The sequence below is a fragment of the Pelobates fuscus genome, chromosome 5, assembly GCF_036172605.1.
Source record: "Pelobates fuscus isolate aPelFus1 chromosome 5, aPelFus1.pri, whole genome shotgun sequence".
Lineage (NCBI taxonomy): Eukaryota > Metazoa > Chordata > Amphibia > Anura > Pelobatidae > Pelobates > Pelobates fuscus.
In genome coordinates this window covers 344670497-344958854 of record NC_086321.1, presented here as the reverse complement: position 1 = coordinate 344958854, position 288358 = coordinate 344670497, and the positions used below count along the sequence as shown (strand labels likewise).

The following is a 288358-nucleotide window of genomic DNA, read 5'->3' as shown; positions in this document are numbered from 1 at the left end:
TTTGCTGTTGATCCAAAAGAAGGCAAAAAAAAAAAAAAAAGGTTTGAAGCACTTTGAATTTTGCAAAAAGCTAGGGAAAAATGTCCTTCTTGACCCCAGAATGGCAGTCAGATTTATCCTTGGATCAAGCAGTTATTACCCTACATTGAAAAATGTAATCTTTGAATATTCTGTTTTTGCAAGCATGCATCTAGTAGCTGTTTGAACAACTGTATGGACTCTGCTAAAACCACTTCTTCAGGCAGAGAATTCCACATCCTTATTGTTCTTACAGTAAAAAAAACCCTTTGATTTGCCTTAGACGAAATCTTCTTTCTTCCAGTCTAAACGCATGACCTCGTGTCCTATGTAAAGTCCGGTTTGTGAATAGATTTCCACACAATGGTTTGTATTGGCCCCGAATATATTTGTATAATGTTGTCATATCCCCTCTCAGATGACGTTTTTCTAAACTAAAGAGGTTTAAATTTGTTAACCTTTCTTCATAGCTGATATGTTCCATTCCTTTTATTAATTTTGTAGCCCGCCTCTGCACGTTTTCTAGTGCCATAATATCCTTCTTTAAAACAGGTGCCCAAAATTGCACAGCATATGCAATATATGGTCTTACCAGTGATTTATAAAGAGGCAAAATTATATTCTCGTCCCGAGAATGAATGCCCTTTTTCATGCATGACAATACCTTACTGGCATTGGCCACTACTGGTTGACATTGCACATTGTTGCATAGTTTGTTGTCTATAACAATTCCCAAGTCATTTTCGTGTGTTGTTATCCCTAATTCACTTCCATTAAGGGTATACGTTGCTTGTGCATTCTTTACGCCGAAGTGCATAACTTTGCATTTTTCAACATTAAGTTTCATCTGCCATTTGAGTGCCCAGTCCCCCAGTCTATATAAATCACTCTGCAGCAAAGTAATATCTTGCTCACATTGTATTACTTCACATTGTCTTGTGGCATCTCAATTGATATTCTTTCCTAAAGAAGTGAGTATTTAATGATCTTTTGAAGGTACTGAGACTAGGTGAGAGTCTAACAGAGCAATAGAGTTCTATAGCACCTGGGCAGCCCTAGTAATGTGGAAGAATGATTGAGACAAAGTTTGTAAGTGTGAGAGCTTTTCAGATTGAGTGATTAAAAAAAATAAAGCAATATTAGAGTCTGCAATGAGTTGAAAATAGAGTTTCATAAAAATATGGCAATGGTTGATTGGATGATCCTAGTCATGATTTAAGAGTTGGAACGAAGAACAGAGATAATCTGAGATAAGAGTCAGGTAACAAATGCTGAGGTCTGAAGTCTGGAGGGCAGCAGGCATAAAGGGGTGATCCGAGAGTTTAGTCAAGAGTCAGGGTCAGGAGTTATGAAGCATAAGGACAATCCAAGAAAGTAGTCAGGAACATAAACCAAGTTCAGAGGATATTGATGAATCACTTTACCAGATGGGCTACTTTGGGCCCACTCAAACTAAGGCTGCAAGGCAATGAGGTTACAGCAAGGCAAGCCAAGGGAACTCAATAATCAAACAACAATCAAACAACGAGGTAATGCAGGAGCAATGGCTTATACACTGATAAGCCACAGCATTGAAACTACCTGCCTAATATCGTGTAGGTCCCAATCATGTTTCCAAAACAGCTCTGATCAGTGGAGGCATGGACTCCACAATACCTCTAAACATGTCATGTGGTATCTGGTACCAAGACACTAGCAACAGATCCTTTAAATCCTGCAAGTTTCGAGGTGGGGCCTCCATGGATTTGATTTGTTATAGGATTGAGATCTTGGGGAGTTTGGAGGCCAAGACAGAACTTGTTTCATGTCCTTTAAACTATTCCAGAACAATTTTGCAGAACCACTGCCATCATGGAATACCATTGCCATAAAGGGGTGTACATGATCTGCAACAATCTCTAGGTAGGTGGTATGTGTCAAAGTAACATCCACATGAATGCCAGTACCCAATGTTTCCCAGCTGAACATTGCCTAGAGTAAAGTACTTCCTCCACTAGTCTGCTTTCTTCCCATAGTGCATCATGCTGACATTTCTTCCCCAGGTAAAACACACACATGCACCTGGCCATCCGCCTGATCTAAAAGAAAACATGATTAATCAGAACAGGCAACCTTCTTCCATTGCTCTATTGTCAAGTTCTGACATGCACGTGCCCGTTAAAGGTGCTTTTGATGATGGACAGGGGTCATCATGGGCACTCTGACAGATCTGCAACTATGCATCCCCTTTTACAGCAAACTGTGATACACCGTGTGTTCTGATACTTTTCTCTTATGGGCAGCATTAAGTTTTTAAGCAGTTTGAGCTTAAGTAGACTACACTACCCATGTGCATCAGTGAGCATTGGGCGCCCATTAGCTTGACGTGGTTCACCGGTTGTCCTACTTTGCACCACTTTTGCTAGGTACTAACCACTGCATACCAGAAACACCCCACAAGTATAAATCAGCCACTAGGTGGAGTTAACCTTGCAAAGTAAAACATTGCAGTTTCAGAGGACTGCATTAATTAAGTTGCACCCAGACCACTTCAATGAGCTGAAGTGGTCTGGGTGTCTATAGTGTCCTCGTAAAATAACCTGTGTCAATTTAAGATAGGATCATGACATCACTCTGCTAAGGTAACCCTTCCTTGGGGCATGCTGACACGACTTTATAAGTTTATATTGTTTATTGTTTTCTCTTTTTAATTTCTTCTTTTCAGTTTTTATTTCTTTATATTTTATATAAATATTTTAAATTATATTATATTTTACATTTTCTTATATTATTTATTTTCTTTCTTTTTTAATGATGTAATTACTATATCTATCTGTTTCTGTAGCTCTGTTATCAAGTATAGGAGGCTGACCGGACAGACTGCAGAGAACACAGGCCAGTACTTATCTCTCCCCATCAGCCAACTTAATCTCCAAAAACGCTCATTATAAGTGCTGGAAACAGGCGCCATCTATAGGACAGGCATCTGTAGGTAGGTCTGAGAAGCCAACATGTTGGGATTGTCTACCCTTTACCTGTCATCAAGTAAATAATACTGTTTTTGACCTGCTTTGTAAGATCCTCTATGAGCTTCAGATAATGAAATGGGAAAACTTGTGTTGTTATACTATTTTGGCTGCTAATATAGAATATTTGTTGCATGTTACGACTGATACTCTGGATTATGTATGCTAAATTATAACATAAAATGTATTGCCTTTTTTTTTGTTAATTTTACATAATTTACAAAAAAGCGTTATATTTTAAACTTGACTCAACCTGTGCATACAGAGCTGCATAACTAGGATAAACATCTCTCTCTTCCCCTGAGAAAAGCGAAGGCTGTGGTCACGTGCAGTCTGCTGCCCGGCAGACTAAAAGCCTATAGCTTGAGCCACAAACCTACGAACCGGGCTGTATACCAGTGTGAATTTTGGCAGAAAATTTCAATTTAGTTTTAGTCAAAGTCTTTTGACTAAAAAGCCATTTTAGTTTTAGTCGTATTTTAGTCATCTGAATTGTTTTAGGTTTTCATTTTTTCAACTCAACTAAAATCTAATGGGTTTAGTTAAAGCCTCTATGTGTCTCTTTTTTTTATTGTCAAAATGGCTTTATTCACATAAAAACATTTCAGGGCTTGCCCTGATCGATGCACAGTGGTACATAAATTTATATGCAACAATCAAACAGAGTATAACGGACACACAGGTCCCGGCGAAGAATGTATGATCAACATTTAAACAATATTACGTCATTATACAGAAATCTAGTTGAATCATGTTTAACACGCTAGAGTAGTCATATGGGTGACCAGGTTGCGGCTTGTGGATTGTTATACCTATAGGTTGTATGTTATGTCAGCCAGTTGGTCGCTCTTAACATCTCCTTGCCACCTTTGGGCCTCATCCCTGATGAGATGGTGAAGGCGGTTTGAAGGAAGGGTGGGGAGGGTGGTGTGGAGGGGTAGTGGGTCCCATTGCCCGTGCCTATGATATCGCGTGTGTCGTATCAGGTTTCAGTCTCCATCCAGGGGGGGCGTGGGGTTCCTCTCGGCTGCAGACGGTCGTTCCTGTCTGTGCTTCGGTCTGCTATGTAAAGCAGCCATGGGCACCATCTCTCCACATTTTTGTCCTCGAGACCCATAAGGGTGGCCTGCATTGATTCCGCTCTATATATCTCTTCTATGCGCTCCACTTTGTGTCTCTTTTGCCCCTTCCCCAGATCCTCTGTGTCTCTTTGTGTCCTCCCAGCCCCTCTAGGTGTCTCTCTCCCAAGCCCTGGTCTGTCTCTTTTGCCCCTTCCACCGCCCCTCTGTGCAGTGTTAATTTTGGCGGCAAATTTCAATTTAGTTTTAGTCATAGTCTTTTTTACTAAAAAGCCATTTTAGTTTTAGTCGTATTTTGGTCATCTAAATTGTGTTCGTTTTAGTCTGGTTTTAGTCGACTAAATCTCAAAAATGTTAGTCGACTAAAATCTGACTAAAATTGTTAGTCGACAAAATGGACACTGCTGTATATAAACTGATTGAAGCTATGATATGGGTACTGTCACCTTATTGAACAGTTACACTCATCCTATGCAGTTGGCAATGAGCTATTTATTCCGTAAACTCCTGCTGGACAAGAGAACATGAGATATGAAAAAAACAAAAACTGAAGCATAGACTAGAATGGAAGGCCTCTGATTAGTGGAGACTTTTCCTGTTGTATACACTTGTCTGTGTAAGAAAGTAGGTTTAGGCACGTTATGGGTATTGGTTATTTCATGTATTCTTTGTTTTCAAATACATATTGTATCACTTCTCACGTTTATCAAGTTTTCCATTAGATTGGCATGGTGGCACTCCTGAACCAAATACAAATCATATCCAATATTGTCAATCACTGTTGCAATGTAGACATGAAATCTAGCCACTGCCCAAAACCTCACCAGTGCATGTTATTTATAGAGTACCTTTCCCTCCAGGTAGGGTGTATGTACTTCAAGAGCAATCTCTGATTTATGCAGATCATTCAAATAGTATCTACATATTTTGCAGGTTAAAACAAAAACAAACAAACAAACAAGCAAAAAAATATAGAAAACGCATACCTCTTAAAAGGACACTGCGATCATACTCCGGGACCAACATAACTTAAGGGCATTTGATAAATTATGGCTTCATTTTTATGCTGTGTTTTTCTTTACAGTCAACTTTCATTAGTTTTGCTAAAAGAAGGAAAAGGTTTTGCAAAAAAGTTTTGCAACTTTCTCCAGCATACTTCTGTACCTTTAGCTACGCTCCCTCTTTTCACAAAGCAATTTCTTGAGTAGATGAATTCTGAGTTCATGCTCAGCTCAGATCATGAGTGGTCAATGTGAGCTGAACTGCTGACATTACTCCGTCCCATATATTCAATCACGGTCCTCTTATTATTTGTCCCATTATCACTTTACCAGTACAGCTTCGAAAACACTACGCAGAGAATAAGAGGATAGTGATTGGCTGTGGATGAAGAGTTAAATCAGTAGCTCGGTTCACACTGATCTCTCATTGGCTGAGCTGAGTAACAAAACTATAGACATTTGAACAGGGAGAAAACCAAATCATAAATATGAGGTAAAAACCGTATCAAACACACTTTTGTTATGTTGTGTCATGCATGCTAGGACCATATCCCACAAGGTGGCATTATTTCTGACATAGCACGCTGTAACCACATTATTGTTTATTTTGGTTCAGGGACGCATCACCCTGGCATCATTATTGATGAAACCCAAGTGTTCATGTAGAGTCACATAATTCCTGAGCCATTATTGATGTGTCTTAACCTGCGCCATTATTGACGCAACCCAAGTATTCATACAGAGTCGCATCTTTCCTTTGTCATTTTACATGTGACTCAACCTGTGCTTAAAGAGTTACGCCATTTTTACGTCCTTTTTGGCTTGACTCAACCTGTGCCTAAAGAGATATGTCATTCCTGCGCTATTTTTGACGTGACCCAATCTGTACCTAAAGAGTCACAGTGTTCTTCTGTCAATTTTGACACATCTCATTCTAAGCATCGGTCGCACTATCTTGATGTCATTGATGGCGTGAAACCAGCGTCTAACTGTTCACATACCCTCTGACACACAGGAATAATGCAAACCAATGATATTAAGCCTTTGGCTATTTATTCTACTCCAGCCACTGGCTAGGTGTCCTGTTATTGCGTGTTTCTTTGCAGTTGTGATTTTTGGTTCAGACCTTGGCTTGTTATTGAATTATTCTGATCTTTGTGCTCCTGACCTTTTGGCCTGTCTATTACATTTATCCTGTTTTCTCATGCTCTTGAGCTTGTTCTCTGACTGTTCTTACTGTTAAATCTGGCCACTCTAAGGACCAGTAATTCAGACTATCCTTACTGTTTGTTTCTCTTACTTTAGGAGTTTACGTATTACGGTCCTCAACTCCCATGACATGTTAGTGCCCAGACTGATCCTTTAAAGGGACACTATAGTCACCATATAAAAGCAAGAAAGACAGGTCCCCCAGCCTTCCTTCTTGCTTTTATATGTACTTTCATTCATTAAAAAAAAAATTCGAGGTGTTTTTATATTAAAAACATACCTCCGTTCCAGCGCCGAGCTCCCCGCTAGGCCGCGCCCCCCTTTTCGTCAAATTGACGAAATCGCGGGGCCCAATAGGACGCTTCTCACAGAGAAGCGTCATCGCGATGTGGTGCGCATGCGCGGCTTCGCGCTGCACCAATCGCGTTCTTCATAGAGCGGCATTGAATGCCGCCCTATGAAGAACCTGAGCGCTTTACCGCGTATGTGCGCGGAATGCGCGTTCGCGAGCTGAGCTGAGCTGTCTGACTGACAGCTCAGCTCACTTTCTAAAATAATCAATAGGGGGAGGACCTACTGTCCCCCCCCCCCGGCCCCCACCCCTGTGCGGCGGGTGGGGGCCCTAAAATTATCAATGAGGGGGGGGGACCTACTGTCCCCCCCCGGCCCCCACCCCTGAGCGGCGGGTGGGGGCCCTAAAATTATCAATAAGGGGGGGGGACCTACTGTCCCCCTCCCGGCCCCCACCCCTGTGCGGCGGGTGGGGGCCCTAAAATTATCAATGAGGGGGGGACCTACTGTCCCCCCCCGGCCCTAACCCCTGAGCGGCGGGTGGGGGCCCTAAAATTATCAATAAGGGGGGGGACCTATTGTCCCCCCCGGCCCCCACCCCTGAGCGGTGGGTGGGGGCCCTAAATACAAAGGTGGGTGGGGGCCCTAAATACAAAATTCCAAAGAACTTTCCCACGCTTGTAAAATGACACAGAGCACTGTGATTGGATGGCTTGAAATCCATCCAATCACAGTGCTCTGTGTCATTTTACAAGCGTGGGAAAATTCCAAAGAACTTTCCCACGCTTGTAAAATGACAAAGAGCACTCTGATTGGTTTAAACCCACCAATCAGAGTGTTCTAAGCCTAATTGCAGGGCGGGGCAAGGCTTTATAAGCCTTCCCCACCCTGCGGAGCTCAGTCTGCGCAGAGCCCTCCATGGGTGAAGATGGATTATTTTTTTTGCGCTCGTTTTTTTTTTTTTTTTTAAATTGCGTCGGTTATTATGGATTTTTATTTGGCCTTTTTTGGGGCTGAAGAAAGAAGATTTTAGAAGAAAGAAAACATCGAATGGTAAGTTTTTTTTATCTCATTTTTTTTTTTTTTTTTTACAGGTTTTTAGTTAATGTTCCCCCCCTCATTATTTTTAGGGTGAGGGGGGTAGGTAGGGAGATAATTTTTTTTTGGGGGGGGGAGGGTTAACTAGGGTCCCCCCCCTTTGTATTTAGGGCCCCCACCCACCGCTCAGGGGTGGGGGCCGGGGGGGACAATAGGTCCCCCCCTTATTAATAATTTTAAGGGCCCCCACCCGCCGCACAGGTGTGGGGGCCGGTGGGGGGGACAGTAGGTCCCCCCCCTTATTGATCATTTTAGGGCCCCCACCCACCGCTCAGGGGTGGGGGCCGGGGAGGACAATAGGTCCCCCCTTATTGATAATTTTAGGGCCCCCACCCACCGCTCAGGGGTGGGGGCCGGGGGGGGGGCAGTAGGTCCCCCCTTATTGATAATTTTAGGGCCCCACCCGCCGCACAGGGGTGGGGGCCGGGGGGGGGACAGTAGGTCGCCCCCCTTATCGATAATTTTAGGGCCCCACCCGCCGCTCAGGGGTGGGGGCCAGGGGGGGGACGGTAGGTCCCCCCCTCATTAATAATTTTAGGGCCCCCACCCGCCGCACAGGAGAGTAGGAGAGCAAAGGAGAGTAGGTCTCCCCCCCCCTTCAACCACTATTGTGGACAGTAAGCGTCCCTGTGGGTTCGGGCTTCAGCTGTCAGCTGAAGCTGAAGCTGTCAGCTGAAGCCACGCCCACAGCAGTGCTGACAGGCTATCAGCACACAAAGCGCGTTCACAGTGCTTTGTGTGCTGATAGCCTGTCTGATGTATTCACCCAGAATGCATCGGACGAGAGGCCTTTTTAGGGCCTCTGAACTCGGAAGTCCCTCTGGTGGCCGTCTGATTGACTGCTACAAGAGGTGTTCCAAGCTTTCAATGTAAACACTGCATTTTCTCAGAAAATACAGTGCTTACAAGAAAAAGGCTCCGGGTAGCTGTAGCACTCACCTGAACAACCTCATTAAGCTGAAGTTGTTCAGGTGACTATAGTGTCCCTTTAAGCCACCTCAGTAACAATGTTACACCCAGAGAGAGGGAAAATTACCCTTCCCTTGCAAAGTATATGTCCCAAAGAATCCTCCAGATTCTTTACAAGACATAATAGGAACAATAGGCACTATATAATATAAAAAATGTAATGTCCTTTTTGCCACATTCTATTACACATTGCCCTCTGAGAGTTGTGTTAAATCCGTTTTTATTGACATCATCACAATAAACAGTTCTCCCACGCAGGGGATATGGCTCAGACAGTGCATGCGTTATGGAAAAACAGATAGAGATTGGTTTTGTTTCTAACCTTTTTTGTTTTGTATTCGTTTCTGTTATATCTTTTTGTATCAAATACATCTTTATTGTGCCTGTAGTTTTTGAGTGAAGTCATAAACTTTAGCTTAACACAATACGTGACCTGCGCAGAGGTCGTTCGCAACCATTTGCGGAGTAATAGTTTCCCCCCGCAAGAGATGGAGCATAAACAATGCGGTGCATGGGGACCGCCTTTTCTGGGATACCATGGTGCTAACCTCTTTTCGTGTTGCGTTGTTTCCCCTTCTCTGTGTGTCTGCAATGAGTAGACCCGCCACTTGCCCATCTGATGGGTTGTGTTCTGTCATGGAATTATTCTAGTCCTGTTCATCTTGGTTTGTCTGAAGCACTGGGGGCTGGACTTTATCTATTGCCGTGCTTCACCTGACTCTGATCAGTCATCAGCAGGGTATATAAACACAGCCTCGCCCTGGGAACTTTATCAAGTCTTTGATCCTGTTGTGTGTGTTCAGTCCCTGTGTTCCAGTCTCTTGATCTTCTACTGCATATTGACCCCAGCTTCTGACTTCGGTAATCCTGACCTCTGGCATTCCTTGACTTCGGCTACACTTTGGTAATCCTGACCTCTGGCATCCTTTGACTTCGGCTATCCCTTGACTATCCTGCTGTTTATGTCCTTGTTGGTACTGCATTGGAAGCCTTTCCTGCACAGCCCCCATGCACAGATTCACAGTCCAGGTGGCTTCTTATTTGGTCACCTTGGACTGTGTCTATCTGCAAGGGTGAGCATACATATCTGTGCTAAAGACTCCCATCTCAGGTAAGACTCTGACATAAACACTTGATTATCATGGAGTCCTCAGAAATGTGCATGCATTTGTCTGGCCCAGACTTTTTCGTAGTTGCAGCGAGAAGTCATGATCCTTAAAGGCACAGTACGCCCCAGCCCTGCTTATTCTCAGCCAATCGTTATCATGCCTGAGAGATTTGATGGTAGCCGCACGTCCTTCCAGTCCTTCAAGGTGGATTGCGAGGTCTTGTTTTCTTTAAAGCCTCTCAGACATATGCCACAGATTTCATCATGGTCTGAGCGGCTATCAACCTGTTGTCTGGATGCATAAAAAAATGGGTTCACCAGATGTTACAGGCAAAGAGTCCTGTCCTTGACAGTTGGGAATCCTTCACAACTGCCATGGACTCGCAATGCAAGACCTCTAGTAAGACCACTGTACCAAAGTCTACTCCACGTACCAGAGGATCCCAGATTCCTAGAAGCCGAGAGACCCAGTACCAACACGACATCCCCGTGCTGCCTTCTTATAATTCAGTTCCTAGGAAAAATCCAGAGGCAACCAATATTCCTCTCGACCCTGAAGAACCTATGGAAATAGGACTCGTCGAATTCAAAGTGACGCTGAAGATAGAGATCGGAGGAGAAGCCATGGCCTATGTTTCTACTGTAGAGAAAGAGGGCATTTTATCACACTTTGCCCTGTTCATCCTCCAAGGCCTCTAGCTCTCCAACTGATCACTACCTTTCTACTTCCTATAAGAAGCCGTCATACCTGCCCATGCTTGGCCTCCGTGAGAAAACCTCTACCTCCTGCTATAGAGTCGCCTGCATCTGCTCCTGAAGTTATTTCCAGTAATACCATCATTACTTCCTACTAGCCCAAAGAAGATCTACCTTCGGATTGTACCCTTGCTTCTAATGGTACTAGTCCGTACAGAGGATTTACAAAAGTTCAAAAAGGCACTGTTAGCCGCGAACTCCGCTGCTGCTGAAGTACTAGAAGTTCTTACCACCTGCACCTAGATCTTAGAAGACCTTGACTGTTCTCCAGCCGTACCAGAAGCTGGTACTAAGGAGCCCCCTGCTGAAAAGGGACTCCAAACTGGACTTTGAGTACAAGGACTTTCTTGATTCGGATAGTGGAACCGAGGATGAGGAATGCTGCTATTACGAAGAGCCTGTAGGTGCTCACGGTTCAATGTTGACTGTGTTAGGTCCAGGTCGGAGAGGGTAGGCAGGCAGGGATTCAAGGGGGGAGTAAGGAGTAGTCGCCCTCCACCCCAGCCGCCCCAGCTCGCCCCAGCTCGCCCCACCCCGAAGTCGTCCCCCGCATCCGTCTGGTTCGAGTGTTTCATGTCCCATTCTCTTTGTTCATGTGTTGGTCACGTGTTGTGTGAAATCGGCCGAGGAAATGTGGCATAGCCAGTGGAACCATCTCTGAGTATATCTGTCCCTGTCTTTCGGTGTTGTGACTTCAAGATCTTCGAACTTCCTTGTGTCTTCCACCTCCTCCACCCAGCGTTTGAGGGTGGCGTGGGCGGTTGCCTCCAGAAGAGCGGGATAGTAACTTTGGCTGCGTTGAGGGGCCTCTGGATAACCGACCGTTTGTATGCCGGCGTCGGCATAGAGGTATGGAACCCTCTAAGATTTGTATGTTCTCTTTTTGCAGGTTTTTGTCCCTAGTATGTTTTAAATATTTGCATAAGATGTTTTGTTTTTTGTCATACAATATGTGATTTTCTTAAAACTTGCTACTAATGAAGGATGAAAAAAAATAATTGATGCTAAAATAATATGTATGCAAAAACCGAGCAGGGAAGGTCACCTATTTACACAGAGTACTTGGCATTCACCTCTCAAACAATCAACCCAAACTGCTGGCAATCAGGCAAAACGCAATGACAAATCATTAACTACTTCAGCAGCTAAGAAGAAAAACAGACATTTACATCACTGCATCCCAGATCCCCTATGCACAAATATCACATAGGCTTTAAGTTCTTCATTGCAAAGTCTGTTTCCCACTTCCACAGTGGTGGATATCAAATATCAGGGTAAATCACAGTATCCTTGATGTTATTACCACAATGGAATGATATTGTTTATCCACAGTTTATTATTGAGTTTGTCCCATTAAAAGGATACTGCAGGTAGGATATGGTAAAAACAACAGTTTATTCAAATTTGTAAAAAAAAAAAAAAAAAAACCTGTAGAAAACTAAGCACATATAAAGAAGGTGGTTAAAAAGTTGTAATAACCACAGTAAAGTCCAGTACAAGCAGATAGGCAGTGTATGGATGAAAAATTTTACCACTCCGTCGGAGCAGCTGGATCGATAAGAAGTCTCTTCCTCAAGCCGCAGTATTGGAGGCCGGAACAGAGGGACGCTGTAACTTTACACCGCTGAAGCATTCTGCTGATATCGGTTAGTAAAGGCCTTTTTCTTCAGTTCATCAACACGTTTCACCCTTACTAGGCAGGCTTTTTCAAGATAGTGAGTTTCTGTTGTAGTATATACAGGGCCGTCTTTAATATTGATTGGACTCTGGGCAAGCATTTGCTTGGGCCCCCTGCACCCTGCCACCACCACCTCCCCCCTCTCTCCTTGGCATGCCATCAAGCCCTCCACCCCAACGCAGTGACAGACTAAAGTAGAAATAGCCCTGGTGCAAGAATTTTTTGGGGGTCCCCAATTGCAAAGGTAGAAAGAAGGTAGATCCCTATCTACCGTGCAACTCCAACAATGCTTTGACAGCCTGGGCTCTACAATTTTCCCATGCTTGCAAGGTTGTATTTAGCACTGAGCTGTATTGGTGTGTTTGTAGCGGTACTTACCCTCTCCAGGGGCCGGCCGGGGTCCTCCCTTCTCGCCGCGCGCGGTCCTGCTCCTGCACGAGCCGCGCGCGGCTCAGCCAACGATGGGATCAGTCAGGCGGGCAGTGACCGCGAGAAGCGGTCACATGTCCCGCCCGACACTAAGAGCGCGCCGCGCGTCTCGGGCGCGCTCTTAAAGGGACAGTGGGAGACTAAATTAGAATCAGTCTCCCATTGGCCCCTGTCAGGCCACATTCCCCATACACTCACGTTTTGGGGGCGTGGATATGACAGGGGCCAATCAAAGTGAACCTTTAGGGTATTTATACTCACCTGTTTCCCTTGCTCTTTGCCCTATCGTGGTTTCTGTCCAGTTCCCTTTAGTGCTTGTATCGTTCAGTTGGTTTTTTGGTGCTTGACCTTGGCTTTGTTCCTGACTCCGCTCTCTCCTTATCCTTGCTTGCTTATCCGCTGTTTTGTCCTCTGTGTACCAGTCCTCGGCTTGTTCTACGTTACGCTGTCTCTCAGTTCCCTTGACCTCGGCTTGTTCTGACTCTGTCTTTCTCTCGTCCTAGTCCGGCCATTCTAAGGTCCGGTAAGACGAACACTGTTTCTTGTCTCTTGACTGTGAACTATTCCTGCGTGTTGGGGTATATTACCGTGACATTACGATAGGGCCATGGACCCCGCAGGTTTAGGTCAACAGATGGCCACTCATGAGGCTAGATTCGCAGAACAGGATCACCGTATGGATCAAATGGCTCAAGCCATCCAGACACTGTTATCCAGATCTGTTCCGGTACCTGTACCTACGCCTCCTGTAAACCCTATACCGGACACAGCTAATATGTCTAATGCTTCTGCACATCTAACCCCGCCACCTAGGTATGGAGGGGACGCTAAGACATGTAGGGGATTCCTTAATCAAGTGGAATTCCACTTCGAAATGTACCCACGTTCATTTCCCACTGACAGATCTAAGGTGGGTTTTCTTATGCACCAGCTTACGGATAAGGCACTAGAATGGGCAAATCCTATTTGGGAGGCTAATGGGCCTATGGTACACGACTTCAATAGCTTCCTCACAGCGTTCCGTAGAACATTTGACACGACTAAAAGGTCAAAAAATGCCGCCAGGGCATTAATGAGAATAAAGCAAGGATCTAAATCTGTAGCCGATTATGCTATTCAGTTCCGGACCCTTGCCTCACAGGTAGATTGGACTAATAATGGCCTTACTACTGCCTTTATGGAAGGTCTGTCTGATACTATCTTAGATGAGGTAGCAGCTAAGGACCTCCCTGTACCCCTGGAGGACCTGATTGACTATCTTATCGATATAGATAACAGGATCCGTGACAGGTTATATACCAGGTCCAGAAATAGACATTTTGTTCCCTTTAACTCCCCTAGAGCTGAGACTCCCGAGGGATCTAAAGGTTCTGAGGAGGAACCTATGCAGTTAGGGGTTGCTAAACTTACCGACGCTGAAAAGCTTTATAGGAGAAAGGAGGGACTTTGTCTTTATTGTGGTAGGAGGGGTCATATGAGACAAGAATGTCCCGTGCGTCCGGGAAACTATCGCACCTAAGACCGTATAGAGGACTGGCCTTGGGTGTGACATCACAGTCCTCACATTTGCCTCTTAATAAGTTACTTCTTCCTGTTTCCCTGCACCTTGATAGTGACTGCATAGCAGGGAATATACTAGCCCTGGTTGATTCCGGAGCGGCCGAAAACTTTATTGATTCCAGTTTTGTCAAGGAGAATAACATACCCACCAGAGAGAAGGAGACACCCTTGGCCGTTGAGGCCATAGATGGTAGACCATTATGCTCTCCAATTATCACACATGAGACTGTTCCCCTACATATGTCTACAGGGGTGTTACACTCTGAGACCATTCGGTTTCAGATCATTACTTCTCCTTCCTCTCACCTCGTGTTAGGGTATCCTTGGTTACGTACTCATAATCCCACCATTGATTGGGAGTCAGGACAAATAGTTTCTTGGAGTGATTCTTGCCAAGAGTCTTGTGTTGTTAAAGTCACCCCTTTGAATTCTACTCATATTCCTCCCGTGCCTACGGTCATACCCTCTCAGTACCTGTCTCTTAAATCTGTTTTTGATAAAAGGGAGGCTGAAAGATTACCACCTCACAGGCCTTACGATTGTGCAATTAATTTATTACCTGGTACGATGCCTCCCAAAGGGAGAATATATCCTTTATCTCCTCAGGAGAATCTGGTTATGGAGGAATATATCAAGGAATCTCTAGAGAAGGGATTTATAAGAAGATCCTCTTCCCCGGCAGGGGCTGGGTTCTTCTTTGTGTCTAAGAAAGATGGCGAATTAAGGCCTTGTATTGACTATAGGGGCCTTAATAAAATCACCGTCAAAAATGCGTACCCCATACCTTTGATCACAGAACTTTTTGATAGGCTTAAACAGGCCACAGTTTTTACTAAATTGGACCTTAGGGGTGCTTACAACCTCATACGTATCAAAAAGGATCACGAGTGGAAGACTGCTTTCAATACCAGGAGTGGCCACTACGAGTACACTGTGATGCCCTTTGGTCTTTGTAACGCCCCAGCAGTTTTTCAAGAATTTATTAATGATGTCCTACGTCAATTTATACATACATTCGTTATAGTATACTTGGACGACATATTAATTTATTCTAATGATTTACAGACTCATCACATGCATGTTAAATTAGTGTTGAGAACTCTTCTGGTTAACGGTCTCTATTGCAAACTCGAAAAGTGTTCATTTGATCAATCTGAAGTCCAATTCTTGGGTTATATAATCTCTGCCAAGGGTTTTCGTATGGATCCCAAGAAACTGTCTGCCATTATGGAATGGCCTCTGCCCCAGGGTTTGAAAGCCATTCAGCGTTTTCTGGGGTTCTCTAATTATTATAGGCGTTTTATTAAAGGATTTTCTGCCATTGTAGCGCCTATAACCAGAATGACCAAGAAGGATGGTAATACTCATGTCTGGAAACCAGAAGCACTCGAGGCCTTTGAATTCCTGAAAGCTACATTTGCCTCTGCTCCTGTTCTACAGCATCCTGTCCCTTCACTGCCCTTTGTTCTTGAGGTTGATGCTTCTGAGATAGGGGTAGGTGCTATCTTGTCTCAAAGAGATTCACCTGAAAAGCCGTTACACCCTTGTGGCTTCTTTTCCAGACAGATGTCCAAAGCAGAGAGGAATTATGATGTAGGCAATCGTGAACTCCTTGCTATCATTTTGGCGCTCAAGGAATGGAGACATCTGCTAGAGGGTACCAGGGATCCTATCCTCATTTTAACGGATCACAAAAACCTCTCATACCTTAGTGAAGCAAAAAGATTGTCTTCTAGGCAGGCCAGGTGGTCTCTCTTTTTGTCTCGTTTTAATTACATAATCACTTACAGACCGGGTGATCGTAATACTAAAGCTGACGCTCTGTCCAGACAATTCGAAACTACTGACAAACTCGAGGTCGATGTTACCCCTGTCATTCCGCCTGACAGAATAATAGCGACTACTGTTCTTTCTATTTCGTCTTCTCTCTTACAAACTATTCAGGCTAAACAAAACTTGGCCCCTGAGGAGAGGCCTGCTGATAAGCTATTCGTTGATATACCAGAGAGACGAGACATCTTGTCATTATATCATGACACTAGAACTGCTGGACACCCTGGTATTTCTAAGACAGTCTCAGCAGTTTCTAGATATTTCTGGTGGGCGTCCTTGCGCAAGGACGTCAACGATTACGTTAATGCCTGTAGCACTTGTGCCAGTATGAAGTCCTCCCACAGAGTTCCTTGTGGGTTGTTGCATCCGTTGCCCATACCCGAGAGGCCATGGTCCAATATATCCATGGATTTTATTGTTGAATTACCTCCCTCTAATGGTAAAACTGTCATCCTGATGATTGTGGATCGTTTTTCTAAGATGGCTCATTTTGTGTCTCTTCTCAAATTGCCATCATCCAAGGAACTTGCCTCTATCTTTGCCGGGGAGGTGTTTCGGTTGCATGGTATTCCCACTTCGATCGTGTCCGATAGGGGTAGCCAGTTTATTTCCAGATTCTGGAGAGCGTTTTGTGCAGAGATGGGTATCTCCCTCTCGTTTTCTTCAGCCTACCACCCCCAGTCTAATGGAGCTGCTGAACGTGCCAACCAATCTCTGGAGCAGTATCTTCGCTGTTTCGTGTCCCACCATCAGAACAATTGGGCTGACCTGCTTCCTTGGGCTGAGTTTGCTCGTAATAATGCTGCTCATGAATCCTCCGGTAACAGCCCTTTTTACGTTGTTTATGGCCGGCATCCCGTGGTTCTTCCAGCTGCATTCTCCTTACAGGGCATGCCAGCTCTGGACGAACATTTGGCTAGTCTACGTAATACTTGGGAGCAGGTTCAGTGTTCTTTGGTGGCCTCAGCTGCTCGCCAGAAGGTTCACGCTGACAAGCATCGCAGGGCGGCTCCATCCTATGCTGTGGGAGACCGGGTTTGGCTTTCTACTCGCAATATTCGTCTTCGTGTGCCTTCTATGAAGTTGGCCCCTCGTTTTATTGGTCCTTTTCGTATCTTGCATGTGGTTAATCCTGTCTCGTATGCATTGGATCTTCCAAAAAATTTACGCATTCCTAACGTCTTTCATACCTCCTTGTTAAAACCCCTCCTGTGCAACCGTTTTACTCGGCATGTCCCCCCTCCTCCTCCGGTTTCGGTGGAGGGCCATGAGGAGTTTGAAGTGGCGGCTGTAATTGACTCTCGCTTGCTTCGGGGTCGCCTCCAATATCTGGTACATTGGAAGGGCTATGGGCCTGAGGAACGCAGTTGGATTTCCGCTGACGCTGTTCACGCTCCTCGCCTTGTGCGTTCTTTCCACGCTCGTTTTCCTGCCAGGCCTGCTCCTCCCCGCCCGGTGGGCGTGTCTTCAGGGGGGGGTACTGTAGCGGTACTTACCCTCTCCAGGGGCCGGCCGGGGTCCTCCCTTCTCGCCGCGCGCGGTCCTGCTCCTGCACGAGCCGCGCGCGGCTCAGCCAACGATGGGATCAGTCAGGCGGGCAGTGACCGCGAGAAGCGGTCACATGTCCCGCCCGACACTAAGAGCACGCCGCGCGTCTCGGGCGCGCTCTTAAAGGGACAGTGGGAGACTAAATTAGAATCAGTCTCCCATTGGCCCCTGTCAGGCCACATTCCCCATACACTCACGTTTTGGGGGCGTGGATATGACAGGGGCCAATCAAAGTGAACCTTTAGGGTATTTATACTCACCTGTTTCCCTTGCTCTTTGCCCTATCGTGGTTTCTGTCCAGTTCCCTTTAGTGCTTGTATCGTTCAGTTGGTTTTTTGGTGCTTGACCTTGGCTTTGTTCCTGACTCCGCTCTCTCCTTATCCTTGCTTGCTTATCCGCTGTTTTGTCCTCTGTGTACCAGTCCTCGGCTTGTTCTACGTTACGCTGTCTCTCAGTTCCCTTGACCTCGGCTTGTTCTGACTCTGTCTTTCTCTCGTCCTAGTCCGGCCATTCTAAGGTCCGGTAAGACGAACACTGTTTCTTGTCTCTTGACTGTGAACTATTCCTGCGTGTTGGGGTATATTACCGTGACAGTGTTTAAATGTAAGCATGTTTTGTATGGAGTATGTTTGTTTGAATGGGTAGAGGTGTGTTTGTATGTGCCGTTTGAATGCAAGCATGTATTTATGTGTAATGTTGTTTTTTGAATGTAGGGGTGTGTTTATATATTATTGGTGTTTAACACCAAAATGTGTGTGTTTGTATGTGGTGTTTATGTTTCAATGCAGGAGTGTGTTTGTTTGTAGTGTTGGTGTATCAATGCTGAGATGTATGCACATACACACTGACTACATACAGATACTACAGATACACACACTGATGACATACAGATACACACACACACATAAAGAGGCAAACATACATACAGATACGCAGACACATTGTCAGGGTATTTATATCGGCAGACATTTTGTGCTATGATAGAAATTAAAGTGTATATTGCCTAAATCATTCTGAACAGAGCAGACTCCATTTTGTTATTTTCAAACTAACAAAAGACACAAGATTTTTATCCCTTCTGTAAAACTAACCACTTTGCCAATAAGCTAAGGAATGCTTAGTATATACAAACCTGTTGATAAGAGATGAGAACGGGGGATGGACAGACTGTCTAAATGCTAATGGAATATAATCAATTCTAAACCCAGACATTTGTGACAGAGAAGATTCAATAATTTAATTTTACTTTCAATATTGTATAATGTCCCATTGTAAGTTTAGGGGTCATACTTAGTTATAACTGTCAGATTAGAAATTATAGCAGAATTTGCCAGACACATAGTCTGAAGAAAGCCCAAAGAAACTCTTGAGCTGACAGAAAACTTAAGTTATAGACAACTATAAAGATAAGGTAAATGACGTCAAAATAGCCACCAGGAAAAGTTAACTCTTTCCTGGATAGGTATGTTTAGTGGGACGAGACTGCCCTCTATAGACCAAATACTTAAATTGTTATCTGGAAGGTAACCACACTTCCAGTGTTTCTATTGGTCTATCACCTAGTGAATTTTCCTTCAAAAAGTTAAGACAAAGGGAAGAGAGAGGTATGCAGAGAAAGCAAAGCAATGCAGAGAAAGCAAAGCAATGCAGAGAAAGCAAGAGAGTGAGCAGTCGGGGGCAAGGCAGTCAGGATCGCAGGCTAAGAAAGAAAAGCAGAGTCAGAGCAAGAAATCCAAACAAGTTCCTGAGACTACCTACTAATCTGATGAAAATATCTACTCAACTGGTAATTATACTGGTTTCATTTAATGAATTTAAATTAATTAACATTTTCTAATAGCATGATATATGACTGGATAAATCATGATCAGATTTCGATATTTAGAAATCTTAGTTACTAAAGAATATATGATTATGACATCCCAATCTGCAGATGGGAAAAAATTAATTATGTATTTAATGTGACATATCACATGTTAGCATATCGTGATATTTATCCAGGTGTATTGATTTGCTCTAAAATAAGATAAAATATCTGTTTAGGCAAGTTAAGATTCTGCTTATAGAACATAGTAGATTACTCTTATTGGATGGTTCCAGGAAGTGACTAATGAGCTGGTATAAATGTTATTTTATTTAAAATCACATGAGAATAGGTCTTAATTACCTAGGAGGTCTAATCAGCATTGAAAGGGTTATTCTAACTGTCAGCTAAATTTTTATGGCCTTAAGCTGCAGCTCTGTGTCAGTGTGTAAGTTTCACTTTCGTTTCTCTGTGAAAGACAGTCATAAATCTTGTCTTAGCCATTGGAAGATGTTTTTACATTACCATATTGTATTGCATACCATGTTATACTAAATATTAATTGATTATTGTCACGCATGTTACTTATTATTATTATTTAAATTGTCACAATAAATTGTATCTATTTTTATAACAAATTGTGATTTTATTTATATGGAATACATTTCACTTACACGATAACGATCTTTGGGATCTGAGAATTGAATAGTGTGCCAAGTGGAGTGCAATTATATATCCTGGATGTGTCTGAGCACCAGGGATAAGAATGGACATATTTTATGGCAGTTCCACTAAATGCGTAGGAGTGTGCCCAGGGACATCTGACAACTCCAGCACGTCTGAGTGGATAGCGTCAATATTGCATGTAACCTAATTGGGGTCACACACCATCTCACAAGAAGCTCATATGAAACTTCATGAAGGTGGATTGCAAATGATGCTTCTGTTCATCACATTGAACAAGGTTTTTCTTTGTAATAGAGTAAGTTAAAGGGACACTATAGTCACCTGAACAACTTTAGCTTAATGAAGCAGTTTTGGTGTATAGAACATGCCCCTGCAGCCTCACTGCCCAATCCTCTGCCATTTAGGAGTTAAATCCCTTTGTTTATGAACCCTAGTCACACCTCCCTGCATGTGACTTGCACAGCCTTCCATAAACACTTCCTGTAAAGAGAGCCCTATTTAGGCTTTCTTTATTGCAAGTTCTGTTTAATTAAGATTTTCTTATCCCCTGCTATGTTAATAGCTTGCTAGACCCTGCAAGAGCCTCCTATATGTGATTAAAGTTCAATTAAGAGATTGAGATACAATTATTTAAGGTAAATTACATCTGTTTGAAAGTGAAACCAGTTTTTTTTCCCATGCAGGCTCTGTCAATCATAGCCAGGGGAGGTGTGGCTAGGGCGGCATAAACAGAAACAAAGTGATTTAACTCCTAAATGACAGTGAAATTGCAGGGGAATTATCTATACACTAAAACTGCTTTATTTAGCTAAAGTAATTTAGGTGACTATAGTGTTCCTTTAAAGAGCCAAATTCCTCCTGCCATTTATGTATGAAAGACAAGAGGGAAACTTTGGGTTACAAGAGATGAGCTCATAAATGAACAATAATAAATTGGGGACCAATTCCATATCTGCACATAGCGTCTCTAAACTGGCAAGGGAAATTCTCAGAAGGGAGGACAGGTTGAGGATTTGTAAAGGCATTTCAGCTGGAGACTTTGTAGTTCATCCATGAGGATGGATCTATAGCCTGGTAGAAGGGTATCTAGAGGTGTCCATAAATGTCATAATTGCAATAGTTAATAGCAGGGCCGGGCATAGAGTCTGTGCCAAAGAACTGACTGACAAGTGAGAGCAGAAGATACCTGCCACAAGTGGTCCTTCTGCTCTCCACACATCGCATCTGGTCTGGTTTTTATAATGTAAAAAAATGTTTTAATATGGACTGTTATAATTTGAGCACTGGTTATTTTTTTTGCTACATTTGGCAACAGTTATGAGCAATACACACACATTTATTATTGCAACAATATCTATTCTGCAACCTTGGATTTGTTTAATGTTTGCTGTGAATTTGGCTTTTTTTTTTTAGCAACAGTCTTTTATATGGTGATTTGTACACAAATTTGGAACTTCCCAGGTTTATTTTTTTTTATTTTATTTTTTTGACATTCTTTATTTTTTATTGTGCTGTGAGTGAAAAATAACATACAAGCTCTTGGTGCCCCAATAGCATACCTTGAGCGCATTTTCATACATAGCATTTGGAGCAATAAGATTAACGGCACTTTTTTTTTTTTTTGAAACAATAGAGTAATGTTGGTTATATCAGGATGTTAGTGTAATTGACATGACTGACACAGGTTATTAGCATGCTGAATTGTTATATCATACTAACAGACTAGGGGATTGCCTGGAGTCTGAAACTGGGTGTGTAGTCAGTAGAATTATGTGAAAATCAGACGTGTACAGACGTTTATATCTAGCAAATAGCTTAGCCAGGATGATTATTTAGAGAAGGTAAGGTAGAGTATTACAAAATAAAGTAAGATACGATAAGGTACCACCAGGCAGAGCGCGGCACATGGGGTCATCATCTGCGGTAGTCAGGGTGTTAAAGACTGTTATGTGTTACAGGTTTGGCTGAGACATTACTAACGGTTATGTCCGTGAAGCGGTGAGTGTCCTTTGGTGAGGTTGTCAGCGGTGAGTTCCGCGGTTTGTGCCTTCCATGTCTTTCTTCGTAGGGAGGTAGGACAGCCGTCGTTACTTGCGTCGTGCATGCTGTTGGTAAGTATCCTTTTCACAGGTATGGGGATATATCCCGCTGGCACTCAAAGTCCACTAGTTTCCGTCGGCCCGCCACCGGGCATAGTATCTGACGGTCGCTATGGTCGTGTTACCCAGTCGTGGAGTGAGTATAGGTGTTGCGTTGTGCAGACCACAGCGTCCAGGTGCGGGTAGCTGTGCAGCAGAGCTGTTGCAAGGGGATGGCTTTTTCTCCAGTGGTGGCCCACGATCTTGGTGGTAGGAGGTTGATTTGAGGTGCTCTCGCTTGGGGCTTGCACTAAGCTTGTAGTGTGAATAGGCAGTAGCGTTGTAGGCTGCCCTCTCCTTTCCATCACATTTGCAGTCCAGGGTTGTTCATGGTTTCGGCTACATGGTGTGTAGGGTGTGCAGCAGTGTGGCCTGTGGGGTAGTTGTATCACGTTCGGCCATTTTGTTGAGGCCGCGTGGAAGTCATTAGCGGTCGACGCTGAGTTGCCCAGGGTCGCCTTAAGGGTGTTTGCCTGCCCAGTGGGGACCGGGATAACCCCCACCGGTCCAAAGGGGGGGGGGTGTAACGGGGCCAGGAGGGCTCCAGTCGCGTTGTGGTTCACTGCAGCCGTGATGGAGAGCGAGGCAGCGGCCGTCTACTTCACTCCCCTCCCGGGTTGGCCTCAGTCCCCAATCCCCCGAGCATCTCACCAGGATCCAGATCCACCCGATTTCAGGTGCTCTAGCTGCACTGGGACACTACAGGAACTTGTGCCACGGTTTTCCAGGGTGTTTCAGGCTGAGTTTAGTGGGTATTTGCCCAATATTGGCTGAATTCTTCAGGAGCTGTGGTGACTTGCAGCCTGCTAGCATGGCCGCCTGGCCCTGCCCCCCCTTCCCAGGTTTTTAAACAAGGAGTTTTGACATATGATTTGCTGGATCAGGTGTGTATTTGGAGCTCTAAACCATTCCGATAATTAAAATGATCTCCTCAAACTTTAGACTGCCAAGGGTATTTCAAGCCTTTTCGTGTGAACGTTTTACCACAAATTGCTTGCCAAAATTGATATATTTTTTCCCCACAAAAATAAATGTGTAATATTCTCTTTATGCAGCAATGCCCCCCATATATGTATGGGTGAAGTTTTAAAATACAAAGAAACAGAAGAGTATTCGATAGGATAATATAATATAATTAAACCGCCATTCTGAGTTCACCCTCCATTTTGATATTTATTCATAATTGCTTAGGCATTTTATCCATATATAATGGAATATTAAGCACATAAAATATGTATAATTATTTTCGCCTAACTCTGCCCTTAGGTAATGAACTATAAATGAACCATGTCTTGAGTAATCTTTGACAATTATTCAAATGTGATGTAAGGTGACATGATAAGATACCTATATAATCTGATGTGTTATAGCAATAAACTCAGAATTGATTTGGACCTCACAGTGGTGTTGTTTTTTGAGTTAATGTCCAGGCCCGTAGGTATTGTATGCTGATTGGAAGTACAGACTGCAGCCATTATGATCCCTAGGGATAAACAAAAAAATTGCCTTAACAGTATTGGGGGCTCGTCCGGGATTAACCCTGGGTTAAGTAGACCTTTTTCTTCTTCTGCTACCTCTTAGGTAATTTAGAGACTGGATTTGGGCTACTTTTGGTAGGTTCTGCAGTGTTTGGCTTTGGGTGTTTTTTTTTTTTTTTTACTCATACCAGTAATAATAATAATAATAATAACAGGCATTTTTTTTTCAAGTAAAAAAGGATACATTTTAGATTTTAATATATATTTTTTTGTTTAAATAACAGTTTGTTTGTTTTTTTACCATTTTATTTCATTGTTATAAATTATAATGTAGGAGATCTTAGTAGGGGATCCCTGGTGATGACGTCACCAGGATGCTCCCCTCAGGCTGCACCAGTGCTGTCACACACTGCACACTGTCAGATCAAAGCAGCACCTGAAGGGGTATAATAATCTCCTCCTCCCCCACATACCACAGAACAGAAAAAAAAAAACCAAAGCGACGCAATAGATGTCAAAAATGCCATTTTGCTATTGTCTGTCAATAAAGTTACCAGAATGAAAAAAAATAATCAAACAAACAAAAAAAAAAGCATCCCGTCACTGGGCAGTTTTACTTGCGCGCATGCGCCGAATCCTCCGCCCCCCTTGGCGCGCGAGCGCGTGCGGAATGCCTCTCCCACCTCCCTCTATTTGTAGCAACAGTGCGTGCGCGCCCCCGCTCTCTGTTGCCTAGTGTTTGTCGGCGAGTGACAGGAGCGCGCAATCCCCCCCCCCCGCCTACACAACATCACTACCCCCTCCCTCCTGGCTCCTCCCCCTCCCGCGCGCTGTTTGCTATCTCCGCGCGCGTGCCCGAGCCTCCCCCTCTTTGGTGCGCGCCTTCCAGCCAGCCAGCGGCGGGGGGAGTGAGCGAGGTCCACATTGAATGAGGAGGAGGAAAGAAAGCCAAGCACCGAGCGGCGGCCTCCTCCTCCCCTCAGCCGAGCCGAGCCCCCCCCCCCCCCCGGTGTGTGTGTGTGTGCAGAGCTCGGCATTGTGCCGGTCGGTCGGTGTGCGGGCAGGCAGGGCCGGGAGGGAGGGTGTGACAGGAGGGGGAGGGGCGGTGTACTGGCGTGCGGTGTCCCGGGGGCTGCCGGGAGGTGCTGGACATGGAGGACAAGACATTTACTAAGGAGCTGGACCAGTGGATCGAGCAGCTCAATGACTGCAAGCAACTCAACGAGAGCCAAGTGCGCACCCTGTGCGAGAAGGTAAGCGGATATTACAGTATTATTATTATTAATAATAATAACTGGGGCTGTATGGTATTATCTACAGAACTCTCCCCAGCTATGGGTTATTATATCACACAGCCACCCCCTCACTGTGAGTTATTACAGAGCCACCCACCCCCTACCCAGCTATGGGTTATTACAGAGCCACCCACCCCCTACCCAGCTATGGGTTATTACAGAGCCACCCACCCCCTACCCAGCTATGGGTTATTACAGAGCCACCCACCCCCTACCCAGCTATGGGTTATTACAGAGCCACCCACCCCCTACCCAGCTATGGGTTATTACAGAGCCACCCACCCCCTACCCCAGCTATGGGTTATTACAGAGCCACCCACCCCCTACCCAGCTATGGGTTATTACAGAGCCACCCACCCCCTACCCAGCTATGGGTTATTACAGAGCCACCCCCTCCCCAGTTATGGGTTATTACACAGCCACCCCCTCCCCAGTTATGGGTTATTACACAGCCACCCCCTCCCCAGCTATGGGCTGTTACACAGCCACCCCCCTCCCCAGCTATGGGCTGTTACAGAGCCACCCCCCTCCCCAGCTATGGGCTGTTACAGAGCCACCCCCCTCCCCAGCTATGGGCTGTTACAGAGCCACCCCCCTGCCCAGCTATGGGCTGTTACAGAGCCACCCCCCTGCCCAGCTATGGGCTGTTACAGAGCCACCCCCCTGCCCAGCTATGGGCTGTTACAGAGCCACCCCCCTGCCCAGCTATGGGCTGTTACAGAGCCACCCCCCTGCCCAGCTATGGGCTGTTACAGAGCCCACCCCCTGCCCAGCTATGGGCTGTTACAGAGCCACCCCCCTGCCCAGCTATGGGCTGTTACAGAGCCACCCCCCTGCCCAGCTATGGGCTGTTACAGAGCCACCCCCCTGCCCAGCTATGGGCTGTTACAGAGCCACCCCCCTGCCCAGCTATGGGCTGTTACAGAGCCACCCCCCCTGCCCAGCTATGGGCTGTTACAGAGCCACCCCCCTGCCCAGCTATGGGCTGTTACAGAGCCACCCCCCTGCCCAGCTATGGGCTGTTACAGAGCCACCCCCCTGCCCAGCTATGGGCTGTTACAGAGCCACCCCCCTGCCCAGCTATGGGCTGTTACAGAGCCACCCCCCTGCCCAGCTATGGGCTGTTACAGAGCCACCCCCCTGCCCAGCTATGGGCTGTTACAGAGCCACCCCCCTGCCCAGCTATGGGCTGTTACAGAGCCACCCCCCCTGCCCAGCTATGGGCTGTTACAGAGCCACCCCCCTGCCCAGCTATGGGCTGTTACAGAGCCACCCCCCTGCCCAGCTATGGGCTGTTACAGAGCCACCCCCCTGCCCAGCTATGGGCTGTTACAGAGCCACCCCCCTGCCCAGCTATGGGCTGTTACAGAGCCACCCCCCTGCCCAGCTATGGGCTGTTACAGAGCCACCCCCCTGCCCAGCTATGGGCTGTTACAGAGCCACCCCCCTGCCCAGCTATGGGCTGTTACAGAGCCACCCCCCTGCCCAGCTATGGGCTGTTACAGAGCCACCCCCCTGCCCAGCTATGGGCTGTTACAGAGCCACCCCCCTGCCCAGCTATGGGCTGTTACAGAGCCACCCCCCTGCCCAGCTATGGGCTGTTACAGAGCCACCCCCCTGCCCAGCTATGGGCTGTTACAGAGCCACCCCCCTGCCCAGCTATGGGCTGTTACAGAGCCACCCCCCTGCCCAGCTATGGGCTGTTACAGAGCCACCCCCCTGCCCAGCTATGGGCTGTTACAGAGCCACCCCCCTGCCCAGCTATGGGCTGTTACAGAGCCACCCCCCTGCCCAGCTATGGGCTGTTACAGAGCCACCCCCCTGCCCAGCTATGGGCTGTTACAGAGCCACCCCCCTGCCCAGCTATGGGCTGTTACAGAGCCACCCCCCTGCCCAGCTATGGGCTGTTACAGAGCCACCCCCCTGCCCAGCTATGGGCTGTTACAGAGCCACCCCCCTGCCCAGCTATGGGCTGTTACAGAGCCACCCCCCTGCCCAGCTATGGGCTGTTACAGAGCCACCCCCCTGCCCAGCTATGGGCTGTTACAGAGCCACCCCCCTGCCCAGCTATGGGCTGTTACAGAGCCACCCCCCTGCCCAGCTATGGGCTGTTACAGAGCCACCCCCCTGCCCAGCTATGGGCTGTTACAGAGCCACCCCCCTGCCCAGCTATGGGCTGTTACAGAGCCACCCCCCTGCCCAGCTATGGGCTGTTACAGAGCCACCCCCCTGCCCAGCTATGGGCTGTTACAGAGCCACCCCCCTGCCCAGCTATGGGCTGTTACAGAGCCACCCCCCTGCCCAGCTATGGGCTGTTACAGAGCCACCCCCCTGCCCAGCTATGGGCTGTTACAGAGCCACCCCCCTGCCCAGCTATGGGCTGTTACAGAGCCACCCCCCTGCCCAGCTATGGGCTGTTACAGAGCCACCCCCCTGCCCAGCTATGGGCTGTTACAGAGCCACCCCCCTGCCCAGCTATGGGCTGTTACAGAGCCACCCCCCTGCCCAGCTATGGGCTGTTACAGAGCCACCCCCCTGCCCAGCTATGGGCTGTTACAGAGCCACCCCCCTGCCCAGCTATGGGCTGTTACAGAGCCACCCCCCTGCCCAGCTATGGGCTGTTACAGAGCCACCCCCCTGCCCAGCTATGGGCTGTTACAGAGCCACCCCCCTGCCCAGCTATGGGCTGTTACAGAGCCACCCCCCTGCCCAGCTATGGGCTGTTACAGAGCCACCCCCCTGCCCAGCTATGGGCTGTTACAGAGCCACCCCCCTGCCCAGCTATGGGCTGTTACAGAGCCACCCCCCTGCCCAGCTATGGGCTGTTACAGAGCCACCCCCCTGCCCAGCTATGGGCTGTTACAGAGCCACCCCCCTGCCCAGCTATGGGCTGTTACAGAGCCACCCCCCCTGCCCAGCTATGGGCTGTTACAGAGCCACCCCCTGCCCAGCTATGGGCTGTTACAGAGCCACCCCCCTGCCCAGCTATGGGCTGTTACAGAGCCACCCCCCTGCCCAGCTGTGGGCTGTTACAGAGCCACCCCCCTGCCCAGCTATGGGCTGTTACAGAGCCACCCCCCTGCCCAGCTATGGGCTGTTACAGAGCCACCCCCCTGCCCAGCTATGGGCTGTTACAGAGCCACCCCCCTGCCCAGCTATGGGCTGTTACAGAGCCACCCCCCTGCCCAGCTATGGGCTGTTACAGAGCCACCCCCCTGCCCAGCTATGGGCTGTTACAGAGCCACCCCCCTGCCCAGCTATGGGCTGTTACAGAGCCACCCCCCTGCCCAGCTATGGGCTGTTACAGAGCCACCCCCCTGCCCAGCTATGGGCTGTTACAGAGCCACCCCCCTGCCCAGCTATGGGCTGTTACAGAGCCACCCCCCTGCCCAGCTATGGGCTGTTACAGAGCCACCCCCCTGCCCAGCTATGGGCTGTTACAGAGCCACCCCCCTGCCCAGCTATGGGCTGTTACAGAGCCACCCCCCTGCCCAGCTATGGGCTGTTACAGAGCCACCCCCCTGCCCAGCTATGGGCTGTTACAGAGCCACCCCCCTGCCCAGCTATGGGCTGTTACAGAGCCACCCCCCTGCCCAGCTATGGGCTGTTACAGAGCCACCCCCCTGCCCAGCTATGGGCTGTTACAGAGCCACCCCCCTGCCCAGCTATGGGCTGTTACAGAGCCACCCCCCTGCCCAGCTATGGGCTGTTACAGAGCCACCCCCCTGCCCAGCTATGGGCTGTTACAGAGCCACCCCCCTGCCCAGCTATGGGCTGTTACAGAGCCACCCCCCTGCCCAGCTATGGGCTGTTACAGAGCCACCCCCCTGCCCAGCTATGGGCTGTTACAGAGCCACCCCCCTGCCCAGCTATGGGCTGTTACAGAGCCACCCCCCTGCCCAGCTATGGGCTGTTACAGAGCCACCCCCCTGCCCAGCTATGGGCTGTTACAGAGCCACCCCCCTGCCCAGCTATGGGCTGTTACAGAGCCACCCCCCTGCCCAGCTATGGGCTGTTACAGAGCCACCCCCCTGCCCAGCTATGGGCTGTTACAGAGCCACCCCCCTGCCCAGCTATGGGCTGTTACAGAGCCACCCCCCTGCCCAGCTATGGGCTGTTACAGAGCCACCCCCCTGCCCAGCTATGGGCTGTTACAGAGCCACCCCCCTGCCCAGCTATGGGCTGTTACAGAGCCACCCCCCTGCCCAGCTATGGGCTGTTACAGAGCCACCCCCCTGCCCAGCTATGGGCTGTTACAGAGCCACCCCCCTGCCCAGCTATGGGCTGTTACAGAGCCACCCCCCTGCCCAGCTATGGGCTGTTACAGAGCCACCCCCCTGCCCAGCTATGGGCTGTTACAGAGCCACCCCCCTGCCCAGCTATGGGCTGTTACAGAGCCACCCCCCTGCCCAGCTATGGGCTGTTACAGAGCCACCCCCCTGCCCAGCTATGGGCTGTTACAGAGCCACCCCCCCTGCCCAGCTATGGGCTGTTACAGAGCCACCCCCCTGCCCAGCTATGGGCTGTTACAGAGCCACCCCCCTGCCCAGCTATGGGCTGTTACAGAGCCACCCCCCTGCCCAGCTATGGGCTGTTACAGAGCCACCCCCCTGCCCAGCTATGGGCTGTTACAGAGCCACCCCCCTGCCCAGCTATGGGCTGTTACAGAGCCACCCCCCTGCCCAGCTGTGGGCTGTTACAGAGCCACCCCCCTGCCCAGCTATGGGCTGTTACAGAGCCACCCCCCTGCCCAGCTATGGGCTGTTACAGAGCCACCCCCCTGCCCAGCTATGGGCTGTTACAGAGCCACCCCCCTGCCCAGCTATGGGCTGTTACAGAGCCACCCCCCTGCCCAGCTATGGGCTGTTACAGAGCCACCCCCCTGCCCAGCTATGGGCTGTTACAGAGCCACCCCCCTGCCCAGCTGTGGGCTGTTACAGAGCCACCCCCCTGCCCAGCTATGGGCTGTTACAGAGCCACCCCCCTGCCCAGCTATGGGCTGTTACAGAGCCACCCCCTGCCCAGCTATGGGCTGTTACAGAGCCACCCCCCTGCCCAGCTATGGGCTGTTACAGAGCCACCCCCCCTGCCCAGCTATGGGCTGTTACAGAGCCACCCCCCTGCCCAGCTATGGGCTGTTACAGAGCCACCCCCCTGCCCAGCTATGGGCTGTTACAGAGCCACCCCCCTGCCCAGCTATGGGCTGTTACAGAGCCACCCCCCTGCCCAGCTATGGGCTGTTACAGAGCCACCCCCCTGCCCAGCTATGGGCTGTTACAGAGCCACCCCCCTGCCCAGCTATGGGCTGTTACAGAGCCACCCCCCTGCCCAGCTATGGGCTGTTACAGAGCCACCCCCCTGCCCAGCTATGGGCTGTTACAGAGCCACCCCCCTGCCCAGCTATGGGCTGTTACAGAGCCACCCCCCTGCCCAGCTATGGGCTGTTACAGAGCCACCCCCCTGCCCAGCTATGGGCTGTTACAGAGCCACCCCCCTGCCCAGCTATGGGCTGTTACAGAGCCACCCCCCTGCCCAGCTATGGGCTGTTACAGAGCCACCCCCCTGCCCAGCTATGGGCTGTTACAGAGCCACCCCCCTGCCCAGCTATGGGCTGTTACAGAGCCACCCCCCTGCCCAGCTATGGGCTGTTACAGAGCCACCCCCCCCAGCTATGGGCTGTTACAGAGCCACCCCCCCCCCAGCTATGGGCTGTTACAGAGCCACCCCCCCCAGCTATGGGCTGTTACACGGCCCCCCCCCCAAGCTATGGGCTGTTACACGGCCCCCCCCCCAGCTATGGGCTGTTACACGGCCCCCCCCCCAGCTATGGGCTGTTACACGGCCCCCCCCCCAGCTATGGGCTGTTACACGGCCCCCCCCCCCAGCTATGGGCTGTTACACGGCCCCCCCCCCCAGCTATGGGCTGTTACACGGCCCCCCCCCCAGCTATGGGCTGTTACACGGCCCCCCCCCCAGCTATGGGCTGTTACACGGGCCCCCCCCCCCAGCTATGGGCTGTTACACGGGCCCCCCCCCCCCAGCTATGGGCTGTTACACGGGCCCCCCCCCCCAGCTATGGGTTGTTACACGGCCCCCCCCCTCCCTCCACCCGCGCTATGGATTGTTACACGGCCACTCCCCCTCCACCCGCGCTATGGGTTGTTACACGGCCACTCCCCCTCCACCCGCGCTATGGGTTGTTACACGGCCACTCCCCCTCCACCCGCGCTATGGGTTGTTACACGCCCACTCCCCCTCCACCCGCGCTATGGGTTGTTACACGCCCACTCCCCCTCCACCCGCGCTATGGGTTGTTACACGCCCACTCCCCCTCCACCCGCGCTATGGGTTGTTACACGGCCACTCCCCCTCCACCCGCGCTATGGGTTGTTACACGCCCACTCCCCCTCCACCCGCGCTATGGGTTGTTACACGCCCACTCCCCCTCCACCCGCGCTATGGGTTGTTACACGCCCACTCCCCCTCCACCCGCGCTATGGGTTGTTACACGCCCACTCCCCCTCCACCCGCGCTATGGGTTGTTACACGCCCCCTCCACCCGCGCTATGGGTTGTTACACGGCCACTCCCCCTCCACCCGCGCTATGGGTTGTTACACGGCCACTCCCCCTCCACCTGCGCTATGGGTTGTTACACGGCCACCTCCCAGCTACGGCTTATTACAAAACGACCACTCCAACTTTGTGTTATTACCCCCCTACCCTACCCCCAGCTATCAGTTTCTCTATTCCTTCGGGCCAATTTCACAAAGCAACTTAATTTCTAGTAAGCCAAACCCCTGACTATAGAATGAGTAGAACACTCCTCCAACAATAGAATGTTATTTCACCACCAGTTGGTTATATGGGCCAGTGACTCGTTGCAGGGGGAGAAATGTGCTCCCTAAATGAATGGATTCCTAATCATTACATAGCAGCATAAGAATACAAAAACAGGAAACAGCGCTAAAATAAACAGATACTATAAATGAAGAGAATGGGAGGCAGCAAACCTAAAAATAGGGTTCCCTCGAAGCCCCATTAACGAGGATAGTGCAAAAGACAAAGAAAGGTTGCGCCAAAAACACAATATAGTACAGATGATGCTAAACAAAGTCCAAAATATGATGGTAAATCCTCAGAAAAATCTTAAAAAAAGAGAGCTTCCAAAACAAAGTCCCTAATTATGCCAGCTGGACAGCCACCAGCCTCTATGGGGGAATATTCTATGTGTGGGGAAATGGAGACTGCTTCTTTGGATCTGTATGTGGAGAGAGGAGAAAATAATGGTGCAATACGTCTAGTACAGAAGGTGGACAGTAGGGTCTGTAGTAATCCTACTTGCGTGTAAAGCTCTAGTATGTTTGGCATACAGCGGTACAATCCCCGCTTATAGAATATGTGGAGAGTGGTAAGTATCGTATCTGTGTTGGCCATAGAGAGGATAAGAAAGAAGAGACAACTAATAGTGCTCACTGTAGAAATATATCTTAGGAGTATAAGTAATAAAATGTGTACTCACATATGATTGAGAAAGCCCTCATAGGTGAAAACGCGTTGTGGATATTTTACAATTTAATTCTGTATTCAAATAAAGGTATTTTGGCTACTTTTAACACACTTTGATTGTGCCATTTAATAATGTCTGTTTTTTGTGCAACCTTTCTTTGTCTTGTCTATTACACAGCAGCAACTTAGAATGCAGTGTTCTGCAAAAGGGAACAATGATCCCTCCCTAATAGTCATTTGCTGTGATTTTTGTGGTATTTAAGTTACTTTTATTGTATAGAAGGCTTAAAATCAGACCCATGGCTGACCGAGAGCTACATTTTCCATGATGGTTTACCAACTTCAATGCTACAGCTTTTGGTCTAACTTTTTTTATACCATCTAATGACACTACATTGGGCATATAGTAATTATGGATAACATAAACATTCATCTTTCACTTTGCAACATGTTTTGTCTGTTTAAAATCAATATATAATGTATTATTTTGTAATGGCTGTTCCAATATTGAAGATGACATTAACCCCTTCAGGACCGCTGACGGTTCAGGACCGTCAGCGGTAAAACGTGCGTTTGGACCGCTGACGGTCCTGAACCGTCATAACGGTCTGGGGCTACTTACCTGATCGCCGTCGGTCCCACGGCGGCGATCAGTGCTCCACCCGGTCCAAGGGGGTTGCCTGTCTGCCCGGGCAGTCCCCCCTCGGCAGATCAGGACCCCACGGCCATGTGATCACTCGATCACATGACCGCAATAGGTGTCTGTGTATCTGCCTGCAGGGGGACTGTCTGTGCTGACAGGCAGTCTCCCTGCAAGTGAAAAATCATAAAAATAAAGTAAAAAAAAAAAAACAGTGTAAAAAAAATAAAATATGTGTATATATATATATATATATATATATATGATATATATACATGTATTATATCTACATATAATATATGTAAATGTATCATATATATAATGTCATATTAAGTGTATTTTTATATTTATATATACGTATATTAATATAAAAATACACTTATATTTAAATTACACACAAATATATACAATATATATAATTGCTATATATATGGTATATATATATTATTATAAAATACAAATAATATGTTAATAAAAATAAATAACAAAAAATAAAAATAATTTTTAATAATTATAAAAAATATTTATATATGCAATTTTATTCTAACAGTATTTTGAGATATATATATATATATATATATATATATATATATATATATATCTCAAAATACACTTAGAATGTAATGATATATATATCTATGTATAAATAAAAACAATACGAAATATACTTATGACCATATACATAATTACATAAATAATTTAATAAATATACACGTAGACGTCAAATATATAAATATGTATATATATTAAAATTCTACATGTGTATTTATGTAATATTTTTACCTAATTAAGTAATTTTAATGATTGCAATTTGAGGGACCTGCCTGCCAACCCAGGCCGAAAGTCCAGATAATTTAATTTGCTAGCACTGTGTTTAACCCTGTAACTTTCTATGACACCCTAAAACCTGTACATGGGGGTACTGTTTTACTCGGGAGACTTCGCTGAACACAAATATTAGTGTTTCAAAACAGTAAAACATATCACAGCGATGATATTGTCAGTGAAAGTGAAGTTTTTTGCATTTTTCACACACAAACAGCACTTTCACTGAGGATATTATTGCTGTGATACATTTTACTGTTCTGATACACTAATATTTGTGTTCAGCGAAGTCTCCTGAGTATAACAGTACCCCACATGTAGAGGTTTTATAGTGGTTGTGAAAGTTACAGGGTCAAATATAAGGCTTGATTTTACTTTTGTTTTTTTATTGAAATTTGTCGGATTGGTTAGGTTGTCTTTGAGAGCGTATGGTAGCCAAGGAATGAGAATTAGCCCCATGATGGCATACCATTTGCAAAAGAAGACAACCCAAGGTATTGCAAATGGGGTATGTTCAGCCTTTTTTAGTAGCCACTTAGTCACAAACACCGGGCAAAGTTAGCGTTTCTTGCATTTTTAACACACAAACAAATATAAATGCTAACTTTGGCCAGTGTTTGTGACTAGGTGGCTACTAAAAAAAACTGGACATACCCAATTTTGAATACCCTGGGTTGTCTACTTTAAAAAAATATGTACATGTTAGGTGTGTTTCGGGGATTTATGACAGATAACGGTGTTACAAGGTCACTATTGATACATTTAAAATATATATATATATATATATATATATATATATATATATATATATATATATATATATATATATATATATATATATATATATATATATATATATATATATATATATATATATATATATATTGAAACAGCAATTTCCTACTTGTATTTATAGGCCTATAACTTGCAAAAAAAGCAAAGCATGTAAACACTGGGTGTTTTTAAACTTGGGACAAAATTTTGAATCTATTTAGCAGTTTTTTTCATTAGTTTTTGTAGATAAGTAAAAGATTTTTCAAGTAAAAGTCCAAAAACATGTTTTTTTTTTTTAAATTTTTCACCATATTTTATTATTATTTTTAAATACAATATATGACATAATACAAATAATGGTATGTAAAGAAAGCCCCTTTTGTCCTGAAAAAAACAATATATAACTTGTATGGGAACGGTAAATGAGAGAGCGGAAAATTTCAGCTAAACACAAACACCACAAAAGTGTTAAAACTGCTCTGGTCCTTAACGTACAAACATCGCAAAAACAGGCCGGTCCTTAAGGGGTTAAAGGTCTGTTTGTGTACTGTTTACAAGATGCAGGAAGCCAAAATCGGAAAATAATCAAACTACAAAGATGAATTAGTCCATTGGTATCATGTGAACCAAGCTCAGGTTTTTGTTTCCATGCATTATCCCATGAGTGCCTGTCTTGCATTGGTTGAAACCTTGGTCAATTCCCACATTGCAGTGATGCAGAATACCTTTTGTGGTTTATATTCATGATGTGCGACGGTTTTCAGATTTTTATTTGGGTGCTGCATGTTCTCTTGCTTTCATTCATTGGTCCTGTGCTAAATATGGAAGCTAAGATTTTTAAAAACTTACTCATATACTGTACAGATCTAAAGCCATGTGGACAGCCTGGAATATATAAACATTGAGTCTGGGACTAGTTATATGAAATGTTTACTGCCAATGTTACACTTGCAGAACGTTACACTTGCAGAAGGGATTGCTCAATTACATTGTATCACACCTGCCTTACACACTTTACGCTCTGGTTTGTAGTTGCTTTTTATGGAAGCTAAGTGATTGTGACTTTTTGGAGATTTTATGTAAACTTCTCAAAGATAATTTAGTTTTTTGAATACATGTTCATCTTTGAGTTGTTTAACAGTATAATTTATTCTGTTCTTGAGCCAGTTTAGTAAATTGTTGGTAAATTCTTAATTTCACGTCTTTTTTTGATAAAAGTTTTTTTGTACGCTTAAATTAAGACAAAATTAACATTTAGTGCCTAGCCTTATAATTTTAGGCAAATCTCTACTCCCTAAAACTGATTTCTGTCCAAAAACCACATACAGTACCTTTGCAATTATATTGATTGCTTCACTATAGCAGGTTATTCTATAATGCCCAATACTCTTGCCTTGATGTACGTAATTACTTTTTTTCATTGATTTTAAAGAAATGTTCCTTAACTACTGCTGTAGGTAGTTGCTCTCTCCTGAGGTTTTAAACACATCTCTGCTACATTCTTGGTCTCTCCTGCAGGCAAATGTAACTTCAGTCACTGTAACTTTCAGAAAAATGCGAAGTATGTACAGTTGAGAACGCTCACAAGCAAGGAACAATTGTAGTTAAATATACATGTTTACTTAATTCAACACGTTATTGCATGTTCATGTACAAAATCTTATCTGTGCAACTATTTTACTACTTTGTAAACTAGCATAATGTTGACTATATCAGGGGTGTCCAAAAGGTAGATCCCCCACCCTCCAGATGGTTACAACTTCTATGATGCCATGTCATTCTTAAGGCATGCAAACACAAGCAAAGAATCATGGGAGTTGAAATTCTACAACCTCTGGGGGTCTATCTTTTGGGCACCCCTTGACTGTATACATTTTGCATGTTGTTGGAGGGGAACATTTGTAATGCCTGTTTTATAGGAGGTGCATTCACAATGCGTGTGCTGGAATACAATGGCATTGTAAAGTTAAGGAACACTCCAAGTAAGCTGTAGTGGTTATGGTGCCATGTTCTCCCCACCCCTCATAAGCTCTTCTCATTGAGATGAAGTGGTCTGGGTACATTTTTAGTCCACCTACTGTCTTGCCTGGTCAGTGTACTCTGCTACACAATGTGTTGGTAATTATCAATAATAATTAAAATATATGGTCAGATCAGCCTCTCAGGATGGAGAGATTGAGAAAATTGTGAGAAATTTTGCTCTCCTGAAATGTGATGCAGATCCATTGCTGCACTGCATACTCAGAGTACTTTTTTTTTTCCTCTCTCCTTTTGGTTTTTCTTTCCTTATGCCCCTTGTTTCTTAATGATGATACTCTGCCACTTCCCTTTATTTGTATGTATCTTTTCTTCCTTGTGTTGGATCTCTGGTTTATAATAATAATAATAATAATTGAAGCAAATTTCAGAGTTTATTTTTGGTGACGGAGCCACTTCATGGCTCACCCAGGTTTGACGTTACAGGAACCAAGCCGAGGTCCAATCAAATGTTTCTCATAGAGAAGCCTTTTGGATGAACCATTGTATCAGCTCAAGACAGATGTTTACCCTCCGCAAAGAGAGGGAGTGAGAGGATAGCGGAGGAGGTAGCACAGGGAATTAAGAAATATTATAGAGCATAGGGCTTCACTCAGTGTGGGAAGACAGGCGTAGAATATGCACAGAATTGACATTAGGCAGCTCAGAACAGTGTTATGGGCTGCCTAAGTCACATATGCCGAGGATGCAACTTGCCTTTTTCACACAAATGTAAATAATTCTGAATGTGTAGTGTTTCAAACTGAAACATGGCACATCCAGACACATACCACAATGACACTTCAAAAAGCAGAAGTGGACTTGGTGGTTGGAGTAAGGGCCCTACTGTTAATTTGCTTAACATCCTCTTTTTTTATGTTCTCAAGTTTGTTAGTAGTTAATCTCCCTACTGAAAGGAACATAATTGTCAAGTGAAGCTATACAATCTGATGAACTTTGTAACATCTTATTGGCCAATTCTTGTCAAGATAAATGTACAATGCGCTGCATGTTTTAGCCTTGCATTGCACCCATACAATGAATAAAGTCAGATGCTGTATGATCCACTTCAGTTGTTAAGGTGCAAAAAGCACAACTACAAACTACTGGAATATAGTGATGTTTTTGCAAGTCAATTTAGTAAATAATACTTCTATTTAGAAACCAAGATAAATATGCTACTTTTATGCAGTTCTAGATTGTAAGCTTGTTTAAGACGTACCTTTTTTTGCAATTGTTTTTTATATTTCCATTGTAGATTTATTTAGGCATATTCTAGAATTTGTAACACACTTGTATTGCGGCACACTAAACATCTGATTAAAGAAACATTCTAAGCATCTTAAAGGGACACTCCAGGCACCCAGACCACTTCTGCTCATTGGAGTGGTCTGGGTGCCAACTCCCACTACCCTTAACCCTGCAAGTGTAATTATTGCAGTTTATTTTAAACTGCAATAATTACCTTGCAGGGTTAAGTCCTCCCCTAGTGGCTGTCTATTAGACAGCCACTAGAGGGAACTTCCTGGTTTCTAGCACAGGTTTTCTGTGCTAGAGCGTCGCTGGACGTCTTCACGCTGTGTGAGGACCTCCAGCGTCGCTCTATTCCCCATAGGGAAGCATTGAAATTCATTTTCAATGCTTTCCTATGGGGTGCGCTAATGCGCATGCGCGGCATTGCCGTGCATGCGCATTAGGTCTCCTCGGCCGGCGGGCGAGATCAGTCTCGCCCACCGGCCGACGTAAGCAGAAGGAGGAGCGGCGGGGGAGGAGGAAGCAGCGACGTGGGACATGTCGCTGCCTCTGGTAAGTCACTGAAGGGGTTTTCACCCCTTCAGCAACTGGGGATTGGGGGGTGGGAGGGAGAGGGACCCTCCAGTGCCAGGAAAACGGATCGTTTTCCTGGCACTGGAGTTTCCCTTTAACTGTGTTTGTTGCTCAGAGGGCCCAGGCACATTCCATGTTTTAATATCCGATCATAAGTCATCATGAGTGCACTCAGTATCTTGAAAGTTATTGTTTCTTTTTTGTTGTTTGTCTGCAGATATAGGCACTTACAGGTCAACATTTCAGTTAATTACATCACTTTTATCAAGACAAATTAAAACAAAACTTAAATAGGATCTCCATCCCCATGACAAATTAGGGACATGGTCTATGTCAATAAAGCGAAGAGATTGTAACATATGTCCAGTTTCAGAAAAGTGGTGTTTGAAGAGCCTGTCAAAAACACTGCTTGTATGTCAGAACTGTGGCCTGTCATACTTTCCTTTAAAGTCATTAGAGGTTTTGTTAAACAAGGCCACAGGGGCAGAATGCAATAAGCCACATGTGTAGTGATACATGTAATACTGTGTCGGATCCTGTACACCTTACCAGACCATGGATTAAAAAAAAAATAAAAAAAAAGGATCTACCATGAATCATATAGTTACAGGTGGCATATCGCAAGCACCTAAAACTGTTACAATTCATTCTAATCTTTCGCCTGTATGTGTATATTGATTTGTATGTACCAGTTGGTCATGGATATTCACACTTCTCCTGCATCTGATTGGGGGAGGGCGCTTTGGAATTTTCCTGACAAATGTTGATCCTTTTGGGGTGAAGGTCAGGATCTCAAGCTTCTTATGAAAGAATCTGGAACCACACCTTGGTAATTCTTTCTCTCCATGGCCTAAACAAATGTAACCCGTTGTATAGTTTCTTACCTCATCAATGAGTATATTTGACAAATGTATTTGTTGGTCCACAGACCATGCCTGCAATGTACCCCATGTCACAGGATTGTGTGTTGCTTACTTTAAAATATTTAGCATATGTTCGTACAGTACCCCAGCGTCAGAGATAATGGACCAAAGGTCTGTTTCAATTCAGACAGACACTGACGGCAGACTTGGCGCAGCAATGTAAACACTGCAGCACGAAGTGCAAAAGGGACAGTGTAATCTGAATGTTACCTTTACTGGTTAAATACTTAATTATTATTCAGTTGATTTCAAATTCAAGGTGGAAATAGCCTAACTGGAAACAAGTCCGCTATGGTTCCAGTGCAGCTACTTCAGCCTTAAATGTGAAATTCTTCCTTTATTGAATAACCTTGTTAGTCCAGAGTGCTCTCTATAACAGTATTTATATTTTGTCTGGAGCTACATAGCACCAAGGCAAAAAAGACCAGGAGACTGTGAATGCTAGGCCCAGTTATGGGTGCCAAGCAGACAAGTTGCCAGGGCTGCAAGGGAGTGATTACGGGTGGGGGTGGGGAGGCAGTCGGAGCATTGCACACTACGTATATCCAACACTCCACATACTCCTTACATACAGCAGGCGAACACACTGATTGCATATAGCATTGCTGCAATGCTTTCCTATAGGGATTTAACGGACGCTGGATATCTTAATGCAGAGCATGAGGACGTCACTAGAGGAAGTGCCTATAGTGACTGTCTGATTGCTACTAGAGCCAGTCTGAACCCTGCAATGTAATTATTGCAGTTTCCCAAAAACTGCTATAATTAACATTGCAGAGTTAAAGGGACAGGTTCACTGCACCCATGCCACTTCTATGAGCTGAAGTAGTCTTGGTGGCTATAGTGTCCCTTTACGTTTCTGTGCCCAAGTTGGACTTCTCAAAGTAAAACTTGAGATTTGCATGTGATGCATAACAGTAATTTCTCCCATTTGTACTTTGGTTAGTTTTGTGTCTGGTCACATCAGTATTTTTGGTGCCCAGCTATATGCTTTCCGAGAGACTCAACTTCTACACCAGAGCAGGTCCCATACTGATGAAAACCCCAAGGCTGAATCTGCTGTCAGCAACATCCAAACCTGTTGTCCATAAATGTTCTCTCCAGCTACAAAGTCCAAAGTGCCGATTTTGATTATGGAAAAGGTACTCCTTAAAAAATGTGTATGATACAAAGATACAGTGTCTCTTTATGGAGCATGAAACATAATCTGTGTTGCCGTTGCTGCATTTTCAGCAATTGTACATACTAGTCTTGAACAAAATCACATTGGAATGGCGTCATACAAATGGCACATGGAGCCAAGATTTTTATCTATATGTTAGTCAGGTTATGTTGAAAGATCTCTCTTGACATGGCCTTATAGGCTGTGAAGGCTGTCAATGCCGAGCCTGCTTCTGGACTCATTACATTAGTGCGTGGCATTACATCCTTCAATCATTTGACGGAAAACTGATGCATACAAATGCAATCTCTGAAGCTGTCTCTGCCATCGGCACAGCAAGTAAAAGGCTCATTCTCTTATGGCATTATACAAAGAAAGGGTTATTGGGAGAGTAATACGAGGTCAGGGGTAGTGGCAGAGTAAAGGGGGAGGTGAACTTGTAAAGCACTTATGAGGAAACTGAAGAATGTATTGCATTTTAAAAAACATTTCTGCACTTGATTTTGCGTAAGTAAGTGGGATAGATTATGGATCTATAAATATTTTCTGTGTATAACTGATTCTTTGGTGTAAAGTGCTATTGCGAATGCTGAATGATATTGTCTCGCATCCTGTTAATCTGTCTAAGCAGTGTGTCACAGCAGGGAGAAAGGCATTTCACATCATTAATTGTTCAGCATAGTGGAACTGCGATTTCTAACTACCCTATCTTTAGCATATTACTGAGATGGACAAATTCCAAGAGCAGTGTAGCTATGGTTTCTAAACTGTACAGCTTGCACAGAACTATTTTGGAATGCTTTGTACACCTTCACAGAAATATGCATTGGAAGAAATTAATCTGGGGTTTAAATTTTATGTGAAATTGTTCTGATATTAATATATGTAAACATTTAATTCAAAAAATATATCCCTCTATTCTTGGTCTTGTCCACAGACATGGAGTGGGGGCTCACAGCACTAGTGAGTGTTTAAAAATAAATCTGTGTAACTAGTGCTTAGAGTATTCCTTTAAGCATAAAAAATAGCAGGACATGTGACCTACAATATGCATTTCTACTTTCAATTATTGGTCTAGAGAAATCACTGTGCTGATTAGTATTCTCAACTTTTTTGACATGGACAACATTTCAAGCTGTATTTTTCCTGTATTAACAAAAATGTGAAGCATTCTGTTTTGTAAAGATATAAAGTGTATGAGCGACTGAGCGGTAAGTCACTTTCAAACTTTTGGTTTCCTTTAAATGGAAACTTTCACCACTAACCTGGTCCTCTGCTGTAAACTCTTTAGAGGTGGGTGTTCTGTAACACTTACCTCTGGTCCCGCCCATGCTTCTCCTCTGCTGTTCATTGATTTGCCCTGCTCGGAGACACTTCACCCAGCAGGACAAGCCGCCTCCATGACTCTTTCAAGAATGCCGGTAGTGAACGGAGCGATGTCAGGCCACTCGATTCTTATACTCCAAAGCCGATGCTAGTAGTGCTCGGGAGTTTCCATCCTATTGTGAAGCGCTGCGGAATAAGCTGGCGCTATATAAATACCAATAATAATAGCAACCACAGCACATGTCCTGTAGTTGTTATGGGTTACTTTCTGATCTTCCTGTCTTTCAATTCCTTGGCATGGTGTGTTGGCTGTGGAATTGAGACCGATGGATGAAATTTTCTCAATAGTTTTTTTTCACCAAAATCTATACATTTGCTTGCAAAACTGCTAGCACAATGTGTAGATGGAATTTCAAATGCTTTTAAAACAGCTGGAATTGTTTTGCCAGTGCAAGGTTCCCTTCAAAGGATTTTGTTTTAATTTCTGGTTTTCCCAAGTATTTACCACATATGTGAAATACAAAACAATGAATGAATCAGATTATTAATGCATTATCTATTGCTTTCACATCTTCTGTGTTATCCTCAGGCAAGTTGCAGTCTTCAGCATTTTTTTTCCTCAAAGAAGCAAAATTTAAAACAATTAGGCAACTCTTTACATTTCACCTGAAATGGAGATATAACCTGGTGACCGTTCATTGTGTGTGTGTGTGTGTAAAACCTTTATCTATCTATACATGTGACCAGATGACTGACTATAGGGTAAATCAACGATTTCCAAACAGTGTGCCTCAGTGCCCTGGGGCGCCGTGACGTGCACACAGGGGTGCAGCAGAATATTTCCCCGGTGCTGTGATTATAGTACCGGGGAAACATTACTGCTCAACAGGGACCCGGTCGAGTGCCCTGTAATGTTGGCCCGGCTGGAAGACCGCACAGGAGGGAGAGGAGGCAGCCGCAGCGTGAGGGGGAAAGAACATGAAAAGCTCCAGACCCCTCACTCCCACAGCAGCAGTCACCCTCCTGGCACATAAGGAAAGCTAACAGGAGGGTGGCTGGACATATAAAAATAGTGTGTGTGCGCGCGCTCATGCCCTTGTAGAGAACACTGGTGAGACCTCATTTGAAGTATTGTATGCAGTACTGGAGACCGTATCTTCAGAAGGATATTGATACTTTAGAGGGCGTTCAGAGAAGGGCTACTAAACTGGTTCATGGATTGCAGGATAAAACTTACAAGGAAGGGTTAAAGGATCTTAACATGTATAGCTTGGAGGAAAGACGAGACGGGGGGATATGATAGAAACATTTAAATACATAAAGGGAATCAACACAGTAAAGGAGGAGACTATATTTAAAAGAAAAACTACCACAACAAGAGGACTTAGTCTTAAATTAGAGGGGCAAAGGTTTAGAAATATCAAGAAGTATTACTTTACTGGGAGAGTAGTGGACACATGGAATAGCCTTCCAGCTGAAGTGGTTGAGGTTAACACAATGAAGGAGTTTAAGCATGCGTGAGATAGGCATAAGGCTATCCTAGCTCTGAGATAAGGCCAGGGACTAATTAAATTATTTAGAAAATTGGGCAGACTAGATGGGCCGAATGGTTCTTATCTGTCGTCACATTCTCTGTGTATATATGTATGTGTGTGTCAGGGTGTTTTGTTTTTTTTTTTGTTTTTTTTATGTCAGTGTTTATCGGTGTCATGCTGTGGGCATGTGTCAGTATGTACCTATAGGTGTGTATGTGTCGGTGTCTTTATATGCATCTGTGTGTTAATGTGCATATATCCAAGCAGTCAAACACCAGCACAACATACAAGCACACTCCTGCAATCTAACACAAATATTACATACAAACACACCCCTGCATTCATACAAAAATATACAAACACACCCCTTCACTCAAACACAAATACTTCACACAAATGTACATCCACATTTAAAAGTGAACATTACATTCAGACACACCCCTGCAATCAAACGCAAACATCACATACAAACACACCCATGTATTAAAACACAACAAATGTATACAAGCACCCCTTCAAACACCAACACTGTACATTATATTATAGCGCCAGTAAATGCAGCAGCGCTGTACAGATTTACAACCTAGAAATTTTGACTTGGGGTGCCTTGTAAAAATACTGAAATATTAAGGGCGCCTTGAACCTAAAGTTTGGGAACCACTGGGGTAAATGTTTCTGGATTTAGGCTTAACCCCTTAAGGACCAAACTTCTGGAATAAAAGGGAATCATGACATGTCACACATGTCATGTGTCCTTAAGGGGTTAAGGACACATGACGTGTGACATGTCATGATTCCCTTTTATTCCAGAAGTTTGATCCTTAAGGGGGTTAAAGGGACACGGTAGACCCCAAAACAACTTTAGCTTAATGAAGCAGATTCGGTGTACAAATCATGCCTCTGCAGTCTCACTGCTCCGTTCTCTGCCATTTAGGAGTTAAATCAATTTTGTTTCTGTTTATGCAACCATAGCCACACCTCCCCTGCCTGTGACGCACACAGCCTGCTTTAAAAACAATGACTTCATTTTCAATTGGATGTTAACTTGTTTTAGACTTTATCTCCTACTCTGCAAATTGAACTTGAATCCCACACAGGCTCCTACAGGCTCTAGAAGGCTATTAACAGCAGTATATAATACATTCTAGATTAAACTGAATGTTCAATAAAGTAACCTAGAATATCTAGGTTCCTTTTACAGGAAGTGTTTAGGAAGGCTGTGTAAGTCACATGCAGGGAGGTGCTCTGCCATTTAGAAGTTAAATCACTTTTGTTGCTCTTTATGCTGGCATAGCCACACCTTCTCTGTCTGTAACTCTGTCTCCATGAAAAATAGATTTCATTTTCAGTCAGATCTTGTAGCACACTGTGTTAACTTGTTAAGTTCTTAATTTTTGCTCTGTTCGTTCAACTTTTGTCACATACATGAGGATCCAGCAGGCTCTGGCTGGAAATTAACATTGCAGAAGATAATAAATTCTAATTAATCATACTGTGCAATAAATTAATTTACAAACTAGATCTATTTTTATAGGAAGTGTGTAGGGAGGCAATGTAAGATTCAGCCAGGGGAGGCTTGGCTAGAGCTGCATGAAAGTGATTTAACTCTTAAATGGCAGACAGTTGAGCAGTTAGAGTGCATGGTATGATCTCTACACCAAAATAACTAAGCTAAAATAGTTTTGCTGTGAGGTATTTAACCACCTTTGGATTCAATGCTCTTTTATAATTAGGTTGATAAAGCTTAAACCTTGATTGTGTTAAGGCTCCGCCTTTTCTCAAGTCATGATGTTAGAAAATCCCAAGTCTTGTGAATTGGGACTGAATCTTGTGAATACTGTAATGGGTAGAGGATGTAGAGTGTTTGAAGCATCAAAAATCACATTTTTCAGTCTGTTTCACCAGTCTGGAAGAAGAACTGTGACCTGTGAGAGAGAAGATGGAGTTTAGGAAGCTCCCACAGGTTTTCTTTTGCAATTGCTGAGAATCAATGAAAACCAAGGCTATTCGGGAACATCAAAAGGATTCTGATTTTCTATTGTCTCATTCATTTCTACATTGGAACTAGGTGAGGAAAGGAGGGGGAAAAGACATACCTACACTGAATTCACATCTATAGTAGCTTTCCTTCACATAGTGTTGGTCATGATTCCCTGAAAAGTATTTCTTGACCTTCCTGTTCCTGTAGATGACAATTAAATCCATTTGTAGATGTCCCCACTTGACAGTGAGCTTCCAAAAACCTGTTTCTGAAAGAGACAGTCATACCTCCCTTGGTCTAGCTGGATTTGTCTTGGGAAATCTGCAGGTGAGGTAGATGGACAGCTACCAGGCCTTCCAATTCCTCTGCACCCATTACATTAAATAGATTGAGGATGTTCATCTTCAAATCTTGGTTTCACCTTGATGATTTAGATGAGCAAAAAGCTTTAGCCTTCCTTTTACCCACTGATTGATGGACCATCTGTAACATCTTGTGGGCCCTGAACTCTAGTTAGTCCTACAGTGTTCAATGGAAGGAACATCCACTGGTGAAGTTTTCAGCCTTCCTTGTGTAAATCTGCAAACACCCCAACCCCAATGACAGCTGACATCAGATTAAATGTCTTGTAGAGAAAATCATTTAAAGATTTTCGCCTTCCTTAACTACCACATGAGATCGATGAACACGCAAAAAAATCTGCACTCAACACTGTGCTGCAGCTGGTTCATAAGCTGTTGAGCCCATCTGTTAGACTCGAGGACAGAGATCCTAGAAGACTTGTCATTTTCTAAATTTCCTGTTTATACCAGTTTCAAGGTTTTCTCTAGCAAAAGCCACAAATTTAAGCTCTCCCTTTCGTTCTGAAAGTCACCCTAGATAAACCTCTTCTGAGTTAATAGTAGAGACTGATGGTCATGCCTGCAAAGTTGTTTGATGTGCAGGACAGTATTATGTTGTTAGCCGATATGATGTAATTCCAAGATGGCATTTTACTCCTCAAACACACAATCCCAGAACGTTATATAGTAATATATTATTATTATTCACATTTATAATCTGTATATATGTATTACACTTCTGTTTTATCTATTAAACACTTTGGATTACTGGAATCCACATTTCAGCACTGAAGGGGTTAATGTCAGACTCGTTTGTGTTTTTTTTTTTTTTTTTTCCCAGGGCCTGGAAAGTCTCCTCAATGCAGCTCTTAGTTGCATCCTGTTATTAATTACTGATGTATTGTGTCCAATCAGATGATTGTCATTGAGATACATTGAAACCAATAAGAAAATAACTTTTCTGCTTTGAACTGCAGTTCAAAACAGGTGAGGCTGCAAACTCTCCCAGTTGTCTGCTGGACAGCTGGGAGGTGTCACCAAGGCAATGTATTCTCATGAAATCAACACTTTTCTAAAATAAACCTGCAGGGACATGAATTTGACCCTTAAAACGCTTCAGCAAGCTGAACTACTTTCAGGAATGAATCTCCCCAAAAGTACTGCCTGTGATATGCTGCCCCAGCAGATTCATTATATTGTGGTTCCTTTATTTATTTTTGGTAGACCCAGGTAGTGATTGTATGACCGATCATGACGTATGGACTGCCAGCTGGATAGTCCAGGACTACAGGGTTGACACAGTACTATTTAGGCTGCTAAATTATTTTAGAATTTACATTTTGTGGTGTTTTAGACCTCAAAGCTTTAGAAAAGCTAAATATCTTTGCTGAACCATATAACCTATTTAAATCAGCAAGGAGATGCATTGTATCTACTGTTACTTTTGTGGTAGCAGCTAGTTGCTTTTTATATATAACCAGCGAAGATGTGTAGAGTTGTACGGTTTACATGTGGTCAGTGTAGTTATAGATGTGCTCTCTTATGGATTTTAAATGTCTATTTTTATTTGGTTTTATGCAGGCTAAAGAAATCCTCACCAAGGAGTCCAATGTGCAAGATGTCCGCTGCCCTGTCACTGTCTGCGGAGATGTCCACGGCCAATTCCACGATCTCATGGAACTCTTCAGAATTGGGGGAAAGTCTCCAGATACCAACTATCTGTTCATGGGAGATTACGTGGATAGAGGCTATTACTCTGTTGAAACAGTGACTCTTCTTGTAGCGTTAAAGGTACAAAGGACCCGTCCTTTAATCAAAGATCAAACCCGTACTTTCAAATTTATAGGATAACACTTTTTTCCCAAACTTCTACAATTTACATTTTTAAAAAGAAGAAATGGGCTCCCCATCTTTTACACACATTGATGCACTTTTGGCAGCCTACAACTACCCTTACATGCAGCACATAGAATGGAAAAATAACCCCCTAACCAGATAGGATGTGGTGGAAATAATCCTCTGCAGTGCAGCAAATGACAACTAAGCACTAGTGGCGGGGTGCGAATACTCCCACTAATCAACAAATAAAACTGGGACATCACAGCCGAAAATAGAACTGCCGTAGCAGTGACCATATATTAAACACTAGATTGCTTAAGGATTGCTTATTTTCAATACACTATAGTGTATAGCAGGTTATGTAAATATAAATTTATATTATTGATGATACTCCTATAGACAGTCAATTGGTGAAGTTATATTGGTTAGAAGTTCATTCCTTAAACTGCCTTGCATGTTGTACCAAAACGTGGATTTGCTTCTGTGGCTTGGAAAACATGGTTTGTTGGAACAGGGTTCCCCCCTTCTCATAAGGGAGGGTTGTAATAAAGTCTAAAACTAGATTCTATAATTCTAGATATGCATCACACTACAGCTGAGCTAAAATAAGGCTTGTCACTGTAAAATGATTTGATGCAGTAGTTGACATTGCAGAGAATTTGTGCACCATCACAGCAATTCTGAAAATTGTCTAAGAGACAAGGTTTTCCTTACAGAGATAATGCATATAAAATGTGTGTATGTGTGTCTATCATAGAATGGTGTCCTTGCACGCAGGCTCAACTATCTGTTTATATTACCGGGTGCCAGTCCCAGAGGGCCACATGTAGATATACAAAAAAGTTGGAATGGGTCTGCACTCACGATATATCCTGATGAAAGTCCTAACTGTGGACTGAAACGTGGAATCCTGGAAACGTGAGTCTTGGATAAAAACTGTGAGTGCAGACCCATTCCAACTTTTGTGTGTATGTATATACATATACACCGAACAAAATTATAAATGCAACACTTTTTTGTTTTTTCCCCCATTTTTCATGAGCTGAACTGACTGTTTCTATGTACACAAAAGGCCTATTTCTCTCAAATATTCACAAATCTGTCTAAATCTGTGTTGGTGAGCACTTCTACTTTGCCGAGATAATCCATCCACCTCACAGGTGTGGCATATCAAGATGCTGATTAGACAGGATGATTATTGCACAGTTGTGCCACTCTAAAATGTGCAGTTTTATCAACGCACAATGCCACAGATGTCGCAAGTTTTGAGGGAGGCATGTTGACTGCAGGAATGTCCACCAGAGCTGTTGCCCTTGAATTGAATGTTAATTTCTCTACCATAAGCAGTCTTCAAAAGTTGTTTCAGATAATTTGGCAGTACATCCAACCTGCTTCACAACTGCAGACCACGTGTAACCACACCAGCCCAGGACATTCAGCATCTTCACCTCCAAGATCGTCTGAGACCAGCCATCCAGACAGCTGCTGCAACAATCGGTTTGCATAACCAAAGAATTTCTGCACAAACTGTCAGAAACAGTCTCGGGGAAGCTCATCTGCATGCTAGTCATCGTCATCGGGGTCTCGACCTGACTGCCGTTGTCATCGTAACCGACTTGAGTGGGCAAATGCTCAAATTCGATGGCGCCTGCACTTAGGAGAGGTGTTCTTTTCACAGATGAATCATGGTTTTCACTGTACAGACGGCGTGTATGGCGCTGTGTGGGTGAGTGGTTTGCTGATGTCTGCGTTGTGGGTTGAGTGGCCCATGGTCTCGGTTATGGTATGGGCAGGGGTATGTTATGCACAACAAACACAGGTGCATTTTATTGATGTCATTTTGAATGCACAGAGATACCGTGACGAGATCCTGTGGCCCATTGTTGTGCCATTCATCCACCACCATCACCTATTGTTGCAACATGATAATGCACGGCCCCATGTTGCATTGATCTGTACACAATTCCTGGATGCTGAGAACATCCCAGTTCTTGCATGGCCAGCATACTCACCGGACATGTTACCCATTGAGCATGTTTGGAATGCTTTGAATCGGCGTATACGACTGCATGTTCCAGGTTCTGCCAATATCCAGCAACTTCGCACAGCCATTGAAGAGGAGTGGACCAACATTCCACAGGCCAACAACCTGATCAACTCTATGTGAAGGAGATGTGAGGCAAATGGTGATCACACCGGATACGGATTGGTTTTTGGATCCCCCAAATACAGTAAAACTGCACATTTTAGAGTGGCCTTTTATTGTGGCCAGCCTAAGGCACACCTTTGCAATAATCATGCTGTCGAATCAGCATCTTGATATGCCACAACTGTGAGGTGGATGGATTATCTCGGCAAAGAAGAAGTGCTCACTAACACAGATTTAGACAGATTTGTGAACAATATTTGAGAAAAATAGTTTTTTTTTGTGTACATAGAAAGTCTTAGATCTTTGAGTTCAGCTGATGAAAAATGGAGGCAAAAACAAGTATTGCGTTTATAATTTTGTGGTGTATATGTATGTGTGTGTGTGTATATATCTATATATCTATATCTATCTATCTATCTTCTCCTGAGGAAAGCCCAGAGTGGGGCTGAAACGTCGATCTTTTTTTCTTTTTAATGTACATCTAATAAACTACATCGATTTTATATGAAGACCGAAGGTGCAGTCATCTCTATTGGATTTGTTGTGTGTGTGTGTGTGTGTGTGTGTGTGTGTGTGTGTGTGTGTGTGTGTGTGTGTGTGTGTGTGTGTGTGTATGTAAAAACATTGTATTTTTTTTTTTTTTTTTTTTTATTGGACTAACAAAATTCTGTATAGTTTATTGTATGTGTAAACAGTAGTATTTCTTTAAATTTCCAACACACTCTTCGGTTCTCAGTAAACCACCTGCTTTTTATGTGGTTTACATTCCCAACTAATTATAGACTGCAGCCAAGTCGAGGAAGAAAGCAAAAATTACTACTTGCGACGAACTAGTAGGACACAAAATATAGATTTTATCACAGTAAAATCTCTGCCGAAGAAAATTCTAACATGTTAAACTCTTTTGACTTCATTTTATGATAACCAATGTGAACATTTCATAAAGGCTGAATTATACATGTACAGTCTTGAATATGTTGAAATATTTTCCCCAGGTACGTTATCCAGAACGTATTACAATATTGAGGGGCAACCATGAGAGTCGACAAATCACCCAGGTTTACGGTTTCTATGATGAGTGCCTACGGAAGTATGGAAATGCTAACGTGTGGAAATATTTCACAGATCTATTTGACTACCTACCATTAACGGCTTTAGTAGATGGTCAGGTATGTATTCAAGATTGGAATGTTCAACTGAATTTGTAGCCTGTTAGGAGTAATACTATTAAATAAAGGTCATTCATCTTTTAGACAATGTTTTCTTCGTTTGTTAGCTATTCTATTCAGAATGAGCCACGCGCGCATTCAAACAGTCCATAGGAAAGCATTTCTCAATGCTTTCCTATGGACGTTCTGCACGCTAGATGCAAATTTCGCATCCAGTGTTGCAGAAGTGCCTCTAGCGGCTGTCAGGAAGACGGGCACTAGAGGCGGTCTTAACCCTGCAATGTGAACATAGCAGTTTCTCTGAAACTTCTATGTTTACATCTGAAGGGTTAAAACCTGGGGGACCTGGCACCAAGACCACTTCATTGAGCTGGTGGTCTGCGTGACTATAGTGTCCCTTTAAAGCTAATTTAGGTCATGCAATAGTAACGGTAAATTACTGATATGTTAGGACAAGCACATACAGTGACTTTTGACCATGCCTTGCAGCAAGTTTTCCCCCTCTGCATAGTGAGCACTTCTGTGCCTCTCTAATTTGTGGGTAGCTTTCTTTATTGACCGAATTGCCTACTCCATAACATGCTCCTGTCATTTCTGCACAGTAGTTAGGTGTATGTCGAATTTCAGTTTCCAAAGCTCTGAAAAGTAAACATTTGCCAATTTTAAAAACATTTTAACAAACTGTTCTTCTGCTTTTATTTTAGATCTTCTGCCTCCATGGAGGTCTGTCTCCATCTATAGATACGCTGGATCATATCAGAGCTTTGGATCGTTTACAGGAAGTCCCTCATGAGGTATGTAATTTACACTTATGGCTTTAATTGAATTATTGCCATTTATATAGCGCCAACAGATTCCGTAGCGCTATATCAATATTATGAAAGCTGGGATTTAACTATAAATAGGACAATTACAAGAATACTTACAGGATCAATAGGTTGAAGAGGACCCTGCTCAAGCGAGCTTACAGTCTATAGATATGCTGCATGAGCTGTACATTTCTGAATAAGATTGATACTGCTTTCAAACACGAGTCTTCATTGGTTGGTTTTGTCAGAGAATGTGCCACCATATCACTCTTATGATTGAAACTGTAAATCGGTTCCAAAAAATATCAAGATGTTTGGGGAAGCAGCTTTCCTACTTTGGTATTTATTTAGGCATATTTTTCAATGCATTAATTTAAATTAAAAGAAAACCAGTCTTGCCTAATGGCTATATATAAAAAGTTACTTGTAATACACTAAAAACAAAAGAAACATAATTAGGCTTGGTTTTACCTGCGTGGCATAAATGGATACCGATTTACTAGAATGAAATGCTTTTGCATGCCAAGTGTTATAAAGTTTTTGGAAACTTTGAGGATTGTAACCATAATGTACATCCATGCGACCTGTACATGCCAAAAATAGTTGTAAATCCTAGTCGCATGAGTGTAATGGAGGTCAAATCTTTCTTTAGTTTCTTTAATTGCACTACTAGTCTTTGCCCAACAGTTATTAAACCTAGTTTCAAAAGAGTTTAATTGGACATGTTTACTTTGCTTCTCTCTCTTATTCCTCCATTTAAAAAGGAGTTTGTGAAAGAATTATCACAGCATTAATTTACTTTGTTATTTTTATTTTAACCTTCTCCCCAGGGACCGATGTGTGATCTTTTGTGGTCAGATCCAGATGATCGTGGTGGCTGGGGCATTTCTCCAAGAGGTGCTGGCTACACATTTGGACAAGATATTTCTGAAACCTTTAACCACGCCAATGGTCTGACTTTGGTCTCACGTGCTCATCAGCTTGTTATGGAGGTACGTATTAGAAAGGACAGTTAAAGCATATGTCACCCCCCAAATACTCATGCTCTTTGGGAAGAGCATGACATTTCATCTATATATGTTGCTAGCAAATGTATAGCTTGGGAGAAAACCTGATTTAAAAATGTCTTTCTCCTACACCTGAGTCAAGTCTTTGGCATAGACTGTGTCGACGATTTCACTGACAATGGAGAGCAGATAAGACCTCCCACTGATGGTCCTTCTACTCTCCCAAGCATAGCAACTACTGAACATGAAACTCCCTAAGCTCATGCTGCTAGTGCTGGATTGGAAGTATAGGAATGGAGTGATCAGACACCAGCATGATGGCAAAGAAGCCAGCGTCCTAACATCACTAAGGTTTACCTTGCTTGGGGAAGCATCCCCAAGAAGGGCAAATCAAAGAAGACCGGAGGAGGAGCGGAGGATTTGACTGAAGGTGGGTTTTACATGAAAAGTAACACCCACAAAGCTGGGAAGATTCTGGCACTGGAATGGAGGTAAGGTGAGTGTCAATATTTTACATTGAATACATCATGTGTTTTTGCGATACATGATGTATTCGAGATGTGTGGGAGCGATTTTTAAGGTAAGCTGATTTTTACATTACAGGTTCATTATAAAAATGTTTCAGTCCCTTATTTCATACACTACCAGTTTCCATTTTTCCAGTTTTAACAAAAACTTACACAGTTTAATGTCTCAATGTACTTTGTTATTTAAGCATTAATCAAATTAAAAAAACAACTAGAGATAAAACAAAAACATGTAATTGTTACCTTTAACAAAATGTAATCTAAATATTTTAGCTCAAAGTAGTCAAACACACTTGTGGAATTCATTTCTACAATGGAAATCAAATCTTGTTACGGAAGTTCTACCCAATACAATTGTAGATGTTCCCACTGTAGATAACTACAGATGCCCTCACTATTCTGTCCAAAACTTCCCTAACCAGCTTTTTACCGGCCTTTCTAGAACGTGAAGCTTACCATCATGTTCATTTCTTCTAAGATAGCTCTCTATGTTTTGGGGACTCCTCTTGCTGTAGAATGGGAACTAGATGTTTACTAGAAGGTATTTCATGGCACTACAAATTTCTGTGTGGTAGTATTTTTGGTTCAGGTTATTTGTCGAATCTGAATCCGCAAATGAGCCCCAGACTATTCAACCATCATGTTTGACAGTGGGTGTCACACAGTGAGGAACCATTCTTGGCGCTGAATATACTTAACACTACAAGTTTCCTTTGCGATGAACCTAAGATTTACATTTTTAATCATTGGCCCATTCAACCATCTTACAGTATTGGTCAACTGGCGGTGCTCCATGGTGTAGATAAGCCTCCTTTTCTTATTTTTCCATCTTAAAATAGACTTTCTTTTAAAATGTCAAATCTGTATCTTGAAGTTTTTTTTTTCTCTTCAAAGTCGAACATGAGATCGAAGCAAGAAATTGCTTTCTTTGATCAATGTTACATTGCGCTGTTGTCCCGTGAGCCTCCTGCCACACTAGCTGTTGACTTTTGCCTTCTGATTCTGTTGTGGCTTTTTGTCAGCCAGACTGCTAAGTGTCAGCTTTCTTCAGTTTCCAAGTGCCTTTTTTTTTTGGGTGTAGGAAACTGTAATCATTAACACCTCGAACACCTTCTTTATAGGTTCTCTACACTTTTTTTTTTAATTCTTTATTTATGATAAAGGTTATTTTCATTATCGTTGGGGGAAGGGTACAGAAGAGAATAAGGGAATAAGGTAATAAGGTAATTGGTACAAATAGTACATAGTGTATCATTGTTGATGGTGATAGTCATACTTTTTAAGCATGTTAGGTACAATTCGTCTTTAGTTACAATCTCTGTTGTTCCTTAAAATACCATTACTTTGTGTGTAACCTTTAGTATTGTTCTAATTCTAAGGGTAAGAGGGGGGTACAAAAATAGAAGGGGGAGGGGGTACGGGTGCCCTATCGGTTTTGTTCACGTTTTAATTCAGTACCTTCCTATAATTTAGATGTGTCGGGTTGTGCGCCAGGGTAGGTGGGGTTGTATAGGGGTGAATGGGGTTGTCGTGCCCTTGAACTGTTCTGTTTTACCGTCCGATTTGTTTCCCCGTATAGGTATGTGTTAGTCTTTCATAGCTATGATCGGTACATTTGTCTGTAGTAGGTTTTTGTAGCTTGTATCTGTGTGTGTCCGAGTTTGCGTATCATGTTTGATAGGTTCATCGAATATTATGTTTATTGTACAAAGGTAAGGTGATGGGGTCATAAGTGGGGGGTTGGTCTCAAGGTCGTTTGTTCTCTCTACACTTTTAAGGGTTGTAATGGTCTGTCTGTCACCCTTTAATTGCCTTTTTCAGTTGTGGTTTATTGGGAAGTAGAGTAATAAGCATACATTACAAGATGAAAGAAAAAAAAAAATCAGAGCAATCTTACATTGGGTATAATTGGTGTTGGTCTAGCCTATTCTAAGCCCTAAATTTCAGGTTACATTGCACAAAATCTTAAAGGTCCTCTGTCGGGGAAAAGTAGAAAAATGTATATGTTGAGAGCTGGTGAAGCACAGAATGGTTACAATAACAAAAACAATCTTCTGTCATTTTAGCTTGCGAATAAAATGCAATTTACATATTCAAATATTCCTCATATTGTAATATTATTCTCCCTGTTAACTCTGTCATCCATTTTAATTATCAGGGAATGGGTAACAGGATCTTTGTAATTGCACCATTTGACTGTAGCTGCTTGATGTTCTACAATAGTAAAAATATCTTCTTTATAATGTTTACCTTGGTTGCTGAGGAGTCTAGATCTTCTACAGAGAAGTGAGAACCAAAGGATGGCAACCCTAATATGGTCCACATACCAGCAATGGGTGGGTGGTATGTTTATCGTATCAATGTTGCCATCTACTGATGAAGAAAAGGCCTCTTTTGATGGTGCCATTTTTTTAGGCCCTTGCTGAAGAAGACTTTCAGTGTCTCTGGATTGAGCCTGCTTTTATTTTCTTTCTCATAACCTCTATGTGGTTTTGAAAAGCCAGCTTTAGAAAGGATTGATGAAAACACCTTCAAATTGCTTGGAGCTTAGAGAACACGTCTGCTTGCCCTGAAGGTAAACTCCACCCCCATTAAAGCTTTTATACAGTAAGTGGGCACCCCAGGAATATTCTCATTCAAGGACTAATCTACTTCCTGCAGTACAGCTAGAGGTTATCCCTTTACTTGTTCCTGGAAAAAGGCATATATTTAGATCTGACATGTGCTTTGATTTTCAGTTTTTGGTGAGCTGAACTTCTTAAACCTCTAGCAGTTTACCGCTTTACCTTTATAATCGGGTTATCCATTGGACTTGAATTTTTTTTAACTTTCTGTAAAAACTGGATAAATGGAAGTGTTAAAATGTTTTGACTGGTAGCATATGTTTATTGAAAACCCTGTAAATGAAAGAGCTCCTTTCCTGCCATATCTTTTATTAGGAGAGGGATGAGTTAAGATAGCAACTACAGCCTAGTATCTAACCGTTTAAATGTTTGGTTCACAGGGCTATAATTGGTGTCACGACAGGAATGTGGTTACTATTTTCAGTGCACCTAATTATTGTTATCGGTGTGGAAATCAGGCAGCTATAATGGAGTTGGATGACACTCTTAAATATTCCTTGTAAGTATATTGCCCGAATTTTTACCATAAAATGTACTGTATGACATTGTGTGTGTTTTGGATTTATGGCACTGTAACACCCCTCTGCATCCTATAAAGTATGTGTTGGCTTCAGTATTTTAAACTAGACTGCTGGTGGATATGTGGTGGCAGTATGCTCCTGTTTCCATTTTTAAACCTTGTTCTTTATTAGGAATTAGCAGAATTGGAGAATACGTACTGTGTGTGTTCATTAGGGTTCAGGTACCAAAACAAAGAACAATTATAAGATTAGTTCATGCATTTATGGAAATACAATAGAAAGTCATCTTAAATGTGTGTGTGTGAATCCAAGGGCACTTACCAGCCATATTTTAAACAGTGGAAACAACCAGCATATTCCTTGTATATGATTGCTTCACTTCTAGGACCTTTACCCGACAAATGTTCTTTATTTATTAGCCGTACATGTCCAGAGCAGTAGAAAACAGCATTGCAAAATTGTTAAACTTCAAAAGCTTCAACTGCTACTAAAATTCAGTAGTATGTTTTTGAGATTTTTGTTAAAAAGAATAGAAGTGCTTTAGAGGTTAGAAGTGATCCTTCAACACTTTTTGTTTTGTCTTTGTCCTTCAGAAATATGTACTTAGTACCCACTCATTGTACAGCGCTACGGAATTTGTTGGCGCTTAATACATTTACAAATATTTTGTTAATGTTAAGACATGCAAAAGTTATTCGTCCAAATAAAATTCCTGGCAGTAGTGTAGCAAATCTATTCTGAAAATGTGGTTCATTTGTAAATGGTCTAAATCCGAATTATCCGACTTAATATCACTTTAAAAAAAAAAAAAAATTGGATAATTCTGGTTATAGAGGAATATTTTATACAACTCCTGTTGTAATTAGGGGAGTAATCTTTATTAAGGGGGAATGCAACCCCACAACAAAACATCGTTTTGGCCCAAGTGACCTTAAACATGTACAGTGGATATAAAAACATAATTTAAGCAAATGCTAATTAAAACATGACCTCCACTTAACTCATAGGGAGGTCCTCAGATTCTGGTTGTGAACTAACAGAATTTTCAGAATCGATTAATTTGATAGCTGGAAAATTAAATTTTGCATGTCTAGTGATGTTTTAGATGGTTTTTTAAATGGTCCAAGTACTACTGAGCTATAAAACAAAACATTTATTAAAGTATTTTTTAGTAGAGTGCCATCTGTTGACTGGACTTGAAAATTGCAGTTTTTTTTCCCCCACTACATTTTTACGAATGTTTCATTTATATAAAGGAGAAAATGATTGAACTGATAAATAATTGTGCTACAAATTAGTGATTTCCCACATAATTGCCTAAACAGGGTATCATTTGATTAATCTGTGATTCAACGTAGGTGAACATATAAATTAGATAAACTGTAATGTAAATATGCTTTAGTCTGCAAAGTAAGCTAAACGAAGACTTTCATATTTTCATGAGGGGAGCATTTCCCAAACAAAAAAATTAATCTTTAACCCTTTACATATGGAAATATTTTGAAATGTTTGATTAATTTCAAATCCTATCACAACCTGACTTTTTTTTTTTTTTTTCTCCTCCTCTCTCTGCAGCCTTCAGTTTGACCCTGCTCCTCGCCGTGGGGAGCCGCATGTTACTCGACGCACTCCTGATTATTTCCTATAAGCAATCCTTACATATTGCCTTCATCTGTGCAATTATACTTGGCATTTAAACACACACAATGTGTATGTATGTAGACATACACACACACACACACACACACAAGAGGAAATGGTAATTTAAAAATTGGAATCTGCTTACCTCGCCCTTTTCTGCCCATGCCCAAAACACACAACCCATTTACTCAAATGTCCCCTCACTCCTTCAAGAAAAGGCTAAGGAAACATCACGGACCAAAATGTGCCATACTGTTGATGAAGCATTTAGCACAATTTGAGACTGCGATTGAAAACCCAGACTCTCATAGCCAGTCCATTAGTCAGTCTGCCTGCTGTATTTGTAAGTCATGTTTCCTTCTGAACTGTTCAGTCAGTAAAGGGTAACTTGCAAGGCCTTTATTCCCCTTTGCACCTACTTTGTAAATTTTAGTTGTAGTGTTCAGCCGGCATGACGGATTCCATTTGGATTTATTTTTAAGAAAATGCAAACGCTAACCATACACTGTATTTTTATTTTTTTTCCTTTTCTTTCAAAAGTACAAAAAACATAAACTGGATAAGTCTGACCTTACTGCGTGTATGCCATAACATAAAGTAATGTACTTTTTTCTGTATATTTGTCAAGAAAGTGCTTGCCGCTCCTTTGGTGTATTTGAACAAATAAACTTTCAATTGTAGACGTCCTGTATGTGTCAGCAATTTGCTTTAATAATGGCAAAGTACAATCTGATCAGGATTGTTATTGTTACTTTGTTTACGGTTATGGCCTAAAGGTGGGGTTTTTAACCCCTGGGTCAAATTCCAACTGTAAGTCCCCATGATATTATTAGATAGGTCTTTACAGTCATTGACCTGGCCCATGGTCAGTGGGCAGGAGGCCAGCTTCCACACTCCTCCATGAGTCTGTGGCAAACGTCTGCGGTAAACGGTGTTTGTCACAGGGACATACCATACTTGCCAGAAAAACTACACTAAGCTGTTGCTCAGGTGACTGTAGTGTCCCTTTAAGTCAGGCTTCCCCAAACTCTGGCCCTCCAGATGTTGCTGAACTACAACTCCCATGATTCTATGAATGAAATAGATGGGCTGAGAATCATGGGAGTTGTAGTACAGCAACATCTGGAGGGCTGGAGTTTGAGGAAGCCTGCTCTGTCATGTTTTCAGTTTGGTTACTCTGGCCTTAAATTTAAATTCCACTTTGTATTCTCAATTTAGTAAATAACCTTTTTTTTTTTCTTTTTGTAGTGCAGAAAAAATACATACAATTTTGTCATGCCCCAACAGCCAATGACAATAGATTCACAATAGATAGCTTACATGTAGTAGAGCAATGAGAAAGACGTGCACAATTTTAAAAAAGTTATAACGGTTAATGACTTGCTTTGTACATTTTGTATGATTATAGGCATTATATAGACATTTCGGCAGGAGTATGCAACCTATGAGACAAAGCTTTGCTTAAAATGTCACATGAGCTGCACTATTGTATACGTTAACAGGTTGGTGCTATGAATGCCAGAAGATAAGCAAGTGTGATTAGTAATAAAAGTCATGCTAATTTATAATAGTCAAACAGTAATGGTAATAACGTGCTTCAACTTTTAGTGCCGATGCGAGCGTTTCAATAACATAACTTTTTCATGGCAGATCAAAACAGCACATTTTATAAGAGTAGTAAGTAGCAGTTGGAGATATGAGTAAATCCCTAGGGATGCCCCAGGCCAGTGACCCTTAGAGCTTGGGACAGTAGTGCTATGCTATGCAGGCCTCAGCAAAGAGGGTTAACATTAAAGCAATAGGCCGCATGTCTAGAGGTGCATTTACTGAGCAGCGTTATGGTAGCCTTCAGGGAACGATCAAGTAAGCCACCCTCGCCTCTGTTTGAAACCAAATAGTAACGTTATCCTGTATTGTGGCCGAGACGTTTGTCGACAATGAGCTATACATATGTTTTAATTAAAGTTCCGATATACATGAAACGTGTTATGCCTGGAGAGCTGAGCGTTATAGACAATGCAGGATGAGAACAGGCTATGTCTATTCAATGTCTGTTATTATTGGAGCTATATGTCTGCCCTACTGCCGTTCCCTGCACTATGATAGCTAGGAAATAGAGAAGAATCAAATAGGAAATATTAAAAAAAAAAAACAAGGAGACAGGAGCTCAGAAGCCTGGCCTGTAACATAAAGTTTGTATAAATCAGAGCCAGTAATGGCTATCTAGAGCTTTTTCAGTAAGTAATCAGTCATCCGATTCCCCTGTTTTGGAAGAGCCAGGAAAGTGATGGTGGGCATTGAATTGGGCTGTCCGCTCTGGGGGTCCTGAGTCCACCTTTCTGCATGCTCGGGCCCCTCCAGCCCCAAAGTCCTGTGTGTTCCTTCACTGTGTCCACCGGAAAACAGCGGAGTTGATTATCTGGGCTATGGTCTTCAAGCCTTCCCAGCGCCCGTAAGCAGTGCTGCCCGGTGAGATTCTCCTGGTAGGGCAGTGTGCAGGTGCGTTTTGGTGCCCCTCCAAGGTGTCGCACGGCGGAACGCCGGGTGTGCGGCGATCTGGTGCCGCTTTACGTCTGGTTGTCCGGGGAGACCGCTGGTAAGGCGGGCGGCGGGGTGGATGCTTCTTACTTGGCCCCTGTCTTATGTCGTCTCGGGGGTCTGCCGTTTCCACTTCATGTGGCATTGTGGCGGATGAGTGAAACGCTTTGGGTCTGCGCTCTAATCGCCTCCAAAAGTCTTCACAGATCTTATTGAACCTGGCCTCAAAGCCCTCTCTCCAGGCCGGCAGGGTCTCATGAGGTTGTGGCTCGGCGGCCATCTTGGTTACTGTATGCGAGCTTTGTTCCGGCCGGGTACTACCCTGCTGTAGGTCTGAGGGTTTTTCCAACTGGGACCGGGATGACCCCCACCGGTCCAGAGGGGGGGGGATGCGGGGTGTTGGTATAGTTGCTGCTCGGTTTGGTTCTCATGTTGCTGTTTCTCCCAGCCATCAGGCTGCCTGTAATGCTAGGCATTGGGTATGGAGTGTGGCAGATCTCGACGGAAAGTCACTTTTTTGGTGTCCACAAGCTCCCACTCGATGCAGCAATAAGCCTCCGTTATGTTGGTCTGTAAAAAACACAATTATGACGAGTTTTTGTTGCTTTTAGGCTTAGCTGTGCCAGAGCTCTCTGCAAGTATGTCTGGCCAGCTCTGCTGTCAGGCCCCGCCCCCGTTAATAACCTTTTTAGCTTTCATCATTTTGCATGTAAACCCTGGTGTTATTGCTACCCATCTGATAGAATGATGGCTGAGTTGAGCATTCAAGAATCAGACCTGCAGTTTAAATAGTTTGTAGGTATACTGCAGCTTCACTTTCTTTAAGACTATTACAGATTATTTTTATTTTTTTAATGGCTTCTCCATGAAATTGGAAATATAATCTAAATCTGTTGTGCTGAGTTGGTCTATTTTGGCCTTAAACACTCCACTTCCCAAATGTAAAAAAAAAAGCATTTTTCATTTGGGGAATATCTAAAAACAGCTTGCAAAAGCTGCACATCTCTTGTCCGAAGCCCTTTGAAAACCCTCCTCTTCTAACCCCACCCAGACTTTCTATGGCTGTCCAATCACAGACTTCCCAATGCTGTTTAATCACAAGTCTTTACAAGGCAGGTTATCTGAGCAATTGCTGCCTCTTGAATTTAGCTCAACTGATCTGATCAAACCAGGAAGTAACAAGACAATGTCAGGGAGTTGTAACAAGGTTTACGAAGCATTTCAGCCAGCTAGAGTTCTCTAGAGGCCCCTTTAAATTTAAAACTCACTTTACTGAATAAGCCTGTATGTGTCTTTCTAGCAGTGTATGTATTTTTTATGACATGTGTGGCAGATCACCTATAGTAGCCCACAGTCCTGCCTTGGACCCTGAGTTTGCCGTGTACCTGCATGGCAATAAGAAATCTTCTGGCAGAACTAGCCTACTGGAGCATAGCCAGGGCAAAGAAGGTGGTGGTAGCACAGAGGACAGAACAAGGTTCAGGTAATTGCCTAAACAGGGTATCTCTCCTCACAAGCAGAAGTGTGCACTGAGAAATGGACCACTAATGCCTCGTTTCCACTGAGCGGATTGGTTCGGGTCGGTACAGTTTGGAAGGTTTAGAATGGACCAGCCCATTCTGGTGAGCGTTTCCACTGCAAGTCAGACCTTTCAGGGCCATGCCGGGTTTAGAAAAAATGCTCTCTCTGTCCACCAATCAATGGATTGTATAGTAGTTCTGCCCTAACCGAACCGTTCCATTTTCTATGGCCCTACATCTGAAGCAGGACCCTGAATGGATTGGTACGGTTCACTTATATGGACCACTTTTATAATGGAAACACCCAAAATAGCGAACCGAACCGATACGCTCAGTGGAAACGAGGCATATGTCCAATATTTTCCACGACTGCATCATATGTATGACTGCCATAAATTGTTCAGCTGTGAGAGAGACCAAATCAAAATCCTCCAATTTGATCGAATAATCGCTAAGGTTTTTATGATCCTTGTTGTTCCTCTTCTTTTGCAGCTTTAAAGAACCTGACTATTCGTAAGGGAAACCAATTAGCTTTTTTTTTTTTTTGTGCACAGCTATTTTTTTTTTTTTTCTGTAGTATTTCCAGTGTGTCACATGAAATCACATGCTCTTGCAGTGATCAGGTTCACAGACGCATATTTGGAATCCCAAAAATAAACATTCCAAGCCAGATAATACCAAAAATAGCATTACCAGCTGCAGATTCCCAGATAGGATTTGGAGAAATTGCATTGGGGGGCGGTGGGGGAAATCTTTAGTGCACAGCATTAACGTCCCTGCTTCCTTGGGCAAGCTCAACAATTTTTTATGTCTTCATGCATTCATCTACATAGTGAGTTAAACGTTAGGGGAATTCTCCATTTAAACCATCTATGCAAATTCTACGGCATTAATTAGATTTGGGCTTTGTTGATCTGTCAATTGAAGCAAAATAAAGACTAATTGATCTTTATTTTTGTGTTTTTTTAAACTGGGGCCTAAATAGTTAAAGGGACACTATAGTTACCATAAAAACTACACCTTATTGTACTTGTTCTGGTGAGTAGAATCATCCCCTGCGGACTCCTCACACCCCCCTCCAAACAGTTTTTTCAGAGAAAAAGCAGTGTTTATATTACAGCCTAGGGGATACTTCTTCTGGCCATTCCCCAGATGGCTACTAGAGGTGCTTCCTGGGGCAGTGCTGCAGTGCCGTTCAGTGTCTCTACCCTCTGCAAGGAGACGTTGAACTTTCCTCAGAGATGCACTGATTCAATGTATATTTGAGGAGAGCTGATTGGCCAGGGCAGCAGACCCATGCAGGGCTGGAAATAAGGTACGTTTTAACCCTTCCTAAGGGGGCAAGTCACCTCAATTTTAGTTTTAACATTATAGGGGCAGGAATACATGTTTATGTTCCCTTAAGGTAGGAAATATACCTAGCTTATGTGTTTTTTTGTTTTTGTTTTTTTTTTATTCTAGTCTCCCCTATTCTACCCAAAGTTTTGCTAATGTAGTCATGAGTTCTTCACTATCAACTATTTAGTTAATAAAACCATGACGAAGGATACAGAATACATCCTTCAGGGCATAATGGAATATATATTAATAAAGCATCCATATAGCCGGACCTCATGTTGTGAATTGTTCCAGGTTTATTTTAACGTCTGTTCTGCATAAAATACACATCATACATTAATGTGCTGGAACATTCTAAAAACATGTCCTTGTGTTGGTACAAATAATTGGCAGACATCAATTATCTACAGCTGGTGTTTGCATACAAGTCCTATTGCACATCCCAACAACGGCAATAAATAATTTTCCCAGTTGAAAAGCTCCCAGTCTTCCATCATGTAATTAATCAGAACTTTCAGTCATTGAAGAAAAAAAAAAAGAAATCAAAGTGCTTTCAGTTTTGTGGCTGCTGGCTTAAACCATAGGATATTTGACTCAGTCTTCACTGATCCAGAATTATGGTTGATGGATTTGTTCCACATTTAATAGTGTGTCCTTTACAATGCCGATGCTTTCAATTGATAATTCAGTGTTAAGTTCTATGTGACATCTTGGAGAAGAGGAGTAGAGGGTATAAAGAACAGGGTGGTACCCAAGTTTTGTCATCCAATCCAATAACACCTACAAAAACAAAAACATCTGCTGATAAATTGAAAAACACGAGAGAAAAAAAAAGAACCGATACACCCAATATTTTTATGACACAGAATAAACCATTACTTGCTTATTGCAAATCATTAGGTCATTTTTAAAATTAAAGGCAGTCTTTGCAGCGTTACTACTACAGTGAGCTGGAACAGTTTGGAATTATATCAAACCACTTCGCTGGTTTAATGAAAACTGGGACTTTTTCTGGTGCCTGTGGCTTAGTTAAGCTGGAATTCTGCAATTGTCTGTCCAAATTTGAAAAGCAATAAGCTGAGAGCATTGGAAGTGGGTAAGCACTGTGCTCTCCATAGATCACTGCTGTAGGAGCTGAGGATCAGCAGAGGAACCAAAGTCGTATGGAGTGGGAGAGTACATGAAGTTATGGAAACCAAGACATGTCCATATGAACAATGAAACGACATGATAAAGGTGGAAATATTTAAATAATGGGTGATAATTCTTGACAACCACGTGGATGAGTGTTTCATTTATTTGTAATGCACAGTTCTTATTTTAACTATGGAAAGAGCAGCATGGTCAGTAGATTATATTGCAACCTAGGTTAGGAAAGACTCAAGTCCATTGAGTTCAACTTTGAAACATGTCTTTTTATGCTGTCAATCCAAAAGAAAACAAAATTCACAATGCCTTAGAAAAGAATTGCATCTTAAATCACTTCCCAATCTTTACCCGAATGATTCTTGAACATACAATATACATTACAAGCTTCCTCTGATAGCTTGGGTGACATCTCAGAATGTCCCAGTAATTAAAAGAGAACCCATCCACAATAACATATGCCTGAGTTGCGGATCAGTTCTATGTCTAGGAATAAAGATTGGCCTTTCTACAAGACCATGAGTGCAGATACATATTTTTGCTACATTGCATTTAAAGGCCAATATCTAGCACCCAGCACAAAAAAAAATTTTTTGGGCAAGTGTGCAAGATATATTGTTATACTATTTATATAATTTATTTCATTTCGCCATCAGGCATAAGGTCATAACTTCTGGGGAGGAACTGTGGAACCGGTTCATAAATTTTCTTGGCTCATTTTAAATCAGCCTTACATTTGGCCCATGCCTATACACTTGTAGGACAATTTGTATATGCACACTCGTGGTCTTACTATTAGGTTTGTCCCAAGTACATATACGCACACTAAAGGCAAGTCAGCATGAACACAGCTGTTACAATTAAATACGTATCGGCAGTAGACACCCGATTCTTACCCTCTTATAACAATTTTAGTTACGTCATTTGAATATATTGCTTACACGGAAATTTATGACTGCTATTAATGAAATATAGGCATGATTCCTAAAAAAATGGAGTTGGAATAGCATTAAAGCGGCACTATAGTCACCAAAACTAAATTTACCTTAAAGAAGCCGTCTTGGTGTATAAATCAGGCACCTGCAGTCTTACGGTTCAACTCTCTGCCGTTTGGGAGTTTAATCCCTTTGTTTATGCAGCCTCAGGCACACCTCCCTGCATGTGACCTACACCACCTTCCTAAACACTTCCTGTAAAAAGTCATCTAATGTTTACACTTCCTTCATTGCAAATTCTGTTTAATTCTGAATGTCTTATCTCCTGCTATGTTAATAGCTTGCAAGACCCTGCAGGGGTATCCTGTGTGTGATCCAAGTTCAATTTACAGAGCAGGAGATAAAAACTTTTAAAATAAGTAACGTGATTCAAAAGTGAAACCATTTTGTTCTCATGCAGGCTGTCAGTCACAACTAGGGGAGGTGTGTCTAGGGCTGCATGAACAGAAACAAAAGTGATTTAACTCTTAATGGCAGAGACTTGAGCAGTGAAACTAAAGAGTCATGATCTGTACAGCAAAACGGCTTCATTAAGCTAAAGTTGTTTTGGTGACTATATAGTGTCCCTTTAAGGCTAATTTCGTTACGTGCATAAGGCAATCAGAACTGGTATACCTTTACTGTTTAGTTACTTGTTAGTCATATATGTAAGGGTATTCTTATCATTTAGGTCCTTTACACTTACCTCTCCTTCATACGAATAATTACGAGCAGACATATTTTCGCATTAGGAACGTTATTCTCCTTATTTCACTATATCACTCCCAGCCTGATACACGTTACAACGCATTTATTGCATCCATAGGTATTCCATATTACGCTCCTTACGCAACTTTTGTGATGTTCTAAATACAATACAAGACACGTGGGTTCCCTGACTTACTCATCACAGACGTTACCATACCCACAACTAGGGACAGTGGAACTGTATTTAAGGAATAAGAGGTAAATTGCCCATCGGCCCAAATCATAGCTAAAATCATTATCTGTCCCTCCAGGGTCCTCAATTTTGATATGCTCATCAACCCTCAAGGTTGTTCATTATTTTAAGGCCACTTTGCCTATTTCTAGGTCTTCCTGATGATGACACTACAGTCGCACTTAATCTTCAAGCCCGGGCTGTTTAAGCGATGTGCCACAGGTTTTATTAATTGTTGTGGCATTCCATATATATGTGTGTACCTATCCGCATTACAAAAATAAAGAATTATATAAAAAAAAAAAAAAAAACTAATTGTTACGGTAAGACCTTCTTCCCTCTTCCCAGGCAGACCAGTCTTAGTCAGATGATCGAATGCGGCAGACATTCTGGCTTTGCTGCTCCATTTGATGACATGTGGTTTAGAGACATGTGGCCCCTCGGAGACCATAAATCTACGGTATCTACCATATATTTCATTAAACCTCATCTCTCTTTGAGGTTACCACATAGAAGCAGATACCAAAACTTAGGGAAACTTATGGCAAGGACAATCAATCGAATGCTACTCAGACAGGACAGTATGGGAAATCATCAAAGGCCCTCATCTTCAATAATACGAGGATGATTAGGTAATTATCCTGGCTAGCATCTATCATCTGTTTATCTTGTTTGTGTTCACAACTCAGCAGCAGACACCCTGTCCCGCGCCCATTTTTAGGACTTCTTTAAGCTCCACCAGACTACCAGGGAACATCCATCCAAACCTACTTCAAGAATAATTTACGTTGTAACAGGGTGAAATGAAATTAAAACCCTATCATTTTTTAAATTTTTTTTTGTCAAAACCATTATAAAACACCTCGTGAAAAAATATGGCTCTCCATAACACCCATAATCTCCCCCCACCATAAATTCCTCATTATTAGCTGAAATTTCACAATATCTATACATCTATACCAAAGTAAGTTGAGGATGGCTGAGTCCAGCACTCTAGCCTATCACTGCCATCCCACTGCTCTTAAACAGTTTTATATAAAACAACAGTGAACAAAGACTACATTGAGTGATATACAGGGCAATTCACAACATTTTGAATTGTAGCAATTTAAAATCCTGACTGGAAAAGTCAGGCTAATAGGAAAATTCAATTAAAACAAATCTGAACTAAAAAAACGTCCGAGTGTACTTACATGGGAACTGCAGATTTTGTAAAACCTTCTTTTAAAAACACGCCCACTGGGACACCTCAATGCCACCGTCACTACCTGAGTACAAATAAAACAAAGTTGGTTGGTTACACTGTAGAGGCTATCTGTACAATTACTACTTTGGCTGATCTGCATCAAAAGTAGGTATAAAAAGTCCAGGTATAAATTTGAAAATGATAAGGTCCTGTACACACAACAAGTAACCTTGGCTAACATACAGCTGGTACAATGAATGAACTACGGGCTTCCACCAGCATATTTGTGTTGGGTTAACTAAAGTGAGAATTAAGTGAATTCAAAATTTTAGGTCAAAAAAGCAGAACTGAAAACTAAGCTGAACTTGAGAAAGAGAGGTTCTCCCGAAAGCTTGTGATTGCTAAATTCTGTTAGTCCAAAAAAAAGTTTTTACAACATACGAATTTAATCTGTTTCTTTCATTGAGAAGTCATCAGGGTACACAAAGGAGACAACAACAAAACACTGTAAAAACACACAATATTATGAACTTTTTTTTTCCTTTTTATGTTAACACTGACCATGCCAGGCCTGGAAAAATATGGTAAAGCTAATGAGAAACAGACTACAATATTTCTAGTGGTACGGCTCATAAAATCAGAGAGGGCGCCCCCTACTGTATGCATAAAAATAAAAATGAAAGCTAATCAAAATAGTCAAAAAGGTTATGGTGGGGGGAAAAATGTGATTGAAACCCCCTTCCACCTGATGCCTGTGGATAGTTAATACAATATTAAACAAAAATCTGCACACCAGTCAAGCCATAAGACTTGCTTTTCCTACAGAAATCACATATTTGCAGTGATTTTACTACCGCAAAGGATTCTGGGTGGGCATATGCAAATTAGTTTTTTTTTTTCAATGTCTTAATTTTTATTGACATTTTCAGTATCATCAGCATATAAGGGTAACATAAACAGGGATACAGAAGGAAAAAGGGGGGAAGGGGAACAGCCTTTTTGTAGATCCAGTCCAGGTGCTTGATACGCAGATCAAGTGTACAGGGGTACGCGTGCACAGTCACAATTAATAATAGACGAACAACATGAGATGTAGGTACAGTGCTCATCATATATTGAACATTTACAAGAGATCATACAGACATACCAATACCTCATTTTATACAGTAAATCATATCCAATGGTGAGATAGACATCAACACATCTGGGATAGATATTTACTTACTCTGGGGAGCTTAGTGGCTAGCATGTAGTAACGGGTTTTCGGATGGTTCCTTTTGGGCTCTGAACTGGGCCCATCTGTGCCAGCGTGTTGTGTATGTATGTTCCCTATTCTCAAGACGACTAGCCATTTGTTCATATCTACTTGTCGTGTCAATGCGAGTAATGACTTCAGTTAAGCTAGGGCTTTGTGGTGATTTCCACCTATGTGCTATTGCTATCTTTGCCGCTAGGAGGCAATGGGTAAGTATGTGCAGTTCCTCCTTCTCTAGGGAGTGGGGGAGAAGATGTAGGAGATAGCTTTCTGGGGTCTTGGGTACTATGATGCTTAGCTTCTTTGCTAGAAACGTTTCCAACTCTCCCCAAAACTTCACTATATTCGGACATGACCAGAACACATGTAAAAGCGTGCCTGCGGCACTGTGGCATCTCCAACATAAGGGGGAGGTACCTGGGTATATATGTGCTAAGCGCGATGGTACTAGATACCACCTCATTAGTAATTTACAGTACGCTTCCATGTGGGCAATGCTACGTGTGGCTCTTTTAACCTGACTCAATGTTTTTTTCCATGAGTCCTGTTCTACCCGTAAGTTCAGGTCTTTCTCCCAGGCCTTCATGTAGGAGGGAGTTTCTTTGTCCCCTGCGGACATGAGGGAGTTATAGCACAGGGAAAGAGTCCTGGCGCCTTTTAAGGTACCTTGGCATTTGAGGACAAGTTGTGGCTTTTGTGCCTTTCTGTCCTTGTGTAATTTGTGGTTTTGTAGGATGTTTTTTATGCGGAGATATGTAAATAGTTCCCTAGAGGGGAGATTGAAGGACTGTAGCTGTGGGTATGGTATTATGCCCTCTGTATTGATCAGGGTACCGACCTGGTGGATACCATGCCTTGTCCACAGATCAAGGTTCAAGTCTGGCGTGTGGAGTGTGAGTATCTTTAGTGGCGCTACATACAGAAGGTCTTTACTAATGTTTAATTGGATCAGCGCCTGATTCCATATACGGAGTAGATTTGCTGTCGGGGGTAGCATGTTGGTGGTTAGCAGTTTATGGTCTGGGCGTGCCCACAGTGCATCCTCCACCGTTCCCCTCGGCATACAGGCATTTTCCAATGCCAACCAGATGGGAGATGTTTTACTTTCCAGGACTGCTATGCCCTGTGCCATGATTGCTGCTTTGTAGTATAACTGTATATTGGGTATACCAAGGCCTCCTTCTGAGAAGGGCCTCCATGTCAATTTTTGTGTAACTCGGGGGGGTTTCCGTTTCCAAATGTGTGCGTTTATAGTAGATTGGAGTTTCTTTAGTATCGTGTTTGGGACCGCTATGGGGAGAGTGCGAAAGAGGTATAGAATGTGTGGGAGGATCATCATTTTAATTGTGTTTATACGGCCTAGCCATTATGTTCCTCTATCATCCCATTGTTTGAGTTGGAGGTCTAATTTTTGCAAGAGGGGTAAATGGTTTGCTTTAGTAACTAGGGTGTGTGAGGTAGGCAACTGGATGCCCAGGTATGAGATTGAAGATTTACGCCAATCGAAGGGATATTTGGATTGGAGGAGTTGCAGCATGTGGTGTGGCACACGAATCGCTAGGGCCTGTTACTTTTTCGCGTTGTTTTTGTAGTATGATACTCTACCATATCTATCTAGTAACTCTAGGAGATGGGGGAGGGAGTGAGATGGGTCTGTAAGAAAAAGCAGAACGTCATCTGCAAATAGTGCAATTTTCATCGGCCCTAAGGGTGTGTGAATCCCTTTGATGTCGTTCAATTGTTTTATGTGTTTGACTAGCGGTTCCAGACAGAGTATGAAAATCAGTGGGGAGAGAGGGCAGCCTTGTCTTGTGCCGTTGGTAATTAAAAACGGTCTGGAGAGAAACCCTGTGTTGTATACTTTGGCCGAGGGATTTGAGTATAGAGCCAGTATGCTATGTTGAAATGGTGTAGGTATCTCCAGTTTGGTCATCACTGCTGACATGTATCCCCAATGTAGGCGATCGAACGCTTTCTCAGCGTCGAGTGCCAGCAGTATGCCTTTTTGTTGAGTAGTTTGTGCCCAATGGATCAAGTTTAGAAAGTGGCGTGTGTTATCTCCTGGTTGGCGAGAAGGGACAAACCCTGCTTGTTCCGGGGAAACCAGATCTAGTAGCATTGGTTTGATGCGTGATGCTAAGAGCTTTGCATATAATTTGGTGTCAGCATTTAATAATGAGATCGGTCTCAGGTTAGCGCATTCTGTGGGGGGTTTCCCTGGCTTCGGCAGAGTTATGACATGAGCTAGGAGCATTTCGGTCGGGATAGTCCCTGTGTCTTTGATGTGATTAAATAAGTTGGTAAGATGCGGTGTGAGGTGTGCGGCCAACTTAATATAGAAGGAGTTAGGGAAGCCGTCTGGCCCTGGTGCTTTGTGTGTGGGGAGTGTTTTGATGGTTTGGAGAATTTCATCCTCTGTGAATGGTGCTAGCAGGGAGGATTTTTGTGCGTCTGTCAGGGTGGGAAGGTCTACCGAGCTGAGGAAATCTAGGATTTCAGCGCTGGAGGGCTGGTGAGTGTCCTTCGCATTTTGTAGATTGTAGAGCGAATCGTAGTAGGAGGCCAATTCTTCCACTATATCATGTGGATTATAGAGTTTTTCGTGAGTGGATGATGTCATGTACGGGAGTTTGGATTGCAGGTTACGTGCCTTCAAGCGTCGTGCCAGCAATTTGCCAGCCTTGTTGCCCTGCATGTAGTGAGTTAAGTTTAGTTTGCGCATGCGTTGTTCCATAGTGTGTAGGGATAATGTATGTAACTCTGATTTTATTTTGTTTGTCAAGGCGGTCAATTTTTTAGAGGGATTGTGTTTGTTTTGGGTCTCAATTTGTGTTAGCTCCTCTAACAGGCGCTCCCTTTTTTGGTTCCCTTTCCTTTTGCGGTTCGCCCCTGCTTGTATGAGAAGGCCCCTCAATACGGCTTTAAGAGCCAGCCATCGTGTCGAGATGGACGTCCCATCGTTAGTATGGTCCTTATAAAATAGCTGAATAGCATTGGTCAGTTTGTTTGTTAATGTCGCTTCATTTAGTAGGGAGTCATTTAGCCTCCATGTACTTCTGCCCCTTGCTGGATATAGGGTTTTGAACGTTGTGATAACGGGGGCATGGTCAGACCATGTTCTGTTACCAATTTCGACATTTGTTACGTTTTGTAGCGTTATTGTGTCTACCAGGCACATATCAATGCGTGAATATGCGTGGTGTACGTGTGAGAAGTATGTGTAGTCCTTCCCGCTGGGGAAGAGGTTACGCCAAGTGTCATAGAGGTTGTGCGTGTGGAGAAGTGCTGACAGTTTACGACTAAGCTGCATGGCTTGGTGTGAAGGCTGTTTATTCTGGGTCCTCTGAATGTCCAGTTTGGGGTCTAAGGTGCAATTAAAGTCCCCACAAATGATGGTGTGGCCTTGCCTAAGGCTAGCCACTTTGTTGAGTGCCGTGTGCAGGAAGGGGGTTTGGGCCTCGTTAGGAGCATATAGAGAAGCTATTGTTACCATAATGCCATTTACTGTACCCACCAGTATTAGTAATCGGCCTTGTGTATCTTGGTATATCTCAGACTGTTGAAAGACCCAATCTTGGTGAAATAATATAGAGACGCCCCTAGACTTGTGGGGTGAGAGTGCATGGTATGTTTGTGGGTAACAGGGGGGTCTGAAGGTTGGAGGGTTCCTTATGCAGAGGTGGGTTTCCTGTAAGCAGACGATAGCTGCTTTAGAGTTGTGTATTTCTCTCAACGCGGAATGTCTCTTGAACGGGCTGTTCAAGCCATTTACGTTCATAGAGAGGCATTTGAATTGGTATGCCATTACGGGGGAGATGGGGGGTCAATATTTTGGTTATATTGCCGTGAGGCATGGGATGCTGCATGGTAAGACCAGCATTGTCCTTGGGGTCGGGTGAGAGCATTGTGATGACAAAAATGATCTTTTATCATGGATCTAGACAGTATTGGTGTACCGTGAAGGTAAAGCAAACATAGGCTCGGGGGGGGGGGGGGGTGAAAGGAGGGAAACAACGTGGGAAAACATAACCAAAAATACAAAGAAAATATAAACCAAACTCTCTGCTGCGAGAGTTTAACCATGGGTGGGCTGGAAGTCGAACATGCTCGCTTCCAGTAACCATCCTGTTGTGGGAACGTGTGGAGCTGGCTCGCTCCAAAGCCGTAGCAGTTTAAGTAAATAAAATTACAGCACATGTGAAAGCTAAGAGGAGGTAACAAGGCGTCAGTATGGGTAGCCTGTGGATAAGTTCTGTATTTCGGCACCAGGCTTTTAGGAGTGTTATTTTGGCCGCCTACCTTATATCAAAGGGAGAAGTTGTAGGCGTACCTACTATCTTCTGCGTGGAACTGTTAATCTGTGACGTGTACATAATAATTAAATAATTTTTTATTTATTTATATATATATATTTATTTTTTGTTTTTTTTGTTAATTGTTTTTTGTTTTTTTTTCTTTTATCAACTATAATTGGATGTAGCGCTGTGTATGTTGACCCATTTAGTTGTAGTTTTAAGCCTAGTAGTAGTTGAACACATTTGAGCATTGGCCCCTTAAGATCGGATAACTGGTGCGTCTGTGCTTATTGTGCTGGGCATACATTTGAAGATCTGGGGTTTAGAATTACATTGATTAAACATGCCTTTGGCATCGTGGTGTACCAGTAGGATCTAAGGGGTGTGCTACTGAGTGGGGTCGGTGGTGTATTTGTTCACGGGCAGTATAGGGTGTCATATGTACCGCCTGTGTACCGGTGGGCGGGGGGGTTGGCAGTTTGCCCGCTCGTAAGTTACACCATTATGCTAATAAACAGTAGTATATACCTGGGCACGGGAATTATAGTGGAAATTACTTCTATGAACTATATAAACAAAAAAAAAACACAGTGAATACATCACAGATACTGATACCAGTTCAGCAGGTCGCCATTCGTTAAGTAGCGGCAAGAGTCATTTGAGCAGTCCTTAAGATTGGTGCCTTGTGTCGGGCTAACGCTGGTTCTGGCCCACCATTGTCCATTCTGGTCGGATACGTTGTGGAGATAATTCTGTAGGGTTGTCTGGACTCCGAGGATCCCAAAGGCCCCAGCCTTTCAGGACGGACAGTCCTTGGTCTGGATCTGCCAGTACGTGTTGCTTGCCATTGCGCCACACCAGGAGTTTAGTCGGGAATCCCCATTTGTACGCCACTTTGTGGTTTCGTAGGGTCTTGGTGATCGTGGAGAAATCTCGTCTGCGTGCCATTGTTAGGGCCGAGAGATCAGCATACAGTTGAATCTCGCCATAAGGTGGAGGTAAGGTTTTCGCTGCTCTCGCCGCCTGGAGAAGAGCTTCTTTAGATTTGTAGTGGTGAAACCTTGCGATCACATCTCGTGGTGTGTCAGGTGTGAGACGCGGGGGCCTTGGTAGTCGGTGTATTCTGTCTAGCTCCCACGCCATGCCGGTTATCGTTGGCACTAACTCTGCGCACATGGCAGTGACATAGTTGTAGAGCTGATCAGTGGCGACTGATTCCGCTATCCCCCGAAATCTCACGTTGTTTCTACGTGATCTATCTTCTATGTCTGCCAGTTTTTGCCATAATCTTGCATTGTCAGCTTCTAAAGATTGAATTTTATCTGCTGCAACGTTATGGGCCGAGCAGAGCTCATCGGTTTTTTGCTCCAGGTGGTCTGTCCGGTCTCCTAACTCCGCTAATTCTTGATGGATGCTGGAGACTGCGGTAGTGAAATCTTCCTTGATAGTGGATCGTAGATCCTGCAGCATTGTTTTTAGGTAGAGTTTGGTGACATGTCCCTCCAATTCAGGGTCAGAGAGCTGGTCCGAGCTTGTCCCATGATCAGAAGCTGGGTTGGCGGGAACCGTCTCTGCGCCATCTTGGGACGGCTTGTGCCTGTCTTTCTTCGGCGGTCTAGTCGGATCAGTTAGCTTTGTCTGCTTTGAGGGGGACATTTTCGTGGAAGGAATATGCTCCCCGCTATATTTCCTCTATTTGTTGCTTTTCCAGTCGTGTTTTGTGCAATTAGGGCAGCTTTACGGCTCAATGTGGAGAGGAGCTCTCACTCCATGCGTCCGTTCAAACCGGAAGTCGGACACGCCCCCCCATATGCAAATTAGTTTAACAAAGAATCCCATTTTTGCCTCATTCCATTTTAAACATGGATTAAAATCTTATCTAATCTTTGTTGTACACAAGTAATCAACAAAAAAATATAATAAAATATTTTTCTTTCAGTAACATTTATGTTTATTATATGAACTAAATTGTGAATTAAGAAACATTTTTTTGATGATTATTTTTAACTGAAATGTTTAAACATCAGAACAACTAAATATAGTGATATAAAGGGATATGCTTTTAAAATAGTATTTGAAATCAGTATTGCGTCAGCTTAATTGATTAAACAGAACATAATTATGTAGCACTGCATAGATAGCACCAAGCTACTTAAAGTATCACTATAGTGTCAGGAAAACAAACTAGTTTTCCTGACACTATATAACCCTTAGGTCCCCCCTCCCTTGGCGCTGAAGGGGTTAAAACTCACTTTAATCCAGCGCCGGGCTCCCTCGGCGCTGGTGACCTCTCCTCCCACTCCGAAGTCAGCTCCCGAGTGGAGTGGAATGCGCAGCCAGAGCTGCGCGCGCATTAAAAACGCCCATAGGAAAGCATTTCTCAATGCTTTCCTATGGACGTTCTGCTTGCTCAATGCGATGTTCGCATTCAGCGTCGCAGAAGCGCCTCTAGCAGCTGTCAGGAAGACAGCCACTAGAGGCTGGATTAACCCTGCTATGTAAACACGGCTATGTTTACATCTGAAGGGTTAAAACCTGGGGGACCTGGGGGAGCTGAAGTGGTCTGGGTGACTATAGTGTCCCTTTAAGATTTAAAACATTCAACTTCATAGTATGCCGGGGGGAAAAAGTTACTTCATAGTATGTAAAAAAAAAAAAGTAACTTCATAATATGTCAAACACAAAAAATAAAGGATAAATTACTTACTCCCTCTTCCAGTTCGTTAGGTTCTTCAGGCAGAGTAATGACCTGTCAATAGTTCAATTATTGAGATTTTAGATAAAGAGATATTCAGATTTAGATAGTCACATAGATGATCTAACCATTTGCATGTCCAAATACATAGCCATATGATGTTCATTACTTCTGGTTTTTCAAGAAATAAACAAAGAATATACCAAAATATGGATCCAAACTCATCCAACATATTGATAATAGCAGCTTGAAATGAAACATGAAATACCTTCTTTGGTTTCGGCTTTTCGGGTTTTGGGACGTGCATTTTCACATGCTCTGGGAGTTTTCTTTTCCTTAAGGCTTCTTTATTTGGCGTTTTTGCAATACTGCCGTCTCCATCACTATCGATGTTCATCGCATCGTCCTCTTCGTCTGCCTGGATACAAAAAAATATCTTTAAGACCTGATAGTTCTCATTTATTCCGAGTTCTTTGTTGTGTGTATGTAGAATTTTTTGTTTTTTAAAAAGTGTCTATTGAGGGGGAAAAAAATTTTTTGTGGACACATCAAAATATGAATGTCTCCACCCCAAGACAGCATTATTTTACAACATAACACATGCCTAACCATCAAGGATCATGTATATTACGTGATATTTTTTCTTCTTAGCATGTTAGACTGCTCTTTGTGGTTGTTATCCTTGATGTAGCCCCTCTCCCTTAATAATACACTGGTAGAGAAGTGGATAGTTTCGCTGTTTCACTCCCCAGCTCCAATTCCAGAATATAATTAAAGGAACCATAACCAAGCACCATAACCACTACAGCATAGCTCTAAGCCAATGAACCCTGCATTGCAAGTCTTGGACCAGGACAGCTAATTAAAGTTCCTGCTAAGGAGCTCCTGGCTCTCCATCATCAGTAGTTGAGGTGGGAATCAGCACCCGGTGACCCCTGGTAAGAAGTCAAACCGTTCTAAAACTTAAAATAAGGGGGGACCTTGGCAGTCCTGCACCATAGCCACTACAGCTCTCTTATGCTTGGAGTGTTCCTTTAACAGAAAAGGAACAGAATTAATAATAGTTGCTATTTTGATGTGACGTGTATGTCCTGGGGTTTGCCACTGACAAGAAACCTTATACTGCACAGTTTCACATCATGCATTATAGTTTGTAGTAGATCAAAACTATTCTATTAGGAGATAAGCTGAATTAAAGGGTCGCTCCGGGACCCAAAACAACATTAGCTTGCTGAAAAATGTATCCTTTTTTTCATTTTGCAAAAAGTGCAGATTTCAATACAAATTGGCACTTTGATAAATTAACCCGATTACACCCCCTTGGCTTTCAAGCAGACAAGAGATAATGTTACTTCCTGGTTTCATTAGCTCAATACAGCTGACCTCCAGAGGTAGCAATTGCCCAGAGCACCTGACTTACAAAGACCTCTCATTGAGCTTTATTGGGAAGTCTGTGATTGGACAGCCACAGAAAGTCTGGGCGGGGTTAGAAGGGGAGGGCTTGCAAAGGCAGCACACAAGAGAACTGCAGGTTTTGCAAGCTGTTTAAAGATATAACTCCAATGAGAAAATAGATAATTAAATGCATGCAAGTTTTCATTTGGGGTATATCTACTAAACAGTGATTTTTATTTATTTTGTATTTGGGCAGTGTATTGTCCATTTAATGGAGGCAGTGGTTTCCGCCAGTTACATGTTCTATTTAAATTGTTTCTTACAATACCCCTAGTCTTTGACCTTCAGTCAGTTTCCAGCTCTGTCCCGTCATCTTGTAGTAATGTTCCATTTTCCTTTTAAGTTTTAATTCCTCACGTGGCTTCATGAAGTTCTCCATGTAATAACTTGCCTAAAGATGACAGAGAACAGCCATGACATCAATTAAAAAGGGAAGAAGGGACAATTTTGCCATTTAAAAAAAAAAAAAAGCCACAAAAAACAAACAAACCGACAACAACAAACAAAAAAACAACAACAAACAAAACTAATCTACTTTAGTGGAAAACTAGATTTGATTCCAATGTCAGAATTGACATTTACACTCAGAACAAATTTGTTAACTGTCAATTTTTCTGGTCTGTTGTATTTGCTTAGTGGCAGTGCAGTCAGCCAGTGGGCACAGACTTAAAATAAAACAAAAAGTAAGTGGATCCTATAGTGCCAGGACACCAAAGCCGTTTTTCTGGCACTATAGGTTAAAACCCCTTCAGCCACTTACCTGAATCCAGGGACTGAATGTCCCTCGGCGCTGGGTGGAGACCGAATTTGCACGCGCGGCAATGGCTGCGCGTGCATTAGACCTCCCCATAGGAAAGCATTATTCAAATGCTTGCCTATGGGAAAAATATGAAGCACCCCCGGTGGCTGTCTGGTATGTTTTACATTGCAGCACCCCTGCAATAGGGGCACAGCACCCAGACCACTTCAATTAGCTGAAATTATCTGGGTGCCTACAGTGTGTGCCTTTAAGGGTTAGTCCAATCCTTTTTTTTTTACTATAACTTTTTTTTAAAATGTATATTACCCTACTAGGCACAAATAGCTTTGTCCACCCCTTTTCTAATTACAGAGTCTATAAAACAGAATTAAACGTACCTTAAATCCAGCACTGGGCGAGGTTCTCCTGGAGCATTGCCACGCCCTTGTCATTCGTCATGCAGGGTCATGTCTTCCCTCTCTGAGGTCCAATCAAATGCTTTTTCACATAGAAGCATTTGATTGGACGGATCTTCAGGCTCAGAGTGCATGCGCGCACTTTGAACTGAAGACAGTAGGGAGGGAGTGTGGGGTGGACAAAGGGTGGGCTTTTAAAACACATAAAAGGGCTAATGAATAAAATTTTATGAGGAGGGGAGGGTACACACAAACTACAAGCAGAAGTTGATTACATCTGGCACCAGCTTGTAGTGTGTGCTGACGACAGACATTATTTTTGCACAGACCAAAATTGGGGTATCCTGGACTGCTCCATACATTTGACCTTTTACTCAAATAAACCACATCATAATGGTGACAATTGCAGACTTGTAATGATTGTTTGTATTAGAATTGCCCACCATCTGCCTGCAAAGAAGGCTAGCTTGGCTTGAAAAAGTCCGAGAAGGTTGAAACGTTGCTGTGGTTCTAATAAATTGCCTATTTTGAACCAAGCAGTGCCTGGACCTCTTTCCTTTACTATACTACTTTTATGGGAATCTGGTGTTTGTTTCTGGTGTTTGGTTCTGGTAGACTTGAAAACAAAAATATTGAACATCGCTCATTAGCAATACTTTGCTTTCTTCAAAATTACATTCATGATTTAGCAAATTACATCACTATCCAGTTGACTTCCAGGGCTTATAACAATGATTAGTAAAAGGTTACGTTGGCGACGCCCAATTACGGGATAAAAAAGTGTGGATTTCTACACTTTATTTTACATTGCACAACCAACACAAAATAAAATAAAAATTAGATGATTTCTCTATGCTGACTGCCAGGTGCAAACAGCAGAGCTTCTAACAATCTTCGGGAGAGAAATACGATGGAGACACTTAACTGCAGGATTTAAAAGGGATACTATAGTACAAGGGTTATATGCTATAGTGCTTTCCTGACAATATAGCTCTCTACAGTGCCCCCCTCCCTCGGTGCACGCCCCACTCCCCCTCGCAGCACGGCCTCCCTTTCCGATTGGGGTTCTGGTGACGCTGGGTTGTCCTCATGCATAGTGTGAAGATGTTCAGCTTCATTTAGACGACCAAAAGTCGTCCAACGACCCGCAAACCCCTTTTGTGGCTGGCTGGTAAACAGCCACTAGAGGTGGAGTTAACCCTGCAAGGTAATTATTGCCGATTCTCAAAAACTGCGTTAATTACCTTTGCATGGTTAAGGGACCTGGGACACTGCACCCAATGAGCTGAATTTATCTGAGTGCATATAGTGTCCTATATTTCACATTTTACAAGTACAGATTGTTAAATGTAGGAATAGTATAAAAAAAATCTGGGAAGCGATTATTCCCCTTTTTTACATTTGTTTAAATTTTAAAATTTTGTATTTTTGCAGTGCATAAGAGTATAACAGACAAGTTTGAGGTACCCCAACGGCAATCCGCAGCCCAAGCATCACGCATTGTGGCGGAACCAGCCCCGCCACTTGTGCCTGGAGAGGACTGCTTGCCAGCCTCTTGCCATGTGATTATGGTCCCTGGGAGGTTTGGCCCTTGAAATAACAGATTTGGGCATAATGGATTTTTGTTGTGCTGCTGCTGGCCCTTTAACTCCCAGAGAAAGGATTTATACTTTTAAATTGGCACTTCGGATGCCGTCAAAGTGCCGAAGTAGTCGAAGTGGGCGTAATTCGAAAACCGAACACGTGGCGGCGGCCATTTTAATTAAGCCGAACACGGTCAGACATCGGTTACACATTGGCACGAACACCTCTGACCGTTACTGTCTCAGGAACTTCGACGCTTCGACTGGAATCGAAGTGCGTTCGACAATTCGAACGCACAGTTAGACTGGGCTATTTGCACGAATGGCCCAGTGCGTGCATTCGAATGGGACTTAGACATTTTTCTGTGTGAAATTGACCGACCGCACAGCCCAAATCTATGGAACTCTTTTAGGCTTGAAAATGTGTCGGTCAAATAAGACTTTCCCTTAACTTTTTAAACCCTAAACCGATTGCCCTGATTTTTGAGTATGTGTATATTTCAAGCATGCTGATTATGAATGTATGTTGTCTGTGAATGGCATGTATTGTGGTGGAATCTCGGTAAAAATAAATTTAGTAGGCCGAGATTACCACGTGGCATGTGTACGTGCATATGCTGACGTATCGATCAGTTGGTTGCACGAGGCAAGATACGATCAGTAGTGTACGGAGCATGTGCAAGAATACAGGATATAGTATTCCCCCTCCTCCATTGTGCTGGACAAGCCATGCGGTCAAACAGGAAGTTAATTCTTATTTGTGTTGATTGGTTAAGAGAATGTGCGGGTGGAGCTTAATATGGGAGGAGTTATATGCCTATATAAGGAGCCTGCACTATTGTCCGGGGCTCAGAACTTGTGGTATTTTGGTGACGCTAGTCCCTCTGAGTCCCGATCGGTGATCCAATAAAGAATCTCTTCCTTCCTGAAGAAACCTGTGTCCATCTCTCTGTGCTTGGCTTCCGTCAGTTTCTCCGGTATCATTTGGTGCATTGGCCGGGAAGCTCATGGTTCAACGGTAGCTGAGAGGCAGAGGCGTGAGACGGTCTATCTTTGCCCACGTTCTCTACGGCTGCACCCCTGAACTTCTGCGTGGACCTCCCTTCGTCTCGGCGCCACTGGTCTGTTGTCCAGGAGATCATCGGCCTCTACGTGAGAAGTGCTGGGGTGTCCCCGTCGATGAGTGTGAACTCAGGTTCAGGAACGAGGAGGTAAGACAACTGCTGTTTTAGACGGCAGGACCCGCTAGGGGTATACCGATTGTGCGGTAGGCCCAAAGGGGTTTTTGAATCTGTATCTGCCCCCTCTGTCGGAGGGAAGGAGCGAAGGCGCACCGCTCGATCGAACGCTCTTTAGTCAGACCGTTTGATTCTGTTAGTCAGGCGGGGCGCTCTGGTGTAAAATAGCCCTAGCCGGACACCGGTGTCTTGTCTAGACTAGCGTTCTAGGGTGTATATTTTGTTCGCTAGGTCGGAGGGACCGGGAGACTAAGCGGCGTCTGTGTAAATCCGGTTCGCTAGTTCTCATCCTATCTGGGCTAAGTGGGAAGGCGTGTAAATTTGGAACCCACTAGACTTTTGATAGTACGACTAAGAGGCGTCTGTGTAAATTCGGTCCTCTAGCTCGTTGTATAGTGCGACTAAGAGGCGTCTGTGTAAATTCGGTTCTCTAGCTCGCTATATATGTGGTGATTGGGCAGTGTGGCTAACCAAAACGTATGTAGATTGTTTTTAGGTAGTCCATTCAAGGTACTGGCCAATAGTTTAGTTGGGAATTGTAAATGTGTTAACGATTGTTTTAGTAAAGTGTATATCTTGTTAGATAGCGCGAGCTCAGCCGTCTAGCGAGAGTGTTAATAGTGTGTTGCTGTATTATAGTGCACGGTACCATAACCCTGTATATTTACTGACATTGTATAATAAGTACTAATCATTGTCGTCCATTGCATGTTTAACACCATAACCACTAATAATTGTATTGTGACCTTAACTTGTGCTTTGACCTATGCTAACCGTACTGTAACCGCTATTTGTAAAAGACGATGTTACTGGGGTGTGTTATAGACGGGTAATTCATATATAGAGAATTATAGCGTGGGTGACTGTACAGTTACGCCAAAGGGCATAATATTGATTATATAGTGACTGGTGTAACAGCTGTGTGTGTACGGGAATTCCCTGAGTGTTTATTGTGTTATTGTGTACGTTTCACTTGGTAACCGTACCACGTGGTGCTGTTGCCAGAGGAAACGGGTGTGACTGTTGAATAGTACGCGTGTATAGTATTCGTTGTCGACGACGTTCTATTGTTAAGTATGGGTGCGTCGCAGTCAACGATTCCGGATCCCTTAGGTTGCATGGTAAAGAATTTTAAAAAGGGATTCAAAACTTGTGATTTTGGGGTTAAGATGTCTCCTGTACGTTTAGTTACTTTGTGCACTAGGGAGTGGCCTACTTTGGTTGCGGCATGGCCGCCACATGGCAGTTTGGATCCAACTCTGGTACAGCGCTTACACGTGGCTGTATCGGGTAGGCCTGAACTTTACGGCCAGTTTCCTTATATTGACTGTTGGAGACAGGCCGTAAATGACTCGCCAAAATGGCTCCAGACATGCCACGAGGAGCAGTGTCGCCTCATGGTAGCTAGGACTTGTTCGTCCACTAGGACCGGTGTTAGGCCCATTTTGGACACGCCCCCTGAGTCCGAGATCCCTTTGCCGCCCCCTTACTTTCCGTTAAGAAGAAGTGACGCAAACGCAGGAAGTCCTGCACCCCTCCCCTCATTACCCCCATCCACTTCCGCTTCCTCCTCCAGTACAGGATCCACCCCCCCTCGTACTAAATCTCCCCTTCCGGAACCAGAACCCACCCCCATTAAAAACGAATATCCTGATTTGGCGCCACTTCAGACTTCCGGTCAAGCTTCATCTAGCTCGGCCCGAAGTGTTTTATTTACGACCTTTTCCCAAAACCAACCTCCCACATCCCCATACCCTATCTCTCCCCGACCGGAACCCATGACTGACGCCTCTCTACGTAGCCCCATCCAAACCCGACAGTTGACTGGTGCCCAACAATTAAAGCATTATCAGATGCCTCTTCGCCTAAATCCCGGGTCAGCTTATATCGATGCCGCAGGTCAAATGGCACACGCTGACCCAGTCTTCGTATATGTCCCATTTACCACAACCGACCTTTTAAACTGGAAGACCCATAATTCCTCGTATACTGAGAAACCACAAGCCATGACTGATCTGTTCACCTCAATAGTACAGACGCATAATCCGACATGGGCTGATTGCCAGCAGTTACTAATGACTTTATTTAACAATGAGGAAAGGACAAGAATAAATCAAGCAGCCATTAAAGCATTAGAAGATAGAGCCCGTGCTTTGAACCAAGCTAATCCAGCAGCATGGGCCGCAACACATTATCCCAATACTGATCCCGATTGGAACATAAATGGTGCTGATATGGTTCAACTCAGAGCCTATAGAGACGCTATAATTGCTGGCATGAAAGCAGGAGGAAAGAAAGCCATTAACATGTCGAAGACAGTTGAGGTGATCCAGAAAAGCGATGAAGCGCCCAGTGTCTTTTATGACCGATTATTGGAGGCATACCGCTTGTATACCCCCTTTAATCCGGAAGACGCAGACAATTCCCGAATGGTTAACTCCGCCTTTGTCAGCCAAGCATACGGAGATATTAAGCGCAAGCTACAAAAGTTAGAAGGGTTTGCAGGTATGTCCATCACCCAACTAATGGAGGTAGCAAATAAGGTTTACATGAACAGGGATACAGAAAATAAGAAAGAGGAAGAGCGCAAGATGCGTAAAAAGGCTGATATGCTAGCGGTAGCGATCGCAGGCGTAGATAGACGGGGCCCGGATAGAGGCGATAGTAAGTGGAATGAGGAACCTCTAAGTAGGAATCAGTGCGCTTACTGTAGGGAAGAAGGGCATTGGAGAAATGAGTGTCCACGAAGAGAACAGTCTGAGAGAGACAGACCTAGGTCAGGTTACGGAAACTTTAGAGGCAGAGCGAGAGGTAGAGGAGGCCCCGGAGGGAGTAATGGTTATAGAGGGAGTAATGGGAACAGAGGAAGTGTTAGGGAAGACAGGTATATTCCAGCAGCGCAAAGGTCCCGCGATAGAGAAGGTAGGGACTTCGTAGGATTGGCTGACACGGTCATGGAGGACTATTGATACCGACCGGGCTCCATCCCCCTTGGTCGAGCGGAGCCTATGGTCGATGTATCAATAGGGGGGAAAAGGAGTGCGTTCATGATCGACACTGGTGCTGAACATTCAGTGGTGACTAATCTAGTTGCTCCTCCATCTGGAAGGACTATTACTGTGATAGGAGCAACTGGAAGAAGTGCTGAAAAACCGGTTCTTAAAAGTCGACTCTGTACATTGGGAGGCCACGTAGTAAAACACCAATTCCTTTATATGCCTGAATGTCCAGTCCAATTGCTGGGACGTGATATGCTATCAAAATTACAAGCGCAGATTACGTTCCTACCAAATGGAACAACATCCTTAAAGTTTAATGGACCCTCAGGTATTATGACTTTATCCGTACCAAAGGAAGAAGAGTGGCGACTTTATACAGTGTTGACTAGCCAAAACCCTAGGAGTGATGAGACATTATTCAACATACCAGGAGTTTGGGCAGAGAACAACCCACCAGGACTGGCCCGCAATATTCCACCCATAAAAATTGAACTAAAACTTGGGGTTTATCCAGTAAGCCTACGACAATACCACATCCCACAGAAGGCTAAGAAGAACATTCAATCCTATCTGGATAAATTCATACGGTATGGTATCCTAAAATTCTGTACTTCCCCCTGGAACACCCCATTGCTGCCTGTTCAAAAGCCCGGTACAGATGAGTATCGACCTGTGCAGGACTTAAGAGCAGTCAATGATGCGGTTGTTAGTATACATCCAGTCGTACCCAATCCATATAACCTGCTTGCTTTAATTCCGGGCGGGGCTACTTACTTCACAGTCTTAGATCTCAAAGATGCCTTCTTTTGCCTCCGAATTGCCGCAGAAAGTCAATGTATTTTCGCTTTCCAATGGGAGAATGCTGTAACGGGCTCAAAACGCCAAATGACTTGGACAAGACTACCCCAAGGGTTTAAAAATTCACCTACCCTATTTGGTTCAGCCCTAAGTCAAGATCTATTGGATTTCGAGTCCATCCCAGGAGAGTGTGTATTGTTACAGTATGTAGATGACTTGTTGATAGCAGCAGTTACCAAAGAAAAATGTCAGCAAGCAACGCACGATCTACTACACATTCTCTGGAAGGCAGGATACAAGGTGTCTAGAAAGAAGACTCAGTTGTGTTTGCCAACTGTCAAGTATCTGGGATTCCATATCTCTGAAGGTCAAAGGATTATGGGGCCAGAGAGAAAAGAAGCTGTCTGCCAAATACCAATACCCAAGAATAGAAGACAAGTGCGAGAATTCTTGGGGGCAGCAGGCTTCTGTAGGATATGGATTCCCAGCTATGCGATACTGGCAAAACCTCTGTACGCAGCCATCAAAGGTACAGAGCATGACCCCTTCTTATGGACCCAAGAACAGCAAACGGCATTTGAAGATGTGAAGAAGGCTTTGATGAGTGCACCAGCATTAGGTCTACCTGATCACACACGACCATTCTACTTATACGTACATGAGCAAAGAAGAATGGCTGTGGGAGTATTGACACAGTACTTGGGATCATGGCAAAGACCTGTTGCCTACATGTCTAAGCAACTGGATGCAGTGGCCAGCGGACTTCCACCTTGTCTAAGAGCCGTAGCTGCAGCCGCCCTGCTAGTAGCTGAAGCCGATAAACTCACTCTGGGTCAAGAACTTTATGTACGAGTCCCACATGCAGTACAGACGTTGTTGGATTACAAAGGAAATCATTGGTTTAGTAACAGCCGTATGACCAAATATCAAGCAATGTTGTGTGAAAACCCAAGAGTGCATTTAGAGACTGTAAACACCTTAAATCCAGCTACCCTTTTGCCACAACCTACTGAAAGTCAACATGATTGTTTGGAAGTAATGGATGAAGTATTTTCAAGTAGACCAGATCTTCGTGATTTTCCCATCCAGAACCCCGATGTTCAATATTACACCGACGGCAGTAGTTATGTGAAAGAAGGGATCCGCTATGCAGGATATGCAGTAACAACAATAGACAAGGTGATAGAAGCTCGGCCACTGGCAAAAGGAACATCAGCACAAAAGGCAGAATTAATAGCACTAACACGAGCGTTACAATTGGCTGAAGGTTTAAGAGTAAATATCTATACGGACTCTAAGTATGCGTTTTTAACCACTCATGCCCACGGAGCTTTGTATAAAGAAAGAGGACTACTGAATTCAGAAGGCAAAGAAATCAAGTACGCAGCTGAAATCCTACAACTATTGGAAGCAGTGTGGGAGCCGAAAGAAGTCGGTATTATTCACTGTTGAGCGCATCTGAGAGGAGATGGTGATGTAACCAAGGGAAATCGGATGGCAGATAGTGCAGCTAAGCGTGCTGCTGAATCAGGAAGACAGGAGTATGTGGGGCATATAGCTGCTCTAATACCAACCCCACTGTCTCAATGGACTCCAGTTTATACAGCTCAAGAAGAGGAGTGGTTAAAGACTGAACCGGGAAAGTATTTGGAGAACAAGTGGTATCAGCTAGAAGATGGAAGAATAGTTATACCAGCATCACTAGCAGTAGAAATTGTCCAGAACTATCATAACGGGACACATTCTGGGAGAGACAGTACTGAAGAATCTCTCAGGAAACATTTCTACATACCAAGATTGTCCAACTTGACTCAGGCCATTGTACGCAGATGTGTAACGTGTGCTAAGAATAATGCAAGACAAGGACCAGTAAAGCCACCAGGAGTCCAGTTTATGGGGGGACTCCCCATGTCCGATCTACAAATAGACTTTACAGTGATGCCTAAATCGGGTGGACATCGTTACCTGTTGGTAATTGTGTGCACCTATTCAGGTTGGGTAGAAGCATGTCCTACTCGTACAGAGAAAGCAGGAGAAGTTGTGAGATTCCTGCTACGAGAAATAATACCCCGATATGGACTACCCTGTTCTATAGGATCGGACAATGGTCCAGCTTTTGTTCACCAGTGCCTACAACAACTGACTCATATGCTTGGTATAAAGTGGAGACTTCATACTGCATATAGACCCCAGAGTTCTGGTAAGGTAGAGAGAATGAATAGAACTATTAAGAACCAGTTGGCTAAAATGTGTCAGGAAACCCAACTTAAGTGGAACGTTCTCTTACCCATAGCTCTATTGCGAATCCGCAGTACCCCTACCAGAAGGATGGGCCTCTCTCCTTTTGAAATCATGTATGGGCGACCACCTCCCGTACTTGGTAACTTAAGGGGGGATTTGAGTCAGTTGGGAGAAGGAATTACCCGGCAGCAGGTTGTAGAGTTGGGTAAGACTATGGAGGAGGTACAGAAATGGGTACAAGATAGATTACCTGTGAATATTTATCCCCCTGTTCATAGTTATCATCCAGGAGACCAAGTGTGGATTAAAGAGTGGAATAATGTACCGTTAGGGCCCAAGTGGAGAGGTCCTTATGTTGTTCTTTTGTCTACCCCTACAGCGATAAAAGTAGCAGAAGTGACTCCGTGGATACATCACTCCAGGGTTAAGCCAGCAGCAGTCGATTCTTGGCAAGTTACAGCAGATCCAGAGAATCCCTGCAAGATCCGGTTGAAACGCACTACTCAGTCGGAGTAACGAGGAATTATTGTGGATTACAAATTTTATTGTTACAGGTGTGAGTGAGAAGGCCATAATAAAGCCTGTCCGCTTACCATCACATAGTGTATAAGCCAGGAAAGTCTCGAAGGGACACCTGTGAAGACGAGCAGAACTCCATTCCCTGCAGCCCTCACATCCTGGAAGCTGAGGTTCCATCGCACGGACGAAGACTGAGGATGACGGCGAAAGATGTGCTTTTGATTGTGTTTATTTACATGTGTTTTTATATTCAGGAAGGTAGAGGTACCGACACTCCTAGCTGTGAGGTATGCATTAAGACTACGAGAACAGGTAACCATATTTCCCAAACCCTAATTTGGCATTCACAATACGAATGTAAAGGAGAGGTATCAAGATGTAGATACCTAAATATAGACTATAGTGTGTGCCATTTAGGAGTAGGAGAACCTAAGTGCTTTAGTCCGGAGTATCAACCTCGTACAATTTGGTTGACTCTCAGGAATGGAGATCCTCAGGGGACCCTAATTAATAAGACGGTGTTAGAATCCGTATATTCTTCGGGTGTTCTGCTATTTGATGCATGTAAGGCGATATCAAGTGGTAGAAAGCCGTGGAATGTATGTGGGGATCTTAGATGGGAGAGGACGTATGGATCTAACGATAAATATATTTGTCCCAGTAGTAAAAATAAATATGTGAGTCCTAGATGCCCAAATAAAGACTATAACTTTTGCCCATATTGGTCTTGTGTGGGGTGGGCGACTTGGGGACAGACAGTAGACAAAGACATGATAGTGACTAAGTTGCCGACTAGCCCTTATTGTAAGTCTATGGAATGCAACCCAGTCCATATACTTATTAATAACCCCGACAAGTTCTTAGATAAGTATGGAAATTTATTTGGGTTTCAGATATACGGGACGGGTTTAGATCCTGGGACATTATTGTTTATAGGAATAGAGACTGATACGGTATCCTCCCAGACTCATCAAGTATACCATTCCTTTTATGAAGAGATGAGTATAGATAATAAGATCCCCCATAGCGCTAAAAACCTGTTCATCGATTTAGCTGAAAGTATTGCCGGTAGTCTTAATGTTACCAACTGCTATGTGTGTGGAGGTACTAACATGGGAGACCAATGGCCATGGGAAGCAAAGGAGGTAATGTCCGGTTCTGAGGCAGTTGACCAACTAATATCTGCACAAGCCGATTATCATTTGAGTGTTAGAGGTAAATCTGAGTGGAGATTAAAGACCTCCATCATAGGTTATGTTTGCATAGCAAGGAAAGGAATAATGTATAATACTTCTGTAGGAGAATTAACTTGTCTAGGGCAAAAAGCTTATGATGATGATACAAAGAATACAACTTGGTGGTCGGCTTCAAATGTCTCAGAACCATCTAACCCGTTTGCTAGATATGCCAGTTTAAAGGATGTGTGGTTTGATTTATCCATCACATCTACCTGGAGAGCCCCAGCAAATTTGTACTGGATCTGTGGTAAGAAAGCCTATTCGGAGTTGCCACAGGACTGGGAAGGGGCATGTGTGTTGGGTATGCTCAAACCATCCTTCTTCTTGTTACCGATTGAAACAGGTGAGACTTTAGGTGTTAAAGTGTATGATGTGAATCATAGGAAGAAAAGGGGACCCTTAGAGATAGGCACCTGGGAAGATAATGAATGGCCTCCCCAGCGTATCATAGATTATTATGGGCCAGCCACGTGGGCTGAGGATGGTACCTTTGGTTATAGAACCCCTATTTATATGCTCAACCGTATTATAAGGTTACAGGCGGTGGTTGAGATTATCACTAATGAAACATCACAAGCGCTCAATCTCCTAGTGAAACATAATACCAGGATGAGGACAGCAGTATACCAGAATAGACTAGCCTTGGATTACCTTTTGGCAGTAGAGGGAGGTGTATGTGGGAAGTTTAACCTAAGCAATTGCTGTCTTCAAATAGACGACGAAGGGCAAGCAATAGCTGAGCTTACTAGCCATATGGTTAAACTAGCACATGTGCCTACTCAGGTATGGAAAGGGTACAATCCAAGTAGTTGGTTTGGTAGCTGGTATGAGTGGTTTGGAGGGCTTAAGGCAGTGGTAGGTGGAGTCCTACTGATTTTACTGTTGTGTCTACTCCTGCCGTGTCTTATACCCCTAGTAGTCAGGTCTGTGCAAAGCCTGATAGGAAGTATAGCAGAGAGGAAGGCTGCTGCACAGATAATGGCGATATATAAATATAAGGCTCTAGATCAGGGAGAACCAATGCAAGAAGATGAATGTTGAAGATTCACATCATAAGATAAGTCTGGTCTGGTTCAAGGTAACTTGCGGTGTAAGCAAAACTAAGGTTAAGTGATGCCTCAAGTAATTGTAAAATATCAAGAGGCATCAAAGGGGGGAATGTGGTGGAATCTCGGTAAAAATAAATTTAGTAGGCCGAGATTACCACGTGGCATGTGTACGTGCATATGCTGACGTATCGATCAGTTGGTTGCACGAGGCAAGATACGATCAGTAGTGTACGGAGCATGTGCAAGAATACAGGATATAGTATTCCCCCTCCTCCATTGTGCTGGACAAGCCATGCGGTCAAACAGGAAGTTAATTCTTATTTGTGTTGATTGGTTAAGAGAATGTGCGGGTGGAGCTTAATATGGGAGGAGTTATATGCCTATATAAGGAGCCTGCACTATTGTCCGGGGCTCAGAACTTGTGGTATTTTGGTGACGCTAGTCCCTCTGAGTCCCGATCGGTGATCCAATAAAGAATCTCTTCCTTCCTGAAGAAACCTGTGTCCATCTCTCTGTGCTTGGCTTCCGTCAGTTTCTCCGGTATCAGTATATTTTAGAAGTTATTAATATTTTGTAAAAACTGTATTTCTCTGCCTGTGATAATTATATTACCCATTGTGTTCAGTAATCCTATCACAGGCAGAGGGGATGACTTTGTGTGGGAGTGTCTGTGTGTATTGTACGGATTGATTGGTTGTATTTCAAAACCCTGTGGGTTGTACTATGTTTGTGGATTGGGAATAAAAGAGGCTGTATGTGCCAGTACAGTCAGTTCTGCTTGACCTCAAAACTAAGTGTCGTCTCGTTATTGGGGGAATTGGATTGTATGCTGATTGCCAGGAGTGTAAGCTGATTGTATGCTTTTCCTGTTCAGCTGTTTACAGCATTCATATGCTTGAGAGCATTCGTATGCTTCTCCGGTTCGGTGGTTGTGGTGTCTGCTGCAGTGCTTGGAGTCCTCAGGAAACGCTAGGAGCATCCTTCAACGGAGGTACCCAGTCGGGGTGCCCGTCGATCCGTTACACGCATTATAATTGGGGTAATAAAGTAGACATGCACAATTTCATATTAGAAACAAGGTATGAAAGGAGTTAAAGCAGACAGACAAGAGATGTGTACAATAACTTTAAACATGAGAAACTCCTAAGCGAGTCAGCCACTTTGTTATGATGGTGCACGTTTAAACAAGCAAGGTATGCCTGAACAGTGTATTATTAAAACACAATATATCATGCTGGTTATCCCCGGGTGTACGACAATGCTGGTACAAGCGATGAACTAAGTATTGCAGGCTAGATATGTGCGGGTGCGTGCTAATTGCATATATAACATGGTAGAGTAATAGGCTTAAGAAGCCATGGTTTCCACCCCTACGCATACGCTAGTGTGTAGCATGAATCGGGCCCTGTGTCCCCAATACAGGTATGGCGTTGGGTGCGGCGAGTGTGTATGTGCCCTTCTGAGCTTGTGTATGTCTATGCCAGGTGTATGCCTCGCATGTGCGTCTGCAATGTGATGTTTCATATCTGCTGACAGACAAATCATGCGTCGGCAAGCTGCCATTTCAGGTGCCCATCCTCATTCAAACACTTAAACATATACGCTATAGCATGTGGGCATGGAAAATACTTAAGTCACCAAGACACAGGTATCTGAGCTCCTTGTGAGCAAAATCATGCGCAGGAATAGACAAACAGGCAGGCATGCCGATTTCAGGTAGATAGTCCAACTTGTGGGCAGTCTCGCCAGCTTTCTGCGCATTTTTGTTGCAAAGTCCCGGATCAGCCTATGCCCCGGCTCGGTAACAGGCGTAAGGGGTGGCGTGATGACAAGAGGCAGAGTCAAAGTATGTCCTCCCGATAGCCCCGGGCCGTCATGAAGGCCTGCACCTCTTGACCACGATATGGGAGGCAGAGTTCTTCCTTTGCAGGGGACACCTTTGGATCACAGTGGACAATCTCCGCCTGCAGCATCGGATCCTCCGCGTTAATGGCCGATGCTTCGGGAGTGTATCCCTGGTGGTCTTCAGTCCGGGTGGGCCCATCGTGTAAGGGAGTAGCGTTACTGTGGAAGGAATGCCAAGGGGAGTCCCGCTCGTCTCCCACCTCTCTTCTCTCCGCATATTCTCCGCAGCCGGTGCTTTAGGCGTCACAAGGTGGGCAGAGAACTTGTCACAGAAGCTCTTGTGCACCTTTGCCATGTGTTGTAGCCCAAGCTCACATGTGCTCCGCTTGGAGGCAATTGGTAGTCATCCATCTTAGGGTACACCGCTCGGTCCATGATTCTCGGCAGGACGAGTGCCGAAGCGCAGCTGTATGCAGTGGTGGTCGCCCGTGGGGACTAGGATGACCTCCGCCGGTCCAGAGGGGTTGGGGACAGCAAAGCGCCGGTCAGAGAACTGGGGTGGGGACAGCAAAGTGTCGGTCGGAGAGCTCTTGTAGGCCTTAGGCCTCAATCAGGTTACTTCGATGCTGTATGGGGTCCTATAGGTTATCCCCGAGTTCACCGTCGGCTGAGGAGTAATATGCAAGCAGTTAGCTCCGATTTTCTGGCTAAGATGGAGGAGCTCAGACGAAGCATGTCTGATCCGATCAGCGGTCAGGCTCCGCGCCCCGCCATTGTTCACTTTTTTAAAGAGGTGGTGGGTTATGTTCCTCGCAGGTGACTAAATAGAAAATAATGACTTGATGGAAAGCTGTCACTAAAGGCCAGGAAAGTATGGCAGGTGAGGTATAATTCTGCGCATCAAATGGTCTTTTGCACTATACAGTATATATCACTAGTCTAAGTGATACATTTTTCATAATAAACCCTTAAAATTACCTTTTGGCTTAACTGCTCCTGCTGGTCTCTTCTTACAAGCTTTTGATGCTTGTCCTTTTCTTCTTCTGGTACGGAGAATTCTAACGAAGCAACAAGGGAGAACAGGCTTAGCAACGAGTCAGTTAAAGACAGCACAGATAAGAAATAATATATATATATATATATATATATATATACACACACACACACACACCATACAAACTCCAGCGCACTCGCTCATTTACTAAACAGCAACTTCAAGTCTCACAGATTAGAATAGTTTTATTTAAAAACACCACACGTAGGCAAAATAAAATGAGGGTTTAGTTACAGTATATGATCATACATTGCATAAGCCTGCCACAACGTCAATGTACCTCATTCTTGACAGGTTTCATTTACATATGTAATATAAAAAAATGAACATTCACGTTTCAGCTCACATCTGGAGCCTTCTTCATAGGGATCGACCGATTATCGGTCTGGCCGATATTATCGGCCGATATTCGGTATTTTCGGCAATATCGTTATCGGCCATTAGAGATACCGATATTGCCGATAATACATACCAGGACCGCCGGGCCTATTACAGGCCCGGTGGTCCTGGGGGGGCCCGCAGCAAGCGTTTACTTACCTTTCCAGCAGCTCCCTTCCGCTCCCTGTGTAAATCTCACGAGACCCAAGGCCGCGAGATTTACACAGGGAGCGGAAGGGAGCAGCTGGAAAGGTAAGTAACAGCTTGCTGCGGGCCCCCACTGTACTTTCCAAGCCACCGGACCACCAGGGAATACTATATCCCCCCTCCCTGGTAAGAAGCAGGGAGGGGGGACTAAAAAATAATAAAAAACATTTAAATATTTTAAAAGAAATTAAAATAAAAAAATAAAAAAATGCTCCCCCCTCCCCCAATTTTAAACAAATGACATCACTAAACGAACACACACACACACACACTCTGCATTATACACACACACACACTACACAAACACACTCTGCATTATACACACACACTACACAAACACACTCTGCATTATACACACACTACACAAACAAACACACTCTGCATTATATACACACTACACCCACACACAATGCATTATATACACACTACACACACACACTCTGCATTCATTATATACACACACTACACAAACTCACTGCATTCATTATACACACTACACAAACACACACTATGCATTAATTATATACACACACACTGCATTCACTATACACACTACACAAACACACACACTCTGCATTCATTATATATACACACACACACACTACACAAACACTCACTGCATTCACTATACACACTGCACAAACACACTCTGCATTCATTATATATACACACACACCCCCACTACACAAACACTCACTGCATTCACTATACACACTGCACAAACACACTCTGCATTCATTATATACACACTACACAAATACACACTGCATCCACTACACAAACACACACACAGCTCCCCTGTCTAAACACACTGCATCCACTGCATGTGGCATGTATATTTTGTGCATTTACCTTTAGAAATAGTTTCTTTTTTCAAAATGGTAAATGTACAGAATATCGACAAGTTATCGGCTATCGTCCTGAAAGTTCACAGATTATCGATATCGGTATCGGCTCTAAAAAAATCAATATCAGTCAATCCCTACTCTTCAGGATGGCAAATAGAAGGCTCCAGATGTGAGCCGAAACATTGATGTTCATTTTTTTTTATTTTGAATATGAATTAAAAGTTCTATTTTATTTATACTACAAAGACCCTGGAGTGCGTTCCATTAGTTGGATACCTACGATTTTTTGCTGGATCTGCACCGGGCATCACAGTTATTATATACCTGGAGTGCCAGCACCTTGGATTTTATATATATATATATATATATATATATATATATATATATATATATATATAAATAAATTAATTGTAGTAGCTTGGCACTCTCCTTTCCAGGACAAACAATTGCCCGGGTGCCACCTGCGTCATATACAAGCAAAATTATAATCATGGGTGCACTCACAGGTCTTCCAGTAAAAAAATGTGATTTATTGTAATATAATTACATCTGAGAATAAATAAATAAATAAATAAATAAAAAATTAAAAATCGAAGTTTCGACCCTGGCGGGTCCTTTTAAAGATCTTGATAAAGACCCTACAGGGCCGAAACTATTTTTTTTCCTCAGATGTAATTATATTACAATAAATCACATTTTGTCACTGGAAAACCGCGAGTGCACCCTAGATTTAAATTTTTAAAAAATTATATTTATATAAAAAACACCAAATAGGCAGAATTTAAATATACCGCACCAACATGAGAAGCCACTTTCTGTTGACTGATTGTCTTATTTAATATGACTTGGCAACTAAAAAAGGAGGTAAAACCATCCCGGCTTTCTCGATACCTCTAGTCCCAGGCAGACAAAAAAAAAAGAGAGATAAAATAGATAAACAGAGTTATTCACAAATTCTGACCGGAATGGCAATTCTCGCATTTACAATACGTCTGGATGCATTCAGTTTCAGGTTTAAAATTAGCCCTTTTCACATGCAATGCCTATATAAATGGCAATAATCAATAATAATAATAATAAATGTTAATATAAAAACTATAGGATCCAGAATAATTTCAACACACTGACTTTAAACAAAATGTGGGACAGAAAACATCTGGGGGGATTCAAATTCGTAAATTATTACCCGCTAGCTATTTGCAAGTGAATGATAATGATAAGTAGTAATTGCCCGCTGGCAGAGCTACTAGCCATTGGGCAAATAGTTAAACAAAAACACAGCGGAGTCAGGGATAACCATGTGGCAGGTAGCCAGTACTTGCTAGTCAGCCCTCACATTTAACAGTTTAAAAAATATAAGCATATCATGGTCAATAGGTCTCTCTTTTAACTATAGAGAGATTTAAAAACTCCCATAAGCCTCCATGCTGTCAGAGGGGACATATGTACTAAACAGTTAATATCCATTAATTCATTTAAGATCCTGACACTTGCTTATAAATACCTACACAATGCTGCTCCGACCTACCTATCCTCACTAATACACAAATATGTCCCTATCTAGGCCCCTACGCTCTGACGAAGACCTACGTCTAACCTCTGTTCGTACTCATACCTCTGACACTCACGTTAAATACTTCTCTAGGGCTGCACTGTTCCTATGGAAAACCCTTCCCCTCTCTGTTAGACATTCACCCAATCTCCACTCCTTCAAACAATCTTAAAAATGACTTCTTTAGAAAAGCATATCAATTTTATAACATGACAGGAGGCTTCGTATTTGCTTTAGTCTCTCTTTACTAGAACTCCACAGCAGCACAGAAAAACAACCAATCAGAAAAAAGTTAGGTACTATAAAACCCCCTTCCCATTGCATCATTTCCTCTTTCTTTGCTGCTCCGCATCAGTACAGGTCAGAGTACCACTGCCTCCTGCTTCTAGTGGGTGGCTTTGGGATTTAGTGTGATTTATTTATGATTGTTATGAACTATGCTTGGTTGTGAGATTTATGTGCCTTTCTGGCTCTTTTATTTTCTTTGGGGAATGTTTCCTTTACATTACTGATAGTTTTTCATGTGTTTATTTATACAGATTACTGGTAGTTTTCCATGTCTTTATTTACACAGATTACTGGTTGTTTTCCATGTGTTTATTTCTACAGATTACTGATAGTTTTCCATGTGTTTATTTATACAGATTACTAGTAGTTTTCATTGTGTTTATTCACACAGATTACTGGTAGTTTTCCATGTGTTTATTTACACAGATTACTGGTAGTTTGCCATGTGTTTATTTTTACAGATTACTGGTAGTTTGCCATGTGTTTATTTTTACAGATTACTGATAGTTTTCCATGTGTTTATTTATACAGATTACTGGTAGTTTGCCATGTGTTTATTTATACAGATTACTGGTAGTTTACCATGTGTTTATTTATACAGATTACTGGTAGTTTTCCATGTGTTTATTTATAGTTTTCTGTTAGCTTTCCATGTGTAAATGTCACAGATTTCTGTGAGTTTCAGGTAGATATATCACAGATTACTGTGAGTTTCCATATGTATATTTATATCACAGACTACTGTGGGTTCTATGGCTATGTATATATATATCACAGATTACTGTGGGTTCTATGGTTATGTATATATCACAGATTTATGTGAGTTCTATGTCAGTGTATATAGCACAGCTTGCTGTGAGTCTTAGTGCTATATATATCACGGATTGCTGTGAGTTTCACTGACGGTAGATGTCAGTACTGTCTATGCCGATACTATTCTATCATATCAGGCTTCTTGGGAAGATTCATTGAGTTGAAGAGACCTCCTGAAGAGACCATGAGTACTATACCCTTCAGGCGGTACGATGATGATGATGACCTACAATAAAGATAAGATATATCATACAGATATGTATGTGCATGTGCATTACAATTTGCACTTTAAAGAAGGTATTGCTCAGCAGAGCTTGATTTTATGGACACTATATCACTGGAACATATCCAGCTTAATCCCAATATAACGGGTTTTACCTCTATGTTGCCTGCTGGGCACTTAGGGACCGCCAGTCCCGGTTACGGTTTATTCACACAGTAGTACGCTGTCTAAGATTAGTGTCTAAGGGTCCTAGGTCACAGGATACCCGGAGGATTTACAGACATTTAGGGGCCAAACTCAGAGGTCCCCATTACTCATTTAATATGAAACCCAGGATTGGCCAGCTATGCCTGTGCCCCATTGATTGGCCTGCTATGTCTGTGCCCCATTGATTGGCCTGCTATGTCTGTGCCCCATTGATTGGCCTGCTCTGTCTGTGCCCCATTGAAACGGCCTGCTCTGTCTGTGCCCCATTGAAACGGCCTGCTCTGTCTGTGCCCCATTGAAATGGCCTGCTCTGTCTGTGCCCCATTGATTGGCCTGCTCTGTCTGTGCCCCATTGATTGGCCTGCTCTGTCTGTGCCCATTGAAAGGGCCTGCTCTGTCTGTGCCCATTGAAAGGGCCTGCTCTGTCTGTGCCCATTGAAAGGGCCTGCTCTGTCTGTGCCCATTGAAAGGGCCTGCTCTGTCTGTGCCCATTGAAAGGGCCTGCTCTGTCTGTGCCCATTGAAAGGGCCTGCTCTGTCTGTGCCCATTGAAAGGGCCTGCTCTGTCTGTGCCCATTTGAAGGGGCCTGCTATGTCTGTGCCCATTGAAAGGGCCTGCTCTGTCTGTGCCCATTTGAAGGGGCCTGCTATGTCTGTGCCCATTTGAAGGGGCCTGCTATGTCTGTGCCCATTTGAAGGGGCCTGCTATGTCTGTGCCCATTTGAAGGGGCCTGCTCTGTCTGTGCCCATTTGAAAGGGCCTGCTCTGTCTGTGCCCATTTGAAGGGGCCTGCTATGTCTGTGCCCATTTGAAGGGGCCTGCTATGTCTGTGCCCATTTGAAGGGGCCTGCTATGTCTGTGCCCATTTGAAGGGGCCTGCTATGTCTGTGCCCATTTGAAGGGGCCTGCTATGTCTGTGCCCATTTGAAGGGGCCTGCTATGTCTGTGCCCATTTGAAGGGGCCTGCTATGTCTGTGCCCATTTGAAGGGGCCTGCTATGTCTGTGCCCATTTGAAGGGCCTGCTATGTCTGTGCCCATTTGAAGGGCCTGCTATGTCTGTGCCTATTTGAAGGGCCTGCTATGTCTGTGCCTATTTGAAGGGCCTGCTATGTCTGTGCCTATTTGAAGGGCCTGCTATGTCTGTGCCTATTTGAAGGGCCTGCTATGTCTGTGCCTATTTGCTTGGCCAACTATTCTGTGTCCATTCATTTGGCCTGCGCCCTTCTGACGGGCCTGCTCTATTGGAGCCGAACCCCTTTTGGTCGCAGGCCTGGGGGAATATCACTGAGGAAAAACCAGTGCCCACCAGTGACATGGAAATAGGCAGGTGTCCAGACAAGTTCCATTGCCATACTATCCAAGAGGACACCAATGTACGGCCATCTGAATATGGTGGGAAGGGTGAAGGCCCTAAACCTCATGCCTGAAGGGCAGGGTTTCGTATGAAGACTCCGGACACACATCTCCAAGGAGAACTTTGCACAGGCAAGGACCGGCGCTCAGACACCTACAGGAGTATGCAGTGTTTTCCTTGTCTTTAACAACTAACTCCGTATCTGCCTCCCGGTATCCATATAGGTATCGGTAGTTATTTCATGCGTAAGATTAGCTCCTGACCCTGTTCAGTGGGGCATACTTGTCTTACCTTCCGGCCTGCTTTTTGCCTTCTAGCTGAGACAGAATTTGCGTTTTTACGTTGTTTTTTTTTGTGACTTCCTTTTCCTTTTGCTCGGGTCGTCGAGAGGCCTGACTTGACCTCCGACATCCCGGGCACTCGTGGATTGCGGAGAACGTCTCCAGCTTTCCTCAGACTACCAACGGTCAGCCTGGACCCCGCGCGCGCGCACGGGATCCGGACGGTCAGTTGATAGTTTTCCCATCGTTGTTCTGTAGATTGCCCTCAGCCTTATGCTGATACTAGTATTTGGTGTGCCCTGCAGTTGGTCACCCTGAGTCTCTAGGGACTCTAGTTGCGATCACAGGAGAGTGCAACCCGCCATCACTTCGATCCGAGAATATTTTCTCTTTGGGAACAGAGCGATCCCCTCTCAGATACGGAGCCGGACACTGATTTGTTATTAGAGGGCGCAACCCTCCCTCAACCTCAGCCAGAGACTGAGCTGGACGCTATCACGATATTCGATCACATTATAGAGAGAGTGCGGCTCTCTCATACACTCGAGGCTCTACAATGCCGACCATTTGTTCATCACACAGGCTTGTACCTGTGCAAGACATCGATGACTACATGGAGGGGCGTCACTCCTGCATTCAATTAGATCTGACGTCCATGCTACTGATTTTGTTATAGAGGACTGCCTGGTCATGCAAGATATACATATTTAGACTGGATCCCTCTATTCTATCTCCTGTAATGGATCTACTGTATCCTGCCCACTCTAACCCACGCAAGACATTCTCACAGAGGTATAACGGGGGGAGTCTCCCACTTATTTACACACACACTCCTGGAGAGGGCGGCTAACGGATGGACCTCAGGTATTATGTGAGTGCAGGTTTTGGTGTATTCTGCACCATATAAAACAGAGGATTGCTTTCTGTTTTTGGATATCCAGACCATTGCGAACAACTGCGCAGACAGTTTCTCCCATATTTAGGAGGCAGGAGATATGGAGACCTTCATGGAGCAAAGGGGCACTGCCTTGCTCGAGTAACAAGATTAAGGAAGGCCTATTATCCGATCTGAAGGTAAACCGTTCGCATGGATCACATGGTAAGACCGGTAACCCCGGTTGTATTGAGTTCCCCGCTCATTACGATCTTGGGATGAGATGGCAGGACTGCCCCATCTCCTCGGAACGCATACCTGGTGATCAGGGTTCGGAGATGGGGGTCCTCCGTCTATACTCTATTTCTTCCTCACGGGAGCCGTTTTGTCTGGATTTGCGCTAACCTACTTTTCAACTACCGTCATGGAGACCTACAAGGCTTTATGGGAGTACCTGGTGTGCCCCGACTCCTACTCAGACATCTTTCACTCTTAGAAGAGGACATATCTGGATGGAAATCTGCACTCCGGTTGGCACTTCCCATCACTTTGATTATTCCTGGGATTCGCTACTCCCAGAATAGTCGACCACCGTTCCTCCACACAAGTTCAGTTCGGAACCCTGAATGGACGTCCTTTTGGAGTCTTGCCTCTACCACGTCCGAGGATTACACAGTTCACTTGGAATATTGGAATCACTTGGGATACGGCTAGTTTGACCACACTCTTGCCCGCATTATAAATTTATTCTCGGAGGAGACATCTCACCGGGTAGGCCAGGAGGGAATGACAGATCCTACTCGGTTCTATTGCGATTTGGTGGTGGACTTAGACGCATTCCTTGAGATTGAAGACCTGCCTGCAAGGGCACATTGCCTGGTGCCCCTGGCACGATCGGTGGAGCAACCTTATACATCAAGAGTTGAGACATGGTGGCAGTGTCTTATCGCGGCCCTAAGTCCGCAAATGACCTTCAACATTTTATAACTGCAGGGAAATGGCTAATAGGTCAGTTTGCCAGCTCATGGACCGGCTGGTAGGTAACAGGTCGCGACCCCACGTACATTGGATCTATCAGCGGAGGATGTTTTTTCCGTTTTTGGGATACTTCATCAACTGGCATCTCCATCGGTTGCTGTATTGTCATCTACCACAGTTGGAAAGTCCATTTGGGATTGCTCGGGTAGCTCAGAGAATGGGTACCAGCGAAACAAACAGCGTGTAATTTATTGACTGAGCGTTAAAACAGCAAATACGAAGCCTCCTGCCATGTTATAAAATTGTAGATTATGCTAGCTTTAGTGTACCTATAATCTTAATGTTATTAATGACAGGAGGCGAGTATTTCCCACCCGTTCTTATCCCTCCCTTTAATTTAATAGTTTGGATTAATCAGGTACGTATACAACTCTGCTTGTTGTTTCTGCTACCTGTCACCTGTCCTTATGTCTGTTTTTCATAAGTAGGGTTGGGATATCTACATATTAAGGTAATTTTGTTTGCTACATTGGGTATCTACAAGTTTATTCAAAATACATTTCATTGGATAATCAACCTGTTCGATTCTGTTTTTCTCTCGTTTCAGTTTCCAGTCCTTCAGCGCTATCTGGTGTGGCGCTTCTTCGTGGATGGTGGACATTGACTTATTTATTTTCAGTCCATCAACGCTATCTGGTTGACAGTTCTTCTCAGACGTTGGACATTGCTGTATTTTTCATATCTGGACTTCGTTGCTTCCCATTATTTTTTCTGCCTTTGTTCTGTTTTTTCGCAGCTTGAAAGAGGAAAATGATGCAATGGGAAGGGGGTTTTATAGTACCTAACTTTTTTCTGATTGGTTGTTTTTCTGTGCTGCTGTGGAGTTCTAGTAAAGAGAGACTAAAGCAAATACTCGCCTCCTGTCATTAATAAAATTAAGATTATAGGGGGGGCGGGGCCTGACCGCAGAGCCGAGAGGACGCAGAAAAGAGCTGCTCCTGCTCCTCAGGGCTAATTCCACCGGTTATAGCCTACAACTTATCCTAAATCCCTCACAAGAGCACCTAACGGCAGGGCGAAACCGGGGGCTACCCGCAGATGCTAAATATGTGGCACAACTCGGAGAAACCAGCGAGGTACACCTCAAGGCCTACCAGCATGGTCGGCGCGGGGGATACGGCCGCTCCCCTAGCGCCTCTAACGGCTACAAGCGAGAAATTGGGCCCTTACCCCCCCCTATGGACCGGCGGGGGTCATCCCGGTCCCAGGCGGACTGCCCCAGAGGCTGAAGCAGCAGTCACAGCCGACCCAATATGGAACCAATATGGCGGGACCTACAAGCGGGACGCTGGGCACCACGCGAGAGACAGACATCCTGACGCGGCTCAACGCTACTTTTGCTGCTTTCTGGAAAAAGCTTGGGGACCGACTGAGCACTTCCAATGCTCGGGTCCCGGACCCACCCGTGGCGCCACCAAGCCGCCCCCGTTCAGGCTACCCACCCAGCAAAGCACCACGCGCCAAACAAACATGGCGTCGAAGAAGATACCCTCACCGGCGGGCAGAGGCACACACATGGCGGCGCCCGAAAACAACCACCACTCGGCACAAGAGAAAGCAAGCCGCACTTAGGCACGCACCTACAAAGCGTCCCACTGCGAGAGCCGGGAAGAGCTTGTGCTCCCAAACGGGAAGTCCGTCGGGAGCAACAACAGCCTATCCAACCCCCAGCAAGCGACCAAAGTTGTGCCTGCAGCACTCAGATCTGGAGGTCCGGATGGATGGGAGAAGGTGCAACGGACCACGCAAACCACTCCAGCACAAGGACAAGCAGAGGACAATGCCGCAGAGATCTATTGCTGGCCCTCACCAACGGTCTGCAGGATGCCTGGACACACCGATCCGATGGGCTGAACTACTCCACCTGACAACGCCTGAGCCGGGAGACCTGAGGTACCGAGCCATGCTGCAGGACTGTGAGGTGCCCACACAGGGCATAGGCTGAAGAAGGGGTCTACCACCACAAGCCGTCCGGCTGGACACAGCCTGCTTAGGCTACTTTGCTTGCAACCTACCAATTTAATACTAGCCGCAGTCTACTGCTCTAATGCCCTATATCTTCATACCTGGACTGTTGCTGCCGTAACCTTGTCCTAGATAGATCTGATAAGCATGATCGTATTTAGCCAGCCTGACTCTATGTGAATGTTTTTTCCTTTGTTGTTGTTCTTTTTCTCAGTTACTCCACTCCATAAACAATATAGATTTGCATAGTTGGCCTGCAAATGTTTAGCTACTACCTAGTCTGTTAATTTTACATGCCTGACATGGACTGGTATTTTCAAAACTGGTGCAGTAGCCCTGATAGCATGTCCAGCAGCCTAACTGAGGCATGATTGTAGCACCTTCTGTAATACCTAATAGACAGGACTTCCGACTACTGAACTCACAATGTAATTGTTTAGCAATCTAGATAGGACGACTGCCCTTCATATAGGACGACTGCCCTTTCATACTGATCTGGTATTATATTTTGACCTCTATGTCTGTTTCTTAACCTAGCAAGTCTCCTAGCCAACTCACCTATATACACCTGTACCATGATTTTCAGATAGATGAATCTACCTGCTCACAGACATAATTGTACCGACAGGTAAACCCCATGGGCTGGGAGTCGGAATACCACGTAGAGTTATGCTTTAAATTTTATATTATATTACTGTTAGACGGCACAACACCACGGGTATACGCGGGGTATGCAATGTTATGCACTCCCATTATTTTATTACTTCCACGTACACCGACCCCTGGAACATAGCAGTTAAACGACAAGCACACTAACCCCAAGAACGCGCCATGTTGGCACACAGTTTAGCCTTAAGAACCCAGCCACCATATCTATGCTAAGTTGCACAGCTAATACAAGCAGGCACTCCACGACTGATATGCACAGATATGTAGTAAGCCTGTGGTTACAATGCTACGTTTCTTTCACTACTGACCGCTCAACTTGTTCGTATAAATGCACTTTACTCTATAGCAAAGCGGTGCTACGTGGGGCGATGAAAATGTTTAACTCTTATCTGTTGTTATGTTTTGCTTTGATTCGTTAATAATTTAAACTGCTGAGAACCATATCTAGACACGTCTACCTAGCCTGATCATCACGCATTTAAAAATGTGCAGTTACCTTCATGCCATATTTATGTCAAAATGTGATGTACCTGAGTTTTTATATGGCGACGTGACACTGTCGAATGTTTTATAAATTTTTAGCACACTGTTGAAACGGCGGACCCTATTAGATTCTCTCATAAAACTAAAATGTGCTGTATAATTATAAGCCACGTTATGCTTCCTCTGTTTGATGTATTGCTGCTTGTGACCGCTGTTGTGGCTGCACAAGCTTTTTGTTATACCACGCACAACCAAAATAAAGAATTAAAAAAAAAAATAATAATTAAGATTATAGGTACACTAAAGCTAGCATAATCTACAATTTAACTGTGAATAGCTTTCCCTACCTGCACCCTGATGCCTCTCCTGAAGCTGTCATCAAAACAAAACGCTAAGTCCTCAATAAATACTATCCTAGCAACCTACTTTTCTACCCTACCCTTACCCTTTGTGTCACTATACCCCACTCCCTTTAGAATGTAAGCTCATTGAGCAGGGCCCTCAATCCCTCTGTTCCTGTGAGTCCATATTGTCTGGTTACAAAAACGTGTCTGTTAGTCCACCCATTGTACAGCGCTATGGAACCTGTTGGCGCGTCATAAATAATAATAATTAATAATCCAGGGGTTTAAAACCTATTGGATTGTGCCAGTCTATAGACCCACTCACTGCCACAGTTAGGGGTACTCTGAAATCTTCAGCATTGCTCTCTGCATGGGGGCCTGCCGGGAGCCTGTCTGTCGGCCTGTATGATGCCAGGCTGGCATGGCCCCTCCAATGAGTAGGCATGCCTACTTCCCAGGCAGCCCCCCCACTGTGGGTTTTGAACCTGTGGCAAGTTGTGTCCCTGACAACACCCCCTTTGAAGATTTGCCCAATCGTCTTAATTACAGTATTTAGATATGTTGCAGAATCTTACCTAAATGTTCCTCTCTGGACTGACGAAAGGAAGATATCCAAGGAGTCAGAACCGATATCAACAACGTGAGAAGACAGGTGAACAAGGCAAATTTTGCCATCCATAGAAAAACCTCTATAAAATAAAACACAGATTACAAGGCAAGCAACCTACTTACAGGGAATCTGATACCTACAAATATGTAGAATATAAAAGGACCTAATTCAGGCTAGCGATACAATCTCAAAGGTAAGTGTTTAACCACTTCAGCCTAGTGGGAGTGGGACCCTGAGGGTGAGGGGGACCTAAAGACCCTATAGTGGTCCTTTAAGGGCCTGCTCTAAGCATGGAACCACTAGAGTCTGCAATAGTAATTTTGGTGTCAGCATGCCCTTGGTGTTGCTCCCAGTTTTGTGTCACGTCAAACTGTTTTTGAATGGTTTCAAACCGAGATCCCAGGATGCCCCTCGTTTGGTATATTGCTCTTGCAGAAGTTATACTTAAAGGGGCACTATAGTCACCCAGACCACTTCAGCTCAATGAAGTGGTCTGGGTGCCAGGTCCCTCAGGTTTTAACCCTTCAGATGTAAACATAGCAGTTTCAGAGAAACTGCTATGTTTACATAGCAGGGTTAATCCAACCTCTAGTGTCTGTCTTCCTGACAGCCGCTAGAGGCGCATCTGTGACGCTGGATGCAAAATTTGCATCCAGCGTGCAGATTGTCCATAGGAGAGCATTGAGAAATGCTTTCCTATGGACTGTTTGATTGCACGTGCGGCACTTGCCGTGCATGCGCATTCCGCTCCACTCAGGAGCTGACGTCGGCGGGGGAGGAGAGGTCACCAGTGCCAAGAGAGCCCGGCGCTGGATTAAGGTAAACTGCTGAAAGGGCTGTGCCAAGGGAGGGGAACCCTGAGGGTGGGGGCACCCTTAGGGAACTATAGAGTCAGGAAAACAGGTTTGTTTTCCTGACACTATAGTGATACTTTAAAGGACCACTATAGTGCCAGGAAAACATACTCGTTTTCCTGGCACTGTAGGGTCTCTAGGTCCCCCCCCCCCCCCCCCACCCTCTGGGCCCCCCTACCGCCGGCTCTAGGGGGTGAAAGGGGTTAACTCTTACCTGTTTTCTCCCGCCGGGCTCCCTCGGCGCGGGGAACTCTCCTCCTCCTTTTCGTCATCGGCTGAATGCGCATGCGCGGCAAGAACCGCGCGCGCAGCCAGTCCATAGGAAAGCATTCTCATTGCTTTCCTATGGACACTGGCGTCTTCTCACTGTGAAAATCACAGTGAGAAGTGTGGAAGCGCCTCTAGCGGCTGTCAATGAGACAGCCACTAGAGGCTGGATTAACCCATAGGTAAACATAGCAGTTTCTCTGAAACTGCTATGTTTACAGCAGAAAGGGTTAATCCTAGCTGAAGTGGTCTGGGTGCCTAGAGTGGTCCTTTAAGCAATAACAACTTCAATTCATATTTAAATGGCATTCGTTGAGTATGGTCATATTTAGCTAAAGAATGATGTTCAGTTTTAAACAAAATTATTGTTGCAAATGTGAAATGGTACTTGCTTCTGCAATAGTAATATATTGATTAGGGGATTAGGGCCATGGGCACTCGGTTTGTGTCAAATCATGAGCATATTGAAATAGAACCGTGGAATAGAAACCGACGTGTCCTGGTACCATAACTACTATAGTGAGTTGCAATGGTTATAAGATTTAGAGTCAATAGTAGCTGGTGAAGCCTAAAGATGGTGGGACACTAGACTTTACTAACAGAATTTGACAAACTTGTATGTCTCTTGCACATTGTCTTACCCCCTGACCCAATGACAGGTCATAACATGTTCAGTTCCCCCCCAAAAATATAGGTACATTTATTTGGGAACCAACAACCACTTTAAGGGGGTCTACCTCCGTGCCTTAATGCTGTTGTTACCTTGATACAATGACAATAATAAAAAAAAAAAAAAAAAAACAAGAATTAGAGAATTTCTCCACTTAAAGAGATACTCTAGGCACCAAAATCTATCAAATGTATAAAAGTAGTATTGGTACCCAGAGTATCTCTTTAAGCGGATGCATTCTAAAAAAAGTTTTTTTTAAATGGGCATTCTAACCATTTCTGCAGTAGTGGCTATAGTGCCAGGAGTCCCAGAACAGAGTCCAACTGTTTAGACTCAAACCCAGGTAAGTGTCATTTCTGCCCATCTTTGGATGGAATTCATTAGCTGAGAGTCTCCGCTGAAATTTTCTGCCAATTAATTCCGGATAAGGCCAAAATTGTACTGCAAAGTAAAAAAAAAAAAAAAAAAAAAAAAGAACTTCTGCAATATCTGTTGATTTTAAAAATGGTCTTAACCATTGGACAGTGCCAGGGGGCTCCTGACACCATAACCACTACAGCATGCTGCCCAGTTTCCCTCTTACACTTGGCTAATTTGGCCAAAATGTGGATATTCAAAATGATTTTCAATTCACTATTTATTGAATAAACCCCTACAATTTGATAGTAAGAGACACTATTTTATTTTTCCATTACTAAATCACTATAACAACTGCACATCTGAGTAGGATAGCAGAACCCCAGGAATAAAATACTGGCACAATACCAATACACAGACACTGTGGCTAGCTGCATGTCCTATGCATTCCCTGGGAATGTACTGCGAATGGGCTGACAGTCTGTTGCTCTATACCTCTTGGCTGACTCGCAGTTCCCATCCAGATAAATAATAGAAGGAGCATACAGCAGGCTATCTGGCTCTTTGTCCCAGTCATGTCTGCACAGTACAGTCAGCAAGCAGTGACAGAGCTTCCTGTATCAGCCAGGAGGTGGGGGTTCTGCCTTGTGTTTACACAGCACATGTGACCGGAACACGGGCTGTGATACATTATTGCAGAGCTGAGACTGGGTATTATAACATTCTAACCACATGCAGCAATCCTTACAGAGCCCTCCATGTTAATTATTATGGAGCCCAGCTCACACATAGCTGCACTGTAGATTTCTCAATGAGTATGATGGCAATGAAAACATGTTATAACCCTGCTGAAATGATACTGAACTCAACATGTAAAATATATGGTGAAATATAAGGGAGGCAATGTTTACTGCCTAATATATATATATATGTGTATATGTAAGCATTTATTACTGCTAGAATTATATTGTTCTTCCCCCCACGCCTGCAAAATGAGTATTTCATAAGCATAGAATATTTATTAAATACTCATATTGACTGTGTTGAAATTGCACTAAAATTCCAACCCAGTCAAGAGATATACTGAGATAAACTAAGGACTACTTTCGTCTCACTATTTTTCCTACGCCGGACACTTCTAGACACTGGGCGGAGCTACTGCCGTCAAGATGTGTCAATCCCCCAGCTGCAGGTACCCCAATGCCGTACTCTTGCGCATGCACAAGAGTACAGCAGTGACGTCGGGTCCTAGTGCTGAAGGTCTAGGAGCAAAAGAGGATTGCTTAGAACAGGTTCTGGTAAGTAAACCTTGCCCTGACCCACGCGATCCCCAGTGGTGATGTCACCATCGGAAGTCTTTGCAAATTATTGATTTACTGAGGAACCAGCCTTTTCTGGCTCGGACCGGTCATTATGAGCTTTGCTAGTAATGCAGGTCATGTCACTGGTAAAGCCCCCTCAGGGCCCTGTCCATACATCCCAATTGTTGGGAGGTATTGGTATGGATGTGGCTGGGGCTGCATAAAAAAAAAAAAAATACTTAATTAAATACCAGATAACTGAACATTGAAACCACAGGAGCATGATGTATACACCAAAGCCACTTAAAGGGACACTGTAGGCACTGTATCGGCTTAATTTCATTAAACTGATTCCCAAGTTCCATAATTTCATTCAGCATTAAACAGTTTTTCATATTTTAATGTTTCAATGCTAAATTAGAGTCATCAGCAGCCCCTCCCCTCTGTGCTGGTTCGGCGAATGAGGAAGTATTAGCATGAGCAGCAATGGGCAGCTATGATTGGCTGAGAGTGTCAGCTGTCTGTTTTTAGCCTGTCAGAGCTCCAACTCAGGGTATAAAGGGTATGACTACAAGGAAGTGTATAATCTCTGCCTTGGCCACATCTCCAGAAGAGGCCAGACTGTGGGTGGCCTGGATCCCTTATTTAGTGTTAAACTGCTCTAAAATGATTTAACATTTTATGGAGAGACAGTGCCAGGAGATTCCAGGCATCATAACCAATTCAAAGAGATGAAATGATTATAGTGAGTACAGTGTCCCTTTAATTAAGCTAAAGTTTATTTGGTGCAACAACCTCAGCCTGAATCTCACTGAACATGAACATGTTGCCTGCTCAACTGGTGGTGACTTTGCATTCTTACTTTTCAGGCACAAACATTCCCAGCAGAGTGGTTATGCTTTTCTTCCTCCGAGAATTGCACCTTGGAAGTTCATAAACTAGAACCAATGTATGTGTTTGCAGCAATGGGAAGTATGGAAGTGGGGTGGGCAGCTGAACAGGCTGCCATATAAGGGGTGTGCAGGTAGATGATTGAAAGACACTTTACCCAGCCCATCTCCAGGCAGACCATTTGCAGGCGCCTCCTGAAGCACTCTATTAATGGTCTAACTGTCCTGAGGGTTCTCTGGGCAATATGAGCGCTCGTGTTTTGCAGATTGGGAATGTTTCCACATTGTCCTAAGATGTGAGTCATCAGGGAACAAACCTGAGAGCGGAGGACAAAAATATGAGAGTATTCCAGCTAGATGATTGACATTACTTTTGATCTTTGGTGTACCACACAGTGGTGTATCCTGGTTTTGTGCTGCCCTAGGCAGGACAAAACTCAGGCGCCCCCCCTCCCCCCGCGCCACCCCCACCCAACCTTTCCCCCCGCCCCGCATTCTAAATACACACACACACATTCACTGACAGATACGCATACACTAGCTAACAGAAATACACACTAGCTAACAGAAATACACACTCGCTAACAGAAACACACACACACTAACAGACACACTCACACTCAGTAACAGACAAACACACTCACTAACAGACACACACTAACAGACACACACTCACTCACTAGCAGACACAAACTAGCAGACACACACACTCACTAACATACACACACTAACAGACACACACACACACACTAACAGACACACACACACACTAACAGACACACTAACAGACACACACACACACTAACAGACACACTAACAGACACACACACACACTAACAGACACACACACTAACAGACACAGACACACACTCACCCACCCACATTAACACATTTTTTTAAATTTACTTTTAAGACATTTTTTTTTAATTTATTTTCAAGACATTTTTTTTTTTTTTTTAAGACATTTGTTTTTTATTTATTTTTAAGACATTTTTATTTATTTATTTTTAACAATTTTTTTTTTATTTAACACCCCCCCCCCCCCCCACAGCCTCCTTACCTTTGGGAATGCTGGGGAGGGGGGGTGTCTCTTCCTCCCTGGTGGTCCAGTGGCTGCTGGGCGATCGGGCGGCACTGCCTGGCGGGCGGCCGGCCGGCGAGGGAGCACTTCCCCTGAGCTGTCTGCTCAGCTCCCTCGCCAGCCGCAGAGTGAGGCTGGGAGCCCAGCAGCCCGCCGGCATGTCTGTTAGCCGCAAGGCTAACAAGACATTTGCCTTGGGCATTTGGGGGCGGCTGTTTTTGCCGCCCCCTGGAAAATGCCGCCCAAGGCAAATGCCTTGTTTGCCTCGCGGCTAATACGCCCCTGGTACCACATCTAAGCCAGCTTTGCTTAGGAACTAGGACAATTGTGAGAGTGCTTCAGCAGTGCTATCTGCATGGTCTGTCCTGATTGGGACCAGCTGGGAGGCTGTCAGTCAGCCTGGCATGTATCAATGCCAGGTTGACATGCCTCTTTAGTTTAGAATGGTTTAAGAACTTACTTGGGTCTTGCCGGGGTTCTATCAAATTTCCCTGCACGTGAAAATCCCCTACAGCACATGTGGCTGCAAATCCTAATTCATAAATCCTTCTGCAGATTAGCTAGTTATGCAGGGTTATGCATGGCATTCTCACTGGCTGAGATAGCTCAGCTGACACTCTCAACTAATGAATGCAGTACTGGATCAGCTGTGTTTAGCTGAACAGAGGGGTGAAATTCATTTTCATATATATATATATATATATTTTTTTTTTTAGTAACTTCTGTTTAATCAAGCAATTCAGCTACTATCACACCTCACACTCACTACAACCCACATCACCCCCACTCTCACAAGAGCCCTACCCCCCTGCAGCCTCTACAGACCATATCATGCCCACCCTTACTACAGCTTCTATTACCCCCACACTCTACATCGCGTATCACTCCGATTCACACTACAGCCTGGCACACTGGATGGTAGGTATAGTTTTTTAAAACACTGATTTTCTTTTTAATTAAATAAAACATATTAAAGTGTATGTGGATCTGGTGAACTGCTTTAACCCCTTAAGGACACACGACATGTCTGACATGTCATGATTCCCTTTTATTCCAGAAGTTTGGTCCTTAAGGGGTTAAATCACACTGGAGCACACAATGATGGGTCCTTAGCAGTAAGAAAATTACTATCAGCTGCAGGGGTTTTATGAGAACCGAGAAATTGTGAAATAAAAGCACCCATCTTCTAAACTTGGTTATATTTCCACAATTGGATCTATCCCCAAAACACATGTGATTATTGCAAATAATAATCTGACATTTACATGATTACATAGAAATCAATGATGAAGCATTAACAACATGAAAACATAAAAACTTTATTACATTCACTGAAACACTGCTATAGCATTAAACGATAATTTATTCTCCTTTGTTAAGTTGTCTCTTCCTTCTCTCGTGGCTTCTGGTCTTCTCTGCTCTGATGATAATGAATAATAGTTCATTCTCTTCCCTTCATGTTGCTGCATACACAAAAAACAAACAAAAAAAACATATATGAATGTATTTGAGCTTGATAAAGTTCTAGTGCCAAGACATAAGATAATAGAGGAACTTCCTTGTGAAGAATTATAATATGTGAAAGTCTTCACATTTGGCATTGTAATGGGAAGCAAGTGAAGGCCTCAATGTCTGGAGTAGAGTCATTGTTATCTTGTGCCATATTTTTAATTCTGCATAAAATGTTCTTTTTGTGCAATTTGCCAAGTGGTCCTGAGAGGTGGACCTAAATCTCTATTGGTAAACATGCATACATAGAGGGTGATGGAAATACCAGTTCGAAAAAGTATTCTCAGGTACCGGCTGCCTCCTGCATGGTTCACAGAGGGAAAGATGACCTGCTGCATTTTGTCTATGACGAGCTGGTACCATGTAGCAATAGGCGGAATGGATGGCATAAACAAATGCTCACATGAGGAGGTGTAAAAATAGGTGATGTGCTCTGTTACCAATTCTTCTTCCATGCTGATTCATTTATGCCCTTACAAAAGGAATCAGGAATACTTATTATTGATACATCAATCATAATAAAGCTCATTACATTGCTTTTAATATTTCCATGCTCACATCTTGATTCATAGGGGTACTCACTGCATCTTTCTTAAATTTCTTATTTACACTAGAGCTGTGTAGAAGAATACCAGATCCTTCATGAGCCCTTTCCCAAACACATGGAGATGCTCATTCCATCCTAATAACTATATTGTAACAAAGCCTTTGAGCAGTTTGGAGAGGCCTTGTAATCAGTGAATTGAAGGTACACGTCATACAAATATAGTCATGAATAATTTCCTCTTTAAAGCACATATCCTATTATAATATAGTGGCAGAACTAAATATGTTTAAATTGGTACTTGTATAGCACAAGCCAATAATTAGGCAGAAATTGCAGAATAATTAGGCAGAAATGTGTTATTGTACCTGTTTTTTTTTAGCTACAATTAATTGTACAATGATGATGGATGATGGTACATTGCACAAAGTTAACTTAGTAAATTCCATATTGCGTCTAAATGTCTTTGATGTCTTTTCTGTTTCTGAAAATACATAAAAACAGAAAAAAACAGGTGATACTGTGAGGGAGCGGGGTCATGGTGTGTAGGAAGGGGTATACTGGGAGGGGGTGATGGTGTGAGGAAGAGGGTATACTGGGAGGGAGGAGGTATACTGCCACTGAACATGTTTTGTGTCGTCTAAGTGATGTTTCCCCAGCAGACATAAGGTCTCTGAACTAATGGACACATTCAATCTGAGACAATTCTGCAAATACAGAAGGTGCACATGAGTAGACATTAACCTGATGCAGGAATAGATTGTAAGCTTCTTTGCGCAGAAACTTTTCTTCTTGTCTCTGTTAATATTATTTTGTGTGTCAATTACTTGTCAAATTTCCCAGTTTGTATAATTGTAAAGAGCTGTTGGCAGTTTATGAATGCTAAGTATAATAATGGGCAAGGGAAAATTCATCTGTCTGTGGCATCTAGCATCTGTTCCTGAAAGTATATAAAAACAGAAAAAAACATCATACTATTTATTTAAAAGTAAATATATTGCATTAATACTAATACAGAAAAAACAGCCGAGAATATAGTCAAACTTTTGAAGTCAGAAAATGTATGCGAGGGAATAACTAGAAAGTCTATAAGTAAATATGTTCCGAATAAACTTCCTCCTGCAACTTTGACTGGAGTTTTCAGGTACATCTTTCAGTGTAAATTGGATTTGCAGAGAATAAAGTCTGATTGTATTCCTTAACATAGATTACACTGACAGGAGACAAAAAAATTAGAAGAAAGCTGATTTCTGTCATGAACTCACCTTGTTCAGGCAGCAGTCATGGCCTTGATCGGCTCAAACAGAAATGGACCAAAATGTGACCAAAGTACTTGGGTCAGACTTCACACTGTTTAAGCTATGTCCTTGAGGAGAATGACACTGAGAGAGACACCAGAGCAAACCTAACCTCCTTGTTTAAACAGATTTTGGGTTCTCGGAGGGTGAAATCTAATGGTGACAGACTATGCTCTCGGGTCCATGAGGCTTCAACTTCATTCGGATGCCACCCAATGCCACCAAGATCACATTTGCCACATTACATGTTTGCAGATGAAAGATTAAATCTCGTCCAGAGCTCACCATCCCTGAGCCAGTACATGTTATTTTCAGGTTTAGAGGATTGCAGTATACACATAATGCGGTCATTAGACTTTAAGCTTTTTGAGCTGCGGCACCACCATGTTTTGTTCCTTGACAATTGATAAATGACGATACCCCAGCAGAACACAAACACAAATAAAATCGTTTACTTTAACATTACTCACTGATGGTTTAGGTTTCCCATAAACATATGAAATGTAAACATTTCGCACTCGTGAGCAGAGGCGGCTCTAGACTTTATGAGGCCTTAGATGAAATTCAAGCATGAGGCCCCACTAACACCCTAAGTGTAAAATATATACTTGTATTTTGTGTGTGTATAAGGAGCAGACGTTGTATTGAAAGGCGGGCTTGCAGCACTGGATACAGCGTTAGTCTCTGCATTCATGGTTTAGAAGCTTGTAGTGTCGCGGCTTCCTGTGCCCCTGCATTGTGAGCTCTCTGGCTGTAGTTGTAGCATAATTTGCAAACAAAATTAATTTGCAAGAAATAAATGTAATTTGCAATTAAGCCAATTGTTTATACACAAATGTGGGGTTGCATAGCCTGGCAGTCATGTATACATAAGTATGAAAATTTAGCTTGAGCAAAAAATCTTTAAAAAAATCATATACCAAATAACAAAGTGTGTATGATGTATGTCTTCAGCAGGTGACTGTGACAGAGTGAGTAAAGGTTACCAGTGGCAGGGAGAGTGTGACAGGACGAAGGAGGTAAATGGAACAGTGTGAGGGGTTGTGAGAGAGAATGAGGTCGGGTGAGTATGACATGGTTTGCTGGGGAGTGTGACAGGACGAGTGAAGGTAAGTTTGTCAGGGCAATAGTGGCATGGTAGGAGGGACGAGTTTGACAGGATTGGAGGGGTTAATGTGACAGGGTAAGTGTGGCATAGTTGGGGTGTGGTAAGTATCACAGGGTTGGGGTGAAGGGTGAATGTGGCATGGCTGGAGGACAGAGTGTGACAGGATTAAGGGGGGTTAATGTGACAGGGTGAGTGTGGCAGAGTGTGACAGGATTAGAGGCATTAATCTGATGGGATAAGTGTGGCAGGGTTGGGGGGAGAGTGTGGCAGAGTGAGAGAAGGTGAATGTGACAGAATTAGGGGGGTTAATTTGACAAGGTGAGTGTGGCAGAGCAAGGGCAAGAGAGTTTGGAGGGGGTGAGATTAACAGGATTAGGAGTGGTTAATGTGAGTGTGGATATGTGAAGGGTTTGAAAGTGTAAAGGGGGGATGACAGTGTGGTGAGGGGTGACAATGTGTGGGAATGTGATAATGTGAGGGTAGCCTGACAGTGTGTGTGGGGAGGCTGACCGTGTGTGAGAGTATGGTGACACTACATTGTGGGGGGTGACAGTGTGTGTGGGGCATGACAATGTGTGTGTAAGGGAGGGTGACAGTGTGTGGGAGGGGGTAACAGTTTGTGTGTGTGAGGGGTGATACTGTGTGTGTGTGTTGGAGGGGGGGCGATAGTGTGTGGGGGGGTGATACTGTGAGAGAGGCAGGTGATACTGTGAGGGAGCGGGGTCATGGTGTGTAGGAGGTGGTATACTGGGAGGGGGTGATGGTGTGAGGGACAGGGTATACTTGGAGGGAGGAGGTATACTGCGACTGAACATGTTTTGTGTCGTCTAAGTGATGTTTCCTCAGCAGTCATAAGGTCTCTGAACTAATGGACACATTCAATCTGAGACAATTCTGCAAAGCCAGAAGGTGCACATGAGTAGACACAAGCTTGATGCAGGAATAGATTGTAAGCTTCTTTGCGCAGAAACTTTTCTTCTTGTCTCTGTTAATATTATTTTGTGTGTCATTTACTTGTCAAATTTCCCAGTTTGTAGAATTGTAAAGAGCTGTTGGCAGTTTATGAATGCCAAGTACAATAATGGGCAAGGGAAAAGCTAGAGTATTAATTCATCTGTCTGTGGCATCTACCATCTGTGCGACTAGAATAAGGTCATAAAAAGTGTAGCATTATGATAACATTCACAGGTACTGTGATACTCAGCAGAGCAGAGCCAGCAGGCACATTGTTATAAAAAAGCCTATGAGGTCAACATTACTATAAAGAAGGATTTAAACCTCCATTACGCCCCCACCCATAATGACACAAGTAGGGTCATGCATACTAACCAGTAAAGAGAGAGGACATATAGGGCTTCCTTACTAGGAACTAGAACTAATACTAGGTTTCCATTCATGTCTGAAGTATAATCTTTTCCTCTACCTTTTCTATTTTTTCTATGCTTCCTAAACACTTAATATACTTCTAAATTAACTGCCTAGTCATATGTTTCATCCCACCACATTTCTGTAATGCCACTGATATCATACTGTCCATCACATGCCAATAATTCTAGCACTCACATTTTGATCATTAAGCTTCTTTCAATTCCATTGCTACTCTATACTTTCTACCTTATTTAACCTTCTATGTCCCTGCCCCCCCTCTTCCTAGTTTAAAGACTCCTCCAATTATCTATCCATCCCTACACGAAGAATAGCAGACTCAAGTGACCAGTGCAACAAAGATTGTGCCCAAGTGCAAAACTAGCCCAGTATTGTAAAAAATCCAAACCCTCCTTTCTGTCCCTACATGTCAGTTACACAGTATCCTCTCTGTTCTCTCATCACCTTTTCAAATCACACAGTAACTCAGACTCCTTTTTTGCATTTTAATTTTGTGAAATGACGTTTAGGACCCTCCATCTTTCACTGACTTTTGCACAAAAATGGACCAAAAATTTATTTTTTTGGATTGACATGATCATGCACATTACTCTGCATGTTAGCTTAATAATACAGACCTCTAACTGCACAACAAGTCTAGCCTTTTTATAATTCTTTATCATAGTTATACTAGAGGGGCTATTCACTTTATAGGCAAATCAATTGGGAGGGATAAAATCAGGACTGGTGAAACTTTTTCCTTTGTGTATTTCACTGTGTTTTTTTTTTTTTTTACAGAGTAGGGACTCGTTTAAATATTTTTGGATAAGCTTTTCAAGCTATTTAATATTTTTTTGGACAAACTTATTTTTTTTCAAAGTAATAAAATTAAAAATCTATTAAAAACATATCATATAAGGGACCCCCTCCGTCGCCGAACTCCTCGCGACGCCCAGGCCGCATGTAATCAAAGATGGCGGCGGCCAAGTGAGCGCGGGCTCTCCGGACTCCCCACATATAGGAGAAAACGGGCACAGACCTCTGCAGACGACCAATGCAGAGATCCTGCACTCAATTGCAGAGGTAAGACACTACCTGGCTGGGGAGATAGAGAGATCAGCAAGGGAGGTTAAGGAGGAGATTCAAGCAGTGGGCCAGCGCACAGAGGCCCTGGAATGGAGGATGGACCACGTGGTAGCAGCCCATAATGAAACAGCCTCCACCACCAACCACCTAATCACCAGAGTGGCTGAACTAGAGGCAGAGCTAGAAGATGCCTCTAATAGGTCCCGCAGAAATAACTTGAGAATTAAAGGCATACCTGAAAGAATTAAAGATGCAGACTTAACAAATGTATTGCTGAGGCTGTTTAAAGATCAATTACCTGCCATACCGGAACATCTATGGACCATAGACAGGGCGCATAGAGCGCTGAGAGCCAGGGGCCCACCTGACAGCCCCCCTAGGGACGTGATAATGAGGTGGCATTTTTTCTCTACCAAAGAAGCGATTATTAAAAGCGCACGCCGCCACACTTACACACTGGATGGCTCCACACTCCACCTTTACCAGGACATTGCACCTGCCACTTTAGCCAGGAGACGGGAATGGAAGCCCGTTGCTGACCTAGTCAGGGCAAAGGGCCTCAACTTTGCATGGGGACACCCCTTTAAAATGCTGGTGTTCAATGGCCCGCGACCAGCTGTACTCCTGCCCACGGCTGACCCAAAGGCCTTCCTCCGGGGACTAGGTATAGAAGTCCCAGAAGATTTCCGACTCCCCCAACGAGGGACCCAAGCACTAGGCCTCTTGCCCAGGGATGGGGCAGGCTTGGATGGCGGTGCACTATAGGGGACCCAAAGGGGCCTTCCCTCTACCAAACATTACCAACTACTAGCCAAACTCACCCTAACGATATCCCCTCCCGCACAAACCAGCAAGATGAGATTCAGACCCAAATCATAGGTTATAACACAAAAGTGGACTACTAAACTGAACACAGACGGCTACAGCTGCGGACCGCAAACCCACAGACGATACAAACACAAGAGACATTATTCAAAGATCCAATGTATGCAACACTCAAGAATTCAAGACAAGACCTGTGACAGAAGGATTACTACCACACATCACAGTACAGCACCTAGGGGCTTGAGAAAGGACACTGCGAAAACAAACGGAACGTAATATACCCTAGAATTTGCATGAAACGCAAGGGACTGATACTGGATGGGTAAATACGCATCGCCCGTTAAAAACATCGCAACATCACAAGAAGAAAAATGACGCAGGAAAAGAACGGCTGCCACTTTAACCCGCGACCACAGACTTAAACTGCTGAGTAGAAACGGAAGCTGTGTAAGGACGAGAACACACTTATACAGAAGACCCACTCTTGCTTGGCCCGTCCAAGATATCACCGTGCTGCACAGATTAGTGACTCTTACGCCACCCATTTACAAACAGGACAGTGCCGGAGTCCACTGCTGAATGGGACACTGGTTCATCCCCAGGCATTAGGACACTGCACAGGGTCTTTGAAAGTGTTGCATCCACGACCAGACACGCAAGTGCATACTCCCTCTCCCCCCACCCCTCAGTATTACTCTATTGCTCTATTGTTTTATTATCTCATTATTATTTTACTATCTTCTGCTTTTCTGTTTTTATGTGTAATTCTCAGTACTTAAGGGGACCTCGAGGGCTTTCTGGTGATGACGGAACCTGGGGGTTATGACTTAGGCTATCAGGTGCATATGTGGTATGGGATAATGCTTAGTACCCCATGGTTAACCCCATCCCCCCAGACCCGTTTCCGGGACCACCCCCACAGAGGTGACTGACACTTCTTATTCTCTCCGGACATCCCTGTTCTCCCCTGCCCCCCCCCCCCCCACTATCTTACGGGACGGGTGATGGAGTAGCATACCCCGGCAGCTCTGACATAGACGGGACGAAGCCCCCTCCCCCTTGCTGACCCTGAATGATACCCGGGTAAGGGGATTAGAACTTTAGAGGGGGGTACTAGGTGTAATAGTTCTAAATGTATTCAATGTGGTAAATGTCTCAGGTTTAATGTCTCATGCAACTTACGCATATATTGAATGTCTACTTAAGGTCAAATAAGCTTGCTTCGTAACTGTATTGTAACTCTGTGTACGCACAACTGATTTGGTATGAGAATACACACATCCCTTACCGAACTTGGCAGGGCACTAACGTTCATATCCTAAGATATCTAGATACTCGGGTCTTCGGCAGGGTGCTCGGCGATTGTTTGTCCCCTCCGTGCTACTTGAAGTACTCGCGGAGCGGACAGCCACCCCCCGATACACCCGGCACGAATAAGACCGGAGTGATCCCCTACCCCCCGTACTGTACCACTACCCCTCCCCTTCCCCTTCCCCTCACTTCATACACTAAGGCTGAGACAGCTGAGACAGCCCTTGGGCCTCGACAGCCCTCCCGCAAATAGCCTCCAATAGCCCAACTCACAGACCGAACGTACTCTCCCTAGTGAGGACTCCCTTCCCATCCCCATACCGGTCTCTAAAAGGAGCCCGGTCTCTGCCTCTCCTCCCTAGTTCACAAGCACCGCTCCCTGGTGGGGGACGCGGCGGACAGACCTGACTACGACGCTCACGGGACTGACAGGGCCTTACTCAACCCGAAGCATGGCCACACTTAAAATTACTTCCCTTAACGTTAAAGGCCTCAATACGCCGACCAAACGGCGACTACTAATGAGGGAACTAAAAAGACAAAAGACAGACATAGCCTTCGTGCAGGAGACTCATATGTTGCGCTCAGCCCGGATTCAACTAACCGACCACCTGTACACCAGGGCGTACTCTTCCAGAGCTCTGGTGAAAAAAAACGGAGTAGAAATACTCATCCATAAAAACTGCCCTTTTATCACTCATACGACACAATCCGACACCACGGGTAGGTACGTCATCCTTACTGGGACCATACACGCCACCACCTATCACCTGATCAATATCTATGCGCCTAATCAACCAGACCCAGCCTTTTGGGACAACTTACACGGTATCGTGCAGAAACTATCGCATGGTATAATAGTATTGGGGGGCGACCTGAACGCCACCCCCAGTCCACCAGTCGATCGTAGCACACCGGTGGGAGGTCAGAGGACCCCGAGGGTTGGGGGACAGGATAAATTACTATTTCAATTCATGCAAAATACACAACTACTTGACCCCTGGAGACTGCGACACCCGGGACAAAGAGACTACACTTTTTTTTCGGCGGCACACTCCACTTACTCCCGCATAGATTTATTTTTGGTCAATCAGGCCGGGATCCCGTGGATCCATTCCGCGCGGATCAACCTCATTACGTGGTCAGACCACGCAGATATAGAACTCTCACTACGAATCCCAGGCCCTAGGCCACCTTGGAAATGGAGGTTGAACAGTATACTCCTTAAAGACCCAGACGTAGCACTGCTTATTCAGAAAGACATTGCTTCCTACTTCGAAGAAAACGACACACCGGACCTAACACAAACCACAATTTGGGCCGCCCATAAGGCGGTCATCCGGGGCTCCCTCATCAAATTGGCAACTAGGCGAAAAAAGCAGAAGGCGGAAACCCTCTTCGAGCTCCAGAAGGCGCTGAGGAGGGCCGAAGCCAGGCACAAACAAACCCCCACGACGCAAGGACTCCAAGACCTTCGGGAACTCCGTCACAAAATTAGGGCCTTAGCGGTTGAGGAACTTGGTAGGGATCTAGTCCGTAAAAAACGACTTTATTATGAACGCTCTAATAAAATGGACACCCTCCTGGCCCGGGCACTCAACCCCAAACAACAGTTCAAAACCATAACGGCGATCCGAAACAAGACAGGGCAGATCACACACAACCCCTCGGAAATCAACCAGGTCTTTACGGAGCTCCTGGCAAACATATATAACCACTCCCCGGACTTAAACAGTAACAATGCGACATATGCGATCACGGTTGCAAATTACTTGAACAAAACAAAAATGCCACATCTCACGACGGAAAACATACTGACACTGAATGCCCCGATAGAGGAGGATGAGGTCGATAAGGCCATCTCAGCACTTAAAGGTAATAAGGCCCCGGGACCGGATGGGTACGACGGTTCCTACTATAAGATCCTTAGAGACACCCTAATCCCACGATTAGTTAAGGTATATGCGGAATGGATGGACGGAGGACATCCCAACCCAGAAACACTAACAGCAGACATCACCCTCATTCCGAAACCTGGTAAAGATCCGTCGGAGGCTGGGAACTATAGGCCCATTTCGCTCATAAACTTCGACGTCAAGTTGTTCGCCAAAATTCTAGCGACTCGTCTAAACCCCTTGCTGGAAAAGCTGGTCCACCCGGACCAGGTCGGCTTTGTGCCATCTCGGCAATTATACGAGAACACTAGGAGAGGCGCAGATGTCATATGGTGGGCAGTGAGGACCCGGACGCCTTCTCTGATCCTTTCCCTGGACGCGGAGAAGGCGTTCGATAGGGTCCTGTGGCACTACCTCTTCTCGCTTTTGGAGCACCTTCGAATGCCGGAGAGGTTCGTAAGGGGCATAAAGGCCCTGTACACCGCACCTAGGGCGCAGACAGCCGTCCCAGGAGCGGCTGCGACCCCATTCACGCCCGCCAACGGCACCAGGCAGGGCTGCCCCCTCTCCCACTTATTGTTCGTCCTAGCGCTTGAACCACTTCTGCAACAGATAAGGGAAGACGGGAACATCCCAGGCATACAGGCAGGGGGGGAGGAGTACAAAGTTTCAGCGTACGCCGACGACATAATGGTCACAATCACCAACCCCCAGAGATCCCTGCCACACCTTCTCTCCCTCCTAGATGAATACGGGCAGGTATCAGGCTATAAAATTAATTTAGAAAAATCAGTGGCAATGCCACTGGAATTGAATACAGCAGAGATCATAGCCATACAAGCCAATCACCCCCTTCACTTCTCGAGAACCGAAGTCAAATACTTAGGGATCAAACTAACCGCAGACCCAGATAAGCTATACGACGTGAATTACATGCCCACAGTGCAAAAACTATGCAAGGACATAGACAAATGGCAGGAGAAGCCAATCTCATGGATTGGGCGGCTTCATGCCATAAAAATGACGCTGCTCCCACGTCTATTGTTCTTGTTCCAGGCTCTGCCGGTCAAAGTTAGTAAACAAGACCTCACCACACTACAAAGACACATAGATAACTTCATATGGGCACAAAAACGACAGAATAGCCAGACAGGTGTTGTATCGACCGAAGTTAAGAGGAGGGCTTGGACTCCCAAATTTACATCTTTACTACTTAGCGGCCCAATTAGCCCAAATAGTGGCGTGGCACACTCCAGAAGGCTCCCATAGGTGGGTCGACCTGGAAACAAAGCTCATGGGCACAGACCTACCACAATACTGGATATGGGTCCCCAAACCAGACAGACCCGCCCTAAGCACCACCTGCCCGGCCATCCTAAATTCGGTAAGAATTTGGGACAAGACGGCTATCAAATACGCATTCAAGCACACCCCCTCGCCACTGACACCATACTTGAGAAACAAGGCGTTTGAGCCCGGGCTGAGCGCAAGGGACTTCAGGGGCTTGGAGAGCACGGGGATGCAGAGATACAGACAAATGTACGAGGGCGACGCCTTCAGAACGTTTGACAGTCTTAAACTCCTGACGACCCTGACTACAAAGGACGTATTCCGCCACATGCAACTACGAGACTTCGCCAGATCTCCAGAGGTTAAAAAAGCAGCACACACCCCAATGACGTTTTACGAACAGCTGTGTAATGCCGAAACCGTACAAAAAGGCCTAATAACCGCTATTTACTCACAACTCAGCGCCCCCGTCAAAGACGCCACAGACCCACGATACATTAGCCAATGGGAGACGGACCTGGGGGGGACATTGGAGGGAGAGGATTGGGTTGACATATGGGAAGCGACAGCCAAAACCTCAATTTGCGTACTACACCAAGAACAATCCTATAAAATGCTCATGAGATGGTACACCACACCAGTGCAACTACATAAAATGGGTAAAACCACGACCGATACATGCTGGAAGGGATGCGGGGGTAAGGGCACCTTCATACATATGTGGTGGGAATGCCCCGAAATGCACAAATACTGGACGCGCATACAGACGCTCTTGACAGACGTTCTTTTGAAACCTGTTGCTTTGGAACCCTGGTCGATCTTATTATCCAAACCCATAGACGGCCTCCCCAGGAAAGAACAACGACTCTTTGACAAAATCACACTAGCGGCCAGAAGGGCCATTGCCCAAGCATGGCTAAAACCTGACCTACCCACAGACGCAGACGTAATCGTAAAAATCAAAGACACATATCTGATGGACAAACTCACAGCCCAAATTAGGAACACAGAAAAATCTTTTCAAAAAATATGGCAACCCTGGGAAGACTACCTAGACGAATAGGGACCTTATAATACGACGCTGACAGACAGAGGCTGCTGAATTGGCCTCACTCCACCGCGCACCCCCCCCCCCCACGACCGGTGCTTCTCCCCCCCCCCCCCCACCCCTCAGCTTCCTATCCTGACCCCCCCTCCCCCCCCCCCTCCACTGTTCTTATTTTTCGCCATTTCCAATTGTTGGTTGCACAAACAACAAACAATTGGACGTATTACGACAGATTCTTATGCTTCTCTTGGACATAACAATGCATTACATTGTCCTCTCTCTCTATACGCGGCCTAAAGGCACCCAAGACGATTATTGATAATACGGAAAAGCAAAATACCAAGGCCGTAAAGGCTAATATACACCTAGCTTACACTGTAGGACACACGTCACACCATGGAGGTCGGTCTCGGTATGAGCCGTAACACCTCAAAGAGCCACGCTCAGCACCGACGCGACTCACAGTTGTCAAAGCCTATACGGCCACATGCAACACAGACCATATTTCACCATTGTGACTTATTCCACCGAGAAGCGACTTGTCTGCTGCACTGTTTATCTACATTGCATTGTTTTGTTTCATTTCAATGTTTTTCATTGTATTGTACTGTTCTATTTTTATGCTATTGTTTTTCCTGTTCCCCTGAATACAGGGCTGAAACGCCCCCCCCCCCTTTTTTATATTTCACTTAAATGCGACACGGAGCGGCACGAAACAACACCTAATATGCTAAAACATCATCTGTCTACTGATGTATAACCTGTAAAACTGATAGTACTCGGCCCCTGCGCGAGCCACTGTATATTGATATGCTGCACTCCGTGCCGACACAAAAATAAAGAATTTTAAAAAAAAACATATCATATGTAAAAAAAATATAGGAATATATCATAAACTATCAAAATATTAACATATTATTTAAAAATGTTAAATCATTTTAAAAGTTTATCCAAAAAATATTAAATCAAGACCAATGTTACAGAACCCATTCCTCAATATCAGGGGCAAATGCAGCAATGTTCTTTGTTTTGTTTATATTATAGCAGAGAATTGTTGACTTTTTTTTTTTTTTATAATATATAATAGGCTATACACAAAGTAGCCTCATACGTACTGAAATTTCACAAAAACCAGGAACAGCTTTTCTTTTTTATAAATCTTAAAATGATGCTGTAAAAGTACACCATATAGTTTGATTATTTATTTTGTGTATTCTTTTTGAAATGTCAGTGTTTTAAAAACTTTGTGTAGAATGTAACAAGACCATTTATTGTTTCATCTCGTTTGTTAAACAGTAAACCATAAAGCATTAACAGCTGTAACATCAATGAACAAGATACAAATGACATTGCATCCAGATTGGCTTTTAGCTATCAATAATCCCCCTTTACCCCTGGACATCTTTAGGATTAACTTTTAGTATTTGAAGTAGCATACATATCTCACCATATGTTCTATGGTTTACAGAAATTAATGGGATATGCTCTGACTCAAAGACTAGAACATTAAGCTCCCAAATGGTGGAATATCTTCCTGATCTTTAGTGAACTCTCAGAAACTACTGCTTGCCTGTTCATATGCAGAAGATTTTTTTTCTTGTTTTTAATAGATATAATTATACTAATATAACATTCTGCAATACAAGTATAAAATGCATTAAAAGGATATATATACCAATATGTATATTGTTAGGTATTAGATTATACATTTGTCACAATGATAAATCATCTTTAGCAGTGAATAACTGACTTTCGAATATAATCAATAATTTATGACGGACTTGAATATAAAAACAGACTCACTCACACACATACATACAATAATACAATGGCTGAAGTGTATGGTAGTAGGGTAAAAAATGGGTCGCAAGAGAATACTGAGAACGGGCAGCAGCTGAAATAGCCTGCCCTTCGGTCGGTCCCCGCTCAGTTCTCAAGCTGTTTTTGCTCATGAAGTGTATGGTAGTAGGTTTTGAATTTTGTGGAAGTAGAGTATCTTCATAATACATTTTCATTTTAAACAGAGTGCCTATATCCATATTTATTCACTAGTTCCTTGGCGCAACGCAATGATGTCACGAATGTAATCACTATTTTATAGATCATAATGTTACCTATGCCTATGTACGATGAGTATCTAAAACATTTAAATAAATACATATTCTTTGTAGGTGGAATAATCTAGATTTCTGTAACATTTAAAATTATTATGCACTTGATGAAATTAAATCTCTTTTTGAACACTTAAAGTAATTATCTATACTGCTTATGGATCCATAGTTGTGTATGTGGATAAGAGAACGATGTACTAAAACTCGAGGGAGAAGATCTCATTGGCGATATCGGCATTCCCAGTGTGTTTCAGTGCATCCTGCAGAGTCTGAGACTGTCCCTGCTCACCCGCAGCATTCCTCCACATTAGCAGGAGATCCAGGATCTGGAAACAAAGTATGTTTCAAAATCAAACAAGCATGGACATGCACCCTTTGCTGCAAGATAATTTTCACTTGTATTCAGGGGCAGATGGTGAAATTTAAAGATGGTGGCACTGATCCCTGTCTTGTTGTGGTATGTCCTTTTCAACCATAAACCTATATACATGTATTTGGGAAACCACAACCACTTTAGTGAAGTCCAACCCCACCTGCTGATGCTGTTACCCAATGACAGTCATGTAGTTCAGAATCATATACCGAACAGAGTTTCTGGTGACAGGCACAGTATCAGACGGCCCTATGCAAAGCCAGTGCCTGTCTCCAGAAACCCTGTTAGAAAAAACATCTATAACCAGAAAATTTACATTTTTGTTTTTAAAAATGGCCCAAAATCCTGATAGGAATAGTTTTTTAGCCTCTCATGTGCATCTCCAGCCATCAACAAATGGGAGGGATGGTAATTGCAGATTTAATCATGATAGACAAAACATGTTTTTTCCAACACACAGTTATAAGTCCCTTACGCACCAGCCTGCCCTGATTTCAGTGGATACAACTTGCAAATTCTTACTTATTCCAGCATTTAAAGGATCTGTACAGAGTCATATACAGGTTATTTGGCACCTGGAGTGAAACTGTGGGTCGTTAACCACCCCCAAAATAATTGTACATTTTTTTTTGTGCAACCACCCTTACCCATTGTGTGTCTCCTGAACCCTTTTACCCCCATACATGTCTCTCCTAAATCCCCTTACCCACTTATTTGCTTTGTAACCCACTTACCCATTGTGTCTATTAACATCCCTTACACCTTATTTTCTAGTGGATCTCTCATACTCCAAGTGTGGTTTTATCACCCCATACACTGTAACCAATATTGTAGCAGGGCTGTGGCAGAAGACCTGCATGTTCCTCGGCTTGTTATTAGAGTTCCAATCAGCGTGCAGTTGGTGGCCAGAGAGATTTGGATAAGACTTAACGTGATATCCCCACCCTCTCCACTTACTGCACAGAGCTGAATAATTATGTTATAACAATGGCGATTTTGTGAATGTTATGCACCTGATCTTTAACTTCAGGATGAGCTTGTTCAAAGAATCTGCTGTCCTTTTCTAGAAAGCCTATGCGGTTGGCTAACATTTTCCAATCTCTCTTTCTTTTTACCATCAATGTAGCAACATTGTGGAGTTGGTCGTCGCGTACTCTCCCTCTTTCAGCCAACACCAAAGCAGTCTATGGCAGAAACAAAATTAGCAGAAATACAAACAAGTAATGTATATATGACTTGAAATAATGTGTTAATCTGAAAACAATAATCAAGAAACAATATTAAGATTTAAAGAGGCCTCATAAGCCATTACAGCCCACTGTACTGGTTATGATGTGAGGAGGACGGTGGCCCTGTTCCTCGGTAATGGGGCAAACCATTTTCCAATTGTTCTGCAATCTTACCTAGGTCCCTCCAAGCACAGAGGGTCCTCCATGTCCAGTGACGTGCTTCCTGCTTTTACAGAGCTGGCGATCCTGTCAACATTCATTGGCGGAGAGCGTCAGCTGATCACTCTTAGACAATAAATGACACATAATTCACATTAGCCAGCCAATGTCTTGTTTTGGCTGGCTAATGATGCAACAATGATGCTCCCGGAGGTGGAGTTACAGTTCTGACAGCATGCAAGTTAATCTCTGTATGTGTGCAATTTTATAGTGAAACGCTGCAAATACAGACTGCAGGCACCATGACCACTTCAAATCACTGACGTGATCATAGTGCTTGGAATAACCCTTTAGTTGCTTCTCAGTTGGTTACAGTTCTCAAAACTTCTCCTCAAAACAGTTCCTTAAAAGTTCTCAGAACGTTACAGCTCCTCAAAACTTCTTTATAGTAAAGATAAATATAACAGCTCACTTAATACTGCAGTATTTCTGACTGCATGCAACAAATTTGTCCCATGATGCTGCACATGCTCATTTAGCTTTGGCATCTGCTCCGAAACAAACTGTATAAGTGCATACATGCTCAGGCATCCTCTTATAATGCCATACGCGAGCAAATGCTCTCACGCATGGTTTCCCAGGGGCTATTCATTGTTCTAAAAACAGAGAAAGGTTCTACTATAATATTGCATTCATCTTTGCATTCATTTAATTGAAGTGCATATACACATTTAATGCGCGAGGGAGCTGAACAGGGAGAGCTCACAAATCAGCGTTCCCTCGCCGCCCGCCTGGAGCTCAGCTAGCCGCCCAAATGCCTGCACGTCTGCCTCACTCCCTGCCTAAGCAGGCTGGCCTGCAGCCCCACTGGACCCCAGGTAAAAAAAAATCCACCTAGCTCTTCCAAAGGTAGGGAGGCTGGGTGGATTTAAATTAAAATAAATCTGTGAGTGTTGGGGGATAATGTTAGTGAGTGTGTGTCTGTGAGTGTGTGTGCCAGTGTATCTGAGAGTGTGTGTTTGTCAGTCAAAGTGTGTGTTAGTCTTTGACAGGAAGAGGTGTGGCCTTCAAAGGAAGGGGTGAGGCAAATTTAAATTAGGGGGTACCCGAGTTCCATTGTGCCTAAGGCAGCACAGATCCAAAATACACCACTGTCTGCATGTCCTGCCCTCAGTGGTTGGCCTGTGGAATTGACAGGCAGCTTGGCAAGCATTTACGCCAGGCTGACCTATCAATTCTTCAGAACCCTCTTTGTGGGGAATCATGTTGCTTGCCTACCCTCTTCTACACCCACCCACTGGCGTCCCACTTACTGGGACGAGGAAGTTAGCAGGTATGCTTCTCTCCTAGTCCTGTGTAAACATAAGTAAGCTATATAAAATTAACAAGTATTTCATCATTTTGAGTCACATATTGTTTATATAAATATCTCACATGAAAAGACAGACAGTCCACTGCTTAAAAAATGGAGACGCCAGCTCCACATTCATAGAATGCAGACAGACAGCCACACAGGCTTGTCACATAGGGAAATTATTCCACTGAAATCATAGAAATTATTTGGCTCAAAAGATAAAAAAAATATTTCTATTATAATAAATTCCCTTTTAACCAAGCTTGTGTTCCTAGTTGTCGGTATACTATATACATATTCTATGAGTGTGGCAAACTGGGATTTCTACTTTTATGACAACATCTTACATAAAATCCTATTCGATGTCCAATACTTTGTTTCTCCTCGACATTTTACAAGTGTCGCATATTGTCATGCAGTTTCTGTGCTTTGCACTCTAAGTATTACCGGCACGGATGGAGAACTCTGGGTGTGGGAGGATTCCAAGTCAGGTGGTATTACTGGGAAGCTAAGTATTGACGCTATCGACGTCTGAGGCATTGCTTGAATCCATGACACAAACTGATCTTCATCAATGAACCCTGCGGAGGAACATAGATATAGGCTAATGAACTCGACAGAGAAATCTAAATGTATTCTTCCAGGTAAACGGCTACAAATAAAATGTATACATTAAACATCGACCAGTTTATTTTGGTTGTTCTTACCATTTTTCCAGCATTGTCCTCTTCCTATACTAGTGATTACCAATGTTCTCAGATATGTAATAATCACTGGTATTATGTTCAAGGAACACTGTACTCAATATAACAACTTCATGTGACTGAAGTTACAGTACCTACAGGAGTTCCTCCCATGTCCAAGCCTCTAAGTTGCAATATTTTAACAAGTAACAGTCCACTTTAAGAGCGCCCTCGTGGTCCCCCCAGTTCTTCTGGATGCCTCAGAACACCACAGCCAGTGCTCTGAGACATTAACTGGGCACTGGAACAACGAGGTCGCTTGTAAAGTGGTCTGTACCTAATATTGGTATAGACAATGAAGAACCCCCACATGACCATCCGGGATCCACTGGACCACAGGTAAAGCAGTTTAACATACATGTCAATCTTGTATTTTTTTTTGTATGTTATAATAGGTTAGAAGTGATCTCCAATAAACTCAGGTAACCACAAAATAATCTGCGTAAAAACCTGCCTATTTTACGCAAATGCAAGTGCAAATGCTTTTCTGCTAGCAATTGGGTGGCACATTTTCACACAACAAATTTTAAGTAACTAGGATGCAAAAAAACATTTTCTTCATGTGCAAAGAAACACCTTCCTGATGGTAATAGTATAACAGTAGAAATTGTACCACTTCTGCTTTTTTTTTTTTTTTTTTTGCAAATGGCACATCCTAGAATTGTGTCCTGAATATGAAAAGCTCTCTACTAAGCAACAGTAAAAAGTATAAAATGTAACATAATTTGAAAAAATAAAAGTATAACCCCCCTCCCCCAATCCCCACCCACTGGTTCAATAGCTTTATTTTAATTGCATTTTCAGATGTGCTGGAAAATAGAACAATTTACTTATTTTATAGTTATTTTAATGTTTTAAGACTATAGAAGTCTTGATGCCCAAAGCAGTGGAAGCTAGTTTAATAATAACTGCTGACAGCATCAATATTTCGATTTTCAGCAATATATCCGTAGAACAAGGAACTCTACAGCATTCGCATGTTTATTCCTTTTTGGGGGATTTATACTTTGCTTGATCTATTGTTTGGTGTAAAGGACCACTAATGTCACCCAGACCTTTATGGTGGGTGTGGTTGCTTTCCTAATGCTTCAGTGTTCCTGTAATGATGTTAAAAGTGTATACTCAGTACTGCCTAATTGATGATATATTTGCCAATGCTAAATGTTGTTTTGCATAGTACATAGTTTACATAGTATGTATCATGTGGGTTTTCCGCCCACCTCTCCCCTCACCACCCCACGGAACTCACTACATTTATAGATAGCACAAACTACCTGACTCTCCAAACACACTAATTATGTCTCTCAAACCCTCATCACCTGCTCAACGATCACACTCCCTACCTGCAACCCCTGACCCCTCTCATCGCTCATGTGACTTTAAGATCCCACCTCATCTAATTTTGCATAACTAAAAACCCTAATTTTCCTTCTTTATAATATAAACTCTTTTAATCTCCTTAGAGAATGCTCTCCGTTACATTCTTTACTTTCACTCTCACCTCTCTAATTAGCAATATCTCTTTATCCCTCTGCTCACCCTGTTGACACCATTTTCATTGCTCCCACTTTACTTCCCTCCCCTCTCTATTCATCCCATGCACTCTACTTATACCTTTCCAGCCTATCTCCACCAACCTTTTCTAAAACCTCTAAATACAAACTCTCTCCCAAAACCTTTAAATCCTACCCACCTTCTCTTACTTTCTATCCTTCTGCTTCTAGCAGCTGGTGATGTCTCTCCAAATCCCAGTCCCACCTCCGCTAACCCACCATGTGCTAACTCCAAGAATCACAATAATCTCATACCCATCTCATGTAACTTTTCCTTTAAATCCTCCTTCCTCTCTGCCCTCTGGAATGCACGCTCTGTTTGCAGTGTGACTAAATCCACTGCTGTTCACAACCTTTTTATTAACCTCTCGTTCCCTAGACTTACTAGCCATAACTAAAACATGGTTCTCTCCCTCTGACACCGCTACCCCTGCTTCTCTATCCTTTGGTGGTCATCAATTTTCCCACAACCCAAGACACTCTGAAAGCAAAGGTGGTAGTGTAGGGCTACTGCTCTCACCTCACTGTTCCTTCAAACCTTTACCCATCCTCCTTCCCTCTCTTTCTCATCATTTGAAATTCATTCAATTCGCCTTTCCAAACCCATCTCTGCTAACATTGCTGTTATCTATAGTCCCCCGGCTCCCCTCTCCTCTTCCTTGACCACTTTGCTGCTTGGCCTCCCTACTTCCTCTCCTCTAATATTCCATCCCGAATTCTTGGGGACTTCAACATTCCCATTAACCTTGTCCTCAGTAGCCTCAAAACTACTTTCAATGACCTCCTCCCTTGGGCTTTCACAGTGGACTAAGTCCCCCACCCATGTAGCAGGCAATACTGTTGATCTTATTTTCTCTCATCAATGTACAATCTCTAATCTCTGCAACACTTCCTCTCTCAGATCACCACCTCTTATCATTTGCTCTCAATAGCCCCTTACCCCATCATCCTCAACCTAACCCCCCTCAGCTAAGAAGAATCTGAAGAATCTGAATTATATTGACCTCCAGCAGCTATCAGCCCTGCAATTATGGGACGATCTCCCGCACACTTTCAGAACATCCCCAGGCCTAAAATCCTTTAAGAGATCTCTCTCTACATATCTCAAAACAGAATGCTCCTGTCATGGTTGATTATATATTTCCTACCTCTTCTATGTTTAATTTTGTAGATATTGTGTATTAATATTGTTTTTGAATTTTATTGTACCCTATTGTATCAATGCAATGTTTTGTGGACCCAGGACATACTTGAAAACGAGAGAAATCTCAATGTATCTTTTCTGGTAAAATATTTTCTAAATGAATTAATAACACTACACTCACCTCTGCCCTGGAGGCTGCAGCCCCGCTCCAAACATGCACATTGAGGAGAACATGCCCCCAACCGTGGCACACTAAATCAACACGCTACCTGCAGAGATGCTCCCGTTTTGCTGAACGCTGCTGGAGGAAGTCACACACCCAGTCGGACTTCCTCCACTACAAATTCATGTTGCATTCATACAGCACAGCCCTTGCCCTTGCCAAACAGTCAGACTTTTTCTCCCTCATTAGCTCATGCTCCCACAATCCCAGGCGTCTTTTTAATACATTTAACTCCCTTCTTTGCCCTGCTGTTGCCATCCCCCAAACTAACCTTACAGTCGATAGCTTTGCATGCTACTTTACCGACAAGATTGAACAGCTAAGGAAATAATTCTCACCACCTTGCCCCTCTATTTCTCAACCACATCTGGATCATGCATTTCCTACCCTTCAGACTTTCTCCCAGGCTACTGAACAAGAGGTGGCTGTGCTTCTCCTTTCCTCTCGCCCCACCACTTGCCTGCTTGATCCTGTCCCGTCTCACCTTATCAGCTCTCTCTCCACTTGTCTTGTGCCTTCCTTAACGCACATTTTCAATTGCTCTCTCTCTTCTGGTGTTGCCCCTGCTGCCCTTAAACATGCTACTGTAGGATCCATCTAAAAAAAAAAAACAGCTCTTGTCCCGTCCTCCCCTTCTAACTATCGTCCCATATCCCTGCTCCCTTTTTCCTCATAGCTTCTGGAAAGACTGGTCTTTATCTGTCTGACTTGTTTCCTCAATTCCAACTCTCTCCTTGACCCTCTGTCTGGTTTCCATCCCCTCCACTCTACTGAGACTGTTCTTACTATCAACCTAATCACAGCTAAATCCATACTAATTCTTCTTGAGCTCTCTGCTGCCTTTGACACTGTTGACCATGTTCTCCTTCTCTAAACTCTTCAATCAATCAGTCTCTGTGACATTGTCCTCTCTTGGTTTTCCTCCTATCACTCCCAACACTCATTCAGTGTCTCCTTTAATGATGATACCTCCTCCCCTCGTCCTGTCTCTGTTGGAGTCCCCCAAGGCTCTGTACTAGGTCTCCTTCTATTTTCTCTTTATACTGCCTCTCTTGGATCTCAAATGTATTACCTCATTTGGATTCCAATACCACCTGTACGCTGATGACACTCAGATATACCTCTCCACCCCGGACCTCTACCCTGCTGTCCTGCAACGTGTCACTGCTTGCCTTTCTTCCATCTCTGACTGGATGTCCTCCTGCTTTTTGAAACTCAATCTCTCTAATACTGAACTCCTTGTCTTTCCTCCTCCTAATACTGATCCTTCTCCTTCACTCTCCCTTCAAGTTAGTGGTACCCACATCAGTCCATCCTTGCAAGTATGCTGTCTTAGCATTATACTTGATTCTGGCCTCACATTTGAGCCTCACATTCAGTCCTTTACCAAATCCTGTCGATTCCACCTTAAAAACATAGCCCTCATCCGCCACTTTTTAACGCAAAATGCTACTAAGGATCTTGTCCATGCTCTTGAAATCTCTTGCATGGATTATTGTTAATCTATCCTAATAGGCCTCCCCACAGGTTGTATTGCCCCGCTACAGTCTGTAATGAATGTCAGTCCTTACATTGGCTTCCTGTATCCAATAGGAGTCACTTCAAGGTACTAATCCACACCTATAAAGCATTAACCAATTCTAGCCCCTCCTATATCTCTTCACTGATCCGCAGGTATGCCCCTTTTCGGTCTCTCCGCTCTGCCCGTGACCTTCTCCTGTCTTGCCGAACTTCTTGCGGGTCGCTCCTTGCCTTTAGAATAGCCTGCCTACGACCATCAAGTTCTCCCCTAGTCTCCAATCATTTAAAAAGTGCCTCAAAACCCATCTCTTTAGGAAAACTTATGGCCTCCCAGAGTAACCTCTACGTCACGTACCTGTCCCTTGCTCTCTCCTAAAGGGTAGCACTCTACTCTCTTTTTTTCTGTTTGATTTCTACCTCCTGTCCTCATGTGTTTTACGCCCCACCTCCTATAGACTGTAAGCTTATTGAGCAGGGCCCTCTTCAACCTATTGTTCCTGTAAGATTTTTTGATTGTCTCATTTATTGTTAAATCTCCCCCTTTGATAATATTGTAAAATGCTACAGAATATGCTGGCGTTATATAAATACCTAATAATGATAATTTTAATAACTTATTCTTGGCTGATTCACCAGATATTGGGAACATATGCATTATCTTTTGCTCTACAAACATTGCAAGTTAAATATGTTGCCGTAGCCAACTTCTCACCTCTGTCTGCGTCATCCATTTCCGAAATCACAAGTCTGGAGAGACCAGCAATCTTTTCTGGGGTTTCTTTAGGGTACACATGACGGAGCAAGCTTTGCATGGTTTCTGTAGTTAGTGTGCTTGATGTTAAAGTCTGGTAAAGTCCTAAAGACATGTTAAAGAATGTTAGCATATTTATATTTACTCAATATCTTAGAACCTTAAATATTTCTATTTAACAGGATTTTTATTGGTATGTATCTGGACATATTTAAAGAATAGTTTTTGGGAAAAGTACTGAATGGGATACAGTCACCATCACCACAGGAACCAATAGAACTGTATCGGTTATAGTTCTATGTGTGGAAGTATTAGATGACAGTTACTATGACTGAATTATAAACCTGTGCATAGTTATTCTGCAATAATTTTTCTCTCTCTTTTTTTAACATTTTTTTTATTTTTTTCTTACTTTTGCATAAACAATTTAGCTAAGGGTTAGCAAACTGCAACTTTTTATCTGATGAGAATTGAAATTCTCACAATGGAATCTTATTTAGAGTAAGAATCTATAGCAACCACTAGATGGCAATAACATGCCAGTAAGAATTCTAAGATAAAATATATGGAGCTATCTTTTTGGGAATTAAATACAAGTCAGTCAAAATCCGTGTTTGTTGGCAGAAACATTTAAAATGTTGACATTTATAAAACAGATCATTCACCCTATTCTCTGAAATAGCTGGAGTCACTAAAGTTGAAGGTGCAATTTTATCCAAACAGAAGGAAACAAAGTGATGCTCAAATATCCTGAATCATGCCTTGTATGTTACTGGGGAAACGTTTTAACCGTAGTTTATCTTGGAGTTTAAAAAGATACGTGAGATGTAAAACAAACTTCCAACGTTACCTGGTTTGATTATTATTTCCAACTTCGTAATTGTTTGCTAAATGTAAGTCAGTTTTCAATAGCCCTTTATAGAACAGGACAACAAACAAACAAAAAACACAAAAAACTAAAAAAATCGTGTCACAACTCTCGACTGTAAAGGTTGCACTTGGATTCACATGAGTTTTTTCAACCTACATGACTATGAATATTTTCTATCTACGTGTGATGAAACAGTTCCATTTTAGTTTGCTAAGCTTTCGTCTGCTGATTGTCCTTTATCTCCTGGCTCATTTGTCCCCTTTTTTTTAACTGTATGCTGTCTAGGGTGTGTTTTATACCAGCAGCACTGAGGATACAGGACCGAGACATATTTGCAGGTGTTTTGTGAATCGTATGTAAAATATCAACAGAGATGACAAGTTAGGGTCCTCCATTTCTTCCTGTCACTTGTAAGACGTAATGCTCTGCTGGAAGACATTACGTCTCCAGATGTTGCTGAACTTTATAGATATTTCCGATTAATCTAACATAGGTTTTTGATTTTTTTTTAGCTTATTTAGACCTAAGAGGCGGACAATTCATAGGACTCATCACAAAAGAGACGGTATTATGATATCTTTATAGTTTTCTCTGTTTCAGAGATGATCGCCTACACTCTAAGTCTTCCATGACAGCAGGCCATTCCAGGCTTTGAACTGATTTATTATTTAATGTTTTTTCCAGTGTATTTCCCGAGATACTATTTGACCTAGGAATCTTAAGGATGCAAGTCATATCCAACATCACCCTTGTGCTTGTATACCATATCAGGGACTAAAAAGCAAAAGCATAAATAAAGTATAAGTCTGTGTACACGGCATATATACACAGGTCCATGATTCAAAAACGATCCTTGCGATCTGGTTGACCTAGAATCCAACATAGGAATTGTAAGAAAATAAAGTGGCAAAGTGTAAAACATAAAATATCAACATAAAGAAGTCTAGACGCTACTAATAGTAGTGTGTTCATTCTTACAACAGAGGAAACAAAATATATTAAACAGGGGAAAGTGCCAGAAACACAATAAATGTGGGGCCATAGAGGGTTAAGGGAGGATATAAGAGCTAACCCCAATATTAACCCCTTAAGGACCAAACTTCTGGAATAAAAGGGAATCATGACGTGTCACACACGTCATGTGTCCTTAAGGGGTTAAAGGACCATGTATAAAACCAGTGAAATAAGCCCATGTGAACACATGGGGAAAGAAAGTCTCAAAGAAACAAACAATGCAAATGCAAGACAGCTAGGCATGAGGCGGAAGCGTCTGTTTAAAGATCAATAGTCCTAAACATATGAGTGTAATAGTGATAATGAGGGTGTCAAAAGTATAAGGATCAAGAACAAGGAGAATGAATAACAAAAAACAAAACAAAAACAAACACAACATATATAAAATAAGGTCATACACTAAATGTGTAATAATAGATTACTAGAAATCAAAAACAAAAGTTTATCCTATCCATAAGTGCCATCATGTAGAATAATGATTATACAGTAATAGCCAATGTCTAAGATGTGAATCCAAAATTTCTCTCTTTTGAGTAGTACCTTCTTTCTATCACCCCCTGTATGTAAAACGTCAACAGAATCAATTATCTGGAAGGAAATTTGAGAAATGGAGTGACCACAGCAAATAAAATGTTCAGGTAATGGTAAAGGTAAGTTAAGTTTCTTCATGCGAATGGTAGATTTGTGGTGGTTAAGGCGATCCTTCATGTGCATGGTTTTCTCACCTACATAAATGAGACCACACGAACATTGCAATAGGTAGATCACATAACTAGAGCTACATGTTTAATAGTTTCTGATTTTGTAGGTATTGTCTGATCTGGGATATGTAAATGTATCACCTCTGATGATGTTGTTACATGCGTTACAATTGAGAAACGGGTATGCCCAAAATATAGGATTACCCACAAATCTTGTGTGCTACGTTAACTGAAGGCTCAATGTCTGCCTTCAAAAGGGAGTCCAGAAGGTTGTAAACACATAGTAGGGCAGGTTCTGTTCAGGATATACCAATGTTTAGCAGAATGTGTGCACATGTTAAGTTAAAACAAAGGGCATTCTAATGCATTGTGATCTAGTTTTTCTAGTTTGAAATATGTCAGCTCTCTTAAGGGCAGAAACATGGTTAATTTCTTTACTGAGTAAATAGGGACAAATTTGTCACCCATTTTGTCTTATATAGACTGTAGTGCGGTAGGAGGATCCGAGATCTTCCTATGTACTCACATAAACTGACTTCTGGGAAGTGATCATATAGTCTTGTAAGGATGGAAGCTAGTGAATGTTCCAGTCAGTGGGTTTCGTGTACATGTCAGTACTCAACCTATCATCGTCTTTGTATATAGACAAGTCATGAAAGTTAAAGGACCACTATAGTCACCCAGACCCCTTCAGCGAAATGCCTTTTGTCACTGGAGTTTTAGGTGACAAGCTGCCCTTTGCCCCTGGCTGTTGGAGGAGCCTGATTGCCCGCCTCCTTCCTCATGACTACGGCCCCGGGGAGATTTTGCCCTTTAAAAACATTATTTGGCCATATCGGATTTTATTTCACTACTTATGGCCCTTTAAGAACTGTAGGGAAGGATTGGCACTTTATATGGCACTTCATATGCAGCCGAAGTGCCGAAGTAGTTGAAGTGGCCGCCATTCGATAAACGAACACGTGGTGGCGGCCATTTTAATTTAGTCGAACGCGGTCAGCGGTGTGTGCCCCTGAATCCATGGAACTAAAATCGGCTACACATTTGCACGAACACCGCTGACCCTGACCTTCTCCTCCACTTTGATGCTTTGGCTAAAGTCGAAGTGCGTTCGACAATTCGAACGCCATGTTACACTGTGCTATTTGCACGAACGGGGCCTGTTCGTGCATTCGAATGGGACTTAGTCGTTTTTTCTATGTGAACTGACTTTAACATTGGAAATAGACCGGCCGCACAGCCGAACTCTGTGGAACTGTTTTGGGCAGGAAATCCTGCGTGCGGTCGGTCAAAAGAGGCTTTCCCAAAACTTTAACCCGATGGCAAATTTACTTTGTTTGTGGGATCTGAGCGCTGTTCACCGCTCAGATCTGAGCTATCCGAGCTATCTGGGGATAGGTTAAATGTGGGGGTTTTGTGTAATATAATGAGAATTATGTATTTTTATGTACTTTTACGTATTTTTGCTGTTAGTGTAAAATGTAGATATTTTCTTTACCTGGAGATAATTGAATTTACTGCAGTGCCTTAAGCCAATTATCTCCAGGATGGAGAGGAGGGATTTCATTGTGTATGTGGGAGTGTTATTATGTTAATTAGTGTTCCCATTGGTTTGTGTCCCTTTTGTCACCGTTTACCAGCAGGTCCAGGGGGCGTGCCTCTGGCCTGAAAACTTGTATATAAGGAGTAATAAACGCTCATTGGAGTCAGATCATCTTGTACCTTCATGACGTTTCGGCTCATGTTTGGGGGATTGGAGAACTACACTCTGGGGATTGATATAATCACTCCCCAGGGTATAATCACTAAGCTCTGCAAAGAGCTTGTTCCTGTTCCTGCTCTCTGGAATTCCAAGAGGTCGAACTACTGGAAGCTGTACCCTGGTCCACAGTGGGTGGAGACCGCAAGACCCCAACCAAGCTGCGGCAGTTCGTAGGAGTCTACAGTGGTTATGGTGTCTGGCGGAGTGCTTGGAGTCCTCGGGAAGCACTAGGAGCATCCATCAACGGAAGGTACCCGGTCGGGGTGCAAGCGGTTCCGTTACAGGGATATACAAACTACGTCTCAGAATGATTCATATACATGTTGACATAGGATGGGGCACATTCGACCCCATCACAGTACCTTTGATTTGTCTATACGTGGTGTCCCTAAACAAAAAAAGTACAATAGCAACAGAAGGTCAATAGCCTCACTGTCTAAAGATGACTGAGACAGTACCTGCTCTACTGCTGTGATACCACCACTATGGAGATGGAGGTATAAAGACTAGACTCATCACATGTAAACAGAATTCAATTTGGAGAAATGCAAACATCAGCAAGTACATCACCACTATCCAAGTTAAATGAGTGACATTTTTTGACAAACGGTTGTAAGATCTTGTCCAAAAAGATGTTGTAGCACACAATCAGTGCCAGACACGATAAGGCGGCCTGGTGATTGAAGCAACCTTTTGTGTATCTTAGGTAATGTATAAAATACTGGCATCACAGGAATTTGTTTGATGAGGTAACGTTTCAGTTCATCTGTGACAGACCGCCTGGCAACCCCAATTGGGTGCCTCCGCTAATTGCTGCTTCCTATCTGTCGCGGAGTACTATAAGCACCGCACCAGACACCACAAGCACCGTAGCCCCTTAGCCGCGGCAGCTTGGCTGGGGTCTCGCCGTCCCTTCTCACCCTGGACCAAACTCCTGGATCCAGCTTCCAGTGAGAAGACCTCTCCTCCAAGAGAGTATAGCAGGTATATAGCAATCCAAAGAACAATCCCAAGAGCAGGGATTATAGCTGGTATAGCTTTCCCTACAAGCTAGAGACGAGGCTCTGTGTTGAGGGTAAACTGGAACTCGTTTATTGGCAGCCACAACTGGTACGCAGGTCCCCATGCAGGGGCACTCCCCTGGACAAGAGAGTAGACTAGAGTAAAAACATACACACAATTACATTGGCTCTTACGTCCAGGACACTCCCACATAAAAAAAGATAATCCCTCCTCTGTACCTGGGAGATAATTGAGTCAGGAACTGTACTAAACTCCATTATCTCCAGGTACAGAAAACATACATTTTTACAAAACCCCCAAAATACCTTTAAACACAAAAAACCCACACACAAAATTACATCCCCTGACAGCCCCGATCTGAGTGACCAACATATCCAAAAATCACCCAGATTGGTTCAGGGGTTCATGAATTTCCTGGAAGTCATAATTTGACTGACAGCACACATGGTTTAAAAACCGAACAAACTACCGAACATAGTTAATTTTCTTACCCTGGAGCTTATTCACCTTGTTTGTGGTAACAATTTTACTGAACAGTGCCCTTCTAAGTGGTGTAGAACCGAATGCAGGCGATCCTGGAAGTCCAGCAGTGTTCCGGAGTTTCAGTGTCCGAAAACAGCTCCATGAACTCGACGACCAAACACCGCTGCCTGCATTCGCGAGAACAATATGGCCACCACCTCGTGGTCGTTCATGCGAACAACGGCCACCCAAACAGACAATTAGAACACTGCGGTTAAAATCGTTGCAAGGTGTTAATAGGGCTTAACAAGCTCCCGGGTGGTCTGTGGTTCGTGTGGCTGTTCTGTTCCCAAACCAAATATAAAATCCCACGAACCAAGTTTGTTCTTAAAGAGACCATAGTCTTTTGGCAGGAAGCTGGCAAGCAGGCCCCTCCAAGAACACGTGGCGGATGCATTTCTGCCACATCATCATCAGTCACATTTTCTATTATGTGCATCAGTAAGCAGACGTTCAACATCATGAATCAGTTTAGGTAGATGATATCAAATTTCTCATAAGTGAAACATCACTCAATTGTCTATGAATTTCTCTGACTCTCTGACATAGTTCACTTTATTCCATTTTTCCTATCTCTTTCTTAAACACTCTTCTTCTTCACTGTCCCTTATCTTTTTTTATATATATATCTCGGTATTAGGCTTCATATCCATGATTTCTGAAATACTCCAATAAAAGAAAATAAAACAGCATGCTTTGCCACTAAAACATTAGAAGTGTTGGCATTGGCATTTGTGACATTTTCTCCAATATCTGAATAAAGTGTAGGTGAATACAAACATGAGGGCACAAACTGCCATCAGTTGTATTGTCATTATCTACAGTAGCTTTTATTAACATACAATCTAACATCAAAAGCACATTTTATCATTGGCAACATAAGGAATAGGTGCCATTGTCTAGTTTTAAAGGAACACAATAGTGTCAGGAACGCAAACATGCATTCCTGATACTATAGTGTTAAACTAATTATTTAGGTCCCCGGCCCCCTTGCATGGCATGAGAACAGTGATTTTATTTCTCCCACACCGTGCTGGTCTCACCGCGGTTGGCACCACCTCCATGGCGGAGATCATCAAACTTGATGATCTTAGCCAATCCAATGCTTTTCCATAGGAAAGCTTACGGAGGCTATTGCACATGCGCGGCACAACGTCACGCTGTGCCAATAAGCAACTGCTTGTGGAGATGCATTGAATCAAAGCATCTTTATGGGGAACATTCAGTGCCTCTATGCAGGGTGTGGACATGCTTACACTGAACTCCTTGCAGGGCCAGAATATAGACACCAGAACAACTACATTAAGGTGACTATAGTGTCCCTTTAATGTTCTGCCGGTATATACAATTGAAATATTTTTATATTCTTATATGTTCAATCTTAGCCTGCCTTGATCACAGCAATAAAACTGAGACATCTAATAAATTAGCCAAGACAACATCAGCTGCAATTTATTTTTCTCTCAGGATACCAGAAGAACACTTAACAGAAGTAAAGCGTATCAAAGAACATTCCAGATAATTAAGTAATTATTATTTAAGTCTTTCATATAAATTTTCCTTAAGCAAGTTTTCACTGTTTCTTGGTACAGAACTTAATTTACAAAACTGGACAACAAGCTATTTGTCTGTAGGCATTTTGGGCATGATATTTCTATTTTTCGTTTTAAAATGAGTTAGGGGAATCAAAATTATGATCCATTATTCATACGGACTTTGATGGAATTGCAGATGGCAAAGAAGATTGTTTTATGTAATTGACTTGTTTGTATGCAGGAACTAAAATAAAAGGACATACGGGTAATTTATTGATTCATATGGATTAGTAAATTACTGCACAGCTTGGGTGTAAGGAATCAAGAACGTACAGGTGGAAACTTGACCCAATAACAGATTGAGTTTACCATATGAACAGCAGGAACTAGTTATGGTGGCTCATTTTAACCCTTAAGATGTCATCATGCTCTCAGCTCTATAAGTCTATCTGGACATTTCCTGGCTTACAACCTCAGCTGTCAGATGTTCTTCTTATCCTAATTTGAAAATTCTACATGACTTATGATGTGTAATCACAGAGTTCCTTAAGGCATTATAAAACTTGGAAAAAGCTCAGCACTTGTTTACAGCACAGGCTTCTTTTAACCACGTTGTGTCTCGGTATTCATTGAAGGGATAGCTAAGGCCTCTGTTGCCTTGAGACAATGCAATATCTGGAGGTGGAATAATATTTTAAGTAGACATTCATACAACTCAGTCACATTTCTGTCAGTTTAAATATAGATAAAGTAAGTATAATGACTTTATTAACTGGACAGTGCACTCCTAAAACATCTAAATAAAATCAGATTTGACAACTGCATATGTATAAATTGTATCTATGTGCATGTTTCTATGTGTAATGTATTGTGTTTGCGCTTGTGAAGTATAGTGAGTGTGTGCATCTGTGCACGTTAAAGGTGTTGCAGGGTTAAATATATTGTTAGACAAGCTTAGGGCACAGAGGGGTTATGGTTATAGAGGGGTGAATGTCAGAATTAGATTACATATGGTGTTTAGTTTTGCGAAGATTAATATTTTGAGAGGGGTTAAAGTTGGAGTAGAGGGGCTGTTTAAGATTGAGTTTAGGGTTAGTGTGTGGTTAAATTTAGCATTAGGGTACAGGGAATGTTTTAGGATCACTGAGGTTAGGGCTAAAGTTGGGTTAAATTTAATATTGGGGTACATTAGATATTTAGGGGTTAGGAGTTAAACATATGATATAAACATAGGATGACGGTAAAGGGTTTAATTTCAGGTTGAGGGTTTGAGTGCTGGAGTTTGAAGGGTTATTTGCAAAGTACTCACCTTCCTATGTCTTCTGATGAATAGTCAGAATGATGATATTGGAGTTGCAGGAGCTGTTATACAGTGTGCATCACTCAGAGCTCCCCCTGCTTCTCCAGCAAGGCATTTCCCGTGTGAGAGGCTACTGGTGGGCAGATAGGAAGTGATCCAGCCACACATTCAGAGAGTGGAGCAGTTGGGACAGCACTGAGTGTACACCCTCTATAACTGTTCCTGCAGCTCAGCTATTAGGGCTGACTGGAGTACAGAGGATACTGGGCAAGACCCCTGATACTTTTCTTTCCACAACCTATTTAATCTCAAAAAAGGCACGTTATAGGCACTGAAAACAGACACCTCTTAGTGGCCAGGCACTTGTATGTAGGTATCTACTCTATCCAGCCCTGAGCAGCAGAGAGAGGGAGCCCACCTGAAGAGATTGCGATGATGGGGAGTGGCTAAAGAGTCACTCACCCAACACACCAGCACCAGACAGAGGTGGGCCACTGGGTGTCACCGCCTCTGATGGTGTTACCCGGTGCGGTTTAAACCCATTTAGTGATGCCACTAACTGTAAAATAGAGGCATTCTAGCGTATGTTAGATTCCTTGTTGTGTTATCTGGTTCCTTAGTGGTTGGAATATTAAAGCATTCACTTTGTTTTTACCAATTGTGTTGCTTATACTTGTAGACATTTTGCTGAAACAATGAATATTGGAGACAAGGAAAAATATATTTTGTAGTTTTTTCTGGATAAATGTATCCATATTCGTAGATAAAGCGATGATTATTCCACTTAGTATAACTAGTAATTGTAAACATCTTTATCTTTGTGCATACACTAGTCTATATAATTTTCTTAAATTGAATTGAGAGAAAGACAGGCTTAGGAATCGTAGGTGTAGGAAGCTGGGTGGGAGGGGCGGGGGAGGAGATGAACACCCTGGAAAATCTAGAGGGGGAAATGAAAGGGTTAAAGGAACACTATAGTCACCTAAATTACTTTAGCTAAATAAAGCAGTTTTAGTGTATATATCATTCCCCTGCAATTTCACTGCACAATTCACTGTCATTTAGGAGTTAAATCACTTTGTTTCTGTTTATGCAGCCCTAGCCACACCTCCCCTGGCTATGATTGACAGAGCCTGCATGAAAAAAAAACTGGTTTCACTTTCAAACAGATGCAATTTACCTTAAATAATTGTATCTCAATCTCTAAATTGAACTTTAATCACATACAGGAGGCTCTTGCAGGGTCTAGCAAGCTATTAACATAGCAAGGGATAAGAAAATCTTAATTAAACAGAACTTGCAATAAAGAAAGCCTAAATAGGGCTCTCTTTACAGGAAGTGTTTATGGAAGGCTGTGAAGTCACATGCAGGGAGGTGTGACTAGGGTTCATAAACAAAGGGATTTAACTCCTAAATGACAGAGGATTGAGCAGTGAGGCTGCAGGGGCATGTTCTATACACCAAAACTGCTTCATTAAGCTAAAGTTGTTCAGGTGACTATAGTGTCCCTTTAGGGTCCCCCAGACACGACTGAAGCTTTTAGAATCATATGTTTTACTCTTTAAGAAAGATGAGGAAACATATTTTAAAATTGTTATCTGCTTCATCTTCCTTTTACCGCAATTACAACAATTTCAACAAGAATATAAGTGGAAATTACTAGATAGCTGATTTGTTTTACAAGAAATTTTATATTTTTTATATTAAAAGGTGAGAACGTATTTAGGTAAATATTCCATTCCACTAATAGCCTCCCAAAGTATTGGTATCATATTAGTTAGAAAAAAAAAACTGCATGGTTAAACGTATGGGGAGCATATTTGTTATAAAAGGCTGCCCCCCACAGATTTTCTTTAGTTGCTACACCAAGGTGTGAATTTTGGATTTTAGTCAAAAGTTCACAAGAAAACCAGAGATAAACAGTTCAAATTAGTTTTACAAGATAACGAGAAAAATGTGGGTTTAAACTAGATGAACTTACTAAACATAAATGCATGAAAGATCCCTGTGCATATACAATTTAATAAAGTGTTACATCATCTAGATGATGGAGAGGTAAACACATCTTTTTGATATGCATGTGGACCATTTGACATATTCTTTAATAATACAGGCATTATGATGCCCACATATGCAGGGTTAGTTACTAAAGTGAGAATTGTCAGGAATTCAAAGTGAACTTTCAATTTAAAGGGTTAATCCAGACCCCTAAACAACTTTAGCTTGCTGAAAAGCTTTATGTGTGAAGAGTGTGTGCCCTTTTTTCATTTTCCCAAAAGTGCAGACTTCAATAGTATTCGACTCTTTTATAAATTAACCTGGTAACACCCCCTTGGCTTTCAAGCAGACAACCAGTCATGCTACTTCCTGGTTTCGTTAGCTCAGTGGAGCTAAACTCAGAAGGCAGGAATTGCGCAGAACACCTATATTGTAAAGACTTCGAGTTAAGCTCCATTGGGAAGTCTGTGATTGGTCAGCCACAGAAAGTCTGAGCGGGGTTAGAAGGGGAGGGCTTGCAAAGGCTGCAGACAAGAGAACTGAAGGTTTTGCAAGCTGTTTTTAGATTTACTCCAAAGAACTAATGCATAATTAAATGCATGCAATCTTTCAATTGGGGTGTATCTACTAAACAGTGATTTTTAAAACAAAATTTGGGTAGGAGGGGTGTCCCTTTAAGAAAATGTAGTCGAATAGGAAATTATTATTATTATTATTATTTTATTATTGGAAATAGTCGAATTGGAAATTGTCCAAGTCCGTTTATATTCCACTGTGACATTACATTTGAAATTCACTTTGCATTCCCCACAATTTTCACTTTAGTAAACAGCCCTTTTTATGTCAAAAAATGTAGTCAAATTGTGTAACGCACTAGAGATGGGGGTAAGCAACCCTACAATGCAAAATGGCAATGACAACTTTATGTAATTAGTAATTATATGTGAATATTATTAATAAAAGGTTGAAGTTGTGTTCGACCCATGGACTGTCGTATCATTTTTAATCTTTCAATTATTTTGTCATCTACGACATTGAGGTTTTTATGCATGTTTTGTATTTTATATATATATGTATAAAAAAAACATATACATGCAATTAGAATATTTGAGCAGTTATTTAAAATGTAAGGATGAATAAACACTTAGTTTGATATTTAAGCGCTTCAAAACACAGTCAGAAGCACACACTTATTAGCAGATAAAATGTATGTTGCAGATACAATATAACTTGACTCTCCACCTACTTCTAGCTTATTAAGGAGATTTTTTGCCAATATCAGCTGTTTTTGCTAAGTCAGAGTCTCCTCTCCATTCATCCAAGGAGCCAGACAAAACCTCAGAAGTGGTCACGGCTCAATGCCCATAGCCACTCTGTCAATATTAAAACACTTAGCTCAAGCAAAACCCTAACAGTAGTTCCATGTAACAGAACTCATGCTGACTTTTACAATGTGAAGGAGAAAGAAGACTATTATTTTACCTTTAAATTCTATTAATTAGAAAGTCCCTACAGAGTGTACATAGTTACTGATGTTGAAAACATTTTCCACAAGAATATAAATATATATATGGACTGAATGAGCACTGTCCTCCAAGGGACACTACTGTATTGTCAATCCCCAATTCTTAAAGAGTTATTCACTAATGTAAACATTCAAAGTGAATTTCAAATTTGAGATTGAAATAGTCGAATTGGAAGTATTCTCAAAGGCACAGCTATATTTCCGTTGGGGCTGCTTTGCCCTTAAACGCTTACTCCAACCCTTTATAATTAACTTCTGGATTTAATGTAGAATTGCTCAATAGGTGCCCCCACCCCTATAAAACACAGGATTACAGTATTAAACCTACCTGAATACAACCAGCGCTCCTCTCCACAACAGTTCTGTCTAAGGCTCCCTTGCGCGGACCAGTGAAATGCTTCTCGAAAAGCATTCTCACTGGCTCAGAGCGCATATACAATCTTGGAGCCAGTGAGGGGAGGGAGTTGGGAGTGGATGGAGGGGGCTGCTCTACTATTTTTAAAATAGGGAGGGATTTAAAGGGGGGAGGAAGAGAGGGCTGGCTGAGAAAACTCTCCGTCGGAATATGACCACTGCTATCGCCAGTGTGTTTGCTGCCGACAAACGTAAATTATGCACAGAATTTACATTAGGCACATGTGCGCCGGGGATGTAACTAGCACCCAGCACATAAGTCTAAATAACTGAGGATGTGCAGCGTTTTAAGCAGAAACGCTGCACATACATACTCCTACCACCATGACCAATCTAAAACCAGATTTGATCATGGTTGTAGGGGGTAACCATTTTAAATTTGAAATTAATTTTGAATTCTCACTTAATGAATACCCTTTTAGGATGATGTGACCATGTCCTGTTTGTTTGGGGAGCTGCTTATGGCGCCTTTGGGTTCAGTCTTTGAAGCTATGCTAATGGTGTAACGGTAAAACGTAAAACTTTAACGTACCTGAATACAAAATAGCTTTGCATCTATACATTTGCAAGCACTTTAACAAGCATATTGTACATATGGATTATTACTTTCTTCAAAGTCACACCAAGCTCGTTGTAACTATAGCAGGCATACTTTCAGTTTAGATCTGCAATTTCTGTGCATTTTCCAAGGAATTAGAAAAAAAATTTGCACTGCTATGGTGCACTAGTTTTTAAGATATACAGTCAGGTCCATAAATATTGGGACATCTACACAATTCTAATCTTTTTGGCTCTATACACCAACACAATGGATTTCAAATGAAACAAACAAGATGTGCTTTAACTGCAGATTTTCAGCTTTAACTTGAGGGTATTTACATCCAAATCAGGTGAACGGTGTAGGAATTACAACAGTTTGTATATGTGCCTCTCACTTTTTAAGGGACCAAAAGTAATGGGACAGATTAACAGTCATAAATCAAACTTTCACTTTTTAATACATGGTTGCAAATCCTTTGCAGTCAATTACAGCCTGAAGTCTGGAACGCATAGACATCACCAGACGCTGGGTTTCATCCCTGGTGATGCTCTGCCAGGCCTCTACTGCAACTGTCTTCAGTTCCTGCTTGTTCTTGGGGCATTTTCCCTTCAGTTTTGTCTTCATCAAGTGAAATGCATGCTCAATCTGATTCAGGTAAGGTGATTGACTTGGCCATTACATAACATTCCCTTAAAAAACTCTTTGGTTGCTTTTGCTGTCCAATGAGTTCTGAAACATTTGGCTGAATATGAGCAGATTGTCAGCAGTCACATAATCAATAAATACAAGAAAACCAGTTCCATTGGCAGCCATACATGCCCACGCCATGACACTACCACCACCATGCTTCACTGATGAGGTGGTATGCTTTGGATCATGAGCAGTTCCTTTCCTTGTCCATACTCTTCTCTTCCCATCACTCTGGTACAAGTTGATCTTGGTCTCATCTGTCCATAGGATGTTGTTCCAGAACTGTGAAGGTTTTTTTAGATGTTGTTTGGCAAACTCTAATCTGGCCTTCCTGTTTTTGAGGCTCACCAATGGTTTACATCTTGTGGTGAACCCTCTGTATTCACTCTGGTGAAGTCTTCTCTTGATTTGACACACATACACCTACCTCCTGGAGAGTGTTCTTGATCTGGCCAACTGTTATGAAGGGTGTTTTCTTCACCAGGGAAAGAATTCTTCGGTCATCCACCGCAGTTGTTTTCCGTGTTTTTTCCGGGTCTTTTGGTGTTGCTGAGCTCACCGGTGCGTTTTTTTTTTTAGGATGTTCCAAACAGTTGATTTGGCCACACCTAATGTTTTTGCTATCTCTCTGATGGGTTTGTTTTGTTTTTTTCAGCCTAATGATGGCTTGCTTCACTGATCGTGAAATCCATTGTGGTGGTGTATAGAGCCAAAAAGATTAGAATTGTGTGGATGTCCCAATATTTATGGACCTGACTGTAGTTTGGAGCAATGGTCTTCATAAATGAATACCGGATAATGCTAACACATAAAATCGACTCGGGCAACTGCAATCCAAGGTGAGGTAGAAGAGGGGTAGGGAAGCATACCTCCCAACAAGTGGATTGCCTTCAAGGGGGCATCACCAATAAAGCAAAATGCGCTTATTATGACCCCCATAATGGGTGTGTTCACTGAAGGTGCACCTCAGCCTTGCAGACAGCCTCACTGTGCAGGACACCAGGGAACTAAATGGGGACAGCTTGACAGGAATCTAAAATGGGAGCCTTGGGACAAAATGGAGGATGGTGACTAATAATGTAATCTCTCAGCAGGGGTCTGCTGTTGTATGGCCATATAGTTATGGTTATGTTAATTTATAAGGTGTTCTAGCCTCTACATGGCAATATATAAGGGTTTATTTATTGAATAATGAACTGTAGTGAATTAAAAATAAAATCGCAAAACTTAGACTAAAATTGCCAAGCAGGTAAAATGGCTGAGCTGAATAAATGTTTTTAAAAGCAGCTCTCTTTGTTTAACGTCTGCAATCCGGTTTTCAATTCAATACAATTCAGTGTGTCATGAATAAACCTATATATAATAAATATAATAAATCTGTGTAATGTATGAAGACCATGGTTGTCAATACATGTTTACATTCTAGTCATATCACTGTTTGTGTGTTTTGCGTGGTGATACTGACTGTAATAAATTGTGTCATCTACTTTGAGAAATAAAATGTGTACATATTAAAATATAATAATTCAGAATTTTGCATTAAGCAGTTTATTCGAGGTTGAAATTCATTTTAATAGTGTATGCAATTTAATTTCATGCCACATGAAACCGGTTTTACTGTGTGTCTAAAACATTCTAGTAGGTATAAACTGACCTCTGATTGAAAATTATGTGAAATTGATTCAAATGTGAAATGGTTTTATTTTTTTATGCTTCTTAAACAAAATCTAAATTTAAAACAAATACAGATTGTATACAGATCAGATATGTTATTCACAATAACCTTGCATCTCTTATACTTCTTGTTTCTTTATAGTTTTACAAGATGGATTTGTTGAGTATATTTTCCAAATGTGCAATGTGTTTACTTCTGGACCATAAACATGATAACAAATATAAGGAACATCATTTAAAGGAACATTATAAGTAAGAATGGATTGGAGACGATCGCAAAGACGATGCAGACACCTGCGAGGGCAGCTGCAGCAGAGAAGTCCCGGCGCTAGAAAGGAGGTAAGCAATCTTTATTTGAGTTAGTTTTTTAAAAATTCAAAGGGGGTTGGACATGAACAGGTTGACAGAAGGGATCCTATAGTCCCAAAATAACAATTGTTATTTTCAGGACTATATGTCCCTTTAGAAGGAACATAACAGCTTCATCTAAATTGTTATGATGCCAGGAAGTCCTGGGCGCCATCTTACTTTACAGGTTTAAACAGTTCACACATTATTTAACCCCAAAGTTGTGAAGACACCATTCATCAGCTTGTCGTCCTGGATTCTAGCAATATCTGAGGCTTCAATGAGGAAGCCTTGGACTAGACCCTGAGGAGCCAGGCACGGCCTAGGCAGAACAGGGACATGTGAGTGTGAGGGGAGTGTATACCGAGGAATGTGGTAAAGTGGTCTAGGGATGGGGTGGTGTAGTATTGGGTAGATGGGTGGGCTAGTGTAAATAGGTTGCCATCTTGCAGGATATCAGCAATCTTAATTATTAATTGGGAACAGTTTGGTAATTGCTGGTTGTTGCTCTCATTATACCTGCTTTCCAAGTGCTGTTTGCGGCCAGGGTCGGTATGGATATCAAAGATGTCCTCTCTGCCCTCATGGCTGAGGCCTTACAAGATAGGGGTCTGCACCTGCAGGCTTAGCTGGGTTGTCTTCAGGTTTCCGCGGCTGCTACAGCCTCCCCTCCCGGCAATAGCGGAGGACACCTGAACATTTTGCCCCTCCAGGGGAAGCTATGGGTCCTCCTGTGATCGGAGTGCAGGCATGGCCTTGTGGATCTGCTGGTCTGCGGCCACGAGGCTTGCCTCACCTCCCTTGTGGGCTCCTGTCACTACCCGGGCAGCAGGGAGGACCGCGGCTGCCCGTGCCTGGCTGTCATCCCTTCTCCAGCCCCATGCACTGGGCCAGCTGACCTGCGGCTACGCAGACTGATGGTGCTCGGTGCAGGCTGAATCTCTTTCCACAGCCGCTAAAGGTTTTCTGGCAGCCTTGTCTTCATCGGCAAAACCGCCAAGATGCTCCCACGGCCCAGGTGGGCAGAGTGGTGGATGGGCCTCCAGGCAGGTGAGTAGGCTTAAAGGTATCTCCCGGGGTGCAGAGGTCTCCCCTCCTGAAGTGGGGGTGGAGACTTGGAGTAGTTTGAGGTGGCTTTCTCCTACCCCTACCCATAGAAGCTCTGCTAGCCCCCTGCCCTCCCTTGGGGTGCTGTCTGGACCTGCCAGGCACCCCTTGCCTTTCCCAACCCCCTGGGGTGGGCCTTCCATTCTGGGTCAAGGGGGGAGGGATATGATTTCACCTAGTCTTTCTTCCCAGGTGGCTCCGGACCGGGCCATATTCCAGGCATCGTTGTGCGCTGCGCCGGTATCGCTCCCATTGGAAGTGGCAGCTCAGGCCCAGCCTCCAATGGTTACGAATCCGCTACTCCAATCAACTCCCGCACCCTCTGGTGAGTCTAGTTCTGCATTGGTAGATGGTCACATAGGGTGTGGGGTAGCCCGGTCAGTTCTGGGGCTTGAGGTTCACTAAGGACTTGACCTCTCCTGATAAGGAGTGTAAGGACTCCGACAAGGACAAGTTCCAGTATCGGAAGATCCCCAAAGCATTTGGGAATTGGTTCAGGGCCTTTTCGATCCTGGCCAGTATTATAGGGGAGAAGGCACCGGAAAAATGCTTGGCCCCATTTTATCAGGATACAGTCTGGACTGCATATCGGGTATCGAGTTAAGCTGGTGGCGCTATGATGAGCAGTTTCACCAGCGGTTGACAGTTCACCCGTAAGTTGGTAGGGATTGTCAGGATCGGGACAGGGATCCAACACGCAGAGTACAAACAGTAGCCAGATACGTATACCGGACCTTAGAATGGCCGGACTAACGTAAGTAGTACCGTATAGAATGGTCAAAGACAAGCCGAGGTCGAGGGTAACAGAAGACAGGTAAGCGAGAGACAAGCCGAATCAAGGGTAACAGAGATAAGCAGAGTAAGGTAAACAAGCCGGGTCAAAACCAAAAGGGATAATAGAATACACGAGCACTGAGTGACTAGAACAAGCTAGAACCACGACAGGGCAATGAGCTAATGAAGGAAGCTCTGTTAAATACCCTGTTCAGAGCAGTAACCACACCTCCGAGACGTCCTGATTGGTCCTGCAGCAATTGACTGACAGGTCGATCCGGGGGAGTGTCCTGATGATGACTTCCTGCCTAGATGGTGTAAAAGGCAGTCACTCCCTCGCGGCCGGCCTTGCATGACCGGATAGACCGCGGGGAAGGGAGTCATCAGACCGTCTGAATGGTGGAACAGCTAAGTCTCTACCTCTTTTGGAGGTAGAGACCACAGGTACCCTGACAGTACCCCCCCTCTCAGATACGCCCACCGGGCGGAATGAACCGGGACGAGATGGGAAGCGAGAGTGATACGCCCTGCGGAGACGGGGAGCATGAACATCCTCCTGAGGTACCCAACTCCTCTCCTCACGACCATATCCCTTCCAATCAACCAGATATTGTACTCTCCCCCGGGAGATTCGAGAATCAATAATAGAGTTGACCTCATACTCCTCCTGACCCTCCACCTGAACGGAGCGAGGAGGGGCTATTGTGGAGGAAAATCTGTTACATATGAGTGGTTTCAGCAATGAAACGTGAAACGAGTTCGGAATGCGTAAGGTATTAGGAAGAGCTAAACGATACGCAACCGGATTGATACGGGTCAGCACCCTGTAGGGTCCAATATACCGAGGAGCGAACTTCATGGAGGGCACTTTTAAACGGATGTTCCTCGTGCTCAGCCATACCCTATCACCTGGAACAAAGACCGGGGCCGCCCTTCTACGTTTATCAGCGTGTTTCTTGGAATCAAACCGACCCAATCATCCTGGTGTTCAGAAACAAAGCATCGTAAATATTGTTCAATTTTCTGGTTGGTACGTTCAGCAGCTCCGTTAGACTGAGGATAATAGGCAGAAGAAAAGTTTAATTTAATACCAAGTTGAGAGCAGAAGGACCTCCAAAAGCGGGAAACAAATTGGGAGCCTCTGTCCGATACAATTTGAGAGGGTATCCCATGTAGGCGAAAAATCTCCTTGGCGAATATCTCTGCCAATTCGGGAGAAGACGGAAGTTTAGGCAGGGGAATGAAGTGTGCCATCCTAGTAAACCTGTCAACCACGGTGAGGATGACAGTCTGTTTTTTAGAGATAGGTAGATCGACAATAAAGTCCATGGCCAAACAGGACCATGGTTTCTCTGGAACCTCCAAGGGTTGCAGGAGTCCACATGGAAGCGTATGGGGTTGTTTGGTTTTAGTACAAACTTCACATGCAGCGACGAACTCCTCAACATCCCTCCGTAAGGTAGACCACCAGAAGTCCTTAGAGATCAAGGCGTAAGTTTTGCGAATACCAGGATGTCCCGCCATCTTGCTATTATGTAAACACTGTAAAAGTTCCAGTTGAAAAGCAGGAGGAACGAAATGACGACCCGCAGGGGTCTGTTTAGGTGCGAGATGTTGCAACTTAATGATCTCGGCCAGTAATGGAGAATGAATCCTGAGATTCGTATTAGCAATGATATTGCACTTCGGAACTATAGAAGAAAGAACTGGTTCAGGTACAGTAGAAGGTTCATATTGGCGAGATAATGCATCGGCTTTAGAGTTTTTAGAACCAGGTCTGTAAGTCAGTACATAATTGAAGTGAGTCAGGAATAAGGACCAACGAGCTTGTCTAGAGGATAAGCGCTTAGCCTCCCCAATATATGACAAGTTTTTGTGGTCTGTCAAAATCGTAATAGGGTGTAGGGTCCCCTCCAACAAATGTCTCCACTCCTTTAAGGCTTTAATGACTGCTAACAGTTCCCTGTCCCCGATGTCATATCTGCTCTCAGCCCCAGAAAGTTTCCTGGAAAAAAAACCACACGGGTGTAATGGTTTATCTACCGCTAATCTTTGTGACAGAACCGCACCTACTCCTGTCTCAGAGGCATCGACCTCGAGTAGAAACAGCAAAGTCGTATCAGGATGGACTAATATTGGAGCAGAAGCAAAAAGTTCTTTGAGCCTCTTGAAAGCAGCGAGAGCTTCAGGAGACCACGTCTTAGTTTCTGCCCCCTGTTTGGTCATATTGGTAATGGGCGCAATAATAGACGAGTAACCCTTAATGAAGCGCCTATAATAATTGGAGAAACCAATAAACCTCTGAATAGCCTTAAGTCCCTTAGGTAATGGCCAATCTAAAATAGACTGGAGTTTGTCAGGGTCCATCTTAAAACCTTCCCCAGAAATCACGTAACCAAGAAAATCTATCTGAGACTGATCAAAGCTGCATTTTTCCAATTTACAGTATAGACCATGTTGCAGAAGTTTCTGTAATACCGCTCTGACCTGTCTATGGTGAGTTTCAATCTCCCTAGAGTGTATCAGTATGTCGTCTAGGTAGACAATGACACAATCATGTTGAAACTCCCTAAGTACCTCATTAATCAGATCCTGAAATACTGCAGGAGCATTGCAAAGTCCAAACGGCATAACTGTGTATTCATAGTGACCGTACCGAGTATTGAACGCCGTCATCCACTCGTGTCCCTGCTGGACTCTCACCAAATTATATGCCCCTCTGAGATCTAACTTGGTGAAGATTTTGGAGCCCTTAAGACGATCAAATAACTCGGTAATAAGTGGAATAGGATAGGCATTTCTGACAGTTATTTTATTCAAGCCTCGGTAATCGATACAAGGTCTCAGCGTGCCATCCTTTTTCTTAACGAAAAAGAACCCAGCCCCGGCCGGGGAAGAAGACCTCCTAATGAATCCCTTTTCTAAGTTCTCCCGAATATACTCCTCTAGAACCAAGTTTTCCTGAACAGACAAAGGATATACATGGCCCCTCGGAGGCATAGTCCCAGGTAGGAGCTTAATTTTACAATCAAATGGCCTGTGTGGCGGCAAAGAATCGGCATTCTTCTTGTCAAATACTGCCTTTAAGTCTAGGTAAAGGTCTGGTATCTGTCTTTCTGTGGACTGAATAGGAGTCTCAGGTATGTTAACATTAGCTAATGGAGAAACCTTGCATAAACACCTCTCCTGGCAACCCTGGCCCCACGAGAGTATCTCCCCTAACTCCCAATCGATAATAGGGTTATGTTTCTTCAACCATGGGTACCCCAGAACTATGGGAACGGAAGGGGATGAAATGAGCAAAAGAGATAAATTCTCCACGTGTAGGATACCAACATTTAAACTAATGGGTATGGTTTCACGAAAGATAACAGGGTCTAGTAGTGGTCTACCATCTATGGCCTCAACGGCCAAGGGTGTCTCCCTTAGCTGGGATGGGAAATTGTTCTTAATAGCAAAGGCTTGGTCGATAAAATTCTCAGCAGCACCGGAATCTATCAATGCCATAGCCCTTACTACTTCCTTCTCCCAAGTTAAGGAAACTGGTAGCAGAAGCCTGTGATCTTTATAATTAGGAGTAGAGGACAAAATAGAAACACCCAAGGCTTGTCCTCTAGAGAGACTTAGGTGCGAGCGTTTCCCGGACGGTTAGGACAGTTCGAGAGTAAATGACCCTTGGCTCCACAATACATACACAAACCCTCTCTTCTCCTGTACTGTCTTTCCTCCTCAGAGAGGCGGGTATAACCTATCTGCATAGGTTCAGGAAGCAAAGATACCGTGGAGTCAGGATTAGGAAAAGCGGGGGCTAACCTAAAAGAAGGTCTCCGGTTCCTCTCTCGAGTGTTCTGTCTCTCTCTTAAACGTTCATCTATACGAGAGATGAACGAAATTAAATCTTCTAAATTCTCAGGGAGTTCTCTGGTAGCAACCTCATCAAGGATTACTTCAGATAGGCCATTCAAAAATACATCCACATACGCCTGCTCATTCCACTTGACTTCTGACGCCAGAGACCTGAACTCTAGTGCATAATCCACCAGTGTTCGGTTCTCCTGTCTCAGGCGCAACAGTAATCTGGCTGCATTAACCTTTCTACCTGGAGGATCAAATGTTCTTCTAAAAGCAGCTACAAATGCGTTATAGTTATACACTAATGGGTTCTCGTTCTCCCATGGTGGTTTGGCCCATCTCAGAGCTTTCTCAATAAGTAGGGTGATAATAAATCCTACCTTTGCCCTATCTGTAGGATAAGAGCGGGGTTGCAATTCAAAGTGGATACTAATTTGGTTTAAAAAACCACGACACTTCTCAGGAGCCCCACCATAGCGTACTGGGGGGGTAATGCGAGAAGAAGCACCCACTGTGGCTACCTCTAGACCTAAACTGACAGGAGAAACAGGGGTATTACGTATCTCCTCTGGTGGGTTATTGGCATGAGATAATAGAGCCTGTAGCGCAAGCGCCATCTGATCCATTCTGTGATCCATGGCTTCAAACCTAGGATCAGGAGAAGCCAGCTGACTGTTTGTACTTGCAGGATCCATTGGCCCTGTCGTAATGTCAGGATCGGGACAGGGATCCAACACGCAGAGTACAAACAGTAGCCAGATACGTATACCGGACCTTAGAATGGCCGGACTAACGTAAGTAGTACCGTATAGAATGGTCAAAGACAAGCCGAGGTCGAGGGTAACAGAAGACAGGTAAGCGAGAGACAAGCCGAATCAAGGGTAACAGAGATAAGCAGAGTAAGGTAAACAAGCCGGGTCAAAACCAAAAGGGATAATAGAATACACGAGCACTGAGTGACTAGAACAAGCTAGAACCACGACAGGGCAATGAGCTAATGAAGGAAGCTCTGTTAAATACCCTGTTCAGAGCAGTAACCACACCTCCGAGACGTCCTGATTGGTCCTGCAGCAATTGACTGACAGGTCGATCCGGGGGAGTGTCCTGATGATGACTTCCTGCCTAGATGGTGTAAAAGGCAGTCACTCCCTCGCGGCCGGCCTTGCATGACCGGATAGACCGCGGGGAAGGGAGTCATCAGACCGTCTGAATGGTGGAACAGCTAAGTCTCTACCTCTTTTGGAGGTAGAGACCACAGGTACCCTGACAGGGATCAAATGGATATTGATTTGTGGCTTGTGATTATGACTCGCTCGGCCTCGCATCAGGGCGGTATGTTGTCCTTTCTCGAGGGGGGGGTTAGGGGTAGGGTTAGAGCTAGGGTTAGGTTAGGTTAGGGGTTAGGTTAGGGGTTAGGTTAGGGTTAGGGGTTAGGTTAGGTTAGGGGTGGGGTTAGGGTTGGGGTTGGGGGTAGGGTTCGGGTTTGGTTAGGCGTAGTGGTAGGGTTAAGGGTAGTGGTAAGGTTAGGGGTAGAGGTAGGGTTAGGGATAAGGTTTGGAGTAGGGGTAAGGTTAGGCTTAGGGAATGGCTGAAGTCCGGAATTTCCGATTACCGAAGCGAACCGAAGTGCCGAATTGCCGAATTCCCGAATTTCGGAAATGCCAAACTGAACCGAATTGCCGAAGTCCCGAAATTTCGGGAGTGCTGAACCAAATCTTTTGCCGATGCACATCCCTAATGCATAGCATTAAAATGGCTCGACAATATGTTTACTTGCAGCATGCAACAGTGGATTGATTAAACCCTTAAGGACCCTTAAGGGGTTTTGCGCTGTATGTGGTTCATTTAACCCCTTAAGGACACATGACGTGTGTGACATGTCATGATTCCCTTTTATTCCAGAAGTGTGGTCCTTAAGGGGTTAAAGTGCACCCACAATTATTATATATAATTTTGTTCAGGAGAAACAGGGCTTTCATTTAATATCAAATATTTATATATGAAACCTATTTTAATATGAATAAAATCTAAAAAAAGTGTGAGAAATCAAGAAATGTTCTGCATGACATTTTAACTGTGAATGTCATAATACTGTTGTATTCAGAAATGTTTGATGAGTACAACAGTAACCCCCAATTAACAGATTTTGGAAATTTACAAGGGCTTTCCCCTTTTCCATGTTTGCACATTGAAATTTGCCAGATTGGTTTGCTGGGCTATTTTGCCTTTTTTTACCGTATGGCAGCTCAGGAATGAAAATTAACCCCATCATGGCATAGCATTTGCAAAAGTAGACAACCCACGGTATACAAAATGGGGTATCTCCAGTCTTTTTTAGTAGCCAAAATTTAGTAGCGTTTATATTAGTTTTTTTTGCATTTTTCACAAATAGACTGCCCTTTCTCCGATGATATTAACAGTATAATACATTTTACTGCTCTAAAACACTAATATTTGTGTAATGTCTCACGAGTACTACAGTACCCTTCAAGTACAAGTTTTATGGTGATTCGGAAATTTACAGGGTCAAACATAAGTTTTGCCAATTTATGTTTTTGCAATTGCTATTTGCCAGATTGACTATGTTGCTTTTTAGACGGTAAGGCAGCCCAGAAATAAAAATTAACCCCACCATGACATACCACTTCCTGTAAGTCCGGCCGGGTACAGGAAATGGATGTTTCTGTACCGCAGACCGGAGCTCGGCCACGCTACACTGAGGGACTGGCAGGATGGAGCGCTGTGCGTTTCCATCATGCTGATCCCTCATGATCCTTCCATGAGGGCGCACCAGCCCGGGCAGTGCTGCAGCAGCCTGAGTTTCTCTATAGAGCGCTCAGGCGGCTTCATCATGAGGGGGACCGGCGCTCCTGGAGAACTGCCAGGATTACAAAGTGAATTTTAAATGAAGTCCAAACAAGCAAAACATGAACATTTTTCCAAGGCAGCCATGTTTCCAGTTTGGCTACTTTTGGCTTTAAATTTGAAATGATCTTTGAATTCATTTTGGATTACCTACAAGTCACACAAGCAACAACAAAAAAAACCTGATTCATATTGTGTTCCAACATGCTCTCAGAGAACAATGAAACCAGTCACAAAAAAGTGGTAGAAACAGAACAGGAGAAAGGTAAAAAGTTTAAAATTGTAAACAAAGTTTTTACACTTTTGAAAAAAGAGAGACTTTCGCTACCTAAATTTCTGTTAATAATCTTTTTTGTATTAGTTCATATACTCTATTATTATGTTTTATATTATTTGTGTGGTGGCTGGGTGGGTGTGCTTGCTTGTAGGAATCGTATCAGATGCCAACTCTTAGTAAAAAAAATTTTAACTTTCAGAAGTTAAGAGTGCGAATGGCTGTGACAGCAGGAGGAAAATGTATTCAAACTCCAAAAGCAAAACACGCTTTGTGCCTTACAAGTGTTTACTCCTAGCTTGGAAAGATTGACGGTTTACCTCAGTACTGTGTAAGACAGTGTGGGAGTGCTGGCCACAATTGTTAAGGACTCCTCCAGGCAAAGCTATAGAGTTTTTATTCTCAGTATTTGAGGATAGGAGGTTCCTTGGGGCTTTATGTCCTTAAAATCTTCACCGAAGAGTAGGAGGAATGAGCAAAAGAAAATGTTCATTCTCCCTGCAGCGTTGAATTAAATGTGCTAGTAGCCACAGTTCTCCTTTGAGAGAATAGAGGGGCGCTGGGAGAAACCGGAGTAAAAAGAGAAAAACTATTTTCCTGGGGCGTCAGACTGATTATCAGCATTGAGAATAAAAGAAGCAGACTTCTTCTAGGGAGAATAAAACCAGCTGGTTTAAAGGAATACAGACACCAAAAAACACAATCTTATTTATGTAATAATTCTATTCTGTTCTGAATATTTTTCTGGTCAAATAATTGTTTTGCATATACTGTCTCAGTATAACTCTGGGCTTCCTCACATATGACAGAACACAACTTCACTCACTTTATGTCCATCAGGTGGACAAAAATGACTGCTACAGCTAAATAAGAAAACGAGAGGTGGTTTGGCCCACCATCGTCTGGAAACCAAAGCCAATCAAAATGGAGGTGGAGGGACCAACACCAATCAGAATAGAACAGTGGGCCAATGGGCATCTAGGTTCATCCCACCCGCTTGGCCTCCTGTGACAGGGCTCCTCTCGGCACCATTTTCGGGCACCTGGAGGATCGGCCCGGCGCTGGAGGGGGATGGCTCAAGAGCTGCACGCCCAGCGCTATGGCCCAAGACAGGGGGAGCCCAAGGGAAACATCCCGGTGAGCGCCCTCAGCAGGCAGGTACCCTATGCAAATGCCTAGTTCACCTAACAGTTGCACCGGCCCTATCCGCATGATTGCTTGGGTAATGTACCATTCAGTACAGGTGGGTGGACTAGATTTGGTTGAGGGATTTGGCTGGTATTGATGTCACACACGGATACTGACCATTTGGACAACAGCTGTTAAATGAGCACTCTAATAGTTTGTTGAGTTCTATGTAATTATTGCAACAAATACACCTCATATTTATTCGTCTGTGTTTTATTGTTAATGGTCTGTAAATTAAAGGGTACTCTGATACGATAGTAACACCTAGTCATGTTGTACGGCTTATAATGAAAAGAGGTCCCCTGGCAATCTGTCCCTGCACACATTAGATTATAGATTTTCATTCGTTTTTGGATGAATAGAAAAATTTATGAAAAATCTGGTTTTCGTTGTCCAAAAACAAATATCGGTTGATAAATGACCAAATGACCGAATCGCCCATTGACCAAATTTCATTCTGTGACATACGGTCATTCGGTAAACAGGTGCTGCTGATGGAATGAGTACTACAATGTGAGACACTTATAAAGGTAGTGAATAACCTGTTAGTTTCTTCAGTTATTCTTATGTTTTTGTGCTTAGTAGCTCAGATCCTTTGTCAATCCTGCTTTGTGCTTTCCCTGGCTTCCTGTACGTGATTTAAATTGAATTCCTGCTTCGTAAGTTCTTAATTCTTATACAAAGCTCTCTATTATTGTCTCAACCTACAGTACACATCTTCATATAAGCAGAGCAGTAGGAAGGAATTCAGTTTACATAATGTATAATACAGGAAGCCAGGAGAAGCATTGACCAAAAGAGATGGACTTCAAGCAAAATGACAAAAGTATAGTTGAAGAAATGTGCAATATCCCCCTTTTAGGGGGTTGATGTTGTGACTGCCACTTTTTATCTCCATAGAGACGTTTATTCCGAAATTCATTAAATAACCAAAATTATTTATTGAATTTTGGATGGACTGCATCGATAAACATCCAAATGTCAGACATACTGAAATGGAAATCCTCCCCGTGTATAACTGCAATGATTTTGAAAAACTGCAACAAGAGAAGACTGCTCCCTCTTTCTGACATCAAGGGAGGGGGTTCAGCATATTACCCCCCTATTCCTTGCTTCATCTGTGGGCAGGAATAATGTTGAATCCAGCAAGAATAAAAAAAATGAATCCTCATCCTCCAGCCTGCTTACAATCTGCATATTTCACTTCTCTCAGTTAAGGCACAAAAATGGTTAGTTTCATTATAGCAACCATGCCCAATCAGGGTAAGAGCGGTAGTGACTGGCATTGTACACGTAATGAGACTCTGGACCTGGTCCCACAATGTAGGATTTATGCCCCAAATATATATTTTTTTAATTTAACGTCAGTAATCAATTAGAAGAGAATCTATAGCAATTATGTTTACATTGTATTTATATATATTTACATATTCTACTTCAGTTTGTGTACCATTCTTTATGATATATAATATAATATAATATTCTTCTGTCAGTTGAAGTCTAATACAGGTAAAGGGATGTAGAATTTACATCACCCGATTCCCGGGACATGCAGTTCTAGGCACCGGGAATAAAGGTTTGTTATTCTTTTCAAGGGGCAGGGCTGCCTTGGGGAAAGGTTGATGTCGGGCAGTGAGTGTGTCTCCGGCAGGTGTAGAGATGGACTTCCCACCTACAAATGCCTTACCGTGACTGGCTGCCACTCACTGGTGGCTTACAGTGAGTTGTGGTGAGCAGCAGCCGCCAACCGCTCCACCTAGAACCAGTGACCGCTGGGATTCAGGGTGAAGTCATATCCTGGCAGCCAACATTCTATTAATGGGCTGAGATAGCACGTCACAGGCTGCTGCTGGTAATCAGTGCTTTAAGTGTCAGAGAATGTGTAGTTTGTGTTTGTATGGGTTGGTCAGTGAGTGTGTGTTAATGCATGTGTGTGCCAGTGTATGTATGTTTCAGTGTATCACAGCCAGCATACACACAACATATAGCCAGCACACACCATATTTTTGCCAGGCACAGTCAGTACTCACTACATACACATAACACAGCCAGCACACATGACACAGCGAGCACACAGCACACACACAGCACACACAGCCAGTATTCACTGCACATACATGACACGCATCCAGCACACAGCCAGTGCTCACTGCACATACATGACACACAGCAAGCACATACCGCACACAGATGACACCACACACACTATGAAAAAGAGAGATACTATGAAAGGACAAGGGTAATTCACAAGACTCCAAATAGCACTGTCAATGTCCAGGGCTCTTGGTAGGGTCCCCAATCTTCTCAATTGAAATTATTTTGTTTCAAGACAAGTAGGTTGTCATAACGGGCATACAGATTGGGCTACCACTTTAGTCTCTTGGACAAGTAAGTTGTTTTTTTAAATCCACACCCTTGAAGTATTATTGAATATTTATATAATTTAAAAAAAAAGGATATATTTACTTTTTACACTTGATGATTGTTTTTTTTTTCTATACATTGCAATTTAGTTTCTAATCCTCAGGTGCTGGATTATGGCTTTACCCATTCTGATCATTTGTTGAGATGTTGCACTCTATTCAGTGCTATGGACCTTGTAGTTTCAGCGACTGTAACGATGGATATTTTCCCATATCCTCTTGACTCGTTAAAAATCTTGTCTGCCAAGCAAGTACATGTGTTTTGCCTTAAGTCAATTTTTTGCTAAAAATCCCACTTGAGTTCATTGATGCTTGGATGTAGGCATTTTTACTTTTCACAGGAGTGTTTTGAAAATGAAAGATACAAGGTTGGTTAAATCGAAAGGGGACAGTACAGACAACTCCTTTCAAATTGCCTTTCAACCCATTGTGAATCTCACAAAATAGCTCTGTCGAATCCCAGGGAACAAGGCACAGTGCACTAGCTACTTCAGACTAGAAAACCAAATTTGTAATAATGTATAACACTTATGGACACTGGAAACATATGCAATTTGTTGAATTTAAGGCCAATTCGTACTTCATGATTTGTTGTCATTTACAATGGTATATATATATATAAATAAATAAATAAATAAATAAATAAACTGTTGTACCTTTCATTCAGGCTATAATTTGAAATATTTGCTGGGTGCCAGTCCACAGGCATATATATATATATATATATATATATATATATATATATATATATATATAGTAAGGCATAGCCTGTAGTTGTAGGAGGGGTTACCCGGCTATAAAAGCTCAGGCCCCCTCTGGTTCAGCACTGGAATAGCCAGGTTCATTCGGAACCTTTGTACTTCCGGTTCGAGCTCGTCCCCACGTGATCCACTCCAGTCCGAAGTGCTTACCCTCTGCTCGGTACTATCCCTCCGTGCTCGGCGTCAAGCGCTCCAGCCCGGCGTTCTACCGGGGTCCCGACGAACTCCCATCCTCCCCAGCCAGACCCACGGCGGTTGCTGAATCCGGACACTTACTTACCTACTCCAGGGCCCAGAAACCGTGAGTCTCATCCACACCACCCTCAGCCAGACGCCTGGCATCCACGCACACTTGGCTCACCTGTTCCTAATTACTTCCTTATACTTACCCTACCGCTCGGTACCGCAGTTCCTTACCATCCGGTTTCACAGGTCACGCAGACCTCAAACCCTTACACTCCAACGCGGTTCGGTAACCGGCCACCCGGCTAAATTAGTGTATGCTAAATTTCTTACTGACAAAACGCATGTCAGCTCACAACGCCCCCTGGTGGAGGAAATATACATATATCCGTTTACTTTCCAAAAAAAAAAACAGACGACCCCTGGTGGCCATACATATTATGACACATATTATGACATATTATGTTAAAAATCGCAGTATATATGTTTGTTTTTTCCTTCTTTTTCCCCAGATTTCACTATTAAGTTATACTCCTGGCTATTATATCACAATGTCTTTTTCATGTGTAATATGTTTTGTTCAAATGTTTACTTGAACCTGTCACACATTTCCAAAAACCGGGTGAGGTTACCTATCACCTACACAGGTGTTTTTATAGAAAAAAAAATATATAATACAATTAGATATTTAAATCTAAACTTTTGTCTTTGCGCACTCGGTAAGGAATAGCTTACCCCATGTCAGGGCTTGTCCCGTCCTTTATCATGTCCTCCACATAAAAGTCACGACTTAAACCAAATACGTCCATCTCCTCAGGATTCACTCCTGGCCCAATTCGAATCCTGGTTCAACAACTCCCCTGATACTCGGAGCCATCATCGGACTCCCATTCCTAGCCTACCACTGGTAAATATTTAAGTTTCACCGCACTTTATCCTTAACCTATATTTATCAGAGAGGATACAAAGGATAACTTCTAACTCTACCCCCAGATTATTACCCCACCTGACGTCCAAGCTATCATCCAAATCAACATCGTTATTTAAAGCGTTAACAGGTAAAACCATTTTAATAATAAAAAAAAAAAATATATATATATTTTCAAGGCCAAACCAATTAGCCGTCCCTAACCATATTTTTTATTTCACAGACGGAAAGGAAAAATAATAATAATTTATAAATCCCTCCAAAACCCAACGTTGGAAACTCGTACGACAAACAAATAGGTACGGTCGCACGACGATCACTCCACCCCGACCCAGTATATATATATATATATACACATATATAGGGCAGTCAACTGGTGACAACTGGCGTACAGCCTGTAGCTAAGTTATTGTATATTAAAATGTTCCTGGGAGGCATACACCCATCCTCGTCGGAGGTATACGCCCCTCGGCCCAACGCATAGACAGAGCCTCACAACAACCACCCTTGGTGGCCAGCTAGGGTCTCACCAGTCACAGCCAACTTACTTTGTCTTTTTACAGTCACAGAGAGGCCAACGTTACCACCACGTCATTTAGGTGTCCCTCGTCCAACCGGCCCTCCACATAGATAGAGCCTCTCTCGCCACTTGGCATTAGTAGGGCCTCACCTTCCTCACAAGATAGATAATGTTTCGCCGGATTGGCATAGCTAGCACCAGTTGACTCAGGCAACTTCGCTCAGAATCAAAACCCGTCTCTTACCCTATTTTTCATTTTTAGTATGTCTCAATCCCATGACCAAGAAGAAGAGCTGGCCATACCTGAAACCCCTACCAGACCCGCCACTCCGGCCGGCCCAAGCACACCCACCGAGAACCTAGAACCAGCCAGCCCATACGCTCTCCGGTCATGGACCATCCCCAAGCTCGCGGCTGAACTACGTCGCATGGGTGTCCCGTATCCAGCTACAGCCCGCAAAGCAGAACTATACAAACTTTACATTTCTAATGCTTGTACTCCCCAACCTGGAGTAGTTCTGCATTCAGAAAACTATAATGAGATCAAGGGTCTGATGTCATCCCTCTTGGCCTCAATTACCACGATCAGCACCAGGCTGGATAAACTGGAAACTCCTCAGACGGCGACAGTCACCTCGCCCACACCAATCCTCACTCCGGTCCTCCTCCCTCACGGTAATGACACTACCATAAACCCAATACCAAGCACATCCTCCCACATCATCACGCCTGCACATTTCGTACCCCTGACAATATGCAAAGACATTCTGGAAGGCAAGGACATAAACCTGGTTTCTCTGCTAATCGCATCACAAGATGTCGTAGAGAACAAGGCTTATTGCTACGGTGATCTTTCGGTTGTGCTAAAAGCCAGAGATCCCAGGCTCAACCGGAAACTCACCATACCAGAATTCGTCCTTGCCTTCGGCCTCTACCGTGACGTAATCTGTTCCACTTCCCCTCACCGTAGGGAGGAATTGGACTTGTACATGCACAAGTTGGTGGACTTAGGACACAAGTATGGGGGTTTTTCCTTCTATGATTACCACAAATCTTTTTCGGCCAAGGCGGCAGCATCCATAACTCAATTTAACACTCATACCAACTGGAGTAACATGGATACTGAACTCTTCTGCCGCCATTTCGCGGGCCAAAAGCCTCCATCCTGTGCCCTATGCGCCTCTATCTCACACTCCACCAACCTGTGCCCAGTCGATCCTAACCTTCCTACCACTAGTCGGGCTACCTTCGGTTCCTCCACTACAGAACACAGAGGATTGAAGGACAAGTTGGGCAGACCCATTATATACCTTGGCAAAGCGCAGATCTGCAACAACTTCAATTCAGGAAGTTGTGGGTTCAGTTCTTGCAGACTGCTGCACGTCTGCTCAATCTGCTTTCGGGCACATGCAAAAACTATGTGCCCCAATCGTCTGTACCCCAAACAATGACTAACCGAAGTTAGCATCGACAACCTGGCATTTTACCTCCAGGCACACCCTTCCCTTCACTTAGTCGACTTCCTCATTCAGGGCTTCACTGAGGGTTTCCACACGGGTCTAGTCACACTCCCCACAGGTATTCTAGAATGTCCCAACTTACAGTCAGCTATCCTTGACCCAATCACTACACAGTCACTACTCAAGACCGAACTGACTAACGGCTTTATCATAGGCCCCTTTGTTCACCCTCAATTCGCCAGCTGGCGCACCAACCCTATAGGTATTGCCACTGGCAAGTCCAACAATAAAAAAAGACTTATCTACGACTTGTCCGCTCCTCATTCTTTACCAACTCCCAGCATCAATTCGTTAATACCTTCGGAAGAGTTTTCCCTGCAGTATACCACAGTAGATGATGCCATTCAATCCATTCTGAGGGCGGGGGGGGGGGGGAGCCTGGTTAGGGAAAACCGATATTTCCAACGCCTTCAAGCTCCTACCCATTCACCCGTCCCTGTGGCACGTGCACAGCATCAAATGGGAAAACAAATATTACTTTGCCACCCGCCTTACCTTCGGAGCAAAAAGTAGCCCGAAATTATTCGACATTTTTGCCGACACTTTATGCTGGCTACTCCTCAATGTCACTCACTGTCCCGCTGTTCTGCACTATCTGGATGACTTTCTTACGATAGAACCACCTCAGTCCGCACCAGTTAGTCTCCAGAAAACTTTGGCCTTATTTACAGCATTGGGGGTACCACTGTCTCAAGCTAAGACAATAGGCCCTACTACAAAACTTACGTTCTTAGGTATCAACCTAGACACCGTTACGTTACAGGCTAGTCTCCCTCGTGAGAAGGTGCAGCAGATCATTGAGATGGTAAAGTATTTTCTGGGGAAGGACACGTGTACCAGGTCAGACCTGCAATCCCTACTGGGCACATTAAACTTCGCCATGAAAATCATTCCCCAAGGTCGGGCGTTTATCTCAAGATTGCTGAGCCTCCTCCCGTTTCTCAATACGGACTCCAGCAGGATATCGCTAGATATTCACGCAAGGGCAGACCTACTCATGTGGTTATGGTTCCTAACTCATTGGAATGGGGTAGCCATGTTCATTACACCTTTATCAGACTCCTCACCCATCATCTGGACCGATGCAGCAGCTCACACAGGGTTCGCAGCAATCTATATCAATGACTGGTTCAGAGATTCATGGCCGGTAGAAACCCTAGGTCTACCCTCATTTCCAAGTACATCGGCTCTATTTGAGATCTACCCAATAGTGGCAGCCGCAAGAGTTTGGGGACACTTATGGCAGGGGAAAGCGGTAAAATGCTTTTCCGACAACAAACCAGCCTGTGACATAATAAACAAGGGTAGATCCTCCTCACTCACCATCATGAGACTGATTCGAAGGCTGACTTGGTTAGCAGCGACACTACAGTTCCATATCACTTGCATCCACATTCCAGGGAAAACCAACATAGCCGCTGATGCATTGTCTCGATTTAACTTACAGGTTTTCTTCAAGACACACCCCACAGCCAACTCCAGACCGGTCAGCACCGCTCCATTCCGAGACCTCATCCTGGACTAGAAAGACTGCTATCTCACAGCAGATACCTAGCCGGAGCAGCCCTATCCACAAACACATCCCGCGCTTATAATCGAGCATTTAGCTTATACACCAAATTCACAACAGACCATCAGTTAACCAACACCCATTCTTTAGACTCCATTATCGCCTTTATTTCTTTCTGCCACCTTAACCTAAAATTAGCATTGAACACCATTAAACTTTATCTCTCGGGTATACAACATCATATCATCAGTGCCTACCCTAGTACTAAACCCTTCATGTCTTCCTATCCCGTAAAAAACATATTAAAAGGTATACTGAGATTAGACATACCCACTACCTCGTCTAGACTACCGATAGACGGTCCCAAGTTTCGCTCACTCTCCAATATTTTGGACTCCAAACCTTTCGAATCCCATACCAACCTGGTTATCAAGACAGCGGCATACCTAGCTTTCTATGGGTTTCTACGTCCAAACGAATTCACTACCAATAGTGTTTTTTTGTCAGCCTCTCTACATTTCAAATCTCCAGAGAAACACAGATCACTACGTTCTCAGCCTAGGTCGCACAAAAACTAACCAAGTAGGCCCACCTACTAAGATCTGCTACTACCCCACGGGCAATCAGTGGTGCCCGGTCACAGTATTCGACACCTTTTTGGCCTCCCTCACAGGTCTCAATCAAAACACCCCACTACTCGCACTCCAAGGTTTACCCTTAACAACGGCCAAGTTCATTCAGTACATCAGAACTCTGTTCTTCCGACTCGGCCTCAATCCCACAGGATTTTCCGGTCACTCTTTCAGAATCGGAGCCGCTTCAGCAGCCTCTAGTCATGGCGTACAATCTCACATAATTAAAAGATTAGGCCGGTGGAAATCAGCGGTTTACACCACTTACATTCCACAACCAGAAATAGAACTAAGATCAGCATTCAAAGGTCTTGCTACGTAATCTGTGTATAAATAAAATGAATTGTTTACTCCAACCTTTTTGCCCTCTTTTATTTCAGGCCTACCTCATACGTCGGTTACGGCACACCTCAACCGACTTTCATACTCTGGTATAATCAGTACACTTACGGCTTATGTCCCCGACTACAAATAGTAAGGCATAGCCTGTAGTTGTGGGAGGGGTTACCCGGCTATAAAAGCTCAGGCCCCCTCTGGTTCAGCACTGGAATAGCCAGGTTCATCCCTCCCACCACAACCCTCTATAAACCATTCCTGGGTGGGCCCTCTTTTATTTCAGGCCTACCTCATACGTCGGTTACGGCACACCTCAACCGACTTTCATACTCTGGTATAATCAGTACACTTACGGCTTATGTCCCCGACTACAAATATATATATATATATACAAACTAAAAATAACTACGCTTCTGGTCCCACCTTAAGATTTCCATATTTGAGAAATGAACAGAGACTGCAGGACTATGGGAATCTACCGTTTGGCTATCCCGGCAATGTGGGACAGACGGACGGACCTCAGAGACCTGTCTTCTTTATTCCACCACTGAACACAAAATGTGTTTTAGGTACTCCAATATACTATTCTTTTTTTTTTTTTTTTTTTTTCTTTTTTATTATATCTTTATTGAAAAAGTTTTTCATTGTTATTTAACATAGACAACGAGTATGCTGAAACTAATACAGATCAACAAGTGTACACAAGTATCAAACAAATATATAAGTGATAGATGGTACATAATCAAACACAGTAATCGCATATTCAATTATAAACCAGCATAGCAGCATAGCAGCATACTAACATAGATTGACCACGACAGAAAAAAAAAAACAACAACAGACAAAAAGGAAAAAAAAAAAAAAAAAAAAAAAATTTCCTTAGAGCATCCTAACAAACCACTGCCTTTCCATGAACTGAGGTTATTGGCTTCTGTTTTAATTTTATCCCTTCTTTCTCTATCTATACAGATATCCACTATAGCCATAGTAGAACTATCCAAATAATATACTATATTTGTCTAACCATTCACAATACCATCTTTTTTTCTTAGAGGTAAAAGTCGCATTATTGATCAACTCATATTCCATTGATAATTGGAATCTAATTTGGTCTATCAATAGTCTTTTTTCAAACGACTTAGATACTTTCCAGTGTCTTGCGATAATGATTTTAACCGCAACCAAAGAATGAATGGCAAAACAGAAATCTCTTTGTGAATCGAAAGACAAATTCAGATGTAAAATAGCCGAAGCAGCATTCTCCGGAATTCTGTTTGTAGTCATTAATGAGAAAATATTAAACGCCCAAGACCAGATAGACTTAACAGCTGGACATGTCCACCAGATATGTATGTAAGTACCTAAATGGCTACCACATCTCCAACATGTTGGATCAGAAGAATGAAACATTTTAGCTAGTCTAGCAGGTGTATAATACCATCTATAGAGAACTTTGAAGTGGCATTCCGACAGGTTCAGACAATGGATATATTTATTCACCCAACTCAAAGAGGAGTTCCAGTCGTCTAAAGAAATTTGGAGTTCTAAATCTTGTTCCCACTTCTTAATCAAACTATATGGGGACTCTTTAAGAACTTCCAGCATTGATAAGGCGACAGACATGCTCTTTTTAATGGGTTGAGACTTAAATATAACTTCCAACTTTTTCGCATAGATAGAAGACGATTTGAGCACATTTTTATGGATATAGTTTTTTATCCGCAGATAAGTAAAAATTTCCCTGCGTGGAATGTGGAAAATATCAATTATGCTCTGAAATGGCAAAATATTATCTCCTTGCATAATTTGTGAAAACTTTATTCTATCAGCGTTAGCCCAATTCTTTAAAGAAAGATCTTCTATAAGAATTTGCAGTATGTCAATTGTGCATGATTTGGGTATCATATTTCCTAGGGCTAGTTTTTTCTTAATTAATAACCACTCTTCTAGGATTTGGAATAGTATCGTTGAGTTCTTAAACAAATTCATTAGAGAGTTCTTTGTAACTATCCACATCGAGTGTTGCAGTCTATCTGTTTGGACCATTTCAGATTCAATAGTATACCATGATTCTAAGACCTGCTCAGGGTCCTGAAGGAGGTAGATATGTCTAATAATATTAGCATGATAACTGTAGGTAATACTAGGAAAGTTTAAACCTCCGTTAGACAGTTTTCTAGTTAATATCTTTTGAGCAATTCTAGGTTTTTTATTATTCCAGATAAAATTATTGAAACTGGATTGAATCATAGCCAACCAGGGCCCAGGGACTTTGAGTGGAATCATAGAGAATAAGTATAGCCATTTAGGCAATATATACGCATTAATAATATTTATTTTGCCTTGCCAGGAAGTTTCTAAATTTTTCCATCTTTTTAGTTTGAGATTCATATTTCTCATAAAGAACATTATATTCCTCTCCATTATAGCTGTCACTTTGGCAGTTATATATAGTCCTAGATAATTTAATTCCAAGTCTGTCCATACGAATTTATAGGCGTGGGCTAAAGTGTTTACCAGGTCATTGTTCATATTCACATACATTACTGTGGATTTAGTTATATTTAGCTTAAAGTTCGAAATTGTAGAATATTTATTAATTTCGATCATTAGAAATTTTAGAGAAGACTCTGGGGATGTAAGAGTGAGTAACGCATCGTCCGCGTATAATGATATTTTAGCGTCCATCGAATTCGTATGGACACCTTGGATCAAAGGATTATTCCTGATATTGATTGCCAAAGGCTCAATAGACAAGATATACAGCAGGGGGGAAAGAGGACATCCTTGTCGTGTGCCGTTTTTAAGTGCAAACCACCCTGCTGTGATATTTGGTCCTACCGTTCTCGCTGTAGGGGAGGAATACAGAGCCATAATGGCGTCGTGTATCCATCCAGTGAACCCAAACGCAATAAGAAGTTCACTAAGATAACCCCACCCGACCCTGTCGAATGCTTTTTCGGCATCTAATGACAGGGCCAGGAAGGGAATCCGATATCTGTTAGCCCAGTCTAGAGTGTCAATTATTCTTCTAGTGTTGTTTGATGCTTGCCTACCCGGGACAAACCCTATCTGATCTGGATGAATCAATGTCGCAATAATAGTCTTAATTCTGTCAGCAATTATGGCCGCATAGATCTTCATATCCACATTAATCAAAGCTATAGGTCTATAATTACTAGGGTTGTTACTAATTTTATCAGGTTTCAATATCGGAATAATATTAGCCTGTAGTAATTCAGTTGGAAAAAGTTTGTTTAGAGCTATTTGATTAAACATGTCTGTTAAAGGATTGATTAATAAGGACTGCATCTGTTTATAATATAGATTCGTAAAACCGTCAGGGCCCGGGGTTTTATTAATAGGGAGTCTATTTATTTGGAATTTAACTTCATCAGCCGAAATAATCCTATTTAAAATTAATAGATCATGCGCTGAAACTTTTGGGATCTGAGTGTCCGCTAAATAGTTTTGAATATCCATTAGATTAGGGGACATTTTGAGGTTATATAGATCTTCATAAAATTGATTGAATCTCTCCCCTATTGCAGCGGGTGTAGAATAGACCTTTTGGCCATCTATCAGTTGTTCTACTCGATTTTTTGCGTGGTAATTTTGTAGTCTTTTTGACAAATTTTTATTAGCTCTGTTACCTGTACAATAGTTTTTTAATCTTAATTTGTAAATATTTAATTTAATTTTTTCTTCCACTTTTAAATTAATTTGTTTTTGTACATCATTTATTTTAGTTTTCATTTCTGCAGATGGATTTTGTTTATTTAACTTAGACAAGTTATAGAACTCGATATACAGATCAGATAGGGTCTTACCCTTCATAGATCTCGTTATATGGGCTAATTTAATTAGATAACCTCGCATAACTGATTTGTGTGTACACCAGTTATTTGCCGGCGATGTATCAGAGGAGCTGTTTTCTAACCAAAAAAATTTTAATAATTGGGTTAATTCTTCCTTATTTTTCGTATCATTGATAAGAGCATCATTCAGTCTCCAAGTAGTGCGTACCCTAGAAGATCTCTTGCCAAAGTCTATTAGAATGAGACTATGATCAGACCATAGACTCTCTTTAATTTCAATTGAATTACATAAGGGTATCGAATTAGCGTCTAATAGACATAGATCAATATGTGAGTATGAGCCATGCACACACGATTGGTGGGAGTAGTCTTTTTCCAGTGGATGTAATAGTCTCCAAATATCATGTAAATTATATTGTTTACAAATGTTATTAAATTTTTTAGACTGTTTGACCATTCTTTTATCAATTGAAGTAGTCGGAGTATATGTCTTATCCATTTTAGGGTTCGCCACACAATTAAAATCTCCAGCTATAATTAGATATCCCTTAGATACTTTATCAACTCTATCCATTATAGATAGAAACTTTGTCATAGGGTCGACATTCGGTAGATATACATTTACTAAAGTATAGGACAGTTTATCCATTACACAAACGATAATTATATATCTAGCTTTTGGGTCCAATTCGATATATTCAATTTGCAAATCTATATTGCTGTTGAAAACAACTGCAACTCCTCTTTTTTTCTTGTCTCTTAAGGAAGCATGAACTATATTAACATATTTGTCCCCACCCCATCTTTGCTTAAGACCCTGCAGCCAATGTGTTTCCTGTAAGAATGCCACTTGAATGTTATGTTCCCCAAGAGTATCATATAATCTGCTCCTTTTTTTATTGGTATTTAACCCTTGGACATTTAAAGATAGAAATTTTAACATTTCTGTTTGTCAATAAGTTATTCGAATATACTTATGTTGAAACCCCCAGTATCCATATGCAGGAATTTTAATATCTTTTGTTGTCCTGGATTTATCAAAAAATTCATATGCTCTAAAAAAAGAAAAAACAGACAGAAAAAAAACAACACAGCAAGACACCAGACTACACCAAACACAAACAAGTTAAAATTGAATCGAAACAGATCCATCATCTTCATCCAGCCGATAGCTAGAGAAAAAATCAGAAAAAAGAAAAAAAAAAAAAAAGAATTAACCGTAGATCTCTGGTAGTAATAGAGATCAACGGAAACAGTGTAGTATCACTACACCAAGAGGGGCAAGCCGGCCACTAGGCCCAGCGAGCTGTCCTAGCAAAGTCAACTATAACTAATATCTAAATGAGGAGAAAAGAAAAAAAAAAAAAAAAAAAAAAAAATTATCTTTCAAACAAAACTTATATCATAATTTGTACATTGTGTGTCCCCATAATCTACACCGTGACCAATTTCTTAAATTATTCTATTATTAAGGCTATTATTCTACTATTGAGGCTATTATATAGCAAATATACTATTCGTGATTAGCCAAAAATGTTTATTAACCTCGTGAAGATATTCAAACATATCCTATTTCATAAAAAATATATCGCTATATTATATTGTGTTATGTCGTTTTATCAATGTGTCCCTCTATTATATTATATTGTGTCATTTTATCACTGTGAAACCGAATATACCCGTGGGTATCCTTCCACAGTAGTGTTAAACTACATAATATGTAACTATTTATATAATTGTGACATTACACACGTTACTGTTGTAGGGGAAAAAAAAAAAAAAAAAAAAAAAAATATCAATTTGTGTTGGTATAAAAAAAGAGCCATCTTAATATTAATTTGACCGTTTATACACCTAATTTACAGTTTCCTTCCCCCTTCTTTCTTCAATATCTTATTCCTATTCCACCCTGTCATATACTCCAATATACTATTCTTAAGCCTACTGCTTGTATGTGTTTGAAGTCAAATGGTGGCGATTAAACTTAACCCCTTAAGGACACATGACGTGTGTGACATGTCATGATTCCCTTTTATTCCAGAAGTTTTGTCCTTAAGGGGTTAAGCACAGTGAAAAAATTTGGATCGGCCAAACCATTCCCCCCCAAATCAGGAACTTTTTCAGGACACCCGAATTTCGGTACCAAAAACCTGACGTGGAAACTCAATCAATAAAATTGACCAATCCGTGTATTGATTCCTGTATGCCATACATGTTTTGCTAGAATTACATGTTTGTTTTGTTTTCTGTAGTACAACACTGCAGACTATGATGACGCTATATAAATAATTTCAAAATATGTACCTATAATTCTGTCTACATTTTGCCGTAGATTGATGAGCAATTTCCAGCCATTTTGTTCACAGATTAAGTGAGTAAAAGTAACCAATAGAGGGAAAAAAAAATATCTATATATTAAAGGGACACTAGTCACCAGAATCCCTACAGCTTAATGCAGTGTTTCTGGTGTCTATAGTCTGCCCCGCAGGCTCAGCAATAAAAATTCTGCCTTTTTAGAGAATAAAGTAACACCTCCGGTAGCATTCACTCCGACGGGCACAAGAGCTACTTCCTAGTTTAGTGCTGCACAGTGTGCAGCACCTACGTTCAGCGTCTCCACGCTCTGCATTGAGACGCTGAACGCTACCAATAGAGATGTATTGATTCTAAGCATCTCTATGAGAAGATTCTGGTTAGCTCAGCGCAGTGTTTTGCTGCGCATGCATAATAACTTGTAATGCAATGTCTGGGATTTGCACCAAAAACAAGGTGTTTAAAAAGCGATTATATTTTATTTACTTTAACTTTGTTCTCATATATTTTTAAATTGCCAATATCATGTAATTGTTTTATTTCCTCATACAGAATATTAGCGATACGTATGTCTACAAAGGGCTTTTGGTAAGCCGCATTCTGCATTGTATGCAAATCATTTTTCTACTTAAAAAAAAATGGGTGGGAAGTAGGAGGCCAATTTGGATTAATTTATCTAATCTGGACTGATTATTTCCTATATATATTTGTAAGCATGTTCTGATTTTGTTTAGTGCTCAGAACAACCCCACACACATCTGGATCACAATCCAATATGCACGGATTTTCTTCATCACTTTTGCTCACAAGATGCTTTGACTCATTTCTTTATATAATGCTTCGTATATCTGGCAGTTGACAATAGCTTTTTTCTCCTCTAATCAATCAATCAATCATTTTGCTGCTGCATTTATCAGTCTCTACAGTCGCTTAATATCAACTACTCCACGAAATTCCAGTATTACCATGGATTTAAATTGCCTCCAGATTGACTTTTATGCAAAGGCTACGGTGCCTTCAATAATGCATAAGCCATGATCTCCAACTACATCTCCTCTGATCTCCTTAGTTCTGCTTCTGATCTTCGCATGTTTTTACTCATTACAGCCTCCCATTGCCAATCCAAAGACTTCTCTCATGCTGATCCCTATTTATAGATTTCTCTGCATACCCCCATTATCTTCATGGCTGTCAAAGAGTTCTTGAAAGCCCTTCAACCCAAGGAGGCATGTCAGTCACTTTCTTGCAATCCTTTGATATATTACACATTTTATGGTTCCCTATCAACCTGACTAATCAGAGCCCTATCATCCTTTAAACCTTAAGCTTACGTGTGCACGGTTCTAACTATGTTTATTTAATGCAATTTTTCAGTGTATGTTATGAATATATTGTACACTGTTGTAAAACGTGTACATGCTTTTCTATATCGATATTAATTCTTATAAAATAACTATGTCTCAGCGTTTGGTAAAATGAGCAAAAAAGGTTGTGAAAATTGTCTATATTTTGTTCAAAAATACACACAAATTCAAATATCAAACAATAGCAAAAACAACACAGGTTTATTATTTTTTTTGTGTAAAATCTTTGTGAAATATACCCCCAAGAATTCATATGAGAAAAATATGTGACGTTTATTTCCATTGATATTTTAAATTTTTAGTACACTTGGGTTTGTTCAACCATGACATCATCAGGATATAAATATGAGGTAACACATAGGCCAAATTCCCTTAGTCATCTATCACAATGGGTAATACCATGGAATATAGCTGAGATGTGCGGCAAAAGGTTGTTGATATTCACAAAACATGAAATAGCTATAAGAAAACAGCAAAAGCTTTGAAAATGCCAATTTTCACCATAAGGGCAATAATTAACCCCTTAAGGACGGACGACGGTTCAGGACCGTCATCGGCATTTTTCCATTGCCGACCGACGACGGTCCTGAACCGTCCTAAAATGTAAGATGTACTTACCCGATCGCCGTCGTTCCCCCGGCAGGGATCGGCGGTGCTCCCGTTGTGGGGAGACTGCCTGCAGCCCAGACAGTCTCCCCATGGCGAATTAGGACCCCTGGGGCCATGTGATCGCTCAACAGGGCGACCACATGGTCACAATAGGTGTCCATGTGTCTGCCTGCAGGGAGACTGTCTGTGCTGACAGGCAGTCTCCCTGCTGCTGTAAAATCATAAAAAAAATTAAAGTTAAAGTTAATAAAAAAAATATTATTATATATGTGTATATATATATATATGATATATAGACATATATTATACCTATATAATATATGTCTATACATCATATATATAATGTCATGCTAAGTATATTTTTATATTAATATGTACATATATTAATATAAAAATACACTTATAATTAAATTACATTACATATATTATTATAAAATACAAATAATAAGTAATTTAAATTAAATTAAACATGTAAAAATAATAAAAATTTAAAAAAAAATTATATATCTATACAAAATTTTATTCTATTAATATATATATATTTTATCAAAATACACTTAGAATGAAATTGTATATATATCTATGTATATATAAATAAATAAAAAGAATACGAACTATTCATATGTCCATATACAAAATTACATAAATAATTATATAAATATACACGTAGACTTCAAATATATAAATATGCATATATATTTAAATTCTACGTGCGTATTTATGTCATATTTTTACATAATTAAGTTATTTTATTGATTGCAATTTAAGGGACCTGCCTGCCAACCCAGGCCAAAAGTCCAGAGAATTTAATTTGCTATCACTGTAACGTTCTACGACACCCTAAAACCTGTACATGGGGGGTACTGTTTTACTCGGGAGACTTCGCTGAACACAAATATTAGTGATTCAAAACAGTAAAACATATCACAGCGATGATATTGTCAGTGAAAGTGACTTTTTTTGCATTTTTCACACACAAACAGCACTTTTACTGATGATATAATTGTTGTGATACATTTTCCAGTTTGAAACACTAATATTTGTGTTCAGCAAAGTCTCCTGAGTATAACAGTACCCCCCATGTACAGGTTTTATAGCGTTTTTGAAAGTTACAGGGTCAAATATATGGGTCAAATATTTTTACATTGAAAATGGCCAGGTTGGTTACGTTGCCTTTGAGAGCGTATGGTAGCCCAGGAATGAGAATTACTCCCATGATGGCATACCATTTGCAAAAGAAGACAACCCAAGGTATTGCAAATGGGGTATGTCCAGTCTTTTTTAGTAACCACTTAGTCAAAAACACTGGCCAAAATTAGCGTTCAATTTAGTTTTGTACTTTTTTCACACACAAACAAATATGAACGCTAACTTTGGCCAGTGTTTGCGACTAAGTGGCTACTAAAAAAGTCTGCACATACCTCATATTGAATACCCTAGGTTGTCTACTTTAAAAAAATATGTACATGTGGGGTGTTATTCAGCGATTTATGACAGATAATAGTGTTACAATGTCACTATTGATACATTTTAAAAATGTATGTTTTGAAACCGCAATATCCTACTTGTACTTATAGCCCTATAACATGCAAAAAAATATCAAAAAGCATGTAAACACTGGGTATTTTTAAACTCAGGACAACATTTTGAATCTATTTAGCAGTTTTTTTCATTCGCTTTTGTAGATGAGTAAAAGATTTTTCACATAAAAGTAAAAAAACGTGTATTTTTTTCAATTTTTCATCATATTTTTTCATTTTTTAAAAATTAAATTACATGAGATTATATAAATAATGGTATGTAAAGAAAGCCCCTTTTGTTCTGAAAAAAACAATATATAATTTGTATGGGAACAGTAAACGAGAGAGCGGAAAATTACAGCTAAACACAAACACCACAAAAGTGTAAAAAGATGCCTGGTCGCAAATGTACAACATCGCAAAAACAGTCCGGTCCTTAAGGGGTTAAGAAGTAGTTTCAGTCTACTGTAAATTTTTTGAATCAACCTAGGAGAAGACGTGTGTCTATATTCTCTCAACACACTGTGAAGAGGATGGTGTGAGTGGCCAAAACATCTCCAACGATCACAGCTGGAGAATTGCAGAAGTTATTTGGGTCAGAAAGTCTCCACAACTACAATCCAACATCACCACTAGTTGTTTGGATGGGTTTTAACAAAAAAAGTCTCTACTCTCATGCAAAAACATACTCAAGCTTCTTGTTTGCCAGACACTACTGGAACTTCAAATGGGATTGAGTTCTATGGTCAGGTGAAACCGAAATAGACATAACCCTGGGTTGTCTACTTGTGAAAATGGTATGCCTTGATTGGGCTAATTCTCATTCCTGGGCTGCCATATAGTCTCAAAGGCAACATAGGCAAATTTCAATATGTAAAAACTGAAAAGGAGAAAGAACTATACTGGACCCTGTGGCTTTCCAAAACCCCATAAAACCTATACACAGGGGGTACTGTGATACTCGTGACATATCACTGCACACAAATATTTTTGTATTATTGCAGCAAAAGCAAGCAAACAGTTAAAATGCCATACAGAACTTGGGAAATTACATAATTGTAGATTATGCTAGCTTTAATGTACCTATAATCTTAATTTTATTAATGATAGGAGGCAAATATTTGCTTAAGTCTCTCTTTACTAGAACTCCACAGCAGCAAAAAACACAGAGAGTTAAACAACCAATCAGAAAATAGTAAGGAGACTATATAACTCCCTTCCCAACATTCCATTTCCTCTTTCGAGCTGCGACAACAAACACAGTCAGGAAAAACACATATAACAATAACGGTCCATCTTGACAGAAATAACGGTTCACGTAGAAATTGTTCAACCGAATCGAAGACCTGAACTTGACCTCATCTTGAGAACTTTACACTGAAACGAGAGAAACAGAGTCGAAAAATGTGATTAGCCAATGAAATGTACGTATAAAGTCATGCAGCCACCCAACACAATTTTGTAGGAAACAAACCACCAAGTCTATCGGCCCCGCCCCAGGAATTGAAAATACCGAAATAAATAATCACTAGAGAAACTGACCAGTTGTATAATACTTTATTCAAATACAACATACAAGAACAAAAAGAAAAACAAGGGACGGGAAACAACAAGGGTGGGAAATATTTGCCTCCTGTCATTAATAAAATTAAGATTATAGGTACACTAAAGCTAGCATAATCTACAATTTTATAACATGACAGGAGGCTTCATATTTGCTGTTTCAACGCTCATTCAGAAGAGCCAACGATGCATGTTCCGCCGGTCTGAAATAGAATCTCCGGAAGGTGTCCTCTCGAGACCAGTCTGCTGAACGTAGAATATCGGATAGGGAAGCACCCGCTATCAGTGCACCTGATGCTGCCGCACCCCTAACCGAGTGAGCACCGAATGAGGACTCCACGCCGGCCAACAATAGTAGCCATCGGATGCAGCGAGCCAGGGTAAGGGTCGAAACCGGTTTGTGTGGGCGTACGTAGGAAATCAACAGCTGTCCCGATTGTGAGTGTCGAAGCGGTTTGGTAATAGCCACATAACGAGACAGGGTAGAAACTACACAGAGACTAGGGGCTTCTCGAAAAAAGGGTAGAAAACTGCGGAAGAGTCAGATTTGGTACGTCTCGATACCGAAAAAGTCACCCCGTCTGGGGAAAAAGAGAAGGTGTTAACGTCAAAAGCCCTAACTTCGGAGACCCGACGGAACGACACCAGGCACAAAAGAAGTGCAAATTTGGCCGACAGTTGTTGTAGAGAGAGATCCTTATTCTCCGGCTGAATGCAATCCAAAACCCGGTGCACGTCCCAGAGCGATGTATATTTAGGAGCCGGAAGACGCGACAGTCTGATCCCTCTCAACAATCTACAAACCAAGGGATCCTGTCCAATCAGCGTCCCTTGAAGGGGAACATGAGCCGCCGAAATGGCCGACCTGGCCACGTTCACTGAACAATACGATTTACCTTGGTCAAATAGATGCGCAAGGAAATTCAGTACATTGGATACAGGTACTGTAAAGGGATCGACACTCCATTCCAAGCACCAACGACACCAAACGTTCCAGGCGGATAGATAACATCTTCTCGTGCCTGGGGCCCACGAGTCCCATAGGAGGTCTCTAGCCGATTCCGATAGTTCATTGACCTTCCAGGTACCCCGGAAAGAGTCCAAGCCACCAAGTGGAGATGGTCCTCTAGTACAAGGTGGTGATGATTGCCTCGAGTGTCCGATAGGAGCGTCGGCAGGGACGGGAGAAGGAGCGGATCCCGACAAGACAGTTCCAGTAATTCTGGAAACCAGGCCTGGCCCTGCCAAAGAGGCGCCAGTAACACCAACGATACTTGCTGACGCCGTAACTGGAGTAAGACCCTGGAGATCATAGTGAACGGCGGAAAAGCATAGGCTCCCTGTGATAGCCAGTCCTGAAGGAAAGCGTCCACTGCTGTACACGTCGGGTCTGGGAGTCAGCTGAAGTAATTTGGGATCTGGAAGTTCGTTCTGGACGCGAACAGGTCCACCGTGAATGGGCCCCTTTGTCGTGCCACTTCAAGGAAGACTTGCTGATGTAGTCGCCAATCGCTGGCATCCCTCCAGTGTCTGGAGAACCAGTCTGCCGTCAGGTTCGATACTCCTGGAAGATACTCCGCCTGGAGAGTGATATTGCGTTGAAGGCAAAAGTTGTAAACCTCCTTCGTGACTTCCGTCAGTGCTCGAGAACGGGCCCCCCCCAGGCGGTTGATATACTGCACCGCCGAGACATTGTCCGTCCGTAGCAGGATACAACAATCTGACAGGTGACCCGCAAGGCTGCATATAGCGAAGGACCCCGCAATCATTTCCAGGCAGTTGATGTGATATCCTGCCTCCGTGTTCGACCAGGGACCTCCCGTGGAGGCGGTCGTGCAAGTCGCACCCCAGCCCCACAGGCTCGCATCCGATTCTAGGACAAAGTCCAGGGTAGGCCCGAAAATTGCCTTGCCGTTCCAGGCCGACATGTGTAACAGCCACTTGACTTCCTGAGTGAGAGGAATTCGCTGGTCGTATGAGGGTGTCCGGCATAGGAAGCGCGCTTTCAGGCGCTGCATAGCCCTGTAGTGAAGTGGACCCAGATAGATGGCTTGGATAGAAGCGGACAGGAGGCCCACTACCCGTGCCAAGGCCCTGAGGGGGATCATATCCTGGCGTAGAATTCATCGAATCTCTTTCCGAATGGCCGTGATCTTCGTCTGGGGGAGTCGTAGGATGCATTGAATCGTATCTATCTCGAAACCTAGAAATTGAACCACTTGTGCCGGCGTCAGGGCCGACTTCTCCTGGTTGACCACAAACCCCAGGGATTCGAACAAGGAGACCGCGAAGGCCGTCTGAGATTTCAGCCTGGAGGCGTCCTCGCAGAAAAGAAGCAAATCGTCCAGGTAAATCAGGCATCGAATGCCTCTGGAGCGTAGGCATGCGGTCACCGGTTTCAATAGCTTGGTGAAACACCACGGAGCCGAGCTGAGGCCGAAGGGGAGGCAGGTGAATTGACATGGCCTCCCTTTCCAAACAAATCAGAAATCGACAATAGTCGGGCGCCACCGGAACGGACAGGTATGCGTCCTTTAGGTCCAGTCGAGTGAACCAATCCCCTTGATGTAAGAGGTCCCGTAGGAGATGGATGCCTTCCACCTTGAAGTGGTAAGAAACAAATGTGTTCAGACTTCTCAGGTTTATAACCGGGTGGAATTCTCCCGACTTTTTCTTGACCAGAAAAATCGAGCTGAAGAAGCCTCCTTCGTCCGGAGCCCACTGAATTGCCCCTTTGTCGAAGAGGGCCTGTATCTCGGCATCCACCAGGGCCTTTGATTCCCTTGATGATACTGGAGTCCGGGGGTGGGACTCCTAAACAGGTGGTGAATGGAAATCTATAACATAACCTCGGACCGTTTGGAGGAACCATGCGTCTGAAGAGATGTCTCTCCACCTGTCGAGACAAAAACTTAATCTGCCGGCATGCAAATGCCTTTGATAAACATGTGGTGTCATGTGTCTCACCTGAGGGCAGTCTGCCTCAACCACATGCCCGGTTTCCTCTTCCACGGTCCGATCTCCAGGAGGTGAAGGACCCCGAGCGGTAGCTGGGGAAGAAGGATGGTTTTCGGGATCCTTGTTGACCCGAAGGCAGGGCCGGCGCTACCATTAAGGCGGACTAGGCAGCCGCCTAGGGCGCCCCTTGGGAAGGGGCGCCGCCAGGAGCGCCGCCCCCCCCTAATGCTGCAGCCGCCCGAGCGCTCTGTAGAGCGCCTCAGGCGGCTGCAGCTTCGCCCGGGCTGGTGCGTCCATGAGGGCGCACCGCCCGGGCGCAGCATGAGGAGAGGGGCTGACAGCAGGGAAGCGCTCAGCGCTCCCTCCTGTCACTCCCTCACTGTAGCGTGGCCGAACCTATGTTGTAGCGTGGCCGAGCTCTGTACTGTCCGCGGGTACAGGGAGCATCTGTCTCCTGTACCCGGACGGACTAACAGGAAGTGAACACTGAGTGTTCACTTCCTTTTAGTCCGGCCGGGTACAGGAAACAAAAGCTCCCTGTACCCGCGGACAGTACAGAGCTCGGCCACGCTACACCATAGGTAGGGGAGGGGGGGAATAAAGGGAGAGGGAGGGAGGGGGGGAGAAATAAATGGAGGGGGGAATAAATGGAGAGGGAGGGAGAGGGGGGAAATAAATGGAGAGGGGGGAAATAAATGGAGAGGGAGGGGGGAGGAGAAATAAATGGAGAGGGAGGGGGGGGAGGAGAAATAAATGGAGAGGGAGGGGGGAGGAGAAATAAATGGAGAGAGAGGGGGGAGGAGAAATAAATGGAGAGGGAGGGGGGAGAAATAAATGGAGAGGGGGGAGAAATAAATGGAGAGGGGGAGAGAAATAAATGGACAGGGAGGGGGGAATAAATGGACAGGGAGAATAAATGGACAGGGAGGGGGGAATAAATGGACAGGGAGGGGGGAATAAATGGACAGGGAGGGGGGGAATAAATGGACAGGGAGGGGGGAAATAAGTGGACAGGGAGGGGGGGATAAATGGACAGGGAGGGTGGGGGAATAAATGGACAGGCAGGGTGGGGGCGAAGTAATTGACAGGGAGTGGAATTGACGGGGTAAGGAGGGGGAATGAGAGTGGGGAGGGGAGAAGAGAGTGACAAGGGAGGGGGAAGAAGAGAGGGACACGCAGGGGAGAAGAGAGGGACACGCAGGGGAGAAGAGAGGGACAGGGGGGGGAGAAAAGAGAGTGACGAGGGGGGAGAGAAGAGAGTGACGAGGGGGGAGAGAACAGAGTGACGAGGGGGAGAGAAGAGAGTGACGAGGGGGGGAGAGAAGAGAGTGACGAGGGAGGGAGAGGGGGAGATTGACATCCATCACACACACACAATGCACCCCTTGCACACAGAAAAACACACAATGCATTACACACACAGACACACACACACAAGCAATTCAACCCTTACATACAATGTATCCCTTACACACACAGAAACACACAATGCATTCCTTACACACACTCAATGCACCCCTTACACACACTCAATGCACCCCTTACAGACGCACACACTGCATCACGTACATACACAGAAACACACATTGCAGCCCTTACACATACAAACACAGATTCACACAATGCATTCCTTACACACATATCAGGACATCCCCTACTCCTGTGAACTATTTGGTGGAACATGAAGGTGGACCCTGGGGCCCAGACCATGAGCTGTGTAAAGGGCCTTTAAAAAAATGGAGCTGCTTTCCGTTCTCCCAGAACACAAACAGCCTCCAGAGAGCCTGTTCTACACCAGACGAGTGGAGCCAGACTGCAGCTAGAGCCCATCACCATCCTCATCTGATTGTAAGTAGGCAATCTAGTATATTATTCGTGGCACTAATCTCTAATTTACCTCACATTAAAGGGACACTTTAGTCCCCAGAACCACTGCAGCTTAATGTAGTGGTTCTGGTGTCTATAGCCTGTCCCTGCAGGCCTTTTAATGTAAACACGGCGGCACTGCAGCACTTGCGTTAGTTAACATGGGGCATTGTGATGTCATATGGGGGGGGGGGGGCGGCAAACTTTACTTTTGCCTAGGGCGGCAAAAATCCTTGCACCGGCCCTGCCCGAAGGCCAGAAGCGGCTGGAGGCCCCTCTGCCTACCAGCCCTGCCAAAAACACGTGAAGGTTGAGAACGAAATACCCTTCTCATCGAAGACTGCGCCTTATGCAGGGTAGCATAGAGGTTAACATGCCTCTGGAGCTCCTTGATGAAGGGTTCCCCGAATAACAAGCCTTTGGCCAACGTGTCCAACTCCTTGGAACCCAGCTCCGACAACTTAGCGTCCATGCGCATGAGGTCCGCTCTTCTCCATTCCGTGCATAAGGCCGAGTTGGGGTTGCCCAGCAGGCAAACGGAGCGTAATGCCCAATCTCTGATGGCAGTAGCGTCCAGGGGAGAGCCCTGAGTGACAGCCTCGTCCGCCATGGTAAGTATCCGCGACAGCGGTCCCAGAATGTCCAGCACCTTATCCTGTGCGAGGCGGAGGTTGCGTTTGACCCCTTTCTTGGGGTCGCGACCAGTCCGGGTCAAGTAGGTGGAGACCATCGGATCAAATTCGGGTGTCACAGCGACCTTGTCAGGCAAGGTGGGTCTGGGGCATTCTGCCCTCAGCCTCTTTCGAACTGCCCAATCGAGGGGTCTGCGGACCCAATAGTGAACGAACTGGGCCAGATGTTCGGGCAGAGACCACTCGGGAGACCGGGGGTGCAGGATGTTGCGTGGGTTGAAGAGGGGTTCGCCCGTGGCGTCCAAGAACACGTCCACCCCGAGGGGGGCGTGAAGGTTTTCTGAGGCGGTCTCACCGGCATCCTGCCGGTATGCCCATTCCTCCGAATCTTCCCCACCCCACCCGCCTTCATCCTCTGAGGGGGACTGATCTGCCCGCCATTCATCTAGTATGGACAGAGGCGCAGGGAGGGTGAAATCTTCCTCCTCTTCGGGGAAGTATCTTGGGCGTGCCGGAGATGAAGCGGACGCCCGCTTAGGTCGCTTAGCGGGAGCCTTACCCTTCCGGGTAGTAAGCTCAGGGCCTGCACCCTTCCAATAGCGCTTAGATGCGCGTGACTGACCCCTGTGCACTGAGCCTCCGACGCATCCCTATTTTGGGATGACTGAGGCATAGCGCGTGAGAGCGCTTTTTCCACCGAAGCGGCAACGGCTGCCTTGATCATCGCCTGCAGGTTCTCTTGGGTCGTAGCGTCCATGTCTTGGCAGTAGCGTGACCCTGGGGTAAAAATAACAGGCGAGGCCCAGTTAATATGAGAGCAATGTAAGTGGACACAATTCCCGGTGTCAACAGTATGGCCACAGAGGCCCCCCCGTATAAACTCCCCAGCAAGTAGTTTAGGCCAGCGGTCGTGGGGATTAGGCACGGCCAGCGCCGGCTCCATAATGGGGTACTGACCGGACGGACCAATTATAATCACGGACAGAGCGGGCCGGTGAAGGCACAGACACAGCAGGCCAATCTTATGGGCACAGACAAAGCAGGCCAATCTTATGGGCACAGACAAAGCAGGCCAATCTTATGGGCACAGACACAGCAGGCCAGTAATATGGACACAGACACAGCAGGCCAGTAGTATGGGCACAGACAAAGCAGGCCAGATATATGGGTATAGGCCCAGCAGGTCAGTAGTATGGGCACAGACTCGGCAGGCCAGTAATAGGGGCACAGATATAGTAGGTCCAGGGTATGCGACAGAGATGAAATAGTTCAGGACACAAGTGTACTTGTACAACATATAAGGAGCTCTCTTCCTCCAAAAAAAAAAAAAAGAAGGCTGTGACAGTCACAGAGGGGGTTACAATCTAAAACCCTCAGTATACACTAGTGCATAGGGGAAGGTCTGTAAAGAGACATCCACCCACATAAGACTTAGTGAACTGCCTGCACCAACATATACAGTCTAGAGGACATAAATATAGTATTTCTACTTGCAATAGTACAGGAAGTACCTAACAGAAGTACCTTGTGTGAATGTAAAATCCTAGAAAGAGCGCTAGGTGAAAAGGGGGTTCCCAGACCACCCCAGGCCACCCACACTATCTAGTGTGGGAAAACCCTCTAGCCGGCAATATCCAGAGAACAGAGGCAACGAGATGGGCGAGGGAGGGGGCGAGAGCGTAGGAGCTCCCTTCTCTGCCTGGCGGACACACGCGTTCCGCGATTGATGCGGCCGCGAGCTGCGGCCACGTGTTGAAGCTCCAGTCGGCAGGCAGAGCGCACAAATGCGAGCGCCCCTCGACCGGAGCAGAAATAACCCATGGGACCGCTGGAGACGTACTCCACGGTCCCGGTGCTTGGGGGGGATCGGAGGAGGCAGAAAAGACCTGTCTCCAGAAACCCCCGAGCAGGGAAGCAAAGGGAACACAAGGATCAAGTCAGGGGACAGTAGAAAGGGGAAGTTAGATCCCCAGAAGGTAGAATACAGAACATAAGTAATAAAGGTCCCCCAAATAACAAGATAATTTAAGATAAATGCATAAATACAGCAAAGATACAGTAAAACATATAATCCCAAAGCCACCAACTACAAAAAGCGGTGGTACTCTGACCTGTTACTGATGCGGAGCAGCAAAGAAAGAGGAAATGGAATGTTGGGAAGGGAGTTATATAGTCTCCTTACTATTTTCTGATTGGTTGTTTAACTCGGTGTTTTTTGCTGCTGTGGAGTTCTAGTAAAAAGAGACTTAAGCAAATATGAAGCCTCCTGTCATGTTATAAAATTTCTTAATTTCTCTAACTCTTTTTAGATTTGATTCATTTGAAACCATGATTCGTATATACATATTTGATGTGATATGAAAACCCTCCTTCTCCTGAACATAATGGTATATAATAAGTGTGGGTGCACTTAATATGAAAGAGCTAAATTATGGTTGAACAGACACATAATATATATTAAAGGGGTTGGTCCTATATAAAGTGACAGCACAGGGGGTAACCCTAAGTAGATAAATGCGAAAGGAGAGAGAAGAGGCTGTCACTAAATCGTGTATGGGAAATCGTTAAAAAATCATTAGAAAAAATATATAAAAATATAGTGACAAAATCATATATTTTTTCTAATGATTTTTTAACGATTTCCCATACACGATTTAGTGACAGCCTCTTCTCTCTCCTTTCGCATTGAACAGACACATAGCTCAAATTCCAGGTTTTGTTTTGGTCCAGAACCTAGACAATTACCTCTGTCCTTAACCCCTTAAGGACCGCTGACGGTTCAGGACCGTCAGCGGTAAAACGTGCGTTTGGACCGCTGACGGTCCTGAACCGTCATAACGGTCTTGGGCAACTTACCTGATCGCCGTCAGTCCCACGGCGGCGATCAGTTCTCCTCCCGGTCCAGGGGGGTTGCCTGTCTGCCCGGGCAATCCCCCCTCGGCAGATCAGGACCCCACGGCAATGTGATCACTCGATCACATGACCGCAATAGGTGTCTGTGTATCAGCCTGCAGGGGGACTGTCTGTGCTGACAGGCAGTCTCCCTGCAAGTGAAAAATCCAAAATAAAGTAAAAAAAAAACAATCAGTGTAAAAAAAAATATAATATGTATATATATCATATATATAATGTCATACTAAGTGTATTTTTATATTTATATATACGTATATTAATATAAAAATACACTTATATTTAAATTACACACGAATATATACAATATATATAATAACTATATATATGGTATATATATATTATTATAAAATACAAATAATATGTTAATAAAAATAAACAAAAAATAAAAATAATTTTTAATAATTTAAAAAAATGATATATATATATGCAATTTTATTCTAACAGTATTTTGATATTGATATATATATATATTTATATCAAAATACACTTAGAATGTAATGATATATCTATGTATAAATAAATAAATAAATAAAAATAATACGAAATATACATATGTCCACATACATAATTACATAAATAATTTCATAAATATACACGTAGACGTCAAATATATAAATATGTATATATATTAAAATTATACGTGCATATTTATGTAATATTTTTACCTAATTAAGTAATTTTAATGATTGCAATCCGAGGGACCTGCCTGCCAACCCAGGCCGAAAGTCCAGATAATTTAATTTGCTAGCACTGTGTTTAACCCTGTAACTTTCTATGACACCCTAAATCCTGTACATGGAGGTACTGTTTTACTCGGGAGACTCCGCTGAACACAAATATTAGTGTTTCAAAACAGTAAAACATATCACAGCGATGATATTGTCAGTGAAAGTGAAGTTTTTTGCATTTTTCACACACAAACAGCTCTTTCACTGAGGATATTATTGCTGTGATATATTTTACTGTTCTGATACACTAATATTTGTGTTCAGCGAAGTCTCCTGAGTATAACAGTACCCCACATGTAGATGTTTTATAGTGTTTGTGAAAGTTACAGGGTCAAATATAAGGCTTGATTTTACTTTTTTTTTTTATTGAAATTTGTCAGATTGGTTAGGTTGCCTTTGAGAGCGTATGGTAGCCAAGGAATGAGCATTAGCCCCATGATGGCATACCATTTGCAAAAGAAGACAACCCAAGGTATTGCAAATGGGGTATGTTCAGCCTTTTTTAGTAGCCACCTAGTCACAAACACTGGCCAAAGTTAGCGTTTTTTGCATTTTTAACACACAAACAAATATAAATGCTAACTTTGGCCAGTGTTTGTGACTAGGTGGCTACTAAAAAAGACTGGACATACCCCATTTTGAATACCCTGGGTTGTCTACTTTAAAAAAAATATGTACATGTTAGGTGTGTTTCGGGCATTTATGACAGATAACGGTGTTACAATGTCACTATTAAAACATTTAAAATATATATATATTGAAACAGCAATTTCCTACTTGTATTTATAGGCCTATAACTTGCAAAAAAAAGCAATAAAGCATGTAAACACTGGGTGTTTTTAAACTCGGGACAAAATTTTAAATCTATTTAGCAGTTTTTTTCATTAGCTTTTGTAGATAAGTAAAAGATTTTTCAAGTAAAAGTCCAAAAACAAGTTTTTTTTTAAATTTTTCACCATATTTTCTTATTTTTTTTAATACAATATATGACATAATACAAATAATGGTATGTAAAGAAAGCCCTTCTCGTCATGAAAAAAACAATATATAACTTGTATGGGAACCGTAAATGAGAGAGCGGAAAATTACAGCTAAACACAAACACCACAAAAGTGTTAAAACTGCTCTGGTCCTTAACGTACAAACATCGCAAAAACAGGCCGGTCCTTAAGGGGTTAAGGGGTTAGAATTATGGTTAGGTTTTTGTCAGTATTGGCACTGGTTTAAATGTTTATGTTAATAATGCTGTGGTCAAGTCTTAGCCTAACAATACAATTGGTGTTCACGAAGGTGTACTTTTTCTGAAGACATAATGAAGTTCAGATGCGGGAGGAAGTTGGGCTTGAGGGAGCTACAAGTTGTATCATTAAAGGCTGGGGTTCAATGATAACTGGCAGTTTGGGGCAAACATTTAATCTTCATAGATTTCTTTTTTTGCTTAGCGTATAAATGTTGATTTGTAGAGTCTTCATGTGCCTTGAAGGGCTGTTGATTTATATAGCGTGTAGAGAACACGACATGTCAAATTATTAGGCAGCAATATTTATGTATGCTTAAAGTAACCATCTGGGAGATTGCTACTTATAATAAAATCTATTAATGCGGCCCTATTAGCATATAACTTAGTGTTCTGTAGAGGAATAAATAATTGAAATGGATAGCTATAATGTATAATGCAATGAATTCAGCCATTGATGGGGATAGAAGAAAAAATTAGGAACTAAAGTTAATTCAATGTTAAAGACAAAATAATGTGAGAAGTCTTTAGAAAATATTCATATTAATTTACTACCAGCAAACAGTACTACGTTAACTTTTCACTTACACTGACTTTATTAGAAAGCATTAAAAGAGTAGCATAGAATTTAGGGAAATATAAATTGGTACACACAATAAAACAAAGTATACCAGGCTACAATATGCAATATTTTTCATGTCAGTATAAAATAGTTTAGTAATTGTTTATGGCTAGCAACTAAATAGGGATGGAGCCTGAAAAGTTCCAATAGGGACCTGGCCATGGGCATCAGGTGTGGACTTAAAATTAATAATAGGGGATGATGGACAGTTTACTGTCCACCCTCCTGTCTCCACCCGTGGTTCTATAAAAATAAAAAACATGGGAGGACTTGCTAAGGACCTTGAGTTCAAAAATGAAACAGTTCACTTTTGTTGAGATAAGTACTCACTGTTGCTCCTATACTAGGTTTAATTAAAATATCTAGATGACCTCCATCTCATGCATCCAGGTGGGTGGTCCTTCAATGGAATATACCAAAAAATCTAAGAAAAAATTAAGCCGCTTCAGACAAATCCCTGTTCTGCTGTTTCTGTTAAAACGATTCTAAAAATATCCATAATCATGTATATAATTTTTCAACAGTAGGGTAATAGCTTCTTGATCCAAGGATCTGACTGCCATTCTAGGGTCAAGAAAAATGTAAATGGGACATTTTTTCCTAGTTTGTTGCAAAATTGGAAATTTTTGCCTTCTTTTGGATCAACAGCAAATAACAGATGTAAGGAAGGCTGAACTTGATGGACACATGTCTCTTTTCAGCCTATGTAACTATTTAAAGCAGTGTGCTAAATGTTCTAACCGTGTTGCCACCAGCTAAGACTTCATGTTTCATGTTATTAACGGCACTTTCTCAAGACCTCCCTTTAGTGGTGGATCCAGAGCCTTATCTCGGGAGGGGCACACAGATTATTTAAATAAACAATCCAGGCGCAATAACCACTTACAGCTCTCTGTAGTGGTTATAATGCCAGGAGTGTGGTGGCGCCCTCCAAGAGTAAATAGTCAAACCATTTAAGAACAGTTTAAAATTTACCTGGGGTCTGCCAGGATAGGGGATGTAGTAGGGGATAGGGCCTCTTCTAGTGTGTGTGTGTGTGTGTGAGAGAGAGAGAGAGTAGGCAGTGTGTGTGTAATATGTCCAGTCTAATACAGCAAATGATAAAAAGATAGTAATAAACTCACATATATTAGAGCTATAGCTAGCTCTAGTATGAAGAGCGTACAGCGGTACAATCCCTGCTTATGGGGTATGTTCAACACTCAAAGAGAAGGATAAAAGGAGACAACCTGACGGAGGAAGTCTATACAATATACTGTAAGTGGGGATTTTGCCGCTGTACGCTCTTCATACTCTATGAGCTATAGCTCTAATATATGTGAGTTTACTACCATCTTTTTATCATTTGCTATATTAGACTGGACATATAACACTATTTGTTTCTATATCTGTTTTATCTTTTCATATGAGTGGATCTGCATGGGCAAGCACAGCGAGGATATTGTTCCTGACCAAGCACCTTATAGACTATCTGATCTTATAAGATCATTGCAGTTAAGACTCTTTTATTTGGACTACCTTTAATTTTGATTATTGAATGTTATAAGGTCTCTTGTTGTACTCTAAGGGTTTCTGAGGGATTCCCTTATAGGGTTGCTGCCCCACTTGTTATTAAGTGCTTACTCTTTTTCTCTTGTTTTAGTGTGTGTGTGTGTGTGAGGGGTGCAGTATGTGTGTATGGGAGGAACTCAGAAGAGATGGAGGACCTACAGTTCGGTGTCCCAGCCACGGTGCCATATGGTAACATAACTGGACAACTTAGGTGTACATCCATCTACTAAACATCTACATGAACATCAAAGCCAAAAGAACCAAAAGAAAAATAATATTTGTGAATAAAATGAAACAAGATAGCGGCTTTCCCACACTATGCAATTTTAGTCAGAGCAATCTGATGGGTTGGCTTGTGAGTTTCACTTATCTCAAAGCTTGTATGGGAAAATACTTGTTATGCAAGCTCAGTCTGTGTGGAGTCCTCAATGGGCCAATATTTTTTGCAGCTGAAAATAAATGCACCCACTCGTGACATGGTTAGAAGAGGTATAGGGGGTGTGCTAAACCTTCCTTGTACTATTGTGGGAGTCATATTTACCCCCACAGTCTTTTTTAAGCTATTTATTGAAAATGGCATTCAATATCTGAATCCGATATTTTCAGTGCTAAATATACATTCCATTAGATGTCTATAAATTATTCCATATCTGCACATTTGATAACTGCTAAAAAAAAAAAAAAAAAAAAAGGGGGAGAAAGGGTATATCAACACAACTGTTAACGATGCTCAAAAAAAAAAAAAGTCTACCATATGTGATACACATGAAAGGCTATTTGTTCACTTTTACGTCAACATTTTTTCAGAATATTTTTCAAAGCAGTTAGAGACCTTAGTTAAAATATATGTGAATGGGTTCACTAATTAAGCAGCACACTTTGTTTATCGATGTCATTAGTCTTTGGCTACTATGGAAACACAGAATACAGTTAATACTTTCTTGTAATGTATAATAACCATATATGCACACACTGGTACTTCAGCAGCAGTCAGATGGATGAAGCATCCCCCTGATAGTAATTATTTTATCCCTTTATGAAACCAGTTGTCATATAACAGCCCCAGGTTCCCATATGCCAACCAGTATACTTTCAAATCTGTTTTCGAAAAACTAAATTATCTCAACAGCTCTGTCTTGCTCGGAGAAGGAAAATGAATCGCAAGCAACGTGTGCATGGACAAAAAAAAGTGAAAAATATATATGTGAGCTAGATGGATAGATAGACAGAACGATAGACAGACAGACAGGCGCTAAATCTTTACACAATTAATACATATTAATTAATACATATTTTACCCTAAAGATAAATTATTTATTTTACTGCTTTAGGAGATATTCATTAAATGCTTATCCTGTCACTAGCACCATAGTGGTTAACATTATCAAGTGCAACATCACCCTGTTTCTTATGCCTCCCTATCTGCATAACCCAAAAGCCACGCACGCCTGCCTAATTATTCTGATATAAATAGATACAGGACATACGTTGCCAGCACATCATCTTGTGTACAGAGTAAATTCTGCCTTTCGATTCTTTATTCCATCTACAAAGTGCAAAACACACACAATTATTGAGCATGCTCAGTGACTTATCCCGTTTGTGTCAGTAATTACCATGAAGGAGCGCAGAATTACTGAGCCGTCTCTATGTTCTCCTGCTACTCACCATTGGCATGGCCTGTACGAGCATAATTGATTGACATATACCTTCCAATGTTTCAAATGGACAAAGAGAGACACTTTAATTGTAGGGATTTAAGTAGGGGTGTGGCTATTCTGAGAAATCTCAAGTTTATTTACTTATAACAATTTATTCAAATAAAATGTAATAATGAATAAGAACAATGTATCTTGTTTGCACAGACTGATTTCTAAACACATTTATTGCAGATTAAAGACATATTACTGTGAGTATGATGGTTGTGCAGCTCTGTTATACACTCAGACACACCAACAACATGGAGCTCTTAGAAAAGATGGACATTAGAAAATAAAAGAGGGACTGAGGGATTTGGGCCCAAAAAAGGGACTGTCCCTAATTAATAGGGACCGTTGGGAGGCATGTTGACATATGAAGGGAGACACCAGGTTGTTGTTTTTTTAGATTGTGCTTTAATACAGGCTATACATGAGCTATCAAGTTTATATAATGTCTACAATTGTCTTTGTCTATTAGAAAGAATTCCATGACTCCTCATATACTACTGAATGATATTGGACTTGTATACCAAAACCTAGCCTCAAATCAAATGAAGGCAGCTTCATGGTAACAGTCCTTCTACAAGCCTGCGGACTTTAAGTTGTCTATTGGCACGATTATCAATATTAGTAAAGCCAGTCAACAGACTTGAAAATCATTATTCATTGTTTAACGTTCTAGTTTACTTTGACGATATCACACAAAATACTGCATTCTGGTCACCTCTTAGTTTGTTCTCTTGCGAAGCTCTTGATAGCCATGATACAGCACTGCAATAAGTCTGAAATGTGATAACCTCATCATTCAAAATAGGAATTTGCTCGAGTATCTGAAATAAAAGCAGATATCTGTGTCAGGCCGTTTGCATTTTCATTAAACCTTGACAACGTATCTTTTTATCTAAACCATCCAACTTCTATGACATTTCAATTTTAGCCGCATGCAGTCATGTCAGAATAATTTATTCTTGTCTTGAAAACATTTTAGTAAATAGAGGAAAGCTATTTGAATTCCGTCTCCATATTGCTTTTATTTTTTTAATTTTTTTTAACAGATCTCAGTATTTACCAAAAACGTCTGGCTGTCTTTTCCATTATAGCTTATGTACAGACGATGTTCATTATTAATAATTAATAAGACATTTAAAAAAAAAAATTAAATAAATAAAGAAATAATAAAAAAATTAAAAAAAAAATGAAAAAAGTACATAATTATACACATATATTTTTTTCATATATTAATTCATCATCTGAAGGTCTCTCAGCTAATGAGTGCAATCCTTCACTGGCCATGATTTGTTCTGTAGGGACATCTGGCCGGTTGTGGCGTAGTCACTCAAGTAAGTTGCTAAACTGTACTAAAACAGTTTGCCTACTTGCCATGGGACAATATCGTCCAATCCAATATAGTGGTCTATATAGCATTTGTGAATGGTTTGACAGATTACTGCAGCGATAGCACCTGGGAACTCCTGGCACCATAAGCACTACAATTTGGATTTGTAAATGCAGAAGTCTTGGTGTAAAATTAGCAACACATTCTGAATTAAGACCTGGTTTTCTATTTTTTCTATATACTCAACAGGATGCATTCGTATCACAACCAAATCTGCATCTTTCTCTTAAGTAGTAAACATGTTTAAAATGCAAGAGATATATATATATATTCTAAAAATTTTACATTTATAGAACGTGTTTTACTTTAGCTTTTCAAACATTGTTATTGAGTTGTATTTATGGTGCTGCAGAAAAACAAACCGTGAGTTGTATTTATATGCTAAACAGAGACATATTTTATACTAAATGTAAGTTTTACTCGAAAAGTACTTCTTGAACCAGCCACAGTCAAGTACAAAATTCCGGAACAAAATGACATAGAATGAAAAGTTTATGAACCTCTGCACCTTTGGGGGGGGGGTTTAGTTGCCAACGCTGTCAACCCCTATTTCATTTCAAAGAAGAAATCCGTGAAAAGATTTCCTGGACTAGAATTCGTTCAGTCAGAAAATAGTCAGTACTCCTCGGGCTTTTGTTCCGAAAGACCATTTTGTCATTACAGTTCTGTTGTGTCAGATTTGGCAGGTCAAGCCGATGACTGTAACGGATGCTAACAGTCGTGGTTCTGTTACGTTCTTGTAATTGAAACACCTCCAAGTTGCAGAAAACGTGTTAGTACTGACTTGCCGTGATTTTGAAATGCTGTTAAACTGCTGTTTTTATTTATTTATTTTACGTGACTTCTTTATCTTTTTGGAACTTTACAAATTGTAGCAAAATTAAATACTATACTTTATGAAATATTTGATGAAATATTGAATTCCGTAACTCTGAATCATCGCATGACCGAATCATCATCTAATAATCAAAAAATATTTATATATAATATATGTTTTTGATAATATATCATTTAAATTTTTGTATAAATATATAAATGTAGATTTTTTTTAATCGCTCCTCCTTTTTTTCCCCACCTCTGTTAGTTACTGCTTCTTACTTAGTTACATAGTTAGATAGTTACATAGCTGAAAAGAGACTTGCGTCCATCAAGTTCAGTCTTCCTCACATATGTTTTTTTTTTTTAAATTCTTTATTTATTCGTGCGCAAATTGAACATTTGTGCCTCGTCTGCCACAACAGCAGAGTGAGGTTATACACAGTTATACATTTGTGTGACAAAGATATATTTATGATAAAACATTAATAGATTGTATCGACAATGTAGCACGTTTTTTTTGTGTGTCTGCAGCATTGGATAGGACATATCAAAGATTAAGTAGGTGCCTCTCAAGGTGAGTCGGGTATGTCTGAGCTCATGGGAGGTAGTGAAGCTTCGGCCGTGGGCCTGAAGCTAGGTTCGGTAGTAGGGTGAATTAGTGTTGCTATGTGGTCGCTAGTTCAGGCCACCGTTCTCAGTGGTCTGTGTGTTGGTTGGTTGTGCCCCTAACCAAGGGGGTTGCGGGGGGGGTTGTAATCTCGCGATTGGTTGTCGGTTCAGTGGGTAATGTCTGTGGCGCATCCGGGCGCCCTTATGGGGGTTCCCATTTAGTGTGGGGGGGTGTAGGCGGTGTACCTTGTCGTCCCAGTTGGGGACCTGACCTGTTCTGTGGTGCACGGCAAGTGTAAAATATAACATTCAGGGTATTAACAAGCAAACAATACAAAGTGAAACAGTCGCTTCTTTTATCTGGATGCCATTGAGATTCAGTTGTCGGGTTCCTACCGTCTCTCCGGTGTTTGGGTGTCTGCGGTTGTCAGTCCCAGTGGTTCAAGGAAGGATGAGGCTTCTGTGATCGAGGTCAATGTGTGGGTAGTCCCATTATGGGTAGTTAGTAGCGTGCCCGGTGCTCCCCACCTGTAGGTTATGTTGGCTGCTCGTAGTTGTTGGGTTACTAGGTGAAGCGATCGGTGCCATTGAAGGGTGGCCCTTGTTAGATCCTGATAAAAAGTAAGGCTAGAGTCCTCAAATGCTAGTGGGGTTTTGCCCCGCAGTGCTGTCATTATTTGTCCCTTTTCCGAGGAAGATGTGCATCGTATTATAACATCTCTAGCGGTTTGTGATGAAGCCCTTGGGGGGCCTGCGACTCTGTATATGCCGTCGATTACCAGTTTTCGGGCCATCGCTGGGGGTAGAATAGTCGCCAGTAACCGTCTCGTGTAGTGCGGCAGCTCCTCATCCGTGACATTGGTAGGGATGCCTCTGACTTTGATGTTGTTGCGTCTGTGGCTGTTTTCAAGGGCATTCAGGTGTAGTGCCATGTTATGGTGAGATTTCTGGAGTTTATGTACCAGATCTTGTACATTTGTTAGGTTAGTTGAGACCTCAGCTATGTCATTCTCAGTGGCCTGTACTCTGTCCTTTGTACTTTGTAGGTCTGCCTTGAATCCCGCTAGTTCTTGTGTTAAAATCTTGTGAAAGTCGTGTAACAGGATTTGCAGGTCGTGCTTTGTTGCTGGTGGCGATCCCTCTAGGGGTGCTGGTGTTAGTATATGGAGGCTGTGTCCCCCCATTTGTTCGGCCGGGCTTGTCTGGGTAGGGAGCGGTTGGTGTACCTCTGAGGCCTGTTGGGGTCCAGTAGGCCGCTTGTGAGGAACTGACTCTGCTGGGTTTCAAACCCTGGTTTACATGCTGCTAAACCTCTTCCTTACCAGTACACCAGCCTGCCTTTTGCAAAGGTACCTGAGATCTGGTAACCTTGACTCTACAAGCATTGGTATCAGTGACACGTCTCTTCAGCTGTGTCTGGTCATGTGTCTGGTTCTTGGCCTATAAAAGCCACTTCCTGTCTCTGTACCTTTGCCAGATTATTGTGGTTCCTGTACTCTCTAATCAAGCTTGTTCCTGTTTCTCCTACCTGTTGCTGATTTTGGACCGTTTTGACTTTGCTGCTTCTCCTTCCCACTGACCTCGGCTTGCCTCACTACGATTATCATCTCTCTGTTCCAGTCTCCCATCTCTGCTTAAGACCAGAAGGCCACTCAAGGCTCAGGGGCTCAACCACCTGAGTAACGAGTGGCTACCTCTGGCAGAAAACATTGCTGATCTGGCTACTGGACTCCAAAACTTTGTAACATCAATATCATTACACCGCTGGAGCGTGGCCCAGGTATCTCTCCCTTCCGTCTGGGTTCCGGCTTTCTGGGATCGTCGCCCCATGGCGGGCATATGGGTCCCTGGGGCAGCAGAGGATCCAGTAGTTGTGTTGTTTAGGAGGCCCTGGTAGGCTCTGCCAAAGAGCGCCTCCAGGTTGGGCAGTGTATGCGCGGAGTAGGCCCCGTTTCGGCGCTTCCGCTTCGGAGGTGACTTTGCGGCAAAGAAGGGCATCTATCGATGCAGAGTGCGGTCCCGGTTCGGGATATATGTTTGTGGTGATGGGATTTGCAGCGATTGTCAAGATTAAGGCGAGATTGTAGGTTAGGGATCGGAGCTGTCAGAAATGGCGTCCGATCAGCTCGGTAGTTAGCTCCGCCCCCCCACATATGTTTTTGCTGTTGATCCAAAAGAAGGCAAAAATTCCTTCTTGACCCCAAAATGGCAGTCAGATGTCTCCTTGGATCAAGCAGCTATGACCCCACTAATTAGAAATTATATCCCTGTATGTTATGTTTTTGTAAGTATTTATCCAATTGCTGTTTAAACCTCTGTATAGACTGACAAAACCACCCCTTCAGCCAGAGAATTCCATATCCTTATTGCTCTTACTGTAAAAAAATCTTCAATTTTCCTGATCTGTGAAGAAAATGGTGGAACAATGCAACTATCAGTCTACAGCAAATGTATGTGATTTTTATTTGGAGTACACTGATCGGCCCCTTTTTTACACCCTTTGTGTTCATCTGAATTGTTTGCATGGGAAAAATTCCTCTGAACTGAAATGCCACATGGATGAATATTTCACCATGTACAAGTCTAATAAGGACAATTTAATGAATCTATACCTGCAATGCCCTTTGAACAACAGATGACTTTTTAGCCTAGCAACTATATTTACTATATGTGGCTTTATGCCTACATACAGACATATTTTTTTTATTTTCTACTGGCATTTTGTTAATCAATACCTTGGTACAAATACGGTGTGAAAACAGAGTAAACTATCAGATAGGTTAATAGAGGGTGTTGGGAATTCCATACTATTGAAAGGTCAAATCTTAATACACAAGAAAGGGAGACAGAATAGGGGAAACCATGAGCTTCATTATGTTCTGAGCGGTAATAGGATATATAAATACAGAAGAATACAGCACACTATAGTGTAGTATATCTTGCATAAGGAGAAAATATAGCAAAATAGAATTGCACTTCCAATTTATAGAGCAAAGGTAGCTCTGTCTGAATGCTCTTGGGCGGTATAATCTCCGCCTAGGGATATTCTGTGTCTTCTTTAAAGTGCTTTAGTGCCAAGGAAATCCACTTAGGATGGTGTTTACCCACCTTGGGGTCTCACTAGCTTGTTGGTAGGTTAGTAGTTAATATATAAAAAAACAAGAATAAAAATATAGTGCTAATTGTTGTTATTATAAATTAAATAAATAAAATTAGGAGAGGTACTCACAAATAGAGGGCATAAATAAGGTTTTGCACAATCCACAGGGCTCAGGGGGTATTTTCCCCACTAATGGAATATGTGGTCCCAAGCTTCACAGAAGGTCATGGGGAAGTCCGCAGAGCTCAGCAAATAACTACTTTATTTAATAAATTAGTTCATAAAATTAGAAAATAAAAGCAAAACAAAGTAGTAAAATAACACTTAACGGCTAACGCTTTTTGCCAGAAAGGTTTTTCCGAAGTATTAACAGATCACAGAGTGGTCAGGCTTAACGCAAAGCAGGAGCTAGGAAATAAGATAACTAATAATAAGTACTCACTGGCGGAACCTTGATGCCGAGCGGATCAGATGTGCATGGCCTGAGCTCCACAGACCGGAATTATTTATCAACGATTTACCTGGGCCGCTTGCCAATCAGGACTGATACCGGCGGTCTTCTAGACAAGGGGACGACGGTGCATCCAGAGGTACCAGATTCCGTCAGTTTCGGTACCGAAAAGCCGACAATCAGGCTTGCGGCCTACACAAGCGTGGGTGGAGGAGAGACGGCTGCTCTCCGAGTCCTTCACCCATTGGAGTGAAACTCTAAGCTGTCCCCCCCTCTGGCCCCTGACATAGCCATCACATACCTGCCGGCTACTAGAAGCCACCCTGATGTGGGAACACGCTGCTGCTATCACTCCTAAAATGGCAGCTACTCCTAATCTACAAGTACATGACAAGACCCGTTTGAGACTCCATAATGTAGACAAGCTCTTTGCAAGCTTCTGGGCAAGACTGGAGACCCGTGGTACGGAGACACCATGCCAAAACCAGGAGGCAGTACATAGTACAAAGTAGCGGGAGGTGAGCGGGCCCCCTCTGGGCGAACCCCCTCGTCAAACACCTGGAATTGCTCAACTAGACCCGCCTGGGTTAAAGACAACCGGGGATATGCTACCCCTGCATCTGCCATGGAGGCTGAAGAACCACTGCCGCTGGCAGTGACGTAACAGCAGGAGCTCCAGCTGTCCCTTGATTGGGATAGACTTAGCCTTGAGTCAGAGAACCCGAGTCTGTGGCCACGCGATGCCGGTCCTTACCATAGCCTGGGGCAGGAGTGTCTCCACGCTCTTCTCTTGCGTTGAACAGCCCATGGACAGCCTGTAATATCTGGCTGTGTGTTTATTTAGTTGAGTAAGTCCTTTATATATATAGTCTTGGGCCAAATGCTCGCCACAATAATATATGTCTATATTATTGAAAAGTACTAATACGCAATCTGACGTTCTTTATAAAAAATAAGTATTTATTCTACTTCAATAGCAAATCATAATATACTTAACAGATGGTATTTCTTAACGAAGTTACAGAGAGTCGTCTTTGTATCAGCAACTCAGGACATCAGAGAGGAGGGCAACACGGATCGTAGCAGGAAGAGCAAGAGAGCGTGGTCCTTTGTCCTCTGCCCTTTATAGCCCAAATTACGTCATAACGTTTTGTTTAGACTAGCCATATAAGGAAATTCCCCATATAAAGACCACCCCAAATCTCTTCTACAGCAAATTCCAGAGACCTCATGGTACAGAATAGCAAACACCATCTGTTCTGTATAACCCATTGGACAGCCACACCTTAATATGTATTTGAATAGGAACATACAGAATATGTATTCTACACAGCCTCCACACATCCCCAAGCCGGGGAGTAGGCTGACGCTGGACTTTCTGATCAGGGCCACCCATATTCCAACACCGATCTGCCTGATAACACAGCTCAGAGTGTTTATATTTCATTTTCTTGTGATTGGCTGAGATCATCAAGATTGATGGTTTCAGCCATGGAACCAGGAAGGGCCAGCTGCGGCAAGACCAGCACGGCATGGGAGAAAAGGTGAATGAAATCAGCTACCACTATTCTCCCACCCACACTTTAACCTCCTACCAAAACCTCCCCGACAGATTAACCCCATCACAGCTACCTGCCTTCTCCAACTTACATATTAACCCACACAGCTACTCCCCTTCTCTCACTCACATATTAACCGCAATGTTAACTTCAATAGCTTTTCTACAGCTTCATACATATTCTAACAAAATTAACTTACATGTGAACCTTGTTTTTTGTTGTTTTTTCCCCCCAAGTTTTTATCTCAATTTTGTAATGTTATCTTCATAGCTCAGTAGACTTATACACCCCCACAGACATCACCACTCTATAAAAGTATTTTTATTTGAAGAGTTTGTAAGTCCTTCTATATTTTTTTTATCGTTTTAATTAATCATGTCTGCCTTCACAGACTTTCATCAATGGTAAAATAAAAGTGCAATTGATTACACACATTCATTTTAAGGTTTCATTGTTTTTCGCACTTCAAAGTCTCTAATGGAAACTCAAACCGTCAAAATGTTTATTAAGGATGGTATGTAGACAGAGCAAAAGAAAAGTTTAATACAATTATGGTCAGCAAAATATCGTAAAATATCATGGGATAGGCAGCATTAAATACACTCATTTTAATGTAATTTTAAAAGTTAAAATTTTGAACACTTACATTTAAAGTGACCTCATATTGTAACGTTCTGCATAACTTTTTTTAAGATACAGCTTGCGGTTGCATTTTTTTACGGTTGCATTTTTATCTTGGTATACTAAATCTTTTTGTGTCATCATTATTATTGTTTTTTTTTTTCCTTTTTGCTAAATGTACTTGGAACCTTTACACCAACAAACTAGATGCAGTTAAATAATTTCACTGACACAGCTAAACCATGCTGTGGCTTTTCACTCTATGAAACATGACTCTGAAGCCCAACGCGCATAGCTTGTTAGAAGAGGTAATAGAAGTGATTCTGCTGATAAGACAACAAAGTTTAGAAAATATATCGACCTGCATATGTACTATTTCAGCACAACAAAAATAAAGAAAATATATCGAATAAAGTGGAACACTAACTGGCATTGGGCTACTTTGCTGCATTGGTAAGCAATCAATATCCATATATGGTGTGACTGAATCACCATCAGTTTTAATTTAAAAAAAAAAGGGTCTTTTAGGTAGTTGAGAGAGCTTTAAACTATTTTTTTTGTGTGTGAGATAATCTCTTTTCATATGGTTTGTAGATGCTTTTCTTCACAAATTCCAGGCTGGCCTTGGGCCAAGTGACACTTACATTGAAATTCTAGGTCAAGCAGTCCTGTCTAATAAATGTACATGGTGAAAATAAAATAACACGCTCATGTTGTTATAAATGAAAATCTGGTTCTGTATATTACATTGAAATAAATTAAATGTTAGCTAGCGAGAACTATTTTCCTTTTGATAGTGGGTAACTCGGATTTGGATTTCCCATTATGTAAAGTAGGCACCTGCCTGCAGGTGAAGGTGAATACAGCCTCGCTCAGATCGCTCCCAGCTAGCAATCAACTTGACCACAAGAATATACAAAACACAACGAGGGAACCGGCTGATGGTCTAAATAAGAATGAATAAAGAAAATATAGTGTAATACAGTTTACAATATAAACACTGCGCAATATGAAATGCACTCACAGGATCTTGGACAATTCAGGCATATATGGTGCCTCCCCTGAAGATACGGGGGGCCTGGGGAGATCCCCTGGATACTTCCACTCAAGCACAGGACTCCGGGTGAATTTTTTAAAAAAGCGGCTTTAATTCAATATTAAAAAATAAATATAAAATAAATATAAACAAGGTCCTACGCGTTTCGTCCCTTCAACAAAATGGGGACTTCCTCAGGGACCACAATGTTAAAATACAATTGATGCAATACAATCAAAAAACAGCCATCTGCCTGCAGGTGCCTGTTCTCAGCACTTCTAATGTGCCTTTTTCAGCTTATAGGCATCAAAACAATTTTATATAATGAAGCTGCTTTGGTGCACAGATCATGCAAAAAACAACAAAAGGTCAAGGGGACAAGGATAGCCAGGACGTATATATACTGTATAGTGGACAGTGATTGGATACAGGATAGTAATGTGATGTCATAAATGTGTGCCACGAGTGATGTCAGAATGACGCACCAACGCATCAGGAATGCCGCATGTGCACCCAGCTGCACGGTGCTTCAAAGGAGTGGTAACACTACACTACACCTTCAAACATCCATTGGTATTAAAAAACTGGCTTAAATTAGCTCATGATCTGGAGTTCATTTTGGCAAAATAGTCCTTGAAGAAGGATACTAAAGAACAGAACAACCTACATTGTTGTTAGTCCTGAGAAACTCAAGTTGGAAGAACCACAATCCGTTCCTTCTCTTGCTGTGCATCTAAGTGTTCAAATTACTGGCCCGCAATGGGTATGATTTCTGTGACATGGCACATAATAGGCCTAAGAAGGCCTGGGGGTTGCACAGGTACACCTTTTTATTTAATTTGTTTTCCAGGGCTCCCCTTTCCCTTCTGATTGATATGTGCAGCATCCCAGCATTTTTAGACAAATTCATAAAGTTTAGGATTGTTCAGGAGAAATGGCAGATGGACATCAGGAAATTTAAATCGCTCAGCATACATGTCCTAGGAGCTAGGTTTAGTTTTCGAGGCAACCTACAGCCAAGTACCCCATAAAATTAGTTAAAGGGACACTCCAGACCCCTAACGCTTTTGAGAGTTTCTCCTCTTTTTTCATTTAACGAAAGTGTAAATTTCAATAGAAACTGGCATTTTTGTAAATTAATCTTGTTGCACCCACCCAGCTGTCAATCTAATAACCTATACCAGGCATAGGCAACCTTCTGCACTCCAGATGTTTTGGACTACACCTCCCATGATGCTTTTCCAGCATTATGGGTGTAAGAGCATTATGGGGGATGTAGTTTGCAACATCTGGAGTGCCGAAGGTTGCCTATCCCTGACCTATACTTTGTGATTGTTAAGCTAAGTGGGGCTAAACTCAAGAGGCATTATTAAGGAAAGTGACACATTTATAAATTAACCTTGTCACACCCCTTTAGCTGTCTATCAGACAGCAGGTACTGTTACTTCCTGTTTGTTTAACACAGTGGAGCTAAACTCAAGAGGCAGCAATTGCTCAGAGCATCTGCCTGGGAAGTCTGTAACACGTTTTTCTATAATTGTCTTATTATATCTTACATTAAGACCTTGTTCTTAAAGATGGAGATTTTAACAGGAGTTGAAAAAAGTGTTATTATGTATGCTTCTGATTTTTACTTCATAGTATTGTTTTAATATTCCTTGAGTCCCATTAGTGTCAGAGTGCGGCTTCAAATTCCTCTGATATTGAAGAAGTCGTGCTAATGTTGCTAAGGGAAATGTTCTGATTAAACTTGATTTTATTAATCAAGACACATATAACATTTACTTACTTAAAGAATTGTTTTGCTAGGAGGTGAAAAACCATTGGTTTTTGCTTACTTCACTATTACCCAGGATTTTTAAAAAAATGTGATTTTAAACTTGACCGTAGGTTTAGGGCATGTGTCGAAAGTATTACATTTACAGAAGAATATTGTCAAATAAACTGTGTATTTACTGGTCCTTTTTTTCATACAGAAATATATTTAAAAAATCATTGGATATCCTGAATACCTTCTGTTACAAATGTGGAGACTGTGTAAAAATACAAGTTTAATTTATCGTGTTGTTTTCTTTTTTTGTTGAGAGGGAAAGGATGACATGTTATATCACTGGTGAGATAGCCCTATTATTTTCTGGAACACATGAGCTATAGTTTGCGAGGAGTTTGTTACATAAGAGTAAAAAATCTCTGGCTGGTGCAAATCTCAACTTTCTTTATGTGCGACCACAAAAATGTCTGACCATGATGGGAATTGCACTCTACTGCTGAGTGGTGTGAATTTTTTTGGATACGATTTTTCAATGATCACAATCTGTTAAAAAAATGGTTTCCAGAAGATTTAATTACAAAAATTCACAGACTTTAAAAAGGAAAAGGGCGAAGAGTATGTCCTCTTTTATGTTACAAAAAGTGCAGATTCCAAAAGAAATTGGCACTTATAAATTAACCCTGTTACAACTCCCAGGCTGTGAATCAGACAACTGTTTATGTTACTTCCTGGTTGTTTAGATTGGAGGTGCTAAACTCAAGAGGCAGGCAATTGTTCAAAGCTTCTCATTGATCTACACTGGGAAGTTTATGATTGGACAGCCACAGGAAGTCTAGGCGGAGGAGTGGAGGGCTTGCAAAGGTTGCAGAGAAGAGATCTGCCGCTTTTGCAAGATGTTTTTTGATGTTCTTAAAATGAAACGCATAATTAAATGCACATATGTTTTTATTGGGGGTAATTCTCTTAAACTGATTTTAAATTTTTTTCTTGTATTTGAGCAGTGGAGTGTAGGTTTAATGGTTACTTCTGTAGATAAATCATTTGAAAAGTTTTTTCTAACAGATTGCAATCATTTAAAAAGTCTATCCAAAATATTAAATCAAGGCCTTTGCGTTTATGAATACACAGACAAGTTATGTTGAGAACAGTTATTGGCCACATTGCGACGTGTACAATGTGTTGTCTATTCAGTTTTTCGGGTTTCAATGTGCAGATATTCTAAGGTATGCTAGTACGAAAGACATTTGTCACGGTTAGTCGCTAATAAATAAAAAGTCTGGAATACAGATTGAATTTCGAATTTTTTCATTGGAAAAAATTCTGCAAGTCAGCTGTATTCAGTTTGCTTGTTCTGGCCTGAAATCTGAGATTCTTGTTGAATTTACTTTGTATTCCAAAAAAATGCACACGGGGAGACAAAGACAGATACATATGATGTTAATGGGACACTGCATTCACTATAACAATTTCATCTAGATGAAGTTGTTATAGTACCTACAGTTGTGCCCCACTTCCTAGTGGGCCCCAAATCTAAATATTTGAGTAATTAGAAGGCTTGGAAGTGCAGCTTCAAGCCACACCTTCAAGACCTCTGGGTATGAGAGCTGGGACTGTGCTTCCTGGATCTCATACACTAACATGCGCAGCGTGGTCACGGTCTTCCATAGAGAATCATTGCATGCAATGTCAGAATCGTAGGCGCAGCCTCTCAATTGTCCTCTATGAGGAGCATTGGATTGGACCTCATCCTGGAGGCACACCTCCAGGATGACATATTGCTAGGAGGCGTCCGCGGCAGCGCTGAGGGAGATTCGGCATTGGAAAGAAGGCGAGTAAATAATTTATTCTCGTTAGAAATCTTTTTTTTCTCTTTTAAGGCTGGGGAGAGGGCACTTAGACTAAGTCGGGACATGAAAACTGTAACTGTTCCTCTAATGTTTATCTTTTGGTTAATATGGAAGAATTAAAGGAATACAACACACACACAGATATCATACATTATTTTATTATCTTAGAAAACTGAGCACTTAAAAATAAAAATTGACCGCTCAGCCCAATCCTCAGACTGTGACATCATCAAGTCATCAATACTGATGATCTATGTCCAGTCAAATACTTCTCACAGAGAGGCAATGCAGATTGTGCAGACTGAAAAATCTGCTAGTCCAGTGCTTCTAAAAAAAAAAAAAAAAAAAAAAAAGCATTACATCCTTATGGTGCTTAGAATATCCCTATATATATTTTAACAATTTCTAATGCTTTCTGTACGTATGCATGTTTATTAAAATGTCAGATACTATATCATAAATAAACAACTTGAGAATTATGTGAATATTAGACCATTGATCCATTGCTTTATAGACTCATTTACTGCAGGTGATGTTACATTTTGTTTTTATTTTGTGTCTTAGATTTAATAATTTGTGAACTAAGTAGTCCGCCTTCCAGCAACTGAACACTGGAGGGCAGACTAGATCAAAAAGTTAGATATCTTCACATTTACATTGGTGATACATTCTGACCACATACATAAGTTCTGAACCTTTATGTATATATTTTTTTATGGTTTAATAATTTAACCCCTTAAAGACCAGGGGCTACAGCAAAACCATTTACCGTATATACTCAAGTATAAGCCGAGTTTTTCAGCACATTTTTTGTGCTGAAAAACCCCAACTCGGCTTATACTCGAGTCAATGTCTGTATTATGGCAATTTACAGCACCTCTGTCAGCTCCCAGTGTAAGTCTTGCGAGAGCCGCGGGGTCATAGTGCGGCTCTCGCGAGACTTACAGTGGGAGCTGACAGAGATGCTGACCGGACCGACGCGGAGGAGGAAGGAGCTGACAGGAGCTGCAGGAGAGGTAAGTAAACTCTCTGCCAGCCCCCCTCCTACACAGTGCCCATCCACTGGACCACCAGGGAGTGAGAGCCCCCCTCCCTGCCATGCATCAAGCAGGGAGGGGGGGGACGAAAAAAAAACCCAAATAAACATTTAAATATAAATAAAATTTAAATAAAATAATATTTTAATAATAATAATAATAAGAAAAAAATTATTAAAATCATTTAAAAAAAAAATAATAATAAAAATGCCCACCCCCCACCAAGGCTCTGCAACACACACACACACACACACACACTGCACTCATACACACACACACTGCACTCATACACACACACTGCACTCATTATATACACACACTGTAAATTAATATAATTTTTTTAGGATATCATTTTATTTAGAAATTTACCAGTAGCTGCTGCATTTCCCACCCTAGTCTTATACTCGAGTCAATAAGTTTTCCCATTTTTTGGGGGTAAAATTAGGGGCCTCGGCTTATATTCGGGTCGGCTTATACTCGAGTATATACGGTATATCATGACATGCCTGATATTTAATTACTTCATAAAGGTTGTAATGAATCAATGTTAAAAATGAAATCAATTGTATCTATGCAACTGCCTAAATCAATCCCTATTTATGACTAGTATTTTCTTATCTCATTATTTATAAATATAATGGTTTAATGCGGTCAATATCCTGATGCCATTAAAATGATAAAATAATTATATCATTAGCCTTAACTCCCTCCTTTTTTTTTTATTTTTATCTCAACAGCAATTGTGTTCCAAGCTTAAAGTGGCTCTGTCACCCTCCTCCAAAAATTTTAATTTTATAAAGATAGAATCTTTATTAAATACTCATATTGACTGTGCTGGAAGTTCACTGAAATTCTAACGAAGGCAAAATATATCATGAGACAAAGTAGAAACTAAATAAAGTGTCACTTAAAGGACCACTACAGGCACCCAGACCACTTCAGCTTAATGAAGTGGTCTGGGTGCCAGGTCCCCCAAGGTTTAAACCTGCAGCTGAAAACGTTTCACTGAGGGTTAATCCAGCCTCTAGTGGCTGTCTCCCTGACAGCCGCTAGAGTCGCTTCCACGATTCTCACTAAAAGCATTGAGTAATGCTTTCACCTGGACTGTTGGAATGCGCACGTGGGTTATTTGTACAACCGGCTTGTAAAAGTTGCAGATCTCTTGTCTGAAGCCTTTGAAAGCCCTTGCCTTCTAACCTTGCACCGACTTTCTGTGGCTGTCCAATCAGACTTCCAAATGCAGCTCAATGAGAAGTCTTTGCAAGGCAGGTGCTCTGAGCTCCCACTTCAGTTTAGCTCCACTGAACTAACCAAACCTGGAAGTAACAGGACCAGTTATGTGATTGACAGCCAGGGGGTGTAACAAGAGTCTATTAAAATTTTCACTATTTGTAAAATGAATCAGAAGGACACACTGAAGTGCACTGAAAGCTGAAGTTTTTTAGAATTCTGGAGTGTCTCTTTAATTACAAATCCAAAAGTTAAAGTATAAACCTCCTTTGGTTTCATCTTATTTAGGTGGTCTGAGCGCAATGTCCCTATTGCACTTAGTGCTGCAATGTTTATATTGCAGTACTAAGACTGCCTCCAGTGGCTGTCTCAGACTGCATCCAAATGGACAAATGGATCCTTGGTCCGGTAACTGACGCTGGACATCCTCACGCTCTGCATGAGGACATACAGCATCAGATTTTTTCCTTACTTTCCTATGCATTGTCCAGGGCAGCGCTTTGCTCTGCTACTCAACTCGCCTCCTTGCCTGAGATCATCAGAATTGACAATCTCAGCCAAACCAATGCTTTCCTATTTCCAGGCATCGCTGGAAATAATGTGAGTTTTTACCATGTTTATAGTAAATATAGTGTTTTTAATGCTATAGGGTCCAGAATATACATTTGTGTTCCTTTAACTTCCTTCTAACCCAGCACAGCTTCTTGGTGTGAATGAAGTGTCAGCTGCCCATCCTCAAATGACAAGTAGTGATGTCGCGAACATAAAATTTTCCGTTCGCGAACAGCGAACACGAACTTCCGCAAATGTTCGCGAACGGGCGAACCGGGCGAACCGCCATAGACTTCAATAGGCAGGCGAATTTTAAAACCCACAGGGACTCTTTCTGGCCACAATAGTGATGGAAAAGTTGTTTCAAGGGGACTAACACCTGGACTGTGGCATGCCGGAGGGGGATCCATGGCAAAACTCCCATGGAAAATGACATAGTTGATGCAGAGTCTGGTTTTAATCCATAAAGGGCATACATCACCTAACATTCCTAAATTGTTTGGAATAACGTGCTTTAAAACATCAGGTATGATGTTGTATCGATCAGGTAGTGTAAGGGTTACGCCGCTTCACAGTGACAGACCAAACTCCCCGTTTAACGCACCGCAAACAACCGCAAACAGTCCATTTGCACAACTGCAAACTCCCCATTTGCACAAGGTTGGATACCAAGCTAGCCATGTCCCGTTCCTTGTCCTCACTGATGTCATTGAAGGTCTCTTCCTCCACCCAGCCACGTACAACACCAAGGGTCCCCGAAAGGTGACAACAAGCCCTCTGTATTTTATTTTTAAATGTACACTACTGTTACACCAGATATATGTTGCACTGGTGTGACACTGTGCCCTGGCAGGCCCTGAAACGCACACGTGTGAAGGAAACTGACTGCTATTATTTCACAGTCAAATTTCTATTTTTTTTTTTTTTTTTTATGTACACTACTGTTACACCAGATATGAGTTGCACTGGTGTGACACTGTGCCCTGGCAGGCCCTGAAACGCACACGTGTGAAGGAAACTGACTGCTATTATATTATAATAGAAAAACGAATAAGGTGCGCTGTACCTTTAAAATATATCAATAATTAGTGCATAAATAGTTTAAAGTGCAAGTGCAATGTGCAACACGTGAGGGTACCTTCAATAAGGATAAAACACACTTACAAATAGCAGCTGGAACATATAATTCAGTATGCCCTCAGGGTAATATATAAAACAAACACAGAAAGAAAAAATCATAGGGTAATATGCAATACCAGAGATAAAAGACTAGGATATATAGGAGTAACACTCACAATGGGAGCAGTGAAAGTCTGCTCTAACTTGAATGGCATGAGTCCTCTTTTCTCAGGACTCAGAGACCTTTAGGATCCATACAGCAGCAGATTCAACCTTTTAAAATAGGTTTATTGATAGACGTATATATAAATAAAAATTCAAAGTGATATGCCTCTTACAGCCCGTACAGGAGATGTCCCCAAAATTAAAAGCAGTCTCAGGAAACACAGTCCACACTTGCCGGTTTTCCTGCTCGATCGCCGCATACACAATACTTCCGGGTTTCGGAGAAATCACGTGGTAACGTCGTGCGTGATGACGCGTTTCACCCAATCGGCTTCCTCAGATCACGAGACTTGCCTTTGTTGTTCCAGGTATCAGGGACTCCCAGGGTCTGCACCTGGCGCCCAGAAGGGATCGGATGAGCACAAGCAGTAAACAGCAGCCTGCCAAGCATGTCCCACTATAGCCGATCCTCCACACCATGCCTTTGATCACATGAACTACTCTTTGCACATTAACTAATCGTAAAGTAGCAAGCGTTTAAACATGTCATTATTTCACCTCCTAAAGAGTTTATTGTCGTAGTTCCTTACATGCCTTTATCTTAACCGTTCATGTATTATGTTATTCACTAGTCTCATCTCATGGGGCGACTCACACTTGATTTATAACTAGTGGTGGAGCTGCTGATATAAATACACAGTTGATAACGTGCAAGCTACACCCTAAACATGACAGCCATCTTTCACAACAATGTACTGCTATATACTCATACCCTCAGTGCAACTAGCCATGATATACGCACGTTCAGCCTAGCATGCTCAAATATAACACTTCTGTCTAAAAAAAAAATAATAATAATACAAAAAAAAAATGCAGCTTCAGAATTAATTGAAATTGTATGCTGTCTAGGAGGTGGGAGGGTCTGGGAGGGAGGGTCTTCTGCTGATTGGCTGGAATGTGTCTGCTGACTGTGAGGTACAGGGTCAAAGTTTACTCAATGATGACGAATAGGGGCGGACCAAACATCGCATATTTTCGCCATCTGTACTATGTTCGCCAGGAACTATTCGCCAGCGAACCGTTCGGGACATCACTAATGACAAGTATGGCATTCCATTATTCCCGGATTTACATAGTTTGTTTAATACTTCCTGAACTGCATGTTTGTAGTCCTTACAACTTTTCAGTTGTCTTGCCTTTGTCATGGCTTAGATGAAAAATCATGTAGAATTTTACTTACAGATACAGTGTTGTGCATCCCTGACTTAGGCCCATATAGCAATAACAATAAACTGCATTAATACGCTTTGACATTTTGCTGTGGAAACTGAGAAAGTAAAAGAAATGTACCAAAATAATATATTAACTTGCAATTTGCTAGCAATTTGGCAAACACAATGCATTCATTAAATTTTACGTGCTACAAAGTGACACAAAGTCATGTCAGTCATGACATTTGGAGTTGAAGAGGAAATCTCAGAATTCACTTAAATGGCACTCTTCAGTCCTTAAACGTACATGAGTGAATAAAGATATTTCATGAAGGTAAGCACTGCTCTCTGAAGCTTCAGTTTTAAAAATTCCCAACTTAAACATGGGCTAAAATGTCTACCTATTTTCTTCTGCAATACCCATAAAGCAAAGAAAAAGAGATGTACATTTAAAGGCGGATTAAGATAATATATCCACGCAGTAAATGGTTATAGCAGACAGAACAATTCCCACCAATCAAGAGCCACTCATTCTCATATATGAGGCTTGACCGTATCCCATAATCTCCTGTCAACAGCAGGACAACTATTAAAGGGACACAATAGTCAGCAAAACAATTGTAGCTTAATTAAGCTGTTTTGATGTCTATATCATGCCCCTCCAGTCTCATTGCTCAATTCTTTGCTATTCAGGAGCAGCTCTCGTCACACATCCCTACATGTAACTTACACAGCCTTCCTAAACACTTCCTGTAAAGTGAGATCTTATGTTTAGACTACTTTTCTCGCATAATCTGTTTAGAATTTCTTATTTGCTGCACTGTTAATAACCATCTGGGTCTTGCTGGAGCCCTCTGTGTGATTAAAGCGATTTACAGAGCAGGAGGTAAAAACTAAACTAAAGTAAATTAACATCTGATTGTAAATGAAACCAATTATTTTCATGCAGGTTGTGTCAGTCACAGCCAGGGGAGGTGTGGTTAAGGCTGCATGGACAGGAACAAAAGTGATTTAATTTGTAAATGGCAGATAATTGAGCAATGAGACTTCAGAGGCATGATCTGTACACCAAAGCTGCTTTGTTAAGCTAAAGTTGATTTGCTGACTATAGTGTCCCTTTAACACAGCCAGTATGTTAGCTAGCACTTCTGCTGCTTGATTGACATCTCTCGGGTCTTATAGATGCAGTTATAAGCCCTTTTACATTGAAAGTGAGTGCAAGGTGCTCTCTGTGCCATCAGTTGTACAATATTGCAAAGTTTGCTATGCTGCTTATATCAACCTCTCAAATTAACATACAATGAAATATATACATTTTGATTTACTGTGCAATACTTGGTATTATTCTGACAAAAACAGTGTTTTAATAGTTCTAAAGTCTAACTCCTCTTGCAATGACATCTGGGCTAATACATTGATAACCTGCATGCAGTCTAGGGCCGATACCTTAACCCGTAACTAATCTTAGGCACCCTTGCAACATGTATATATTGGTGCTGCTCCCACATTAAAGATGTTCCTTAACTCTTACGCTACCCTATACGACACTGCACAGTAACACATTTCACTACACTATCCTATCACTAAACATCTACACTAACACAAAACATTAACCTACATTACATTATCACTAAATATTAAAACCTACACTGCCTTAACAGTTATCATTAACCCCAATACCAGGGGTGCCCAAAAGGTAGATCCCCTAATGTTTTAGAACTACAACTCCCATGATGCTTTGCATGCCTTCAGAATGACAAAGCATCATGGGAGCTGTAGTTTTAAAACATCTGGGATCTATCTTTTGGGCACTATTAACTCACACTAACACAAACTCTAACTTACAAAATATCATGTAAAATGCATAATGGGCAAGTGTGTGTTAGGGGAAAATAATGCCATCTCGGGGGCACATTCCGTCTTGTGGTTTATTATGATGTCTACAGAACCCCTCAATAGCATTTATTTTAAACGGATAATAATAATAATAATAATGATATTTATATAGCGCCATCAAATTCCACAGCGCTTTACAATGGGTGGACGAACAGACATGTAGTTGTAACCAGAAGATGAGCCTCGCCGCCGCATTCATTTTGGACTGTAACGGCGCAAGTTGGGAGCACGTAAGACCACTGAGAAGCTATGTATGTTATGTATGTGTGTTATGAATGCTCTCTCTCACTGTCTTTCTCTCGGTCTCTCTTTCTCTCGCTCTCTATAAAACATATGCAGAATTGTACTGATGCTTTATTTGTCAATTAACTTTAGTAAATGGTGCCTCTTTGAGTTTGTACATGGATAAAAATCAGTACTGAAATAGCAGAAATCACATTTGTTCAATAAATATGTTAAATAATAAAGAGGTCAACTCCAGCCTGCGGGAAGAAAGCTGTCAGCTGTAGAAGTGTTATTCTCCTAGAAGCACCTTTATAGCTAATTATGCAATATAAACACAAAAGGTCACAATATTCTACCTAGCAACAGAGACAATAATTAATTTGCAGTAAATTCAATACACATGGAGCGATTTAAATGGATCTCCTCGGTGTATCTACCACTTTTATATGCTTATAGTGCTGGGACGTATTGTTTACACTCTATTATATTTCCAGCTTGTCGGTCCAATAGGAATACAACTTGAAGAATGTTATAACATTGTAAATTCTCTACTGAGGAAAGTAAAGCTGTTTTTGCTTGAAATTAATGTGACACCTAAAGACAAGAGAGACAAGGCTCCAAGAAGGTGTTGAGTATGTCGTTGTTTGGTGCTGCACATTTGAGCTGATTGCTGAGGGAAATCAGGGTGCAGGGATAAATTTTAAAGGAACACTCCAAACGTCTAATCTTCCAAACACAGTTTGCTGAAGTGCTTTATGTGTAAAGTGTGTGTCCTCTTTTTCATTTTCTAAAAATTAATACAAATTGGTACTTTTATAAATTAACCCGGGTTACACCCCCTGGCTGTCAGACAACCAGTCACCAGTTTACTTCCTGGTTTGGTTAGCTCAGTGGAGCTAAACTCCAGAGGCAGTAATTGCTCAGAGCACCTGCCTTGCAAAGACATCATTGAGCTGCATTGGAAAGTCTGTGATTGGACAGCCACTGAAAGTCTGGGCGGGGTCAGAAGGGGAGGGCTTGCAAAGGCTGCAAACATTATATATGCAGCTTTTGCAAGCTGTTTTTAGTTATATCTCCAAAGTAAAACTTTATAATTAAATGCTTGCTGGGTTACATTTGGGGGATATCTACTAAACATTGATTTTTTTTTTAAATTTGGGCAGTGCAGTGTCTCTTTAAACCTAAATGAAAAAAAAACAACATTTTACTAGAAAGTGTAAATAATGTACATGCCAGATGTGTACCGGATATAACTCTCAAACCAGTGCATTTAAGATTAGCCCATGTGAAATGATAAGCGTTCTGGCTGAATGTCTGAATTTAACACATTTATATAACACATTTTGCCTTAAGATATATTGATTTTCTTGCCAATACTTTTTTCGAACATCCCAAATGTAGTATATATAAAGCAACAAGAAAAAAAAACATTAAAAATCTTTAACACCTTTATGGTAACAGAACAGATATAATTTGGGATTGCTTGTAAAATAAAATGCTATGACGCATATAGTTTTAAGAAAGCTTTTTAGTTTTTAGTTTTTTTTTGCTTAACTATTTAAGTGTGTACTCAATGGGTTAAACGTGGAAGTGGAAATAGAATCCACAGCAGATTTTTCAGTCTTACTTGCTTTGCCTTGTAACTAAATATTTTCTGGTGGTTCTATCTATTTGAAAGCCAAAAGAAATTAGCCCTTGACCTCATTTTTAAATAGACACGCAGCTGTGCAGTATGATGCTGTAGCTGTCTTAGATTTTGCTCTGAATGTCTTAGATTAGATTTTTTTTTTCCCAACCAAATCGTGTAGCAAAAAGTGATGACTGTGGAGTTGCTGGTTTTGTTCTCCATTTGAATAACTACATGTTGATCGAATGATAAGGAAAAACAATTAAACAGATGTATTTTTCAATGTTTGATCCCAGTCTTTTTGTGTTTATAGTATTGATATAGAACCATAAAGAAAACACATCTACAAGCACAACTATATATATTATATATACACATATTCAATGGGGATATGGTTAAGAATGCACGAATAGATCTAATTTATTTTTTATTTTGCAGTTTTTTTTGTGTCTGTCTTTGTTTCTTCCATTACGCCGTTCGATAAAAAGATTTGTAGTATATGTTTTTCCCATTTGTTACATTAAAATAAGGCATAACTGAATTGTTTGTATACGTTACCTTCTTTTGTTTTTCTGTATTGTATAAAACATACATCTCGGCAAATAGCAAATGTTTTGTTCTGCATGTTTACTGGCAATGCACTGTACAGCTGTCCAATCTTTTCAAATGTATCGTAGTTCTGCACCTTCGTTTGATTTCTTTAGAGAGGTAAGACCTTTCTCTTCTGTTGACAGCAATACAATTAAATTCCCTGCAACTTAAATTAGAAACTAGATATGCTTCCAAAAGTCGAGTAAAAATCACCAGGGAACAGGCATTTCAATTTATTCGTGGTTGCCTAAATGCTGTTTCTTTATTAGAAACAAAACAAGGTATTAGCATTTTTAGACTGATGTCACAGTTAAGTGTAGCTAAGGAAATCTCATTTACACTTAAGATGCAGGAGATATTTCTAGTGCGTTTCAATGTATAAACATGCGTGTGTAACATTTTAAATGAATCGGCATGATGAACAATGCGTCCCATCATGAGACATCACGTCTTACAAAACATCTGGCTACTTCTCATTCTTACCATGACTACCGCACAATTCCCGAACATCTGTAAATCCACTTACAAGCTAAGATTGAAGCCATTCATTTACAAAGTGGTATTGAGATATACGAGAGCACAGAACGCAGCTGATCATTATATTGCCTTGCACCATGTTGTCTACAAAATCACCGTACGATCACTGGACGTTCTAGAGTTTCTGGTGCCATATTTGCTGTCATAACATAGATGAGTGGTCTAGGTAGATAATAAAACAAATAAGATATTAGGTGATACAAAAAAAAATAAATTGTATATTTATATGTTTTTTTTTTAATGTATGTATCTGTCGAAGAATGTTTATGAGTTATACATTTTTATATTTTATGTACCCCTTCTTGCAATTTCTTGGCTTGCAATTCTTCGAATATCATTGTTAGAACATACTGTAGATGTGATACTAGAAATGTTGCTTCTTGTTGAGGGCATTTGTAAGACGGGATGTAGATTTACTGGGCAAATACCTGGGAAATACCTGGGCAAAATGGTACATACAGCGTTAATTTCTTAAGTGAGAATTTAGGGTGCATAAAAAGTGAGATTCAAATTTAAGAGCAGCTGAACTGAAATTATAGCTGACTGAGAATTTTCCCAGTTTGGCTACTGTGACCTTAAATTTAAAAATGTTAAATTTACCATGAATTCTCACATTAGCAAATAAACTCAATAGAGTAACTCGATTAACTAGCTAAAACCTGTATTTCAAAGGTTGTTGCAGACTGCAAACAACAGACTATGCTATGTCCTTGGACTAGTCGTGCTATATTTAATAAATTAATAAATGTTTTGAAATACCACCCAAGCAATCTGTAATTGTGCTCTTACAAGCACCAACAAGAGTCACTAGTATAAGCACACTCTGTTAACAATGAATTCTGACCAGAGCAGGCTCTGAAAGTTCTAGGGATGTGCATGGGAAAAATATTCGGTTCGACATTCCGAAATTCGGAACTTCGGAACTTCAGGACTTTGGGTAAGTGCAGGGTTAGAGTATGGGTAGGTTTGGTTTAGGGGTAGGGTTGGTTTAGGGTTTGAGTAGGGGTAGAGTTAGGGTTACTGTAGGGTTAGAGTAAGGGGTAGGATTAGGTGTAGGGTTACCCTACTCCTACCCTAACCCTACCCCTACCCTAACCCTACCCCAACCGCAACCACTAACCCTACTCCAACCCTTAACCCTAACTCTAACCTTACCTCTACCCCAACCACTAACCTACCCTAACCCTACCCCTAACCCCAACCCTCTCCTGTTTTGCCACTTTTCAGAAATCCAAAGTACTTCAGCACTTCCAAAATTCAGCACTTCAGCAATTTGGCACTTCGGTTCGGCATTCTGAAATTCGCCAATTCGGCACTTCGGACATTTGGAAGCATCCGAATGTCCAAATTTCCGAAATTCGGCCGAATTTGCGTTCGGAACTAAACAAATTGCACGTCTACAAATGTCCACTACAAGATCACGACTGAACAACCTAGAAACAGTTCCTTATGTTCAGAAACAAACAACCAAGAATAGTAGACTGAGCATTGCTACTTAGATATCTTGTACCAGTAAACGAGATCTTTAAACCCTGCACTGGCATTAATCTGTCAAGTAATTCCTTAGTTGCAAATAAAGAATACTATCAGTGCTAAGAATTAATCATACTATTAGTGTATTAAACTGGTCTGGCCAACTACATATTTCCTAGTGGGCCTACATCTTGCTGGTCTGTCATCCTGTTTCTCCTGTTTTTCATTTTGTCTAATATATTTGATTGGTTCACTATCAATGGGCCCTCACACTTGGCATAGCACTACACGTTAAGTGTTAGTAGGTACACTGCAATAGGAAATCACTGATTGTCACGACTTACCTCCACTGCCTCTGCATCCTCGCACTCAGGTAGTGGCTGCCTGTGCGCATGTGCGAAAGCAGAAGGTGGACCACGATCCATGAATTTGGATCACGTCACGTCTCCTTGGCAATGATAGATGCCTGGGAGACATGCATGATCGTCCCATGCCGCAAGACAGACCGGCTGGAACACATTAACCAATACTCACCTCAATGGCAACCTTAGTTGACTGACAGCCCCATACACCAATAAGGTGTTATGGTGGCTTGTTAAGTAGGTGTGCCTTTTATATGGCACCTTATTTAAACCTAGAACAGCTGAACTTTCATTGCTCAGTTGTTATGTGCTACCTTCCTGTTATTTTTTTCTCTCTCTTCCTGATATTACCTGTGTTTCTGATCTCCTGAATTCCTGTTTTACCTGACCTTCGACTGCCTTACCGTTGTTGAACCTCTGGATTTTGACCATTGGATTGCCTGACCTTGCTTCTACCTTGCCCTTATTGGATTGTTTGCATCAGACTTTGTTTATAATTTTTTTTCTACAAGTACAAGTACTGCTTTCTTTGTATCAGGGGCGGACTGACCGGTCGGCACTTCGGACGTGGTCCGAGGGCCCGGCCGGGAGGGGGGCCCGCCATCAGGGGGCCCGGCCGCCCCTTTAAATGCTGCAGCCGCCTGAGCGCTCTCCTAAGAGCGCTCAGGCGGCTGCAGCTTCTCACCTCACCTCCCCTCCCCTGTAGCTTGGCCGAGCGGCTTTCCGGTCCGCGGTGCCCGGCCGGAGTGATAGGAAGGTGCTTCCTGTCAGTCCGGCCGGGTACAGGAAACAGAAACTTCTGTTCCGCGCGGAACAGAAGTTTCTGTTTCCTGTACCCGGCCGGACTGACAGGAAGGTGCACAGTGTGCACCTTCCTATCACTCCGGCCGGGCACCGCGGACCAGAAAGCCGTTCGGCCACGCTACAGGGGAGGGGGTAAAAAGAGAGAGGGAGGGGGAGGGGGAGGGGGGTAAAGAGAGAGGGAGGGGGAGGGGGAGGGGGGTTAAGAGAGAGGGAGGGTGGGGGTTAAAAGAGGGAGGGGGGTTAAAAGAGGGAGGGAGGGGGGGGTGTTAAAAGAGAGAGGGAGGGGGGGTTAAAAGAGAGAGGGAGGGGGGTTAAAAGAGAGAGGGAGGGGGGTTAAAAGAGAGAGGGGGGGTTAAAAGAGAGAGGGAGGGGGGTTAAAAGAGAGAGGGGGTTAAAAGAGAGAGGGAGGGGGGTTAAAAGAGAGAGGGGAGGGGGGTTAAAAGAGAGAGGGGGGGGTTAAAAGAGAAAGGGAGGGGGGTTAAAAGAGAAAGGGAGGGGGGGTTAAAAGAGAGGGAGGGGGGTTAAAAGAGAGAGGGGGGGTTAAAATAGAGGGGGGGGGTTAAAATAGAGAGGGGGGGTTAAAAGAGAGAGGGAGGGGGGGTTAAAAGAGAGAGGGGGGTTAAAAGAGAGAGGGAGGGGGGGTTAAAAGAGAGAGGGAGGGTGGGGGTTAAAAGAGAGAGGGAGGGTGGGGGTTAAAAGAGAGAGGGAGGGGGGGTTAAAAGAGAGAGGGAGGGGGGTTAAAAGAGAGAGGGAGGGGGGTTAAAAGAGAGAGGGAGGGGGGTTAAAAGAGAGAGGGAGGGGGGGGTTAAAAGAGAGAGGGAGGGGGGGGTTAAAAGAGAGAGGGGGTTAAAAGAGAGAGGGGGTTAAAAGAGAGAGGGGGTTAAGAGAGAGGGGGGGTTAAAAGAGAGAGGGGGGTTAAAACAGAGAGGGGGTTAAAAGAGGGGGGGTTAAAAGAGAGAGGGGGTAAAAAGAGAGAGGGAGGGGGGTAAAAAGAGAGAGGGAGGGGGTAAGAAGAGAGAGGGAGGGGGGTAAGAAGAGAGGGGGGTAAGAAGAGAGGGAGGGGGGTAAGAGGAGGGAGGGGGGGTAAGAAGAGAGGGAGGGAGGGTAAAAAGAGGGGGAGGGGGGTAAAAAGAGGGTGAGGGGAGTAAGAAGAGGGGGAGGGGAGTAAGAAGAGGGGGGAGTAAGAAGGTGGTAAGAAGAGGGGGAGGGGGGGTAAGAAGAAGGGGAGGGGGGAGTAAGAGGAGGGCAATTGCCCCCTTCCCTGTCCGCAGGCACCGTGCGGGCAGCCGGCAGGGGAGGGAGGAAGAGAGGACCCGGGAGCTCAGCCTGCAGCTCCTCTGGGTCCTTCTTGCGCGAGCACAGATCGTTGCCGCGGTTACCACGGCAACGTTACGGCTCTTGCGAGAGTAAACTCTAGCCCTGGAGCTACGGGCTAGAGTTCACTCTCAACACTGTGACCACCAGGTATTCCTGGTGGTCGCAGTGGTGAGAGTGAACTCTAGCCCAATAAACACACTGCCCCCACACACCATACACATTCACACACTGCCCCCCATACACACACACTGCCCCCACACAGACCATACACATTTACACACATTGCCTCACACACACACACATACACTGCCCACCCATACACACACAGCCCCCCATACTAACATTGCCACACACATACACAGCCCCCTCGTACACACATTGCCCCACACACCCTACACATTCACACACTACACCCCCTCACACACACTGAACCTTTCACACACACACTGCACCCCTTACACATTGCACCACTGCTCCTATACCCTACTACAGCCTCATATCCCAGCAGACCCCAGGTAAGTTGTTAAACTGTTCTTAAACGGTTTGACTACTTACTCTAGGAGGGGGGCCCGGCCCTCCTGGCACCATAACGACTACACAGAGCAGTAGTGGTTATTGTGCATGGATTATTTCTTTAAATAATCGACGAGTGCCCCAGTAGCCAGCAAGCCAGCCAGCCCACAGGCTGGCCAGCCAGCCCACAGGCTGGCCAATAGCCAGCCAGCCAGCCCACAGGCCACCAGTTAGGCTTAAAGCTAGCAAGCCACAGCCTGCCAGCCAGCAAGCCACAGCCAGCAAGCCACAGCCTGCCAGCCGCAGCCAGCAAGCCCACAGCCTGCCGGCAGTAGCCAGCAAGCCCACAGCCTGCCAGCAAGCCCACAGCCTACCAGCCGCAGCCAGTAAGCCCACAGCCTTCCAGCAAGCCCACAGACTGCCAGCCAGCAACAGTAATTAAGGTAAGAGGAGCCAACTTGGCCTAGGTATCAGCGAGCTATGTTGTGTTGCTATATTGTGAATAGGAACCAGAGTGTTGGAGAGACCCCCCTCCAGGCCCCATTAGACTCCATTGTAGTCTCTAATGGGACCTGGAGGAAATTCTTTCTAACACACTCTCTAAAGGACACTGAGATAGCCTCTGCTAGAATGCCCCCCCCCCCTCCATGGCCCATTAGCCCTCAATTGTAGTCTCTACTGGGGCCTGGAGGCGACTGTTTCCAGCAGGGACACTGAGATGGCCTCTGTTAGAAAGACCCCCTTCCAAGCCTATTAGACTCCATTGTAGTCTCTAATAGGGCCTGGAGGGGATTCTTTCTAACACACTCTCTAAAGGACACTGATATAGCCTCTGCTAGAAAGACCCCCCTCCATGGCCCATTAGCCCTCAATTGTAGTCTCTACTGGGGCCTTGAAAGGATTATTGCACTTTTGTTCCTTGTGTCTAAAGATTGTGTAGGGTGTGGCTGGAGGCGGTGCATGGAGGCGGGACATGGGTGGCGCTTGCTGCGGAGTATGGGTGGGGCCTGTAAGGGGGCCCTTGATTTATTTTGCCCGGGGGCCCTGAGGGTTCTCAGTCCGCCCCTGCTTTGTATCATACAATTATACTTGACACTGGTTGTGGTAAGGGAGCAGAGGTCTGTGTCTGTTATAGCAAAAACCCAATTTGTGTCTTCTTTTGTGAGGTGTACAAAGGACATAATGGAAGACATAGGAGCTAGGTATGATCCCATATTTATGTGCATTACATCCACAGGTTTTGTGAGGTTCACCTGGCTTTTGGGCTGCCACAGATTTCTAGATTACTAGTGAATAAAAAAAAACATATTTAATTCATTTTTTGAAATGTATTATTTATTTTCTGTAATATTAACCCCTTAAGGACCGGACTGTTTTGGCCATGTTGTATGTTAAGGACCAGGGCTGTTTTAACACTTTTATGGTGTTTGTGTTTAGCTGTAATTTTCCTCACTCTCATTTACTGTTCCCATACAAATGATATATATTTTTTTCAGGACAAGAAGGGCTTTCTTTACATATCATTATTTGTATCATGTCATATAATTAACTTTAAAACATTTTTTTTTAAATTGTGAAAAATGGAAAAAAAAAACATGTTTTTTGACTTTTAATTGAAAAATCTTTTACTCATCTATCCTTACCTTTTGTGTCACTTTACCCCACTCCCTCTAGCATGTAAGATCATTGAGCAGGGCCCTCAACCCCTCTGTTTCTGTGCGTCCAACTCGTCTGGTTACAACTACATGTCTGTTCGTCCACCCATTGTAAAGCGCTGCGGAATTTGGTGGTGCTATATAAATAACATAATAATAATAATAATAATCTCTTCCATAAATGGACTGCACTAGAATAGTACTCTGTGCGAAGAAAACATTTATAGAGCACTTTTGTTCACAAATTGCATGAGGAAGCTGCTGTCTTTGAACATTAAAAATCAGAGCAACTCAGGAGATAGCTGACCTGCACAGACCAGAACTGAGCACGTGATTTAACATTCAGCATTTCCTTAAAATTACTTACTGGATTACTTTATTTATAGATTTAATTTAAGTTTAAAGCTAGCCTACGGAGGAGATTTCTACAGCCAGGCAGCTGATAAGGGACAGCTATCACAAATTGCTTAGAGATGTGTGAATTATTAATATGTGTACAAACATGTAGGATGAGTAACAAAATCCAATCACTACCGCACCTGTGGAACAAATCAAGAGCAGATGTTCACAACATTTAGAAGAAAAAAAGATTATAAAAAAAAAATAAAAAATAAAAATCTATCAGTTCTAAAACTTCATGAGAACATTCAATCGGTAATACTGTCATCAAATAGTCAAATACCCTTTAGGCAAAACAACATCTACTTGCGTAAGACATTGTATTCTGAAAAAAAATATTTTAGAATGTGTGTATATATTTTATTGATATTCTGCACATCCTAATATTTGTAGCTTGTTCTTCTGAAGGCTGCATACATACTTGCTTAAATTCGATATTATATATTTCCCTTTTTATAGTTCTCTAAACAAAGAACATGTTTTACGAAAATGTATCTGTATACATGGTTGATGTATGTGAAGTGAAATACACAGTCATCAAACAAAATCTGATTTTCGAATCCCCCCCCCCCCCCCTAAGGACTGCGTGCTTTCTAATAATTGTCCTTAGTCCTTATTCTTCCACTCAGAATTTATTTAATATCTGCCCACCACCAGTTTCACATCAGCAATTAACTTATCCAGTTCCATTTTGGCTACATCAGAATGGATGGATCAAAGCCAAGTTAAGTATTATAAGATGAAAAATGAGCACATATTTCCATCTAAACTGTTCACAGTAGATTATATTGCCAGATAAATAAATTGAACATTTCCTTGGTGTGAAATGTTGTCATTTCCTCTGCTTGACTGACCTTTTCCAGTGTTGAAAACATGTATTGGACCAAAACCTACCTATTTCCCCTATAAATTACTGCTTAAGTTCTGATGCATCTACAATTTGTAATAGCGATTGCCAGGCCACACACCATAAGAAGGACATAAGTTAACATATTCCAGCTGTAAGAATAATGGCATGCCCCACAGAGCAAGCAACGTCTCAGCATATCTCTGAGATCTGAAACCCATGAATGATGCAGGAGGCAAACCACCTGGACATGAGTCCACAGCAGATGCAGCTACAGTAGTATGTTGCTACGTGTACTGTATGTTGTTAAAGGGACACTATAGTCACCAAAACAAATTTAGCTTAATGAAGCAGTGTTGGTGTATATATCATGCCCCTGTAGTCTCACTGCTCAATTCTCTGCCTTTAGAAGTTATATCACTTTGTTTATATAGCCCTTGTCACACCTTCGTGTATGCTTTCCTAAACACTTCCTGAAAAGGAACCTAGATATTTTAAGTTCTTTTATTGCACATACTGATGTAATGTTGTACATAATCTAGAATTTCTTATGCTCTGTTAATAGCCTTCTAGAGCCTTCAGGAGTCTTCTTTGTGTAATTAAAGTTCAATTTACAGAGCAGGGGATAAAAATGTCTAAAGTAAGTTAACATCTAACTGGAAAAAAACACTATTTTTTTCATGCAGGCTGTGTCAGTCACAGCCAAGGGAGGTGTAACTATGGCTGCATAAACAGAAACAAAAGTGATTTAAATCCTAAATGATTCAATATGGTGTATTTTCACTAAATACTTTAAAACATTGTGATACTAGGTTTTTGTATCTTTCACGTGGACATTGCATTTTTGTGATGTATTTTGTAATCTATTTTTTGTTATTGTAGACATAAAAATGTGCTGATCTACATCTTGCGCTAGGAATATAATTTACTGAACTTTGAATACATTACATAGATTCCAACTAAGCTGAAACCACCCATAAGTGCTTTAAATCAAAGTATTAATTATAATTTCCAAACAATATGTTATGTAGCATGATACATTTACCTTTCTGTTGAATGCATCTTTGGAAAACAAGCGGCTACGCTCAATGTTTCCATTGACATCTGGATCAAGCAAAAGAAATCTGCTCCAACACCTCTGAACCTCTGGAACTGACACTGCAATAAAATGGGAAAACTTACTTTCTATTTAAAAAAAGGTTAATAAAATTATCTCATGCATGGATTTCATCAGGGCTCTGTAGGGTCTATACTGGATCAATTATAATTACAACTGGGTGTTCTTGCCATCTGTAGATTCATTTCTATGCTTGTTGCGATCAGTTATGTTCAAAATGGTTAATAGTCGAGTTAGCGGCACAAGACCATTTTCATGCTGCAAAATTTCAATGTTAGCACCTGGTAACAGGGTGTACCATGGAGAGCTGTTGGCATTTTTTTTCTATTGCAGGGGTTCCCAACCCAGTCGTCAAGTACCCCGTAGCAGTTCAGGATTTAGGGATTACCCAGTTTTGTCTAAAGTGTGTTTTTGTTTCTTTCTAAAAACACATTTAACACAACTGGGTAATTCCTAAATCCTGGACTGGTATGGGGTAGTTGAGGACTGGGTTGGGACCCACTGATCTACTGGCTATTCACATTAACCATGCTTAATAGCTGCTTATTGCTGGCAGCCATGAGATTAAGCCCTATGTCAGTGGTAAGCAACCTTCGGCACTCCAGATGTTGGGGTTACATCCCCCAATGCTCTTACAGCCATAACACTGGCAAAGCATCAGGGGAGATGTAGTCCACAACAATCTGGAGTGCTGAAGATTGCCTATGCTTATGAAGTGGGAGCTTGAACTATATTAATATACTTCTCAGCACTGGACAGCTAAAGGTCATGTATATGTCTGTGAGTGTCAGTTCATTGACCAAACGCTGATGTTTAGTTATTAGCTAGGACTCAAGTGCCTTAGTAAAAATGGTGGTATAACTGGTCTCTATTGCCAAGGCTTAAAATTTCAAGTCCTACAATACCAGCCAGGTTTTAAAAGTAACAAAAAAAAAACGTACATTCATCAGAGGTTAAAGGGACACCATAGTCACCAGAACAACTACAGCTTAAAGGGAAACTCCAGTGCCAGGGAAACAATCAGTTTTCCTGGCACTGGAGGGTCCCTCTCCCTCCTACCCCCCAATCCCTGGTTACTGAAGGGGTGAAAACCCCTTCAGTGACTTACCTGAGGCAGCGGCGATGTCCCTCGTCGCTGTCTCCGCCTCCACGACGCTCCTCCTCTTCATTGCGTCGGCCGGTGGGCGAGACTGATCTCGCCCACCGGCCGAGGTGACCTAATGCGCATGTGCGGCAATGCCGCACATGCGCATTACGTCTCCCCATAGGAAAGCATTGAAAAATCATTTCAATGCTTTCTTATGGGGTTTTGAGCGACGCTGGAGGTCCTCACACAGCGTGAGGACGTCCAGCGACGCTCTAGCACAGGTTTCCTGTGCTAGAACCCAGGAAGTGACCTCTAGTGGCTGTCTAATAGACAGCCACTAGAGGTGGAGTTAACCCTGCAATGTAATTATTGCAGTTTATAAAAAACTGCAATAATTACACTTGCAGGGTTAAGAGTAGTGGGAGTTGGCACCGAGACCACTCCAATGAGCAGAAGTGGTCTGGGTGCCTAGAGTGTCCCTTTAATGTTGTTGTTCTGGTGAGTATAATCATTGCCTTCAGGCATTTTCAGAGAAAAAGCAGTGTTTATATTGGCCCATAGTGACACCTCCAAGTGACCACTCCTCAGATGGCCACTGGAGGTGCTTCCTGGGGCAGTGCTGCACAGTAGGCAGAACTGCCATTCAGTGTCTCCACGCTCTGGATGGAGCTGCTGAATTTTCCCCATATAGATGCATTTCTATGAGGAGGCATTGATTGGCCAAAATGGCATTTGGTGCCGCCCCCCCATCCTGCCTCCTTGCCGATTTCAGCCAATCCAATGTTTTCCCTAAGGGAATGTATTGGATAGGCTAAAAATTCTGATGATGTCAGCAAGGAGGCGGATATGGGGCAGGGCCAGCATCAGCGGATCTGCGTGGCGCTGGAAATAAGGTGAGTTTTAACATTTTCTAATGGGGCTAAGGGGGGTACAAGCCACCTAAATGGCATATTAAACACTATAGGGTCAGGAATGCATGTTTCTGTTCCTGACCATATAGTGTTCCTTTAACTTCTATTCACCAGGGCTGAATTTTCCCTCACCAATAGCTAGTGGCAAGTGAACACAAAGTGTATTTAGATTTTTTTATATCATTTAAGTAGCCTTAAAATGTTGTATATTGCAGAAATTCACACATACAGAATGCAAAACAGTGGTAAAAAGAATCTCTAAATACTATTACAGTAACACAGAGAGTGCTTAGAGTACTTTACACCTAATACATTGCATCTCCCTGCACAGAGACACACTATACTTACAAACACAAGAGTAATGCAGGCAAGAGTAGGACGAGATGTAACATACTTTAATTTTTAGCATGGTCCTAAACTTACAACAGTTCATCTGCAGATATAAAGTCGGGTCTTTTGGGTCACCGCAAATCTTAACTAACAGGATATCCAATCTAAAGCAAGAATTTGGAAGAAACAATAAGGGACTTTTTTTTTTCAGGGGAAAATTCTGTTGTGGTTTCGTTGGCCACTACATGTTAGGACTGATCTCGTAACAGCTGTTGCTATTGTTACATTTCATGTTCTTCAGACGATATTTGATAACTCTCAAAGGTGCATGCAGATGTAAGATCCAAGAAACTCAACAGACATTTCAACTTCAAGAATATATGCAACACTGTGCAGTTATTGAGTGTCCTGGACAATAGCCCAGCAGTTCCAATGATGTCATACTGTATTTTTTGTTTTTTTTTAAAGGAATTGGATGTTAAACAAAGTACAAATCTATTGTTTGAACATTGCTTCATTTTATACCAGTGTTTTTAACACATTTTCAAAAGGAAATTAACAATGGTATATTAATGTAATGAAACATATGAATCAAAAGCCAATATCAATTAAATGATCTTTCTCTAATACTTCTTAATTATTTATTATGTAGGACCTCCTTTTAAGAGCGAAATAAGGCCACTTAACTCACCTTGCTATACCACACCACACTGTTCTTGCTGTGGCCGCTGCTCCCTCCCTGGGTGAGACCATCATTATGGATGACCTCAGCTAATCCAATGCTTCTCTGTATAGAAGCACCACAGCCTACTGCGCATGTGCAGCAATTGTCAAGGTGCACCAATCGGCATCTCCTCATATATTTACTAATGTACCTTTATAGGGAGATGCCGAATGTTGGTTCTGCAAAGATTGAAGGATGGTAATAGGAAGTATCTCTAGTGGCTGTATGAGTCACAGACACAAGAAATATGCTTAGGGACAAATGTAAACACTGTATTTTTACACATAATACATTTGTCAGACTGCAGACTCAGTCTGAACACCAAAACCACTGCATTGCGCTGAAGTGGTTCTGGCGCTTAGAGTGTCCCTTTAAATTCAATTTCTCTCAGATTAGTCAGGTGTAATAAAGTTTGTATAAGGCATACTTTAAATATACTTCAGTTGCAAGCAAAGACAGCATTTTGTTTTCTGCCACTGTGTAGGTATTGTCAAAGAAAATGTCTTACAGGGTTATTTACTAATGTGAGAATTCCAAGTAGCCAAATTTAAACCATAGCTGACTATGGAATTGGGTATTTTGGCCTTCAAGTTGAAATCTACTTTGAATTTTCACTTTAGTAATAACCCTTTAGTAGGTTTTATACAACTGAAATCTGAAATGTATTTACATATAAAAGTTGTAAACCCTAGTACAGGGACCTCCAGATGTTATGGACTACATCCCCCATAATGCTCTTACACCCATAATGCTGGCAAAGCATCATGGGAGGTGTAGTCCAAAACATCTGGACTGCCATAGTATACACTTGTATAATGTTTTAAGTAATATTATATGACCAATAAAGTTTTTTTTTTTTTTTCTGGTAGGACATTGTGGATGAATAGTGTAGTCCATGCACCCAAGAAGAGGTCATGAGGATTGAGCAAGAGTCAAATGTGCATTTCATTTGCACTTGGCATTCACCTTTTCCTGTTTAGGGTTGATAGGCATGTTTTATGTTACAAACCATGTTTAAAGAGTATGTGTCTAACGTTTTAAAGGGAAACTGTCGACTCTCAGGTTTTTTTTTTAACATCATTGTTTTGCTTGTCTCCCATATTTCACAAATATGTGTTTGTGATTTGTGATGTGTGAAAAATAAAATTAAAAGAACACTCCAAGCACCTAAAGCATTGTAAATCATTGAAGTGCTTTTTGTATAAAGAGTGGCTCATCTTTTTTAATATCACAAAAAGTGCAGATTTTAACAGGAATTTACACTTTTATACATCAACCTTGTTACGCCCCCCTGACTGTCAATCAGAAAACTGGTCCTGTTACTTCCTGGTTGATTAGCTTAGTGAAGATAAACTATAGAGACAGGCAATTGCCCACACAGTGGCGTACACACACTCCATGGGGCCCCGGTGCGAAACTGATCCGTGGGCCCCCCCTACCCTGACCCACTCCCCCCTGACTGTGCCCCCCCCCGACACATACATACAGACACAAACACATACACACACCCCCGACAGACACATACATACATACACACATGCAGACACATACATACAGAGGCACACACGCAGACACATACATACAGAGACACACACACACTTACAGAGACACAGACACACACAGACATACATACAGATACACACATACAGAGACAGACACACACATACACACATACAGAGACACAGACACACAATCATACACACAAACATACATACACAGACATACGTACAGATACACACACACAGACAAAGACACAGACATACATACACACAGAGACACAGACAGACACACACATACAAAGACATACATACGGATACACACACACAGACATACATACGGATACACACACACAGAGACACAGACACACATACATACAGAGACAGGCACATACACACATACAGAGACACAGACACACACATACATACACACATACAGAGACACAGACATACACACATACATACACACATACAGAGACACAGAGACACAGACATACACACATACAGAGACACAGAAATACACACATACAGAGACACAGACAAAGACACACACACATACAGAGACACAGACACACATACACACAGACACAAAGACATACAGAGACACAAATACACAAAATGTTTCCTACCATGTGTGACTTTCCCTGGGGTCCAGTGGTGGCTCAGTCTGATGGGAGTCAGAGTTCCCACTCTGACTCCCTCCTCCTTTCGGTTTCCTCCCGCGCGGGCTCTCAGTATGCTGGGAGGAGTGACGTGCGGTCACTTCCTCCCAGCCGTGATGATGTAATCACAGGGGGCCCGGTCGCGCTCTTGAAGTGCCCAGCGCAGACCGGGCCCCCTTACAATCCATGTCCATCGGGTGGCCCTGACATCATGGGCCACCCGATGAACCCCTTAACATGCGGCCTCGGCGGTTTGCCGCACGGGCCGGGGCCGCAAAGCGTGGCAGCTGCTACCCGGTCGCGGGGGTCCGCAGGGCGGCCGGGCCCCCTGGAGTGCCGGGCCCGGTCGCAGCTGCGACCCCTGCGACCGCGGTACGTACGCCACTGTGCCCACAGCATCTATCTTGCAAGTACTTCTTTTTGAGCTACATTGGGAAGTCTGTGATTGGACAGCCAGAGAAAGTCTGGGTGGGATTAGAATGAGAGGTCTGGCAAAGGCAGCAGACAGCAGATATGCAGCCTTTGAAAGCTGTATTTAGATATACCCCAATGAAAAATAATCACAATTAAATACATGCATGTTTTCATTTGGGATATTTTACTAATTAGTGTTTTTTTGTTTTTTTTATATTCAGTGGAGTGTCCCTTTAAATGTAGATATACACACTGCATTGTATGTATCTCTCTTCAGGATCCGAGTGCCTCCTGGCTCCTTTCCAAATATTGTTACAAGCTCTGTTCACTTGTTTCAATAAACATAGCATTTGGATAAAGAGAAACAGAAACTATGTTTGCAGAATCCTTAACCTGTTTTTCCTGTGATTCTTAATATTCTTTTTCATGTAAGTTAAAGGACCACTATAGTGCCAGGAAAACATACTCGTTTTCCTGGCACTATAGTGCCCTGAGGGTGCCCCCACCCTCAGGGACCCCCTCCCGCCGGGCTGGATGGAGAGGAAGGGGTTAAATTACCTATTTTTCTAGCCCTGGGCGGGGAGCTCTTCTCCTTCTCTCCTCCTCCTCTCCTCCTCTTCGGCTGAATGCGCATGCGCGGCAAGAGCCGTGCACGCATTCAGCCAGTCTCATAGGAAAGCATTCTCAATGCTTTCCTATGGACGCTGACGTCTTCTCACTGTGATTTTCACAGTGAGAAGCACGCAAGCCCTCTAGCGGCTGTCAATGCGAAAAACCACTAGAGGCTGGATTAACCCTAATATAAACATAGCAGTTTCTCTGAAACTGCTATGTTTATAGAAAAAAATGGTTAACCCTAGTGGTAATCCCCTTTAAAATGCACATAAGAGCAGAAGTACCCTAACATGTTTAATTAACATTAGGAGGTGCGCTTGCATTCTATGGCCATTTAGTAATTGTACAAAAATCCTAATTTATTTGATTTAACAGGAGGGTCTGGGATGGCGTTCAGGTAACCTATGTTTGTTCTGTTTATCCAAGAGCATTTTAATACAAAGTACTCATTTTAAATGGGTTGTGGCTCTTGAAAGCCTCGGTTACTGCCTTAACGTCTGTCCTTTTTTGCCTACATAATAAAGGAATAGATTTCATTCTCAGCCTGAAGCTAAATTATTTCTCTTCCCAGTCTGGTGCAGCCTAAAGTGAAACAAGTCAAGCATGAAAATGCCTATATCTGTGAATAATATATTTTGCAAATACTTATTTACTGAAAGCACAATAGCAAATTTTATCATCAAAGTTACAATAAAATGGCAAATAAAAACAAGATGTAAAGCAAACTGATAAATGTTTTGATATTTTCATGAAAGCCCTAGACCAGTGATGGCGAACCTTTCTGAGCCCGAGTGCCAAACCGCAAAACATGCCAACTTTTTTTCCCTCAAAGTGCCAACACGGCAATTAAACCGGAATACTGAGCTTTAAGTTTAGAAAAAAACAACTCGTACAGTTGTCCGAACTAATTAACAACTTTTGTTTTAAAAGAAGAACACAACAGAGAGTTCAATGATACAAATTTTAAATAACGATATAAATAGACAAAATTAAGCTTATATTTATTAGTATCTCCAACAAATGCAATGCATACACACAGACTGCTGAACACATTCTCACACCGTCCGCTAAACACATTCTCACACCGTCCGCTAAACACATACACACACCGTCCGCTAAATACATACACACACACCGTCCGCTAAATACATACACACACACACCGTCTGCTAAATACATACACACACACACCGTCTGCTAAATACATACACACACACACCGTCTGCTAAATACATACACACACACACACACCGTCCGCTAAATACACACACACACCGTCCGCTAAATACACACTCACCATCCGCTAAATACACACTCACCATCCGCTAAATACAAAAACACACAGTCCGCAAAATACACACACAGTCCGCTGAGTACACATACAGACAGACTGCTGAATACACACACATACTGCATTGAGGTGCAGTGTATGTGTTTGTGTGTAAGGGTGTGTGTGTGTGTGGGCGGGTACAGTTGCTGTGTGTAGGGGGTACGGGTGCTGTGTGGGGGGTACGGGTGCTGTGTGGGGGTACGGGTGCTGTGTGGGGGTACGGGTGCTGTGGGGGTAGGGGCACTGTAGGGGTAAGGGGTGCTTTGGGGGTAGGGGTGCTTTGGGGGTAAGGGGTGCAGTGGGTGGTAGGGGTGCTGTGGGTGGTAGGGGTGCTGTGGGTGGTAGGGGTGCTGTGGGTGGTAGGGGTGCTGTGGGGGTAAGGGGTGCTGTGGGAGTAAGGGGTGCTGTGGGGGTAAGGGGTGCTGTGGGTGGTAGGGGTGATGTGGGGGTAAGGGACAGTGTGCTGCTGCTGATTTAATAGGGAAATTGATAGCTAGGCTAGTGTATTCAGTGTCCACTACAGTCCTCAAGGACTCATCAGATCTCTACTGTAAGGACAGCACCCCAAAAAGCCCTGTTTAGGGCTAGAACATCAGTCTGCTTTTTTTTTTCCTGTGTAATCTAATTGCAGTTGCCTGCCTGCCAGCGTGTGTGTCAGGCTCACAGCGTATACTATGCCCACTTGCCCAGTGTCACCACTCATATCTGGTGTCACAATAGCTTGCATTTAAAACAAACAAAAATCCTTTTTGACTGTGAAATAATAGCAGTCAGTTTCCTTCACGCGTGTGCCTTTCAGGGCCTGCCAGGGCACAGTGTCACACCAGTGCAACTCATATCTGGTGTAACAGTAGTATACATTTAAAAAAAAACCTAGAAATTTGACTGTGAAATAATAGCAGTCAGTTTCCTTCACGCGTGTGCGTTTCAGTGCCTGCCAGGGCACAGTGTCACACCAGTGCAACTCATATCTGGTGTAACAGTAGTGTACATTTAAAAAAAGCAACACTTTTTTGACTGTGAAATAATAGCAGTCAGTTTCCTTCACGCGTGTGTCTTTCAGGGCCTGCCAGGGCACAGTGTCACACCAGTGCAACTCATATCTGGTGCAACAGTAGTGTACATTTAAAAAAAAAAAACTAGAAATTTGACTGGGAAATAATAGCAGTCAGTTTCCTTCACGCGTGTGCGTTTCAGTGCCTGCCAGGGCACAGTGTCACACCAGTGCAACTCATATCTGGTGTAACAGTAGTGTACATTTAAAAAAAGCAACACTTTTTTGACTGTGAAATAATAGCAGTCAGTTTCCTTCACGCGTGTGCCTTTCAGGGCCTGCCAGGGCACAGTGTCACACCAGTGCAACTCATATCTGGTCTAACAGTAGTGTACATTTAAAAAAAGCAAAACACTTTTTGGACTGTAATAGATTGAATAGCAGTTAGTTGTCTGCAAGCGTGTGTGTCAGGCCTACAGCGTCTACTCTGCCAACTTCTGCCAGTGCACAGTGCCACTCATATCTGTTGTCATAGTAGCTTGCACGCATAGTACCACTAATCGAAAAAAAAATGACAGGCAGAGGCAGGCCACCCCGCAGGGGCCATCGTGGTCATGGTGCTGTGATTCCCTTTGGCCCTAGAATAATGCCCAGTGTTCAGAGGCCACGTACCCTGAACTCGAAAAGTTCTGAGGACATAGTTGACTGGCTAACACAGGACACCCAATCTTCTACAGCTTCCGCTCGGAACCTTGACGCACCATCCTCCTCCAGCTTAGCTTCGGGCATCTCTCAAGTTACCACTCGCCCGCCTGCCGCCACCACCAACACTAGCACCACAGCCGCTTCACTTGATATGTCAGAGGAGTTATGTACACATCAGTTGGTAGAAATGAGTGATGCGCAAGCATTATTGCCAGAGGATGTAGATAACAGGGATATGTCTCAGTCAAGCAGCATTACACACATGGACGTACGGTGTGATGATGATGATGTTGTACCCGCTGCTGCTTCCTTTGCTGAGTTGTCAGATACAAGTGAAGCGGTTGATGATGACAATGCGTCCGTGGATGTCACGTGGGTGCCCGCTAGAAGAGAAGAAGAACAGGGGGAAAGTTCAGATGGGGAGACAGAGAGGAGGAGGAGACGAGTTGGAAGCAGGGGAAGGTCGTCGCAAGGAGCTAGTGGCACAGACAGACAGCATGCATCGGCACCCGGGGTCAGCCAGACAGCACGCCAAGCAACGCATGCTGTTGCCACCACCAGAATGCCGTCATTACAGAGCTCAGAAGTGTGGCATTTTTTTTCTGTGTCTGCCTCTGACAACAGCGATGCCATTTGTAACCTGTGCCACAAGAAACTGAGTCGTGGGAAGTCCGACACCCACCTAGGTACAACTGCTTTGCGAAGGCACATGATCGCACATCACAAACGCCTATGGGATCAACACATGAGTACAAGCAGCACACAAACTCAAAGCCGCCATCCTCCTCCTGGTCCAGCATCTTCAGCCACGTCAACCACTGCTGTCCTCCTTGCCCCCTCTCAACCATCCGCCACTCAGTCTCTCGCCTTGAGCAGTTCCTGCTCATCTGTCCACAGTCAGGTGTCTGTCAAGGACATGTCTGAGCATAAGAAGCCAATGTCACAAAGTCACCCCCATGCCCAGCGTCTGACAGCTGGCTTGTCTGAACTCTTAGCCAGCCAGCTTTTACCATACAAGCTGGTGGAGTCTGAGGCGTTCCAAAAATTTGTAGCTATTGGACACCGCAGTGGAAGGTACCCGGCCGAAATTTCTTTGCACAAAAGGCAATCCCCAACCTGTACTCGATTGTGCAAAAGGAAGTAATGGCATAAGGATAAATTGGTGGGTGGTGAAGGTAATGACAAATTTTAAACTTAATGTAGGCAAGCCACTGTTCTGAGGTCACTCCAACCTCTATACAAAAATGAACACAAAGTCTGGACTCTAGTACAGACTACAGGGCGCCACAAGCATTAAGATATGTGGTGATCTAGTATAAAATGATATGGAATAGTTCAGAATAATGTCATAAAAATACCATATATAAAAATATAAAATCCAATTTATTAGGACAATATCTAAAAGTGCAACATGCACAGAAGAATCAAGAACCCCTAAAGGTAGCAGCTATATTTATACAATGCTTAAATAAAGTGCCAAATGCTGAAGTGCAGAGTATACAAAAGTGCCAATGCTATTTTCTTTGAGCAAAAAAATGCACAAATACTTCAACACTAAAACTTTTAGTGTTGAAGTATTTGTGCATTTTTTGCTCAAAGAAAATAGCATTGGCACTTTTGTATACTCTGCACTTCAGCATTTGGCACTTTATTTAAGCATTGTATAAATATAGCTGCTACCTTTAGGGGTTCTTGATTCTTCTGTGCATGTTGCACTTTTAGATATTGTCCTAATAAATTGGATTTTATATTTTTATATATGGTATTTTTATGACATTATTCTGAAGTAATGGTATGCCTGGCACACAGTGTTGGGGCAAGGGTCCATCTGACCACTGACACCTGGTCTGCATTGGGTAAACCTGCTGACGGCTGCCAAGCATGGAATGCGTGGCTCTGCAGAGGAGTTGGTGACACCACCACGACTTGCAGGCAGGCCTGCTGCCACCTCCTCTACTCCTCCTACTCCATCCTCTTCCATAACCTCCTTGGCCGAGTCCTCTTCTGCTGCTGCGTCTTGCTCCACATCAACGGCACCCCCCCAGCTCCCCAGGTACTATTCCACATCCCGGATACGGCAGTGTCACGCCGTCTTGGGGTTGACTTGCCTGAAAGCAGAGAGTCACACCGGTCCAGCACTCCTGTCCGCCCTGAACGCACAGGTGGATCAGTGGCTGACTCCACACCAACTGGAGATCGGCAAAGTGGTAGAAACAACGGAAGAAATTTGTTGGCGGCATTGAATTTGGGCAAGTTGGCACATGTGTATAATCTGATCGTACAACGCTTTGTGCAAACCCAGGCTTACAGGACATCCTGAAGCAGGCCAGGAAGGTGTGTGGCCATTTCAGGCGTTCCTACACGGCCATGGCGCACTTTTCAGATATCCAGCGGCGAAACAACATGCCAGTGAGGCGCTTGATTTGCGACAGTCCGACACATTGGAATTCAACACTCCTAATGTTCGACCGCCTGCTCCAACAAGAAAAAGCCGTTAATGAATATTTGTATGACCAGGGTGCTAGGACAGCCTCTGCAGAGCTGGGATTTTTCTTTGCCACGTTACTGGACGCTCATGCGCAATGCCTGTAGGCTCATGCGTCCTTTTGAGGAGGTGACAAACCTAGTCAGTCGCACCGAAGGCACCATCAGCGACATAATACCATTTGTTTTCTTCCTGGAGCGTGCCCTGCGAAGAGTGCTGGATCAGGCCATAGATGAGCGTGAAGAGGAAGAGTTGTGGTCACCATCACCACCAGAAACAGCCTTATCAGCATCGCTTGCTGGACCTGCGGCAACGCTGGAAGAGGATTGTGAGGAAGAGGAGTCAGAGGAGGAATGTGGCTTTGAGGAGGAGGAGGAAGACCAACCACAACGGGCATCCCAGGGTGCTCGTTGTCACCTATCTGGTACCCGTGGTGTTGTACGTGGCTGGGGGGAAGAACATACCTTCAGTGAGATCACTGAGGACGAGGAACGGGACATGAGTAGCTCGGCATCCAACCTTGTGCAAATGGGGTCTTTCATGCTGTCGTGCCTGTTGAGGGACCCTCGTATAAAAAGGCTGAAGGAGAACGACCTGTACTGGGTGTCCACGCTACTAGACCCCCGGTATAAGCAGAAAGTGCCTGAAATGTTACCGAATTACCGCAAGTCGGAAAGGATGCAGCAGTTCCAAAATCAATTAAAAAGTATGCTTTACACAGCGTATAAGGGTGATGTCACAGCACAACGGGAATCTAACAGGGGAAGAGGTGAAAGTAATCCTCCTCCTCCCATGACCACGCTGGCAAGGACAGGGCGCTTTACAGATGTGTTGTTGATGGAGAACATGCAGAGCTTTTTAAGTCCTACGCATCGCCAAAGCCCTTCGGGGTCCACCCTCAGAGAACGACTCGACCGACAGGTAGCAGACTACCTCGCCTTAACTGCAGATATCGACACTCTGAGGAGCGATGAACCCCTTGACTACTGGGTGTGCAGGCTTGACCTGTGGCCTGAGCTATCCCAATTTGCGATAGAACTTCTGGCCTGCCCCGCTTCAAGTGTCCTGTCAGAAAGGTGCAGCAGGAGGTATTGTCACTGAGTCGCCTAGGTCAAAAAAGTCTAGATTACCTCACCTTTATTAAGATGAATGAGGGATGGATCCCGAAGGGACTGACAGTGGGCAATACATTCGACTAAAAAAGGCCTGATAAGAATAGTACTACTTAACACACCACTCCTATCTGGTGGCACATTAGATTGCACGCGCAGTGCCCCAAATTTGTAGTAGAAGGACCGACCAAGCATCTTTTTCCATCTCCCGGTTCCTAAAATCGATGCCATATACACGTCCCCTGATAGGGGACGTAACAGGGATTAAACTGATAGGAATAGTACTACTTAACACACCTTATAATAACGCAGAGAGAGGCAACGCAGAGAGAGGAGTCTGAAGAAGAGGAGTCAGAGGAGGAAGGTGGCTTTGAGGAGGTGGAAGACCAAACACAGCAGGCGTCCCAAGGGGCTTTTTGTCACCTTTCGGGGACACTTGGTGTTGTACGTGGCTGGGTGGAGGGAGAGACCTTCAATGACATGAGGACAAGGAACGGGACATGGCTAGCTTGGTATCCAACCTTGTGCAAATGGGGAGTTTGCGGTTGTGCAAATGGACTGTTTGCTGTTGTTTACGGTGCGTTAAACGGGGAGTTTGGTCTGTCACTGTGAAGCGGGAATAACCCTTACACTACCTGATCGATACAACATCATACCTGATGTTTTAAAGCACATTATGCCAAACAATTTAGGAATGTTAGGTGATTTATGCCCTTTATGGATTAAAACCAGACTCTGCATCAACTATGTAATTTTCCATGGGAATTTTGCCATGGATCCCCCTCTGGCATGCCACAGTCCAGGTGTTAGTCCCCTTGAAACAACTTTTCCATCACTATTGTGGCCAGAAAGAGTCCCTGTGGGTTTTAAAATTCGCCTGCCCATTGAAGTCTATGGCGGTTCGCCCGTTCGCGAACATTTGCGGAAGTTCGCGTTCGCGAACAGAAAATGTTATGTTCGCGACATCACTAATCAGAACAACTACAGCTTAAGTTAGTTGTTTTGGTGAGTATAGTCAGTCTGCATGGCTTTTTAAAACAACAACAATATCCTTGTGCCTCCTTCACTAACTGTAGAGATCTGGGGCTTCAGCTCCAAAGTCACCACCACCCCTAGCATTGCCTATGCATTTAATTGAGTTTTCTGTTTTTTCAACATATTATTTTGTGTTCATTTCCATGTGAGTCTTAATTTAAAAAAAAAAAAAGTCTTGGAAAAAAAGAAAAATGCACTTGGGATATTTAGAAATCCCATGTAATTAGAACTAAAAGTGTATTTCCTTTTAAATGTTCTAAAAAAATATGTGTATGGTCATCAAATAAAGTGAACAATGAAGCTAAACAATGCCTGATAATTCAATTTATACCTGCATTGCTGTGACGTCTCAGAAGATGGCAACATCTCCCTGTATTTACAGGGTTACAATTTCTCACAATACAATATAAATATCCCATAATAATTTTAATCAACTTGACCAGACAAGGAAAAAAGACAAAACACTTACTTTAAGATAAATGCTTTTCACTGAGATTAATTAAAGAACACATTTAAATTAATTCATAATCCTATTTATATAAAATATTAAAAAAATAATGATTGGGTATGATATGATAGATTGAATGATCACTAGGGAAACAGGGCTGTCTACTTTTCTCCAATTTTGCTTCTAGTACTTACCACATCTTTAATGAAAACCAACAAATGAGAACTTGAAAGGCACATTCGGAATATAGAATAACTAATCATAGCAAATGGAATATCCTATGATTAATGCATATGTATTGAAGCTTTTACATTAATCTAATGTAGGACAGTGTCGTTCAACATTTTCTTGCAATGTGCCAAAAACAGGGTTGGTTTTGTATATACCATTTCACATAGAAAAATAATAAGTTCTATACAAATGGTACCTCGTAACAGATACAATTTAATTAAACATCAATTAATACCATTACGTAGTGGTAATAGATTAAATATATATGATTCATATTCTTCCTGGTACTTGATACATCTCCACAAATTCTCCTCTCTCCTACCCTACACATGTATACTATTCAACCAATGTAACTTTTATACTCCTTTCCCTACATATTTACTACCCAATATTTTGTATATATTTATCCGGTCCCCACTGGGCCATAATGAGCAGTTGCTGCTCTCGTCCTCCGATTTATCCCCGAGACGCACTACAGCCACCCTCACCATTTAAGATGGTGTCTATGCCCTCTACTGACCTGCGGGACTCCCTCATGGCAACCTCTCCACTTGGTCGTCTAATCCTGTACAGAGGTTCCTCCTAGTCGTCGATCACGTTTGTGAGCAATTCTGGGCAAAGATCAATAAGCTGAGACTTACCCCTCCCTTACCGAGACTTACCTCTTCTTAACCGCTCCCACCAGAGCCATCGTGCTATTAGTCATTGCTTGTTCAAGCACCTTCAGCACTTCCCTGCAGGGACTCTGCAGAGAAGAAGGTGCGTAAAGCCATCACGGAGCAAAGCTTTGACCTTCCTATTGGCTGCAACTTGCCACACCTATGGAGAAGCAAACCCCTCCAACCCCAGCAATTTCTGCCTGATTTGGAGGTATATACCATTTGTTCCCAGACAAGCACTGCAAAGGGACTGCAGTGGAGAGTTCCGATCATCGCTGTGAGGGTCAAACAGACAGGCTCTGAGAAGGTGTTTGGGGACAACATGTCCAGCACTGGGATGGACTCTGAGGTGGCCCACTTGTGGCATGGGCTGACAATATTATTGTTTATTCTAAGTAACCACACTACCCATGTGCAAGGAATAACTGCTCTTACTACTTTTCACTACTAACTCCCAGTGGCACTGTAGCTAGTTTGTTTTAGAATGTTTGTTGAATGACTACTTCATTAATAGATTTGTAGATATTAAGCTTGTCAACGTTGTATGTTAAACGTGTCTATTACATACAAAATCTGAGACAGTATCAATATTTCTTGTTAATTGCAAAAGTCAGATACTCTTGCTTGTGTTTTTCTCAGTAACAAACTTCTGACTATTTCACTTATACACGTCTAGGGCATCTTATGTACCTAACAGTAATGCTCTTATTTACGCTTAGACTTGTATGATTAGCTTGTTTAGTAAAAAAAAACAAAAAAAAAAAACAACGAGGTAGCTTAAGCTGCAGTTTATATCATCATACATGACTACTATGTTATCTACATGTGTAATTCTGCTGTAACCCTTCTGTTCTTTTATGTTGTGTACTGCACAGAGCCTCAACAACAAAAAAAAGATTGACACAAAAATAAAAATCTTTCTTGAATAAATATTACTGGAATTTGAGATATAATATCTAAAAATATGTTTTACCTTTATCTTTACATATTAATTCATGTTTTCTATCCATGTGTGGAACCTTATTCAATTTGATCTGAAAAAAAGTTCTAATGTAGGCACTTTATAAAAAATATTTTTGTTGTTATTTTGTTTTTAAATCTGGGATTGAGCCAGGAAATCTATTTTTTGTGTACATTTCCTACAGAACTATCACAATGGACCTTTAAGTATATATCTCAGCCAGTAGGTATAAGTTATTTGAGTATACATGTCAACTTCAAGTAACTTTTTACATCAACTTTTCTTATCTTTTTTTAAAATTTATTTTAAAGCATGGGTTTTTAAAATGTGATTACAAATAAAAATATCCAAATACAAAAAAATACCTATACAGGGACTAAAATCGTACATTAATCCAACAGGACTATACCACCTCCCTAACGGTACACAGACACCGTAACACCGAACCAACCAAATGGGAAGCTGCAACTAACGTACCCTAACGTATCTTTCTTAATTTCAAATCCTCATTTTAAACATTTCTTTATTCTTAATCTACTCCTGTCCATAGTCTTCATCTTTCATCCTTCGCTAACATGTTTACATTTCACTTCGACTTCTTCTAATATCATTCTTCACCTTCCCATGCACTGTTTTCATATTCCTATTTCCACTCCCTTCACAATTTCATTTCCCAACTCTTCTTTCCAATACCATCTTAAAATTCCTTCAGCTTGGTTTTTCATATTCTCATTCTCTTCACAGTTGTATGTCCTCACTCTTATATTCATACCTTCTTCTAAACATTTCTTAATTCTTATTCCTCTGCATTCTATAGTCGGAATCTTTAATCTATAGTCTACATAAGGCATAGGCAACCTTCGGCACTCCAGATGTTTTGGATCACACCCCCCATGATGCTTTGCCAGGATTATGGGTGTAAGAGCATTATGAGGGATGTAGTCCACGAATCTGGAGTGCCGAAGGTTGCCTATCCCTGGTCTACATGTTTACATTACACTCCCACTTCTTCTTTTCACATAATAAAACCACTATTCTTATCACACACCCTCCCTCCCTTACATTACCAAATCATCTTTATTTATATACCGTAACTCTCCCTCTTAACATACCCATTCTCAGCATGCTCGCATACGCAAACTATTCTAGTTCACAAACTGAAACCACTCTCCTTAACAATACTTACTCTCCCTCTTAATAATTCCCAGATCAACCCTTTTCATACTCCCAAGCCTATCCTCTCTGCATTTATATATCCTTCCTCTTCAAATATTTACAAACCACCCACTTACCGTTTCAGTACTCATTTCAATACTGTCTTGACATTCCCATATTTCACTCTATCTTTAACCCCTTAAGGACCAAACTTCTGGAATAAAAGGGAATCATGACATGTCACACATGTCATGTGTCTTTAAGGGGTTAACCATACTCTCCATATTTACATTCTTTTTTTTTTTAATTCTTTATTTTGTTCTGCAGTTGGTTACAGGGTGTCAATAGACGCCACAACAGTGCATTGCACGATTTACAAGAGTTAGGTAGTGGCATTCAGGGCACTAAAAGCAGCCCTGGAAAAAAATTATACACCAGCCCAATAATGCCTCGTGCCAGCATAGTGTGCAGATATAGAGCTACAAAAAAGATAAAGTAAAAATGAAACCTATTATTCCAATGTGAAAGAAAGCACTCATGGGGATTCAAAATAAACAAAAGAGCGAATTTATTTTAAGCAGACGTGTTTCAGTCCAACTACCTTGACATATTAAGGAAAGTTTGGTAATGGAACTGAAATGATGACTGTATGCCGTTGCACAACTGTGATGTTATCTTGTTTATTTTGAAGTCCTATAAGTGTACTCTTCACATATGTGCTCATTACATATATGTTATATATTATGACTATTCTGTGTGTATTATGCATATATACATGCATATTAATATATATATTGTGACAAAAGTACTCCTTTCCCTTGGTACCTTGTCCTGGGATTGGGGTGTTACACACAGTCTTTTCAGGCTTTAGAGACACTGCACACGCTGGATGAGGTAAATTGACTTGCTCTTTTATTGTGGTTCCAAAATAAATGCACAGTAAGGTATAAAGGTAACAAAAATATATAAAACAAAAGCCTTGCTCTTCTGAGCACTAACTAAACAAAATAATTAGCTAACTGGGTTGGATGGCTTGTCCATTTCCCAACATAAACATAAACAACCTTACTGTTTCAGGGTTTTCAGCTCTCTGTTTCCACTCACAGAAACCAAACACAATCTCCCTTCCTTCCTTGGCAGGGGAGTACTTAATAGCACTGGTAATTGACAATCCTTTTCAGGTGAGTTAAATTAGGATTCAAACTCTGGAACTGGACTTCTCACCTGTAGGTTACAAGCAACTTCCAAAATGTGTAGTGGAGCACTGGCCCACCCTACTCTCCAAGTACTCCACCCCAGGGCCCAAATATACACATATTTGAAGTGCAACATTCATTATAACATAACACATTTCCCTGGGGCTAATTACACAAAGTAGGAACCTTGCAAAATCTGGGGAGGTATATAGATTCCCTCCAGCACAATTCCTTGCTTTCGGTCACACATCCTCCCCCCCAGCTCAGACCTATTGGGTCGAGCGACCATGGACATTAGTGAGTGCATCCGCGAAAGACCATCTGCATTTCCCTGTTTACTCCCAGCCCTATGCTTTATGGAGAAATTATAGGGTTGCAAGCTAAGGAACCAGCGGGTTACTCTACTATTTTTCTCCCTGTTTTGGCTCATCCAAGTAAGGGGTGCATGGTCTGTCACTAGTCTGAATTTTCGTCCCAAGAGATAGTATTTAAGTGTGTCTACTGCCCACTTTATAGCCAGACACTCCTTCTCAACAATGGAATAGTTTCTTTCTTGGGGATTAAGCTTCCTGCTTAAATATAATATGGGGTGCTCCTCACCCTGAATTTCCTGAGAGAGAACAGCACCTAGTCCTACATCAGAGGCATCTGTCTGTAAAATAAATTCTTTAGAAAAATCAGGTGTTACCAACACTGGTTGGGCACAAATGGCTTCTTTAAGCTTTCTGAATGCTTGTTCAGTCTCTGGGGACCATTTTACCACTACTGGAGCATTAGCTTTAGTAAGGTCAGTTAATGGGCTTCCAATTGTAGCAAAATTGGATATAAATCTCCTGTAATAGCCAATGAGGCCAAGAAATGTTCTCACCTGTTTCTTAGTCAGTGGTCTCGGCCAATTTTGTATGGCTTCAATTTGAGCAACTTGGGGTTTCACTAGTCCCCTACCAATAGAGTAGCCCAAATATTTTGCTTCCTCTAGGCCAATTGTACACTTATTGGGGTTACTTACTGTACTTTTGGAAGGTGAGATTCCCAATCCTCACTGTGTACTACATCATCATCCAAGTATGCAGCTGCATAGCGCACATGCGGCTTTAGTATTCTCTCCATCATTCTTTGGAATGTGGCAGGGGCACCATGCAAGCCGAAAGGCAAAACTCTGTACTGAAATAGGCCATCAGGAGTAGAAAATGCTGTCTTTTCTTTTGCTCGCTCTGTGAGTGGTACTTGCCAATAACCTTTGGTTAAATCTAGTGTAGTGAGGTACCGAGCTCTCCCAAGTTGTTCTACTAGCTCATCAACTCTAGGCATGGGGTATGCATCAAACTTAGAAATAGCATTCAGTTTGCGATAATCATTACAAAACCGTACTGTATTATCAGGCTTTGGTACCAGCACAATTGGACTGCTCCAGTCACTTTGTGACTCCTCAATGACTCCAAGATCTAACATTTTCTTAACCTCTGCTCTGATAGCTTCTCTGCGAGCCTCCGGTATTCTGTATGGTTTGAGATTGACCCTTTTTCCTGGTTCTGTCAAAATGTCATGTTTAATCACACTAGTCCTTCCTGGGACTGGGGAGAATACCTCTTTATTTAATCTAATAAACTCCTTAACTTCCCTTGTCTGGTGTATTGCCAGGGTCTCTGAGATATTTACCTCAGGGTCAATATTACACTTATCAGGGAAGGTTGAAGCCTCTGTAGTAACCAGAACTTCCCTTTCTTTCCATGGTTTTAGCAAATTGACATGGTATATTTGCACTTCCTTTCTTCTACCTGGTTGCCTTACTTTATCATTTACCTCTCCTACTCTTTCAATAATCTCATATGGCCCGTGCCAAGTTGCCAGGAATTTGTTCTCTACTGTGGGAACCAGGACTAATACTCTGTCTCCTGGTTGAAATACTCGAATTCTAGCATTCTTATTATAGCTATTCTGCTGATTTTGTTGAGCCTTTTGCATGTGTTCTCTGACTATTGGCATAATTGCTTCAATACGTTCCTGCATCTGAGTTATGTGTTCTATTACACTGCGATGTGGGTTTGCTTCTTGTTCCCAAGTTTCCTTTGCTATGTCAAGTAATCCCCTGGGGTGTCTGCCATATAATAATTCAAAAGGTGAGAAACCCGTAGAAGCTTGGGGTACTTCTCTAATGGCAAACATTAAATAGGGCAATAGAAAGTCCCAGTTTTTCCCATCTTTATCAGTTACTTTGCGCAGCATAGCTTTTAACGTTTTATTAAATCGCTCAACCAAACCATCGGTTTGTGGGTGATAAACAGAGGTTTCGAGGTGTCTAATGTGAAGGAGCTTGCAGAGTTCCTTTGTAACCTTGGACATGAATGGAGTACCCTGATCTGATAGGATCTCCTTGGGAATCCCAACCCGGCTAAACATCATCATTAACTCTTTAGCAATGGACTTTGCTGAGGTTGTGCGCATAGGTATTGCCTCAGGGTAACGGGTAGCATAGTCTAGTACTACTAATATATACTGATGCCCCCTACTGGATTTTACCAGAGGACCCACAAAATCCATAGCAATACGTTCAAAAGGCACTTCAATAACAGGCAAGGGTACTAAAGGGCTACGGTAAGCCGTAAAGGGCGCAGTGACCTGACATTCAGGGCATGACGAACAGTAGTTTTTGATAGCTGCGATTACTCCAGGCCAATAAAACCTCCTCAAAACACGCTCTCGTTTTGTCAACCCCTAGGTGACCCCCCAAAACATGGCTATGTGCAAGGTTTAACACAGTGCGCCAATAGGCTTGTGGTACTAACAGCTGCTTTGTAATAACAGACTCTTTTTTCTCAACTCTGTATAACAGATCATTATCCACTTCAAAATAAGGGTAAGTAAGAGAATTCCCTGGATTGACAGGGGATCCATTCCTTATAGAAATATTATTCCTGGCTACCAATAATGTTGGGTCAGACCACTGTGCACTTCTGAAGTTACCAGGCCTAACCTCTAAATCAACTAACTCTATATCTGGTTCAGAGCTTCTAGAAGGTCCCGCATTAGTTTGTTCTGGGTTTTCACCAACTAATGTTTTTATAGGGGAGTGCTGCATATTGTTAGGCTCATCATCATGATCTCTCTCATCTGCCAGAGTATTTGCAAAAGGAAATTCATCATTCTGTTCACCTGATGGGTTTTCAAAACATGCCCATAGGTCTAGAAAATGGGGAAAATCCCTTCCAATAATCATTTCATGTGCCAGTTTTGGTACCAGCCCCACTCTGCAGTTTACAGTACCACACTGGGTTTTAACAAGTATATCTGCAGTAGGGTAGTTATGTATATCCCCATGCACACAAGCAATATCAACTTTTCCAGAGTTAACAATATGAGTATCCTGTAATAAGGATTGGTCTAGAAGGGTAACCATACTCCCTGAAGTATACAAGCAATGCCTGTATATTTTTTCCCTCCACATTCACGGTACACCCAGGGTGACTATTCAAATAACCATTTTTTTCAACAGAACATACAACCTGTGAATAAAGTGCAATTCCTTCCCAATTATTACCAAAATTACACTCCATTGGTTCAACATTTTCAGGACAGTCTTTTGCAATATGTCCAAAGTTTCTGCATTTAAAGCATTTTATACCATAATTAGTACTTTTTGATTCATTTGTAGGCTCTTTCCACCTCCCAAAGTCTTTTTCTCTTTTAACAATGTCTCTTGGGTAATAAAACCATGTTCTCTCATCAAAAGACCCCCTTTTCCCTGGAACAGTCTTACTAGATTTGCTGGGGCTGTAGGTTTTCGGATTCTTGGGTCTCTCTTGGCCAGGAGGTTGAAGCAGTTCTCCCGCTGCTATATACCATTCAACCAATTCAACCAATTGGTCTGCTGTTTGGGGATTGCTCTGACTGACCCACCGACGAAGTCCAATAGGTAAGCCTCTTAGGAATCTTTCCATCACCAGTTGCTCCACAATGCGGCTGGGTGAGTTGATCTCTGGCTGCAACCATTTTCTGGCAAGGTGTATCAAGTCAAACATCTGTGAACGAATCACTTTATCCAGGCTGTAAGTCCACAAATGAAATCTCTGGGCACGGACGGCTGTTGTCACCCCCAGGCGTGCCAGTATTTCTGCTTTCAGCTTCTTGTAGTCACTGGCTTCCACTGGTTCCAGATCATAGTATGCTTTCTGGGATTCACCAGTAAGAAATGGTGCTAGCAGACTTGCCCATTCCACTTCAGGCCAACCTTCTCGCTCAGCGGTTCGCTCAAATGCCATCAGGTAGGCCTCTACATCATCTGTGGATACCATCTTTTGCAAGTAGTAACACACTCTGATCGCCTTTGGACATTGTGGTGATTCTGTGGCATCCCTGGCCAGCCTTTGTGATAGACTCTGGATCTCCTGCTGTATGGCACATGTGGCATGCTGCTGCTCCTCTCTGAGCAATTGATGAGCTGCTGCCTGTGTTGCTTCAACTTCCTTGAATAAAGCATCTGTATTTTCCTTTTGAGCCAGTACAAGCTGCTGCAGTATTGAAATGCTCTCTTGCTGTATTGCATTAGTCTCTGCAGTCCTCCTGTTTGTCTCTTGCTGTACAGCAGTGGACTGGAGCAAAGCTTTCATGACATCCTCCATTTTCTCAGCAGTCTCTTTCTCCCTACTTACAGACTTTGCCGTGTGCTGCCCGCATTCTCCACCATATGTGACAAAAGTACTCCTTTCCCTTGGTACCTTGTCCTGGGATTGGGGTGTTACACACAGTCTTTTCAGGCTTTAGAGACACTGCACACGCTGGATGAGGTAAATTGACTTGCTCTTTTATTGTGGTTCCAAAATAAATGCACAGTAAGGTTTAAAGGTAACAAAAATATATAAAACAAAAGCCTTGCTCTTCTGAGCACTAACTAAACAAAATAATTAGCTAACTGGGTTGGATGGCTTGTCCATTTCCCAACATAAACATAAACAACCTTACTGTTTCAGGGTTTTCAGCTCTCTGTTTCCACTCACAGAAACCAAACACAATCTCCCTCCTTCCTTGGCAGGGGAGTACTTAATAGCACTGGTAATTGACAATCCTTTTCAGGTGAGTTAAATTGGGATTCAAACTCTGGAACTGGACTTCTCACCTGTAGGTTACAAGCAACTTCCAAAATGTGGAGTGGGGCACTGGCCCACCCTACTCTCCAAGTACTCCACCCCAGGGCCCAAATATACACATATTTAAAGTGCAACATTCATTATAACATAACACATTTCCCTGGGGCTAATTACACAAAGTAGGAACCTTGCAAAGGTATATAGATTCCCTCCAGCACAATTCCTTGCTTTCGGTCACAATATATATATTACTAATACACACATTAATATACATGCATGTATATATATATATATATATATATATATAGATATATAGATATATATATATAAATATATTATATATCAAGTATTACTGTCAGAATGACATCAGTGACAACTTCTATCTGTACATTGTGTTATCAGGAATGCTAGCAAAATGTATATATTGAAAATGTTCTTCCTCCCATTTAGTGCATTATGTTTTACCTTACTGGATACCAAGACTAGAATCCAGATAGTTTTTAAGGGGCACTCCATGCACCATCACCACTTGTAAGCCTTGGCAGGGTTTCAGCACTGCGGAGGGTAGTGCTGTGGAGGGTTCCTATATACCCAGCCTCAGGGGAGTGGTAGCTCCCACTATCACTTTGGTGACCACTGGCCATTTGAACCTTTGGCTACTGTGTGGGTACTGGGCATGACCCTGGAGGCTGCCTCTGTCTAATGGTCCTGGCCTGGAGGAGTTGTGGCTCTGGGAGAACAGCACTGAAACCAATGTGGTGTTCTCCCTCTCTATAATGCTCCCTCAAAGTTCCCAAAATTCACAGCACAGCCACATCATAGAGTAGAACTGTGAGGGAGCATGATAGAGAGGGAGAACACCACATTGCTGTTCTCACTCAGTCCTTCTGGGCAGGCCTGTCTGTCTGACAGCTACACGGCTATCAGACTGTGAGTGCGTCCCCAGACCTGTCAAGGGGCCATCCGGCCCTAGCGGCACCACCATCCTCACCCTCTCTGCGGCCGCATCCAGCCCCTCCGAGTGTGCCGCACTCACCCTGAGACCAGCCGCGGCGGCTCTGACTCTGCATTTTCTTACTCCCTCATACTCTGAGGGAAGCTGCACGGCCCCGGTGCCGCGGCCCACCGTGAAATTTCCCGGTATCCCGGTGGGCCAGTCCGGCCCTGGTGGCATTATAGTTTGCACATTTTTATATTTTATATCAAGCTTGGCTATATGGTTAGAACTTCCAAGTAAACTTAAAGGTAACTAAAAAAATGAATGCTGAACAATGCTATACTAGCTATGCCCGAATAGTCATGAGGTCTCAGGCTAAACATGCAGCTTAAAACTAAGAACATGCAGGTCTAAGAATTGCAAGATGAGATAGTGTGCAAGGTTGATTAAGAAGCTGATTTGCTAGGCACGTGCATGATCTAACCACCTTGCAAGGTATCCCATCCTCCCTTCAAAAGACACACCATAATAAACTTCCCCCAGGTCAGTACTAGCACTGCCTGACTAACAGTTAAATCCTGTGGCTAGCATTCCGGCTATCTTGAATAAAGTAAAGCAAAATCGCTGGGTTAACAAGGTTGCTTAACAGAGACAGTAAACTCATAACCCTAGCCATATCCCAGTGCTGACCTTCCTTGCTAAATTGAGTAAGCATTATTTGAGCTATGCTGTCTAGTCTATTATCAATTGATTGAAACATAAGTTGTACGCTTGTGGTGTTGTAACTTGCAACTAGTTAAACATGGAGAAGGTTGTGCTATCACGTTTATGCTGTACATATTAATGGCAGTATGAGTCTATCTTGCGGTATCATACTGATGTGGGACAAAGTCTGTTTCAGCTGCAGGGACGAGGTGGCGTGGCAATAGGCCATCCCACAATGAGGCTTTGAAAGTCATCCGATGCCTCTAGTTGGCAGGGGTAAGGCTCCAGCCGGTGGGTTCCAAGGGGCCTTGGTGCCGCGGACCAACAGAACTGGTGGGGCTCCGCCTCCCGGTCTCCCGTAATTACCTCGGGTGGCATGGACATGTCCTTGGTGGCTTGCCGGCCTCTCTGTTCCCCATTTTGATCTGTTGTTTGGTGTCTCTGCTTTTCTTCTTGATGTGGGAGTAAAGCCCTTCTGGGCCCTGGTTGCGGCTGTGAAGCGTTGTCGGCGGATGATACGCTGGGTGTCCCTCTTGACTCTGCAGGCTGCGAGCTGAGCTTGGGCCCTCCGACTGCATCTCACCATCTTGTGTGGCGGTGGATTGTCGGGGCCCCGGCAGGCATTGATGGGTGCGCGGTCCACGGCCCTGAAGTCCAGGCATGGTACCCGCACTCCTCCGCTGCTTCTCACTGGAAGGCGGCCTGGTGGTGCCCTTCAGGGTCGGTGTAGGTGTAAGTAAGGTGGAGGGCAGGAGAGGGTCCTTTGTGGCTGTTCGGGCCCGTGTCATTGTGGCCCACAACCGTGCCCAAAAGTGGTTGAAGGCTGCTGTTATGCGGTCTTCTTGGCAGGTCTTGTTTGCCTGTCGCTCTGGTTGAGGTTTGGTGAGTGTAGGCCCAGGAGCTTTGTCGGCAGCCTCCATCTTGGGCGCTGGATGCGGGTTGCGTATAGTCACGGAGGCTTGTGGGGTCCTGTGGCCCCGTGGAGTGTGGACCGGGATGACCCCTGCCGGTCCATAGGGGGGGGGAACGTGGGCCCGGTAGTGAGTCTGCCCAGAGTGAAAGCGGCGGAAGAGCGACCGTCTCTCCCGCGCCTCTCGTGTGGGTAGGCTGCATGTTGGCGCCGAGCAGGGCATCACCGTTTGAGGTGTCCTTCTGTAGGGCTCGGTGTCCTCTGCTCGGTTTCAGCATCCCGGTGCCCGATTTGGGTGTTTATTTTGGCAAAGTCTGCAGTTATTGTTTGTTGGCCCGGGACCTGTTGCTTCTTGCGTCCGCTCAACTCAGTGGTCAGGCCCCGCTCCCCCCCAATATTTACATTCTTAACTCATACCCTTTCATATTCCTACACCCACCTTCTTTACATTTATATCTCAGACCTCTTCAAATATTTACAAAATCTCCCACTTTAAAATCCAATACACTCTTACATATTTTCATACTTGCCACTATCTTTACCAATACTCTCCATCTTCACATTCTCAATTCATCCCTTATCACATTCCTAATCTCACCCTCTTTACATCTATATTCCAGAACTCTTTCAATGGCCTCTAGTAGCGTAGCTCTTTCTAACTGCCTTTGACCTTCCCTCTTCTTCCAGTCATCTCGCTCTCACATCTATCTTCACATCTGGTGAGCTGAATGCATTATTCTGCAAAGTTTTTACAAAACAACTTTTACAGTGGCAGATTTTAATTCATGAACCCTACATTAAGTCTACATTACATAATAAAAAATAGATTGTTATGAAGCCATGATTGAACATTGCAAACATGGCTGCATCACTAACATCTCTTATTCCGTAATGTGTAATATTGAAGATATATTGATAGTGTTACAAAGATATTGGGGTTTTGGTTTAAATAATCGTCTATTTGCTATATCGTTACCTTTGTGTCTATATCTTATCTATAAAGGTTTTTTACAGGATAAAGGATAACTATAGTTATGTAAAAATACCATAAACATTAGACTTGGGCACTTCAGAAATTTTCGTTTCGTACGAATGGCTTCGTCAGAATTTTTTTTATTTTTTTAGTCAGAACCAAAATTCATCCATTCTTCCGTTCATTTTCACACGAAATTCGTTAGTTTTTTTTTACTTTCGGATAAACTCCTGTGTTCATTCGGCGCGATTTAATTGAACCAAATGAATTAAATATAACATAAAAATCAGTTCCCTAATCCCTAAATACCGAATAGCCTCAAGTGAACGAAGTAAAACCATTTGTTTCAAATTTCGTACATTGATCTCACAACATGGCATTGAACAGTGTTCTATTTCTTTGAATTTATGCCTAAAATTTCCAAAATAACTCCCGAACCGTCAAATCCCCGAACGCTATCAATCGCATGAAAATGTATTGGCACTATTAATAAAACTTCCGGACACTCACTATAGACCAGGGATAGGCAACCTTCGGCTCTCCAGATGTTTTGGACTACACCTCCCATGATGCTTTGCCAGCATTATGTGTGTAAGAGCATTATGGGGGATATAGTCCACAACATCTCGAGAGCCGAAGGTTTCCTATCCCTGCTATAGGCATTCATATGTCGAATTGCATTGCAAATGCAATTATACACATTTACATATCCTACCATTAATGTGATTGCTACACTTATTCTAAGCAGGGTAGTTTTCTAATAGAGGCAATGTTATACATACTTTGCTCCAAAGTATTCCTTTTTAGCAGGGAAAGTAACTGAGTGTGTCTGAGTGTATAATAGAGCTCCAGAGCAATAATACTTAAATTAATTTGTCAGGCTGTGTTCCTGACAGCTGCTAGAGGCGCTTCTGCGCAGAATGTCCATAGGAGAGCATTGAGAAATACTTTCCTATGGACTGTTTGAATGCGCGTGTGGCTCTTGCCGCAAATGCGCATTCCGCTCCACTCGGGAGCTGACGTCGGCGGGGGAGGAGAGGTCACCAGCGCTGAGGGAGCCCCGGCGCTGGGTAAAGGTAAGTGGCGCCAAGGGAGGGGGGCCTTGAGGATGGGGGGGGTCCTAAGGATGCTATAGTGTGAGGAAAACGAGTTTGTTTTCCTGACACTATAGTGATCCTTTAACAAAATATATATATATATATATTTTTTTTTTTTAAAAAAAAGCATGAATACATACCTACATTATGTTGCCGTCACTTGGTTACTCTGCTGCCCAGATAGAGGTCCTTATCAGCTCTGCTGCATGAGATGAGTCTCTGACGCTGAGTGTCATCAGCACTGTCTGTGACATCATCACCAACAATTGTCACTAGTCAGAGTGCTAAACACTTGAGTTTAGAGTACAGTTGGATATCTGACACTGTGTGTAGCGGACTGGACCCTGCACAAGAGTGTCTGACCCAGTTTCCTAGAGGGGACTGCTTGCTCGCCTCCTGCCCAGTGATTATGGTCCCGGGAAGATGGGACCCTTTAAAGAACTGCATTTGGACATATTGTACTTTATTGTACTGTGCTGGCCTTTTAACAACAGTGAAGGGAAATACTGAAACTTTTTGGACACTTCCTCTTCCCCTCCCCCGGATCCATTGTTCTCCAGCAGGGTGTTGTCCCAGGGACACTGCCAGTCTCTTGTGAAACTGGTTTGGGCCGGAAAGCCATGCTGGCAGTGGGTTTTAAAAATACTTTTGCTGACTTTTGAACCCCTGGTCTGATTCGTGCCATTTTTTAATATGTTGTTCCCCTGAATGGATTGATTATGAAAATGTATGTTTTATGTTTGTGACATGTATATTTTAGAAGTTATAAATATTGTGTCAAAACTGTATTCCTCTGCCTGTGATAATGAGATTAACCATTGTGTTCAGTAATCATATCACAGGCAGAGGGGATGATTTTGTGTGGGAGTGCCTATGTGTATTGTACGGATTGATTGGTTGTTCTGTAAAACCCTGTGGGCTGTACTGTGTTTAGGGATTGGGAATAAAAGAGGCTGTATGGGCCAGGACAGGGAGTTCCTGTTTTAACCCTCAAAGTGAAGTGTCGTCTCATTCTTGGGGGAGGATTTATTGTATGCTGTTCCAGTTTGACTGCTAGGAGTGTAAACCTATTTGTATGTTTTCCTATTCAACTGTCTACAGCATTTATATGCTTGAGAGGATTTATATGCTTCTTCGGTTCGGTTATTGTGGTGTCTGCCAGAGTGCTTGGAGTCCTCAGGAAACACTAGGAGCATCCTTTAACGGAGGTACCCAGTCGGGGTGCCAGGTGATCCGTTACACTGTGTCTGACACAAAGATGGAGATGCAGTCAAGAGTCAGAGCTCTAAACACTAGAGATAGGAAACAGTCAGAACAATAACAGTAGATTTGTTGGTGGTTCCAAGCATTGAAATATATCTTTATTGGATATATATTTTTATAAAGCTATTATTATTTGGCAGTGTTTTGTACGCTATCAGGCCCGGACTGGCCATCGGGCACACCGGGCAAATGCCCGGTGGGCCGCGATGGCTGTGGGGCCGAGGGCGGCAGGGGAGATCACAGGATCTCCCCTGCCAGCCCCAGCAGGGCCAGCGCGCTACCCGAGCGCCGGCCCTGCTCTGAGCCTCCATGTGCCGGTGGGGAGATCAAAGATCTCCCTCACCGGCCTAGAGACACTGACAGGCGGCCGCCGGCTGTGAGGTGTGAGGGAGGCAGCAGAGAGGACCGGCGGAGCTCAATCCAGCAGCTCCGCCGGGTCCTCTCGCGAGGTCTGAGCGTTGCCGCGGTTACCGCGGCAACGCTCAGATCTCGCGAGAGTGAACTCTAGCCGGCAGGTTAGAGTTCACTCTCACCACTGGACCACCAGGGAAGGAAGCTGCAGAAAGGATCCCCCCTCCCATGCTAAAGGTAAGAAGGGAGGGGGGGATATAACTTTTTTTTTTTTTTAATTATTAATAATATATTTAAATAAAAAAAATAATAATTAATTATTAATAATATATTTAAATTAAAATATTTAAATTAAAAAAAAATCACACCAACAGCCCCCTCACACACACACATCACCCCCAGACACACACAGCCCCCCCGACACACACAGCCCCCCCAGACACACACAGCCCCCCCAGACACACACAGCCCCCCCAGACACACACAGCCCCCCCAGACACACACAGCCCCCCCCAGACACACACAGCCCCCCCCAGACACACACAGCACCCCCAGACACACACAGCACCCAAACACATACAGCACCCCCAGACACACACAGCACCCCCCCAGACACACACAGCCCCCCCAGACACACACAGCCCCCCCAGACACACACAGCACCCAAACACATACAGCACCCCCAGACACACACAGCACCCCCAGACACACACAGCACCCAAACACATACAGCACCCCCAGACACACACAGCACCCAGACACACACAGCACCCCCAGACACACACAGCACCCCCAGACACACACAGCACCCCCAGACACACACAACCCCCCCCCAGACACACACAGCCCCCCCCCAGACACACACAGCACCCAAACACACACAGCACCCCAAACACACACAGCACCCAAACACATACAGCACCCCCAGACACACACAGCCCCCCCAGACACACACATCCCCCCCAGACACACACAGCACCCCCACACACACACAGCCCCTGCAGACACTCACAGCACCCAAACACTCACAGCGCACGCAGACACACAGCGCACCCAGACACACAGCGCACCCAGACACACAGCGCACCCAGACACACAGCGCACCCAGACACACAGCGCACCCAGACACACAGCGCACCCAGACACACAGTGCACCCAGACACACAGCGCACCCAGACACACAGCACCCTCAGACACTCAGCACACATCACCTTCAGACACACACAGCACCCTCACTCACAGACAGCACCCTCAGACAGACAGCACCCTCAGACAGACAGCACCCTCAGACAGACCGCACCCTCGCTCGCTCACACACATACACATATATAAAATAACCCTCAGTGAGTTAACAGACAAAGAAAATTAGAAACCTAGAATGTGACGGCAGATAAAAACACCCTCACACACAGCACCCCTCTTAAATACACACACACTGCGCCCCTCACACATACAATACGTCCAAATATATATATATATATATATATATATATATATACACACACAAACACACACACACACACTACAGCACCCCTCACACTGCACCACCACACACATTACGCTCCAGATACACGCTAGATCCCTTACCCTATATGCACTCTTAATCCTCTATATACACACACACACACACACACACACACACACACAATCTCCTATACACACTCTGGGTTCTTTACACACTAGATCTCCTACACACCCTCTCTACAACCCCTACACACACTACGTCACCTATACACACACACACACACTACAGCCTGTATGCACACACTCGCTACATCCCCTATAACACTATGCTCCCTATACACACACTATCTACAGCCCCTAGCCACACATATTACACCACAAACACAAATGAAATTGACCTATTTACACAATACCACACCACACTCTACACACACGCAATTTCACAAGCAGGCTCCAAACACATGCACCATACACTTTCCTGGCCCAATTGTCCTCTGGTATCCCACTTGTGGAGACACCAGAGACAGTTTAAAAGCAAACACAGCGCAAGCCTTTTTCTAATGCCAGAGCTCTTCAGCGCGGCTCTGCGCATTGAACCAACTTGCTCACTTTGAGAGGGGGTGTGCTTGTCATTAGTGATGACAAAACACACCCTCTCTGGCCCCGCCCCCTTCTTAGGGGGCCGCTCTGATTGAAAAATGCCCGGGCCTAATTTTTTTCCCAGTCCGGCCCTGTACGCTATCCATTAGATGTCATACCCCAAGTTTAAGTCCAAAACAGACAAACTGGAAAAATAAAAGTAATCTTTCTAGTTCAGCTACTTTGGCCATAGTTTGAAATTCACTTTGAATTTAATAAAACTTTAGAGCAGGCTTAGGCAACCTTCGGCACTGCAGAGGTTTTGGACTGCACCTACCATGATGCTTTGCCAGCATTATGTGTGTAAGAGCATTATTGGGGATATAGTACACAACATCTGGAGTGCCGAAGGTTGCCTATTCCTGCTTTAGAGAATGACCCTGTTAGACACCTCTCAACATTTCAAATGGACAAAGAGGGACACTTTCATTTTTGGGGTGTGAGTGGGGGTGTAGCTGGTGGCGGGACTATTCTGAGACATTTTATGTGATTTATTAATAATTTATACAATTGAAATGTAATTTAGAGCAAAAACCTTGTACCTTATTTACACAGACTGATTTATAGACACATTTATTGTAGTTTAAAAGCACAGTGTACACAACAGCAATATGGAGCTCCTAGAAAAGAGGGACATTAGGATAGAAAAGAGGGACTGAGAAAATAGGGACTGTCCATCCTAAATAGGGACACTTGAGAGGTATGCAGTAAGTTTTTCATTTTTTTTTCCAGTTCACAAGTACATCCTATATAAATTTTTCCAAACCTAATGGTGCTTAGTTTATTGACCTCAGAAGGATGAAAGTTATAGACTGCTTTTTACATTCCAACAACTGAACCTTTGACTCTGAGATATTACAGAACCTAACTATATAAATATAATATGGAACACTGAGAAATATATATATATATATTTTAACTTTATGCAGTATCTCACACCAATCGGAATGCATAATTTTCACAGTGTACAATGAAATTTTAATAGTGTCCACTGTTTCTCTCTAGAATAACATGTTCCTAGCTGAGTCAAGGTCATTCAAATATTTGGCCATCTGCCTTGATCTCATTTCATAGTTGGCAATCTCCAAATCGTTTTTGTAACAGTTTATACTGTTAAACACTAACCGCTAAAAATACAGATAAAATGACTCACTGCTGAAAATAAATGAAGGGCTATATATTATAGTACTAATAAACGGAATACATCACAATAAAAAATAATGTCCAAACACTATGCTTGAACAATGTTAATACCCAAATTAAACGACAACACTTAAATATACCTTCATATTATACATTCAAACAGACGCATCATTTTGTTATTCCCAAACTATTTAAGGACCACATGACGGTCTATACTGGGCAGGGATTTAATGCCCAGTGATGGCATAGACAATCATGCAGTAAAAATACCAGCAGGGGTTGAATCCCTGCTGGTATAAAGGTATCTTTCGATCAGCTGAGGCCAGGATTAGAGGCCGCAGGCAGAGGCCCCAGACAGACCTATACTCTGTTTGCTCTGTGAGTTCTGTGAGTGGCAATCAGGGATTTAGGTGGGGATTTACATTTCCATTGTTACAATGCGGTGTGAGCAGGCTTAAATCTCAGTTCACAGCAGGAATTCCAGGTATCAACAGATACCCCGGGCTCCCCTCTGTCAACTGAGGCCATTTATTATTAGCCCCATACTGAAAGGGAGCTGCATAGAGAATTCCACGTGAGATCGGAATGCAGCTCTTTTAATGGGGATTTAAATCCCTATAGATAACAATGTAGAGTACGCGGGTTTAAATCCCTGCTTACATCAGGAAACCCTGGTTTAGGATTAAGGATTTTAGACTGGTATTAAGACTAAGATTGTTACTTTGCAAAGGTATACATATGGGGTATTGTAGTACTCAGACGTTGCTGCTGAGTATAGTCAATATATTTTATTACAAGGAGACACTTGAGATTTAACAAAAACGCAATGTGTATGTAAAAATGTTACAATAAAATAGAATAACAAAAACATTGAAATAAAACAGTTAAAAATGACTTCTCAATGAAGCTCAAAATATATCATGTGAGATTCCTCACGGTGTCCACTTTTGCAAATCGCATGCATTTATGGAGTAATATATCACAGACCAATCTTAAACTTGTCATTTAAAAAAAAGAAAAAATGCAATGGGACGGTTCTAAATTCAGCTCTGTATTTTCACAAAAGCGTGGTGAGTGTATACAAAGGGGGTCATTCTGTACTCAGCAGAGATAACTAATCACAATTTAGTGATTTTTACTACAGTAGCACATATCAAGTTTACAAATACACAGCTAAATTGCAATGTGCATATAAAAAAAAGCAAAAATAATACTATTGAAAGAAATTGGTGCTAAAATGGCTGTATAATAAGGCTCAATATATACCATATGACATACCTCGTGGTGTCTTCTTTCACAAATGGTATGTACCGTATTTATCGGCGTATAACACGCACTTTTTTCCCCTGAAAATAGGGGGAAAATCGTGGGTGCGTGTTATACGCCGATATCCCATAATTACCTGTCCTGAAGCGTGGGCCGGCTTCACAGCGCGCACCGCAGTACAGGAACTTTAATTTCAGGTTCCGGTTTCCGGCGGGACTGAAAGGAAGTGTGCACAATAGTGTGCACACTTCCTTTCAGTCCCGCCGGAAACCGGAACCTGAAATTAAAGTTCCTGTACCACGGTGCGCGCTGTGAAGCCGGCCCACGCTTCAGGACAGGTAAGTAATTATGGGACAAGGGAAAGTACACTATGGGAGGGGAGGGGGGGGGAAGTACACTATGGGAGGGGGGAAAAGTACACTATGGGAGGGGGGGAAAGTACACTATGGGAGGGGGGGAAAGTACACTATGGGAGGGGGGGAAAGTACACTATGGGAGGGGAGGGGGGGAAAATACACTATGGGAGGGGAGGGGGGGAAAATACTATGGGAGGGGAGGGGGGGGGGGAAATACTATGGGAGGGGAGGGAGGAGAATACCATGGGAGGGGAGGGGGGAGAATACCATGGGAGGGGAGGGGGGGAGAATACCATGGGAGGGGAGGGGGGGAGAATACTATGGGAGGGGAGGGGGGAGAATACTATGGGAGGGGAGGGGGAGAATACTATGGGAGGGTAAGGGGGAGAATACTATGGGAGGGGAGGGGGGGAGAATACTATGGGAGGGGAGGGGGGAGAATACTATGGGAGGGGGGGAATACTATGGAAAGGGGGGGAGAATACTATGGAAAGGGGGGGACACTATGGGATGAGGGGGGAACACTATGGGATGAGGGGGGAATACTATGGGATGAGGGGGGAATACTATGGGATGAGGGGGGAATACTATGGGATGAAGGGGGGGGATACTATGGGAGGGGGGGAAATTTCCTGGAATTTCTTTCTAAAAATGAGATGCGTGTTATACACCGATAAATACGGTATTTATGAGATAACTTAAGCTGTGAAACTACTACAAGCCCCAAAATGCGTACTAAGCCACTTAAATTCATCAATGACAATTCTTATTGTAAAAACTGAAACAGTCAGGTATTTTATATGTTAACTTCACAAATTAGTGCCAAAGGCATACATTGGGGTATTCATTTGTTTAGTAGAATTTACTGAGCATAATTTTTTTTTATCACAGTGTCAGTTGAATGGCTAGATAATAAGTATAGACATACCTTTAGGTAAATCAGTAAATAAGACACAGAGAACCAGTTAATTTTCTTTTAAAGTGTTGTTGCTTTTTACTTTTAGTCAATTTTTGCCTTTTATTTTCATATTGTTTGTTGTTCTTGAGTTGCACGTTCTTTCTTTGCAGTTTGATTAAATGAAAACATTGATTTTTCATTTTTATGTTCGAATTTCTTTTCACATATATCATTCTGAATTTCAAGGTCATCTTATACACCTAGCTGCAGTGGAGCAACACTGACGTTTCCAAAATTAAAGAGAAACATTTGCTCCCCCAAATCCCACCTATTTTAACTCATATCAGTTTTATTTGCAAGTGGTCCAGCCCTACTAGACCGCACGTGTACTTTTAATAATCCTGTAACATATACCTTTAAAATATTCTCCACATTCGTTCTTTTACAACTAAGGCACATGTTTTAGTTGTAAATTCATTACATTGACAATCATTACATTGGCTTCAGGATACAATTCAGATTGCTAACACTTACCTACAGAGGTCTGAGTATAATTCAACATCTCACTACATTTCCTCTCTACTCAACACATATACGCCTTTTTGTTCCCTTCGCTCAGCAAACAACCTTCTCCTGTCATCTGCTCAGTCCCGCACTGCTAACTCTTATCTACAGAATTTGTCAAGGGCTGTCTTTTTTTCTATGACATTCCCTATACCATGTCATATACCCTAGCCTCCAGTTCATTAAGACGTCAATAAAAACACACAGCCTACTATCCACTTCTCTCGTTACAATAGGCCTCCTTAGTTCCCTCTCTTCCTTTACTCAGCTCATTCTCTCTCCTCCCACTATACAGTACTAACAAATACATTGTCACTATATAAATGCTAAGAATTAAACAATAAATACTTGGAAAGCATTGGAGTTGCACTGCATCAAGCTAATAAATATCCTGAGAATTTCCAGATTATCCCCATCCGCCTCTCTTATTGCTTTCCAAGTTGTCTAAGGCCAAAATATCGCATTAGCAATGTATGACCTAGCTGTGCCTGAACTGGATTGTGACATGATTTTATTATAATATTTAAAGGGACACTTTAGTCACCAAAACATGATCTATACACCAAAACGGCTTCATTAAGCTAAAGTTGTTTTGGTGACTATAGTGTCCCTTTAATATAAATTGAAAAGAATGAAGCATTGTTTGAAATAAAGGTTAAAGGTTTACTCCAACCAAAAATGGTGTTTTACTAACCCTTCCTGTCATGGCCCAACTTGTTAAAAAGTAAAAAATAAAGCTAAAACTGTGTAATTGCACATTGCCTTATCCTCATCTGGTGACATCACTCTCCCTCATTGATGATGGAGGGATGATACCATAGGATGGGCTGAGAGGAGAAATTGGGTGGCTCATAGGGGGGCCCATGCTGCCGCCATTGGTTCTCCATCACCCACATGCTATAAATGCTGAAGACTGATGCCAAATATGCACAGAACTGATATTAGCCAGCCCAGCAAATTACACTGCTGGTAGTGGAGTTACACCTCCCGCAGCAAAGTTGTTAAACTCTGTATGTACAGCATTTCAAACTGAGATGCTACACATACAGACTCCAAGCCCATGACAACTTCAATTCAGTAAAGTGGTCATTGTGTTTTGGAGTAACCCTTCATGAGTTAAGGTTTAGGTGATTCTCAATTTAGTATTCAATAGTGTAATACATGTCAGTTCCCTGTTATGTTACTGCAATGCTATATTTAGAAGGTAATTTTCTAAGAAACAAATGTTATAGAAACATAGAAACATAGAAACATAGAATGTGACGGCAGATAAGAACCATTCGGCCCATCTAGTCTGCCCAGTTTTCTAAATACTTTCATTAGTCCCTGGCATTATCTTATAGTTAGGATAGCCTTATGCCTATCCCACGCATGCTTAAACTCCTTTACTGTGTTAACCTCTACCACTTCAGCTGGAACGCTATTCCATGCATCCACTACCCTCTCAATAAAGTAATACTTCCTGATATTATTTTTAAACCTTTGTCCCTCTAATTTAAGACTATGTCAGTGTAACCCAAATGTTATGGTCAGTGTAACCCAAATGTTCCCTTTTTTGAATGCATAATTTACAATAAATTAAGGGGAAACATTTCCAGTAGAGAAAGTTAAAACTATCGATACATGCCAAAATCAAAGGACAAATAAGTTGTCTTTAATTAAAAATGTTCATGGACGTAATGAAACTTCATTTTAGTTTAAATGCCCCACTCTGTTCTTTTAAAACTTTAATAATGTGTACTCTTCAGTTACACAAAGATCGACGATTATTTCTGGATAAACTGGAGATTCAGTTTTGTGAAATGCTTTTTCATTAGGTTGAGATTATGCAGAAAACCAAACTCAGCTCAGATGGATGTGGTTAGCACAAATAATGGTTTTCGGTGACTCATAGTGCCATGGGGTTTAGTTGGGGTAATATTTTCCCTGGCCCTTGACAGGTCTTTACACTGTTGCTGAAGAAACTGGCAAAAATGGTGTACAATGCATATATTTTAGATTAATTAATATTCGTGGGCTAAAAAGAAACAGACGATTACATTTTAAACGACATCTGTTAGTAAGCAGGACTTATATATAGTTGTAATTCTATTTATTTAAAGTGTTGCCAATATTCTCTTTAGATGTTGTCTACTTGTTTTCAACATCTGCTTTTTAACAACTGCTAATTGGATTTAACATTTTAACATCACAGAGCCCCATTTTTTTTCTATGTCCCAAAACTAAGAGCTGAATGTGTCAAGGAAGTAGATTACCTTATTTCAGCTAACACCTTAATATATATGTATAGTTTGGAGCCATAGGTTCAAAATGTTCTCTCATTCCAATTGATATTGATATTGCCATCTGATAAAATTCAACCAAAGCACTACTTTAAACTTACATAGCATCTATTTTAATATATTCAAGAGTTCCTGGATTACAGACCAAACTGGTCTGAGAACCAAAATGTCAAACAGACATAGGAAATATAGGTAAATTTCAAAGTTGTGTGAATGATTAAAGGAACACTATAAGGTCAGGAACACAAACATGTATTCCTGATCCTATATTGTTAAAACCACCATCTAGCCCCCTGGCCCCCTCTTGCCTCCCTAAATATAGTAAAATCTTACTTGTATTCAAGTCTGCAGCTGCTGGATCTGCCCCTGTCTGTCTCTGCAACTGCCTGCTGACATCATCAGAAGTGGTGGCCTGAGCCAATCACAATGCTTCCCCATAGGATTGGCTGAGACTGTCAAGAAGGCAGATCAGGAGCAGAGCCAGCACAAGTCAAACACAGCCCTGGCCAGCATCAACATGTCCTCATAGAGATTAATTGAATCAATGTATCTCTATGAGGAAAGTTCAGTGTCTGCATGCAGAGGGTGGAGACACTGAATGGCAATCACACTGTGCAGCACTGCCCCAGGAAGCACCTCTAGCAGCCATCTGAGGAGGGGCCAGTGGAGTTATCACTAGGCTGTAATGTAAACACTGCATTTTCTCTGAAAAGACAGTGTTTACAGCAAAAAGCCTGAAGGTAATGATTCTACACACCTGAACAAATGCAATGAGCTGTAGTTGTTCTGGTGACTATAGTGCCCCTTTAACATGAAGAATCCCCAAAATATCCTCTTTAGCACACATACACACATCGTACAGTCAAAACCATTTCTAACCTCTGCCAGAAATATCTCGGCCAGAGAAATATGTGAAGTTAATTAATGTAACAGAAACCATATTATACTAACTCTGGACTTGTTAAGCCTAAAGCCACACATTGCATCCTATGCAACAAAACACCAAATTACATGAAAGAATGAAAACAGTTAGTGATAATCAAGTTAAATAAGTATTCTGATATCATTTTGATTCAAACCAGAGCCTTCTGATTGGAAAGAGAAGATTTAAAATACGCAGCCAAGAAAATCCAAAAACAACTACCTTGTGAATGAAAATTCGTTTAGCCTATAGCCAAAAGACAAATTAAACTTATGTAGGAAGTGCTGAGTAATGGTGAACAAAGTCACACTTCACGTCCCTCAAAAGTATCAAAAAGTATCTCAAACTAATTCTTTATTCTAGTAGACCAGTTTAGATTCTGGCCTTTTGTACCTACAATGTCCTACTCATCCTTAGGGTTGCTGGGTTTAACATATGAAAGTGTAGGATACAGTCTGCAAACAGACAAGAGTATGAAACCCGCTTTTGGGTCTGAAACTCATTAGGCTTTGGCTCGTTCTGTGGTGCAGATCCTTATGCCCAGATTGTTCGTACTAATGATTTGCAATGAGTTGTGTACTCTGTTGGAGCAAGGTGTTTTTCTGGTAACCAGCTCAGTGTTTTCTATGTCTCGAGAACTTTCTCTTCCACCTGGCCGGCCAGCAGCAGCAGTTTGGTGAGCATCTAACATTTTTTTCTTGTTTATTGAGTTCTTCTGTTTAATCTTTTTTCTTCTTCTATTTTTGGTTTGCCTGAACAAAGCCAGAGTCAGAGTCAGAGTCAGAAATCAGAGTAGTCAGAGTAGTCAGATATTAGAGTCAAAAAGAAAAACTCACAGGCACTCCGAATTCAAGCCGCAGGCAGTTTTACTGTAACAGAATGCAACGCAACGTTTCGACAAAAATGTATTTTTTGAGCTTCTTTTTTACCTATTGTTCTGGGATTGCTGGTCCTGCTCTGGAGCACCCATGGCCGCTGGGAATGAGTGCGGTTCCTACCATCTATTTTGCTAGATATTAGAGTCAAGTCAAAACTAAAATCACACACCACAAGTTAATACGCACTCTCTGGTAACAGACGATGACATGATAAAAAAGGAGTGGTCAGTATTGCCTCATAAAACCCCAGGTTGTGTACTTTTGGCCCACATCAACATTGACGGCAAATTACTTGCATTGTTTGATTTATGCAGATTGCTATGGCATAAAAAATGACTTAGGCATTAGGATGTAAGAATGTAATGCAAAGGGGAGAAATCTGCATTTCAACATAGGAATGACGCACAGCTTTATTACACGTGCAGCGGTTCCAAGAGGACACTGGAGCAATGACACCCAACATCCAACCTCCCTTAAATGTTTATGGAGCCCACATGCATATCTCTAAGGTATAGGTAAGTAGTCATATTTTCTTGTCTGTTCTAATCACAGAGGTATTCTTTCTATATTAATATCACTTTAATTTTTTTTAACTGATTTGAAACCAGACATACTGAAAAATAGAACTGCCAAGACTAGTTAAAAAGGATTGTGAAGAAAATAGACTTATGTTCGGTATTTTCTTCTTTAATTCATGACTTTCTGCTGGATTTAGTTTTTTTGGTTCGGTAGATTAAACTACCGAACACCGACCACCCTCCTAGCTCATTATCTTCAATGGGAACCGTCTATTAAGCGCTCTCTGGGAGGCCGCCGTTCGTATAGTCGAATGCCACGTGGAAGAGAAAACGACGGCCATCTTGTTTGCACGAAAGGAGGCAGCGGGACTTGGTTGTCGAGTGTCTGGAACTATAATCGGACACTCGACTTACCGAACACCGCTGAAACATACGAATGCCTGCTTCCTTTTGTTGCCGAACACCTAGTAGAGCGCCATTCGGTAGTTTGGTTCATACAAACACGGGGAACAATCGCTCCTATGAGCCAGGAGGCTCCGTTCGTGCTTTTATTTGTTTTAATGCTGTTTTCTGAATTGACTGACCGCACACATTGAATTCGTGGAACTGTTTTCGGCAGGAGCCTCGTGTGCGGTTGGTGAACTAAGACTTCTACACTTTTTGAAAACCCCTGAACCGATCTGGGTGAAATTTGAATATGTTGGTCTCCCAGATCAGGGCTATCAGGGGACATGTCATTTGTGGGGATACCTTGTGTATAAAGGGGTGTTCCAAGTTTTGGGGAAATTGTGTGCCCTTTGCCTGGAGATAATTGGGTTATTCCTTAACTTATCTCATTATCTCCCAGGCAGAGGAAGGGAGGGTTTTACTGTAAATCTGTATTATGATTGGTTGTTCCTTTTGTTTATTGTGGGAGGTCCTCTTGCTTGAGGATTTCCATAAAATCCAGTGTGACATCAATAAAACATTATTCCTGTTGTACCCTTCATGAAGTCTAGGCTCATGCTTGGGTAACCTTTTGTTTGCTGGGAAGATTTGTCTTGGAAGCTGCAGTCATCTACACTATTCCTCTACACCCTAACTGCAACTATATTCACTTATGCTCAGCTATTGGGAAAGGAATAGAAGAACTCAGTACCATAACCACTGAGGTTCTTAACAAGGATATTTCAAATTATTTTAAAAAAATTGTATAATCTCTGTGGACATTATTAGATACTATTGTTTTGATAGAAAAATAAGTGGAGTTTTTTCCCCATTAATCTCAATTAAACACACCACACAGCAGATCTTGTAGGATTGCATATGACTGCCCCCAATGACCCAAACTGTCTATTCTACTAACTTTAGTTTTGTACAGAAAATGATGACGCATCAGACGATACCATGTAAAATGTGATTTTAATGCTATCATATGAGAAGTTATAGGTGATGTCATCGGTAAAAGAGAAGGGACAAAGTTATGATTTGTGAAACCTTACTATCACATTTCCCAGTAAGTGTTCTGATAATTTATTGCAGCTTAATAATGCACCATGATGATCTAATCGTGTGAGCATATATATTATTTCATTTCATTCTGAGTGATGTAGCTTTCAGATATAATAGATTCATTCTGAGCTGAGAACTCTGAGAATTTTTCAGTCGGAGAAAGCTCACATATCACTCACAGTATTTCCTGTTTGAAGTGCCCTCCATGGATTCATTGGTTGACCATTGCGAAGCCAATGATGTGATTTCCTCAGTCTATTCTCTCATAGCAAAGTCTAATAACAGGTTTTCTAGGTAAGCAGTTTTGATCTCTCATTTGCCAGCAATAGCAGACTGTGTAGGATAAGCTTATCACAGCACATTTTCTTTTTCATTTTTTTTCTTTTTCCTTTTTTCGTGGGAAATCATTGATTTTCAGATACTTCATTCTCTAGTAGTGGCTGCTAATGATTTTGGCCATAAAGGCATTTAATAAAGAATTGACTTTTCCCCTTTTGAAACAGCCTCTCACATAAGTATACAAGACCTTTCTTCTCCTTCACAGGTTATTGGTTTAGAGATGTCTAATGTGATAGCAGTAAAGTACTTCGATAGAAAGCAAAGGATTAACCAGTCACTTTCCAGATTCATGGTGAGCCATAGGGAACATTACAAATGGAAAATATCTGACTTGGGAGAATATCCAGCCTAATTTGGCAGAAGATCACACTTGGCACATACAAACTATCCCTCTGTAGTCAAACTAGGTGATTGCATAGTGGTCACAAGTGACCATTAAAATGAAAAAGGTCAAGAAAGGGAACACAAATGTTATTACGCAATGTGTTCAATTCATTTGTCCTGGGAATGACTATTGTTTTAGGACCAAATTCACATTAAGACACTTTGGAAACATTGAACGAGAGGCTAGTCCAATGCAAACATCTATTTCCAGTTATTGAATGTTACTTCTGCAACAACATTAAAATAAACCTAATTTGTATGCTCTACAACAAGCATGTCAAATTTTCAGCCCGCGGGCCGCATGCAGCCCACAATGGACATCTTGGTAATACATGCTTGGTGTTAAAGCAGAGAAGGCACCGACTTTCTCCACATTGCAGGTGCTGGCGGCAGCGAGGGAGTTCAGTCTTCCTGATCCTCACTGCTCTCTTGTGTGCACCGTCTGTAGTAATGCAGAGGGAGCTGTGAGGTTCCTGGAGGTGCACTGAGACACGCAACACCACGTCACATTCCGACATGACGTTGACGTGCTCCACCTTCACAGGGTTTCAAGAAGTAGTGGGAGGATCCGCTTTGGCACAAGGTGCGGACGGCGCCATATGGGCTATACCAGAGGCCGGACTGCGGAGTCGCACACTGGCAACGGCAATGTGAGTGGAGTCTGCTTGTTGGTTAGAGGAGGGTGCTGGGATTTAGTAGAGGGGGTGCTGGGATTTAGTATAGGGGGAGGACGAGGATTTGGTAGAGGGGGTGCTGTAGTTTAGTAGAGGGGGATGCTGGGGGAATTTTTATACTGCACTTTTCAAAATAAACCAACTTTTCTATGAAAATGTAAGTTTTTTTTTTGCGGCTCTCATAAACGTAAACCTTGTTTATTTGGCCCGTGCTAGACTTTGAGGTTGACATGCATACTCTACAAGGTACTTTTTGTTTTAGAGGGCATCAGGGACCGTAACAAATAAAAATCTGTTTGTGAAATGGACTGGACACAACTTAAAGAGATGATTGGTCATGAAGTCAGCTAATGCATTTGATAGCTTTTGGCCTCATTATTATGATGTGTTTTTTGCATGTTCAAATCTTTATAGTTTTTTTTCACAAAATAAATGAATGTTTTGCAGAATTCTGCACCGTAAGCCTGCATCCTTAACCAACCCCCCATGCTCGAAAAACTTGATTATCAAAGGTATGCACACAGTCTCAGCTCTCAGCCCCAGACTCTAAAATGGTTGACATACTACCGTGGTATGGTGCCTATAAACTAATAACACCACACTCACCATAATATTATTTAGTGGTTATGGTGTTTAGAGTGTCCCTTTAAAATTTAGTAAGGGCAGAAAAGTTTTTGATTTTTTTAAATTATGTTTCCATGCCATTTTAATATTATGTATAGATACCCGTTCTTGAAGTTGCAATATAGCAGATGAAACTTTTTCTATCATTCTGCTTCCTCGATCATAAATGCTGTACATTTTACAGTCTTTTACAGAAAGCACTATAAAGATGAGCTGTCTCTCTCAATAAGGGATTATGATACCTCTTAATGACACTGTTGGATCTCTACAATATGTTTTTCTGCACTATGAACTATATATCTAGTTTCTGCCGCAACTGAGTATTTCTCAAGGTGCAGTGGAAATTCTTGCAAGCATCATAGAGAACTGTCTCTGTTTTATTAACTGCAGCATCATAGCACAACAAGTGTGACAAGGCCCACCCATTAAAGCATAAAACTTATTATGGAGGAATGGGGGATTCACCAAAGCCTGGTCAGGGCTAGTAATCGTATATAAAAAAAATAAAGCATTATATTGGGGCATGCCTAAAACATGCATTATTCAGTTGTGGAGCTACATGAGCCTAAAAAGACCAATGTTTATACGTGGAAGACATATGCCTGAATTTGTGGGAGGGGTTATTTTCCTTTTTAAATCCCCAGTAACCCCAGCTTACCTATCGTAGCCATCTGGAAGTTCCTGTTTCCTCTTCCGGTTCGTGCTGACCTCTGACGTCATTCCGCGCTGACGTACTGACACGAACATAGCGTTCCATCGTAAGTATAATCATACGAACAAAATACTTTCTGGCAAGTCGCAACTTCAAATGTAAGTAATTTAGGCTATACGGACGTTTATGTTGGTTTCTTTCATAGACATTTGCTTTTCTTTCGTGCAATTAAATGTTCAGCATAATGGCGTTCGTGCATAATCCTCTGTGAATTATGCGGAATTCCTCATGCGGCTTTTGTATTAACGAACGTCAAACTATTCCCAGCATTCTCAGTCACACTATGCCCGTTATTAGTTACAATACTGTCAAATCATTTCACATAATCGTTTGGTTGGAATACTGTTCGTATAGCTCGGTTAAAACTGTATTAAGTTTCATTTCTATTTGTGAAGCGTTCGTTATTTTCCATTCGTTATGATATCTTTCGGTTACTTCCTGTCACTAAGATATGTTTGCTTAAACCTTTCATACGCATATTTCTGTTCACTTAAAAGGACCGTTCACACAATGCTAATCTTTCTCATGCAATGGTTATTAAGTTGGCAAGGTTAATAATATAATTTCATTTATTTACATATCGGTATCGCTATATTATTTAAGCAGTGAAAAGAAATGTCTCAAATAATAAAATAATACACGTTACAATATTTAAAGTTTTGTTTTTTTCTCTCTAAAAACAAACAAACAAACAAAACTTTGTACAGATGTCATTCGGCAGCCCAATCACATACACTACGGCCCTACACGCTCACTTGTTCGGTCGGCATTCACTTGTCAGGCTATCCTCTCGGTACACATGCTCAAAGCGCTTAGGCATTTATATGACCGCACTTCTCTAGTTCTTTTGCTCATACGGACTCACTAGCGACCTCTAGCGAGACAGCCATAGTAATAAATGCTGTCACATTGTTTACCAATATTTTTTTATTTTATTTTTATAATGACAAAATTGCTAGTTTGTCTAGTTTAATTGTTCTAGTGTGCTATTTGTATGCTGGTCGTTATATGTTATTATTGCCTCAATTATCAAATAACAGCCTATAATTCCATCTATTACTAGCATTACTAACTGTTAGTCCAATGTTCGATATAATTCCCTTACATAATAGTCGTCCAATTAGGCCTATACACTGCTAATGTATAATTCAAACAGAACTAAACCTCATCCCCCGTCACAATACTCTAAGCACATTTTATGGTTTATTCAAAACGTGTGGTAGGTAATAGAATTATTTACTATTTGATCTATTTCATTCCTGCTGTCAGCATTACGTATGCTACCAGCCAACCCCCCCCCCCCCCAAAAAAAAAGGGCTAATCCTGGGAATGCTACTTATAAATTCACAGAGTGTGTTATATAGTACTAATATGTTAAACCTTGGGATTTACCTTGAGAATTGCTCTCCATTCATTTCTAGGAAAAAATCTAATTGTTCTCCTTCCAATTCCAGGAATAACAATTCAGAATATAAATATCAGTTACATAATTTATGATTTGGTTAGTAAATACATAAAAATTTCTCACGTATTCAGCTTTGCATAGACTACCTACATTTAAGACCTATCATAGCCTGATTACCTTGACCTGTACGCCTCTGCTCAGACAAGCACATGTGAGTCTAAACAAAGTGCATTAAGCTCGCACTCACGTTATCTGCAGTTCTGATAAACAAGCCTCGGCAAAGGCGATTACGCGTGGTAACAGTAATATGAACAAGATCTGCATCTATATTGAAACGTAAAAGAAAACAAAAAAAACTTACGAGCCCCGAGGGCCATACACACATACATACATACACGCATTCTAGTTCATACGTACTGACCATCTGACCCGACGTGCTCATGCAGATACACAGACACACTTAATGACAAACATTAAGATACACAGAATGACACGCATACAGATATAAACAGTGACACACATACAGATACAAAGGGGCACACACTGACACACATGCAAACCGATACACATACAGATACCCATATAGACAAACAGATACACATGCAGACAAAGAGATACACATTCAAAGAGACATACAGACAATTAGATGCATACAGACACACACACACACACACACACATGCAGACACAAACATATACTTACAGACACACACACAGATATACAAATACAGACATTCACACACACACATACAGATACACAGATACAGACATTCACACACACACACACACACACACACACAAAGACACACACACAAATATACAGATAAACATTCACAAACACACACATACAGACACAAACAGAAACAGACATTCACACACACACAAACACACAGACACAGATACACAGACAGACACATGCAGACACAGACATTCACACACAGACAGACACAGACATTCACACACAGACACAAACACATACAAACATACAGATACAGACATTCACACATACACAAACTGTTAAAAAGGTGTATGTGTGACATCATCAATAGGGCCCAGTTGCGCTCTTAAAGCGCCACAGCGCAGACCAGGCCCCAGGAAATTCATTGCCATCGGGTGTTCCCAAGAGCATTGGCCACCCCATGGGACCCTTCATTGCGGCCCTAGCCCTGGTTGTCCGCGTGGCCAGAGCCGCACCACAATGCGAGCGGGCACCCCGGTCGCAGCATTCGGCAGGGTGGCCAGGCCCCCTGGAGTGACCGACCCGGTCGCATCTGCGACCCCTGCGACTGCGGTAGTTTCGCCACTAACTCCAAGCAACATAACATATGCAGCATATGTAGGGCAAATGCATTGGCTGAGCGTTTCAACTGACTGCTCTCAGCCACTAGTCCTGCACCACTGGGCTTAGCTCAGCAACGCAGCTTCCAGCAGCAGAGGAGGAGGCAACTGGTACAAGGTAGACCCATTCAAGTTGTCAAACCATTCTCTTGTCTACTTTAAAAAAATATGTACATGTGAGGTATGATTCAGAGATTTATGACAGATAACAGTGTTACAATGTCACTATTGATAATTTTAAATATATATATATATATTGAAACAGCAATGTCCTACTTGTACTTATAGCCCTGGCTGCACTAAAAGGGAAGTCACCAGCTATTGTGGACTACATCACCCCTGATGCTTTGCCACCATTATGGCTACAAAATCTTAATGGGAGATACAGTCCACATCTGGAGTGCCAAAGGTTGCCTACCCCTGGAACAGGAGATGGCAGAGTTTAAAAAAAACTACATTTGATATCCGCACCTGACCTCGGACAACCCACAGGCGTCCGCAAACCGACACGTACACGACGAAGGGTGACGAAAAGCCCCGGCTCCACTAGGGACAAGCCCCCACACGAGACCACACAGACACCTGATGCCTGGGGATCCATATCCCAACCCTACCCTAAACCCCCTTACCCTCGCCTGAAACAAAAGCTCCATGACCCCAACAGTCTCACATATGCCACTCATATATACCAATGACTCGCACATCCAGAGGGACTCCATCCCCATCGACAGACATACAGAGACATTCGACAGGGTCCCCGTGGGGACTATACCTGCCAATACGAAACTCGACCAGAAGCTGCCACTACGCACTAAATGATCTCATAATTCCAACTGTAATGATAAAATGGACACATTTTTTTTTCTTTTTTATTCTTTATTTTTGTTGTGCAAGCGATACGAACGAGCCTGTTTTGCCACAACAGCAGTCACAGGTGAAATAGATTCTTACAATGTCAAACATGGCAAATAGATAATCTGCACAATTTTATATTATTAGTAATCAGTCATAAATCTGACAAGGCAACAATAATAGATATAGCGACATTACCTGAAGCAACATAAGAGAAGGTCTAGAGGTGAAAGCATTGGTTTTCAGGCTTAGAGTGCTAACATTGCTTGGGTGGGTAGTCATTATAGTATGGTATCACATTGGGTAGGCATTAAGGAATGCATAAGGTTATATGAATAGGATGCTTCACAACATGCTAGATATACAAGATCGAGCTAAGCCTACTACTGTGGCTGCCCTTAGGTGACAATGCTGCTTAACAGGCAAGAGTTGTGAGAGTTCACAATCACAGAGGAAAGCACTATATCCATACAACATAAACATGACAACATGGTGCATATCTGAGCTGTTAAGGTACGATAGATGTAGCTTAGATCCATTATTATAGATTAGAGAGTCAGAGGTAATATAAGCTTTCGAACTGAGAAGCAGGTTAAGAAACCCCACTGGGTAGAAAATACAGGACATACAATAGATGTACTAGTAGATAATAAACAAGCTTGCTCAAATTTTCTTTGCCATGAATATGTGCACATTTTTTTTTGTATATAACCAAGCTTAACTTAATGAGTAGCCCGTGAGGGTGAGACAGCCTGTAAAGTATGCTTTTGGTGCAGGAAGATCATATGTGTTAAGTCAGTGTCAGTACAGGCTGAGAAATATACTAAGCATAGACAAACTAAATAATAACCGGTGGAACATAATTAATATATTACTGCGTTGCTATGAATTACTGCTGTTTATCATAGCACATTTGCTTTGGGTAAAGATGAACAATATAAGTGAGGTGTTAGTCAGGACTTGTACAAAGGAGGTTAGCGGAGCTTCTTAACTGACTATGTTGAAAAAATTAACTTGTAACCGACGTTTGTCGCAACAGTAACTGAATGTCCCTGGGGAGACAATTACACCGTGAGTACACCGCAATGAAAATAATGAAACCTCATCTATGCCTGGGGTTGTGGCCATATATGATTGGGAAACATAGTGCCAGTAGTCCAGGCAAGGGTTGGTGCATGTCAGTCCGTGGAATTGAGGCAAGGCAGTAACTGAGAGGTACACCACAGGTAGTACATTGTTGGAAGTTCACCCTATTCCCCGACTTGGCTTCCGACCTCCTTGGTTAGGGAAAGTCTTGAGCGGGCCACCCAGTTTAGCCTTGGCCCTATTACGTGAGGGGGTTCTCCCTGGTACCTCCGACACTGTGAGAGTCCCAGCGGTAGGCAGCTGTGGCATCCTCTTGTGCGTTGTCCAGTGTAGCTTGGTCTGGATGCCTTTGGGCTGTGAGTGAGCTCTTTTGATCTGGCCACTTGTTTTGGGGTTCCGTTTGCGGATGCCGGGTCTGGGATAGTCCCCAGGGTAAGCATCATTGTGCCGCAGTGTGGTCTCGCTGTTGCGGTTGCTCTGCCGGATGGGTGGTCGTGCTCTGTTGCTCAGAGTCAGTTGTGTATGGTATCCCTGTTTTCTCTTTCTCCGCTGGATCTGCCGGGGCCTTGTCTTGCCTGTTTTCGGAGCCATGGAGGTGATGCTGTCGTGGGGAGAGCCAGACCGCCTTGGCGTCGCTTCTTTTTCAACTCTGGTTTCCAACCTCTCCTGCAATCTTCTCCAAAAAAACGCGAACAGGTGATCAATTCGGGCCGGCAGGCTGTCGCATAGCAGTTGTGGTTCATTGTGGCTCACTCGTGCCATTTCCACGCGGGCAGCCGCTTTCTTAGGTGCTGTGGCCCTGTACCTGCTGCTTGTGTTCCCCTGGGTCTGGAGCTTGAGTGAAGATTCCACCGTGGTGGACCGGGATAACCCCCACAACTGTGTGTAGCAATCTCTCAGCAGCTCCGAGAGCTGGGAGGACGGCTGTCTCTCCTCAGCTCAGCGTGGTGTAGGCCTCAAGCCTCGTTCCGGGGAGTCCAGTGTCCGATTAGCTTGTGTGGGGTATCCCCTGGTGCATCGAAGCCTAATTAGTAGGGTTCTGTCAGTTTGGGTCCATATTTCTTGGTTGGCCCGCGATTATATCACGATTTGTGTGATCTGGCCCAGGAGCTCTTACAGAGTATGTCCGCTCGGCTCCACAGCTAGGCTCCACCCCCAAAATGGACACATTTTTTAATGACTCTATGGCGAACTGTACCGCTACCCACTTAATTCTGTATCCCACTACAAATGATGATATAACCTGAAAATAAAGAATTTACAAAAAAAAAAAATAACCCACATTTTGCGGTTACTGGCAACAAATATTATATGAATATTTGTGCAAGTCCTTTATATCAATTACTTCTAGTATGTACATATTTTTATGCAATCTATTACAACAAGCAATTGACAAGTTGAATAAGATTATGTATGTGCGGTAAATGAGCTATTTCACATTTTAAGCAAAAAGCACTCGATTCTTCTTCTTTTCAGGCATAGTTTGGCACATTATGATTTATGATGTTACTCCGTGTGATTTTGACATCACTTGAGTGAACAGATTTCAGCAGCTTGGCAGATAAAGTCCTTTGTTATAAATTTAACATTTCTGGCCACAGTCAGTGAAAGGTGTCAGTGAAAGATTGAAAGGCAACATCTTCAAAATCAAGTCATCTCATTTTCTTATCTATAAAATACCTAAACAATATACTGTGACTCGCATTCACCCCCCTTGGTTGTTTTCCACATTTTATAGTGTTAACCGCTATAATTTGAGTATTTTTTTTTGTTTTGTCCCCTCTGCAGCTGCTGGTAATGAAAAATTACACTTTGCATTGTCAAGTGCAAATACATCCATCTTTGGGTGGCATTGATGTGCTGGCGTGGGTTAGTCTACATCTAACAGCCTATTATTGCCATTCAAGGCAAAATGGATGTATACTTGGTGATGTGAAAGTATAATTTTAGAATTAACAATTAGGCTTCAACAGGGTTGGACTGTGGGTTCTGGGAGAGTCAAACTTAACAACTACAGCTCATTTTTATAGTGTTAAAGCACCAAAACCATAAAAATGAGCTGTAGTTGTTATGATACTTAAAGGTCCCCTTTAAAATGAACCTCTATTTTACACATAAACGTTACAACAATTCAAACAACTTATGTACCTTCTAGCTACTAAAAAAAAGTTTTCATTTTTTATTAAAACGAGCACTTTAACATTTTTATTTTTTATTTTCAGATCTGTATGCCGGCAATTATATGCTCAATGCATCAACATTATTAATGCAATAAAATAATAAAAAAAAAAAAAAGTTGTGAACTTTCTGCATGTGACACGACATAAATCAATCTTTATCACAGCGAAGAGAGATGAAATAGTATACATAGAATGGTAGTGCAACAATTGCAGTATGTCTACATAGATAAAATCACTATGACATTATCAATAGGGCCCGGTCGCGTTCTTAAAGTGCAAACCTGGCCCCAGGAAATTCATTGCCATCGGGTGGCCCCAAGAGCATGGGCCACTGATAGGTCCCTTCATTGTGGCCCTAGCCCTGGTTGTTCCGCGTGGCTCGGGGCCGCACCACAATGCGGGCGGGCACCCCGGTAGAAGCAGTCAGTCCCCTGGAGTGACTGGCCCTGTCGCAGATGCGACCCCTCCAACCGCGGTAGTTCCGCCACTTACTCCAAGCAGCATAACATATACAGCATATGTAGGGCGAGTGCACTGGCTGAGACTTTGCTTTCAAGAGATAATAAGAGTAATCCTCCATTTTAAACTGGTTCTTATTCACATATCCACATCATTAGGAATTGGGAGTTGTAGATAAGACATCCGATAGCTGGGTAGTGGCAAAAAGAATACTATCTTCAAATATCAATTATAAGAGAAGACAAAACCCTACGTTTACATTGTTTTTCTGACTAGAGTTGCAGATACGCAACAGCTATATCTCAAGAGTGCAATAGAGGCATGATGGTAACAGAGGTCATAGCAAGCAAGGCTGGAAAGAATTGTGGGGAAAGATGGAAGAATCCAAAATAGAAGGTCTTTGGGTAAATCATTTATTTGTACCTTTAAAATATTTTTGTATATGTCACCTGTACACATTTTTTGCGAAGATTTAAAAAGACACAATAGTCACATGTGCACTTGTAGATTGAAGAAGAGAAAGAGAAGATTGTAAAGATTTAAAGCAGAATTCAATTACCAGGGAGGTATATACTTTATGACATTTTTTTTATCTTTAATATTCATTTTGCAGTCTTTGGAAAGTTGGTATTTAATAGCGGCGACAATTTTTCAGTGTTATCAAAGTAATAACAAAAAAATAAAAAACACAGCTTTGCAGGAAATTGAAGACGAACTAAAGACATTAAAATACTAGCATAGTTAATAAAAGATAAACGAGTGCCTAGAATCGCATTTATTAACGCCATTCATGTTTTATATTGCGTTTTGCTATCTCAACACGAGTCTACAATCAACATCTGTTCGTTTGTTGTGAACTCCAATAAAAATAAGTCACAAAATCTGTGAGGATCAAGAAAAAAAAAGTGGCAAGCGAAAGAACTGCTAAACGAATCACAGCAAGACAACAAGCATAACTGCAGATATGGAAGGAAAAGGGCACATTATTATTGGTGAAATGATTTACAGGCGACTGAGATAAAAAAAAGCCTTTGTCTAAAAATGAAAAAGCGTGGTGGCCCTTTGACCAAAAGGTATACAACATTATTAACCTCTTTCAGAGCTGGGAGATAGAACCGTGTTCTATGAAGAATGAAAAGGTTTTCTGCTAAAAAGAATTGGTTTATGTTTGGGCGTTCGGTTTAGTATGGCATACAATATTATTCGTATAATCACATACTTTGCTGAATGCAGTTTATCGTCTCAATACAATGTACCATTGTAGGAGCTTCACTATAGAATAAAAACAATATCAAGCTGTTCTGATATGTGTAATGTAACTGAGATCTATGTATTATAGATAATGAAGATTTTTGAACCTCCCAATATATCATTAGCATCTTTACCATATCTCTTATTCAAAACAATTAATAATGGCAATGATAAAATGTAATAAAGCATCCCTTACAGGGATATTATAGTGCTAGGAATATAAAGTTGTATTTCTAGAACTAAAGCTCTCTCGCGCCCTCCCCTCCCTTGCGCCCCCCCAGCCCCAAAAAAAACAAAGATAACAAAATAACAGTGCAATACAGTTGGTATAGCGTATTTGTGGTGGATATATATGTGTCACTACCACTCACATTCTTATGAGCTACTTCAGAGCTCTGCTGTTTTTCGCATGGACAACCCCCGTCTAAGGATATATGATGATATGGTCACCACGAGTACTTTGGATAAGGTGCAATGTGCAGGGCATATGTGAAAGCAAATGCAGAAGATAACTCCAATGGTGAAGTAGGTACAGGCAGATGTGTCAAATTGGTAAGTGAAATTATACTCATGTTTACTAGACCAGAACTTGGTCTAGTGTGAACAGCAGGGGTGGTATAATCCATGGGTGGTATAATGTTGGTACCAACATATCCTTAGGCAGGGTGTAAAACACAACAGGACAGGGGATAGCAATCAAACAAAGTGGAGTGAAGCAGAGCTGGAGTAGAGAATAGATTGCTGCCCTTTAGGAGAGAGAGCAAGGGACAGGTGTGTGAGGTAGAGGTTACTCAGGGAGGCCATAAGCTTTCCTAAACAGTTGGGTATTAGCTTGCTACATCTCTATGTCCTTGGATAATGCTATACTAAAATATGTTATTATTTCTCCACAAGAGATTAATTAGATTAATTATGGATGGGACTTGTTTGTTTATATATTCTGTCTGGTGCGATCAGGAAAAAAAGCATGTGTGAAATGCACCCCTTTGGATGAACCAAAGATTATGTTGCTGAGACACGTACAGTCTCCTATGGATGAGGAAGTAGATTTGTAAATTTCAAACAAACTTGATAACTTTTTTTATAGTTTTGTTACGCTATTACAACCTCTGTTCTTGCACACTTAACTTATGAGGCTATAACATTCACACACATCAACCAAAGCAGGCTTGAGGATTTGAGGCATGACTGCAATTTTCTTCACCAAATATTTTCTTTGTGTTAATTCAAACAGTTATCTAAATATTTATCTGTGGAATCCTTGAGATAATTTGAAGTTAAGAAACATCTTATACCTTGGTGTATAATCACACTATATATCATTCGTTGCACAATCACCAATCACCAATCACTAGGAAAAACATAATTTTTTATGATAACTGTTTTGAACTGTATCTGTTGTGGACATTACATCACAGGATTTTTAATGTTCCTCTATTCAGCATCCTTCTCAGAGGAGATTAAAATATAGAAAAGACGAAAGGTGAGTGGCTGACTAGCATTAGCGATGGCCCATTCCACTGGAAATTGCTGTTGAAGCTCTCTTGTCTGTGCTGAGGGCTGAATGATTTTAGTTAAAGGGATACTATAGGCACCCAGACCACTTTATCTCACTAGAGGGGTCTGGGTGCAATATTTTAGCTATACAGTTGCAAACATGGCGGTTTGAGAGATACTACAATTTCTACATTACAGGGCTAAGGCGACCAGACTGTCACTAGACACGCTTCTGCAGTTTCATGTAGTTTGACTTTGTGAAATGACGCTGGACTCATCACGGAATTGGCATGAGGACGTCTGGCATCTTCAAATGCTCCATAGGAGAGTATTGAGTTAACAATTTTCTATTGGGTATTAGGTCTCCCCATTGGCTGACATCACAGGAGGAGGAGCCCGACCCAGCACTGAGGTCCCATCAGGTAAGTGTAAAAGTGCAGCAAAAGGGGCGGTGCAGTGGGACACAGTAGTGTTAGGAATACAGTTTTGTATTCCTAACGCTATAGTGTTCCTTTAAGAGTTTTCAAAGTGTATATTCAAGCTGTGCTTATTGGGGACATGTCTCTGGTGTCCTCAGAACACCCAAATATTAGGACAGTAAAATTCTTGACAGTCCTGACAAATCATGCACTGTTGGGATATATGCAATCTGAGATACCTAGCTTGTTGCCTAAAATGTATATTGATTAAGAAAACAATGATTGGAAAGTTGCGTCTTACGTTTACATGTCTGTGCATGCGCAGTAATCCAGTTGTATTGTGAAGGGTCTGTTGACTCCATGAGAATGTTCCCACCACTTTCATTGAATTTACTGGCATAAATACCCATGGTTTTCGTTTTGTAAATCCAGATTCTAGAACAAAAAAAGCAAGCAAAATTACTGTTTATAACACTATTTTAATCACTGCCACATTGATGACATGAAATGTAATGACATTGAGTTAAAGCCAATCTAGTTATACCACATCCATCAACACATGTACGTAATAGGCATTTTGTAACGTGCACATCATTTGAGAATGGAATATAACTGTTCACATGTTACGAAAGTTTTATTTTTGTTTAGTAATGAAAGTGCTTTCAGGTCTGACATGAACTTGTATACTGAATAAACAGATGCTCAGATGCCAAAAGAATGATATAACTGTGTCCTCATTCTGAACACAAATTGCCCAAATTAATGCAGCATAGACGTAAAGGCATACTGCTTAAAGGGACACCCTGCCACCCCCAAAAAAATACATGAAATCACTATTTAGCAGATATTTCCCAAAATGTGCATACATTTAATAATGCATTTTCCTACAGGGGGTATATCTAAAAACATCTTGCAAAAATCTGCAGATCTCATCTGCAGCCTGTTCAAGTCCTCCCCTTCTAACCCTACCTATACTTTCTGTGGCTGTCCAATCACAGACATCCTGATGCAGCTTAATGAGAAGTCTTTGCAAGGCAGGTACTGTGGGCAATAGCTTTTCTCTTGAGTTCTGTTCCTTTAAACTAACACGCTAAACAAACCAGGAAGTAACAGGACCTGTTGTCTGATTGACAGCCAGACTGGTGTAAAATGGTTACTTTATAAAAATGCCAATTGAAATTTGCACTTTTTGTAAAATGAAGAAAGCTAACACACTCCCCACATATAAAGCACTTCAGCGAGCTAATGTGCTTTAAGTGTTTGGAGTGTTCCTTTAATCAATAAAAACATGAATGCATTTTCCATGTCTATCTATACAGAACATCATACAATCTGATTTGTGGACCCAGGACATACCGTATATACTCGAGTATAAGCCGACCCGAATATAAGCCGAGGCCCCTAATTTTACCCCCAAAAAACTGGGAAAACTTATTGACTCGAGTATAAGACTAGGGTGGGAAATGCAGCAGCTACTGGTAAATTTCTAAATAAAATTAGATCCTAAAAAAAATTATATTAATTGAATATTTATTTACAGTGTGTGTATATAATGAATGCAGTGTGTGTGTATGAGTGCAGTGTGTGTGTATATGAGTGCAGTGTGTGTGTGTGTGTGTGCAGTGTGTATGAGTGCAATGTGTGTGATGCAGTGTGTGTGTGTGTGTGTTGCAGAGCCTTGGTGGGGGGTGGGCATTTTTATTATTATTTTTTTTATTATTTTAATTTTATTTTGTTAAATTATTATTTTTTATTATAATAAATATTTTACTATTTATATATTTTTTCATCCCCCCTCCCTGCTTGATACATGGCAGGGAGGGGGGCTCTCCTTCCCTGGTGGTCCAGTGGCATTGGCAGTCCAGTAGGGGGGAGGGGGGCTGGCTGAGAGTTTACTTACCTCTCCTGCAGCTCCCTTCTCCTCCGCGCAGCTCCCTCTGTCAGCTCACACTAAGTCTCGCGAGAGCCGCACTATGACCCCGCGGCTCTCGCGAGACTTACACTGGGAGCTGACCGAGGTGCTGAACTGACCGGCTCGGAGGAGAAGGGAGCTGACAGGAGTTGCAGGCGAGGTAAGTAAACTCTCTGCAGCCCCCACAGCCCCCAGTCTGTATTATGGCAATGTAAATTGCCATAATACAGACAGTGACTCGAGTATAAGCCGAGTTGGGGTTTTTCAGCACAAAAAAATGTGCTGAAAAACTCGGCTTATACTCGAGTATATACGGTAATTGAAAACGAGAGAAATCTCAATGTATCTTTCCTGGTAAAATATTTTATAAATAAATAAATAAATAATACCCCAATTATTTATGGTTCATTTTATAGCCACAACTTTATTTTCATGCAGGTCAGTGACATAACTTAAATCTGCTATGCAGCATTAATGTCGCAGCAACAGTAACAAACCATAAATGTTCAAAAACTCTAGAATCTCTGGCGGAACTACCGCCAGTGCAGTCAGTGCAGCTGCACTGGGGCCCACACACTGCGGGGGCCCATCGAGTGGCCAATACATTTATAGCCATCTGATGGCAATAATCATAGTTGCCAATAGTTGCAGTCCCGAAAAGCTGAAGTCTGTCCTAGGCAATTTACTGTCCCAGGAGAGTACCGGCAACTTGCTGGCCATGTGCTTTTATTATTTTCCCTCGGACTGTAACAGGCTGTCACAATGTAACAGACACTGTCAGAATTTTACTTTAGTCTGTATAGAGGCCAGGGCCGTCTTTAATATTGTTTGGACCCTGGGCAGGTATTTGATTAGGGCCTCCTGACCTAGCCCTACCCCTTCCTAGCATGCAATCACGCCATCAACGCCCACACAAAAATAAAAATAAATAAAACATACACTTATCCTTCTCATTTCTTACTGAGAGACAATACACACACTAACACACATACAGATGCAAACACTGACATACATAGAGATGCACACATACACAGGTACAGACATACATATAGAGATACACAGACTCACAAGTGCATACACAGACACACATGCAGATACACACTGACACACCTACATACACTGATGCACAGATACACATGCAGATACACAGATACACAGATACACACAGATACAGACACTGACATATATACAGATACACAGACACACATACAGCTACACATACACACAGAATGATACACATTCATATACACAGAATGGCACTCACACAGATACAAACATAGACACACATGCAGATACAAAGACTTGCAGACACACATACAAACATACACACAGATACACATACAAACATATACACTTATACAAACAGACAGAGACACACATATACACATATATACAAAGACACACAGAAACATACTGATACAAAGGGTCACATAGAGACACATGCAGATACAGAAATACACATACACACATACAATCAGACATACATTCAAACAGACACAGACACATAAATACATGCAGACACATACATGCACATCTTTATGTGTTTCCTACCTTTGGAGTCCAGGAGGCTGGCTCAGGCTGATGGGAGTCAGAGCTCCCACTCCCTCCTTGACTCCCTCCTTTTCTTCTCATCCTTCCTGGATCAAAATGGACCTTTGGTCCGGTATCTAATGATGGACGTCCTCACGCTCTGCAGAGGGACATCCAACATCAGATTTTTCCCCATAGGACAGCATTGATTCAATGCTTTCCTATGGGGAGATCTAATGCGCGCGCAGCATTTGCGGCGCATGCGCATTAGCGCCCGCTCGGTACGGGGCGTCGAAGAGGGCATAGCTTCGACCCAGCGCCGAAGATAAGGTGAGTAAATAAAGGTTTTTTTAACCCTTTATTCACCGGGGAGGGGGGCACGAGGGAGAGGGGAAGCAGAGGGAGCCATAGTGCCAGAAATACAGCTTTGTATTCCTGGCACTACACTATCTCTTTAAGCCTAAAAAGGGCACTGTCTATTATAAAAGGTTATTTTCCATGCCTTTGTTTCTGTTGACTAAAATTGTTTTTCACAAAACACTAGCAAACATTTGAACTAATCCCTGGAGAAATATCTCTGGATTTGAACAACCACGAAAAATCCCTAAAGTTAAAATTAATTAGGGTTAGCAGATTCTACAAGCTGTTCCTGTTTATCATGAAAAAAAGCAGGTTTGCATTATTTATGTCTTTGACTAACAATTGTGTCAGAACAGAAGGTTTTGGGTTACACGCAGTCTGGAGCGAAGGGACATTTTTCTTATAAAACACTATACTAACTATACGACATAAATGTTTGTTTTTGGATTGGCAAATGATCTACACACATACTGCTTTATCATTATTTTCCCTGCATGGATACTTTTGCAAATTATAAAACACATAAAAAAATTTCCTTTCAGATAACATAAGATAAGATAAGATATGAAATAGCTTATTTTGCCTTAATTGGCATATGTTAGCAAGAGCTCCCCCTATCATATAGATATTACACCAAATTAAACTGAATTTATCAGTTCCAAAATGGCAATAAAAGAAAAATTTTAAAAAAATAATTTCATAACAATTTTTGCTGACTTACACGTGCACAGTCTCAGTTCTGCTTTGCTTACTCTTGTTACAATAAAACTCGTCTCCAGGAAAAACAGTTGTCTGTGTCCCTATTGGCTCAGGGTTGCCAGCACATGTTACTGCCTCAGGGAAGGTTTAAACAAATACCAAGCAGTAACAGGTTAGCAGTGTTCAGATCACACAGGCTGAGAAAGTGCAGGATCTTAGGGCGGGCATTTTTTTTCAACACAACAATGTTATGCAATGCTATGCACTACACTGCTAGGAAAATGATTAATATATAATCATGCTCATAAATGTGTCCGCAAACGACATGCACATACGTGTATATTAATATATTGTTTATTCATGCCCTATGTTTTACAAATATCCATTTGAGGTCTGAAATATAAAAACTAAATTCAGAACTAAACACTGTCATTTTTATTTCTTTTAGAAACTGGTGGCTTCCATCTTGGATCCATGTGCATTGCTGTTATAAAAAGAGCCTTTGCATCTGATCTGTATGTATTTTGTAAAAAGTGTGCACAGAGACAGATGTCATTTGGTGGAATGTCCCCAGAATCAAGGCCGGTTTAAGTCATACAGAGACGTCAAAAAGATGCAGACACACAAAACAAAGCATACAGAGACATACAGACACAGGCATGCAGAGACATACATACACAGTCATACGCAGACATATAGTCATAGAGAGACATACACTCAGGCTAACAGAGCGGGGGGGCAGAGGCTAAAGGTTGTAGAGGGGAAGACAGGGGCTGTAGAAGGAGGGACAGAGACTATATGGGGCTCTGTAGAGGGAGGACAGGGTCTGTAGAGAGAGAGGACAGGAGCAGTGGGGATAGCAGGGGCTGTAGAGGAGGGGACAGAGACTTTAGAGTGGGGGCTTCTTTAATAAAAATTAAAAATCTTTCTGATTAAAAAAAAACCTAACTAAAGTGTATTCCCCCCTTCCCTCAAGCCTACCTTGGGCCAGAGAGCAGGTGAAACCTTATACCTGTGGTCCAGTAGAATAGGATAGGAGAGGCGCAGGTGCTGGAGACTGTAGGTGTGCCTCCCCCCCAATGTAGGTGTGTCCC

The 288358-nt window shown here is 42.6% G+C and overlaps 3 protein-coding genes across 3 annotated transcripts; 1 reads left to right on the top strand and 2 right to left on the bottom strand.

Moving 5' to 3' along the window:
• The first annotated feature begins 24756 nt into the window (after positions 1-24756).
• PPP2CB (protein phosphatase 2 catalytic subunit beta) lies at positions 24757-58814 on the top strand. Its single transcript, XM_063455826.1, has 7 exons — positions 24757-24942; positions 47423-47632; positions 50825-50998; positions 51703-51792; positions 52638-52799; positions 56346-56464; positions 58062-58814. The coding sequence occupies exons 1-7, from the start codon at positions 24841-24843 to the stop codon at positions 58132-58134; spliced, it is 930 nt and encodes a 309-aa protein (XP_063311896.1). The 5' UTR covers positions 24757-24840; the 3' UTR covers positions 58135-58814.
• Positions 58815-63796: 4982 nt separating this feature from the next.
• On the bottom strand, positions 63797-108086 carry UBXN8 (UBX domain protein 8). The gene is made up of 8 exons (XM_063455828.1): positions 107966-108086; positions 105288-105401; positions 93113-93192; positions 77738-77860; positions 76283-76432; positions 76027-76068; positions 67777-67851; positions 63797-64303 (listed from the first exon to the last, which is right to left on the bottom strand). The coding sequence occupies exons 1-8, from the start codon at positions 108045-108047 to the stop codon at positions 64139-64141; spliced, it is 831 nt and encodes a 276-aa protein (XP_063311898.1). The 5' UTR covers positions 108048-108086; the 3' UTR covers positions 63797-64138.
• Positions 108087-125911: 17825 nt separating this feature from the next.
• On the bottom strand, positions 125912-287313 carry LOC134611686 (uncharacterized). The gene is made up of 8 exons (XM_063455827.1): positions 287287-287313; positions 283065-283198; positions 227182-227294; positions 196092-196197; positions 135144-135287; positions 129695-129828; positions 127519-127689; positions 125912-126458 (listed from the first exon to the last, which is right to left on the bottom strand). Exons 2-8 carry the CDS (start codon positions 283171-283173, stop codon positions 126330-126332), a joined length of 906 nt encoding a protein of 301 aa, XP_063311897.1. The 5' UTR covers positions 283174-283198; positions 287287-287313; the 3' UTR covers positions 125912-126329.
• Positions 287314-288358: the final 1045 nt, after the last annotated feature.

Excerpts from the sequence above, each read along its gene's own strand:
- PPP2CB (XM_063455826.1), top strand. The coding sequence starts at position 24,841 with ATGGAGGACAAGACATTTACTAAGGAGCTGGACCAGTGGATCGAGCAG. Across the intron at positions 24,943-47,422 it reads TGCGCACCCTGTGCGAGAAG|GCTAAAGAAATCCTCACCAA; the intron begins GTAAGCGGATAT and ends GGTTTTATGCAG. Across the intron at positions 51,793-52,637 it reads TACAGGAAGTCCCTCATGAG|GGACCGATGTGTGATCTTTT; the intron begins GTATGTAATTTA and ends CCTTCTCCCCAG.
- UBXN8 (XM_063455828.1), bottom strand. The coding sequence starts at position 108,047 with ATGACTGGGACAAAGAGCCAGATAGCCTGCTGTATGCTCCTTCTATTA. Across the intron at positions 93,193-105,287 it reads GTCCAGAGAGGAACATTTAG|AATTCTCCGTACCAGAAGAA; the intron begins GTAAGATTCTGC and ends TTGCTTCGTTAG. Across the intron at positions 67,852-76,026 it reads CTAACGAACTGGAAGAGGGA|GTAGTGACGGTGGCATTGAG; the intron begins GTAAGTAATTTA and ends ATTTGTACTCAG.
- LOC134611686 (XM_063455827.1), bottom strand. The coding sequence starts at position 283,173 with ATGGGTATTTATGCCAGTAAATTCAATGAAAGTGGTGGGAACATTCTC. Across the intron at positions 227,295-283,064 it reads GCATGCACAGACATGTAAAC|TGTCAGTTCCAGAGGTTCAG; the intron begins GTAAGACGCAAC and ends ATTTTATTGCAG. Across the intron at positions 196,198-227,181 it reads AAGATGCATTCAACAGAAAG|ATACTCGAGCAAATTCCTAT; the intron begins GTAAATGTATCA and ends CTTTTATTTCAG.